Genomic DNA, 288358 nt, shown 5'->3' with positions numbered 1-288358 from the left:
ACTGCACTCTAGCCTGGGTGACTGAGTGAGACCCTGTTGCTAAAATAAATAAAACAATGGAGAATATTTTAATTCCTAATTTTTAATAATATCTACATTAATAAATATAACATTAAATATTTTTTGAGAGACAGGGTCTCACTTTGTTGCCCAAGCTGGAGTGCAGTGGCATGATCATAGTTCACTGCAGCCACAACCTCCTGGGCTCAAGCAGTCTTCCCACCTCAGCCTCCTGGGACTATAGGCACTTTGCCGGCATGCCTGGCTAATTTCTTATTTTTCTGTATGTAGAGATGGGGTCTCACTATATTGCCCAGGCTGAACTCAAACTCCTAGGGTCAAGTGATCCTCCCACCTCAGTCTCCCAAAGTGCTGTGTGAGCCACTATGTCCAGCTAAATGTAACATTATTAAATGTAAATACGACAGCATCAGTTCTACCAGAATGGTGCTTTAAGTACAGCAAAATTCCAAACTCTGAAATTTTCACTTTTTCTTGAACAAATTTTGATGCATCTTTGTTCTTATACAAATTTCTGACATACTACATATGAAAAATGATCCACTCTCAATGGGTATTATACATTTTATTTAAAGACTTCAAAGTAAAAAAAAAAAAAAAAGGTACAGAAATAGATTACATTATGATGACCACAGTAGTATTCTACATGACAAAAATAAAAACAGATTTAAGTAAATGTACCGGCACTGAACAAGCATTTACTTAACATCCAATCCAGGCTGCATATGCACAAAATGATCTGACCACATGCTTATGCAAAATAAAGTTTTTCTTAGAAAGCCAAAATTCCAACCATTCTGACTGTCCGCTGCCTATTCCCCTGTTGAGTATTTTGAGCGAACTTCTATAGAATATAAGAACAATTGGCATGGCACTTAAAGACTGCAAAAAACAGAACACAATTAAAAACATTTATAATGCATTTCTGTATAAAATACACACCGTAAATCTTATTAGTTAAAAAAAGATTTAAAAACAAAAGACCACCCTGAATAATGGTTAAAACCTCATCATAGAAAAATGCTCATCATTTTGTACACTGAAAGAAACTACTGAGAGGTTTTTTGGGGGGCTGGTGGGAAGGTAGATACCTAACTTAAAGATTCATTCAAAATTTGCTTTAAATTGTGGGTAATAACTCACTGCTTACCCCTTCTCAAAATGTTTTATCATGAATACTCTAATATTTAACCACAGGACAAACATAAAGAATAACCTGAAGAAGGTATTTCTCAAAGTGAGGTCGAAGGCCCCAAAAGAAGTCTAAGGTGGGCTCACTAGTGTGCATTTTAAACCAACTTCCTAGGTGATTATTTCACATTCCAAAATCTGAGAACTAATGCCCTATGGGAAACAGCACCACTTAAAAGCAAGGCCATAAACATATTTCTGACATGAGATACAGAATTCTAAGTTTATGATTTGAAGTGAATACTGCTTTTTGTTTTAAAACAAGTTTCAGGTGTTAAGAGAAACATATTAAATAAACATGTGGATGTATATAAACATTTTCCTTTGACGTTTTCATTGCTTTCAGACTTATGTTATTTGAAGGAAAGAGAGTATATAGCTAGAAACTTTGGAAAAATGACATTTCCAATGAAATGCAGCATCCACCCCTCCAAAAAAAGATAATTTATTAAATGCCTACAAATTTTAAAACATTTGAAATTTAAACTAGATAACTTTCCTAAAATTTTTACTAAGATTAAAAAATTTTAAGTAATTTAGATAATCATGTTTACTTTTTAAGTCCCTTTTCATTAAAAATATATTTAAAATAAACAACAGAAGGATGCTATATTTGGCACCCCTTTAAATAATAAGCTGCTGAACACTAATATCCATAAAAAATAATCCGAGGAACTCTGCCTCTGAAATGTATTCTACTATGTATTACATGTGTTATCTAGTTAATAAAAACTCACTGAAAGAGCTGATACTGTGATGTGTGTGAGTGTATGTGTGTGTCCTGAACATTTATTCATGCCTACTTTATTTTTCTGATTTCACTAAAGGGTCCAATCATATAGATAATGTGGTTTAGGGGAAGAAATGAGCATAATTAAGATACCCTACTTAAAAAATAAATACTTTTCCTGTATGCTAAATTATAAGGAAAAAATATTATACATTCTGCCTCCACTGAATACATGGAATGCTTTTACAAGTTTGGTAACAATAATGAGTGCCTCATTTGAATCAAGTCACAAAAAGCAACTGTGGGGATTCACTCTCCAATAGGAAATAAAAATATTACCAGTGTACTTTTCTGTATCTATTTTAAATTTCTGGTTTTTTTCCTTTCTATACACTGAGTAATTTTCCATTCAACTGCATCCTTGGTCTTTTGCAGTGTATATATTAACACTGCAGTTAAAGTTTCCAATAAAGGGAAAGGCTCAGGAGCTACCCTGTTAATATACTTAAAAAGAAAAACCACTTGTGCCAGTTTTGCAAAAATAGTTAATGATTTGGAATCTGATTCATAATAAAAAGTGTCTTTTTTAACTCAAGAAGAATTTCCCAATTTGGTTTTTGTTTGAGACCGAGTCTCACTCACTGTTGCCCAGGCTAATCTTGGCTCACTGCCAACTCCATCTCCTGGGTTCAAGCGATTCTCCTGTTTCAGCCTCCCGAGTAGCTGGGATTACAGGTATGTGCCACCATGCCCAGCTAATTTTTGTATTTTTAGTAGAGACAGGATTTCACCATGTTGACCAGGCCAATCTCAAACTCCTGACCTCAAGTGATCTGCCCGCCTCAACCTCCCAAAGTACTGGGATCACAGGCATTGAGTCACTGCACCCAGCCGAATTTCCCAATTCTAAGCAAGCAGCATCTTCTATTACCAATTTAATAACTGCTGCCTTAAAAAAGATCAATAATTTATTTATCCAAGGCAATAAAATTTACACCTGAATTTTTAAACATAAAGAACTCCAAAACTAATAGGTAATATAAAAAGTTGTTGCATTTTATATTAATCTTTTATTTCAAAATTAAACCCTGAAATGATTTAACACAGAATGACAAAAATTATGGGAGGTTTATGATGTAATCCCACTATGTGCCTTAATGCAACAGATACTTTTTTAATGCAGTGTTTTTTTTTTTTTTAAACAAAAAAGATAACTTCATTACTCATCTGTAGGCCTTTTAAAAACTGAAAAACCAGTTCAACTAAATTTTGACATGATTGTCTGGAAGCTAGTAGTATTAATTTTTTTTTCATAGTAAAACAGATGTAATAATTGATTCATATAGTCTACAAGAGAAGATATTGGGTGTTTTTTTGTAGGTGGCAAATATAAAATGGTTAATTGTATCCAGGCTTGCAGCAAGTTTATCCATGCATTAAATGGCAACATGAGTAGAATACATGGTTGAAAAATGAGGATCAGACACATTCTTCTGCAGACATCAAAAGAGGATTGATATACTCAAAACCTTCAAATTCAGACTGATCAATCTTCCTCACAATGTCACTGTTGAAAGAAAAATAAATTTATTTTCATCATAATCAAGATTTCTTCAACCTTTAAATGGTAAAATAAGATTAAAAATCAAGTAATTAGGCTAATTGTACTGAAAGGAAATCTATAAATTTTTAGATTAATCCCCCAGATTTTCTAGACGAATCAAGAATGGAGTACTGAAAATTTAAAAAACCCCGATAATCCCACAAGCAAGTTTAGAGCCAAAAAGGAGTTCAAAACTGAGGACTGCGAATAAAAAAGACACCAGTTGTCACCATTCCAGTTAATCTTAACTTTTGACCAGAACAACATTCCTAGTTACAGGTGAACATCCAGGTTTGAATTAGCATTCAATTTAGTAGTCACCTCAACAGCCAGATGTTAGATAGTGTAGCCCAGAAGAAGTTAGCCAAAAGGAAAAGGCAATAGGAACAAGTACACTGAGAGACCTGGAATGAGGAGAGAACACCGCAGGGAGATCATGGGTCACAGAGAGGGGAGAGGTTGGCATTTTGTTACACTGGGCTTCTACTTTAATATACAGTGAGTAGTGCTATCAAATATTTAATACATAAATGTATTATGCCATACTAAGAAGCACAAAGTTACAGAGGATACAGTCCCTTCCTTCAAGGAAGGGAGGTAATTCCTACTGGAAGAGAAAGCAGTACTTGTTAAATTTTATACACAATAAGCTAAGTCCTGTTCTAACCATGGTTCTAAAGAAAGGTGTGACTTCTAGTTGGAGAAATCAAGGAAGGCAGTATTCATTCTGCAAACACTTAATGAATGGAATGATGAAAGACTGTGGTAGGTCTTGGGAAATGCAAGTAATTAGGGTGGAGCACAGGAATAGAAGTGTGTTAGATGATGCTGAAGAAAAATAATGGCTAAATCAAAGAGGCCAGTGATGTTTACACTAAGGAGTTTCACCTTGATCCATCAAAGATCTGGTTGCATCTGAGGTGGCTCTGAAAGATGGGAAAATTTCAATAGGTAAAAATGAAGGCGGGATACACAGGAATGAACAGGCAGAAGCAGAGACAATAATACTACTAGGGAATGGTGAGTAGCTAAGACTGATCAGAACACTGTTTGTATTATGGTGAGAGGTATCGCTAGAAAGTCAGGCTGGAGCAGATGTGGGGAGGCCTTAAATGCTAGCCAAGAGGATAGATGTTACCTGATAGGCAATGAAGGAGTTACTGAAGGTTTCTAATTAAAGGGGTTCAAGAATTGGAGTGGTACTTCACAAGGCATACAGAATAGGTTGCAAAGTGAAGGAGTAAAGATCAATTAGGAGGCTGATACAATACTCTGGGTATGACTTGAATGAGGCCTGAACTAGGGTGTGTCAACGGGAAGAGAAAAGAAAGATCTGATGTAAATGATGAAATAATGAAAACACAGACAAAGACTTGGCAGCTGCAGGTATTATGTAATCTGTTAAGAAAAAGGAGGAGTCCACAATCACTGACATCTGGAATCTGAACAACAGGGACACACCGTGAGCAGAATTAGGTAACTAAAAAAAAAGGAACTGATTGAGAACAATAGAAAGAGATCATAAAGGGTCATTACTTTCATTTTAGACTTCATATATTTGAGCTGCTTGGCTGACAAACTGGGGGCCGTGTTAAACAGAAATGCAGCTCAGGAGATCTAACGGCAGGGGATAAGTGCTTCAGAAACCATCATGCATTTATTCTTCACAGCAACCTTATGAGGTAGGCAATTTGAGAACAGGCTCAGAGAAGTTATGCAATTCCTATCCAAGGTTACCCAGTTGGTAAGAGGTGGCATCGGGATTCAAACTCCTATCTTTTGATTAAATCCAGTGTTCCTTCTAATACACAATGCTGTCAGAAATAATGACTTGGTACACATCTTTCTCCTCTAGTAGACAGCACGCTTTTGGGGAGATCAGACTGTCTTGATTGTCTTTGAATGTCTAGTATTTACCATAACACCTTTTGCTCAATAACCATTTGCCATTTAACTGAGAGCCATTTAATTAGCTGGTATCTATGCTACAGGGCTGGCTGAAATCTCCAAGGTACAAACTGCATATAGCAAAAAGAAGGCTGTCATGAACAGAACCATGGAGCATCCTGGTCTCAAGGGGACAGGGAAAACACATGAGAGGAAAGTAGTCACAGAGATGAAACAGAACCAGAATAGGCAGTGCTACCCAAGGCAAAGCCATGAGTACCAAATGCTTTACATTAATCAAGGGAGAGGAGGACTGACCCCAAAATGCTTTACAATTTAGAAATTAAGAAATTGATTCAACCTTCAAAAGCTGGAGGACAGGTTCGATTGTAAGGGGTTGAAGTGTTGACAGTAAAAAAAAAAAAAAAAAAAATTCAAGACAATCAATGTTGACTAGTCTGAAGAAGTTTGATTAGAGGTGCTGTGTATTTATTTTTCTTTGACCATGAACATCTATTAACTTTTTTTTTTTTGAGGCTTTAAGATGAAATGAAAATGAGGAAAAACGTGGTTGTTCAAAGAGGGGCCATGAGTTAGGGGGAAAAATCAGAGTATCTGAGCATGCTTACACAGAGGGAAACAAGCTAGAAAAAAATAAAGAAGGTCTAATAAAAAGATAACTGACAAAATGAAATCTTGGAGAAAACTAAGGAAACAGGTCTAGGAAAATAGCAGGGACACCCCTTGTAAAGGAGAGTCTTCCAAGAGTAGGGAATAAGAAAATGATGAAAAGAGTTAGAAAGCAATTCTGAGATGCAAGGTGGTCTGGGGACAGCTGCAAAGGAGGCAAGGTCACGTCAGAGAGGTTATCAGTCCTTGCATCAAATTAAGACAAGGTTAATCCATTAACAGTGATGGAAAAAGGAGTAGAACTGAAGGCTTCTGAAATGAAGAGACTGTTTGGAGCAGGTGCTGGGAGAAATGTGGTAAGAAATGAGATAGAAGTGAAATGACTGCCAAACAATAAGGGCCTCCCTGAGATTAGAGAGAATGAATCTGTAACAACAGGTAAATAATCAAAATATCTCCCAATTATTCCAAACTACATGTTTAAAAGATGAAGTATAAGCACAAAAAATATACCAGATCACTGATGGCTGGATTTAATAACTCAATGTAATTTCTTAAAAAAAGCAATTTGGCAATACAAGAGCTTTAAAATGTTAATACCCTCTGACCTAATTCTCTTTCTAGGAATCTATCTTAAGGCAATACTCAGGAACTCAAAGACAGTCCTTGTCAAATGGGAAACAGTGCAGCGTGGTAGAAAGAGCACAGGCCTTAGTCAGTCAGATTTGGGTTTGAATCCTGACTCTGCCACCTGATAGCTGTGTAACTTTGCTTAACCTCTCTGAGCCTTGGTTTCCTCATCTGTAAAACGAAGATGACAGTAACTAGATTACAAAGTTGTTGTGAAAATAAGATAATGCACTATAAAGCAAAGGAGAAAATGACAGTTACTATTAAAACTTATAATGGTACAGTAGATACAAATACCAGTAACTGAATGGTTGTATAAATTATAGTATAGGCCGGGCACAGTGGCTCACGCCTGTAATCCCAGCACTTTAAGAGGCCAAGGTGGGTGGATCACCTGAGGTCTGGAGTTCAAGATCAGCCTGGCCAACATGGCAAACTCTGTCCTTACTAAAAATACAAAAATTAGCTGGGCGTGGCGGCACGCGCCTGTAGTACCAGCTACTCAGGGTATCTGAGGCAGGAGAATCATTTGAACCTGGGAGGCAGAGGTTGCAGTGAGCCGAGATTGCACCACTGCACTCCAGCCTGGGCAACAGAGCGAGACTCCATCTCAAAATAAAATAAAATGAAATAAAATAGAAAATAAAAAAATTATAGTATAATCTGATAATGAAACATTGCATAGTCACTAAAAATGGGATTTCCAAAGAACTTAAAAAAAAATTTCAGTGTACAGAATTACTTACTCGTCATCTGGAGTGAGCTGGACAGGTTCATTAGTAAACTGAGAATCAAAGTTGTCCAAACCAAATTCCCCAGAAATATTTGGTTTAAAGGGAGGTACCACCTGTTTTTGCTCCATCTGAAAAGACATACTGGATGACAGCTCAAGTCTGTATTCTTAGAAAAACTCCACCTCTACAGTTCTCCTCTGCACTCATTGTTTACCTTATTAAAGTGAGTCCTGAAGCATGGTTCAATGATATTAGCAATGATGAACATAATTTACAAATATGAGCTGGGCATGGCGGCTCACGCCTGTAATCCCAACCGCTTGGTAGGTTGAGATGGGAGGATCACTTGAGGCCAGGAGTTCAAGACCAGCCCAGACAACATAGCAAGATCCCATCTCTATAAAAAAATTAAAAATTGGCTGGGTGCAGTGGCTCACGCCTGTAATCCCATCACTTTGGGAGGCCAAGGTGCGCAGATCACCTGAGGTCAGGGATTCAAGACCAGCCTGGCCAACATAGCTAAACCCCGTCTCTACTAAAAATACCGAAATTAGCCAGGTGTGGTGGCACACACCTGTAATCCCAGCTACTCTGGAGGCTGAGACAGGAGAAATCGCTTGAACCCAGGTGGCGAAGGTTGCAGTGAGCTGAGATTGTGCCACTACACTCCAGCCTGGGAGACAGAGCAAGACACCATCTCAAAAAAAAAAAAAAAAAAAATTGAAAATTAGCTGGGTACCATGGCTTATGCCTGTAGTCCCAGCTACTTGGGAGGTTACACAGGAGGATCTCTTAAGCTCAGGAGTTCAATCAAGGCTGTCGTGAGCTACACTACAGCCTGGGCAACGGACTGAGACTGTTTCTCCTAAAAAAATAAAAACAAGTATAAACATTGATATGGGCCTTAATAACATTACAACCTGCTTTATTACATTAATATTCAATTTTTTGGCTGGGCATGGTGGCTCACCCCTGGAATCCCAGCACTTTGGGAGGCTGAGGCGGGTGGATCACTTGAGGTCAAGAGTTCAAGACCAGCCTGGCCAACATGATGAAACCCCGTCTCTACTAAAAATACAAAAATTAGCTGGGCGTGGTGGCGTGTGCCTGTAATCCCAGCTACTCAGGAAGCTGAGGCAGAATTGCTTGAACCCAGGAGGTGGAGGTTGCAGTGAGCAGAGATCACACTACTGCACTCCAGCCTGGGTGACAGAATGAGACTCCGTCTCAGAAAAAAAATAATAAATTAAAAAAAAATTGAATTTTTTTTTTGTTTTAAAAGTTTTCTAAAAAGCAGTTTAGAAAGTGGTTTTAAGTTTTTAAAGCTGTGATATGTTAGCTAAGACAATAAAATTTGGCCCGAGATAGGCCGGGTGTGGTGGCTCACATCTGTAATCCCAGCACTTTGGGAGGCCGAGGTGGGTGTATCACCTGAGGTCAGGAGTTCGAGACCAGCCTGGCCGACATTGTGAAACCCCCCCCATCTCTACTAAAAATACAAAAATTAGCTGGGCATGGTGGTGAGTGACTGTAATTCCAGCTACTAGGGAGGCAGAGACAGAACTGCTTGAACTCGCGAGGCGGAGGTTGCAGTGAGCTGAGATCGTGCCATTGTACTCCAGCCTCGGTGACAGAGCAAGACTCTGTCTAAAAACAAACAGAACAACAACAAAAAATTGGCCCAAGATAATAATGAAACCTAATAGTTGAGTAATCAAAATTTACATACCATATCCCAATCAACATTTCGGAAGAACGGGTGTCCCTGAATATCAGCAAATCCTGTTTGAGGATGACAACCCAATCGTTCCTTAGGGTCCTATGGTGAAAGAAATGTTTCAAGAATTGGGTGAATGTCATGCTTTAAAATAAATCATCTTTGTGATCTGTGTTGTGTGCCCTCACATGATACTCTTATTTCTGAAGTTGGAATGGTCTACCTTTTATTTCTAGAAAGTACAACTCCAGAACAAATTGAGTTATTTGAAACTTGTGATTCCTCAAGGCACTTTCTCCACCCATCATGTAATTAAAACAGAGAATCATCACCAATTCCTTGCTAAAGAAAAACAGGAGGAAAAAGAGAACAGCAGAATCATTTGACAGCACCCAGCCATTTCTTTGCATGACCTAGTGTGAGAGTCAAAACATGCAAACCTCCAAACTTCATGAGAAGTTTGTTTTTAGCTTAATTTAAAATCCCCATGCCCAATTATAGCAACAAACCACCACCTGTGTAAGACAATGATACAACCATTATCTGAATCACTGGACTGAGGAGCCTGCAACTTATAAAAAGTCTTGGCTTATTCATCACTATGAATGAGAATATGTTCCCATTTTTCTTTCTGATAAAAGGTATTTTATTTTGCATATCAACACCTCTTGCCTTCATTTTTCACTATGTGAAAAATTAGGTTTCAAGTTTAAATCTTTCCTCACATAAATTGTTCATTTTTTAAAAGGCTTCAATTTCTTATTTTATTAAAACTCATTATCTTATCTATTTACCTTAGAAGGTAAATGTACATCAACTTTTCTATCATACCATTTATTTAAAGTAGAATTTATAATTGCCAAGACCACACTCCTAGATCCTAAAACTCCTCTAGCCTACCAACAGCAACAAACAATTGAATGATGTTCACATTTTTAAGAGCCAAAGATAGCATTTCATTTCTTCCGAATCTTACCTAATTATAGCATTTTTGACATGAGAATTTGTAGGGAGCACTGCGGCCCACGTGCTCAAAAAGTACATGGTAATAAATAGATTCTATGGATAATGATACAGAGAAAATGGAAACAGAGTTCAAAGTACAATTATGGCTAAACCCAAAGATTAACTCTTCCCCTATGTGAGAATATGGTATATATTATTTACACATACACAAAAATTATGTAATATATAGCTGGGGAGTAAATTTTATTGCCAAAATGGAAAGGACAACTAACTTATCTCAGGATCTAATGCTGTCAATTACTCTTTGGGTAAGAGACAAATTCTGGGTCAAACTGAAAAAGTTACATTCTCTACTGTTTTGGAATTTTACATTTCCCAAACCGCTACTGACCAGTTTGATATATATAGAAAGAGACAAATCACAAAATATTCTTATACACAATTTATACCTTATTAAGAAAACTCTTCAGAACACTTGCAGCTTTTACAGACAGAGAACGTGGTATGCGAATTTGTTTTTCCAAAATAACTAGAAAGATAAAAATTATAGTATTATATTTAACTTTTACATGGCTTTAATCTTTTTTCTTCTTTTTTGAAAGGGGCTTGTTCTGTTGCCCAGGTTGGAGTGCAGTGATGCAATCACAGCTCACTGCAGCTTTGACCTCCCGGGCTTAAGCAATCCTTCCACCTCAACCTCCCAAGTAGCTGGGACCACAGGCGCCACCATCACGCTCGGCTAAATTTTTTTTTTTTTTTTTTTTGAGATGGAGTCTTGTTTTGTCATCCAGGCTGGAGCACAGTGGCACGATCTCAGCTCACTGCAACCTCTGCCTCCCGGGTTCAAGTGCTTCTACCACTTCAGCCTCCTGAGTAGCTGGGATTACAGGCGTGTGCCACTATGCCCAGTGAGTTTTGTGTTTTTGGTAGAGATGGGGTTTCACCATGCTGGCCGGGCTGGTCTCAAACTCCTGACCTCATGAAGGTAAGTGATCCGCCCACCTCAGCCTCCCAAAGTGCTGGGATTACAGGTGTGAGCCACTGCGCCCAGCAATGGCTGGCTAATTTTAAATTTTTTTGTAGAGATAAGGGTCTCACCATATTGCTCAAGCTGGTCTTGAACTCCTGGGTTCAAGCAATCCTCCTGCCTTGGACTCCCAAAGTGCTGGGATTACAGGTGTGAACCACTGCACCTGGCAATCTTTAAATTTCTTTTTTCTTTTTTTTTTGAGACAGAGTGTCACTGTCTTGCCCAGACTGGAGTGCAGTGGCACGATCTCAGCTCACTGCAACCTCCGCCTCCAGGCTGAAGTGATTCTCCTGCCTGAGCCTCCTGAGTAGTTAGGATTACAGGTGCCCGCCACGACGCCCAGCTAATTTTTTTTTATTTTTAGTAGAGACGGGGTTTTGCCATGTTGGCCAGGCTGGTCTCAAACTCCTAACCTCAAGTGATCCGCCCATCTCGGCCTCCCAAAGTGCTGGGATTACAGATGTGAGCCACTATGCCTGGGTGCAATCTTTAAATTTTTATTATAAGATATTTAAGGCATTCCAGGAAAAAAAATAAGATATTACATATATAACTGAAGTGCCTCCTGTACTTTCCTAAACCCCTTCTTTTCCCATCTTCTCAGAGAAAGCCTCTAATCTGAATACTATTTATCATTTACATGAATGTCTTATTCTTTGACTACCTAATTATGCCTCAGTTTCCTCATCTGTAAAATAGGAATAAAAAAATACTTCATAGGATTGTTATGAGGTTTAAATGAGTTAACATTTGTAAAATGCTTAGCATATATAATATGCAATTTTTTTGGACACTGCCAAATTATTCTTTAAAGCTGTTGTGTCAGTTTTCATTCCTACCAGCAGTCTAGAAGAGTTCCAGTTGCTCCACATCCTCACCAGCACTGGTATTACCCAACTTTAATATTTTGATCAAATGTACCGATATGAAATGGTAACTCATTAACATTTAATGTGCATTCCCTTAATTGCTAGTGAGACTGAATGTCTTTTCACATATTCCATGGCCATTTGGGCATGAAATGCCTATTTATATCCTGTGATGGCTTTAATTATTAAATGTAGAATTTTATAGTAGTTTTCATACTTCTTTGGATTCTGTGCTAGAGGTCCCTGCACTTGTCTGCTTGTTTCTGTCAATTCTGTATATTCCCTGATGTGGGGCCTTTTTTCCCCATCTTTTGATCACTCATCATCTTGGTGCTCTATTTTCCCCTCATACTGTTCTTGAACTTATGCACTCAGCCTCAGGGTCCCTGTGTAAAGATTATCTCTCTAGCCACAGGATTCCTTTCTCCAATCTGTTTGTGATGGATAATTCTAAATAACCCCTGTTATGATTTTGAGTATGAGAAGGTAACTGTGAACAGGAGTGAAGACTATAGAAAAGAAAGAATGTATTAAAAAACATCAAAACCTAATACACAGAGGCCAGGTGCAGTGGCTCATGCCTGTAATCTCAGCATGCTGGGGAGGCTGAGGTGGGCAGATCACTTGAAGTCAGGAGTTCAAGACCAGCCTGGCCAACATGGTGAGACCCTGTCTCTACTAAAAATACAAAATTTAGCCGGGCATAGTGGTGTGTGCCTGTAATCCCAGTTACTCGGGAGTGTGCCTGTAATCCCAGTTACTCGGGAGGCTGAGGCAGAAGAATTGCTTGAACCAGGGAGGTGGAGGTTGCATGGAGCCGAGATTGCGCCCCTGCACTCCAGCCTGGGCAAAAGAGTGAGACCTTGTCTCAAAAACAAACAAAAACAACAACAAAACCTAATACCACCAGTCAGGATTATATTTTCCAGATTATGCTCATTTTTCTTACTCAAAGTAGTAACCTGAATCACTCTCATTTGTACTCTAGAATAGGTTTTTCTCAGAGAATCTCTGTAAAATACTCCAAATTACCTTGGAAGAGATAATCCTCTGTGTTCTGGTCAGGGTTATCGGAGCTCCCAACAATATCAAATGGAGACCTTCCTGCCATCATCTCAAACATGAGCACTCCAAGAGCCCACCAGTCAACACTGAAACCTTCAGAAAGAAATTTTAAAGCAATAAATTATACACTTTGCATTCTTGAAAGTTAGTAACTGGAAATTTTATCACATAAAGGAAAAAGAAACAATGAAAAAGTAAACTCTAAATGCATTCCAACTATCATGGTAGGCACTGAAGATTATAGAAATGCTTCATTTATCAACAAGGGTAGGTACCTAAAAGATAATTTTAAAAATAAAATTATGAGAAAAAAAAACTTTCTTTCTCCATGTATTTCTACTTTCAGACTCATGCCCAATATCTAATATTGTGTGTTGAGGATATAATTAAATTGTATTTCAGAGTAATCTCCTTGGTCTTTTTTTTTTTTTTTTTGAGATGGGGTCTCACTCTGTCGCCCAGGCTGGAGTGCAGTGGTGCAATCTCGGCTCACTGCAAGCTCCACCTCCCGGGTTCACGCCATTCTCCTGCCTCGGCCTCCCGAGTAGCTGAGACTACAGGCACCTGTGAACACGCCCGGCTAATTTTTTGTGTTTTCAGTAGAGACAGGGTTTCACCATGTTAGCCAGAATGGTCTCGATTTCCTGACCTCGTGATCCGCCTGCCTCGGCCTCCCAAAGTGCTGGGATTACAGGTGTGAGCCACCGCGCCCGGCTATATGTTGGCAACTGCTGGAGGTGTGGACAGGGGCTTTTTTTTTTTTTTTGAGACAGAGTTTCACTCTGTCGCCCAGGCTGGAGTGCAGTGGCACAATCTCGGTTCACTGCAAGCTCCGCCTCCCGGGTTCACGCCATTCTCCTGCCTCCTTGGTCTTAAACTTGATCTTTTGCTAGCTGATAAAGACCAGTGAAGGACAGTGGATTCAGACTTTGAGCAGCTCTCACAAGTACCACATTGTCCTTTATATCTGCTGAAGGCAGAGGGCCAAAACCCAAAAAGTCAAATGTTTTCTCAAGATAAGTGTATCTTCGGGTGCCTGAGATACAGTTAATCTTTCCACCATCTTTCAGATTCCTGGGGCAAATATCCCAGGAAATCTGAAAAATTTTCCAGGGGTTCATGACTCTGGAGTCACATGGGTGCTGTTCTGAATCCTTGACCTTAGGCGAGTTATTTAAACTTTCCGTATGTCAGTTTCTTCAACTGTAAAAGGAGAATTAATAGTACTTACCTCACAGGGTTGTTAAGAGGATTAACTTAGTTAATATATGTAAACTGCTTAGAATAGTGCCTGCTACTGTTTAGTGTTTGCCACTAATAAAATATTATTCAGCTTGGTACCCCCAAATACTGCCAAGGTCCCACTGTCTCGATTTCAAAGTCTGGGACTCTCCATGTAGTTTTTAACAGGATCAAGAATCCTTATATTAATAAGATCACGTCAAAATGCATTAGTGTACTGTAATGCAATTGGTACCACATTTTACCACCCATCTAGCAATAGCTAAAATAATACCACCAATTTATTTATTACCATAATCTTCTCCTCTTAAAATTTCAGGAGCAATGTAATTAGGAGTACCACAGAAAGTGCTGGTTGTATCTCCTGGCCGTAATCCTTCCTTTTATTAAAAAGAACAGAAAGAAAGAATGAGATAAAAAGTTCTGTTTTAAATTCACCCTTTCTATTTCACCTATCATATAAGTTCAGCATCTGCAGTGATACATTAAGCTCACTTAACATCACTAGAACAATTGCCTTTATTATTATTATTATTTTTGACAGGGTCTTGCTCTGTCGCCCAGGCTGGCATGCAGTGGCACGATCTCAGCTCACTACAACCTCCACCTCCTGGGTTCAAGCAATTCTTGTGTCTCAGCCTCCTGAGTAGCTGGAATTACAGGCATGCACCAACACACCCAGCTAATTTTTGTATTTTTAGTAGAGACAGGGTTTCACCATGTTGGCCAGGCTGGTCTCGATCTCCTGGCCTCAAGTGATCCACCTGCCTCGGCCTCCCAAAGTGCTGGGATTACAGGCATGAGCCATCATGCCTGGCAACTGCCTTTATTATTAAAATCACAGATCACCACTAAATAGCTTGAAGAAAACCTGTCCTCATTAGATGTTGCTAGAGTTGATTCAATTAAGGTACGACTTGAATTTAAAATAATTTACATACAAGTTAAAATTTAATAACAAAATTTTAATATTAGTAGAATAAGGCATATTTCATGAAGAAAAGAAGCACTTTAAATCTCACCTCCTAATACAACCATTGATAAGACTACAATATTTTCCTTCTGTTTATTTTTCCTAAGAACACTTTTTTTTTTTTGGAGACAGAGTTTCACTTTGTTGCCCAGGCTGGAGTGCAATGGCACAATGTCAGCTCACTGCAACCTCCGCCTCCCGGATTCAAGCAATTCTCCTGCCTCAGCCTCCAGAGTAGCTGAGATTATAGGCGTGTGCCACCACACCCAACTAATTTTGTATTTTTAGTAGAAAATGGGGTTTCTCCATGTTGCTCAGGCTGGTCTCAAACTCCTGACCAGATGATCTGCCCACCTCGGCCTCCCAAAGTGCTGGGATTACAGGCATAAGCCACCATGCCGGGCCTGTATTTTAATAGCTGTAGGATGGAAAAAAAATAAGGCAAAACACACTAACAGGCAGAGTAAAGGAACTACCCAATAATTAATGGGACAATCACCAAGAAATTGTAACAAATATACACTTGCATACACTCAACAACATGGCCTCAAAATACAAAGAGTAAAAAAGGACAAAATTATTAGGAGAATTTCACAATCTCCAATCATAATAGGAGAAGTTAATATGAGAATAATCTATATTAGAAAATGATAGATCACACATACTAAAAATCAGTAGGCAGAGAAAGATTTGGAAAAAAGCTAGAGTTAAAATATATATATATATATACAAAATACATATACATGTAGAATATATGTACGTCTATATGTGTGTGTGGAGTGAGGGAGAAGGAAGAGAGACATTAGAGAGAGAGACTCCCTGCATGTAAAGATTATATATCCTTTTAAGTACACATGGGCTACTGGCCATATATTAGGTCATAAAGGAAATCTCAATGTATTCCAATGAACTAATATTCAAACCATTCTCTGGCCAAAAGGCAAATAAAAAAAAAATCAACAATAAAAAAGTCTAAAGACAACTGAATCATACATAATTAAGCATGTTTTAAAACTTTGTAAGCATTTCCTACACAACCGAAGACTTTCTAATATTAACAACTATATGAAATTCAACAGAACATATGTACCTAGAACTTAACCACTTTCCTATAGATTATACGGTACAAAATTCTAAACCAAAAAAGAGGGGCAGCACAAAACTCAAGCCTTCCTTTTTTTTTTTTTTGAGACCGAGTTTCGCTCTGTCATCCAGGCTGGAGTTCAGTGGCGTGATCTTGGCTCATTGCAACCTCTGTCTCCCAGGTTCAAGTGATTCTCACGCCTCAGCCTCCCAAGTAGCTGGGATTACAGGTGCATGCAACCACGCCTGGCTTTTTTTTCTTCTTTTAAGATGGAGTTTCGCTCGTTACCCAGGCTGGAGTGCAATGGTGCGATCTCGGCTCACTGCAACCTCTGCCTCCCAGGTTCAAGCGATTCTCCTGCCTCAGCCTCCCAAGTAGCTGGGATTACAGATATGCACCACCACGCCCACCTAATTTTTTATTTTTAGTAGTGACGGGGTTTCACCATGTTGGTCAGGTTGGTCTCGAACTCCTGACCTCAAGTGATCCACCCGCCTCGGCCTCCCAAAGTGCTGGGATTACAGGAGTGAGCCACTGTGCCGAGCCTCTGGCTTTTTGTATTTTTAGTAGAGATGGGGTTTTGCCATGTTGGCCAGGTTGGTCTCAAACTCCTGACCTCAGGTGATTCACTCACCTTAGCCTCCCAAAGTGCTGCGATTACAGGCGTGAGCACTGTGCCCGGCCCTTCCTTCCATTCTTGTCCCTGACTCACCCAGTTCCAGCTCCCTAGAGGCAACCACTATTATGTGGCCCTCCAGAGACATTCTGGGCATGGTGAACATATTTTTCTTCAAATTTCACCCTGTTATATATAACACTGCTATAAACATCTAGAAGAAATATTTAGTAATATGTTGTGACTCCAAGAATTTTAAAATGATTTCTAAAAGGGATATTATATGCTATTTTTAGAAATATGAATATGGTTTTTATTGTTTTCTATTATTGGCAACGGCAATACATTCTCATGAAAAATGACATGTACTTTCAGTACAATAGTCAGAGGTAAGAGATGTAGTCTGTTAACTTGTAACAGCTATGCTTAATCATTCACTTGTTGACTGAATGTCAGAATGTAGGTCCATTTGCTAAGTTTTCTGCAGCATAACAGATATTATTAGAATTCCTCTGTTGATGAAAAAAACACTTAAAGGCACATCAGTTCATAAAACCACGAAAGGCTGCCACTTAATAAAATCAACGTTCATAAAATATTTCAAACATAACTCTAAAGATACTAATTCAAGTTTTCATCACTATCCTCTGCAATCTTTATAAAGAAATTCATCCAACACTTGCATGAAGTCAAGCTTCAGGTAAGTTAAATATTGACACTAAGTCATAAAAGAGCATTCAAACTTTTGGAGGGTTAATTTCTCATAAGCTTTATTTTTTATTTTATTTTATATGTATATATTTTGAGGCGGAGTCTCACTCTGTTGCCCAGTCTGGAGTGCAGTGCAGTGGTGTGATCTTAGCTCACTGCAATCTCCACCCCACCCCAGGTTCAAGAGATTCTTCTGCCTCAGCCTCCCAAGTAGCTGGGATTACAGGCACTCGCCACCACACCTGGCTAGTTTTTGTGGTTTTAGCAGAGATGGGTTTTCACCATGTTGGCCAGGCTGGTCTCAAACTCCTGACCTCAAGTAATCCGCCTGCCTTGGCCTCCCAAAGTGCTGGAATTATAGGCGTGAGCCACTGCACCCGCCCTAGGCAGCTCTTGGAGAAGGAGGAAAGGCAGAAAGGGAGGTAGGAGGACATTTGATTTAAAGACCTACTCGATAAAGATCTCAGATTTATGAAACACCTTGACTAACTTGATTGAGGATCCCTGTAAGAAATGAAAATGTATAAGAAGCCAATATTATTTTCCAGTAAGAGTAACAAAAGACTAAGAAAGACAAAAAGAGAAAAGTCCTTTTTTTTTTTTTGAGACGTAGTCTCACTCTGTTGCCCAGGCTGGAATGCAGTGGCGCGATCTCGGGTCACTGCAAGCTCCGCCTCCCGGGTTCTCGCCATTCTCCTGCCTCAGCCTCCCGAGTAGCTGGGACTACAGGCGTCCGCCACCACGCCTGGCTAATTTTTTTGTATTTTTAGTAGAGACGGGGTTTCACCATGTTAGCCAGGATGGTCTCAATCTCCTGACCTGTGATCCGCCTGCCTCGGCCTCCCAAAATGCTGGGATTACAGGTGCAAGCCACCGCACCCGGCCAAGAGAAAAGTCTTAATTCATTTTTGTGATTTTCTTTTTTTTTTTTTTTTTTTTTTGAGACAGAGTCTCACTTTGTCACCCAGACTGGAGTGCAGTGGCACAATCTCCACTCACTGCAACCTCTGCCTCCAGGTTCAAGCAATTCTCCTGCCTTAGTCTCCTGAGTAGCTGGGACCACAGGTGTGCCACCATGCCCAGCTAATCTTTTGGTGTTTTTAGTAGAGACAAGATTTTACCATGTTGGCCAGGCTGGTCTCAAACTCCTGACCTCAAGTGATCTGCCTGCCGGGCCTCCCAAAGTGCTGAGATTACAGGTGTGAGCCATCACACCCTGCCCATTTTGATTGTTTAAACAATGCAGTGATTCCATTAAAGGTGTTATTTAAAAATAACATTTTAAAATGTTATTAAAATGCATTAGTGTACTGTAATGCAATTGGTAACCACATTTAACATAACATTTTAAAATAACAACTTGAAAAATGCTGAAAAGTAAACAGAATCAACGTGTGATGCTACATAACAGAATGATACATAAAAGAATCAGACAATTCTATATGTTAAGACTTCATCTGTTATAAGCATTATGTATATACATATATATATTTATTACTCTCTCTCTCTCTATATATATATATATTTTAGATAGGATCTCACTCTGTCACCCAGACTGGAGTGCAGTGGCGCGATTACAGCTCACTACAGCCCCAGGCTCAAGTGATCCCCCCATCTCAGCCTCCCAAGTAGCTGGGACTACAAGCACAACCAACCCAGTGTAATTTTCCTATTTTTTGTAGAGATGGAGTTTTGCCATGTTGCCCAGGCTGGTGTCGAACTTCTGAGCTCCAGCAATCTGCCTGCCTCGGCCTCCCAAATTGCTGGGATTACAGGTCTGAGCCATCATGTGTTATGTATTTTTTACAAATATCTTCAGTCGGGCGTGGTGGCTTGCTTTCCTTGTTAACTGGAACAAAATTATCCTCACATAGTAACATGACAAATATGTAAATGTATGAACTGCATTCCCCATTCACCTGAGGAAAGTGCCTCCAGAGCCTGGAGATTATCTAAATGCTAACATTATGAACTCTTGGGTTTGAGACGAGCCTGGGCAACACAGCGAGACCTCGTCTCTATTTAAAAAAAAAAAAAAGAAAGTAAAAATAAAATAAAAATAAAGATCTTCTTAAATGACTTTATAATATTGATCATAAACTACAATAAAAGTTTTGGTCAGAAATCTCTCCTCATAAACCAAAATATTTACTCAGAATATCCAAGGGCAGAATTACCGGATCAAAGAACATGGCCATCTTTAGGATTCCTGATAATTCCCCCATCAAACTGCTTCTCAAAAGGTTTGTAACAATTTATATACACACCAGTGACATATGCCCATTTCTTTAAACTCTTGTACATACAGGCTATTCTAACTTTAAAACCCGTATCTCACAGGCAAAAAAAAAAAAAAAAAAAAAAGCCTCATTGTTTTAATTTGTGCACTTCGTATGAAGGGTAATACTCTCCATGTTTTTTGTTCAGTTTCATTTATTCTTGGGGATAAGACTCCTCTATCACTGTCACTTTTTTCTGAAATGAGAAAAAAATCCCTTAGGAAAAAAAATGACACAGAGATCAAAAAGGTACCACAAATATAAGTGATAGGTACATAGGGGTTCCACTCGCTAAGCTTTCTAATTGTTTATGATTGAAAACTTGTATAATATAAATACGTAAGGGCCGGGCATGGTGGCTCACATCTGTAATCCCAGCACTTTGGGAGGCTGAGGCGGGTGGATCACCTGAGGTCAGGAGTTCGCGACCAGCCTGGCCAACATGGTGAAACCCCGTCTCTACTAAAAATACAAAAAAATTAGCCGGGCATGGTGGCAGGTGCCTGTAATCCCAGCTACTCAGGAGGCTGAGGCAGGAGAATTGCTTGAACCTGGGAGGTGGAGGTTGCAGTGAGCCGAGATTGTGCCATTGTACTCCAGCCTGGGCAATAAGAGCAAAACTCTGTCTCAAAAATTAAAAAAAAAAAAAAAAAATTAAAATTAGCCAGGGATGGTGGGGCGCACCTTAATCTCAGCTACTTGGAAGGCTGAGGCTGGAGAACGGCTTGAATCCAGGAGGCGGAGGTTGCAGTGAGCCAAGATTGTGCCATTGCACTCCAGCCTGGACGACAGAGCGAGACTCTGTCTCCAAAAAAAAAAAACAACAATAATTAATTAATAAGTATCATGTGAAAAGTACGGTTGAATTCTGTACATAAAAGCAAACATAGTTTAAGTGAAGATTTTATTCTTTAATGCATGCTGAACAGATAATAAAGTTAAATCTTCGATACAACTAGGTTGTCATATGCCATGTTGTTAGCATTTAGATAATCTCCAGGCTCTGGAGGCACTTCCCACAGGTGAACAGGGAATGCAATTCACACATTTACATACTGGTTGTTGTATTGCTATGTGAGGATAATTTTGTACCAGTTACCTTAACAAGGAATAGTTCCTTACACATTTAGTGGGAAAATATCAGACATTTAAAATGGAACACTGTTATAAAAGAATAAAACATCAAGAAATAGGCCAGGCGCGATGGCTCACGCCTGTAATCCCAGCACTTTGGGAGGCTGAGGCAGGCGGATCATGAGATCAGGAGATTGAGATCATCCTGGCTAACATGGTGAAACCCCGTCTCTTCTAAAAATACAAAAACTTAGCTGGGCGTGGTGGCAGGCGCCTGTAGTCCCAGCTACTCGGGAGGCTGAGGCAGGAGAATGGCGTCAACCCGGGAGGCGGAGCTGGCACTGAGCCGAGATTGCGCCACTGCACTCCAGCCTGGGGGACAGAGCAAGACCCTGTCTCAAAAAAAAAAAAAAAAAAAGAAATGAAGACATATTCCGGGAGTAACTGAAATTCTTGTTTTATCCTATTATGCTTTATGTCAGATGTTTAAAATTTAAATATAAAAAATGTTTGACTTCTGAGGAAAATCCTGAATGCATTATATAAGATTCACTACTAAATGGCAAAAATTGGAAGGTCATATGCAAATGGTTGTGTTAAGTAGTGGAATTGCAGACAATTTTTATTTCCAAATTGTCTTCAATTGTATTTCAACTTTCAAGATAAAAAGTTATGTATAATAAAAAGAAATTAGCTCTTATTGTAGTACACATAACACAGAAGATACAAATTTTGCAAATGGTTAGAAAAAAAGTACATTTGTCTTTGTGCTAGAATTCCACAAAGCTTAAGTAAATTAGCAAAATTAGTAATCATTTCCTCATCTTTAAACATGAAGTTATTTTACAAAGACTACTAGCTGCTGAAGACCTTTTAAAATAACTAGAAAATTTTCCTCACCTTACACATGCCGTAGTCAGTGAGTTTAATGTGGCCTTCAGAGTCCAGTAATACATTGTCCAGTTTCAAATCTCTATAAATTATCCCTCGCTCATGAAGATAATTTAATGCTAGACTGATTTCTGCAGAGTAAAATCTAAAATTAAATAAAAAATAAGTCATTTGATTCAACCATATTTAAGTTCTACATTTACAACTGGAAACACAAAAATTCATATTAAAACATATTTTTTTCTCCCAGTGATTTTAGGAACAAATTTGAAAAATGAACTGAAGTACCACTTTAAAACATCTGAGCCCAAGACACAATTGTAAAAGTTCCTGTCTAACTTAAACTCACATTTTTCATAAAGCTATTAATTTGATAGTCTCAAACAGGGGTTCTCAATCTGGGTCCTTGGGTGAACTTCAGGCAGTCCATACTTCTACAACTGGGGGCAAAGGTGTATGCCCGTATGTACATGCACAGTATCTACAGAGTCCTCAAAGCTTTCATCACTTCTCTAAGGGACCCGTGATCCTCCGAGAAGGCTAAGAACCACTAATGGGGTCGAGAATAGAAAGAATACTACAAGCTGACTACTCAATACTATAAAATCCTCATGAAGGTTTTAGAAAAGGAATTAAATGAAAATATTCTACAACTATAAACAACTGTAAAATTTAATATTAAATGAAGAACTTAAAAAAACTGCTACCAACTCACTGGTGACAACCCAGAACTTTTGGCCTGAATAATGAAAATGGAATGCCTGAGCTGATGTATGGCTGCTTTGGTGGCACATTATCATGATCATGTGTGGAGGTACGTAACATACACCTCCTAGCTACTTAATTCCGTGATTTGGGAACTTAAGCCCTTGTCCTGGGCTTTAGTTCTTACAAAAGCAAAGATGGTATAAAACCAAAACTGGCACATTAATATAGTAAAAACCAGACTAGCTTTCCCACATTCAACTGAACAAACAAGGAACAAATATTGGCTATGTTCACAATTCAAAATATCATCTGTGGCTCTATGAAGGGTGACCATTTGATAAGGCATAAATACACAATGAACATAAATGAACACCAAAACAACAACAAAAAAACCCAAATAAACAAAAAACCCAGGTTGGCCTCAAGATTAGACAAGTACAATTTATATCTTCTTATGAAATTTTTGACAAGCAATAATGAAGTAGCAAATTTTCTACAAGTTTTTAATTTAAATGAAATTTCTAATATTTATTCCCTGCATGATAATAACATACATATACAAACTCACATGCTTCATTTTGGCATTACTCTTGTGAAGTAGGAAAGGGTGAGAATTACTGCTGATTACGGATAAGAAACAAAACATGGTACTGATGGATTAAACTTTTTACTCAAGGCCATGATCCCTTCCCACCTATCTCCTCCATCCAACACATAAACAATTTACAGTCTTGTATATTAATATCAAATTAAGGGCACAAAATTAATATTCAATACTTTTTTTTTTTTTTTTGAGACGGAGTCTCGCTCTTTCACCCAGGCTGGAGTGCAGTGGCGCAATCTCAGCTCACTGCAACCTCCGCCTCCCGGGCTCAAGCGATTCTCCTAATTCAGCCTCCCAAGTAGTTGGGACCACAGGTGCCCGCCACCACGCCCGGCTAATTTTTATATTTTTAGTAGAGATGGGGTTTCACCATGTTGGCCAGGATGGTCTCGATTTCTTGACCTCATGATCCACCCGCCTCGGCCTCCCAAAGTGCTGGGATTACAGGCATGAGCCACTGCGCCTGGCCTATTCGATATTATTTTATTCATCAATAATTATGGGATTAGAGGAAAAAAAAGCCAAAGAACAATAAATCACAGGAAGAACAGTCAGAAGTATATACTAGTTTAAGAGGGATCTTTTTTTTTTTTTTTTGAGACAGAGTCTTGCTCTGTTGGCCAGGCTGGAGTGCAGTGGTGCGATCTGGGCTCACTGCAACCTCCGCCTTCCGGGTTCAGACAATTCTCCTGCCTCAGCCTCCTGAGTAGCTGGGATTACAGGCACCCGCCACCACGACCAGCAAATTTTTGTATTTTTAGTAGAGACAGGGTTTCACCATGTTGGCCAGGCTGGTCTCAAACTCCTGACCTCAGGTGATCCGCCCGCCTCAGCCTCCCAAAGTGCTGGGATTAGAGGTGTGAGCCACTGTGCCCAGCCAGAGGGATCGTTTAATTACTCTCAAGTATGTATGAATAGCACTCTTATCGTGAAGAACTCTCTGAGAGACCACTACAAACCTGAAAAGACTAATAAGTGTTTATTAGTCTCAATTATTTAAATGGCTGATGCTACATAGACATAATATTTGAAAAGGATTGGTTTTAGCAGACTAAAGGTTTGCCTTTTAATACTGTTCACACTTTTCAATTGCTTAGGAAGCACTGTGTGCATGTGTATGTACATGTATGTGTATAAATGTAAAAGAATATATAATTGTTTTACATATATATAATGTAAATTAACTTTTAGCTCAGCCTCTGCATGACTTACAAATAATTAACTAGTATCAAAATAAATTATTTATCTACTGTTTCCAACCACTGCACATAAAAAGCCACATGGCCCCAAAAAGAAAACAACACAAACAGTAAACAAAAACTCACCTGGCATGTTCTTCAGGAAGTTTTCTTTGTCGCTGCATATGAAACATTAGGTCTCCTCCATTTACATACTCTATAACAAAGAACAATCTAAAACACAGGAGAGAACCCATGAAATCAAGATCCAAAATAAGGTAGTGTAACTTTGCATTTTCAGAAACCATCACAACAGAGAGCATTCTCTACTATTTAGCCTTTAAAAAGATGCCAAAATTTTGGTGGAAACAAAGGGTATCTAGGGTACGGAACATACGAGAAAGTAAACCAGCATGATAATAATTTTGTAACCTACTACTTCTGTTCTAAAGTAGTACCACTTGCAATCCAGAGCCACTCATTACCATCCTAATTTTAGCATTTGCTAAATAAGTCATTTTCGACTGTCAAGGTATTTTTCCTCCTTGTTAAATGCTAGAAAATTTTAAGTCATAAAACTAGAATACTGGGGATATTTAAAAGGTTGGATTTCTACTGCCATAATTACGACATGGCTATTTCCTGTTCTGCCTAAAGTAGGTCATTTCCTAATGCTGATCTAATATCAAACTGATATCACTGATGGCAGTATTATTAGCAGGAAGTTATAAGCCTAACACTGTTGCATCCTCCATGATATCAACTTCATGAATTAGGGCAGAAAGGTTCTAACTGTGTAATATGACCAAAAATATGAAGCCCAGTAATCATTCTACTATCTTTCAATCTTACCTGCTTTCTGTCTGAAAGCAAGAATGCAGCCCAACAAGGAAAGGATGATTGGATGCCTGCTCAAACACATGCTTCTCTGTCTGTACCCAATCAATATCCTATTTTGAAACATGTAAGAAATCTATGTCAAACTGATATCACAATTAATGATAAATTTGCTCTGAGCAATTCAATGGTCACAAATGCAATGGTTAACTAGGCTAAATATCAAAACCATTGATAATCATGAAACGAAAATTTACATACAAAGAGAAAAATAACACTAGTCAATCTTTCAGTATTATAAAACTGTCTAGAAAACTTTTACAAAGCTCAAGTATTTCTCCTGATAATAATGTGGTTTGATTTTTGTTTTTTTAAAAAAATCTAATAATCAAATTACTTTAAATATCTTATACCATCTATAAGAAAAGTAAACCGAAATAATATATTTCATTTACTTAGCACATATTTAGAAAAGCAGAATGAGATAATAAAGCACAAACATAGAGGTTTTCTTTAAAATAGTACTCTTGGCTGGGTGCGGTGGCTCACGCCTATATTCCTAGCAACTTTGGGAGGCTGAGGCGGGTGGATCACTTGAGGTCAGGAGTTCAAGAGCAGCCTGGCCAACATGGTGAAACCCCATCTCTACTAAAAATACAAAAATTAGCTGGGCATAGTGGTGCATGCCTGTAATCCCAGCTACTTGGGAGGCTGAGGCAGGAGAATCACTTGAACCTGGGAGGCAGAGGTTGCAGTGAGCCAAGATTGCACCACTAGCACTCCAGGCTGGGTGACAAGAGCGAAACTCCGTTTCAAAAAAAAAAAAGAATAGTATTCTCAAGCAGTTTAGAAGCAATAAAATATGCAGTGCTTACCTCATCATCATTAACAAGCTCTTTTTTCACAACTTTCATTGCATAAATACGATCTGTTTTTTTTAATCGAACCAACAGTACTTTGGCATAACTTCCTCTTCCTATTACCCGGAGCAAATCAAAATCCTGAAGACCTAGACTGGATGAAGCTTTGCCACTTTCCCTGGTGTTCATTGCCTGTTGAGAACATTTGTATCAGAGTTATAATGGGAAATGCTTTGCGTAGTACATTATATTTCTAACACCTAGTTGTACCTATAACGATTTAAAGATATTTTCCTAACATAAAAATATTTTAAGTTCTTAATATTTTTCAAATGTCATTCCAAACCAAATAATCTAACTATCCAGATTATATGGATGAATTTTGAGATAAGAGGGATGGTAATAAGAATGGGGAGGGAGTTGAAATCACAAAAACATCGAAGGATGTCTTAAAAAGGATACGATAACTTTTGGGTACAGAGGCAATAGAGATGCAGGAATTAAAAAAACACATTAACCTTGGTGACCAAGAGATTGGGGGTACCACTGACAGGGAACGTCAAGTGTGTGGCTAGGATAAGATTGACAAAGTTACTGGAGAGAACGATTGGGTTTTTCATGATAAATTCAGAAGTTATAATGAGACATCAAGATGAAAGAGTCTGCTGGAAGCTTGATACATAGAATGTAAGCTAGTGAGAGCACACATTCAGAGGCGTTTTTGGATGCTATAGACAGAAAACAAGCATGAAGTAGTTCAGCGAATGGAAGACATTCTTTTCCACAGAATACCAAGACCCCTTTGGGACGACAAAGTAAGCCTTAAAATTCATTCACAACTACAAATGTAAGCTTCTAGCAATTTACAGAGAAGCCTGAAGACAGTCTTTTATTAGATGCCTGCAAAATCATCAGCACACAATGGACCCATGAGAATAAAGTATGAAATCTCTGAAGTGAAGAATACCAAGAAAAGCAAATAGTAAATTTTGAGAAAGATAAAGAAACCCGCAAGCACAAAACTGAAAGAAGGGTATTAGAAAAACTGAGTGAGAATGACAACTTAAAAACTTAGAAATAATAATTTAGGCTGCGCACAGTGGCTCATGCCTGTATTTTCAGCACTTAGGGAGGCTGAAGCAGGTGGACTGATTGAGCCCAGGAGTTCAAGACCAGCCTGGGCAATGTGCCAAGAAACCTCATCTCTACCAAAATATACAAAAATTAGCCGGATGTTGGTGGTGTGCACTGTAGTCCCAGCTACCTGGGAGGCTGAGGTGGGAGGATCACCTGAGCCAGGCAGGTCAAGGTTGCAGTGAGCTGTGATTGTGCCAGTGCGCTCCAGCCTGCATCACAAAGTGAGACCCTGTCAATAATAGTAATAATAATAATAATTTGATTTGGTAACAAGGTGATAGTTTGTATATCTGACCCCTCCAAATCTCAAATCTCATGCTGAAATGTGATCCCTAGTGGGAGGTGTTTGGGTCACAGGGACAGATTCCTCATGAATGGCTTGGTGTGTTCCTGTGTAATGAGTGAGTTCAGAGTGTGGCACCTCCCCTGACTCCCTTGCTCCCTCTCTTGCCATGTGGCACACCTGCTTCCCCTTTGCCTTCTGCCAAGACTGAAAGCTTCCTGAGAAGCAGATGCTAGTGCAATACTTACTGATCAGCCTGCAGAACCGTGCACCAAATAAATCTTGTATAAATTACCCAGCCTTAGGTATTCCTTTATTCCTTCCTTCATTTATTTATTTATTTAAGAAAAGGTCTTGTTCTGTCACCCAGGCTGCAGTGCAGTGGCACGAACATAGCTCACTGCAGCCATGAACTCCTGGGCTCAAGTGATCCTCCTGCCTCAGTCTCCCAAGTAGCTGGGGCTACAGGCATGTGCCTCCAAACCCGGCTAATTTTTATTTATTTTTTGTAGACATGGAGGGTCTTGCTATGTTGCCAAGGCTGGTCCTGAACTACTGGCCTCAAATGATCCTCCCGGTCTAAAGTCCTAGGATTATAGGTGTGAGCTGCCACACCCAACCTTCAGGTATTCCTTTGTAACAACACAAAACAGACTAACACACAAGGGTAAATACAGCAGAGTGAAAAGAAACCAGGTTTGAGAAGGTTAAGAAAGAAGAGAAGTGTAAGAAAGTAAGTCAACACATAGACTTGAAATATGGCTAACTGGAAACTATAAGAGAGAATCAAGTGGAGCAAAAAAGATAGAGTTAACTTCACCGACACAATAATAAGGCTGAATGAAATGATAGACGCCACTTAACAGTGAAATGTCATCTTCAAAGGGCCTAAAAAAGAAGAAAACAGCTGACCTAGAATTCTCTATCCTGCAAAAGTAGCTCACAAAGTGAAAGTGAAAGAAAAACATTTTCAGACAAAGAAAAACTGAGTGGATCCATCACTACTAGGTGCTCACTAAAGGAAAAACTAAATTGAGTTCTTGAAGGAGAAAATGCATGATCTCAGATGGAGGAACAGACGTAGGAAGGAAAGAAAAACAAAAAGGGTAAAATGTGGGTAAATCTACATAAGGAGTAACTGTTTAAAAAAACAAATATACACACACACAGAATTTTAAACTCTGATAATAATAACACCCAAAGGCAGGAATGGAAAAGGAATGAATTTAAGGTGTGCCAAGGTCACTGCATCTTCTAGAGAAACAGTAAAAGTGTTATTTGTAATTTTCTTTTTTTTTTTTTTTTGAGACGGAGTCTCGCTCTTTCGCCCAGGCTGGAGTGCACTGGTACAGTCTCTGCTCACTGCAAGCTCCGCCTCCTGGGTTCACACCATTCTCCTGCCTCAGCCTCCCGAGCAGCTGGGACTACAGGCGCCTGCCACCGAGCCTGGCTAATTTTTTGTATTTTTAGTAGAGACTATGTTGCCTAGGCTGCTCTTGAACTCTCAGGCTCAATCCTTCCGCCTTAGCCTCTCAAAGTGCTGGGATTACATGTGTGAGCCATCACGCCCAAGTTGATTTTTTAGTAACAGCTATTCTGACTGGTGTGAGATGGTATCTCACTGTGGTTTTGATTTCTATTTCTCTGATAATTAGTGACGATGAGTGGTTTTTCATGTGTGTTGGCTGCTTATAGGTCTTATTTTGAGATATGTCTGTTCATGTCCTTTGCCCTTTTTTTTTTCTTTTTTTAAACAGTGTCTTGCTCTGTCGCCCAGGCTGGAGTGCAGTGGCATGATCTTGGCTCATTGTAATCTCCGCCTCCCCAGTTCCAATGATTTTCGTGCCTCAACCTCTTAAGTAGCTAGTATTATAGGTGTGTGCCACCACGCCCTAATTTTTTTTTTTTTTTTGTATTTTTAGTAGACATGGGGTTTCACTATGTCAGCCAGGCTGATCTCAAACTCCTGGCCTCAAGTGATCTGCCTGACTCTGCCTCCCAAAGTGCTGGGATTACTGGTGTAAGCCACCATGCCCAGCCCTTTGCTCATTTTTTAATGGGGTTGTTTTTTGCTGTTAAGTTCCTTATAAATTCTGGATATGAGATCTTTGTTGGATGTATAGTTTGTGACTATTTTCTCCCATTCTTTAGGTTGTCTGTTTATTGGTGGATTCTTTTGCTGCGTGGAAGCTCTGTAGTTTAATTAGGTCCCACTTGTCAATTTTTGGCTTTGTTGCAATTGTTTTCGGAGACTTAGCCAAAAATTCTTTGCCGGGGCCAATGTCGAGAGGATATTTCCTAGGTTTTCTTCTAGGATTTTTATAGTTTGAGGTATTACATTTAAATCTTTATTCCACCTTGAGTAAATTTTTGTATATTGTGATGAGGGTCCAGTGGTGACACATGCCTGTAGTCCCAGCTACCTGAGAGGCTGAGGTGGCTTGAACTCAAGAAGTTGAGGCTGTAGTGAGCCATCATTGCACCACTGCACGGGTGCCTGTGCAATAATCCTGTCTCACAAAAAAAATAAAAAGAAAAAAAAAAGTTAAAAAGAAAAAAAGACTTTTTCAGACAAACAGAACAAGAAACTAAAACATAACATCAAATAGGTGACTAACAGGTTTCTTCAAAATAATACAGGAGTGAGGGAAGTGAGTAGACAAAATAAGGCTAGACATGAATTGATAGCTGTTTTAACTAACAATAGATACAAGGGCTTTGTTATATTATTGTTTACTTTTATTTATGTTTCAAAGTTTTGGCTGGGCATGGTGGCTCATGCCTGTAATCCTAACACTTAGAGAGGCTGATTTGGGAGAACTGCTTGAGGCCAGGAGTTCGGGACTAGCTTGGGCAACATAGTGAGACTCTGTCTCTACAAAATAGAAAATGAAAAAATTAGCTGGGTGTGGTGGCACAGGGCTATAGTCCTAGCTACTCGGGAGGCTAAGGTGGGAAGATAACTTGAGCCCAGGAGTTTAAGGTTGCAGTGAGCCATAATCACACCACTGCACTCCAGCCTGGGCAACACAGCAAGACCCCAACTCAAAAAAAAAAAAAAAAAGAATGATACGGGAAAGAGAGGAGGCAGTGTGAACTAAATCTTTCATGTCCAGAAATACACAAAAATAAAAAATTGAAAAACAGAAATATAAATATTATGGACATAACTAGAAATGGTTTAAAAGGTTGCCAAGAAGCCAAACTGGGAGTGGAAGGTGGGAGACATGATTATCTTTTTCACTATAAGCTTTTTTCAAAAAACTGATTATTATTTTAATCAAATCATTTTAATTATTTGTTTTGTTTTAAAAACTGATAAAATACTTAATAGTCAAAAAAACAATGACAGTTAATATGTTTAATCATTTATTGTCTAAATAAGCAATTCAGGCACAAAACGGAAGGGTCTACTATATATTTTAAACAATACTACCAAGTATTTTAAACAGTATCCTTAAATACATTGTAATTTTCAGATTAAGCTATTTTAAAATGAAAATAAGTTATCCCACTAAATTATTTCCTAGTTTAAATTAGTAATTTAATTACTAAATTAAATCAGAATAAAACTCTGGAATCATTACAAATCATTTTTGCATTTCACCATTATGATCTAAAGTCTAAGCAGGTCAATATGTCATACTTTTAAACTCCTGAGCCTTATTAAAAAGCTAATGATATAATGTACAATAAGACAAATTATCTTACCTCTTTTTCTTCACCAACTTGATCCAAACTCTCATGACTTGAAGGATTATATGGAATTACTAAAAACCCAATACCAAACATTAAAAAAAAAAAAAAAAAAGGTGCAGGAGAAAAAAACAGCAACCATTAATGAGTTTGAAATAAAAATTGTCTCCTGATTTTTATTTTAGTTTTTACTTCTGAATAAATTTTCATTATTTAAAACTGACTATCTGTCCTACTAATAACAAATTGTATGTAAATACAATAGTTAAATCCTAATCTTTAGTGAGGGTAAAGAGAGCAAGCATCACAACCTGGTAGCCAAGTACTGCTTTTAACAAGTACTTTCGTTATTTTTAAAACATTTCTCTTCTTTACAAATTAATCAAACACTTCCTTCTAAACAAATGACTCTATAAGATATGTTTAAATTTTTTAGTATGACTAAGACATAGAGATACAGGACCTCTGGTTTTCACTTCTCACTCCATTGTACTCAGAATTTTCCTAACTACCACAATGGTCAAGTAAAGAACAGACAAGGATGGAACTTCTACTTCTTAAAGCTACTTGGGGCAAAAAAAAAAGAGCCTGCATTTCATAGAGTTGATCATTCTATGACTACGAGATTGCATTTTGTCTTTCCAGAAAAACTCCCTTGTTTTCCCTTTCTTGATTTAGTCCAGAGAAGATCATGCTGTTCTACCTCCTTGCACTGCTCTCCAAATTTCCCAGATACGTGTTTAAGGTTTTGTATCTATCTAACGTTTTCAGTTACACCATCTTCCTGGAATTTCCTATATTGCATCTCTCTATGTTTCACATAATTTCTACTTCTGATAATAAAGCTTTTAATAAAAACAAGTCACTTCAGCTGGGTGCCATGGCTCATGCCTGTAATCCCAGCACTTTGGGAGGCCAAGGCGGGTGGATTACTTGAGGTCAGGAATTCGAGACCAGCTTGGCCAACATGGTGAAACCCCATCTCTACTAAAAATACAAAAAAATTAGCTGGGCATGGTGGCATGAACCTGTAATCCCAGATGCTCAGGAGGCTGAGGCAGGAGAATCACTTGAACCTGGGAGGTGGAGGATGCAGTGAGCCGAGATCACGCCACTGCATTCCAGCTTGGGCAACAGAGCAAGACTCTGTCTCGAAAGAAAAAGAAAAAAGCGAGTCACCTGAACACAGTCAACATGGGCCACAAAATCAGCCTCATGTTTTTCATTATGGAAAAAAACTGAGTTTGCTGAATTTAAAGGCGTCTCAAAAGAAATTTATGTGAACTAGAAAAAATAGTCATTTGTTGTAGTTTACATACTTTTTTTTTTTTTAAATAGAGACAGAGTCTCCCTGTGTTGGCCAGGCTGGTCTTGAACTCCTGAGCTCAAGGGATCCTTCTGCCTCGACCTCCCAAAGTGATGAGATTACAGCCGTGAGCCACCACACCCAGCCCACAGTTGTCTTTTTTTTTTCTCTCTCTCTTTTTTGAGATGGAGTCTTGTTCTGTCACCCAGGCTAGAGTGCAGTGGCATGATCTTGGCTCACTGCAACCTCCAACTTCTGGGTTCAAGCGATTTTCCCGCCTCAGCCTCCTGAGAAGCTGGGACTACAGGAGTGTGCCACCACACCCTGCTAATTTTTGTATTTTTAGTAGAGACGGGGTTTTACCACGTTGGCCAGGCTGGTCTCGAACTCCTGACCTCAGGTGATCCACCTGCCTCAGCCTCCCAAAGTGCTGGGATTACAGGTGTGAACCACCGCACCCAGCCCACAGTTGTCTTTTAAAAATGCCAAATGTGTATGTTAAATAGTGTGACTGATTTCACCACTACAAAATATATGTATTTACTTTTAATTGGGAAGAAGTAAATGTTTTTAAACTTGGGTAAGAGAGTCACCTAAGTAAGTCTTTACATGCTACTCTGTGAATGAACAATGGGTTGTGCCAGCACCACTCTTACCTGTCTGTGCATGGTCAGAATGCATGGATGACTGATCCATGGGCATCACTGGTTCCTACAAACATTTCCAAAGACACAGTAACTCAGTGGAGTACCTCTATTACACCAGAAATAACACTATTTCAACAACACACAGCATATTAAAATTTAATTTTGAAAGAATATAACTTAAGTGAGAATTTACTTTTAATTTTGTTTTATGAAACTATACAATACTGCTGTGAATGAGGTAATGTTAGTCACATTTTACAGAAAAGAAAATACAAAACTAATTTCAGACCACCAATTAGAAATCATATTAAACTGCCATATATTCTGCTTTGCTTCTCTTCAACACTACCTATTCTTCCTTCAAGCTCCACTTCAGATCTTTGGCAAAAATAAGTTTCTGGAATATGCATTCTTTAGCTGGGGTCCGGGGTAGACTTCAGGATGTCTATAACCTCTTAAAATTACATGTAAAATTTTGTGGGTTTCCCATTTTCCTGAAGATTCTCAAGGGTGTCAGTGGCCCCAAAAAAGAGAAAAGAAATACTTTCTAGAATCCAACTTACCCAAATAATGGCGAATAATCTCAGGAAAAAGGTAAATTCAAACCCAAGTTATTACTGATTTATTCTTAGACTCACATTTAATGAATACCAGCAGGAAAAAGTAAACTTGAGAAAGAACATTAATGATACAGTTAGCATTTCAAGGCTGCGTTAAAGAAAGGCTCATAAGTAAGCTTAAGGATTTTTAAAACTTCAATATAATCACTAACCCTGCCCCCTTTCCTTCCATATGTCACCAAAGAATACTCAAAAATATTAATAGTAACCTACATAAATATGTTGGAAATAGTCAGCCTTCTGTTTTTCCTTAAGATTGGATTTTCCCCTTTACTACAAACCCATTCCTAAGCTTATATGAACTAATTAAAGATTCTAATACCAAAGAGCTACCGGTAATAACCTGCTTTCACAATGTCCAAAGCAAGTCCCATGAATAAACATGGAATAACAATTCTAAAGGACAATTTAGAAAGATGCATCCAGGTATTTTTCTTTCTTTTTTTGACTGTTCCTTGTGGAGCAGGGCTAATCGATAGGCAGTGTGCTTAGATAGCTGCATCCAGGTATTTTTTTAAATGCGTATCTTTTAACCCAGTAATTCTAATTCTGGATCCTTAAGGAAGTAAGATTTGCCAGAAAGTTCACTAAGATTGGCCAAGTGCAGTGGCTCACGCCTGTAATTCCAGCACTTTGGGAGACCGAGGCAGGTGGATCACCTGAGGTCAGGAATTCAAGACCAGCCTGGCCAACGTGGCAAAAACCCCATCTCTACTGAAAATACAAAAATTAGCTGGGCATGGTGGCACACACCTGTAATCCCAGCTACTTGGGAGGCTGAGGCAGGAGAATCACTTGAACCTGGGAGGTGGAGGTTGCAGTGAGCCAAGATTGTGCCACTACATTCCAGCCTGGAAGACAGAGCGAGGCTCTGTCTCAAAACAATAACAAAAAAGACACAGGCAAGCACATGTGCCTTCTGGTGGATAAACAACCCTCTGTAAAGTCGACTCAAAAACAATCCACCAAAACAAACAAACCAACCCCAGAATCTAATCAAACCTCGACATCCAACTACTGTACAAGATAAAAGAATAAAGAAGACAATAACATACTGAACATAACCATGGAGAAGTAATGAGCAAAATTTTACAACAGTGTAAATGACAAATAACTGTTTCTTTTACAATTAAATTGTAAGGAAAAAAAGAAGAGAGAGAAATGAAGAAAGAACCAGTAAATTAAAGAATATCTAAGAGATCAATCAATTGTACAAGTGCATTTCATTTGGATCCTGATTCATAATGAAAACTATAAAAACAAAATTATAATATTTATGAGAACACTTACTGGATATTTGACATAAAGAATTTGTTTTTTAGTTAGGTTTTTAAAAAAGTCCTTCTCTTTTAGAGGTACATACTGAAATATGTCTGAGATTTGTTTGAAAATAATACAGGGCAAGGGGAAGTTAAGTGAATGGGGGTACAGATGAAACCAAGATTAGACATGAGTTGATAACTGTTGGAGCTGGATGTCTAGTAAATGGGAGTTCATTATAGTGTTCCACCTACTCTTATACATGTTTACATTTTTTCCATATGGAAAATTAAAAATGTTTATGCATATAAATTTGCACAGGAAAAGTTCTGGAAGGATATCCACCAAATGACAATTACCTTTACATGGTAGAATATATGTGGACTTTTACTTAGTTTTCTTTATTCATCTGTATTCTGTATTTTTTTCGATAACAAACATGTTTTATATATTTAAAATAGAAATTAATAAATAAAAATTTTAAATGCTTTCCTCGCCAGTAATCTCACAGTTTAAATAACAAACATGATACCTTTGACTCTTCTTACCTGATATCTGCTTAGGATAGAAGCTAGAATAATGTGAGCTATAAACTAATACGTTCAGATTAAAGGAGAGGGGGAAAAAACTCTTAAATGGTTCTCTCTATAGCTTCCTAATTTAGACCAGAGGATTTTACAGCAGGTAAAGAAGTTAACTGTGTCCCACAGACAAGTATTACCACAGATATTTCGAAGTTCCAAAGTTCACGGTGTGTTAACAGTAACGTAAGGTATTCCTCCCCATACTCTGTAGCTACTCTGTTGTGCTGTAATTCCTGAACACCTCCCTATTTTAGCACTCTGTTATAGCAGTGTTATCAAGCACGCTCTTAAAAAAAAAAAAAAAAAAAAGGACAGACATCTTACCTGTGGCAAAGAATGCCGCCCACATTCAATTGTGACGAGTTTATGGCACTTCTTATGAACCAAGAGTTTGCAGTTGATGCACTTATATCCTTGGCGTCCAAGTCCCCATATTCGGTCTGTGCAGATGGCACAGTGAGCACGCTGAAAAGAGTAATTCAACAATATTTTATTAACCAAGAAGGTCATAACCATTTCCCAAATAGTTTGCTGACTCAATTCCCTTTGTCACGGTGTCAACTGTCAGCCCACAACAAAAACAAAAACAAAAGCAAAACAAAGCTTCCTCATACATAATTTTTTAAAAGCTATGAAGGTCAGCGAAAAACAGAGCTTATTTTAAAGAGACAGTGAAATCTGCAACCACATTTCTTTCTAAGTCTAAGAATTTTCAGTCTTTACATAATCAAGTTCAAAATAATGAAAACAGAATTAAACTAGAAATATATATGGCAGAAAAAGCCATTGAAGGACTCCTAAGCAAACATAAACCTTGCAGGCTGTTCAGAGGTCAAAACAAAGCTCTGTTTTCTTAAAGAGCAATAACCTAAAGTGACTTCTCATTTCAAAGCCGCCTTCTTCTTCTTTTCTTTCTTTTTTTTTTTTGAGACAGAGTTTCACTCTTGTTGCCCAGGCTGGAATGCAATGGCACAATCTCAGCTTACCGCAACCTCCGCCTCCCGGGTTCAAGTGATTCTCCTGCCTCAGCCTCCAGAGTAGCTGGGATTACAGGTATGCGCCACCATACCTGGCTAAGTTTTGTATTTTTAGTAGAGATGGGGTTTCACCATGTTGGTCAGGCTGGTCTCAAACTCCTGGACCTCAGGTGATCCACCCACCTCAGCCTCCCAAAGTGCTGGGATTACACGTGTGAGCCACCGCACTTGGTCTCTCTTTTTATTTATTTATTTATTTTTAAGAGACAGGGTCTTGCTCTGTCAGCCAGGCTGGAGTCCAGTGGAGTCACTTTGATTCACTGCAGCCTCAACGTCCTGGGCTCAAGCTTCCTGAGTAGCTAGGACTACAGGTGTGTGCCACCATGCCCTGCTAATGATTGTATTTTTTGTAGAGATGGGATCTCACACTACGTTACCCTGGCTGGTCTCAAACTCCTGGGCTTCAGTGTTCCCCCTTCGCAGCCTCCCAAACTGCTGGGATTACAGGCATGTGCCATTGCACCCAGCCTCAAAGCCTTCTTAAATGTCAGTGCTACTGGAAGTAAGAGAGTTTGGAGAGGGATTTCGGGTGGTGGTTTCTATTTACATTAATTAATTACATGGCATTAGTTTTAGAATGGAAATGGCATCCAAAAATTTGCGGTTATCAAGAGTATTTAAAAAATTCGTTTCTGGCCAGGCATGGTGGCTCAAGCCTGTAATCCCAGCACTTTGGGAGGCCGAGGCGGACGGATCACGCGAGGTCAGGAGTTTGAGACCAGCTTGGCCAACAAGGTATAACTCCATCTCTACTAAAAATACAAAAAATAGCCAGGCCTGTTGGCTGATGCCTGTGGTCCCAGGTACTCAGGAGGCTGAGGCACAAGAATCGCTTGAACCCAAGAGATGCAGGTTGCAGTGAGCTGAGACTGTGCCATTGCACTCCAGCCTGGGCGATAGAGCGGGACTCTGTCTTTAAAATAAAAAAAAAATAAATAAATAATAAATGAATAACTGACTTCTGAAGACAGACTGCTGCTTTCAAACTTTGGTTCTATCACTTACTAGCTGTATTATCTTGGGCAAGTTACTGCCCTGCACTTGAGTTTTGCCATCTATAAAGTGGAAACATATAGTACCTATCTTACAGGGTTGTTGTAAGGATGAAATGAATCAATGTATATAAGGCATTTGGAAAAGTGCCTGGTACGTAGTACAACCCAGATAAGTGTTTGCTATTATTATTTTCTAAACAGTGAAAATCAAATTACAACACTAACTGGAAAAATAAAGATTAATATTAAATAAATAAACCTTGCTTGTTTTCTGGTTGCCTTAAATTATATTTTAAAATTCAATTTTCTTACAGCTAGGGTATATTATGTGGAATAATTAATCATCCAATCTGGAGCTTTTTTTTTTTTTTTTTGAAACTGAGTCTTGCTCCATTGCCCAGGCTGGAGTGCAGTGGCACAATCTCGGCTCACTGCAACCTCTGCCTCCCAGACTCAAGTGATTCTCCTGCCTCAGCCTCCCGAGTAGCTGGGACTACAGGTGCATGTGACTGCACCTGGCTAATTTTTGTATTTTTAATAGAGATAAGGTTTTGCCATGTTGGCCAGGCTGGTATGAACTCCTGGCCTCAACTGATCCGGCAGCCTTGGCCTCCCAATGTGCTGGGATTATAGGCCTGAGCCACCACACCTGGCCTGGAGCATTTTTAAGAGTGAAAGAGATGCTATTAAAAATTATAGGCATACTGCCTCAGGCAAACTGGAAATGTAAGGTCATGCTACTTATGTATTTAAAAGTGTATAACAAGACTTAATAACAAACTACCTTTCTTTCATAGTAGAAAGGGAAAAAATAGCTGTTTCACATTATCGACATTCAACAAACTATGTTTACCCTGTTGAAACGCTTGGCTTGGAAAGTGTGGCCATTGGCACAATAAAGCTTTCTCCAGCGGCGTGCACCTCTACGGTAGATGGATTCTGAAGACAGAGTAATAGTTAAAAAAAGAAAAAAGAGCAAGTTTGAGTAAAAATCATTTTATAATTAAGTCTGTAATTTTTTCATGATACTCACTGCAAGAAAAAAAAATACTGATAAAAACCTGAACGTCAAAAAATAAAATAGATTCATCAAGGGACCAAAGAAAAATAAAGACCACAGAGTATAAATATTTGACTACTACTGCCTACTGCTTGTCCTTTTTTTTTTTTTTTTTTTTGGTGAGATGGAGTCTTGCTCTGTCACCCAGGCTGGAGTGCGGTGGCACAGTCTCAGCTCACTGCAACCTCCACCTCCCGGGTTCAAGTGATTCTCCTGCCTCAGCCTCCCAAGTAGCTGAGATTACAGAGATGCACCACCATGCTCAGCTAATTTTGTATTCTTAGTAGAGACAGGGTTTCTCCATGTTGGTCAGGCTGGCCTTGAACTCCCGACCTCAGATGATCCGCCCGCCTCGGCCTCCCATAGTGCTGGGATTACAGGCGTGAGCCAACGCGCCCGGCCTACTACTGCTTTTCTTTTTAAAAATTTTCCTCCAACTTTTTATTTTGAACATCTTTTAATCCCACAGAAAAGGTAAAAGAATAGACACCTGCATCTTTCACCGAGATTTACCAATTATTCATGTTTTGTCATATTTACTTTCATCACTACAAAAAAAATACTTTTTTTTTTCTGAATTACTTGGAAGTAAAATGCAGACATCATGGCACTTAAATACCCTTTAATACCCAAGTATCCATTGTCTGAGATTAAGGATATTCCGCACCCCCCCGCCACCCAATTCTACCTAACCACAATACCATTTACCATGTCTTAGAAAATCAACATTAATTCAATATCAACCAGTATACAATTCATATACAAACTTCCCTAACTGGTCTCAAAGTGACTTTCTTTTTTGAGACACAGTCTCACTCCATCACCCAGGCTGGAGTCCAGTGGTGCAATCTCAGCCCACTGCAACCTCCGCCTCCTGGGTTTAAGCAATTCTCCTGCCTCGGCCACCCGAGTAGCTGGGATTGCAGGTACACACCACCACACCCGGCTAATTTTTGTATTTTTAGTAAAGATGGGGTTTTGCCACGTTGGCCAGGCTGGTCTCAAACTACTGACCTCAGGTGATCTGTCTGCCTCAGCCTCCCAAAGCGCTGGGATTACAGGCATGGGCCACCATGCCAGGCCCCAAAGTGACTTTCAAAGCTCACTTTTTCTATCCAGGATGCAATCAAGATTCAGGGACTGCATTTGATCATGCTTTTTTTGGTCTCCTTAACATTTTAAAACATTCACTCTGCCTTATTTGTTGTTACTTCCTTTTCATTATGTTGACTTTTTTTTTTTTTTAAAGAGTCTGGTTAGTTGTTTCATATTATATCCCACATTCTGGATTTGTCTGTTTACTTACGATTAGAGGCAGTATTAAATACCTTTGGCAAAAATAACACATAGGTAGTGTTGTGTATTTCTTATCTCATTACTTTTCATGAGGTACACAAATGTCGGATTATCAACTCCCACTACTGATGTTCAATAACCATTAAAGGTAGTGACTGCTAGATCTCTTCATTGTAAAGGTACATTTCAGTCTTTGTAACTAATCTGTAAAGTGATATTTTGTACCAGAAGCATATCTTTTTCCCCAACAACTTTTCATCCAGTGGTCTTTATATTAATATGTTTCTCAAATATAGTTAGAGAAAGAGGTTCCAAACGATCAAATCTAGTCCACCTTCATATTTTTAAGTCCATCATTATTTTATATATTGTCTATTAGTCATTAATAATAACATCCCACAGTAATGGTAATAACAGTAATAGTTAATACCATAGAAAGATTACAACAGGTTCCCAAAGTCATATTTTAAAGCAAATATAGCAATGGGTTTACTATTTAAAATTAAGATACTAAAGACCAGTTGCAATGCTCTCAATTAGAAATCTCAGGATAGCTTAATACAGAATTGAAAGTTTAGGCCGGGCGCGGTGGCTCACGCCCGTAATCCCAGCACTTTGGGAGGCCGAGGTGGGCAGATCACAAGATCAGGAGATTGAGACCATCCTGGCTAGCACTCTACTAAAAATACAAAACCCCATCTCTACTAAAAATACAAAAAAAAAAATTAGACGGGCGTGGTAGTGGGCACCTAAAATCCCAGCTACTCAGGAGGCTGAATGGCATGAACCCAGGAGGCAGAGCTTGCAGTCAGCCGAGTTCTCGCCACTGCACTCCAGCCTGGGCGACAGAGCAAGACCATCTCAAAAAAAAAAAAAAGAAAAAGAAAGTTTAGAGCTATTTCGATTAATTCAAAGCAAAGCATTTACCACTATTCCTTCTAAAGTGATGGGCATGTGCAGAAACCACAAATGAAAATGAGTTGCCTAATATCCACAATTAGTAAATTATGCCAAAATACCAAAAGCAATAACTTACAATCAAACATAAGTTTGCATATTAAATTACATTAGAACAAAGAGTAGTTGGACACTCTTAGTTCATCTCATTAATAGTAACCATTGGCTTAGATATTCCAAAGAAATTCCGTTAACAATTCCTGACCTGGGGAAGCTTTTAAATGGTGGTTCTCAAACTTTAGTGTGCATCAGAATCACCTGAAGAGCTTGTTAAATCTGGTAGCTCAGCCCCAGTCCAAGAGTTTATGAATCACGTAGATTGGAGTGCAGTTTTTTTCTTTTTTTTTTTTTTGAGACAGAGTCTCGCTCTGTTGTCCAGATTGGAATGTACTGGCGCGACCTCAGCTCACTGCAACCTCCGCTTCCCAGGTTCAAGCAATTCTCCTGCCTCAGCCTCCCAGGTAGCTAGGATTACAGGTATGCACCACCACACCCAGCTAACTTTTTTAGTATTTTTAGTAGAGATGGGCTTTCACCATGTTGGCCAGGCTGGTCTTGAACTCCTGACCTCAGGTGATCTGCCTGCCTCAGCCTCCCAAAGTGCTAGGGTTACAGGCATGAGCCACTGCACCCAGCCTGGAGTGCAGTTTCTATTCAGTTCTCAGGTGAAGCTGATGCTGTGGGACCCAATGGCTACATTTTGAGAGTCCATTTTAAAATACAAAGATATCCAGATTTCACCTCCACACTAATTCATTAAGCTTGGGGATGGAAATTTGGCATTGATCATTCCCTCCATCCCACAATTTTAATGTGTCCAAGGGTAAGAATCACCGTTCCACTGTGGACTCTGGTTGGTTACCTGAAGTTACTAGGAATTGGAGATCTAATAAATATACACATTTCTCTGGGTCAACTGTAGGAAGTCTGCAATATTTAAAGACATTTAATAAGTGACTTGGGGCCAGGTGCAGTGGCTCACACCTGTAATCACAGCACTCTGGGAGGCTGAGGCAGGTGGATCACCTGAGGTCAGTAGTTCGACACCGGCCTGGCCAACATGGTGAAACCTCAACTCTACTAAAAGTACAAAAATAAGCTGAGCATGGTGTTGGCGCCTGTAATCCCAGGTACTCAGGAGGCTGAGGCAGGAGAATTGCTTGAACCCCAGAGGTGAAGGTTGCAATGAGCCAAGATTGCGTCACTGCACTCCAGCCTGGGTGAGAAAGCGAGATTCTGTCTCAAAAACAACAACAACAAAAGTGACTTAATACCTGTTTAAGTAAAAAACACTGCAGAAAAAAAAAAAGCCAATTCCTAATTACATGTGCTGAGTGTCATGTCAGTCTCAAGTGGTATAACCAAAAAAAAAAAAATGTGTTTGTTATGTATAACTGTGCATGCATATATGAGATATAGACAGATACAGAGATAAAGCAAACAGGGAAAACGTTAAAAATTGGTAAATCTGGGCAAAGGATATATAGGTATCCTTGTTTTCCATGTTGTTTCAACTTCTGTATAGGTTTGAACATTTCCAAAATTGAATTTTAAAACTTAAATTTAACTTAATATTCCTTTCATATGTGCAACAGGCAATCATGTAAGTTGTAACTAAGAACTATCTGAATTTGATCTGGCAAAGTAGCATTTGGGCAGTCACTAATATATTCTAAATTGACTGAAAAATGGAAAAGAAATCAAATGAATTAGAACTTCTATTTCCTTTTTTTTTTTCCCCTTGAGACAAGGCCTGTCTCTGTCACCCACACTAGAGTGCAAGTAGTGCGACCTTGGCTCACTGTAGCCTCAAACTCCTGGGCTCAAGGGATCCTCCCACCTCAACCTCCCAAGTAGCTGAGATTATAGGCACACACCATGCTAATTTTTTTGTGTGTTTTTGGAAAGACAAGGTCTCACTTTGTTGCCCAGGCTGGTCTTGAACTCCTGGGCTTAAGCGATCCTCCCACCTCAGCTTCCCACAGTGCTGGGATTACAGGCATTAGCCACTGTCCACTGCACCTAGCTAAAAATTCTATCTCTGATTTCTTTTTCACTTGTACCATAGCATAGTAACTCTTGTAAAAGGTATGAAGTATATAAACACTCACTATCTTCTCCTGGACAAGGCATCCCAGGACGTTCTGGTACACAAGGGAACACTGAAAGAAAATAAACGAACATGAGTTAACAGCATATTTAAAACATACAAATTACACAGAATTTAAAATTCAAATGTAAAAGAAACTGACCCAGATTTCAACCTGACCCTCTCTTCACTTGAGACAAGATACTTAGCATGTGATCAATATTATTTGCCAAAGGGATTCATTTTACCAAGGCCATATAAAAGAAGGTTTTTTTTTTTTTTTGAGACAGAGTTTCGCTCTGTCGCCCAGGCTGGAGTGCAGTGGCGCGATCTCGACTCACTGCAAGCTCCGCCTCCCGGGTTCACGCCATTCTCCTGCCTCAGCCTCCCGTGTAGCTGGGACTACAGGCACGCGCCACCATGCCCGGCTAATTTTTGTATTTTTAGTAGAGACGGGGTTTCACCGTGTTAGCCAGGATGGTCTCGATCTCCTGACCTCATGATCCGCCTGTCTCGGCCTCCCAAAGTGCTGGGATTACAGGCGTGAGTCACCGCGCCCGGCCACAAAAGAAGGTTTTATTTGCCTTGCTTTGTTGATGTTAAAAAAAAAAAAAAAAAAGAAAGAAAGAAAAAAGTTCTTATGAAAACAAACATGTCTATAAACAATGCATTAGGCTGGGCACGTTGGCTTACGCCTCTAATCTCAGCACTCTGGGAGGCCAAGGTGGGTGGATGACTTGAGGTCAGGGGATGCCAGCCTGGCCAACATGGTAAAACTCTGTCTCTACCAAAAAATACAAAAAAAATTAGCCTGGCATGGTGATGTGCCTGTAATCCCAGCTCCCTAGGAGGCTGAGGCCCGGGAATCACTTGAACCTGGGAGGCGAAGGTTGCAGTAAGCTGAGATCATGCCACTGCACTCCAGCCCAGGTGACAGAATGAGACACCATCTCAGAAACAAAAACAAAAACAAAACAAAACAAAAAAACCAATGCATCAGAAGCTCAAATGACTAATTCCAGTCCCTGTTACATCATGAATTATTTTCTTATCCTTAAAGAAATCATTAACTAATATCGCCTTAAATCCTTGGTATAGTAGGACAAGTTTGTCACAATGAAGGATGAAAATTAAATTACAAAAATGTATACAAATATGGAACATAAAATATTGGTTTTTAAAAGATGTATACTAAACTTAGGAATAAATTAACACCAGAAACAGTACCAAAATCAAAAATGTAAATTTACATTAGAAACTTTAAATGTATATACTAATTAAAACCATTTTTATAACAAGGTAGAATATAAAGCAACAATGTATTTATGAATATCTAGTCAGCTATTCTTAGTCTGTGATGTACTAAAGGACACAGTTTAATAAAGAGCACAGACTATAGGAAGCACAGTTCCTAATGCATATTTTTAAAAGCTGAAACGTAAGCTAGCTTCTGAAAACATCTGTGATGTAGTATTAAAAGGCAATAAGACTTAAAACTGACTGTTTAATACCATTCATCAATCACTTCTTTATGCATTCATTGTAATTTTATTCTGGAAAGAGATGACAAAAAAAATAGACTCTTAAAGCTCTTTTAGAATCTCAACAAAGTACATTATGGATCCCTTGTGAGTCACTATGTCAAATTCTGGAGGTAGAAAAAAATCAGGTCAGGCGTAGTGGCTGACGCCTGTAATCCCAGAACTTTGGGAGGCCAAGGCAGGCAGATCACCTGAGGTCAGGAGTTCGAGACCAGCCTGGCCAACATGGTGAAACCCCATCTCTACTAAAAATACAAAAATTAGCTGGGCATGGTGGTAGGCGCCTGTAATCCCAAGTACTTTGGAGGCTGAGGCATGAGAATCACTTGAACACAGGAGGCCAAGGTTGCAGTGAGTTGAGACTGTGCCACTGCCCTCTAGCCTGGGCAACAGAGTGAAACTGTGTCTCAAATAAAATATAAAATCAAACCACTGTTTTTTTTTTTTTTTTAAAAAAAAAACACTGTAAAGGAAAATACAAAGAAATAATAATAAGGCACTGAAATGATTCATTATACTTAAGGAAAGATTTACATTCGTTTCACTTTTTTAGAAGATTCCTAAGTCTGGTCTCATAGCTCTCAAAAATGTTCAACGAAATACTGTCAATATATTGCAATTAAATGCAGTATATTAAGAGGTTCTTGGCTGGGCATGGTGGTTCACACCTCTAATCCCAGCACTTTGGGAGGCCCAGGTGGTAGGACTCTTTGAGCACAGGAGTTTGAGACCAGCCTGGGCATCATAGTGATATCCGATCTATACAAAAAAAAAAAAAAAAAATTAGCCAGTCATAGTGGTGCGGCAGTGCCTGTGGTCTCAGTTACTCAGGAGGCTGAGGTGGGAGGATCGCTTGAACCTGGGAAGTCAAGGCTGCAGTGAGCTATGACTGCACCAATGCACTCCAGCCTGGGCAACAGAGCGAGAGAAACTGCCTCAAAAAAACAAACAAAAAAAAAGTTTTACATGACTTTTGATGGTTAGCATAGTTGAATGAAACACAAATTTGGAATCAGAATTCCTAGATTCACAATCCAGGTCTACAACGTGCCAGTTACAATGATAACTGAGTTTAGGTTACTTCTTCTATGCCACTTCCTACATCTCAAGGTTGCTGAGGTATAAACATATTAATGTCTCTAAAGCATCATGTAAATGGGCCTGGTGCAGTGGCTCATGCCTGTAATCTCAGTGCTTTGGGAGACCAAGGCAGGCGGATCTCTTGAGGCCAGGAGTTCGAGACCAGCCTGGCCAACATGGTGAAACCCTGTCTCTACTACAAATATAAAAATTAGCCAGCCATGGTGGTGCACACCTGTAATCCCAGCTACTTGGGAGGCTGAGATGCTTGAACCCAGGAGGCAGAGGTTGCAGTGGGCCGAGATCATACCACTGTACTCCAACCTGGGTGACAGAGTGAGACTGTCTCAAAAATAAAGGAATCATGTAAATAGTTTCACTATTAACCTTTAAGCAAAAGAAAGGATATTTAAGATACCTTACCTTTGGAGGTCATTATTTGTATACATAACAAAATTTCAAGTAGATGACTTAGATTCCCCAGGCTCTCAATTTTTAAGTTCTATCATAAATTTGCTGTGATACACTGAGATATCACATTTTAATATCCAACAAGACATACAGAGACCACAAAATTCCCCAGACTATAAGCAGCAGATTAATTTTACCTTCTGTAGCACGTGAGAAACTACTAAATAACGACAATTACTTAGGCATGAGTCACAGAGATTGAGAAAATGACATTAAGATTATGTTTCAAAATGGTGAAGAATAAAGAGTGATTTCAAAGAAATTATCAGTCTGGACGAGTATGAAATGACTACTCTCTTACCATGAATCAAGAGTTCAGAATCCTTGTTTAGCTCATAAAGTCTAAAGGCTTCTTCTAACTCCAACTGAGATGATACTGTACACGGGTCTCCTAAAAAACACAAAAGTAAAGTAAAGGTCACTTTAAAACCCCTAAATGTGATGATTACTAAACAAATTTCATAATGTAAATTTTTAGAAAAAATAATCTCATATTTATAAACAAATATATGACAAGGACAAATATTTATTTACTTATTATTATTATTATTTGGAGACAGAGTTTTGCTCTTGCCACCCAGGCTGGAGTGCAGTGGCATGATCCTGGCTCACTGCAACCTCTGCCTCCCAGGTTCAAGCGATTCTCCTGCCTCAGCTTCCCGAGTAGCTGGGATTACAGGTGTGTGCCACCACACCCAGCTAATTTTTGTATTAGTAGAGACAGGGTTTCACCATGTTGTCCAGGCTGGTCTTGAACTCCTGACCTCAGGTGATCCGCCTGCCTCGGCCTCCCAAAGTGCTGGGATTATAGGCGTGAAGCACCGTGCCTGGCCTAAGGACAAATATTTAGATATTTATTTAGACAATTCAATTTTCTGAAGTAGGTAACATATAACTTCCATTTCTATTTGCATAAAAATACCACATGAGGTTCACAGACACCAATGTATATAGATATAAAATTTTGTTCTTTGGTTTTCTTTTTTGGTGAGACAGGGTCTCACTCTGTCACTCAAGGCTGAATGCAGTGACATGATCACGGCTCACTACAGCCTCGACCTCCTGGGCTCAAGCAATCCTCCCGCCTGGGCCTCCCAAAGTGCTGGAATTATGGGCATGAGCCACCACACCTGGCCATTTTGTTCTTAACATTGTATATATCCCAAATACAGCAAACAGAATCTATTCCTGACCACATTTTTTTTCTTTTTTTTTGAGATGGAGTTTGGCTCTTGTTGCCCAGGCTGGAGTGCAATGGTGTTATCTTGGCCCACTGCAACCTCCGCCTCCTGGGTTCAAGCGATTCTCCTGCCTCAGCCTTCCAAATAGCTGGGACTACAGAAGTGCACCACCATGCCTGGCTACTGACCACAGTTTAAATTGTCACTGCTATGTGTCTAATGGGAAAGTCTAAAGAGGAGGCTTTCTGTTACCTGTTTCTTTAAAAGAGGAAGTGAAAGTAGTTCCATTGCCACAATACGATTAGTTAGAAGTCTCCATGTAATCATTTTATCAAATTTTTCCTTTCACATGACAGAGCCTCCTCAAAGGAGTCACAGAAATGAAAAGCTACAAAAGTACTGAAGAACAGTTGCACTTGAGCTGCTGTGAAATATAAATGAACAGTTTTAGTAACAGACACACAGAAGTGATGGAAAAAACACCTCCCTTACCCAACTAGCCAGACAACTGAGTCATCCCTGGCGATCAATGAGGTGGCACATCTGCCTGGACTATGGCATTCCTCAGTGAAAAAGTCATTCAGGCCAGGTGTGGTGGCCTGTAATCCCAACAGTTTGCGAGGCCGAGGCAGGCGGGTTGAGGTCAGGAGTTCGAGACCAGCCTGGCCAACATGATGAAAGCCCATCTCCACTAAAAATACAAAAATTAGCCAGGCACAGTGGTGTGTGCCTGCAGTCCCAGCTACTCGGGAGGCTAAGGCAGAAGAATCGCTTGAACCTAGGAAGCAGAGGGTGTAGTGAGTCAAGATTGTGCTACTGAACTCCACCCTGGGCAACAAAGCAAGACTGTCTCAAAAAAAAAAGAAGTCATTTAAAGCCTAGTTTGGACCTGAGCGAGTGAAAGTGAGTCCTTCACTCTGCCATTGATTTGCTAATTCCCATAGTTACTACACACTAGATGCCACCAACCCTATCCAAACCTCAATCACCAGCATACAGCTTGGTCTGCTAATTGAGAAAGAAAAACAAAGTCATTTTTTCCTGGCTACTCAAAGAAAAGAGTGCCTCTCCTTTTTTTTCTCCCACTTGACCACTGCATCCCTACTTCCTTTTATCTTCTCTGAGCTCCTCTGTTCCATTTTTTTCTTTCCTTCTATTTCCTAGCTCTTCTCAGGCAAAGGCGTTTCTGAGTCTCCCTCTCAAAAACCTCTTTCAGGCCAGGTGCAGTGGCTCACACCTGGAATCCCGGCACTTTGGGAGGCCAAGGTGGGTGGATCGCCTGAGGTCAGGAGTTTGAGACCAGCCTGGCCAACATGGTGAAACCCCGTCTCTACGAAAACACAAAAATTAGCTGGGCGTGGTGGCACGTGCCTGTTGTCCCAGCTACTCAGGAGGCTAAGGCAGGCGAATCGCTTGAACCTGGGAGGCGGAGGTTGCAGCGAACCGAGATCACACCATTGCACTCCAGCCTGGGCAACAAGAGCGAGACTTTGTCTCAAAAAAAAAAAAAAAAAAATTCTCTTTCCCATTCAGATTGACACTCCATTCATTCAGTAGCCACAAATCTCAAGAGTAAAACTAGAGACTAAAACTGGAGGAAACAGGTGAGAAGATGAGAAAGGAAAAGGGGCAGGGTTTTTTTTCACTTCATACTTCTCTTTAATATTTTAAAAATCATAAGTTTGTAATCTTTTATAATGAAACAACTTTTTTTCACATAGTGATCATATCCTTTCTCCATGTTCTTACCTTCCACACATTTCTCAAAATGCTGCTGCCAGGTTTTAGCCCAAACACTCCACCAAAACTGCGGTTGCAAAGGTCATGAAACCAGCTGCTGAAACCTATGACATCTTTTCAGTCCTTATTCTAGGTGATCTCTCTTGCAGTCCCTGACAAAGTTGCCCACTATTAAGAAATCCTGTGTCTCGGTTTCTAAAACACTATTCTCTAGGTTCACCACCTGTTCTTTTTAACTGTTTAATCTGGAAAATTTGAAACATATTTCAAAATGTTGTTTTCCCCTATATACCCACCCACTTATTCTCTACCATGGCAGCATTCTAAGAAAATCTCTATAACTCTAGATAAAAACTCCTTAGTATAATCCAAATATTGTTACTAACCTACAAAAACTAACAAGTATCTTCTCTGACCACAATGGAACAAAACTAGAAATCAGTAACAAGATGGACTTTGGGAACTACAAAAACACATGAAAGTTAACAATATGCCCCTTATTAAGCAGGGGGTCAATACAAAATTAAGAAAAAAATTGAAAAATTTCTTGAAAAAAATGAAAATAGAAACACAACTACTACCAAAACCAATGGGATACAGTGAAAGCAGTACTAAGAGGTGAGTTTATAGCAAGCAATAAGTGCCCACATCAAAAAAAGGAGAAAGGCGCTAAATGAACAAACTAATGATGCATCTTAAAGAACAAGAAAAGCGAGAGCAAACCAAACACAAAATTAGTAGAAGAAAAGAAGTAATAAAGATCGGGGCAGAAATGAATGAAATTGAAACAAAACACACAAAAGATCAACAAAATGTAAACTTGATTTTTTTGAAAAGACAAATAGTATCAACAAACCTTTAACCGGACTAAAAATAAAAGATACAAGACCCAAAGAAATCAAATCACAGATGAAAAAGGAGACAATACAACTAATACTGCAGAAACTCAAAGGATCATTAGAGGCTACGATGAGCAACTATATGCCAACAAATCAGAAAGCCTAGAAGAAATGGATAAATTCCTAGACACATACAACCTACCAAGATTGAACCATGAAGAAATCCAAAGCCTGACTAGAGTACTAACAAGTAATGAGATCGAAGCCATAATAAAAAGTCTCTCAGCAAAGAAAAGCCCAGGATCCAATGGCTTCAGTGCCATTTAAAGAAAAACTAATACCAATCCTACTCAAAATATTCCAAAATATGGAGGAGGAGGGAATAGTTTCAAACTCATTCTAAGACCCAGTAATACTCATCAGTATTACTAAAACCAGACAAATATGTCAAAAAGAGAGAAAACTACAGGTCAATATCTCTGATGAACATTGATGCAAAAATCCTCAACAAAACACTAGCAAACTGAATTCAACAACACATTAAAAAGATCATTCATCATGACCAACTGGAATTTGTTCCAGGGATGCAAGGATGGTTCAACACATGCAAATCAATCAACGTGATATATCACATGATAGAACAGAATAAAACATGATACAACAGAATAAAGGACAAAAATCATACTATCATTTCAATTGATGCTAAAAAAAGCATTTGGTAAAATTCAACATCCCTTCATGACAAAAATCCAAAAAAAACTGGGGATAGAAGGAACATACCTCAACACGATAAAAGCCATATAAGACAGACCCACACCTAGTATCATACTGAATGGGAGAAAATTGAAAGTCTTTCTCTAAGATTTGGAACAAGACAAGGATGCCCACTTTCACCACTATTATTCAACATAGTAATGGAAGTCCAAGCTAGAGCAATGAGACAAGAGAAAGAAATAAAGGGCATCCAAATTAGAAAAGAAGAAGTCAAATTATCCTTGTTTGCAGATGATATCATCTTATATATTTGGAAAAACCTAAAGACTCCACAAAAAAACTATTAGAACAGATAAACTAATTCAGTAAAGTCGAAGGATATGAAATCACCACACAAAAATCAGTAGCATTTCTATATGCCACAGCAAATAATCTGAAAAAGTAATCAAAAAAGTAATTCCATTTACAGTAACTGCAAATAAAAAAATACCTATGAATAAGTATCACAAAAGAAGTGAAAGATCTCAGCCAGGCGCGGTGGCTCACACCTGTAATCCCTGCACTTTGGGAGGCCGAGGTGGGAGGATCACCTGAGGTCAGGAGTTCGAGACCAGCCTGACTAACATGGAGAAACCTCGTCTCCACTAAAAATACAAAATTAGCCAGGCATGGTGGTGCATCCCTGTAATCCCAGCTACTCGGGAGACTGAGGCAGGAGAACCACTTGAACCCGGGAGGTGGAGGTTGCAGTGAGCTGAGATCGTGCCATTGCACTCCAGCCTGGGCAACAAAAGTGAAACTCTGTCTCAAAAAAAAAAAAAAAAAAAAAAGTGAAAGATCTCTTTCTTTACAATGAAAATCATAAAATACTGATACAAGAAACTGAAGAAGACATACACATTAAAAAAAAAAAAGGAAAGATATTCCATGTTCATGGATTGGAAGAATCAATACTGTTAAAATGTCCATACTACTGAAAGCAATCTACAGATTCAGTGTAATCCCTATCAAAATACCAATAACATTCTTCACAGAAATAGAAAAAAATCATTGTAAATTTATATGGAACCACAAAAGACCCAGAATGGCCAAAGCTAGCCTGAACAAAAAGAACAAAACTGGAGGGATCACATTCTATGCCTTTAAATTATACTACAAACTGTAGTAACCAAAGCAGGATGGTGCTGGCATAAAAACAGACACATAAACCGATGGAACAGAAGAGAGAACCCAGAAATAAATCCATACATCTAGAGTGAACTCATTTTTTACAAAGGTGCCAAGAACATAACACTGGGGAAAAGACAGCCTTCAATAAATAAGACTGTCAATAAATAGTGCTGGGAAAACAAGATATCCACATGCAGAAGAATGAATGAAACTAGACCCCTATTTCTCGCCATATACAAAAATCAAATCAAAATGAATTAAAGACTTAAATCCAAAACCTCAAACTATGCAACTACTAAAAGAAAAAACTGTGGAAACTCTCCATGACACTGGTCCAGGCAAGTAATTCTTGAGTAGCACCCCGCAATCACAGGTAATCAAAGCAAAAATAGGTAAGTGGGATCACATCAACTTAGGTTTCTGCAAAACAAAGCAATCAAAAAAATGAAGAGACAACCCACAGAATGGGAGAAAATATTTGCACACTATGCATCTGACAAAGGATTAATAACCAGAATAGACAAGGAGTTCAAACAACTCAATAGGAAAAAAAAAACCTAATAATCTGATTAAATAATGGGCAAAAGATATGAATAGACATTTTTCCTTTTTTTTTTTTGGAAACGGATCTTGCTCTGTCACCCAGGCTGGAGTGCAGTGGCGTAATCTTGGCTCACTGCAACCTCTGCCTCCTGGGTTCAAGTAGTTCTACTGCCTCGGCCTCCCAAGTAGCTGGGATTGCAGGCACGTGCCACCATGCCCAGCTAATTTTTGTAGTTTTAGTAGAGACAGGGTTTCACCATGTTGGCCTGGCTGGTCTGGAACTCCTGACCTCAAGTGATCCGCCCGCCTCGGCCTCCCAAAGTGGTGGGATTACAAGCGTGAGACACCATCCCTAGCCCTGAATAGACATTTTTTTTTATTTTAGATGGAGTCTTGCTCTGTCGCCCAGGCTGGAGTGCAGTGGCACGATCTCGGCTCACTGCAAGCTCTGCCTCCCAGGTTCATGCCATTCTCTTGCCTCAGCCTCCTGAGTAGCTGGGACTATAGGCACCTGCCACCACGCCCGGCTAATTTTTTGGATTTTTAGTAGAGACGGGGTTTCACCATGTTAGCCAGGATGGTCTCGATTTCCTGACCTCAAGATCTGCCCACCTCAACCTCCCAAAGTGCTGGGATTACAGGCGTGAGCCACTGTGCCCGGCTCCTGAACAGACATTTTTAAAAGGAGACATACAAACGGCAAACAGGTATATGAAAGGGTGTTCAACATCATTGATCATCAGGGAACTGCAAATCAAAACTACATCAAGATATCATCTCATTCCAGTTAAAATGGTTTTTATCCAAAAGAGAGGCAATAACAAATGCTGGAAAGGATATGCAGAAAAGGGAACCCTCACATGCTGTTGGTGGGAATGTACTTTAGTACAGTCACTATGGAGAACAGTATAGAGATTTCTCAGAAAACTAAACACACACCTACCATATGATCCAGAAATCCCACCACTAGATATACACCCAAAAGAAAGGAAATCAGTATATTGAAGAGATATGTACACTCCCATATTTATTGCAGCACTATTCACAATAGCCATGATTTGGAAGCAACTTAAGTGTCTAGCAATACAATGGGAGTACTATTCAGCCACAAAAAAGAATGAGATCCTGTCACTTGCAACAACATGGATGAAACTGGAAGACATTGTGTCAAGTGAAATAAGCCAGATACAGAAAGACAAACCTTATGTTCTCACTCATTTGTGGAAGCTAAAAATTAAAACAGTTGAACTCATGGAGATAGAGAGTAGAATGATAGCTACCAGAAGCTGGGAACGATAGTGGTGGAGAGTGGGTACAAAACTATACTCACACAGAATGAGTAAGATCTAGTATTTGGTTCAAGACCACCCCGGGCAACACAGTGAGACCTCCATCTCTACAAAAAATTTTAAAAAACAGCCAGGAATGGTGGCTCAAGCCTGTAGTCTCAGTAGGCTGAGGCAGGAGGACTGCTTGAGCATGGGAGGTCAAGGCTGCAGTGAGCTGTGATCATGCTACTATACTCCAGCCTGAGCAAGAGTGAGACACTGTCTCAGAAAAAAAAAAAGGTTAGAAAAAGTAAAAAAGAAAAAAAAGATCTAGTACTTGATAGCACAACAGGGTAATTACAGTCAACAAAATTTATTGTATATTTAAAAATAACTAAAAGAGTATAATTGGAATATTTGTAACACAAATAAATGATAAATGCTTGAGGTGATGAATATCCCATTTACGCAACATGATTATGCACTGTATGCCTGCATCAAAATAGCTCATGTACCCCATAAACACATACACCTACTATGTATCCATTAAAATTAAAGTAAAAAATTAACAAAAAAAAGTCTGCCCATTTAAAATTTGGCCAAGTATTTCCAACTGTCCTCCAAAAGAGTTATGACACATACATTCATTCAACCAACAGGGTATCTTTCCTAATTTCTTTTTTTTTTTTTTGAGACGGAGTCTCGCTCTGTCACCCAGGCTGGAGGGCAGTGGCGCAATCTCGGCTCACTGCAAGCTCCGCCTCCCAAGTTCATGCCATTTTCCTGCCTCAGCCTCCCCAGCAGCTGGGACTACAGGCACACGCCGCCACGCCTGGCTAATTTTTGTATTTTTAGTAGAGACAGGGTTTCTCTGTGTTAGCCAGGATGGTATCGATCTCCTGACCTCAGGATCCACCCACCTCGGCCTCCCAAAGTGCTGGGATTACAGGCGTGAGCCACCGCACCCGGCCAATCTTTCCTAATTTCTTTTTTTTTTTTGAGACAGTCTTGTTGTTGCCCAGGCTGGAGTGCAGTGGCGTGATCTCGGCTCACTGCAACCTCCACTTCCTGGGTTCAAGCAATTCTTCTGCCTCAGCCTCCTGAGTAGCTAGGACTACAGGCGCCCACCACCATGCCCAGCTAGTTTTTGTATTTTTAGTAGAGACAGGGTTTCACCATGTTGGCCTGGCTGGTCTTGAACTCCTGACCTCAAGTGATCCACCTGTTTTGGTCTCCCAAAGTGCTGGGATTACAGGTGTGAGCCACCACACCTGGCCCTAATTTCTTAGAGATAATTACTAAATTCTGTATTTTCCAGTCCAATAGGTGAAAAGTAATGTCTCACTTTAATATTTCAAAACTTCTTTAATTATTAGTGATTTTTGAGCCTGTTATTTATGAATTGACTATTTATACCTCATTATGTAGATTTTTCATCTATTTCTTCTTGGCATTTATTGTACAATAGAGATAGTAATCCTTTGTTGTAAATGTTGCAAATATTTTCTCTCAGTTGTTACTATTCCTGTATACAACATTAGGAAAAGTCTTCTCTTTCCAAACTTTCTTTTTCAAAATTTTCCTGTTTATTGTTGAGCATTTATTTTTCCTGATGAAATTTTTGTCAGATTTAAAATCCTGTTGGAAATTTGGGAGAAATGTTTTCTTCACAGATTGATATGCAGGGAATTCACTTTGTATAATGTTGCTTTTTCCCAAACCATTCATTCAAGTTTCGTTTTATGACACTCAATTGAGTTTCTTGTTTCTTTATATAGTTTCTTCAAATTTCTCTAAGGTTTATTACTAGATTTTTTTTAAAACCTATTTTTATGTCGCTACTGTGGATTAAATATTTTCTTTGAATATACTTTCTGATTGAGTATTTTCAATCTGTAGGAAGGAAAGTTACTGGTTTTCATATGCTCATTTTATAAGTCTTAGTATTGATATTTTAAGAGGCTAGATGAAAGAGAGTGAGGTCAACATGATTTAACCACACTACACAGGTACACTATTTTTGATCAAAACTCAGTACACTGATAAATAACAAGTCTAAGTGTATATAGAGAAATTGGAATTCTCATACACTGCTGGTAGGAAGGTAAATGGTGTAGCCACTCTGGAAAACTGGCAGTTCCTCACAAGGTTAAACAGTTACCATATGAAATGAAAACATATTCACACAAAAAGTTGTAACCAAATGTTCGTAGCAACATTACTCACAATAGCCAATTGTCCATCAATTGATAAATGGATAAATAAAATATGTATATCCATACAATGGAATATTATCCACCCATAAAAGGAATTAGTAATGACACTGTATAGGAAATGTCTAGAATCAGTCTATCTGTAGAAACATATCGTGGATTAGTGGTTGTCTAGGTCTGGGGCCTGCAGAGAAAGGGGTAGGGGGGAAACAAGTAGCAACTGCTAATAGACACGAGATTTTTTTTTGGGGGGGGGGGGTTGGTAATGAAAATGTTCTATAATTGATGGTGATAACAGCTGCACAACTCTGTGATTATACTAAAAACCAATGAATTGTACACTTTACATTGGTGAATTATATCTTAGCAAAGTTGTTTTTTTTTTTTAAAGAATGTGGAGTCTAGCTTTTTTTTTTTTTCAGACCAAGTCTCACTCTGTCACCCAGGCTGGAGTGTGGTGGTGACACCTCGGCTCACTGCAACCTCCAGCTCCCAGGTTCAAGTGATTCTCCTGCCTCAACCTCCCTAGTAGCTGGGATTACAGGTGTGTGCCACCACGTCCAGCTAATTTTTTTGTTTTTGTATTTTTTTAATAGCGACAGAGGCCAGGCTGGTCTCAAACTGCTGACCTCAGGTGATCCACCGGCCTAGGCCTCCCAAAGTGCTGGGATTATGGGTGTGAGCCACCATGTCTGGCCAGAGTCTAGCATTTTTACAAAAGTAAGTTTGCCTGCAAAGTAGCATTCTAGTCCAGGAGCAAAGTTTACAAATCTGTTTTATTTTTCCTCAAAGAAATAAAGTAATTCATTAAAAAAAGACTCCCTTTTTCAGTTACGTAAATTTATCTCATTTTGCCACAAATATGAAAGTTGGTATCATTTTTTTTTTTTTTTCTGAGACAGAGTCTCACTCTGTTGTCTAAGCTGGAATGCAGTGGCATGATCTTGGTTCACTGCAGCCTTGACCTCCCAGGCTCAAGCCATCCTCCTACTTCAGCCTTCCAAGGTGGGAGCTGAATCCCACAGGCTCATGCCACCATGCCTGGCTTTTTTTCCTTTCTTTTTTTGTAGAAACAGCGTCTCCCTATGTTGACCAGGCTGGTCTTAAACTCCTAGGCTCAAGCAATCGTCTCACCTTGGTCTCCAAAAGTGCTGGGATTACAGGCGTGAGCCACCACGCCCAGCTAACACTTCATTTCTAATGTTCCAGGTGAGAAAACTGAGTCCAGACTGTTTTTTAAACAAGATATACATACACACATAAACGCACACACGCACTCTCTCTCTCTCTCCTTTCTCTCTCTCTCTCTGTCGTAAATGATACCAATGAGTGTTTTATAAGCATCCTGGCTTTTCAAAATCTAAACATTAAAACCTTAAGTCCAAATTTCCCTAGACTCGCTGGCTGATTTTGATGTCCCAGAAAGCAAAAAAAAAGATTGAACCAAATCAAATACATAGCAAACTGTGATTTCCACATTTCAAGTGACTTCTGCAGTTAGGATGATTTTACTGTAGTAGTCTATAATGAAAAAAGCCAATTCTGGCCGGGCGCGGTAGCTCATGCCTGTAATCCCAGCGCTTTGGGAGACCGAGGTGGGCAGATCACGAGGTCAGGAGATCGAGACCATCCTGGATAACATGGTGAAACCCCGTCTCTACTGAAAATACAAAAAAATTAGCCAAGCGTGGCGGCGGGCACCTGTAGTCCCAGCTACAAAGGAGGCTGAGGCAGGAGAATGGCATGAACCTGGGAGGTGGAGCTTGCAGTGAACTGAGATCATGCCACTGCACTACAGCCTGGGTGACAAAGCAAGACTCCCTCTCAAAAAAAAAAAAGAAAAGAAAAAGAAAAAAGCCAATTCTGACCATCTCACTTTTGCTGTACATCATCTTTTTATCAGGCCAGTATCTGCTTGCTGTTAGTTAAAACCTAAGCCAGATCAAGTACTTGCTTTCAAAATGTACCTAGAGACCAACACTTCTGAATAACCATAAGGAAGTATGAAAATAAGAGTTACTGATTCTACGTATGTTCAAATCCATTTTGTTTTTCTTGGACTGAATGTTCAAGTATTACCTGTTTCGGCCAACTGCTTAATGCTTGATAAAACTCAATGCATAAGCGTGAAGCAAAACATTCCATGCAGTCATCATGAAACTAAAATGAGCAGAAAAGCTATTTCTCAAAGCCCACTCTATTACAAAAGTCTAAATTCACATCCTAGAGCAGGAATACATCCAGAGTGAGAATTGTTCAGTGCAGTGAACTTCAAGGTAATGAAATCTGTATATTAACCAGCAGGTTTTTTCCCCCCCCCAATATATCTACTGTTTTTGTTTTTGTTGCTGCTGTTGTTCTTTACCTACAAAAAGAAAGCAGCAAATTAGGGCATTAGACCTCAAAAAGTTAGGTAAATATTCACAATCCAATTATTTATATGAGATAACCTGACAGGATGTAGAACATGAAACATATATGTAACTCTTGTTTTATTTAGTTATTTCAGTATATGCCTAAATTCAGTGCCCCACATTTCAAAGAACACAGCCTAATACCAAAGTTGGCAACCTCTGAGACAGTATCACACATTCTTCTCCCTGATGTCTGAGTTAGCCACAGACTCACAGACTCTCACTCTCTGTTCCCACTAGGACCTTCGTACTGCCATCCTGCCTCTGGATATGCAGTCAGAACACTAAACCACTTGCAAAAGTCACTGTACTCCCTTACTGTAAAGGGTTACACTGCTTAAAATACAGATTTGCAAAAATTTTCCAAGGATGCCATAATTTTTAGGTGGTCATCCTTTCACTATCAGGCCCAATAACAACAGTAGTGAATTTTTGGCTTGTTGCTTCCTTTTTCTGGGAGGTGGAAGTCAGTGGTTACAGAAATACATGCCATCCCATGAAGCCGCTCATCCTCAACTTTTTTTTTTTTTTTTTTTTTTTTTTTTTTGAGACAGAGTTTTGCTCTTGTTGCCCAGGCTGGAGTGCAATGGCACGATCTTGGCTCACTGCAACCTCCACCTCCCAGGTTCAAGTGATTCTTCTGCCTCAGCCTCCCAAATAGTTGGGATTGCAGGCATGCACCACCACACCCAGCTAATTTTGTATTTTTAGTAGAGACGGCATTTCTCCATGTTGGTCAGGCTGGTCTCGAACTCCCGACCTCAGGTGATCCGCCCGCCTCTGCCTCCCAAAGTGCTGGGATTACAGGTGTGAGCCACCGCATCCAGCCTCAACATTCACATCAGGAGAGATGAAGTAATAGGAATAGACATAACCCTCCCTCTAAAACAATTTTAAAACACTGGATTAAACAGTGGTTTAAGGCTAGCTGCAGTGGCTCACGCCTGTAATCCCAGCACTTTGGGAGGCCAAGGTGGGAGGATTGCTTGAGTCCAAGAGTTCAAGACCAGCCTGGGCAACATAGCAAGATCCCATCTCTATTTAAAAAAAAAACTAAAAAAGTAGCTGGGCATGGTGGCGCACACCTACTTGGGAGGCTGAGGTGGGAGGACTGCTTGAGCCTGGGAGGTCAAGGCTGCAGTGAGCCATGACTGTACCACTGCACTCCAGGCAAAGACTCTGTCTCCAAAACAAAACAAAACAAAAAAGTCTTAAAAGCAGCCAAAGAGATGCTTCACATACAGAAAGGAAGTTGATAGCAGATTTTGCATCAGAAACAATGCAAGCTATAAGACAGGGTACTGAACGAGAAAAAAAAACAAAAACTTCCAACCTGGAGTTATTTACCAATCACAATCATCTTTCAAAAACACAAAAACAAAGGTGACCAAGCATAGGTAAATTCATAGACAGAAAGTTTAATACAGGTTACTAGGGACTGCAAAAGGAGGGATAGGGAGTTATTGTTTAATGGGTACAGTTTCTGATTGGGATGGTGAAAAGTTCTGGAAACAGAAGGATACTGTTAATAGTTGTACAACACTGTGAATGTGCTTATACCACTGAACTGTACACTTAAGAGTGGTCGAACTGGTAAATTTTCTTATTTATATTTAATTACAATAAAAAAATTTTTAAAGGGTACACTAGTTCTCTAACTACATTAACAGATCTCAAGACATCTGCTGGGCATGGTGGCTCATGCCTGTAATCCTAACACTTTGGGAGAGCAAAGCGGGAGGATCACTTGGGCTTAGGAGTTTTGAGACCAGCCTGGGCAACATAGCAAGACTCTGTCTCTACAAAAAATAAAATAAAAAATTTAGGCTGGGCCCAGTGGCTCAGCCCTCTAATCCCAGCACTTTAGGAGGCCGAGGCGGGCGGATCACTTGAGGTCAGGAGTTCAAGACCAGCCTGGCCAACATGGCAAAACCCTGTTTCCACTAAAAGTACAAAAATTAGCTGGGCATGGTGGCAGGCGCCTGTAATCCCAGCTACTCAGGAGGCTGAGGCAAGAGAATCACTTGAACACGGGAGGCGGAGGTTGCAGTGGGCTAAGATCATGCCACTGCACTCCAGCCTGGGCGGCAAGAGCGAGCACTACAGCCTGGGTGACAAGAGCGAGACTCTGTCTCAAAAAGAAAAAAAAGAAAAAAAATTAGCTGGGCGTGGTGGAGCACTCCTGTAGTTCCAGCTACTCGGGAGGCTGAGGCAGGGGGACTGCTTTAGCCTGAGAGGTAGGCTGCAGTGAGCCATGATCACACCACTGCATTCCAGCCTGGGTGACAAAGAAAGGATTTGTGTCAGAAAAAAAAAAAAAAAAAAAAACAAAGACATAACATCCAGGGAAAAAAGAGACATTTCAGAATATGGGATATATAATGTCATTTATTAAAAAGTACAAAAACACTGTGCTTGAGCCAGGAGTCATGGTGTGCATCTGTAGTTTCAGCTAGGAGGACTGCTTGAGCCCAGGAGTTGGAGGCCAACCTGAGCAACACAGTGAGATCCTGTCTTTCAAAAACAAAAAAACCCACTATATTTTGTCATTTATATGTATGGAATAGTGACAGAAAGCAGATCAGTGATTGCCTAGGGATGGAGAAGTGAGAGTAAGGAGAAAACAGTGTGGGGATCATAAGTGTATCCCGTGTGAACAGTGGTCTATGAGGGAGAGGAAGAAGACAGGGCAACTGGAGACGGGATGCCAATGAGGAGGACAGACCTTCCCAGATACTGGAGCAGATGATAGCATCTAAGGTCCCCAATACCGCCTCAAGACCCCCATAGCCTCTCTTGCCTCATAAATAAAAAACTGTTTCTCCACTCACAATGCTTCCGACACCAGATGTGTGAGTTTTCCAGAAGCAAATCTATTCTCTGTGGAGACCAATCGAGCGTCCTACAATTTAATTAAATTCTGACACCACCTGGAGTTAGCACAGACCCCCGTAGGTTTAGGGCTCAGTCCCACAGACTACCCCCAACTTCAGATGCTAATTGCAAGTAGTGGATCCTCAAATTAGCCACAAATCAGTCAAATTAGTCTGACTTGGCTACAAACTGGGCATTCCCATGTTGGGACTCAGTAACCAATACCTCAGGGTCTCTCTGACTTCCCCCAACCACCCACCCCTACAACTGACTTCTCCCAAAGTCAGAATGACGTTCTCTGAAGTTCCTTTATCGCCTAAAATCCAGACCCACCGAGAACAACTGTTTTGCATTCCCCTCCCAGTAAGACCAAGAATGTAATCACACCTGAACAGATCCTTCCACAAGATAATGTACAAGTTAATCTCCCTTCCCTGATCCATTCATTCTTCCTAGTAATCCTCACAACAGAATTCCTCTTCTCCCTTCTCCTATAACCTGTTTTATTTAATTAATTAATTTTTTAGGCTAGTCAAGTGAAGCAGTGGGAGTGGAAGGAACAAAGAAATCTGTAACTGGCTGTGATCAATTAGCTGTAAACACCACTGCACCTGGACCAGCCATATAACCTGTTTTGCCAGGATATTATACATGCTTCCGAACCCCATTGGGGGGTGAGTAATCTCTGTGGTTCCCCCGTGTACATGTAATAAAATCTGTATGACTTTTCTCCAATTAATCTGCCTCTTGTGAGTTGATTTTTCAGCAAACCTTTGGAGATCAATGGGGAAGCTTTTCCCTGGCCCCTACACCCACAACCCCCTCCTCATGTTAAACAATTTGCTACAAAAACACTTTATTATAAAGGATATTATAAAGGATACAAATGAACAGCCAGATGAAGAGGTAATGGGACAAGGTACGGGGGGACACAGAGCTTCCAAGCCGGGTCCAGATGTACCACCCTCCCAGGACCTTGATTTGTTCACCGAGCAGGAAGCTCTCTGAACCCCTACATTTTGAGTTCTTAAGGGGGTCCCATTACCTAAGCAAGACTGATTAAACCACTGGCTGCTGGTGATTAACTCCATCTCCAGGCCCCTCTGCCCTCCTCAGAAATAAGGGGGAGGTAGGCTGAAAAGTCCCACCTTAGAGATAACCACATGGTTGATTCCTCTGGCAACCAGAAGCCATCCTCCAAGAGCCACCTCATTAGCATAAAATCAGGTTTGGTTGGCAGGGGCTTATCATAAATAACAAAAGATGCTCTTCTCACTTCTATTACTCAGGATCTCATGGGAATCAACAGACCTTAATGAAAAATTTAACCTTTTACTTGAACAAGGGTTTTAGGCACTGTCAGGAACCAGCGATGAATAGCAGATACATTTTTTCATTATATTATAGTATCATACCTCACTTCTGAATCCATCCCCACTCCACCACTGCCAAGGGTTTCTCCCAGGTGAACCCCAGTCTAATTCCTTTTTCTCCCAGGCCTCCAGACAGCCTGGTGTGTAAAAGATGGCAGCCAGAATTTCCTGGGCATAAGGTCCGTCTGAAGAACAGAGCTGGGGCAGAGGCCAGAACTAAGAGAAGTAGCTGGGGACATCTCTAAGTCAGCTATCTTCTAATTGGAATACAGTACCCCTGGAGTGCAGGAAAACTTTTCAGGGACTAACAGGCATAGACAGTTTTTAAAAGGAATCAATTTCCTGATCCTCAACTTCCTTGTGAATTCCTTACTAAAAACCATCTGCCCAAGGATGTGCCTGGGATGAAGTGCCCCATCTCATCTCCTTTTCAAAATCTTCTTTTTCCATTTTATAAAAGCAGCATATATACCTACCACATGATCCAGCTATTCTATTTCTAGGTTTGACTCAAGAAAAATGGAAATATATTTCCATACAAGGAAGGACTTGTACATGACTGTTCATAGCACCTTTATTTAAAACAGCCAAAACCAAAAACAATCCCAATGATCTTCAACAGATTAATGAATTGTAGTACATCCACAGGATAGAATACTACTCAGCAATAAGAAGGAATGAACTACTGATACACACATCCCACCAAAAAGTACATGCTATATGATGATTCTATCCATATAAAATTCTAAAAAATGCAAACTAATCTGTAGTAACAGAAAGCAGATTAGTAGTAGCCTGAGGACAAAAGAGCAGGAGTGAGGCACTGCTTAGCACAAGGAAACATTTGGGGATAACAGATACGTTCTCTACCTTGCTTGTGCTGATGGGTTCCTAGGTATCAAAACTCATCCAACTGTAAAGTTTTAATATGTATAACTTATTATATATATTATGTATACATATATATGTCAATTATACCTCAATAAATCTATTTTTAAGTGAAATTAAAAACATGAATAATTTCTCACCAGCAGAACTTCTCTATAAGAAATGTTCAAGAGGCCGGGCGCAGTGGCTCACTCCTGTAATCCCAGCACTTTGGGAGGCTGAGGCAGGCGGATCACCTGACGTCTGGAGTTCGAGACCAGCCTGGCCAACACTGCAAAACCCCATCTCTACTAAAAATACAAAAATTAGCCGGGCATGGTGGCAGGTGTCTGTAATCCCAGCTACTCGGGAGGTTGAGGCAGGACAATCGCTTGAACCCAGGAGGTCGAGGTTGCAGTGAGCCGAGATCACACCACTGCACCCCAGCCTGGGCGACAGAGCAAGGATCCATCTCAAAACAAAACAAAACAAAAACAAAAGAAATGTTAAAGGAAGTTCTTTACATTACATTATAAATAATGTAATAATGTATAATAATTCATAATGTATAAGTTCTTTACATTATAACATTATAATGTTTTAACATTATAAAGGAAAACTATATAAGTTACAAAACTAGATATGCTTGGAGGTACTTAGCTTTCCTTTTCTAAGTGCTGTTAATTTTTTCTTTTCTTGTCTTTTCTTTTTCTTTTTTCTTTTGAGATGGGGTCTCACTCTGTGGTCCAGGCTAGAGTGCAGTGGTGCAATCTTGGCTCACTGCAGCCTCAACCTCCTGGGCTAAGCAATCCTCTTGCCTCAGCCTCCCAAAGTGCTGGAATTACAGGCATGAGCCCTATGCCTGGCTGTTAATATTAATTTTTCAGTTTTCAGCTTTGGAGCCATAATACAGCTATCTAAATAGGTGAAGTAGCATTGGCTACACATTCAGCCAAAGAGTTGGTTGAATTCAACTCCTGGCTAAGGCCAGGAGTTCAAGACCAGCCTGGGCAACAATGTAACAAGACCCTGTCTCTACAAAAAAAATTTTTTTGAGACGGAGTTTTGCTATTGTTGCCCAGGCTAGAGTGCAATGGCACGATCTCGGCTCACCGCAACCTCCATCTCTCGGGTTCAAGCAATTCTCCTACCTTAGCCTCCCAAGTAGCTGGGATTACAGGCATGCACTACCACGCCCAGCTAATTTTGTACTTTTAGTAGAGACAGGGTTTCTCCATGTTGGCCCGACCTCAGGTGATCCTCCTGCCTCAGCCTCCCCAAGTGCTGAGATTACAGGTGTGAGCCACTGCACCCAGCCAAAAGAATTTTTTTTAAAGTAGCTAGGCATGGTGGTACACACCTGTAGCTAAGAGGCTGCGATGGGAGGATCTCAAAAGCCCATAGGTTTGAGGCTGCAGTGAGCTATAATTGCATCAGTACACTCCAGCCTGAGTAACAGAGTGAGGCCTTTTCTCTCTCTCTCTCTGTCTCTGTCTCTCTCTCTCCCTCTCTCAAAACAAAGGTGAACTACGCTGTAGCATCTGCATCATTCACAATAGCTAAGATATGGAAACAATTGAAATGCCCATCAATGGATAAACAGATGAAATAAATATGGCATATACACACAATGGAATACTACTCAGCCTCAAGCAGAAAATTATGTCATATTCAACAACATGGATGAACCTAGAGGACATTATGCTAAGTGAAATAAGCATAAGCCAGGCATACAAAGGCAAACACCACATGATATATGGAATCTAAAAAAGTTGAACTCATACACGTAGAGAGTACCAGAGGCTGGAGGGAGTGGGTTAGATAGAGAAAGGAGGTGCCAGTTAAAGGGTACAAGGTTGTGGTTAGACAGGAGTAGTAAGTTCTGGTGATCTATTGCATAGCATGGTGACTACAATTCATAATAATGTATTGTGTATTTCAAAATAACAAAAAGAGTGGATTTTAAATGTCCTCACCACAAAGAAATAAGTATTTGAGGTAATAGATGTGTTAATTACCCTGATTTTTTCATTCCACAACATATACATGTATTGAAACATCACACTGTATCCCACGAACATATACAATTATTATCTGTTAATTAAAAATTTAAAAAAAAGAACTGAAAACTTACATTTGTTAAAAAAATAAAGTCACATTTGTCATTCCCTGTCCCACACTTTTGTTACACAAGAATTTATGAGAAAGAGGAGTGTGGCATGATGGTTACAAAATTACTACTCATTCTAAAATGTTTAGTTAGATTAAGCAAACCAGTTTTTCCACAGTAAAACAAATCACTAAGACTGGTTTTGAGTACAAGGAAAAAGGGCAGTTGTCTTAAATCTCTTTAAACAGATGAAGTAAGCTTAAGATCTTTACTTGCTCCAACATAAAATTCCAACAATTAAATGTTTGGCTTGAGGAACAGCACTTCTCATATGCCAGAGAAATCAAGTGACTGTCCTGTCTTTGATCCTAGAGAATTTTTTTTCTCCAGATCAGACCGACATGCCCCAATGCCTACATGATTAAAAACAAAGGTGACAAAATTACAACTGAAAACTAATTGAAAGTAACTTAAAAATAATTACTGTTGGCTCTGTATGCCTAAAATTAAGAAAAGATTGGTATCAGAATTAAGCAAGGTGAGAAGGATCGCATGGGAATCAACAGACCTTAATGAAAAATTTAACCTTTTACTTGAACAAGACAAAGCCTAGAGCTTCATAGCTTTCCCCAGAAAACTTGGAAACTTAATAGCTACTTAGGGAGAAAGAAGTATGAAATGCATTATAATAAGACTGTTGCATCAGAAAGTTAATTTACTATGTGCATCTGTTAATTAAAATATGCTACTTTAAGAAAAAAAAAACAGAATAAACAGTAACTGTCAATGCTTAAGTCTCCAATAACTGAAGCAAAATTAAACCAGGGAAAGGCTTGTTGCTAGCCTCTTGTACAACTCACAAATATATATATACACATATATCTTTTTTTTGGAAACAGGGTATTGCTTTGTTGCCTAGGTTGGAGTGCAGTGGCACAATCATGGCTCACTGCAGCCTCCATCTCCCATGCTCAAGCAATCCTTCCACCTTAGCTTTTTGAGTAGCTGAGACTATAGGTGTGTACCACCATGCCCAGCTAACTAAAAAAAAAATTTTTTTTGTAGGGACAGGGTCTCACTATCTCACTATGTTGCCCAGACTGGTCTCAAACTTCTGGGCTCAAGGGATCCTTCTGCCTTGGCCTCCCAAAATGCTGGGATTACAAGCATGAGCCACCGCACTCAGCCACAAATATTTTTTGAGCATAGTATTATTTAGTATTGCTCTAGGCACTGCAGCTCCAACATGAACAAAACAGACAAGACCTCTGCTCTCATGGAGCTTACACTCTACCATACAAAAAAAAAAAAACACTCTACCATACAAGAGAAAAAACAGGGCAAGAAGATACAAAATGAATGGAGATAGGAAGGCTTCTTGGAGGACATGACATTTGAGTTAAAACCTGAATGATGAGAGACAGCCAGGTGACAATCTGGGAACAGAACTCTCCAGGCAAGGATAATACAAAGGTATTATAAAAACGTTTAATGGACTATCGCTAAACTAAGTACGTCTAATAAAAAGCATTATCCAGTGATGCCTATGTGTGCTGCAATTTGAAAATCATTGACTGAAAAACAACTCTAATCAGCAAATAAATGGTATGAAATGATCAGGATTAAAATAAGAATATTCATTTATGATAAGAAGCATTTTATTGAATGCTAAGCATAAGTTGCACACTGTGCTAAATTATATATAGTCTCATTTTCTGGCTGAAGACATATTGTGAGATAGTCATGACATTTATAAGTAACCATATTTAAACTATCTTTGTGATAGGGTAGGTCAAAAAGATAAAGATACTCAACTTTCCTCTTAATGCAAAATTTGAAATACCAGGTTAGCATTTCACTTACTGATCTTTAAAAATGTTTATGATTCATATCTAAGGTTGGTAAGGGCAAGAATGAAAAAATCCTCTCATTTCATGTAGTTGTGTGAAAAACTAGTTTAATTTTTTAATGGACAAAAATTATATTTATGGTATATAACATGATGTTTTGATATACATATGTTTTGACATAGTGGCTCACACCTGTAATCCCAGCACTTTGGGAGGCTAGGTCAGGAGGATCACTTAAGGCCAGAGTTCAAGACTAGCCTGGGCAACATAGTGAGAACCCAGCCTCTGTATTAAAAGAGAAATAAATAAATAAGGCTGGGAGTGGTGGCTCATGCCTGTAATCCCAGCACTTTGGGAGGCCAAGGCGGGTGGATCACTTGAGGCCAGAGTTCAAGACCAGCCTGGCCAACATGGTGAAACCCCGTCTCTACTAAAAATACAAAAATTAGGCAGGCATGGTGTTGCACGCTTGTAATCCCAGCTACTCAGGAGGCTGGGGCACAAGAATTGCTTGAACCAAGGAGGAGGAGGTTGCAGTGGGCGGAGATCGAGACACTGCACTCCAGCCTGGGCAACAGAGTGAGACTGTCTCAAAAAAAAAAAAAAAAAGAAAAGAAATGTTCATTATATATTGTTTATGGTAGTGAAAAACTAGAAATAGTCCAAATGTCCATCGATAAGGGATTAATCATGAAACATCTATAATATGTAATACTATGCAGTACTAAAAAAAAAAAAAGAGTAATGATGCAAATTGAAGTACACTGAAATGAAAAAATGTCCAGCGCATACTATAAAGGAAAACACTGCATAACGATTTGTATATAATTTTTTTTTTTTTGAAATGGAGTCTCGCTCTGTTGCCCAGGCAGGAGTACAACGACACAATCTCAGCTCACTGTAACCTCCGTCTCCCAGGTTCAAGTGATTCTCCTGCCTCACCCTCTCTAGTAGCTGGGATTACAGGCACCCGCCACCACGCTCAGGTAATTTTTCTATTTTCAGTAGAGATGGGGTTTCACTATGCTGGTCAGGCTGGTCTCGAACTCCTGACCTCAGGCCATCCACCCGCCTCGGCCTCCCAAAATGCTGGGATTATAGGCATGAGAAACCATGCCCGGCCCCATATAATTTTTTTTTAAGGCCATGGAGGGCCAGGGTGGGTGGCACTGGGCTCCAAGCTCCCCATGCCCACCAGGTCTGCAAAATATCAGCTGTATGTCATTTGTCATGTTAATAAAACTGTTAATAAAGAATTTATAGAAACATACATACACGTTTGCAAATGCATAGAAAATATATAGAAGGATACATACTAAGCTATTCTCTTACAATTGGAATTGGTGAGGGAGGAGAGAGAAAAAAGGAAAAACAGGAGGCTTCTTTTTACATTTCATAAATTTTTGCACTACTTTTTTTCCTGAACAGTGAACATGAATTACTTCAGGAACACTGTTTTAAAAAATGAGAATGTGTTTATGTTTACCTATAGCTTGGAGCTTCAATAATGACTTTCCAGAGTTCTTTATATCAGGGAAGATAGAAATGATCCCAAATATTGAGCTAAATATTATGACATTCCTTAAAATGAAATTCTATTTGTATAACAATTAACAGAAAACTATTGTAAAAAAAGTAGTATATTTAGGGTATCTTCTCTCTTTTTTTATTTCCACAGGTTTTCAAGGAGCAGGTGGTGTTTGGTTACATGAGTAAGTTCTTTTAGTGGTGACTTCTGAGATTTTGCTGCACCTATCACCTGAGCAGTGTACACTGTACCCAATATGTAGGCCTTTATCCCTCACCCCCAACCCACCCTTTCTTTAGGGTACCTTTTAACTAGACTTCCATAATAGTCATGTAAAATAAAATTTAATGTGATCTGCAAAGCTCTTGGGGATCTAGTCTCATGCTTCTCAAACAAATTTCTGTATTCATACAACTCACCCGTGGAGCCTGTTAAACTGTAGGCCAATTCATACTTCACCACTTCATACTTCAGATACAGTGAATTACTGCTTTTCACTCATCATGTTCTTCACATTTCTGTGCCTTTCTACATATTCTTCTTCAGCCTATATGGTTTTCTCCTCACCTCCTCTACCTCAAAAACTTCTACTCTGTTACAGGTTTATGTCAAACATTGCAGATGTATTATAGATGTGTCTTCCTTTGTATTCCTCAAGGCCCCTATGCGTTTATGTTCCAGAATTTATCACATTTGTTACACATGTGTCCATCTCCCTATCAGACTATGGGTTTGAGGATAGGAAATGTCTGTCCTCAGCACACAGATATTTGCTTCTTTTTCCCTTTTTCTTTCTTTTTTTTTTTTTTTTGAGACAGGGTCTTGCTTTGCTTGCTTTGTTGCTGGAGTGCAGTGGCACAATCAGGGCCCATCTTCAGCCTTGACCTTCCAGGCTCGAGCAATCTTCCCACCTCAGCCTCCCAAGTAGCTGGGACCACAGGTGCACGCTACCACCAGATAAGTTTTAAAAACTTTTTGTAGAGACAGGGTCTCACAATGTTGCCCAGGCTGTTCTCAAACTCCTGGCCTCAAGCAATCCTCCCACCTCAGACTCTAAAGTGCTGGGATTACAGGCGTAAGCCTACATATATGATAAATGTTTTCTGAGTACAAGTCACTGAGGTATCAGGTTTCTGCCACTACTTTGAAATAATGATTGTCAAAATCACTTTCATTCCACAATATTTTCTTTAAGGTAATATTCAGCTTAAAAATAGGTAATCTCTTAAATTAAAATATAAGACAACACATATTCAAAATTAAAGTGAAGCTGGGGGCCAGGTGTGGTGGCCCATACCTGTAATCCCAGCACTTTGGGAGGCCTAGGTGGGCAGATCACTTGAGGCCAGGAGTTCAAGACCAGCCTGGGCAACACGGCAAAACCCCGTCTCTACTACAAATACAAAAATTATCTGGGTGTGGTGGTGCACCCCTGTATCCCAGCTACTTGGGAGGCTGAGGCACAAGAATTGCTTGAACCTTGGAGGCGGAGGTTACAGTGAGCTGATATCATGCCACTACACTCCAGCCTGGGCGACAGAGCCAGACTCTGTCTCAAAAAAAAAAAATTTAAATTAAAAAATAAAGTGAAGCTGAATGCAGTGGCTCCTGCTTGCAATCCCAGTACTTTGGGAGGTCATGATGGGAAGATCACTTGAGGCCAGGAGTTGGAGACCAGCCTGGACAACTTAGCAAGACCCTGTCTTTAAAAAATAAAAAAAAAAAATTTAATTCAAAGAAAAAACAAAATTAAAGTAAAACATCACACTATTTGATGAGATGCTTACCTTATGCTTAAAAAAGTCAAGTTAGGCTGGGCACAGTGGCTCACGCCTGCAATGCCAGCACTTTGGGAGGCCGAGGTGGGCAGATCATAAGGTCAGGAGTTTGAGACCAGCTTGGCCAACATAGCGAAACCCCCGTCTCTACTAAAAATACAAAAATTAGCCGGGCATGGTGGTGCACACTTGTAGTCCCAGCTACTTGGGAGGCTGAGGCAGGAGAATCGCTTGAACCCGGGAGGTGGAGGTTTTGGTGAGCCAAGATTAGGCCACTGCACTCTAGCCTGGGCGATAGAGCGAGACTCCGTCTCAAAAAAAAAAAAAAAAAGTCAAGTTAATTTCACATCATTTTGGCGTAAAAGGGGCAAAAAAAAGATTGTGCTCTTCAGTATTCTTTTAAATACTTAAAGAAAAAACAAGAATGGCATCAAATTTCTAATAGTCTTTCCTCTTAAACTTTTTAGGACTCATTATATTTTTACAACAAATGATAGAATAAGATCTTAAAATGCTTACACAGGCAGCCCTGTCTTTACCACTCACCTTCCTCATCTATCCATTTCATGGTGAAGAGCTGTTCGTTGTCAAAAGAACACATGTCTCGAACCTCATTGCAAAGGCCCTCAAAGGAGATGGAAGGTTCAAAATGTGTTATCATGATATCCCTGAAAAAGAAAAGGAGTTTTCAGTTTGAAAATGATTAAAAATAATAATGCTGTATATATTACTGAATGCTTGACAATTTGATGAACTTCAGTAATTTTGTGTGTGCATCAACATGTATTGCTTTCAGTAAATGATTTCATTCAAGTAAAAATTAAAATATCAAGCTGGGCACGGTGGCTCATGCACTTTGGGAGGCTGAGCTGGGCAGATCACTTTAGCCCAGGAGCTCAAGACCAGCCTGGGCAACATGGTGAAACCCCGTCTCTACTAAAAATACAAAAAAAAAATTAGCCAGAGGCTGAGGTGGGAGGATCCTTCTCAGGGGGGGAACATGGGAGGTGTAGGTTACAGTGAGCTGAGATCACATCACTGCACTCCAGCCTGGGCAACAGAGGAGACTGTGTCAAAAAAATAAATAAAAACAAAAGAAAACAAAAAAATCAAATACATATATACACACTTGCATAATTATATTGTTTTAAATAGTTTTTAAAAATAAAAATAGAAAATAGCTTATTTTAATGACAAAAGAGAATTGCTTGATTTAAAGCAATTTTTCTTTCAAAGAACCCTCAAGGTTACTAGTATGAGGGCATAGGGTTGAGAGAATGTATTCTGGAATTAAATTAGAAGAAGAAAATTCTATGAAATTTCTCTGTCAAAGAATAAGTGTAAAATTATCTTTCTTGAATAAGAGGGAAAAAATTAGTTACACTGGATATCATCGAAATATAACTTCCTTATCAAAGTCCACATTTAAAATTAACAGAAAGGTAAACATATTTGTAAACAACAAGGCTTTTTCATAAATTTTACTTTTCAAAAGCTAAAAAACACTTATCAGAACATACAAATACTTTTAAGACATCTGTGTAATACTTAAAAAGTATAAGTATAAGGCTGGGCGTGGTGGCTCACACCTGTAACCCCAGCACTTTGGGAGCCTGAGGCAGATGGATCACCTGAGGTTGGGAGTTCGAGACCAGCCTGACCAATATGGAGAAACCCTGACTCTACTAAAAATAAAAAATTTGCTGGGTGTGGTGGCACATGCCTGTAATCCCAGCTACTCAGGAGGCTGGGGCAGAAGAATCGCTTGAACCCGGGAGGCGGAGATTGCAGTGAACCAATCACACCATTGCACTCCAGCCTGGGCAACAAGAGCGAAACTCCATCTCAAAAAAAAAAAAAAAAAAAGTGTAAGTATAGGCTGGGTGTGGTGGCTCACACCTGTAATCCCAGTACTTTGGGAGGCTGAGGTGGGCGGATCACTAGAGGTCAGGAGTTCGAAATCAGCCCGGCAAACACAGTGAAACTCCGTCTCTACTAAAAATACAAAAATTAGCCAGGCATGGTGGTGGGTGCCTATAATCCCAGCTACCTGGGAGGCTGAGGCAGGATAACCGCTTGAACCCAGGAGGCGGAGGCTGCAGTGAGCCGTGATTGCGTCACTGCACTCCAGCCTGGATGATAAAGTGAGATTCTGTTTAAAAAAAAAAAAGTTTAAGTATAGATACCCATCAGAGACTCAATGAAGGAGTTATGCTTTATCAACTACCACTCCTTAAGTTCCAGGAACTAAAACATTCAAGGGAGTTTTATATAAACACTTAGCTCTCAGTAATTGCGAAACCACTATGTTCATAACATTCCACAATCACCAGATCCTTGTTACAGTACCAAAGCTAAAAATGAACTGCAAAATAAAGATATTACATTCTAAAGGTATAAAACAAATTATGCACGTATGATGTTTTTTCCAGTTTAACTTCAGCACTAGCATAAATTATTTTACCACTGATCCTCAACAGAATATAATCTGCTTTATCACAAAGATTCCCAAAATGGCAAATTTAGATATGGTTTTAGCTGAATTTTTTTAAGCATTTTTTATTTTGCTATTGAGCTTCAGAAGACAAACTGCTTTCAATGTGCCTATATTCTAAAATATAGAATCTATTATAAAGTTTTTCCTTAGGACTAATTGCTTTTAAAAATAAACCCCCAAAAGAATCACATTCAGTCCTTCTGCTACCTCAGTGTAAGCTTTTCTTCTAAATTAGGCTATTCGAAAAAATACTTTTATTTGCAATAACCATTATAATAATTGGTTTAGGCAGGATTATCCATGAATGGTAAGACCATTGGGCAAAATGTTTTGGGGGACTAGAGTATTCATATAATCTCAAAGTATCACCCCCCAAATTATTAATTATAAAAAAGGTCATAAAGCAATTTCCACCTTTTAATAATGAAGAAGATAGTGAATTCAAAAATAACAATTGTGAAATATGAATGTAACAATAAAGTAAAAAAGCAATGTTATAAAGCCCTGTCAATGTAGTAAGGGGAAAAGAGAAATCTCTTTGAAGTTCAAGGTCCAGTTTTGGCTGGGCAAGGTGGCTCGTGCCTGTAATCCCACCTACTCAGGATGCTGAGGCGGGAGGATCACCTCAGGAGTTCAAGGCCAGCCTCAGTGACAGAACAAGACCCTGTCTCTAAAAAAAATTTTTTTGTAATTAGCCAAGCATAGCGTAGTCCCAGCTACTCACGAGAATCATTTGAGCCCAGGAGTTCAAGGCTGCAGTGAGCCATGATCGAGCCATTGGACTTCAGCTTGGGCGACAGAGCAAGACTCTGTCTCTAAAAAAAAAAACACACCCAGCTTTGTATTGTGGGTTAGTAAGTCTCAATGTTATCTGAAAAATGGAGATAATCATATCTGCCTCTGAGTATTATCATGAAGACTAAATAAGTGCAGCTTGAGCCCAGGAAGTTGAGGCTGCAGTGAGCTGTGACTATGTCATTGCACTCTAGCCTGGGTGATGGAGGAAGACACTGACTCAAAAAATGAAAAATAAATGAAAATAAATGAGTGCAGCCAGGCAAGGTGGCTCATGCCATAATCCCAGCACTTTGAAAGGCCAATGTGGGAGGATCGCTTCGGTACAGGAGTTCGAGGCCTGCCTGGGCAACACAGGGAGACCTTGTCTCTACAAAAAAATTAAAAATTAGCCAGACATAGTGGTGTGTGCCTACAGTCCCAACTACTTGGGAGGCTGAGGTAGGAGGACTGCGTGAGCCTGGGCAGTTAAGGCTGCAGTGAGCTGTGATTACACCACTGTACTCAGCCTGGGTGACAGAGTAGAAATGTGCCTCAAAAAAAAAAAAAGTGCAAAATACTTATCATGGTTCTTTTTCTTTTGTTCCACTTTTTTCAGTTGAGTTTTTTTTGAGACAGAGTCTCGCTCTGTCACCCAGGTTGAAGTGCAGTGGCACAATTACAGGCGTGAGCCACCACACTCGGCCTCAGTAACATTTCTGAATAACACTAACTTTAATTCTTTAAAAGCTTTTTTCTTTAATTGACAGAAATTTTTCTATTATATTTCACTAAGATAAGAGATTATTACTATAATTCAATACTGTCTAGAAAATTCTAGCCTATGGCTAAAAATAAATAAGGCTGGGCGCAGTGGCTCACACCTGTAATCCTAGCACTTTGGGAGGCCAAGGTGGGTGGATTACCTGAGGTCAGGCGTTCGAGACCAGTCTGGCCAACATGGCGAATCCCCATCTCTACTAAAACTACAAAAATTAGCCAGGTGTGGTGGTGCACGCCTGTAATCCTAGCTACTCAGGAGGCTGAGGCAGGAGAATCACTTGAACTTGGGACGCGGAGGTTGCAGTGAGCCGAGATCACGCCACTACACTCCAGCCTGGGCGACAGAGTGAGACTCTGTCTCAAAAAACATAAAATAAATAATAAATAAATAAATAAGATATAGAAAAGAAGAGGCAAAATTGCTACTTGCAGATGACATTATCTAGCTTAAAAATTCTAAGACAGTTAAATTATTAGTAAGGTGGAAAGTTTAATTTAAACATACAAAAAGAAAACAGTATGTAATAGGTCTACAAGAAGACCCCATTCACAAAAGCACATGATTATAAAATATATAGGAATAGGCCGGGCACGGTGGCTCAAGCCTGTAATCTCAACACTCCGGGAGGCCGAGGCAGATGGATCACCTGAGGTAAGGAGTTCCAGACCAGCCTGGCCAACATGGTGAAACCCCATTTTCACTAAAAATACAAAAATTAGCCAGGCATGGTAGCGCCTTGCCTGTAATCCCAGCTACTTGAGAGACTGAGACTGGAGAATCGCTTGAACCTGGGAGGCGGAGGTTGCAGTGAGCCAAGATCACGCCACTGCGCTCCAGCCTGGGTGACAGTGCAAGGCTCCATCTCAAAAAAAAAAAAAACAAAAAAAAAAAATTAAATAATGAATCAAGCCATTCCATAACATATATCAAAGTTAACTATAATATTACAATAATTAAACCAATAGTGGTATGTGCAAAAATAGATCTCTCCCCTAAAATCAATGAAACAATAGAAAGTACCTACGCACATTGTGGGAAATTTAGTACATAACAGAGTTACCATTTCAAATCAGTGGTGAAAGGACAATCTGCCCAATAATGGTATTAGAATAAATTTTGGAGAAAAAAAAAGTTGTGTCAGTACCCTATAAATGACTAAACCCCAAAATACCAGATTCACTGAAAAGATAATCACTTTAAAAGTTTCATAATAAGCCAGGCGCAGTGGCTCACGCCTAAAATCCCAGCACTTCGGGAGGCCACAGCGGGTGAATCACTTGAGGTCACGAGTTTGGGACCAGCCTGGCCAACATGGCAAAACCCTGTCTCTACTAAAAATAAAAAATTAGCCGGACATGGTGGCGCATGCCTGTAATCCCAGCTACTTGGGAGGCTGAGGCAGGAGAATCACTTCAACCCAGGAGGCAGAGGCTGCAGTGAGCCAGGATCGTGCCACTGCACTCCAGCCTGGGCGACTGAGCAAGACCTTGTCTCAAAAAACAAACAAAAATTAGCCGGGTGTTGTGGCGTGCGCCTATAATCCCAGCTACTTAGGAGGCTGAGGCAGGAGGATTGTTAGAACCCAGGAGGCAAAGGTTGCAGTAAGACGAGATCACGCCACTGGGTTCTACCCTGGGCAACAAAGCAAGACTCTGTCTCAAAAAAAAAAAAAAAAAAGTTGCATAATAGAAGAAAAATAGAATATTTTTAGATGAAAAACACTTTTACCTAAGACAGTAAATCCAGAAACTATCAAGGAAATTTTTAAAAAGGACAGGTTTGATGACATAAAAACGAAAAACTCCAGACTAGCAACAGATTGGGGAAATGCTGGCAACTTTAACAAAATGTCAATGTCCTGTCAACAAATTAATAAGAAAAATAATACAATAGAAAATGGGTAAAATAGGAACAATCCAGAAGAAATACAAATGATCATTAATATATAAAAGATACTTGTAAAAATAAATTACCATTTTTTGCCAATCTGACAGTCAAAAATTTAAAAGACAGATAACATGCAATGGGAATATAAGGCAGAAGCTTCACTAGTCCTGTTGTTAAGAATGTAAATTAAGCTCTTTTGGGAAACAATATCATATTTCAAGATAGGCATATCTTTGACCATATTTACAAGAATATGTATTAAATATAAGGAGGTTCCTTCAACATTATTTGAAATAGTGAGTTGATGAAGACAACTTTAAATGTTCATCAATCCGAAAAAAGATTAAACATATTATGGTGGCTGGGCGCAATGGCTCATGCCTGTAATTTCTACACTTTGAGAGGCCGAGGCAGGAGAATCACTTGAGCACAGGAGCTTGAGACCAGCCCCGTCCCTACAAAACATATTAAAAAAAATTAGCTGAGCCTAGTGGCGTGAGCTAATCCTAGCTACTCAGGAGGCTGAGGTGGGAGGACTGCTTGAACCCAGAGTGGTTGAGGCTGCAGAGGGCCTAGATCATGCCACTGCACTCCAGCGTAGGCAACAGAATCAGACTCTGTCTCTTAAAACAACAACAACAACTGTAGAACACTGTATTACCAACTATAAAGAGGTCTGTCTACCCTGGAATGAAAAGATGACCACGATTTTTAAAATCAAGTTGCAGATGCATGTGTGGAAATATGAACTCATTTATTGGAAAAATAAAAGGGTATGTCTGTGTGTGTGTATGCACATACATATCTATACTTATAAATATACCGATATGATATAGAATATCCCTAACTGTTAACAATGGCTATCTCTAGAAAGTGGGAGTGAGACAGCCATAAAAAATAATGAAATCACGTCTTCTACACCAGCATGGATGGAACTGAAGGCCATTATCCCTAGTCAAAAAAATCAGAAACAAAAAGCCAGATACCACATATTCTCACTTATAAGTGAGAGCTAAACAAAGGGTACACATGGACATAAAGAGGGAATAGTAGACATTGGAGACTACAAAAGGTGGGAGGGGGGTGAGGGTTGAAAAATACCTATCGGGTACAGGTAATTTTCTGGGTTTTACTGTTTACTGTTCCGGTGATGGGTACACTAAGTGACCAGACTTCATGGCTACATGATACAAACATGTAAGAAAGAAAGAAATCTGCACTTGTACCCTTTAAATATATAAAAATAAACTAATAAAATAAAATAAGGTGGGAGTGAGAGACTACAGGGGAACTTTATATGTGTGTGTATGTATATGTGTGTGTGTGTGTGTGTGTGTGTATATATATATATATTTGTGTGTGTGTATGTCTGTGTGTGTGTGAGACAGGGTCTCACTCTGTTGCCCAGGCTGGAGTGCAGTGGTGCAATCACAGCTCACTGCAGCCTTGACTTCCTGGCCTCAGGTGATTCTCCCACCTCGCCCTCCTAGTAGCTAGGACTACAGGCTAATTTTTTTGTAGAGATAGGGTTTCACCACATTCAGCCCAGGCTGGTCTCCAATTCCTGGGCTCAAGTGATTCACCTGCCCTGACCTCCCAAAGTGCTGGGATTACAGGCATGAACCACCATACCCAGCCTCTTTCTGTATTTCTATATTTTTAAAATTTAGTTTTAGTGCCTTGCCTTTGTGATCTGTATTTGGCCACTGGTGTCATTTTTGTTTCTATTATCGTTCTCAGCCACATTCCTACATAGGTTAGCTGTCAAGCACAGTGCTTGCAACACAGAGTAGACAGACAATAAATAATTGCTCCATTCTTTCTGACATTTCCTCCTGAATGCCTCATAAACACCTAGAACTCAAAATTCAGTGAATTGTTCCAGCCAATTAATTAACTTCTCCCACAAATCTCTTCCACATTCCCCAGTCTCTCTTAAACGAGAAACCTATGAGTTGTCCAACTCCCGTCACCCCTACAAGACTATCTTTAATTCTACTGATACTACCCCTTAAAATTTCCACCGAATCCATACACTCTTTTCTCTCTCCTTAAAATATCTCATCTGGACTACTTCAAAAGCCTCCAAATTAGTTTCATCCATCACCAATCCATCTCCCATACTAATTTCAAGTGTTATCTTTCTAAAATGCAAATCTGATCATGTATTTCTCTTACTTAGAATTTTCATCAATGAGAAAAAGTCTAAACTCTGCAGTATGACATTCAAGGGTCTTTACAATCTAGCCCCTGTGAACTTTCTTAGCCTCATTTCTCATCAGTGCCCACTTCATACTTTATATCCTAATAAGGAATGAATATGAGACTAACAGCCAAAGTGATCTTAATTCTGCAAACTTACCATGTGGTTGTTTAATGCCTATAACACCCACCTAACATCATTATTCACCAGGCAAACTCCTAGTTATCCTTTAAAAGCCTCAGACATTTCCTCTAGGAAGGCTTCCATCACCCCAAACTCCTCCCCAACGTCTATTCCTGCAAATACCTTACATAGGTACTTCAAATTAAATTGTTTCTATTGTAACTCTTATATGTCCTTCCCTCCACAAGTCTCTTAATTCCTTAAAGGCAGAGCCTTACCTACCTCTACATTCTCTGTGCCTACGACAGCATCATGTGCCTGGATTACGGACGTTCAACAATATTTACTAAACTCAGTTTGAATGATCTCTGGTTATATTTGAAATCTTAAGCAAGACTGGAATTTTTAAAATCTATGTTTAAATTAGGCTCATTTCAATCATAAAAAAAACAGACACTAAAGTTGTAAAAGGAGGGCTGCAGTTGCATTAGAAAGCCATCATGAACTAAGGACCTGTGGGGAGAATTTTTCTGTGCAGAGTTGCTCCTTTCTCCTTTGCTTCCTCAGTTTCTGCTTCTTCACATCTTTCATTTGCACATTGTCAGTTCTGGCCTCGCCAGACTCTCCCTCCAACTCCAGCTTCAGTTCCCAGTGCTGACCAATTTTATCTCCATATTTTCTCATTCAAATTTCTGAGGGTTTTTTGTGTTTGGTTTGGGTTTTTTGGCACCAGGCTAGCATGCTCTATTTTTTTCTCTCTTTGGCCAAGCTATGGATCAGCTGCCCTAGGATTAGGTGCCATGGCTGAAGCTCTAAGACCAATTAGCTAACATCCCCCCAACCCTCAAGATACCACTTGTATTTCCTCAGAACCATTACTAAAGTATATTGCTAAAATAATCTTGCATTTCTTTCAAAAACAAGTCTTGCCAAGACTTGTTCACAGTAAGAAAAATCCTACATACTTCTTCACTGAAGCAGCTATTCCAAATATGCAAAGAGTTAATCTTTTATTTCTAGATGTGCACAGAAGGAATCCTCTGTATTGTTATTACTACTTGACAGCAGCGGTTTAAAAAGAACTTTCACAAGCTTTCTGCAAAAATTTCCATACATATATAATGTAAAGAAATGAGCAGTCCAGATGTTGCCTTGTTAAAGTCTATCCCATAATAGCAAGTAATTTTATATAAGGATAAGCACATACATTGACAGTTTATCACTAATTAATGAAACCTGTTTCTCTTCCTCCAAACTACTAGCACTAGGTAATAACTGAAGGCCCCTCACTGAAAAGCTTCCTTGCTAGGAAAAGACGGGTGCAGGCCATGAGAAAGGCATCTAAGTAAGATGTGGTGTCCAATAAAATTGAATTTTCAGTGCTATTAATCTCTTGCTTAAAAACTAGATGTAAATTGGCTGGGCAAGATGGCTCATTCCTGTAATCCCAACACTTTGGGAGACCGAGGTGGGTGGATCACTTGAGGTCAGAAGTTGGGAGACCAACCTGGCCAACATGGTGAAAACCCGTCTCTACTAAAATACAAAAATTAGCTGGGCGTGGTGGTGGGCGCCTGTAGTCCCACCTACTCGGGAGGCAGCCGCAGGAGAATCCCTTGAACCTGGGAGGCGGAGGTTGCAATGAGCCGAGATCACGCCACTGCACTCCAGCCCAGGTGACAGAGCGAGACTCCATCTCCAAAAAAATAAATAAATAAAATAAAATAAAATAAAAATTAGAAAAAAATTAAATGTTATTAGATCTAGAGAGATTACACGTTTTCACTGAGATCAAGCTTAACAGAATAATAACACTATACACATCTTTGAAAAGAGAGGGCAATTTTTTCACTAAAAAAAATGCTGGCTATTAAATGAGTCAACATTCACTGGAAAGAAATATTGTTAGAAAAGGGTAGTGGAGCCAGGTACAGTGGCTCACACCTGTAATCCCAGCACTTTGAGAGGCTGAGGCAGGAGGATCACTTGAGCCCAGGAGTTTGGGATTAGCCTGGGCAACACGGTGAGACCTTGTCTCTATTTAAAAAAAAAAAAAAGAAAAGAAAAGTGTAGAGGGATAGAGGAAATGCTATGTAATAATGGCCCTTCAGAAGATTGGAGAGAAAAGAAAACTTTTTCAAATGCAGAATGTTCTCACATTTCTTGGTATAAAGGAAGGATTTTCTATTTTAAAATCAGGTAGGTGTTCTAGTTAGCCAACCTGTTTATTAACTATCCTTGTCCGTGACTCATTTTAGCTTCATCTATATTAATGAGCAGCTGACTATGTAATACCACAATCATCAGTTTAGACTATACAAACACATAATCTTAACATCTAATTTCAGAGGACAGGAATTTGGTACAATTTAGAGTGCTGATATTGTCTTTAAATGAGGCTTGAAATGAAGGTACCATTAGAAAGCTTTCATTGAGCAAAGACCAGTATACAATGGGCAAGAGGTTATTTGCGCCGCAGCAAAATTTCACAGATTTTAAAAGACAATGTTACCTTGAATGTCTTGGAAAAATTGCAGTCAAACACTAAAGAAGCTGTATGTCCTTATTCTCTTCTTTTTAATAACTGGAGCAATAAGCCAAGATAATTTGCTATCTAAATTCATGAAGTACAGCAAGACTTTGATTTCTTCTCAAAGGAGTTTACAATGATTTTCATTTACTAACTGGGCCTATTTACATGTGTCAAACTAATACAAATGGGAAAATAGAAGCACTAATTTCTTACCTTTCATAGACTCATTGGAGAAGATGATCTCAATTAATAAGAATTTATTGAAAGCCTTAGGGCCAGGCGCAGTGGCTCATGCCTGTAATCCCAGCAATTTGGGAAGCCAAGACGAGCGCATCATTTGAGGCCAGGAGTTCAAGACATGCCTGGCCAATATGGTGAAACCCCGTCTCTACTAAAAATACAAAAATTAGCCGGGTGTGGTGGCACATGCCTGTAATCCCAGCTACTCAGAAGGCTGAGGCAGGCGAATTGCTTGAACCCGGGAGGCGGAGAATGCAGTGAGCCGAGATTGTGCCACTGCACTCCAGCATGGGTAACAGAGTAAGACCCTGTCTCAAAAACAAACAAACAAAAATAAAATAAAAGAATAAAGTGAAACATCTCATTCATCAAATTACAGGTAAGGGTTTAAAAAAAAAAAAGCAAAGGAAGCTTTTTTCTCACCTTGCAAAGTTCATGGCTGACCATCCTCAAGTCAAAACAGCTCTTGTGACAACTACAAACTTTAAAAAATATCCACACGTTTCTTGGTACTGATTTAAAATAAAAACCTCCTTAATCAGTTTTACCTGCTTAAACACAAAGTTATCATACTGTCCAATATAACTCCAATAAACTACTCCTGCATACAGTCAAGCTAATAATAAACAGAGGCCAGAGGCTTCATGGCAGCAAATTTAAAAGTCCTTACATCAAGGACAAAAAACCAAACACCGCATGTTCTCACTCACAGATGGGAATTGAACAATGAGAACACATGGACACAGGAAGGGGAACATCACACCCTGGGGACTGTTGTGGGGTGGGGGGAGGGGGGAGGGATACCATTAGGAGATATACCTAATGTAAATGACGAGTTAATGGGTGCAGCACACCAGTATGGCACATGTATACACATGTAACTAACCTGCACATTGTGCACATGTACCCTAAAACTTAAAGTATAATAATAAAAAAAAAAGTCCTTACATCAAATCAATACAACATTTAGGGGCTCAGATTTTCTTTGAAATCAAAACAAGAGAGGTAGTTTGAGAGTTTGCTATCTTCACTGATCCTCTCAGGAATGTAAAAGTATGCATTAAAATTTCAACCTAGCACTGCTTGAGTTTTTTAAAGCAATTTACTTCTACCTGGACAAGCAGTAAGGCAAGCCAAAGTAGCTGGGTTTTCTGTGACTTCTCAGTCTCCAACCTTTATGGTCACACTAACATTTCACGTTTCTAATGCTCCTAAACATAATTATCTCAAAAAAAAATTCAAACCACAACTGAATTTAAAGGAAGGGGGGCACTTTGCGTCACTGATAGAAAATGATTTAACACAATGAACTTAGAACTGGGTTTTTTCTTGTAACCATAGTAAGGGAGTGAAGATCAGAGAATTTAAAACTGTAACTAGGCTAGTCTCCTCACCTTGCAGTATCTCACCCTATCGGGTAGTCGTTGAAACAACACTGAGAAAGAAAGGCTCACAAAATTTTGATTTACACACATGCAACTTAATCTTGACGACACGTAAGTACCCACTGCACGTCCCTGAAAACGCATCGACTTGATTCTTAAATACAACCCCTATGTCTAATATACTGGCAGTGCAGATACACTACGTGAACACAACGGGGATGGAGGTATATCTCAGAGAACCAGAGGCGTTAGGCCTGCTGGTAATCAAAACGGACAGCTAACTGAAGAAGTCCCGTTTTCTATCCCCACAGCAAACTGAGTTAACTAAGGCATCACTTGGAATCCTCAACTCGCAACCCCAAATACACCCAGACTTAAGGATGCAAGGCCCCTACAAAGCTCTCAGGAGGCGAGTCTCTCGTCCACACCAGGTGCACCTACTCTAACCCTAGCTTCCTTCTCGGACCCTACTCTGGCCCCTCGGCTCCCCGCACCGCCATACCTGGGGGCGCCCCCAGTACTGCATCCCCTTGCTTCGCCCCCACCCCTATCACTTCGTCACTCACCCTGAGTCACCGGAGCCGCCCGCCCGCCCAGCCCAATCCGCCCACAACACCTCCAGCCCCTCACCCTCCCCTCCTCCAGGCCGAGTGGAGCCGGCCTGTCCCCTCCCGCCCACCGCCCTGTCCCAGGACACTCACCCGCGGTAGTAGGCTTTCACCCGGACCTGGTGGGAATGGTCCCCGCTGCCGCCGCCTGCGACCGTGTGGGACATGGTGCTGCTGTCCCTCTGGGTCGGCATCTCCTCACTCCCCCGCCTCAACGCTGGAGGCCGGGGGTGCGGGGGGGCGCTTCGGGCGCCGTGGGGGACTCCGCCGCCTGCGCTTGCCGGAGAACCGCGGCCGTCCGCCCACCTACCTGCCCACCTCGCCCGCAGCGCCGACCCAAGGGTCGCCTCGCCGGAGCAGCCGGAACCGCGCGGCTCCTCCCACTGCCCGTAGGCGCCGCCGCCTCTACAGCCGCCCGGGCCCAAGACACCTCCTGCGTCGGTCCCTCCCACTTCGCTCGCTCCAAAGGCCCACATTCCGGGGTAGGGCGGGCGCAACCATCCAGCCAGCTCAAGGAGCCTCAATACCGGGCTGAACCATCCTTACGGGGGCAGAGAAAGGGGACAGAGGGAATGGGAGACGCTGATCATGGCATCAAACACGCCGAGAGGGGTGCTTTCACGCGAGCTGTGAAAGAGACAATGACCAGCTCTAGATCACTAAAGTCTCTTCCCTGCAGGGACAATGGTAGGGACAAATTCTACGACACCTCACCCTAGCCTCGCAACTTGGTCACGTCTGCGGTCGGCCGACTTGGCACCCGGGATAGATTTGCGTGCAGGTTTCTGGGATTTGGAGTCCTCATAGGATTCTGGGACTTGAGGTTCCTTGCGCGTAGGGTGCCGCGCCTTCCCGCTGGTGAAGTCTGTCTCTCCAGCGTGCTCCCTGGAGCTGTCGGGGTGGAAAACCTGGATCCAGCTTGGGCATCTGAAGGTCCTGGAAATGACTGGGCTTCCTCACGTTCTAGACTTTATTAACTGATGAAGTCTCCCTTCTTCTAATTGCATAAATCGTCTGAATTATACATGTCTTTTGGGGGAACAAGAATTTGGTTACCTGCTCAGCATAACCTCTTTTATGGAAATAATTTAATAACATATGTAACAAATATAATAAAGGAAGAAACTCAACCAGAAAATATGATGAAAAACCGATTTTTCTTCTTTGGGGGCCCCCATATCTAGGCCCTTGTAGACTGCCCTTGCATGGAACAAGAGCCCAATGAATACTTACCCAATCAAGTCAGTCAATCCAAGAGCATTTCATTCTGTAAAAACTGGCTTACCAAAGATTAGAAAGAATCGTCCTTGGCCGGGCGCGGTGGCTCAAGCCTGTAATCCCAGCACTTTGGGAGGCCGAGGCGGGCGGATCACAAGGTCAGGAGATCGAGACCATCCTGGCTAACACGGTGAAACCCCGTCTCTACTAAAAACACAAAAAATTAGCCGGGCGTGGTGGCGGGCGCCTGTAGTCCCAGCTACTCGGGAGGCTAAGGCAGGAGAATGGCGTGAACCAGGGAGGCGGAGGTTGCAGTGAGCCAAGACTGTGCCACTGCACTCCAGCCTGGGCGACAGAGCAAGACTCTGTCTCAAAAAAAAAAAAAAAAAAAAAAAAAAAGAATCGCTCTTGTAACCTAGTCTTTGACTTTCCTAGGATCTTGGCTCTGACACATAATTTACACTGCAACTACAGGTAGCATGAATCCAGCCCCTGCAGCAGTCCTGGTGCTGAAAGAGTTGGAATAATCAAAGAAATAGCTTTCTTTACGATGATAAAATAGGCTTGGGGGACTGAGTCATCAGTTATGTGTGACACTTCAGCGTGGTACGACATCCTCCAACTGCTACAGACTTGGATTATATACTCTTACTAAAAATTCCCCTTGAGTCAGGCAAAGTGCTACATGCCTGTAGTCCCAGCCTTTGAGAGGCTGAGGCTGGAGGATCACTTGAGCCCAGGAGTTCAAGGCCAGCCTGAGCAACATGGTGAGACCCCATCTCTTAAACAAACAAAAAAATCCCATTGAAAAACTTGGTATCAGGTTTTTCAGTAATTGGAGACCTGCATCAGCAAGTTTAATACGGAGCGATTAATTATGGAATATATTATAAAATATACGGGCACCTGTAATCCCAGCTACTCCGGAGGCTGAGGCACGAGAATCGCTTAAACCCAGGAGGCAGAGGTTGCTGTGAGCCTCTGAGACTGCACCACTGCACTCCAGCGAGACTCCGTCCCTGGGCAACACAATGCACAGTGAGATCCCGTCTCATTTTTTTAAAAAAAGATAATTCACATGCCATACAACTTACTCATTTAAAGTGTAAAATTTGATAGTTTTAAGTATCTTCACAAAGTTTTGCAACCATCACCTCTACCTAAATCCAGAGTATTTTCAGCACCCTGAAAGTAACTGCATATCCATTAGCAGTTACTCCCCACTCTCCTCAACCTCTGGCAACCAATAATATATTTTCTGTTGCTATGAGTTTTTCTATTCTGAACATCGCTAGTAGCTGGGACTACAGGCATGTGCCACCACACCCTGCTAAATTTTGTGTTTTTTGTAGCGCCGGGGTTTTGCCATGTTGTCCAGGCTGGTCTCAATCTCCTGGACTGAAGCCATCTGCCTGCCTCAGCCTCCCAAAGTGCTGAGATTACAGGTGTAAGCCACCATACCCAGTGAAGGTTTCAGTTTTTTTTAATGTCCTTGCCAATACTTGGTTTTTTTCCCATCTTCTTTATCATAACCATCCTAGTGGTTGTGAAGTGGTATCTCATTACAGTTTTGATGTACATCTCCCTAATGACTAATGATGTTGGGTATGTTTTCGTGTTTTTATTGGCCATTTATATATCTTCTTGGAGAACTATCTATTCAGATCCTTTAATCATTTTTAAATTGGGTTGTCTTTTTTCATTGAGTTGTAAGAGTTCTCTCTTTTCTTTTTTTTTTCTTCAAGACAAGATCTTGCTCTGTTGCACAGACTGGAGTGCATGGCATGATCACAGCTCTCCAACTCCTGGGCTCAAGCGATCCTTCCACTTCAGCCTACTGAGTAGCTAGGCCCATAGGCATATGCCACCACACCCAGCTAATTTGTTTTTCTCGTTTTTGTAGAGACTAGGTCTTCCTATAATGTCAAGGCTGATCTTCAACTCCTGGGCTCAAGTGATCTTCCCACCTTGACTTCCCAAAGTGCTAAGATTATAGGTGTGAGCCACCATGCCTGGCCAGAGCTCTTTATATATTCTGGAAATACATCTCTTATTAGATTATTTGCAAATATTTTCTCCCACTCTGTGCATTATCTTTTCATTTTTTTAATCTTTTCATATTTTTGATGGTATTATTTGCAGCATAAAAATTTTTAATTTTCACGAGGTCTAATTTATTTTGTTGTTGTCACGTATGGTTTTTGTTTGTTTTACTGTGTGCCAGACTATATGTTATATATGTTTTTAGTGTCATGTCTAAGAGGGCTTTGTGTAATCTAAGATCATGAAGATTTACACCTATATTTCCTTCTAGAAGTTTTATAGTTTAAACTCTTACTTTTTAGCTTATGATCCATTTTGGGTTAATTTTTGTGTCTAATGTAAGTGGTCCAAATTGATTTCTTTGCATGTGGATATTCAGTTATCCCACCATCATTTGTTGAAAAGACTATTTTTCTCCCATTTAATTGTTTGCACAATTGTCAAAAATCAAATGACCAAAATTTAAGGGTTTATTCCTGGATTTTAAATTCTATTCTATTGATTGATTTGTCTATCCTTTGACAATAATCACAGTGTCTTCATTACTGTAGTTTTTTAGTAACTTTTAAAACAAGGAAGTGTGAGTCTTACAACTTTTTTTTTTTTCAAGAGTGTCTTGGCTATTCTGGATCCCTTACATTTTCATGTGAATTTTAGGATCAACTTGTCAATTTCTTTAAGAAAGCCAGCTGAGATTTTGATAACGATTGCCTTGAATCTGTGAATCAGTTTGTGTGGTTTTTGTCATGTTAACAGTATTAAACCTTCCAATCCATGAACATGGGATAACTTTTCATTTATTTAGGCAGCTTCAATTGCTTTCTCATTTTCAGAGTATACATTTTGCACTTCTTTTACTCTTAAATATTTTATTCTTTATAATGCTATTGTAAACAAATTGTTTTCTTAGTTTCCTTTTTGAATTATTCACTTCTACTATAGAGAAATGCAGTTGATTTTTGCATATTGTTGATATTGTATTGCAGAACTTGTTTATTAGGTGAATTCCTTAGGATTTCCTGCATATAAGACTGTCATTTTTTTTTTTTTTTTTTTTGAGATGGAGTCTCGCTCTGTTGCCCAGGCTGGAGTGCAGTGGCACGATCTGGGCTGACTGCAAGCTCCGCCTCCTGGGCTCATGCCAGTCTCCTGCCTCAGCCTCCTGAGTAGCTGGGACTACAGGCACTCGCCACCATGCCCAGCTAATTTTTTGTATTTTTAGTAGAGACAGGGTTTCACTGTGTTAGCCAGGATGGTCTCAATCTCCTGACCTCGTGATCCACCCGCCTCGGCCTCCCAAAGTGCTGGGATTACAGGCGTGAGCCACTGTGACCAGCCAAGACTGTCATTTTAAAATACAGATTAAAAAACAAATAAAATGAGGCCAGGTGTGGTGGCTCATGCCTGTAATCCCAGCACCTTGGGAGGCTGAGGCGGGCGGATCACGAGGTCAGGAGTTGGAGACCATCCTGGCCAACGCAGTGAAACCCCGTCTCTACTAAAAAAAATACAAAAAATTATCCAGGTGTGGTGGTGGGCACCTGTAGTCCCAGCTACTCAGGAGGCTGAGGCAGGAGAATGGCGTGAACCCAGGAGGCAGAGCTTGCAGTGAGCCGAGATCGCACCACTGCACTCCAGCCTGGGCAACAGAGCGAGACTCTGTCTCAAAAAAAATAAAATAAAATAAAATACAGTTAGATTTATATTATCCTCTTCAATCTGGATGCCTTTTATTTCTTTTTGTTACCTGATCATATTGGCTAGAACCTCCAGTACCAAGATAAATAGAAGAAGAGGCTGGGTGCAGTAGCTCATGCCTGTAATCCCAGCACTTTGGGAGGCCAAGGCAGGTGGATCACTTGAGCCTAGGAGTTTGAGACCAGCCTGGATAACATAGTGAAACCCCACCTCTATTAAAAATAAAAACAAGGCCAGGTGCGGTGGCTCACGCCTGTAATCCCAGCACTTTGGGAGGCCGAGGCAGGTGGATCATGAGGTCAGGAGATCGAGACCATATTGGCTATCGCGGTGAAACCCTGTCTCTACTAAAATACAAAAAATTAGCCAGGCGTGGTGGCGGGCACCTGTAGTCCCAGCTACTCGGGAGGCTGAGGCAGGAGAATGGCATGAACCCGGGAGGCGGAGCTTGCAGTGAGCTCAGATCGCGCCACTGCACCCCAGCCTGGGCGACACAGCGAGACTCCGTCTCAAAAATATAATAATAAAAATAAAAATAAATAATAAAAATAAAAACAAATTAGCCAGTTATGGTGGTAGATGCCTGTAGTCTCAGCTACTCAGGAGGCTGAGGTGGAAGGAATGCTTGAGACTAGGAGGTGGAGGTTGCATTGAGCCAAGATTGTGCCACTGCACTCCAGCCTGAGCAACAGAGTGAGACCCTGTCTCAAAAAAAAATAAGTAAATAGAAGAAGTGTGGACATTCTTGTCTTGTTCCCAGTCTTACGTGCATAGCTTTTAGTCTTTCACCATTAAGTGTTATGATGATTGCTCTAGGTTTTTTGTGTGTGTCCTTTATCACATTGAGCGTCAGTCTATTCCTAGTTTGCTGTTTTTATTATGAAAGGGTGTTGAGTTTTGTTAAGTGTTTTTCCTATGTCCATTGAGATAATCATGTGGTTTTGTTTCTTATTGTGTGATATGGTGTGTTACATTAATTGATTTTTGGAGATAAGCCAACCTTGCATTCCTGGAACAAATTCCATTTTGTTATAGTGTATAATTTTTTCATATGTTGCTGGATTCAGTTTCCTAATATTTTGTTGAGAAATTTTACCTCTATACTCATAACAGATACTGGTTATTGTTCTGTAGCTTCTGTTTTTCTTGTGATGACTTTGGTTTTGGTTATCAGGGTAACTATCCTTATAGAATTAGTTGGAAAGTAATCCCTCTTCTTACGTTATTTGGAATAGTTTGTGAAGAATTAGTATTAATTCTTATTTGAATTTTTAAGAAAATTCACTAGTGAAGCCATCCAGTTCTCACTTTTCTTTGTTAAGAAGATCTTGGCCAGGCCCAGTGGCTCATGCCTGTAATCCCAGCACTTTGGGAAGCTGAGGCAGGCAGATCTCGAGGTCAGGATATCAAGACCATCCTGGCCAACATGGTGAAAACTCGTCTCTACTAAAATACAAAAAAATTAGCCAGGTGTGGTGGCGCACACCTGTAGTCCCAGCTACTCTGTAGGCTGAGGCAGGGGAATCGCTTGAACCCAGGAGGCAGAGGTTGCAGTGAGCCGAGATCGTGCCACTGCACTGCAGCCTGGCAACAGAGCAAGACTCCGTCTCAAAAAATAAAAAATAAAAAAGAAGATCTTAAACACTTCGGGAGGCTGAAGTGGGAGGATGGCTTACGCCCAGAAGTTGAAGACCATCTTAGATAATATAATGTGACCTCATCTCTACTAATAATTTAAACAATTAGCAGGTGTGGTGGCACCTGCCTGTGGTCCCAGCTACTCAGCAGGCTGAGGCTGGAGGATCTCTTGAACCCAGGCAGTCAAGGGTGCAGTAAGCTGTGATCACACCACTGTACTCCAGCCTTGGAGACAGAACGAAAGCCTGTCTCAAAAAAATAATAATAATAAGTTACTGATTCAATTGCTTTTTTTGTTATAGGTTTATTCAGATTTTCTATTTTTTTCTTGAGTCAGTTTTGGTAGATTGTATCTTTCTAGGAATTGGCCCATTTCATTTATTAATTTCTTCACATATAATTGTTTATAGTATTCTTTAATATTAGAATTTAATAATTCTTAAGAATTCTTTTTATTTCTGTGAAGTTGGTAGTTATGTTCCCTCTTTCCTGATTTTAGTAATTTGGTCTTCTTTTTTTTCTTGGTGAGTTAAAATTTATCAACTTTGTTGATCTTTCAAAGACCAATTTTTGGTTTTGTTGATTTTTCTCTATTATTTTCTGTTCTCTATTTTATTAATTTTTGCTCTAATCATTGTTATTTATTTACTTCTTGTTGCTTTAGGTTTACTTTGTCCTTCTTTTTCCAGTTTATTAGGATGGAAGTTTAAGTTACTGATTTGAGATCTTTCTTCTGTTTTAATATAGGTGTTTATAGCTATCAAAAGAAATACTCCAAACACTTCTTTAGTTGCATCTCATAAATTTTGGTATGCTGTTTTTGCATTTTCATCCATTTCTTAGTATTTTCCATTTTCCCTTGTGATTTTGTCTTTTTATAAGTGTGTTGCTTAATATGCACATATTTTTGAATATCCCAAGTTTCCTTCTGTTATCAATGTCTAATTTCATTGTGTTGTGCTCGGAGGACATGCTTTGTATAATTTCAATTATTTTAACTTTATTGAACCTTATTTTATGTCTAGCATATGGTCTTCTGGGAGAATGTTCCACATGCAATTGAGAAGAATGTGTATTCAGTTGTTAATAGGTAGAGTTTTCTACAGATATCTGTTATTAATAAATGTAGTTTATCTTGTTGTTCAAGTCTTCTATATCTTAGTTGGCCTACTGCCTAGTCATACTATTTAGTATTGAAAGTAGGATATTGCAGTATCCAACCATAATTGTTGAAGAGTCTATTTCTCCTTTCAATTCTGTTAGTTTTGTTTCATTTATTTTAGGGCTGTGCTGTTAGGGGCATATGTGTTTTTGACTGTTATATATTAATACTTTGGAATTAACCCTTTTTTCCTTATAAAATGTCCCAATTTATTTCTAGTAATCTTTCTGTCTTTTTTGTTTTTATTTTATTTAGAGATGGGGTCTCACTATGATGCTTAGGCTGGAGTGCAGTGGCTAGTCACAGATGCACTCATAGCACACTACAGTCTTGAACTTCTTGACTCAAGCAATCCTCCCACCACAGCCTCCTGAGTAGTGGGGACTACAGGTGCATTCCACCATACCTAGCTAACATTTTTTGTTTTAAAGTCTATCTTTTCTGATAGTAATATAGACATTGCAACTCCCTTAAGATTGCTGTTTAGATGGCATATCTTTTTTTTTTTTTTTTTTTGAGATGGAGTCTCATTCTGTTGCCCAGGCTGGAGTGCAATGGCATGATCTCGGCTCACTGCAACCTCCACCTCCTGGGTTCATGCGATTCTCCTGCCTTAGCCTCCTGAGTAGCTAGGATTACAGGCACGCACCACCATGCCTGGTTAATTTTTGTATATGTAGTAGAGCCGGGGTTTCGCCATGTTGGCCAGGGTGGTCTCAAACTCCTGACCTCAGGTGATGCACCTGCCTTAGCCTCTCAAAGTGCTGGGATTACACATGTGAGCCACTGCACCCAGACGGTATATCTTTAAAAAAATTTTTTTAACTTACCATCTGTTTGCGTCTTTAAATCTAAAGTGTATATCCTGTATATATAATATCACATAGTTGGAACTTGTTTTGTTATCCAGTCTGACAATCTCCATCTTTGATTAAGTTATTTAATTTGGCCAAGTGTGGTGGTTCATGCCTGTAATCCCAGCACTTTGGGAGGTTGAGGCGGGTGGATCATTTCAGGTCAGGAGTTCAAGACCAGCCTGGCCAACATGGAGAAACCCCGTCTCTACTAAAAATACAAAGATTAGTCGGGCGTGGTGGCATATGCCTGTAATCCCAGCTACTCGGGAGGCTGAGGCAAGAGAATCACTTGAACCTGGGAGGCAGAGTTTGCGGCGAGCCGAGATCACGCCACTGCACTCCGGTCTGGGCGACCGAGTGAGACCCTGTCTCAAAAAAACAAATAAACAAACAAACAAAAAAAGTTATTTGGCTGAGTGCAGTGGCTCACACCTGTAATCCCAGCACTTTGGGAGGCCAAGGCGGGGGGGATCACCTGAGGTCAGGAGTTCGAGACCAGCTTGGCCAATATGGTGAAACCCCTCTACTAAAAATACAAAAATCAGCCTGGTGTGGTGGCAGCCACCTGTAATCCCAGCTACTCAGGAGGCTGAGGCAGGAGAATCACTTGAACCTGGGAGGCAGAGGTTGCAGTGAGCCGAGACTGCACCATTGCATTCCAGCCTGGGCGATAAGAGCGAAACTCCATCTTAAAAAAAAAAAAGTTATTTAATTCATTTAATTTTTATGTTATTTATGTGACTGGAATTTCATCTACCATTTTACTCTTTGTTTTCTATGTCTCATGTGTTTTTTGTTCCTCTGTTACTCTGTACTGCTTCCCTTTGCATTAAGTGAATATTTTCTGGTGGATGATTTTAATACCTTCAATGACTTTCTGAATATACATATTTTGAGTTATTTTCTTAGTAACTGCTCTAGGGCTTAGATTATACTTTTTTTTTTTTTTTTTTTTTTTTTTTTTTTTAGACAGAGTCTTGCTCTGTTGCCCAGGCTGGAGTGCAGTGGCACGATCTCGGCTCACTGCAACTTCCACCTCCCAGGTTCATGCCATTCTCCTGCTTCAGCCTCCCGAGTAGCTGGGACTACAGGTGCCCACCACCACGCCCGGCTAATTTTTTGTATTTTTTAGTAGAGATTGGGTTTCACTGTGTTAGCCAGGATGGTCTCGATCTCCTGACCTCGTGATCCGCCCACCTAGCCTCCCGAGGTGCTGGGATTACAGGCGCGAGCCACCGCGCCGGCCCTAGATTATACTTTTTAAACGTATCAGGATCTACCTCAAATGTATGCTAATTAATCCCAATGAGATATAGAAACATTACTTCTATATAATTATTCCTCCCTCCCATATTGCTAATATTTTTGTAATATATATTACATATGTATGTTACAAACCAGTTGTTATAATTATTTATGTAATTTTATGTATTTGAAAGAAGCTAAGACAAGACAAGAAAGCAAGCATATATTTATAAAGCCTGTTATGTTAACCTTTTTATTCACCATTTCCAGTTCTCTTCATTTCTTTTTGTAGATTGGTTACCATCTGGTATTATTTCCTTACTTCAGTACAGCTTTATTCCTACCTACCTTCTCTGTGAAGTTATTGTCAAATATATCACATACCTATATGTTACAGATCCAAAAATACAATTATATTCATACAATTGAATGAGTTAAGGAAAGAAAGGAGAAAAAATATGTAATTATACACACTCTTATAATTATTTACATAATTACTTTTATCATTTTTTTTTCTTTTTCCATGTAGATTTGATTTACCATCTGGGATAACTTGCTTTCAGCTTGGAGAACTTCCTTTCATGTTCTTATAAGGCGTTTCGGCTCACAGCAAGTTCTCTCAGTTGTTGCTTATCTGGAGATGTCTTAATTTCATCTCCATTTTAAAAATATAGTTTTGCTGGGCTGGGCATGGTGGCTCATGCCTGTAATCGTAGCACTCTGAGAGGCCGAGGTGGGTGAATTGCCTGAGCTCAGGAGTTCAAGACTAGCCTGGGCAACACAGTGAAAGCCCGTCTCTACTTAAAAAAAAAAAAATACAAAAAATTAGCCAGGCGTGGCGACGTGCACCTGTAGTCCCAGCTACTCAGGAGGCTGAGGCAGGAGAATCGCTTGAACCCAGGAGGTGGAGCTTGCAGTGAGCTGAGATCGCACCACTGCACTCCAGCCTGGGTGACAGAGCAAGACTCCATCTCTAAAAAAATAAATAAATAAAAAATAAAAATAAATAAAAAGATAGTTTTGCTGAATACAAGATTCTTGGTCATGTTTTTTTCTTTCAGCACTTTGAAATATGTCATACCACTGCTTTCCGGCCTCCAATGTTTCTGATGAGAAGTCAGCTATTAATCTTATTAGGGTTCCCTTGTACATGAGCCATGTTTCTCTTGCTGACTTCAAGATTCTCTTTGTTTTTCAACATTTTGCTCTTGAAATGTCTGTGTTTATATGTCTTTGCATTTATCCTACTTAAGTGTTTGCTGAGTTCCTTAGATGTTGGTTTACATTAAACTTTTTCATCAAATTTGGGAAGTTTTCAGCTATCATTTCTTCAGATATTTTTTGTTTCTTTTTCTCTTCTATCCTTCTGGTATCCCTTTATGCATATGTTGGTGCACATAATGGTGTCCCACATTTCCTTGATGTACTGTTCATTTTTTTCCTCCTTTTTCCCTCTCTGTTCTTCAGAATATATTCACTGATTATGTCTTCTGCTAGTTCAAATCTCATATTGAGCCCCTATAGTGAATTTTTTTTTTTGATACAGAGTTTTGCTCTTGTCACCTAGGCTGGAGTGCAGTGGCACAATCTCGGCTCACTGCAACCTCCTCCTCCTGGGTTCAGGCGATTCTCCTGCCTCAGCCTCCCAAGTAGCTGGAATTACAGGCGTCTGCCACCACGTCCAGCTAATTTTTGTATGTTTAGTAGAAACAGGGTTTCACCATGTTGTCCAGGCTGGTCTCGAACTCCTGACCTCAGGTGGTCCACCAGCCTTGGCCTCCCAAAGTGTTGGGATTACAGGCATGAGCCACCACACACAGCCAAATTTTTTATTTCCGTACTTTTCAACTCTAGATTTTATATTTGTTTTTTGTTTTAAACTTTCTCTTTATCAATATTCTCCATTTGATAAAACATTTTCATCATACCTTTCTTTAATTTTTATTTATTTATTTAAGATGGAGTCTTGCTCTGTTGCCCAGGCTGGAGTGCAGTGATGTGATCTCAGCTCACTGCAACCTCTGTCTCCGGAGTTCAAGTGATTCTCCTGCCTCAGCCTCCCGAGTAGCTGGGATCACAGGTGCCCACCACCCCGCCTGACTAATTTTTGTATGTTTTAGTAGAGACGGGGTTTCACCATCTTGGCCAGGCTGGTCTCAAACTCTTGACCTCATGATCCACCCGCATTGACCTTCCAAAGTGCTAGGATTACAGGTGTGAGCCACCATGCCCAGCCCCTTTCTTTAATTTTTAAGGCATAGTTTTCTTTAGTTCTTTGAATGTATTTATAATAACTACTTTGAAGTCCTTATCTGCTAGACCCAATATCTGTGTCCTCTCAAGGCAGTTTCTGTGTGAATGGGTCACACTTTCCTGTTTCTTTGTATGTCTTGTAATTTTTTTGTTGTACACTGTACATTTCCATTGCAGTAACTCTGGATACTGACCCCTGTCTCCAGGGCTTGTTGTCTTTGTTGTTGTTTGCTTGTTTATTTGTTTAGTGACTTGGCTAGACTAGTTCAGCAGAGTCTATGTCCCTCACAGTGTGCAGCCTCTGATGGTGCTCCTCAGAAAAGTGCAGTTTTGCAATGCACACTGTTATCCTGACTCTCTCCTCCTCCTTCCTCAGGGATGACAGTTTTTTTTTTTTTTTTTTTTGATGGAGTCTTGCTCTTTCGCCCAGGCTGGATGGAGTGCAGTGGCGTGATCTTGGCTTACTGCAAGCTCCATCTCCCAGGTTCACGCCATTCTCTTGCCTCAGCCTCCTGAGTAGCTGGGACTACAGGCGCCCGCCGCCACACCCGGCTAATTTTTTGTATTTTTAGTAGAGACGGGGTTTCACCGTGTTAACCAGGATGGTCTCGATCTTCTGACCTCGTGATCCACCCGCCTCAGCCTCCCAAAGTGCTGGGATTACAGGCGTGAGCCACCGCGCTCCACCAACAGTGGTTTTAACCAGGTTCTCTTTGACTTTTTTCCTCATCTCCCTGTCAAGTTTTTGGATGGTTTATCTTTGTTAATATCACTCCCAGCTGTTAGCCTCTACTAATTACTAGCTGATTGCTCCAGTGGTTTTGACATTGTCCTGTGGCATAAATTACTCCACAGACTGATCCAACAGTCATTGTTTATTTATAATTTTCACAAGTTATGATTATTTTACTGGGGAAAATGTCTAGTGAGTTCATCATGTCTTCATTCTGGAAGTGCTCTGACATTAATTTTTAAAGTCAATATGATATAGTTAAAATAGATACAAGGCAGAAAGAATTATGCATACAAGATGATCAGGGCACAGAAATTATGTCATTTTTGGTAACAAAATACTGGAAACTCTTGAGCCATCTCTTTAGCTTAAAGAAAACAGGATTGAGTAAAAGGGTATAAAAGGAACCTTGCAGGCCGGGTGCGGTGGCTCACGCCTGTAATCCCAGCACTTTGGGAGCCCAAGGCAGGTGGATCAAGAGGTCAGAAGATCAAGACCATCCTGGCTAACACGGTGAAACCCTGCCTCTACTAAAAATACAAAAAATTAGTTGGGCATGGTGGCGGGCGCCTGTAGTCCCAGCTACTTGGGAGGCTGAGGCAAGAGAATGGCGAACCCGGGAGGCGGAGCTTGCAGTGAGCCTAGATTGCGCCACTGCACTCCAGCCTGGGCGACAGAGCGAGACTCCGTCTCAAAACAATAAAAAAAAAAAAAAAAGGAAACTTGCATAAGATTAATCATATCTTCAGGAAATTTGGTTTCCTTTCTACAAATTCAGCTGTTTTACCAAGAAAATAGCTAATCAGAATAGGTAGACCTGTATATTCAGTCTTAATTAGCTTTACCAGTATACCAGGCAGCAAGGATCAAATATAAAAATGTGTTTGCTATGTTCCTTATATCATCTTTAAAATTTGATGACTGTTTCTTAACTGAGAATCAAATGATATAAAATGGGAAGCCAATGGTAGACATTGTGAACAAGCCTCACAGCCCATTTTATTTCTGCTGTACTTAAAATGGTGCTTACTTAAACCCTCAACTTCACAGAAGCCTGTCACCCTTAACCCAGCATTTTTCAGCGGTTACACAGAGCATGTGATAATGTCATAAAAAGGAGAGAAAAGTATTTAACTAGAAGTCTTCATTATTTGAAGTGATTTTGTGATCTTGTGGAGATAAGCATTGGGCGCTTGGCTAAATTATTCTTGCCGTTGCTCACTGTGATACCTTTAATAGGAGAAAACTCATTTATTGATGTTCATTAATCCCATAGGCTTAAGAGATTTTAAATATTTTGGCCAAGATTCTCATTTTATAGTCATCAGAGTGGTTGTCCTAATGTGGAGCAAAGAAATAACCTAGTTGGAGAATGGTGAATGAGAAAAGAAGCAATAGACACAGGTCCTGTGTGATTTATTTTTATTTATTTATTTATTTATTTATTTTTAGACAGAATCTCACTGTGTCACCCAGGCTGGTGTGCAGTGGCGCCATCTCAGCTCACTGCAACCTCCGCCTCCTGGGTTCAAGCGTTTCCCCTGACTCAGCCTCCTGAGTAACTGGGATTACAGGTGCCCGCCACCATGCCTGGCTAATTTTGATATTTTTAGTAGAGATGGGGTTTCACCATGTTGGCCAGGCTGGTCTTGAACAGCTGACCTCAAGTGATCCACCTGCCTCGGCCTCCCAAAGTGCTGGGATTAGAGGCACGAGCTAGGGAGCCCGGCCAGTGATCATTTGTTTTTGTATTGTTTTGTTTTTGAGATGGAGTTTTGCTGTTGTTGCCCAGGCTGGAGTGCAATGGTGTGATCTCGACTCACCGCAACCTCCGCCTCCTGGGTTCAAGTGATTCTTCTGCCTCAGCCTCCCAAGTAGCTGGGATTACAGGCATGCACCACAGTGCCTGGCTAATTTGTATTTTTAGTAGAGACAGGGTTTCTCCTTGTTGGTCACGCTGGTCTTGAACTCCCGACCTCAGGTGATCTGCCTGCCTCAGCCTCCCAAAGTACCGGGATTACAGGCATTAGCCACTGTGCCCGGCCAATCATGTCTTAATGCAATCATGCATTGCTTAATAACAGGAATATGTTCTGAGAAACTTGTCGTTAGGTGATTTCATCATCTGGTGAATATTGTGCGTAGAGTGTACTTACAGAAACCTAGATAGTACATCCTCCTGTACACCTAGACTAAATGATATAGCCTATTGCTTTTAGGTTACATATCTATACAGTATGTTACTATAGTGAATGCTGTATGCAACTGTAAGACAATGGCAAATATTTTTGTATATCTAAACATACCTAAACATTAAAAAGGTAATTCATTGCACTATAATGTTAGGATGACTATGGCATCACTAGGCAACAGGAATTTTCAGCTATGGGACCACTGACCTGTATGCAGTCCATCACTGACCAAAACATCATTATAAAGCATATGACTGTATCATATTAACTGTTTAACTTAAGCTTCAGGGCAGAAGCTGTGCCCAGAAATGACCAAAACTTCTTATTGGAGTTTTGACAGCTGAGGTTCATGAGAGAATTTCGCTTTTTTTCTCTTAATTAATCTCACTGAGTTAGCATAGACAGCAAACAAACACATGTCCCCATGACTTCTTTGCCTCCTTTTTTCCCTTATTCTATCCCCTTCACCAGTCCACTGATGTTGCCAACTTTATCTGTAAGCCATCTCTGAGTACTCCCTTCAGTCCTTTTTTACATTATAGGGAGTACTTTTTTACATTATAGGGGAGTACTTTTTATGGACTTTTTTACATTATAGTTACTCAATCTCACTCACACTACAGATGATGACATATAGCAGTTTGAACCTTATCTGTTTTGCCTTTGAAATGTAATTGTTTTACTTCGAATTTATTTATTTATTTATTTATTTTTGAGACGGAGTCTTGCTCTGTTGCCCAGGCTGGAGTGCAGTGGCACCATCTCGGCTCCCTGCAACCTCCGTCTCCCAGGTTCAAGTGATTCTCCTGCCTCACCTCCTGAGTAACTGGAACTACAGGCACAGCATCCCCACGCTTTGCTAAGTTTCGTATTTTTATTAGAGATGGGGTTTCAGCATGTTGGCCAGGCTGGTCTCAAACTTCTGACCTCAGGTGATCCACCTGGCCTCGGCCTCACAAAGTGCTGGGATTACAGGCATGAGCCACTATGCCCGGCCCTTTACTTTGAATTTAAAGTAATATAAAAAATTAATTAATGTCATATGTTCCCTGATAATCACAGAAAGGGGAGCTCATTTATTGATGCCAGTGACACATATCCCCGTCTCTATATACAGAGGACCCACTGGTTATCCTGAAATGCCCACCCTAACTCAATCCCCACTATCCTTGCCTGACTTTCACTTTCCTTCTCTAGGGACTATTCACAAACTAACCTTTGCACCCAGGCTGTTAGGTGTCCATTATCTTCACTCCTTCTCTTCCTCTATACTCCTGCTCTGTGATCTGTTTATACATCAGTTACAGTACATATTGCAGAGTATCATAGTACTTTCTTTTCTTTTTGTTTTCGAGATGGAGTTTCACTCTTACTGCCCAGGCTGGAGTGCAATGGCGTGATCTCAGCTCACTGCAACCTCCGCCTCCCGGGTTCAAGTGATTATCTTGTCTCAGCCTCCCAAGTAGCTGGGATTACAGGCACCCGCCACCACACCCAGCTGATTTTTGTATTTTTAGTAGAGATGGGGTTTCACCATGTTGGCCAGACTGGTCTTGATTTCCTGACCTGGTGATCTGCCCGCCTCAGCCTCCCAAAGAGCTGGGATTACAGGCGTGAGCCGCCGTGCCCAGCCTGTACTTTACTTTCTTGTGGGCACGTCTACAAAGCTGAAACTGTCATTTGTTCATCTCTCTGCCCCCTGTACCTAGCACACAGTAGGTGTTGAATAACATCTGTTGACACTGAACAATACCACTTTGGTACATTTTCCTTATCTGTAAGACAAGGGTAATGACATTCTTTATTTAATAAGGATTTCCTGAGGTTGGATTAATTGCTTAATTCTTAAAATGTAAAGTAGGACAGGCTGGGTGCAGTGGCTCACGCCTGTAATCCCAGCACTTTGGGAGGCCAAGTGGGTGGATTACATGAGGTGAGAAGGTTGAGACCAGCCCCACCAACATGGTGAAACCCTGTCTCTACCAAAACTACAAAAAAATTAGCTGGATGTGGTGGGAGGTGCCTGTAATCCCAGCTACTCAGGAGGCTGAGGCCGGAGAATCGCTTGAACCCCGGGGGGTGGAGTTTGCAGTGAGCCAAGACCGCGCCATTACACTCTAGCCTGGGCAACAAGAGCGAAACTCTGTCTCAAAAAAAAAAAAAAAAAGTAGGACAATGTTAATACAAAAAAGCAAGTGAAAGAAGAGATTTGTTTTAATGAACCACAGATGGGGAGTTCCATTAACCGGAGGAGTCAACAGTTAAAAAAAAGAATTATGGAACACTCATTTAATGAAAGCCACTGACTACTCAAAGAAGTCTAAGAAACCTCAAGATAATTGACTCTTACAGGGTTAACTGGTGTCAAGCACTATGCCCTCTCCATTTTTTCAAGAAAGTTACAATCCAGATGTGATGTCAGGTCACATGCTAGTGAAGAGAAAAAATGCAAAATAGTGCCAGCTATGTGTCAGTAAATTATAAATTGCAACAGCACATAAGTCTACTTCATCTTCTTTGAGAACTCTTCTTCTTTTCTTTGAGAACCCACTTGTGTCTGGCTAGACTAAAAGGCAAAGTAGACTAATAAAATGACATGTTGAAAGAGTTTGCACCAAGTACACTGTCACTGACAACAATCAACCATAACATGTAAGCCACCCTCCAATTTAAAAAGGCAGACCTGTTTTTGAGGGTGGCACATTCAATTGAAAATGTAAACCTAGTCCAGGGTTGGTGGCTCACACCTGTAATCCCAGCACTTTGGGAGGCCCAGGCAGAAGGAGCCTAAGAATTTGAGACCAGCCTGGGCAATATGGTGAGACCTCATCTCTACAAAAAAAAAAAAAGTAAAAAACAAAAACAAACAAACAAAAAACATTACTAGCCTGGACAATATGGTGAAACTCCGTCTCTACAAAAAATGGAAAAATTAGCCGAGGATGGTGGCTCCCACCTGTAGTCCCAGCTACTTGGAAGAATGAGGCATGAGAATCGCTTGAGCCTGGGTGGCGGAGGCTGTAGTGAGGTGAGATGGCGCCACTGTACTCCAGCCTGGCAACAGAGTGAGACTCTGTCTCAAAAAAAAAAACAAAAACAAAAAAAAACATTAGCCAAGCGTGGTGGCACGCGCCTGTAGTCCCAGTCCCTCCCTGTCGTCCCCCTGGGGAGGCTGAGGTGGGAGGATCGCTTGAGCTGCAGAGGCGGAGGTTGCAGTGAGCTGAGATTGGATCACTGCACTCCAGCCTGGGAGACAGAATGAGACCCTGGCTCAAAAAAAAAAAAAAAAAAAAAAAAGAGAGAAAGAAGTTATAAACCTATTTTAATAGTATCCCTGCTACAGCCCCTCACCCACCTCCACAATGGCCTCCTTCAATTATTGAGTTCTCTCCCACAGCCTCTAGGGTAAACGCCTCCCCCCAACAAAGTTGCTAACTGCTCCCCCCACACAGAAGACTAGCTCATTTTCTCCACCACTTCCGCCTATTTCCTAATGGACTCAAGTGTTTTCATATTGAATTTCTGCTGACCTTGAATTAAACTAAACTATATCCTATTTTGGGCCACAGATAAATCAGGGGGAAAGCAGAGTTCATAGTCTATGATGATTTTCTGGCTGCCTAATCACGTATACAATGTCAATGGGAATAGCACTCTAGAGATAAAGCTGCTTTAGTTCACCTGCACCCTGTGCTTTTCACCCCATGACTCAAGCAGGAGGTATTTTACTGAATTGAATGGCTTCCTATTCTGGATAAGAATAACAAATTAGGAAGCCCCCTATAATTAAATCATCCCAGGGCTCCATACACTGAGCCTTTTAAAGCAAAGCTCCCACTGTCATTAGATGCCTCAAGCAGGAGGCAGGAAACTTACCTTTGAAGTTCTTTTTGGCACATAGAAAACTGTAGGAACTCAACAAATATGAGCCTATGGTTTATATACACTTGAGTATTAAAATGAATCTTAGTGTGATAAGAGGGAACCCAGCAACAACAAGCAGAGCAAGTCTTTATTTTCTGCTTCCCTTGTTAATTTAAAGCTGTGACCTGGAAAGTTAGTTCAGCCTGCTGAGTAGTCTGTGTCCTCAAGTCAAACACAACTTTTAGGTAAGTGACTCTCATTTTATGTAACTTGAAATCTTTCAGTCAGAATCATGGAATGGTAGATACGACTAGCTGGAAATTACTCTATGTTGTCTTTGTTAGTCCTCTCATATTTCAGTATACATACAAATAAGGTGGGGATTTTTTCTTTCTTTCTTTCTTTCTTTTTTAGATGGAGTCTCACTCTGTCACACAGGCTGGAGTGCAGTGGCACAATCTCGGCTCACTGCAACCTCCGCCTCCTGGCTTAAAGCGATTCTCCTGTCTCAGCCTCAAAAAAATATCTAGGATTACAGGCACCTGCCACCACGCCCAGCTAATTTCTGTATTTTTAGTAGAGATGGGGTTTCACCATGTTGGCCAGGCTGGTCTTGAACTCCTGACCTCAGGTGATCCTCCCCCTTCAGCCTCTCAAAGTGCTGGGATTACAGGTGTGAGCCACCATGCCCAACCTAGGTGGGGATTTTGTTAAAGTTTCAAGTTCTGATTTAAATGGTCTAGAATTGGGCCCCAGATTCTGCATTTCAAACCAATTTTCTTTTCTTTTCTTTTTTTTTTTTTTTTTGAGATGGAGTCTCGCTCTGTCGCCCAGGCTGGAGTGCAGTGGCGCGATCTCGGCTCACTGCAACCTCTGCCTCCCAGGTTCATGCCATTCTCCTGCCTCAGCCTCCCCAGTAGCTGGGACTACAGGCGCTGCCACCATGCCCGGCTAATTTTTTGTATTTTTTAGTAGAGATGGGGTTTCAGTGTGTTAGCCAGGATGGTCTCAATCTCCTGACCTTGTGATCCGTCTGCCTCAGCCTCCCAAAGTGCTGGGATTACAGGCGTGAGCCACCGTGCCCGGCCCTCAAACCAATTTTCACGTGATGATGTTGCTCATGTGTTGATTACAGTTTGAGGAGCAAAACTTCTAGGCTAACTCCCTTATTTTATAAATGAAGTCCAGAGAAGTGAAATGACTCTGTGATTTTACATCTGTTTCAATTTTTTTTATTCATTAACATAATTTCAAAATAGCATAAATTTGAAACAGGAACTGATTTCTGGGAGATGAGAAAAAAATTTATAAGTTCACAACATTTTTAGTTTTGTTATTTATTTTTGTATTTTCCATGGTCTAAAAACATGCTAATAACATGTGCTAGATTCACTGTTACAAGGGTGTCACTTTAACCCACAATAATTTGTTCTTATCATAATCAGTTAATAGGTTCATTGTATTTCCACAGATGTATGACAGTGTACTGAGCATCATATCATGATATACTCATCCTGTCTCATTCTGCCACCTTTTATTTAATCTTAATTTTATATTTTAACTCAAACAGTTCCAGAGATTCTACTTACGTTCAGCAAGGAGCCTAGATTATTCCATTATTACAATAGGAGGCTAGATTATTCCATTTCTTTCCCCTATCTCATAACTAGGAAGCACACTTGAGATAAAAAGAGGGGCTGGGCGCGGTGGCTTATGCCTGTAATCCCAGCACTTTGGGAGGCTGAGGCAGGCGGATCACAAGGTCAGGAGATTGAGACCATCCTGGCTAACACGATGAAACCCCATCTCTACTAAAAATACAAAAAAAAAAAAAAAATTTTGCCGGGAGCAGTGGTGCATGCCTGTAGTCCCAGCTACTCGGGAGGCTGAGGCAGGAGAATTGCTTGAACCTGGGAGGTGAAAGTTGCAGTGAGCCGAGATTGTGCCACTGCACTCCAGCCCGGGCGACAGAGCAAGACTTTGTTAAAAAAAAAAAAAAAAAGAGATAAAAAGAGAAACATTCAGCCAGCCACGGTGGGGTGCACCTGCGTTCCGAGCTACTCAGGAGGCTGAGGTAGGAGGATAGCTAGAGGATGGGAGGTTGAAGCTTCAGGGAACAATGATAGCACCACTGTATTCCAGCCTGGGCGACAGAGCAAGACCCTGCCTCAAAAGGAAAAAAAAAGAGAGAGAGAGAGAGAGAAACATAGGATGTCTTTCTTTACTTTCTGACTCAGCAATTTAAAATTACAGCTCAGAGTTCCCTTAAGAGTTAGTTTAATTTGCTGAGTTCTTGGGAGAATTCTGCTTTTTTTTTTTTTTTTTTGAGACAGAGTCTCTCTCAGTCATCTACACTGGAGTGCAGTGGCACAATCTCAGCTCACTGCAACCTCCGCCTCTCAGGTTCAAGCGATTCTCCTGTCTCAGCCTCCTGAGTAGCTGGGATTACAGGTGCATGCCACCATACCCAGCTAATTTTTGTATTTTCTGTAAAGCCAGGGTTTTATCATGTTGGCCAGGCTGGTCTTGAACTCCTGACCTCAGGTAATCCGCCTGCCTCAGCCTCCCAAAGTGCTGGAATTATAGGTGTGAGCTACCACACCTGGACCTGCCAATCTTTTTTAAAAAATCATTTTAATATAATTTAAAAACTTTTAATAGTAATGTTTAAAAATACTTAAACATATATGCACCAATTTTAGGTCTCTGGTCTCTCCATTCCTTTAGGAAAGCAAATAGTGAGTCACTAGAAAATTTCCAAATGAAAAAATGTTTCTCCCCTAGAGGCTGTCATCCTGAGTGATCCAAGAGTCAACTGCCTTACTTCTCTATGGGATGGGGGAACAAAATGAAACCTAGGGTTAACAGTTTCTCATTTTTAAAATGAATTGTCTGAATGAACAAATAGTATCAAGAAATGTCTGCTGCATATCTGTGGGATGCAAGCCTCTGTGGGTCATGTAATAAATTGTAAAATTCTATTTCTGTCCCAGGGTCTAGTTGGGGTAGTCTACTTGGATGGCCACACAAAAAAACTGTGATAAATCAAATAATGATTCAAGATTATATAATAATCTAAAGCAATAGAGCAATAGAACAATACCAAATAAATTGCTAATTTCGTAGAAGAGCAAGAAGGATCTATAGAAATTAAGAGAAAGAAGTGTTCCACTAGGGTGGAGGAGTTTAAAAAATAATCTCGGAGTTATCTCAGAAGATAAATGTGGTATGAAGCAAAAGCAGTTGTCTTTCAACTGGAAAGGACTTTTATCAGAACTGAAAAAAATGCTTTATCAAGGACTAACTGAAAGAATCCTTTGTTAACTTGTAATAGTCAGAATGTAATTTCAAGGACAGCTGGGACCCTATAGCAATTTTACATAAGATAGGCTGCTATTTAGCCTTTCAAAGACTGCTTTTCATCACTGGAAAATGAGAGGGTTGATGATCTCCAAGACCCATTCCAGTCTAAGATGATTAAGTTCTGGGACCCCCTTGAAAACTTTTGGTTTGAAAAATTCACTGGATTATCAGCTTCATATATAAAACTTCCCCAGCACCCTTCAGCATCTATGACATTTGGTATTTATTGCTTGACATTAGGAATCTCCAATCAGCTTTTCATTCACTGAACATGTTTGTTGCAGTGTTATAATATCATAGTCCCATGCTAGACATGGAGGTAGGAAAATAAGTGTCAACATTTATTTTAAAATTTGGGATATATTAAAGGTGTAGAATGAGAAAGAGAAAGTAAAAAGCAAAAATGAAAAAGAAAAAACCACATAATAAAGGTCAAGATAATTCAATGGAGGGAAAGAATAGTTTTACTGTTATTTTTAATGAATAATGCTGGGACAATTTTATATCCACCTACAAAAGAGTGAAGTTGGACCCGTACCTAGACTATGTATAAAAATAACTGAAAACAGAGTTAAAGAGCTAAAATTATAAACCTAGTTTCATAATTTTGTTTTATAATTTTATTAGTAGTTAGTAAGGGCTAAAATTATAAAACTCTTAGAAGAAAACATCGTAGAAAATTTTTGTGACTTAAAATTAGGCAATGGTTTATTAGATATAACACTTAAAGCACAAATAAAAAAAGAAAAAATAGGTAAATTGGACTTCAAAATTTAAAATGCTAGTACTTCAAAGAACAGCAGTGAAAGTGAAAAGTCATCCCACAAAATGAGAGAAAACATTCGGAAATCATGTGGCTAATAAGGCACTACTATCCAAAGTGTACATCTCTGACTACTAAACAATGGAAAAGACAAATAATTTCTCATTGTGGTTAAAGGATTTGAATAGACATTTCTCCAAAGAAGACATGCAAATGAGGAATGAGCATGTTAGTCATTAGGGAGATGTAAATAAAAATCACGATGAGATACTACTTCCCACCTGTTAGGTTGGGCTATACTCAAAAGATGGACATTTATTTGTCAATTATACATACCTCAATAAACCTGGGGTGGGAATGGGAAGATGATCAATAACAAATGTTACCTGATATGCAGAAATTGGAACTCTCATACATTACTGGTGGGAATATGATGTCATACAGTTACTTTGGAACACAGTTTGACAGTTTCTCAAGATGTTAAACATAGAGTTACCATAAGAACCAGATATACTCCTAGGTATATCTCCAAGAAAGTTAAAAACATGTCTGTACAAAACGTCGTGCACAGGTTTTTGTTGTTGTTGTTGTTGAGACGGAGTTTCGCTCTTGTTACCCAGGCTGGAGTGCAATGGCGTGATCTCGGCTCACTACAACCTCCACCTGGCCGCACAGGTTTCATAATAGCTAAAAAGCAGAAAACGACTGGGCGCAGTGGCTCATGCCTGTAGTCCCAGCACTTTTGGAGATGGAGGCAGGCAGATCACCTGCAGTCAGGAGTTCAAGACCAGCCTGGCCAACATGGTGAAACCCTGTCTCTACTAAAAATACAAAAATTAGCCAGGCGTGGTGGCACACTCTTGTAACTCCAGCTACTCGGGAGTCTGAGGTGAGAGGATCACTTGAACACAGGAGGCAGAAGTTTCAGTGAGCCGAGATTGCACCACTGCACTCCAGCCTGGGCAACAGAGTAAGACTCCATCTCAATAATAAATAAATAAATAGATAAAAAGCAGAAAAAAACAAATGTCCATCAAATGATGAATGGATAAACAACATGTGGTATATTCATACAATGGAATAATATTCAGCTATTAAAAGGAAGAAAGTACTGAAACATTACAATGTGCCTGAACCTAAAAAACATTAAACTGAGTGAAAGAAGCTAGATACAAAAGGCTATCTAATGTATTATTTCTTTTCTATTAAATGTCCAGAATAGGCAACTGCATAGAGACAGAAGCAGATTATAGTTGCTAGGGGTGGCAGGAAAGGTGAAATGGAGAATCACTGCATCATGGGCATAGGGTTACTTTTGGGGTGATGGAAATGTTCTGGAGTTAGACAGTGGTGATGGGTGCACACAAAGTGAATATACAAAAAAAAAAACACTGGGTTGTACACTTTAATCGTACAAATGAATTTTATGTTATGTGAATTTTATCTCTTTTTTTTTTTCTTGAGACGGAGTCTCACTCTGTCGCCCAGGCTGGAGTGCAGCGGCGAGATCTCGGCTCACTGCAAGCTCCGCCTCCCGGGTTCACGCCATTCTCCTGCCTCAGCCTCCCGAGTAGCTGGGACTACAGGCGCCCGCCACCACGCCCGGCTAATTTTTTTTTTTGGTAGAGACAGGGTTTCACTGTGTTAGCCAGGATGGTCTCCATCTCCTGACCTTGTGATCCGCCCACCTCGGCCTCCCAAAGTGCTGGGATAACAGGTGGGAGCCACCGCACCGGGCCCTATGTGAATTACATGTCTTTTTTTTTTTTTTTTTTTTTTTTTTTTTTTTTTTTTTTTTTTTTTTTTTTTTTTTTTGAGACAGAGTCTCGCGCTGTCGCCCAGGCTGGAGTACAGTGGCGAGATCTCGGCTCACTGCAAGCTCCGCCTCCCGGGTTCACGCCATTCTCCTGCCTCAGCCTTCGGAGTAGCTGGGACTACAGGCACCCGCCACCACGCCTGGCTAATTTTTTTTGTAATTTTTAGTAGAGACGGGGTTTCACTGTGTTAGCCAGGATAATCTCCATCTCCTGACCTCATGATCCACCCGCCTCGGCCTCCCAAAGTGCTGGGATTACAGGCGTGAGCCACCGCACCCGGCCAGTGAATTATATCTCAATTAAAAAAACACCTGTTATTATTAGACAAGTATAGACGGATTATTACGGGAGCAGCTAACTCCAAATGAGAGAGGTTGCAAAGGCTAAGATAAGGAAGTGATGAGTAGAATCTGAACAATAATGCCAGATGAAGACAGTGGGTAGAGAGAGAGTCAGCATACAGAAAAGGCTGTGTTTAGACTTGCCACTAGTAAGCTAGTCTTGCCATTTACTAGCTGTGTGACCTTGGACAGGTTACTTAATCCCACTAACGTGACTGTCCTCATCAGCAAAATAGAGGATAAAACTACAGTAGTCCCCCCTTATCTGAGGGGGGGGTTTCCAAGACCCTCAGTGGATCCCTGAAACCGTGGATAGTACCATGTATATACTATGCGTGAACTTTTTTTTCCTTCAACACAATTTTGCAGATAGAAGATTCATTCTTACCATAGATCTTAGCAACCTCAGCATATGATTGTGTTTTTCCTTATTAGGTCAAGAACTTCCACCTTTTCACTTAAGGAAAGCATTTTGCGCCTTCTCTTTGGCATATCTGAATTGCCAGCATCAATACCATTGTGCTTTGGGACCATTATTAAGTAAAATAAGAGTGATTTGAAACACAAGCATTGGGGAACCTCAACAGCCTATCTAACCCAGATGGCAAATGACTCATAGGGAGGTAGTGTAGGCAGGTGGATATGCTGGACAAAGGGATGATTCAGTTTCTGGGTGGGTCAGAACAGGATAGCATGAGATTTCATCACACTACTCAGAATGGTGGGCAATGTACGAATTGCTTATTTCTGCCATTTTCCATTTAATATTTTTGGACTGTGGTTGACTGTAGGTAACTGAAACTGCTGAAAGGGAAACCTTTGATAAGGGGTGGCTAGTATACGTACTTCATGGAATTACTGTGCAAATTAGATGGGATATTGTATGTGGAGCATCCAATACATATTCAACAAATGTAGCCTTCTCTTTCTCCCCTGCATCTCTTCTTTTTATTTATTTATTTATTTATTTATTTTCTTTGAGACGGAGTCTTGCTCTGTTCCCCAGGCTGGAGTGCAGTGGCACCATCTCAGGCTCACTGCAACCTCAGCCTCCCAGGTTCAAGTGATTCTTTTGCCTCAGCCTCCCGAGTAGCTGGGACTACAGGCGCCTGCCACCACACCCGGCTAAGTTTTGTATTTTTTGGTAGAGATGGGTTTTCGCCACATTGAGCAGGCTAATCTCAAACTCCTGACCTCAGGCGATCTGCCCGCCTCGGCCTCCCAAAGTGCTGGGATTACAGGCGTGAGCCACTGCGCACGGCCCCCTCAATCTCTTCTTATTGCTGTTTTAAGTGGAATTAATGGTTAACATAAAGGCAGAGTAGTGAAAAGGCCTAGCTTACGAGAAATTCAATGACTGAAGTATGAAGGCAGTTGGAAGCAGAGGAAATGCTTCTGAGTAAAAAAATAAAGACTCTGTAAGCCATTTGTTTGTGTCATCTGTGATTTCTTTCTGCAGTGCTTTGTAGGTCTCCTTGTAGAGATCTTTCACTTCCTTGGTTAAGTATATTCCTAGGTATTTTATTTTTTTGCAGCTGTTGTAGGAGGGATTGAGTTAATGATTTGACTCTTGACTTGGTCGTTGTTGGTATGCTGATTTGTGTGTATTGATTTTGTAACCTGAAACTTTACTGAATTCATTTATCAAATCTAGGAGTCTTTTGGAGGAGTCTTTAGGGTTTTCTAGGTATACAATCATATCATCAGCAAATAGCAATAGTTTGACTTCCTCTTTTCCAATTTGGATCCCCTTTATTTCTTTCTGTTGTCTGTCCTGGCTGGGACTTCCAGTACTATGTTGAATAGAAGTGGTGAAAGTAGGCATCCTTGTCTTATTCCAGTTCTTAGTGGGGAATGCTTTCAACTTTTCCTGTTCAGTATTACGTTGGCTGTGGATTTGTCATATACGGCTTTTATCATTTTGAGATGAGTCCCTTCTATGCCTAGTTTCTTGAGGATTTTTATCATAAAGCAATACTGGATTATATTGAATGATTTTTCTGCATCTATTGAAATCATCATATGGCTTTTGTTTTTAATTCTGTTGATGTGATGTATCGCATTTATTGACTTGCATATGTTAAACTAAACCTGCATCCCTGGGATGAAACCCACTTAATCATGGTGTATTTTTTTGATGTGCTGTTGGATTCGATTAGTTAGTATTTTGTTGAGAATTTTTGCATCTGTGTTCTATGTTCATCAGGGATATTGGTCTTAAGGGTTTCTTTTTTTGTTGTTATGCCCTTTCCTAGTTTTGGTATCAGAGTGATATAGGCTCCATAGAATGAGTTAGGGAGGTTTCCCTCTTTCTCAATCTTTTGGAATGGTTTCAGTAGGATCGGCACCAGTTCTACTTTGAATGTCTGGTAGAATTTGCCATGAATCCATCTAGCCCTGGGCTTTTTTGTTGTTGCTGGCAATTTTTTTTGTGGGGGGAGTTATGGGGTCTCACTGTCACCCAGGTTGGAGTGCAGTGGCATGATCTTGGCTCACTTCAACCTCTACCTTCCATGCTCAAGCAATCCTCCCACGTCAGCCTCCCAAGTAGCTGGGACCACAGGCATCTGCCAGTAAGCCTGGCTAATTTTCTGTATTTTTGGTAGAGATGGGGTTTCACCATGTTGCCCAGGTTGGTCTTGAACTCCTGAGCTTGGGCGATCCACCCACCTTGGCCTCCCAATATGCTGGGGTTACAGGCGTGAGCCATAGCACCTGGCCGACAATTTTTAAATTACTGATTCAATCTCACTGCTTGTTACTGATCTGTTCAGGGTTTCTGTTTCTTCCTGATTTAATCTAGAAGGGTTGTATGTTTCCAGGAATGTATCTATTCCCTCTAGATTTTCTAGTTTGTGTGCATAGAGGTGTTCATAGTAGTCCAGAATGATATTTTGTTTCTGCGGCATCGGTTGTCATTTCTGTTTCATTTCCAATTGAGTTTATTTGAATCTTCTCTCTTCTTTTCTTGATTAATCTAGCTAATGGTTTATAAATTTTGTTTATCTTTTCAAAGAACCAGATTTTTGTTTCATTGATGTTTTGTGTTGTTTATTTTTGTTTCAATTTCTGCTCTGATCTGTGTTATTTCTTTTCTTCTGCTAGCTTTTGGTTTAATTTGTTCTTGTTTCTCCAGCTCCTTGAGGTGTAACATTAGGTTGTGATCTTTCAGACTTTTTGTGATCTTTCAATTTGTGATCTTTCAGACTTTTTGATGTAGGCATTTAGTGCTATAAGCTTTCCTCTTAGCACTGCTTTTGCTTAACCCAGAGGGCTTGATAACTTAGTATCACTGTTATCATTAACCTTAGAGAATTTTTAAAATTCAATTTTGATTTTATTGTTACCCCAAAAATCATTCAGGAGCAGATTGTTTAATTTCCATGTATTTGTGTGGTTCTGAGGGTTCCTTTTGTAGTTGATTTCTAGTTTTATTCCACTGTGGTCTGAGAAGATACTTGATAAAATTTCAGTTTTTTAAAAATTTACTGAGACTTATTTTGTGGCCTATCATATGATCTGTCTTGGAAAATGTTCCACGTGCTGAAGAGAAGAATGTTTATCCTGCAGTTCTCTGGTAGAATGTTCTGTAAATATCCGTTAGGTCCATTTGTTCTAGAGTGTAGTTTTAAATCCATTTTTTTCTTTGCCGACTTTCTGTCTTGATGATCTGTCTAATGCTGCGAGTGGAGTGTTGAAGTGCCCCACTATCATTGTGTTGCTGTCTATCTCATTTCTTAGGTCCAGTAGTAAATGTTTTATGAATCTTAGAGCTCCAGTATTGGTACATATGAATTTAGGATTGTAATATCTTCTTGTTGGATTGATCCTTTTATCATTATATAATTATCTTCTTTGTCCTTTTTTTTTTTTTTTTTACTGTTGTTGCTATTTACTTATTTATTTATTGAGACAGGGTCTGGCTTTATTGCTCAGGCAGGAGTAGAGTGGGATGATCACAGCTCACTGCAGCCTGAACCTACGACACACAAGTGATTGTCCCACTTCAGCCTCCTCATTAGCTGGGATTGCAGGCACACACCACCACACCAGGCTAATTTTTAAATTTTTTCATAGAGACAGGGTCTTGCTGTGTTGCCTAGGCTGGTCTTGAACTCCTGGGTTCAAGGGATCCTCCTGCCTCAGCCTCCCAAAGGGCTGAGATTGCAGGTGTGAACTGCCACACCTGGCTGTTGTTGCTTTAAAGTCTATCTTATCTGATAGAAGAATAGCTACTCCTGCTTGCTTTGGGTTTCCATTTGCATGGAATATCTTTATCCACTCCTTTACCTTGAGTTTATCTGAATCTTTATGTGTTATATAAGTCCCTTGAAGACAACAGATATTTGGTTTGCAATTTTTAGACCCATTCTGCCAATCTGTATCTTTTAAGTGAAGCATTTAGGCTGTTTACATTCAACATTAATATTGAGATTTGAGGCTGGGTATGGTGGTGGCTCACACCTATAATGCTAGCACTTTGGGAAGCTGAGGTGGAAGAATTACTTGAGCCCAGGAATTCCAGAGCAGCCTGGGCAACATGGCGAAACCCCATCTCTACAAAAAATACACACACACACACACACACACACACACACACACACAAACTTAACTGGGTGTGATGGTGCACACCTATAGTCCCAGCTACTCAGGAGGCTGAGGTGGGAAGCCCACTTGAGCCCAGGAGGTGGAGGTTACAGTGAGCCAAGATTGTACCACTGCACTCCAGCCCAGGTGACAGAGCAAGACCCTGTCCCCTCCCTGCAAAAAACAAAAAAACCCAAAAAGGCCATGCCTGCAATCCCAGCACTTTGGGAGGCTGAGGCGGGCAGATCACGAGGTCAAGAGATGGAGACCATCCTGGCCAACATGGGGAAACCCCGTCTCCACTAAAAATACAAAAATTAGCTGAGCATGGTGGCAGGCACCTGTAATCCAAGCTACTCGGGAGGCTGAGGCAGAAAATTGCTTGAACCAGGGAGTCAGAGGTTGCGGTAAGCCGAGATTGTGCCAATGTACTCTAGCCTGGCGCCAGAGTGAGACTCCATCTCAAAAAAAAAAAGAGAGATGTGAGGTACTGTTCCAGTCATCATGTTATTTGTTACCTAGATACTTTGTTTTATTCACTGTGTTATTGTTTTATATGCCCCATGAGTTTTATGCCATCAAGAGGTTCTACTCTAGTGCATATCAGCCTTTTGTTTCAGGATTTAGAACAGCTTTTAGCATTTCTTGTTGGGCTGGTCTGGTAGTGACAAGTTCCCTAAGCATTTGTTTGTCTGAAAATGATTTTATTTCTCCTTTATTTATGAAACTTAGTTTTGCTACATACAAAATCGTTGGCTAGGTTGGGCGTGGTGGCTCATGCCTGTAATCCTAGCACTTTGGGAGGCCAAGATGGGAGATGACTTGAGCTCAGGAGTTCAAGAGCAGCCTGGGCAGCATGGTGAAGCCCCATCTGTACAAAAAATACAAAAATTAGCCATGTGTGGTGGGATGCACTGAAGTGGGAGGGTCACCTGAGCCCAGGGAGGTTGAGGTTGCAGTGAGCCATGATCGTGCCATTCCACTCCAGCCTGGGCAAGAGAGTGAGACCCTGCCTTAAAAAAAAATTCTTAATGGGCCGGGCTTGGTGGCCCATGCCTGTAATCCCAGCACTTTGGGAGGCCGAGGTGGGTGGATCACAAGGTCAGGAGATCGAGAACATCCTGGCTAATACGGTGAAACCCCGTCTCTACTAAAAATACAAATATTAGCTGGGTGTGGTGGCGGGTGCCTGTAGTCCCAGTTACTGGGGAGGCTGAGGCAGGAGAATGGCGTGAACCCAGGAGGTGGAGCTTGCAGTGAGCCGAGATGGTGCCACTGCACTCCAGCCTGGGTGACAAAGCAAGACTCCCTCTCAAAAAAAAATTCTTGCTGGGCGTGGTGGCTCACGCCTGTAATCCCAACACTTTGGGAGGCTGAGGTGGGTGGATCATGAGGTCAGGAGTTCGAGACCAGTCTGGTCAACATAGTGAAATCCCGCCTCTACTAAAAATACAAAATTAGCAGGGCATGGTGGTGCATGCCTGTAATCCCAGCTACTTTTGAGGCTGAGGCAAGATAATCACATGAACCCAGGAGGCAGAGGTTGCAGTGAGCCGAGATCGTGCCACTGTACTCCAGCCTGGGCGACAGAGCGAGACTCTGTCTAAAATAATAATAATAATAATAATAATTCTTGGCTGACTGTTACTCAGTTTAAGGAGGCTGAAGATAGGATCCCAATCCCTTCTGGCTTGTAAGGTTTCTGCTGAGGCCCTTGAATAATTCTACAATTACAACAATAAGAGGTCTTTAGAATGCTTATTCTGGGCTGGGTGTAGGGGCTCATGTTTGTAATGCCAGCACTTTTGGAGGCCAAAAAACCGAGTTAACAAAAAAAAAGATTTGACATGACACTGATATAAAGCTTTATATTTTTAATATTTATTTACTTATTTTTGAGATAGTAGGGTCTTGCTCTTTCGTCCGGGCTTGAGTGCAATGGCACGATCATGGCTCCCTACAACCTTGAATTTCTGGGTTTGAATGATCCTCCCACCTCAGCCTTCTGAGTAGCTGGGACTACTGTGAGCCACCTCACCTGGCCAAAAATTTTTATTTTACTTATTTATTTTTGAGACAGAATCTCGCACTGTCATCCGGCTGGAGTGCAATGGCATGATCTTGGCTCACTGCAACCTTTGCCTCCCGGGTTCACGCGATTCTCCTGCCTCAGCCTCCTGAGTAGCTGGGATTACAGGCGCACACCACCACACCCGGCTAATTTTTTGTATTTTTAGTAGAGATGGGGTTTCACTCTGTTGGCCAGACTGGTCTCGAACTCCTGATCTCGTGATCCACCCGCCTCGACCTGCCAAAGTGCTGGGATTACAGGCATGAGCCACTGTGCCTGGCCAAAATTTTTATTTTAATACATTAGAAGTATACAAGCAAAAATCTATTCTCAGTTACAGAAGCCCAATATTTTAAAATATAGCATATGCAAATTAAAGAAATGTATAATGCTAACTTTCAAAACTAGGGATTGCCTCATAATTAAAGAATATGTCCTTTGGAAATAGGATAGAAGGATTATTTTGCTTTAGTTTAGCATAATAATATGTGGCAAAACAACAAAAAGTGAACAATAACAGCTACACTTATTGAGCATTTTTAATGTTCTATTTATATACATTATTTCATTTTTTGTTTAATTTCACAATAACTTTGTGGTAAATATTATTCTCATTTTTTAGATTAGCAAAGTGGGGATTAGAGAGGTTAAGGAGTTTCATTCATTCAATGCATAATTTTTGAGCGCTTAATGTTTTAAGAACTAGGAATATCACAGTGAGCAAAATGTGGAGCTTACAACCTGGAGGTTGGTGGGAATAGTAAATAAATAAACAAGTAAGTATGTACATAATGTCTGTTGCATTGAAGTGCTATGAAGAAAAGTTAGTGGGATAAGGGAAGAAAAGTGATGAGAGGGCCATATTAGGTTGGGTGGTCAAGGAGCGCTCTCTGAGGAGATGTCTGAACAGAGGTCTGGATGGAATAAGGAAGTGAGGTCAGTGTGAAAGGCATCCCTGGCTGGGGAAGTAGCAAGTGCTAAGGGGGGAAATAAGGAGGCCAGTGAGGCTGCAGCCAACAGAGCAAGGGAAAATCACTCAGGGCCATATTGGTGGGACAGGAAGCCACTGGGGGATTTGAGAGAACAGTGACACTCTGGTTTACATTTCTTCCTTAAGGTACTGTATGCAGAATAGACTGTAGAGGAACAAGAACAGAGGCCAGGTGACCTGTCAGAAGCCTATTGCTGTGGTCCAGGAAAAAATCTGTGTCTTGACTTAGGCTGATAATGGTGGAGGTGACAAGAAATGTCAGATTTGATACGTGTTTTGAGGAATTCATGCATGTTCACAGTGGTGTGGCCAGAGATGCGGTTATACTTTGAAGATGGAGCTGATAGGATTGTAAGAGGTCACAGAGCTGGTGCATGGTAGAGCCAGGATTCAAGTCTTAGTTTGTCTGATTCGAAAGCCCTGCTTTACAACAGTGCTTCTAAGCTGCCACAATGCTAAGCAGAAACTAAGCATAAAAGCAGAATGGAAATGAGAGTGTACAGCATCCTCAAGTGTTTATTGAGCATCTGCACACTTGTAGTGAGGCCTTGTGGCACTAAGCAAAAAATTCTGGAATGGGAGGATGGGAGGTCAGAGTTTAGATTCTGCTTTTGCCATGAATTCTTCCTCAGTATGGGTCACATCAATTCGAAAGTCCCTTCCAACTTTAATGCTCTGTTTCCACTCTTCAGCACCGAGGGAGATACAGCCAACTGTGTACAGTGCCACCCACTGGTATATAAGGGAAAGTAAGACTGGTAAGCATGTGATTTTTTTTTTTTTTTGAGACAGTTTTGCACTTGTTGCCCAAGCTGGAGTGCAATGGACCGATCTCGGCTCACTGCAACCTCTGCCCCCCAGGTTCAAGTGATTCTTCTGCCTCAGCCTCCCTAGTAATCCTAGTAGATGAGATTACAGGCACGCATCACCACGCCCGGCTAATTTTTTGTATTTTTAGTAGAGACAGGGTTTCACCATGTTGGCAAGGCTGGTCTCGAACTCCTGACCTCAGGTAATCTGCCCATGTCGGCCTCCCAAACTGCTGGGAATTACAGGAGTGAGCCACTGCGCCTCGCCAAGCATATGATTAACATAATGATCTATTGCAAAAGTAGGTGAGAGGTAGCAAGGCTAGGGAATATGTTTTCAGTTTCAATAAAATTTGCTTTATGGCCAGGTGCAGTGGCTCATGCCTGTAATCCCAGCACTTTGGGAGGCTGAGGCAGGCAGGCAGATCACCTGAGGTCAGGAGCTCAAGATCAGCCTGGCCAACATAGTGAAACCCTATCTCTACTGAAAGCACAAAAAATTAGCCAGGTGTGGTGGTGTGAGCCTGTAACCCTAGCTACTCGGGAGGCTGAGGCACAAGAATTGCCTGAATCCGGGAGGCAGAGGTTTCAGTGAGCCAAGATCACATCGCTGCACTCCAGCCTGTGTGACAGAGCGACACTCTGTCTCAAAAAAAAAAAAAAAAAAGAAAGAAAAAGGAAAAAAAATTGGTTTAGTAAAAGTATTTGGAGTCGGGCGTGGTGGCTCACGCCTGCAATTCCAGCATTGTGGGAGGCTGAGGCAGGTAGACGGCTTGAGGTCAGGAGTTTGAGACCAGCATGGCCAATATGGTGAAACCCCATCTCTACTACAAATACAAAAAAATAGCCAGGTGTGGTAGCATGCACCTGTAATCCCAGCTACTCGGGAGGCTGAGGCACAAGAATTGCTTGAACCTGGGAGGTGGAGCTTGCAGTGAGCCAAGGCCGAGATCCAGATTCGGCCACTGCACTCTAGCCTGGGTGACAGAGTGAGAATCTGTCCCCCCCCAAAAAAAGTATTTGATTTTAGAGTATTAAAGAGAAAGCAAGTCTATCTATATGCCATTCAAATTTACAGGCTATACTGAAATTTTGTCTTATTCAACCAAACATTCAAGTCTTCATTCTCTCAACAAGCATTTAAAACTGATTATTATGCATATTCAATCATAGTTATTGAGAAAATCTAGATGAAAGAGGACCTCGATAAAAAGTTAAAAAAAAAAAAGGTGCATGGTGGTCAGTGCCTGTAGTTCCAGCTGTTCAGGAGGCTGAAGCAGGAAGATCACTTGAGCCCCAGGAATTCAAGGCTACAATGAGCTATGTTCATACCTGTGAGAAGCCACTGCACTCCAGCCAGCCTGGGCAGCATAGCAAGATTGTCTCTAAAAAAAATTAAATGAAAAAAAGAAAAAGAGGACTTTTTAAGACTTTACATTAGACTTTTTTAGACTTTACAACAATCTTGTGAGGTATTATCATCCCCTTTTTTCTTTACATTATAAAATAAAACTTGGGCTGGGCATGGTGGCTCACGCCTGTAATCCCAGTACTTTGGGAGGCCAAGGTGGATGGATCACCTGAGGTCAGGAGTTCGAGACCAGACTGACTGACAAGGTGAAACCCCATCTCTACTAAAAATACAAAAATTAGCTGGGCATGGTGGCAGGCACCTGTAGTCCCAGCTTACTCGGGGGGCTGAGACAGGAGAATTGCTTGACCCCAGGAGGCAGAAGTTGCAGTAAGCTGAGATTGTGACACCACTCTAGCCTAAGCAACAGAGTGAGACTCTGTCTCAAAAAAAAAAAAACAAAAAACCACAAAAAACAGAAAAACCCCAAGAAACTTGAAGCAATTAAATTACTTGCTCAACGTGGCTCATTTGGTAAAGGAGTGAGCTCAGCGTTAAAATCTAAGTCTGTTGGACTTTTTGTCTCATCACATTAGATCCTATGAGAGCAATCGTGGTCCAACTGAGGCATCGACAGTATGTGTGCTCTATTAAGTACTCTGAAAGAACCCAGTGTAGGGTGGTCAATGATGTAGAATAGTCAGCAAACTTTTTCTGTAAAAGGCTGGATAGAGCCACATGCGGTGGCTTATGCCTGTAATCTTAGCACTTTGGGAGGCCAAGGTATGCAGATCACCTGAGGTCAGGAGTTTGAGTTCAAGACCAGCCTGGCCAACATGGTGAAGCCCCATCTCTACAAAAGATACAAAAGTTAGCCAGGTGTGGTGGCTCACACCTGTAGTCCCAGCTACTTGGGAAGCTGAGGCAGGAGAATCGCTTGAACCCAGCAGGCGGAGGTTGCGGTGAGCTGAGATCGTGCCACTGCACTCCAGCCTGGGCAACAGAGTGAGACTTGGTCTCAAAAAAAAAAAAAAAAAAAAAAGGCCTGGCACGGTGGTTCACGCCTGTAATCCCAGCACTTTGGGAGGCCGAGGCGGGTGGATCACAGTGTCGGGAGATCGAGACCATTCTGGCTAACACGGTGAAACCCCGTCTCTACTAAAAATACAGAAAAATTAGCCAGGCATGGTGGCAGGCATCTGTAGTCCCAGCTACTGGGGAGGCTGAGGCGGGAGAATGGTGTGAACCCTAGAGGCGGAGCATGCAGTGAGCCGAGATCGCGCCACTGCACTCCAGCCTGGGCGACGGAGCAAGACTCTGTCTCAAAAAAAAAAAAAAAAATGCTGGATAGTAAATATGTTACACTTTGCGGACAATCATGGTGTCTGTCACAGCTATTCAACTCTGCCCTTGTAGCATAAAAGCAGCCACAGATAATACATAAAGAAATTAGTGTGGCTGTGTTCTAATAATATTTTATTTATGGACACTGAAATACCTAAATTTCACATATCACAACATATGATTCTTTTGATTTTTTTTCAATTATTAGAAAATGTAAAAATCCATTCTTAGCTTGCAGGCCATACAAAAACAAGTTACAGTCTAGATTTAGTCTGTGGGCTGTTGTTTGGCAACCTCTGATCAAGAGACCAGACCAGTGCTGTCCAGTAGAACTATTTGTGATGATGGAAATGTTCTACATCTGTACTGTCCAATATGGTAGCCACTAGCCGTGTGTGCCTATTGAGCACCTGAAATGTGACTGTGCCACTAAGGAACTAAAAGTTCAATTTAGCCCTCCCTTTTCTTCCCCTAACCTTTATCATTTCTTTTTTTTTTTTTTCAGACGGAGTCTTGCTCTGTTGCCCAGGCTGGAGTGCAGTGGTGCGATCTCAGCTCACTGCAACCTCTGCCTCCCGGGTTCACGCCATTCTCCTGCCTCAGCCTCCCGAGTAGCTGGGACTACAGGCGCCCGCCACCACGCCCGGCTAATTTTTTGTATTTTTAGTAGAGACGGGGTTTCACCATGTTAGCCAGGATGGTCTCAATCTCCTGACCTCATGATCCGCCTGCCTCGGCCTCCCAAAGTGCTGGGATTACAGGCGTGAGCCACCGCGCCTGGCCCACCCTTATCATTTCTATAAGGATTAATGCACAGTTTCCCAACTGATCCTCTCCCCAGTTACACTTTCCCCCAGTCCATCCTTCACAAAGCTAGAGGGATTTTTCTAAAATAAAACAGGATCTTTGTACTTTTCCAAGGTCATGGTTCTTGCAAAACTTGAGAAAATCCATCCTGCTAGCATACCATATACATTTTTTTCCCCTAGGAAATGATAGAGGTAAAATACCTTCTGTTTGATCAGACAATTGACCGTAAGTTTCTTTTTTTTTTTGAGACGGAGTTTTGCTCGGTCACCCAGGCTAGAGTGCAATGGCGCGATCTCGGCTCACTGCAACCTCTGCCTCCCAGGTTCAAGTGATTCTCCTGCCTCAGCCTCCTGAGTAGCTGGGATTACAGGCACCCACCATTGTGCCCGGCTAATTTTTGTATTTTTGTAGAGACGGGGTTTCACCATGTTGGCCAGGCCGGTCTTAAAACTCCTGACCTCAGGTGATCCACCTGCCTCTGCCTCCCAAAGTGTTGGGATGACAGGCGTGAGTCACCGTGCCTGGCCGGTAAGTTTCTTGAGAGTGGTCTTTCATCATACCTTGTCCCCTTTAATGTTTTGCATAGTGGCTTGCTGAATGATGTAGTGAAGAAAACTTGGCTTTGGAGATGGCAACCTTAAATTAGAACTCCATTTCTTGTACATGCTAGCAGTCACCCGAGGCACTTAATTACCTTGAAGCTCACTATACTTCCGTGCTAAATGGGAATCATGATAACTGTATCACAGAGTTATTGTGAAGATCAACAAATGAGTTTTATGGAAATCCTTTGCACTTTATAAAAGGTGATACAAGTGTTAGCTGTTATAATAAGTATTGAGCATTGAAATGTTTCTAAAAAACAATACTATTCTGATTTTACCCAACATATATTCCCCCCTGGCTTTTTTTTTTTAGATGGAGTCTCGCTCTGTTGCCCAGGCTGGAGTGCAATGGCGTGATCTCAGCTCACTGCAACCTCTGCCTCCTGGGTTCGAGTGATTATCCTGCCTCAGCCTCCCCGAGTAGCTGGGATTACAGGCGCCTGCCACCATGCCCAGCTAATTTTTGTAGTTTTAGTAGAGACCGGGTTTTACCATGCTGGCCAGGCTGGTCTCGAACTCCTGACCTCAGGCGATCCGCCCATCTTGGCCTCCCAAAGTGCTGGGATTACAGGCATGAGCCACCGTGACCGGACATATATTCTCATTTTTAAAGGCAATCTGTACGAGGTAACACTAGGGATATAGGACCTAGATGTTCAAGTGAAAGGAGGATAAAAAAAGAACAATTTTGGCCTATGTATTCCAAATACATCTTTGATTTATGCATTTTCCATGTTTAGGCCTAAGACTGTGCTTTCTTCACTTTTGTTTCTCTAAACAAAATAGTTTCAGCAATACCAATGTATAGTTGATTCTTGAAAGTTTTGTGTTTTTTTTTTTTTTTTTTAGACGGAGTCTCGCTTTATTGGCAGGCTGGAGGGCAGTGGCACCATCCCCGCTCACCACAACCTCCATCTCCTGGGTTCAAGCAATCATCGTGCCTCAGCCTCCGGAGTAGCTGGGATTACAGGCACACGCCACTACCGCCCGGCTAATTTTTGTATTTTTTGTAGAGATGGGGTTTCACCATATTGGCCAGGCTGGTCTTGAACTCCTGACGTTTGGTGATCCACCCGCCTTGGCCTCCCAAAGTGCTGGGATTACAGGCATGAGCCACCGCGCCCGGCCGATTCTTGGAAGTTTAATAAAAGGCCGGGTGCAATGGCTCACGCCTGTAATCCTAGCACTTTGAGAGGCTGAGGCCAGTGGATCACCTGATGTCAGGAGTGCAAGACCAGCCTGGCCAACATGGTGAAACCCCGTCTCTACCAAAAATATAGAAAAAGTTTGCTGGGTGTGGTGGCACGTGCCCGTAATCCCAGCTACTCGGAAGGCCGAGGCAGGAGAATCGCTTGAATCCGGGAGGCGGAGGTTGTGGTGAGCCGAGATCTCATCATTGCACTCCAACCCGGGCGACAGAGTAATACTCCGTCTCAATTTAAAAAAAAAAAGTTTAATAACAATGATATATGAGCAAGTCAGAATGAAAGAAAAAGCAGTAATATTTTAAAGCATCTACAAGGACTTTTTATTTTCTTTTGAGATGGAGTCTCAGTCTCTTTCCCAGGCTGTAATGAAGTGGCACTGTCTCCCTGCAACCTCCATCTCCCAGGTTCAGGCGATTCTCCTGCCTCAGCCTCTGGAGTAGCTGGGATTATAGGCAGGTGCCACTACACCCGGCTAATTCTTGTATTTTTAGTAGAGACAGGGTTTCACCATGTTGGCCAGGCTGGTCTTGAACTCCTGACCTCAGGTTATCCGCCTTCCTCGGCCCCCCAAATTGCTGGTATAACAGGAGTGAGCCTCTGTGCCTGGTCTACAGGGACTTTTAAAAGGAGACTTTCTCAATGAATTCTAGAAGTAGTAGTAGATAGTACTGCTATTAGGTAGACAAGGTAAAAAAAAAAGATGTTATCAGATGGGAAAAGTGGGCAAAGGGACAATTTAAGCTCACATAGATGGGAAGTGTTCTTTTCCCTTCCTTAGGCACATCCTGGCATATAGGATTTCTAAGACTAAGTATACTTTTCATCAGACCATATTACACTTCCGGATGGATTTATATCAATACTTCATTCTCAGTTCTTGAAATTATTGTGACTCCATCACCTCACAAAATGCAAAAAGAGACATTGTTTATGGTTCGTATGCTTTTTTTTTCCTGTAAAGGGAGGTAAAGATTTATTATACACCTTGAACTTTAAACTTTCCAAAGCACTTAATAGATCTGTTTCAGAACACTTTTTCCTCAGCCTCCTGAGTAGCTGGGATGACAGGTGCGCGCCACGACATCCGGATAATTTTTGTATTTTTTGTAGAGATGGGATTTCCCCATGTTGCCCAGGGTGGTCTCAAACTCCCGGGCTCAAGCAATCCTCCCAACTTCACTTCCCAAAGTGCTGGTATTATGAGGGTGAGCCATCGTCCCGGTCTTCAGAACACATTATATTGTATGCAAATGTCTATAAAACCCGCTCCGCTACTTCTTGGAAGACAAGGACTCATCTTTATTATTTCATATTTATATTTAAATGTGTTATTTTACTTATCTTTATATGTTTGTCTCACACACCTGAGTTGTTGGCATTTAGCAGACTACACTAGCAAACTGGTGGCTGTTCCTGCTTGTTCCTTGTGGTGTTCAAGTTTGCAATTCCTACTAAGCGCTCAGCAAATTCATACTGAAGACATGAATGATATGCCTAGGGTAGTCAGGATGATTCCTTAACCACTCATTCACTGGCATCTGAACACTATCTTTCAGCTGGAGAGAGGTACTGCTGGTTGGGACCCTCAAGCCCCAAAGCTCCCAGGCAACAAGCCCTGCAGCCAGCCCTGAATTTCCTTTCTCCCTGAGACCTCAGCCTCTAATCCTCGTGGGTATTTTCTTTGAAACCACTCTGCAGTTTGCATAGGCTTTGGTATATTTTAGATATTCTTCAAAATTATTATTATTATTATTATTATTGTTGGGCTTTTTTTTGGTAGAGTCAGGGTCTCACTTTATTGTCAAGGCTGGTCCTGAACTCCTCGCTTCAAGAGATCCTCCTCAACCTCCCAGAGTGCTGGGATTACAGGTGAGCCACCGCGCCCATATTCTTTAAATTTTAAATTTAACAATCTAAGATAACTTTTTATATCTTTATTACAGATATCTCCCCAAGAGGAAGATCCTGGAGGAGAGAAAGAGAGGGGTTTGGAGAGGAGACACTGGTTATCTTAGTGGGGGAAATCTGGTCACTTTCCAGAAAGAGCAATTCCTATGGTGGGCGGGGGCGATTGGAAGCTGAGGACGCCACGTGACCTCTGGCTCCGGGGGCTGAGCCGACCCCGCCTCTCCGCCCGCCGCCGGGGGGCGCATGCGCAGCCCATGTTAGTGATGGAGGAGAGAAGATGGCGGAAGCGGAGTGAGTGACTAGATGGTGACTGATGTCGTAACTAGGGGGGGCGAGTTGGGGCAGCGACACGTTCCCCCAGGGGAAAGCTCAGGGCTCTTTTGCGGGCAGTGTGGGGAAAGAGAGACTCGAGACCCGTCCTATCGTGGAGGAGCCGGCTAGGCCCGTGTCGCGGGGCGAAGACGAACTCTAGGGTCCAGTTACCCTCCAGGCAGGAGCGCCCCTTCCGCCATCAGGTCCCGGATCTGCGCGGCCCTGCGCGCAGGGTCACCCTTGGGACTCCGGGAGCTGGGGTTTTCCGGGGAACGAGCCCGGGTGGGCTCCTCAGGCGCTGTCATTCCTGCAAGTGGGCCCCGCGGGCAGCCTTGTTACGGCTGCCTGCGCAGGGGCCCGCGGAGGCTGGGTAGGGCAGGGCGGGCACTGCCAGGCCTCCTTCGCCTTCTTCTCCTTCCCGCCCCGGCGCCACCCCACTCCTCCTCAGCGGGAGAATCCGACACGCGGGGCTGCCCGCTTCCCTCGTGCCGGAGGCATCCCGGCGTGGGCCTGAGAGCGGCGGGGGCTGCTTGCAGGTCTGGTGAGGCTGAAAACACCCTGAAAGAAAGGTCTTTCCCTCGATTCTCTGGGTGCAGCGTTGCTGCCTCACACGCGGGCCACATTCTTGTGTGTCGGTGTGACGGTATGTTTAGTTAACGACTCCAGAACTTACTGTTTCCTGGGTAGGCCTCTTGTGCACCAGAACTGCTGGCTGTATTTTGCAGGTATTAGTATGCCTAGACGGTGGAGTTACCAAAGTTGTTCTTTTGTGCCAGGCCTCGAAATGCAGTGCGATGGTTTGGCCAGTTCCGCTCAACCGATGTTTAGACTTATGCCGAGAATTTGGATTCTCTGTGACCATTTTTGGTTAGGAGTTAGAACTGTTTACCATACTGTTTGGATTGGAGGGCATAGTTGAGCAGATTAACACTTTTAAAAAACCAGAACTTAAGCTGGCCTTTTGCATGTCACTGGTACACGATACGGTAGTAGTATGACAGGCAGCAGTTCGGTAAAAAGTTTACCTTACCTACCACTAATACTGTATAATGTTGAACAGTTACCATATGATGCTGTGATTTGATTGGAAGGCAGTTTGGAAAAAAAAAAAAAAAACAGAAGCATAAAAATGTATGAATTATTTACTAATCCAAAAAGTAAGTGAGGAGTCAGCTTTCTTCCTGACGGTTTTCCTTTCACTTTTCCTCTTATTTTCTTTTTCTTTCTTTGTGACAGCGTCTCTCACTCTTATCTCCCAGGCTGGAGTGCAGTGGCACGATCATAGCTCACTGCAGCCTGGCCCTCTTGGGCTCAAGCGATTTCCCCACCTTAGCCTCTCAAGTTGCTGGGACCACAGTCCTGTGCCACCAGGCCTGGCTAATTTTTTATTTTTCATTTGTAGAGACAGGGTTTCCCTATGTTGCCCAGGCTGGCTTTGAACGCCTAAGCTCAAGCAGTCCTCCCCCTGAGTGGTAGGATGACAGGTGTGAACCGCCACTCAAGGCCCCCACTTTTCCTTTTTTTTTTTTTTTGTTCGGTTTTTTTTTACATTTGGTTCCTCAGAGAATATAAATACTGTTTACATACGTAATATAGAACAAAGAAAATTTGTACTTAAAAAAGCAACGCTATGGTAATAGTGTATGTGTACCAATTAGTGCCAGATTCATTTGTTTTTTCATGGAATAGAAAGTGTTCTTACATTTTTATCAGTGCTGCTAATGTGGGGTGGGTGGGATTTAGTTTCTCAGAAGAAAAGACCGATAAGAAAAGGGAGATAAAACCAGTATAATCTCTTGTGTGCTTTTCACCTTCGAGGTACATTTCTGGCCCGACAAAAACTACTGCTCTTCTGGTTTCTAACAATATGGAGGTCCTTAGAATTGACTTAAAGTGTTTGAATTTATTCAAATACAGATTCTGTATTTAGTGGAATTTTGTACCACAACAAGTAAGATTATAGTATTGGAGGGAAGAAAGTCTGGTATAAAAGTGTACTTTACTGTCCATACATGAGGAAGTGACATAATTTATGTTTTCAAAATCTGGAGTAATTCTTTGTGAAAAAGATTTTGTAAGGGTATGGGAAGTTGCTGTTTGCTGCTTCTCTGTGTTCTCACAGCAATCTGCTAATAAGTATAACTCAGCTATTAGAAGTAGTAAGGACAGCGTTGTAGACTGATTAGGGGAAAAGCCAGTGTGAGTTAAAAAAATTACTTTTTAACATTTTTTAAAAAGAACTTATTTTTAAGCAAAGTTTATATGGTAAACTAAACTAAGCTAGTTAACATGAGTCCCTAGGCATTCTGTTCTAATGTATAGGTAAGAATGACTTTAGTTTGTAATTAGTGTGGTCAAAAGAATGTAAAGAAATGTTTTAAAATACTCTGATACTGCTTAAATTTTTATTTTCCTAGGTAGTTTAGTATTCTCTCATTACCTGTTTTGGTTTAAAAAAAATCTTTCGGTAATGCAAAGATAAACTTTTGGCTATGCGTTATCTGAGTTACGTATTCTGAATCATTTGAATTCAAATGTAGTAGGTATTAACTATTAAATATGCTCCATATATGTGAAGTATTTTTCCCTTCTAAGTGCTTATAGTGACTGTGTGTTGGCTGTCTTTTATGAGAGCCTTCCTAGCAGTTTAGATTACTGCTGATTATTTCTTTGGAATGAATATTCTTTAAAGCTCATAAGATAATGCTTTTACCAATACAAACACTTTGTGTGACCTGCCAGATTTAAGGACCATAGTACAGCTATGGATACTGAACCAAACCCGGGAACATCTTCTGTGTCAACAACAACCAGCAGTACCACCACCACCACCATCACCACTTCCTCCTCTCGAATGCAGCAGCCACAGATCTCTGTCTACAGTGGTTCAGACCGACATGCTGTACAGGTATTTCAGCTGTAGTGATGGGTAGTCTAAGACTTAAGATGTCATATTACTTTTTGCTTAAGCTGGATTTATGTATTGTTTCATATTCTCAAATGTACAGTTAGAATTACTAATGTTTCAATCAACTGTCTCAATCCATTTTGTGTGGCTATAGCAGAATACCAAGACTGTGTAATTGTAAAGAAAAGAAACTTATTTCTTACATTTCTGGAAGCTGGGAAGTCTAATATGAAGGAGCTGGCATCTCACGAGGGCCGTCTTATTGCCTCATTCCGTGGTGGAAGACTAGAGAGCAAGATACCAAATTTGCAGCCTCAAGCCCTTTTAAAATTTCCTTTAGTCGGCCGGGCGCGGTGGCTCACGCCTGTAATCCCAGCACTTTGGGAGGCCGAGGCGGGCGGATCACGAGGTCAGGAGATCGAGACCACGGTGAAACCCCGTCTCTACTAAAAATACAAAAAATTAGCCGGGCGCAGTGGCGGGCGCCTGTAGTCCCAGCTACTCGGGAGGCTGAGGCAGGAGAATGGCGTGAACCCGGAAGGCGGAGCTTGCAGTGAGCGGAGATCGCGCCACAGCACTCCCGCCTGAGCGACAGAACGAGACTCCGTCTCAAAAAAAAAAAAAAAAAAAAATTTTCCTTTAGTCTATTCATGTGGGCGGAGTCCTTATGGCCTAATCACCCTTCAGGGGTCCTACCTCTTAACACTGTTGCATTGGAGATTAAGTTTCCAACACATACTTAATTGGGGGACACATTTAACCACAGCAACAGCCAACAAAGTTAATTAATAATCATACTATTGGCTAGGCGTGGTGGCTCACGCCTGTAATCCCAACACTGTGGGAGACCAAGGCAGGGAGATAGCTTGAGCTTAGGAGTTGGAGACTGGCTGGGACAACATGTTGAAACCCCATCTCTACAAAAAATACAAAAATCAGCAGGGCATGGTGGCATGTGCCAGTGGTCCCAGCTACTCAGGAGGCTGAGGTGGGAGGATTGCTTGAGCCCAGGAGGTCAAGGCTGCAATGAGCTGTGATCGCACCACTGTACTCCAGTCTAGGTGACAGAGTGAGACCCTGTCTCAAAAAAAAAAAAAAAAAAAAAATGCTGGGCGTGGTGGCTCACACTTCTAATCCCAGCGCTTTGGGAGACCAAGGCTGGCGGATCACTTGAGGTCAGGTGTTTGAGACCAGCCTGATCAACATGGTGAAACCCCGTCTCTACTAAGAATACAAAAATTAGCCAGGCATGGTAATGCATACCTGTAATCCCAGCTACTTGGGAGGCTGAGGCAGGAGTATCACTTGAACCCTGGCGGCAGAGGTTGCAGTGAGCCAAGATAGCGCCACTGCACTCCAGCCTGGGCAAAAAGAGTGAGACTCCATCTCAAAATATATATATATAGTATTGAGAGGGCTTACATTTGTCAGCATGTAGTTTATAGGATTATGTGTAAAGAAAATTATAAGGGGAAAGTCTCTAGGTGCTGCTACAGTATGAAGGCATTCAACCTAGAGCCCCAACATACAGAATGGTTGTAGCTTTATTTTATATTGGAACTCAAAATATAGACTTAGGGAGATCTGTTCAGGTATGTAGATATGTTACGAAGTTTATATTAAACCCAGGTGGCCTAAGAACCCTAAGCAGGAGGATCCATTCTAAATACCTTAGGGGCAGAGGGGGAAGGGAATATTGAACTAGGAAGTCACTTAGTTGAGAAAGTAAAGTTTACTTAGTTAACATTTATGATAATGGAGGTTGGGGCAATATGGTATTATATAAAAAGGGCATGGACCTTCCACTCTATTATACTTTGTTTGAATTCCATTTTCATTATCTTTAGGAGCTATATAGCCTTGGGTATGAGACATAATCCCCTTGAGCCTCAGAAAACTAAAATGAGGGTGAGACTACTTCTTTCATTAATTACTCTGAGGATTAAATGAAGTATCTTTGAGATTAATGAAGTATCTAGAACTGTGTAAGGCACATTATAGGTTTCCAGTAGATAGTAATAGCTAATACTTATTGAATAATTGCTACGTGCCAAACATTTGATAAATGTTACATGAATTATCTCCATTAATCATTACCAGCCCTCTGTGAAGTAGCTATTATTATTATCTCCATTTTACTGATGGGAAAATAAATGTTTTAAATCAGCTAAATAACTTTCCCAAACTCACCTAGCTAGTTCTCAGACTTCAGCCCTTGTGCCCTTAACCACTCTGTGAATTCTTATTTTTTCTATTATACCTGCTTTCTTCTGGTAGAATCCTTATAATTGCATCCACCCTGAAAACAACTGCTTGCAATATAGTCCTTCCTCTGCTCCATTTTTCCATGGTGGATACCCCAGTATAATGTCTATTTAACTGTTTTTGGTTTAGGATTTAGTTTTCCAAAATCACTGTGGAGTGGAACCAGCCAGTTCACCAGAAATTCAAACTTGAATGCAGAGTGAGGTTTTAATGTTTTTTACCTTTCTCTGAGGTAAGGGATACAGGGAAAAGGATTTAGATCTTTTTTTTTTTTTTTTTTTTGAGACCGAGTCTCGCTCTATCGCCCAGGCTGGAGTGCGGTGGCGTGATCTAGGCTCACTGCAACCTCTGCCTCCCAGGTTCAAGCGATTCTCCTGCTTCAGCCTCCAGAACAGCTGGGACTACAGGCATGTGCCAGCAGATCCAGCTAATTTTTGTATTTTTAGTAAAGATGGGGTTTCACCATATTGGTCAGGCCGGTCTCAAACTCCTGACCTTGTGATCCACCTGCCTTGGCCTCCCAAAGTGCTAGGATCACAGGCATGAGCTACCGTGCCCGGCCGGGTTTTGTTTTTTTTTTTTTTGAGACTGAGTCTTGCCCTGTAGCCCACGCTGGAGTGCAGTGGCGCGATCTTGGCTCACTGCAACCTCTGCCTCCCTGGTCCAAGCGATTCTCCTGCCTCAGCCTCCTGAGTAGCTGGGACTACAGGCACGTGCCACCACACCCAGCTAATTTTTTGTATTTTTAGTAGAGATGGGGCTTCACCATGTTAGCCAGGATGGTCTCAATCTCTTGAGCTGGTAATCCGCCCGCCTCGGCCTCCCAAAGTGCTGGGATTATAGGCGTGAGCCACTGCGCCTGGCCCCCCCCTTTTTTTTTTTTTCTTCTCTCCCTCTGTGTTGCCTAGGCTGGAGTCCAGTGGCATGATCACAACTCACGACCCCCTGGGCTCAAGTGCTCCTCCTGCTTCAGCCTCCTGAGTAGTTGAGACTACAGGCACATGTGACTATGCTTGGCTAATTTTTTTATTTTGTAGAGACAGGATCTCACTATGTCGCCCAGGCTAGTCTTGACCTTCTGGCTTTAAGCTCTCCTCCTGCCTTAGCCTCCCAAAGTGCTGGGATGAGCCACCACGCCTGACTGATAATGTGATCGCTTAATATACCATTTTGTCCTCTAGTTTTCAATTAAGCTGCATAGATTAATAAAAAATTAATAGAAAGATATGTAGATGTAGATATATCTCATAAATAGCACTGACTCTGTTTCTTATGAGACCATAGAATTGCTTCTCCCAAAATGAAATCAAATCAATATTTATTGAACTACCTAAGTAATTCTTTAATCTTCCAGCTTGCTTTTTCTGTCCTGGGAATTCTCTTCACCCTCCTTGGGTGAATAAGAATTTATAATAAATAAGAACAATTTGCTGTATCTATAACTTGTATTTACTCATTGCTGTGAGTAATTGAATAGTAGTGAAAGACTGTGCTGACAACAGAAAAAATGAGTATACTCTGACAAAAGTATGTGTCAAATAGATTGTTATTTCAGTTTGATTTTAGAATTTTTTTCCGTATACAGTCCAGTGCTTTTAGAATTTTGTTATGGAATTAGAAGAACAAATAGAGATTGATCTGACTAAAAAAGGTATATTGTTATAATTCTGAATCACTTAATGCTGGCCTATAGTCCCCTGCAGGTAGAGGTCAAAAGCTCCCATTGATTTTGTGACAGAAATTTGTATCAGGCATAGTAGTCTATAGTTGGAGAGGTGAGATATTAACACATGAAAATAAACAATAACACACAGAAATATGCTGTCTTGAAGTTTAGATAAAAGGATTCATGGCATTATGGCTCAAGATGTCCTGAGAGACCCTCAAGCTATAGGATTATGGCACTATTACTCCCTTAGCTCTTTGAAAACTCTGGTTTGATGCTGCGATTAGGGTTCTGTGCTGTTTCAGAGTCACAGTGAGCACAATGTGACTTTCGGATTTGGTTGTATAGGATTGACTTATTCTGACTTAACCTTTTGGAGAAATGTAAGAATTTTCTCTGATTTTAGTAGAGTACTTGACTTTTCTATATTTATTTATGAAGTTTCAGGCTCAGATTTTACATTTTACTAACAAATATTCACAGTAATTAACACTTTTTAAGGAATTAAGTAAGAATAGTTTTATTCAATGTTGAAGCAAAACAAGGTATTTGACATTTAAAAATTTTTTAAATTATTGAGTAATTTTCTAAAGAAGAAATAGCTTTATAATTTTATTTTTTATTTTTATTTTATTATTATTATTTTTTTGAGATGGGGTCTTGCTCTGTCGTCTAGGCTGGAGTGCAGTGGCATGATCTCTGGTCACTGCAGCCTCCACCTCCTGGGTTCAAGCAGTTCTCCCACCTGAGCCTCCTGAGTATCTGGGATTACAGGTGCATGCCACCATGCCTGGCCAAGTTTTGTATTTTTAGTAGAGACAGGGTTTCACTATGTTGGCCAGGCTAGTCTTGAACTCCTGACCTCAGGTGACCTGCCTGCCTTGGCCTCCCAAAGTGGTGGGATCACAGGCATGAGCCAACCTGCCCAGCTGCTTTGTAATTTTATATGATTATTAATAATACCTGCTCATTGTAAGATTTTCAGACATCTATAGAAGAGTATGAAGTAGAAGCTAAAAATCACCTCTAATCTAGCTACCCATCAGTGGTCTTTGAAAGTTTTCCTGTGGATTCTTTCAAATATTTTAATATAAAAATGGTATCTTACTCTATATACTATTTTGTAACCCACTGATTTTCTTTTTGTTAGTAAATATAGATCGGTATCAGCAATGTACACTATAGTGGCCAGTAGTTACTTGTGGCTGTTTACATTAAAATTAAAATTAATTAAAATTCAATTTAAAATTAACTCAATTCTTTAGTTGCACTAACCACATTTTAAGTGCTCAGTAGGCACATGTGACTAGTTGTTACTGTATAGGACAGCACTGATCTACATTACTATTTGTTATGGTTGCATGGTAAAGGTATTTCTCTCCACACCCAAGCCCTGAATTCTACGAAGTTTTATCCAAAAAGGTTATGCCAACTTGAATTTTTACTAGCAATATGGGAGTATTGGTTTCCCCAGGTAGTAGTAGTATTCTTTTAAATCTTTATCCATCTGAAAGTTGGAAAACAGTATCTTGTTTTAATTTGTAAGTTTTTGACTACTGGTGAGATTGAAAATCTTTTGAAATGCTTAGTTGGCCTGGCCTGTCTTTTGCGAATTGTCCACTGGGTTTTGTTTTGTTTTTTTTTTTTTGAGATGGGAGTCTTGCTGTGTCGCCCAGGCTGGAGTGCAGTGGCATGATCTTGGCTCAACTGCAGCCTTCACCTCACAGGTTCAAGCGATTCTCCTGCCTCAGCCTCCCGAGTAGCTGGGGCTACAGGCATGTGCCACCATGCCTGGCTAATTTTTTGTGTTTTTAGTAGAGACGGGGTTTCACCATGTTAGCCAGGATGGTCTTGATCTCCTGACCTTGTGATCCGCCCACCTCGGCCTCCCAAAGTGCTGGAATTAACAGGCGTGAGCCACCGTGCCCGGCCCACTGGGTAGTTTTAATGTGTACAAGTTAGTGATTTCTAGTGATATGTAACTAGGAAAGAAATAATGTTAATAAGCTTGATGATATTATGTATTAAAGCAGTGAAATTTTAAACTGCCACTTTTTTATACTTTGATTTTCTGATTAAGATAAAGGTTGAGATTATGGTTTGACATTGGTTCAATTGACTTATCACAGGTAATTCAACAGGCATTGCATCGGCCCCCCAGCTCAGCTGCTCAGTACCTTCAGCAAATGTATGCAGCCCAACAACAGCACTTGATGCTGCATACTGCAGCTCTTCAGCAGCAGCATTTAAGCAGCTCCCAGCTTCAGAGCCTTGCTGCTGTTCAGGTAAGACTAAAATAAGAGTTTATGAGATCAAAGTTTCTGTTATCTGTAGGTAGTTACTGAAAATAAATAGATTGGGTATTATTTCAGAGTTCTCAGATGTCCTGTGGTTATTTTTCCCGGAGGAAATATATTAATAGGTTGCCGAATAGAAGTTAATTGAGAAAAAGGGGATATGTTTTTTTATGTTACTCTGTTTCTAGCTTTTGTCTCAGTGCTTTTTATCCAGATTGAAGAAATGCTATGCTAGTTTATGTGTATAAAGTTCTAGGTACAACAGTGAGTACTTAGGCTTACATAAATTGTATTTTTACTAAAAATAAGATTAAAAAAATTATATAAGTAATTATACTCATTAAAAAATCAAACAATATTAAGTTGTTTATAAGAGATAAAGTAAAGCTGTTCCTTTTCCCTGTCTATCACTGTTTCCCGTTCTTCAAAGGTGGCCACAGTAACAATCTAATACATATTTCTCCAGAAATTTTTTATACAAAGATAGGTATATCCATTTTTCTAAAATCCAATCATATTATTCCTACTGATAACAGGATTTCATTATTAAATGCTTGTTTTTAAAAAAGATTTTTGTTACTATTGTACTATTTAAATAAAGCTGTGTAAGATTTAATCTTAAATCCCCTCACCAGAGGAGGATCTCAATTGACTGAACCTGAAAAAGGTTTATTTCTGTTACCAACAGATTCTCAGCTGTTGCTTCTTAGTAGTGTAATTTTTAAATAACATGTTTGTGATACAAGTTAGGAAACTGAAACCCACTCACTGGCTCTTGCTGTAGCTCTAATTTCTTTTTCATAACTCTGGAGTAGTGATTCCACTTTAAAGATGACAGAGACCCATAAAGTGAAACTGACAATAAAGTAGCTAATAAAATAAGATTAGTCTTTGGATCCCCTGTTTTCACCATTCAGCTTTTCCTTATTTAAAAAATCTGTTTAACCGAAGCTTAAGCCATGTTGACTATAAAATTAGTTGTTTCATACATAGGCCTTTTGACATTTATTGTTGTGGTTTTGTGTTATCATGGTACCAGAAAGTTCTTAACTTCAGGTTTTTACCGACATATTCTAAAAGTCTTACTATTTTAGGCAAGTTTGTCCAGTGGAAGACCATCTACATCTCCCACAGGAAGTGTCACACAGCAGTCAAGTATGTCCCAAACGTCTGTAAGTTCCCTAAATTTTTTTTTCCTGGATTTAAAATTTTAAAGAATTGTTTTCCAAAAGTAAACTGTTGTTATTTATGAAGCTGTTATTATAATTTGTTGCATGCTGTTTAAAGTAACAATTGCCCAGAAATAGAAATGATAAAATTCAAGAATTCAGAACTAATGTTAAACTTATGAAAATCTGAGTCTTAAAAAAATCTTTTTGTATTATTTCTTGTATATCCATTTGCACTGATCATGTTCAGATCTTATGTGGTTTCAGCTTTCTGTGTGTATTGAAAGCCTAAAATATACAATGCAGGGATATTGGCCATGAATTTACTGTGATATACAATAGTATGTCATGTCCTTGGTAGACATCTAAGCATTTCTAACTTTGTGCAATTCACATTTTAGAAATTATACTTTCAGCTTACATGAGTTATTTGGGTTCAATTTGCAAGTATCCATTCAAGATAGGGTAATTTATTTTGAGAAAGGAGTAAAAGAAAGCTGATTCGCTATATTGCACATATATATTGGGAAATTGTGCCAAGTTTCCCAGGTAAAATAAATTTATGGGCATGGTAATACTTGTTTAGCTTTTAATTTTGGTATAATTTTAAACTGCAATAATAATAAAAAAATTTCTGTATCTACTCTACTCAGATTAATCAATTATTGCATATTGCCCCATTACTTTATCATTCATTCTTTTCCACTACATGTATACATATTTTTTTCTGAGTCATTTGTAAGTTGAGATATGTTCCTTTATTCCTAAATACTTTGATGTGTATTTCCTAAGAACAAGGCTATTGTTTTTTGAAGCCACAGAAAAATTACTAAATTCAGGAAATATAACATTGATACAGTGCAGTTCATTTTCACATTTCATCATTTGTCTCAGGTTTCCCAACCTCATCACTATGGACATTATGAGCCAGATAATTCTTTGTTGTCAGGGGCTATCGTGTAATTTATAGGATGTTTAGCAGCATCCCTGGCTACTAGATGCCGGCAGCTTGTGGTCTTTCTCCTTCCTCTAGTGTGACAACTATAGGTGTTTCCTGGTGGGGGGCAAACTGCCTGTAGTTGAGAACCTAATAATGTCCTTTCTAGATATTTTTTCCTGGTCCAGAATGGTAATACTTTGATACTTCATAAAATTGGCTCCAATACAATATAGTTTGTAGGTTGTTAAGGAATTGAAGGTTAAGGAATTGTGCTCTATTTCTTCAGCTAAGGGTATGGTCTTTGCTAACTACATGCTGTGGTCAGCATATAGCTGTGGTTTTTTTTGTTGTTTGGTTTTTTTTTCTGGCTGTTGATCTGACTTTTTTTTTTTGGCGTGGGAATGTCCTGGAGTGTGAACAAGATTAGTTTAAAAAGTTCCCTATGACTTGAAGATGTTAGATTAAATGAAAAACTTAAATAATGTAACCTAGCTCTTAAGCATTAATACTGGAGTTTTTGTCATTGACATCAGATGTCTTTAATACAATGGTAATTAAGGAAAGGAGTGGTAAATATTTTGTGGGCTACTGAAGGAAATTATATAGACAAATTCTTTATTCTGTGAAATACTGGAATAACAATAGGATGTATTTGTATAGATATGTTATTTTGAATTTTTTTCCTTCATGTTATTAAAAGGTATCTTTTTAAACTGTCTTTCATTATGGCTTTATGTATGTGACATTCACAGAAGTTAGAATTCTAGTGATTGTGCTTATATATATGACATTGTTAATGTTACTTGTCATAAACCAGCAGCATTATACCATGAAGTATGCCAAAAGCTGTAAATGGCTGGTGGGGGAAGATAAGTAAGTAGGAAGAACAGATTCCCAGTAAAATAAAGGAATAATACATTACATTTGCTTTATTTACTATCCGTTGTGAGCTTCTGCTCAAGTAATTTGACTAGCAGTAAAAATTACAATGCCCAAGGTAACTTAGTAAATTTAGGTCAATATCCAAAAACGGGGGGGAGCATGGTAACAGATCTCTTAAGTAGTGATGATAATGAGCCATCAGGTAACAGACTAGTAGTTTTCAGAGTTTTGATTATTTTGAGTTAGGTTTCCAGATAACAGTGAAGCCGTGGGAAAGGGTCCATTCTCCAGAAGAAAAAACAGCTGTCAGGTAACCAGCTAGGTAGTTGGGGCTTAGAGTAGGAGTGGGATCCCAATGGGGAAATGGAATATTATTTTAAAAATCAAGTCCAAAGTCCAGTCATACCACCTGGGGGAACTGTGTACCTACTGATTGATTATTCCTAATATGAAAACCCGAAATGCTCTAAAATCTGAAATTTTTGCACACCAACATGACATTCAAAGGAGGAGTGTTCATTGGAACATTTTGGATTTTGGATTTTTAGATTTGGCATGCTAAACCAGTTTGTATCTTTCCAAAATCTGAAAAAAAAAAAAAAATCCGAAACACTTCTGGTCGCAAGGATTTCATATAACAGATACTCCATCTATATGTGGTTTGGAGAGTAGACTTGTTAATTGAATGTATAGGTAACGAGTGGGTACCTGCATTCTTTTCTTTTCTCTAATTAGAATCATGACTAATTCTACACTATTGTCAGTAGTGGAGTGGTGATTTTTTTTTTTTTTTTTTTTTTGAGACGGAGTCTCGCTCTGTCTCCCAGGCTGGAGTGCAGTGGCGTGATCTCGGCTCACCGCAAGCTCCGCCTCCCGAGTTCACGCCATTCTCCTGCATCAGCCTCCTGAGTAGCTGGGACTACAGGCGCCCGCCACCGCACCCTGCTAATTTTTTAGAGATGGGATTTCACCGTCTTAGCCATGATGGTCTCAATCTCTTGACCTTGTGATCCACCTGCCTCGGCCTCCCAAAGTGCTGGGATTACAGGCGTGAGCCACCGTGCCCGGCCGTGGAGTGGTGATTTTATGATTGTTTGGCTCTAAAACTAATTCGGACTGAGCCTTTAGGTTTATGTCTTTAGTATTTCAACTTAAATGGAGCAAAGATCTAGTTAAATTTTAAAATGGAAGTTAAACCAACTAAAAATTCTACTTCTGCCAAAAAACGGCATAAGCAAAGTGAAAACAGCAAAATGGGAGAAAATATGTTTGCATAAATGGGTAATATTTCTTTTCCTTTTTTACTTTAATTTTTTTTTCAAAAGGGAAGACAGGGAGAATTTTAGCCTTCCTTTCCCTTTCCCTTTGACTTTGCCTTTCCATTCCCTTTCCTTTCCTTTGACAGAGTCTTCCTCTGAGGCTGGAGTGCAGTGGCACGATCATAACTCACTACCGCCTCAATCTCCCAGGCTCAAGTGATCCTCCTACCTCAGACTGCTGAGTAGCTGGGACTACAGGCGCACACCACTATGCCTGGCTCATTTTTAAAATTTTTATTAGAGTTGAGGTCTCGCTGTGTTCCCCAGGCAGACTGGTCTCGAACTCCTGAGCTCAAGTGATCCTCCAACCACAGGTCACAAAGTGCTGGGATTATGTGGTATAGGCATGAGCCACTACACCTGGCTGATAATATTTCTAACATACTGAAGACTCATATTAGTAAGATAAACAGTGAGAATTCACAGAAGTTCTCAGTTGGTAATTTTTAAAAGAAAGACTTTTTTTTTTTTTTTTGAGATGAAGCCTTGCTCTGTCGCCCAGGCTGGAGTGCAGTGGTGTGATCTTGGCTCATTGCAACCTCCACCTCTTGGGTTCAAGCGATTCTCCTGCCTCAGCCTCCCAGGCAGCTGGGACTACAGGCATACGCCACCATGCCCGGCTAATTTTTGTATTTTAAGCAGAGATGGGGTTTTGCCATGTTGGCCAGGCTGGTCTCGAACTCCTGACCTGAAGTGATCTGCCCGCCTTGGCCTCCCAAAGTGCTGGGATTACAAGTGTGAACTACTGCGCCTGGCTATGTTTTGACTTTTAAACACATGAAAATATATTTAACATATCAATAATAAATGTATGTAAAAGGCTGGGCATGTTGGCTCATGCCTATAATCCCAACACTTTGGGAGCCCAAGGCATGCGAATGAAACCCCATCTCTACAAGCAAAATACAACAACAAAAAATTAGCTGGATGTGGTGGCAAGCGCCTGTAGTTCCAGCTACTTAGGAGGCTGAGGTGGGAGGCTTGCTTGAGCCCAGGAGGTCAAGGCTGCCGTGAGCTGAGATCATACCATTGCACTCCAGCCTGGGTGACAGAGCAAAACCCTGTCTAAAAAAATAGAAATATATGCACAAATAACAATGAAGTACTGTTGTCATCTGTTAAAGTAGAAAACAAGGAAAAACGTTTACACAATACCTGTTGTTGGCAAGAATGTGAAAAAGTAGGTATACTCATACACTATTAGTGGTAATATAGATTGGTGCAACTCTTTTGGAGGGTTATTTGGCAGTGTGTGTTAAACTTTAAAACGTACATGCCCCTGCTGAGAATGGTGGCTCATGCTTGTAATCCTAGTGCTTTGGGAGGCTAAGGTGGGGGGATCACTTGAGTCTAGCAGTTTGAGACCAGCCTGGGCAACGTAGACCCCATCTAATAAAAAGAAATTAGCCAGGTGTGGTGGTGTGTGCCTGCAGTCCCAGCTGCTCAAGAGGCTGAGGCAGGAGAATTGCTTGAGCCTAGGAGTTTGAGGCTACAGTGAGCTATAATTATGCCACTGTACTCTAGCCTGGGCAACAGTATGAGGCCCTGTTTCAAAAAAAGCCAAAATAATCTGTGCGTACCCTTTCATATAGCACTGTCACTTTTAGGGACATAATTAAAAATGACCTAGATAATTATGCCCATATGCAGGATGTATAATAGTGAAAAATTATAAATAATATAAATGCCCATTAATTGAGGATTAGTTAAAAAAATGATAGTTAATTCCTACAGTGGAATATTATAGCTACTAAAAAATGCTGTATATGTGTCTACAGAGAGACTTGGATTTTCATTATGTATTGAGTGTAAGAAGCAAGAATGCATTGTGTAAGCTTGTTTAACTTATTTATTTTGGTTATTCTATTTGCAGTCTAAAATTATTATTTGGGGCCAGGCGCAGTGGCTCACGCCTGTAATCCCAGCATTTTGGGAGGCTGAGGTAGGTAGATCACTTGAGGTCAGGAGTTTGAGACCAGCCTGGCCAACATGGTGAAACCCCATCTCTATTAAAAATCAAAAATAAGCCTTCCATGGTGGTACGTGCCTATAATTCCAGCTACTTGGGAAGCTGAGGCAGGAGAATCACTTGAACCCAGGAGGCGGAGGTTGCAATGAGCCGAGATCACACCACTGCACTCCATCCTGGGCGGTAGAGCAAGACTCCATCTCAAAAAATAAAAATAAATAAAATTATTATTTGGTGGTTCTTTATATATTCTGTTTCTTTGGGGAGCCTTTTTTTTTTTTTTTAATTTCTTTTAGGTATGCTCATTGTTGCTTATTTGAACCATTTTAAGAGATGGGTCTCACTGTGTTGTCCAGGCCGGCCTCCAACACTTGGGCTCAAGTGATCCTCCTGTCTTGGCTTCCTAAGTAGCTGGAACTATAGGTGCATGCTACTGGGCCTGACTTCTTTGAAGCATTTTTATGATGGCTGCTTTGTCATATAATTCTTTTTTTTTTTTTTTTTTTTTTTTTGAGACAAGGTCTTGCTCTGTCACCCAGGCTGGAGTACAGTGGCATGATCTTGGCTCACTGCAACTTCCACCTCCTGGGTTCAAGCAGTTCTCATGCCTCACCCTCCCAAGTAGCTGGAATTACAGGCGTTTACCACCATGCCCGGCTAATTTTTGTATTTTTAGTAGAGACGGGGTTTCTCCCATTTTGGCCAGGCCAGTCTTGAACTCCTGACCTCAGGTGATCCACCTGCCTCAGCCTCCCAAAGTGCTGGGATTACAAGCATGAGCCACTGTGCCCAGCCTTCATCATATAATTCTGATATCTTTGTTATCTGGGTATTGGCTTCTATTGGTTGTCCTTTTCGTTCATTTTGAGGTTTTCCTGGTTCTGGACGTGATGAGTGATTTTTTATTGAAACTTGGATGTTTTTAGTATTATGTTGTGTGACTGGTGATCTTATTTGACCTTTTTATTTTGGCTGTTTCTCAAAGGGAGAGTGTGCTGCCTTAATGCAATATGAGGGTGCAAGTATGAGTCCCCATATGGCATGAAGTACAGGGGGTACAAGTGCAGGTTCCCCATTTAGCCTCCATTGACACTTGAAGGATGTTCCTCTTAATTGCTAAGCTGGGGTGGGAGTTCTGGCTCCTCACTAGGCTGCTACTGAAGCCTCTCTATCTAGAAGGAATAGGAGTACCTTTTACTCTCCCCACATGGTCTCCACTGAGACCGCAGGGTGCATTGGGGTGCTGGTGGTGGTTTATTATCACCTGGCTAGTATGAAAGTCCTGTTCTCTATATGGCCTTCTCTGACATGAACCTGTTGGAGGGGTTGAGGGAGTTGGAAAATCAAGTTCTTTGCAGACATGGGTGGGGCCACAGTTTTTTTCTGTAGTGTTTGGTTGGAGTAGAGTAATTATTGTCTAAAAGTTTTCTGTGTTGCACGGCTGTGCCCTTCCTGGTCCTTTGGTTAAAAAGAGCAGGCTTTTGTTGGGGATTTTTGTTTGTGCCTGTGGTGTTTCTGGATTACTGACTTCTTCATTTCCACCCTCCAAGTGTGGGTTATAAGAGGCAAAATGAAAATCCAGAGAATTCATTACCATGTTGTTTTCTTGGTCCTGAGGTCTCTAGCCAGTCTATGTATTTTTTCCTTTACCTTTTGGGGTCTTCTGAGGTTTATTTTATATGTAACATAAGAGTTTTTAGTTGTTCTTGGCAGGAGGAATAGGGACAAGTATGTCTACTCCATTTTTTTGGAAGCAGAATTCTTGTCATTTTACTTATTTTTTAAAAGTTATTTGCGTGTATCCATTTGATTACGCAAGCAGAAGATCTGTAATGGTACACAACAAACTGTTATTAGTGGTCATCTCTGAGGAAGGAGGTTGAAGAGCTTTATTTTGTTAATTTTTATATTGTCTAAATAAAATTGAACAAACTGTTGTTGCCTAAGGAATAGATAACACAAATATATAGAGTAAAAGTGACTACTTCCCTTCAGTAGTCCCATTTTCTCTCACAAAGTTTTGTTTAAAGCTCTCCTGTATTTTTTTGTTTGTTTGTTTGTTTTTGTTAGGAGATACTATCTCACTCTGTTGGCCAGGCCGGAGGGCAGTGGCATGATCATAGCTCACTGCAGCTTCAAATTCTCAAGCAATTCTCCTGCCTCAGCCTACTGAGTAGTTGGGACTATGGGTGCATGCCTCCACACCCAGCTATTTTTGTTTGTTTTTTTATAGAGAAGGGGTCTCGCTGTCTTGCTCAGGCTGTTCTTGAACTCCTGGCCTCAAGCAGTCCTCCTGCCTTGGCCTCCCAAAATGCTGAGATTATAGGCGTGAGCCACTGTGCCTGGCCTGCTTTCCTATATTATTACTATGCCTGCCTGCCTTTTTTTTTTTTTTTTTTTTTTTGGACAGAGTCTTGCACTGTTGCCCAGGCTGGAGTGCAGTGGCATGATCTCAGCTCACTGCAACCTCCACCTCCCAGATTCAAGAGATTCTCGTGCGTCAGCCTCCCGAATAGCTGGGATTACAGGCGCCCACCACCATGCCTGGCTAATTTTTGTATTTTTAGTAGAGATGGGGTTTCACCATGTTGGCCAGGCTGGTCTTGAACTCCTGACCTCAGGTGATCAGCCTGCTTCGGCCTCCTGAAGTTCTGGGATTACAGGTGTGAGCCACCGTGCCCGGCGGACTATGCATTTCTATACGTAAATGTAAATGGGCTTTTAGTTAATTTTGTTTGTTTTCATGTGAGGACAGTGCCATCACACACACACACACACACACACACACACACACACACACACACTCTTTACTAAATATTTGGGAATTTTCAGATGGAAAGGATTATGTGGCTGAAAACTACAATCATAAGTCTCTGAGTGACTTAAGGGCTATGTATATGTCATTCTCTTTCCTTGTTGCATTTTGGCCCATAACTACATGAATCCCTGATATTTTGGCTTCGACTCACTGTACTATTCTGTCAGAAAGGGAAAAAACTTTTTTTTTTTTATGACTTTCTAGTTATGATGCTAGACAAGATGAGCTTTTGAAGCCCAGTTTTATGACTTTGTTCATTCATGCATTCACTCATTCAGTCATCAAATATTTATCGAGCGTTTAATATTCGCCAAATCCTCTTCTAGGTGCTGAGGATACAGTACCACAACAAACAAATCTCTTTCCTCATGGAGCTAGGGATAGACGAACATTAAACAAGTACGTAGTATGTCAGATGATGGTAAGTGAAAGAGAAAAATAAAGCAAGGAAATAAAAAAGGAGAAAAATAAAGCAATGGGGGAATATGCCATTTTAATTAGGATGGTCAGGGAAAGCCTTGTTAATAAAGGTGGCCTTTTTAAGAATGGTGAGGAGGGCAGACATGCACAGGGAACAGAAAGGAGGACAGTGTGGCTGGAGTGGAATGTGAGAGTGGGAGTGTGGTTTAAAGATGACATCAGAGAGGTAATTGTAATCCTAATCATGAGGAAATTATAAGACCTTTGGGTTTTAGTAAGTATGAGTTGGGAAGCTGTTGGAGAGCTGTTCTGGTATGGAAGTGACATGATCTCAAATTGGTTTTTGAGAGTAGGTTCTAGGGGTCAAAGACAGAAGCATGGAGTTAAATGTTCTTGTAATAATTCAAATGGAGAGATATTGGCAATTTGGATCATGATGGTGATATTAGAGGTGGAGAAAAGTAGTTAGCTAGATTGTAAATTTTTTTTAACCTTTAATTATAGAAATTTGGATATGTTTTGAAAGGAGAGCTAACACAAGATATGCGGATGCACTGAATAAAAGATGTGAGGAGTCAAGGATGACTCCATAGTATTTTGGCTCAAGCATCTGGAAAAATTGGGAGCTAAAGGAGGTATTGGAGAAGAAAATTAGGAGTTTGATTTTGGACATGTTAAGTTGATGATGTGTATTAGACACCCACCTATAGTATTGAGTAGGCATTGGTTATATGAGTTTGGAGTTCATGTGGGAGGTTTCATGATTAATGATGTCTCATGTGGCTCCTTCAACATTCATGTCACAAGAGTACTTGATGACTTCACTACTGTTCATGGTGTGATGAGAGAAAGTTGAGTAGAATGGAAGAGATGAGGGACTGGGGTTCTAATCTTAAATTCTGTGACTGACTGTTAATGTGACTTATGGCAAGTCATTTAACTTCCCTGCCTGCCAATTTTCTGTAAAATTAAATTATCTAATTAAATGATTTTAGTCTTTTCATCCAGATATCCTTGGATCTGTATCAAAGAGAAAGTTCAGGAAATGATGCTATGGACTGAATTATGTCCCCCATATTCATATGTTGAAGCCTAACTGATGTGACTGTATTAGAGATAGGACCTTTAGGGATGTGATAGAAGTTAAAGGAAGTCATAAGAGTGGAGCCCTGATCTGATAGAACTGATTCGAAGAAGAGACACTGGCAATTTCTCTGCTACGTGAGGACACAGTGAGAAGGTGGCAGTCCACAAGCCAGGAGGAGAGCCCACACCAGAAACTGAATCTGTGGGCACTTTAATTTTGGACTTCCCAGCCTCTAAAAGTGTGCAAAATAAATTTCTGTTGTTTAAGTCAGGGGTCAGGCCATGGAACGGTACTGCTTTGTGGCCTGTTAGGAACTGGGCCTCACAGCAGGAGGAGAGTGGTGAGTGAGCAAGCATTATCGCCTGAGCTCTGCCTCCTGTCAGATCAGTGGCAGCATTAGATTCTCATAGGAGCGTGAACCCTATTTTGAACTGCACATGGGAGGGATCTAGGTTTGAGAATCTAATGCCTGATGATCTGAGATGGAACAGTTTCATCCCAAAACCCATTTTCCCCACCTTCTCTGTGGAAAAATTGTCTTCCATGAAACCGATCCCTGGTGCCAGAAAGTTTGGGGACCACTGGTTTAAGTGACCCAGTGTGTGGTATTTTATTATGGCAGCCTCCATAGACTGACAGATTGGACTATGGGCCTTATCTTATGTAAGCCTTAGCCAGCCAGAGCAGTTCTGTGATCTGTTTGAATCTCAAGTTCTGAATAAGACTGTGTTTATTAATAAGAAAAAAGTTTGAGAACTAGTGGTTTAGATGTTAATCTAGGATTATGTGAGAGTTTCTTAAATAGTTTGTATGTGTTATAAAAATACATGTGCCCATCACATAGTAGGTACTTAAAAAATACTTGTTGAAAGATGTATGGTAGGTAGTAAGTATCAACTAGAATATGTAATGATATTAATGCTCTTTTTGTATGTTTGTTTTTTATGGGCTTCCCAGCAAAAAGCAGAAAGCCTGCTAGATAAATTCTAAAAGAACTGTAACACTATTAATGTTAACTCTTTTTTTGTTTTTTTGAGACTGAGTCTCCCTCTGTCACCCAGGCTGTAGTGCAGTGGCACGATCTTGGCTCACTAGAACCTCTGCTTCCCAGGTTGAAGCGATTCTCCTCCCTCAGCCTCCTGAGTAACTGGGATTACAGGTTACCCACCACCACACCCAGCTAATTTTTTTTGTATGTTTTCAGTAGAGACAGGGTTTCACTATGTTGCCCAGGCTGGTCTCAAACTCCTGACCTCAGGTGATCTGCCTGTTTTGGCCTCCCAAAGTGCTAGGATTACAGGCGTGAGCCACCATGCCCGACCTAATGTTAATTCTTGATTATTGCAATGCAGAGAATTATTTTAGGATATATTCTAATTGCCTGAGATTGAGTTATAGTAGAGTTTCTAATCCTGACCCCAGTGATGAGATTCTTTGGTTGCCCATTATAGCAAATATGTGTATTGTCCAACATTGTGCTGCTTGCTCTGGTGGTACATGTAAGTCAAAGTTTCTTCCCTCAGGGAGTATGCATTTGAAGAACTATGCTTAGATATATCAAACAGTAAATAATATAATAGTACTAATCAAGTGGTAAATGTCATAGGAGTTAACAGAAGAGAGATCTTTGAGGATTGTATTATAGTAGCTGAGGAACGCTAAACTTTTAAAACAGGTAGAGTTTGCAGACAAGAGGTCTCACCGTGAGATCATGATCCTGAGACAGCAGAGGTTAGATTTAGGGATTCATTACTATGTGGGATTCTATGTTAGTCTTCCACATTCCTGAGGACAGTCTATGCCAGTACTTTTTTATTGAGTGCCTACTTGGTGTCAGGTGCCAAGGATTGAAAGTGAACAAAGGTTTTAGAGTATAATGAGGATACAGACAAGTAAATAGTCAAAGGACAGTATGATAAGAATTTTGTTTTGCTGGAGTATCTTATAACTTTCTTTTAAAGGCTATGTGGAAGAAAAACTAAATCTTTGTGGGCTTGAAAATTACCTCTTTTTATAATTATCTTTACATGAATTCTGTATTGAAAATATTTTTTCTGAGGAAATTTGAAAGCAAAGATTACTTTTTTCAAAATTTTAGTATTGCTGAAGAAAAGGCTGTTGTTAGTTCCATTATCATTCTTCTGGGGTAACTGCCTGTTTTTTCTTTCCAGAATCTTTGAGATATGCCTGTTTGCTTTAGTTTTTTATTTTGTAGTTTCATGGCAATGTGTCTAGATGTCATTGTGTAGGACACCTGTTGGGCCCTCTTAGTGTGAAACTAGGTTTTTAATGATCATGTATGTGAAACTAAACAAATCTGCAAGAAGTTAATTTTGTTCTTTAATGATCATATATGTGAAACTGAACAAATCCACGAGAAATTAATTTTCTGTTTTCTCTTTCTGGAGCTCTTGGTTGAATGTTGACCTTTCTGGATTGATCCTTTATCTTGTTTACCTTTTCACTTACTGCCTTTTTTTGTGTGTGGGATATTTCCTTAACTTTTTCTTTTAGCCCTTTCTTTGACTTTTAAAAAATTTTTAGTTCAGCCACTATTTATAATTTCTCAGAGCATTTTCTTGTTTTCTCATTGTTCTTTCAAACTAATATTCCGTTTTTCTATTATGGATAAAATACTTTGGATCTCTGTTATGCTATTTATCAGATTTTTTTTTTTTTTTTTTTTTTTGAGACCGAGTCTCGCTCTGTCTTCCAGGCTGGAGTGCAGTGGCGTGATCTCGGCTCACTGCAAGCTCCGCCTCCCAGGTTCACGCCCGTTCTCCTGCCTCAGCCTCCTGAATAGCTGGGACTGCAGGCGCCTGCCACCACGCCCTGCTAATTTTTTGTATTTTTAGTGGATACGCGGTTTCACCATGTTAGCCAGGATGGTCTCGATCTCCTGACCTTGTGATCTGCCCGCCTTGGCCTCCCAAAGTGCTGGGATTACAGGTGTGAGCCACCACGCCCGGCCCAGATTTTATTTTACTTTTATTTTCACTTTTTTTTTTTTTTTCAAGACAGGTTCTCACTTTGTTGTCCATGCTGGAGTGCAGTGGTGCTAATATGGCTTATTGCAACTGCCACCTCCCAGGCTCAAGTGATCCTCCCTGCTCAGCCCTTCAAGTAGCTGAGATTATAGTCGTGTGCCACCACACCTGACTAATTTTTGTATTTTCTGTAGTGTCAAAGTCTTGCCATGTTGCCCAGGCTGGTCTCGAACTCCTGAGCTCAAGTGATCCACCTGCTTTGGCCTCCCAGAGTGCTGGGGTTACAGGTGTGAGCCACTGTGCCTGGCCTATCAGGTTTTTTTTTTTCTTTTTTTGAAATTTTTCTTTTTTGAGATGGAGTCTCACTCTGTGGCCTAGGCTTGAGTGCAGTGGTGTGGTCTTGGCTCACTGCAACCTCTGCCAGCCAGGTTCAAGCGATTTCTCCTGCCTCAGCCTCCCAAGTAGCTGGGATTACAGGTGCCTGCCACTATGTCCAGCTAATTTTTTGTATTTTTAGTGGAGATGGGGTTTCACCATGTTGGCAGGCTGGTTTCGAACTTCTGACCTCGTGATTCGCCTGCCTCGATTTTTTGTTGAGATGGAGTCTCTGTCACCCAGGCTGGAGTGCAGTGGCACAATCTTGGCTCACCATGCCTGGCCCGCATTGAGTATTTAATTAAGGATCACATTGAATATTTAATTAAGGATCACATACTGCATTGAAGACTCTTTTTTCTTTTTAATATAAAAATAGACTTCATTTTTTTTCTTTCATGACGTTTGAAGAGCTCAGGTCAGCTTACCTTATGGAATTTCCAATAGTCTAGATTTGTGTGATTGTTTTCTCAATCCTTTTTTACTGTATTAATTGCTATTTCAGTGGGGTTTAGTAGGAGGGATAAGCAAATGGTTTGTTTCTTTATTGTCTTCTTTATTTATTGGTTGTAAATATGATTTTTAATGAGTATATAATGTTCTACCATTTTTAAAAACTACTTTTCTCTTGCTGGTGGTTTTAATTTTTCTGTCTTTTTGCTAATATAAGTAAACCTGCATTGACTATTTTATTATATATATTTGTATATATTTTTAGTTATTATTTTCTTCTTAAAAATTTCCTGAGAGTATATTCAGTGGGTCAGTGAGATTGTTTTTAGATCAAGAACCTTAAAACTGTTCAGTTTTCTCAAAAATGTCCAAATCACATCAGCCACATATCAGAGTCCATTTGATATATTTATACTATATAGGGGATGTAAATTTACCTGAGAGAAAATCATTTGCTTATAATCAGTCATTCTCAGTGTTCTACTGCTAGTGTCCTCATCCTCTATTATCTCATTCAGGGAATTTTTTTAGGCTTCAGAACTCATTGTTTTTAAGGATTCTTTAAAATATAATTTTAAGTGATTGGGTGTAGAAGCCTTTTCCAAAACCTAATACTAGTGTGAGATAAAACTGTAGCCTGAATATTTGTATGGTCACAAGCAGCTTTACTGCATTTTTGTAAAATATTCCAACAGTACAGAAAAAGTAAAAAAGGTATTAAGTTCCCTAAAGCCTCTTTTCCCTTTCAGTCCGTCTGTCTTCTTAGTTGGTTCCATACCCCTCCACATCTTATCCTATGTATTATGGACATATATGTCATAGAGAAGTGTGCATATATGCATTTAGCACTCTTTTTTACACATTGTAAACACAGGTATTCTGCATTTTGTTTTTTTCCCTTAACAGTGTGTCTTGAGATCTTTTTATGTTTGCAGACAGAGATCAATCTCACTTAAGCTGCTGTGTGGGGTTGCACTGTGTGAATGGATTTTATTTTATATAACCATCGCTGTTGCTGGACATTTTAAATTATTTCCAATATGATAATTGTTCTGACATTGCAAGTTTTCTTTCTAGGATGCCAAAATCTGAAAACATTGGGAGACTGTGAGGTTTTTTATGTTTGTTTTATTTTCACCAGCTTGTATTGCAGAAAGTAGAAGTAATGTTTTTCTAAAATAAATAGGATAGGTATTTTATTTCTTTGATTTATTAAAAAACACGTAGTCTCAGCAGGGTACGGTGGCTCACACCTGTAATCCCAGCATTTTGGGAGGCCGAGGTGCGTGGATCACGAGGTCAGGAGTTCAAGACCAGCCTGACCAACATGGTGAAACCCCGTTACTATTAAAAATGCAAAAATTAGCCAGGCATGGTAGCAAGCCCTGTAATCCCAGCTACTCAGGAGGCTGAGGCAGGAGAATCACTTGAACCCAGGAGGCGGAGTTTGCAGTGAGCCAAGATGGCGCCACTGCACTCCAGCCTGGGTGACAGAGTGAGACTCCATCTCAAAAAAAAAACCATGTAGTCTCTTAAAAAGAAAATTCTTCATGGATAGCTATTACTACTTAAAAGTCCGGGTGCGATGGCTCACACCTATAATCCCAACATTTTGGGAGGCCGAGGTGGGTAGATCACTTCAGGTCAGGAGTTCGAGACCTGGCCAACATGGCGAAACTCGTCTCTACTAAGAATACAAAAATTAGCCATGCATGGTAGTGGGCGCTTGTGGTCGCAGATACTCAGGAGGCTGAGGCAGGAGAAGCACTTGAACCCAGGAGGCGGAGGTTGCAGTGAGCGGAGATTGTGCCACTGCATTCCAGTCCGGGCAGCAGAGTGAGACTCTGTCTCAAGAAAAAAAAAAATTCTGCATAGGGCCGGATATGGTGGCTCATGCCTGTAATCCCAGCACTTTGGGAGGCCAAGATGGGAGAATCACTTAAGCCCAGAAGTTTGAGACCAGCCTGAACTACGTAGACCCCATCTCTTTTCTTAATAAAATAAAAATAAAATTTCTATATAGCATTTTACTCTACTGATACTTGAAATACCACATAGCAGTTCCCACTAAATAATGAGGCAATACTATTTATAAGCTGCTTTAACATGATAAAAGCAAATTAATATACTAAGGTAAGCATTAAAGAGAAAAATAGCATTTCCTCTCTGATTCTAAAATTAATATCTACATAGAAAAGTTAAAAACTTTAAAAAAAGTAATCCCGGATTTTACTCCTAGAAGGCATTATATATATACACCTTTAACATTTTGGTGACTGTTCTCACAGGTAGTGGTGCATGGGTGTGTGTGTGTTTCTATATTGAGTCTAGTCATATATCATGTTATGAGTATGTATTATTGTGTGTATATCCAATGCAGTCATTTTTCTTAACTTTTTTTTTTGGAGACAGGGTCTCGCTCTGTCACCCAGGTTGGAGTGCAGTGCTGCAATCTCGGCTCACTGCAACCTCCGCCTCCCAGGCTCAAGTGATCTCCCAGCTCAGCCGCCTGAGTAGCTGGGACCACAGGTGTGCACCACAATGCCTGGCTAATTTTTTGTATTTTTGGTAGATACAGGGTTTCACCATGTTGACCAGGCTGGTCTCGAACTCCTGAGCTCAAGCTATCCACCTGTCTCAGCTTCCCAAAGTGCTGGGATTACTGGCATGAGCCACTATGCCTGGCCATCTTTCTTAACATGTTTTTCACATTTGTGATACATATACACACACAGACATTTGTATGTACCTATATGAATGATACTCTACATGTTGTTTTGCTGCCTTTTTACTCAGCAGTGGACACAAAAATCTTTTAATGCCACTGAATACAGATACATCATTCTTTTAATGTGAAATGTTTCTCTATTTAGGGTATACCTGATTGATTCTGATCAGTGAAACGGTAGAGGCAACTCTCAAATGGACTTTGGCTATGGGTAGTAATCGGTTGGAAACTCCTTTTGAGGACATTAACAGGTAGTTGGGAGTTAAGTGGCTTTTTCTGGCAGACTTGTTTCTTTCTGGTGACTCCTAGAATTAGCGTCAGTGGGGAGACAGCTTGCAGTAATCGGGCTCAGTAAGTGAGTTTCTTTGTGGAGTGTGACTTGAGATATGAAGTGACAGGATTGGTCAGGGTCTTCAGTGAAAGGGAATTAGGAGTGTTGGGATGGAACTGACAGAGAAATTAATGGAAACTGGTAAAGACATCTGGTTTAGGTCAGCAGAGCAACACAGGAAAAAGGAGAGCCTTATCAGTTGTGGAAAGGAAGGACAGTTTTTTAGTTAGGCTAGCTAGGGAGATGGACTTCTTGCAGAGGTGGCTACTGATCTGTTGGCCTTCATGAGTTGGGTGTTATTAGTAGATAGCTGCTTTTGAAATATTACTTGTTATATGGAACTTAAAAGTAAACACAACACTTGTTCTTTGATCTCACAACTTAGAGTAGAATACAGGTGGTTAGGGCGTTGCTAGTTGTCTTCACTTCCTCTTTTCTTTTTTAAGAAAAATAAAAGCATTCTGTTTGTACTTTGTACTATACTTCCTTAAAAAGCATTCTCCAGCTTGTTAGCTATCAGCCAATCATTTTTTAAAGAAGACTTTTATTACATTTTTCTTTAGAGAATGTGTAAATATCCTTACTAAGAGTACATTTCTTTCTTACTGTTTTTTGAAAGAATCACCAACTGAAAAAAAAGTTCTAAGGCATTATTACTGCAGAGTAACCTGAACTAGAGAGCTATCAGGATATTAAAAAAGTACCCCGAATGCCAAAATACATGAGTCAGAAAAACTTGGGTCCAGTTCTTCCCTGTTGGTAATTTAATCTCTGGAGCAAAGCTTAAATATTGCATGAATATGCCTTAAAATATGAAATATGCCTTAAAATAACATGACATTAATTAACTTAATAAGCTTATTGAATGAAGACCTTTCGTAGATACTGGATATATGAAGATGAATAACACATGGCCCCCACCCTTAAAGAAATTATTATTTAGAAGGATGAGATAGAAATATATGCTAAAAGTATATGGACGGTAACAATTAGGCAACAAAGAGGGGGAATAGTCAGTTCTGCTTTGGGATATGGGAATGCCTGAAAAAGCTTATTAGAGCAGGTGATTTTTGAGAAGTTGTTCACTATGTAGCTGCAGATGGGCTGGGACATGGCGGTGGCAAGGATGCTCAATCTAGTCAGGAATATCATCGCCAGTGCCATAGAGGACTGAGATCATGATACTACACATACCTTGCTATGGTAATGGGAAGGTTGTGTGTGGAGGGGGAGGAGATGATGCTAGAGAGGTTGTCAGGGAAGAGGTTTAACTTTATCCAGAAGATTCTTTTTTTTTTTTTTTTGAGACGGAGTCTCTCTCTGTCACCCAGGCTGGAGTGCAGTGGCGCGATCTTGGCTCACTGCAAACTCCGCTTCCCGGGTTCACGCCATTCTCCTGCCTCAGCCTCCCGAGTAGCTGGGACTACAGGCACCCGCCACCACGCCTGGCTATTTTTTTGTATTTTTAGTAGAGATGGGGTTTCACCGTGTTATCCAGGATGGTCTCAATCTCCTGACCTCGTGATCCGCCCGCCTCGGCCTCCCAAAGTGCTGGGATTACAGGCGTGAGCCACCGCGCCCGGCCTCAGAAGATTCTTAAATGGGTAATTAATATTAATAATCAGGGAAAGATTATCTGGCAAGTAGAAGGTGACAAGATTCCAGTAAGAGGTATCAGTTTGCAGATATTAAAGTAATCAAGCCAGAAATGACATGGGCCCAAAGTCTCAAACTAAGTGATGAAAAATCAAAATGGAAATTAGGAGACAAAAAGATGTATTAGAAACAAGATACGTGACTGATTTTGTGTGTGTGGTAAAGGAGAGGGAAGCATCAGGATGACTTCCAGATACTGTGTCTTGGAGAATTTTAGAAAATGCCAGTGCCATTTGAGGAGAAGCTGTTTTAAAAGGAATAATTAGTTTGCTGTTTGAACATGCTGAATTTGAGCTGGTAAAGGATACCCAGAAAGATGTGTTCTGTAGGTATTTGGATCTGGAACTTCAAAAAAGGGTTTATAGTTAAGAATCAAGAGTCATCAGGATTGAATTGTTTGAAACCGTGGAAGTAGATATGATAATCTAGGAATTCAAGAAGAAAAGTGTGGTCTGGTGCGATGGCTCATGCTGGTAATCCCAGCACTTTGGGAGGCTGAGGTGGGGGTATCGCTTGAGCCCAGGAGTTTGAGGCAAGCTTGGGCAACATGATGAAACCCTGTCTCTACAAAAAATAACAAAGATTAGCCGGGTGTGGTGATGCATGCCTGTAGTCCCAGCTACTCAGGAGGCTGAGGTGGAAGGATCATCTGAGTCTAGGAAATTGGGGCTGCAGTGAGCCATGATCACTCCACTGCACCCCAGCCTGGGTGACAGAGGGAGACCCTGTCTCAAAAAAAAAAAGAAGAAAAGTGTCAAAGACAGAGCATGAACATTTTGGGAGTGGGTGCAAAAGAAGAGCTGGTAAAGAAGACTGAGAGGGAATGGTCTGAAAAGATTCCACTGATTTTGTCAGTTAGATGTTGGTGACTATTGTTAAGGTGATTTCAGTGATGTGTTAGGAATAGGATCTAAATTACAGAATAGGCTGGGCACGGTGGCTCACGCCTGTAATCCCAGCACTTTGGAAGGCCGAGGGGGAGGGATCGTGAGGTCAGGAGATTGAGACCATCCTGCCTAACACCATGAAACCCTGTCTCTACTAAAAATACAAAAAAAAAAAAAAAAAAAAAATTAGCCAGGCGTGGTGGTGGGCGCCTGTAGTCCCAGCTATTCAGGAGGCTGAGGCAGGAGAATGATGTGAACCCAGGAGGTGGAGGTTGCAGTGAGCTGAGGTCGCACCACTGCACTCCAGCCTGGGCGACAGAGCGAGACTCTGTCTCAAAAAAACAAAACAAAACAAAACAAAAACAAACAAAATTACAGAATAATTCTGTATTGTATTAGTGGTATTTATGCATTGATTTATACATTTAACTATTATATTAAAATAAAAATATGTGATATATATACATTTAGAGAATTAGATAACCAACTGTCATGTGCCTACTATACAGTTTTTTAAACTTTTTTATTTTAAAATAATTATAAATTAAATTCCTATAAATCATAGGAAGTTGCAAAACTAGTACAGAGAGGTCCTCCTATATAAACTTCACTCAGCTTCCTCCAGTCACCATTCAGTTTAACAAGTGTCCTGGGTTAGTTCAGATGTTAATGTCTTGGGCTGGGTTATGGAACCGTACAGGGAGTGTGGATGTGGATTCTATACCCCTACCTGGTGTAAGCCTGGAGTTTTGATTCTCATAGGTACCTCCTTCCCTGCCTCCACTAGGAGCAGGGCAGATGCAAGCTTCTTTGCTGTTTCTCAGAACGTATGGGTGGAGCTTTTCCAGCTCCTTCTTACATATTGGGCAGCTCTTTTCAGGATTTTGGCTCAAAATAGGGATTTGACTTGTAGCCCTCCCCTGAAATAAGCACAAAGATGGATCTTCTGGCTCTATAGAACCAAGATACCCTTATAGACTGCCTTGGTGTCAGCTGAGGTGACATCTCTCTGGCTTTGAGTTTCTTCCTTTCTGGCACCAGGAATTTCCTTTCCCAGCTTTTCTCTCCCTTTTGGAGTTCTGCTGTATATTCTGATTTTTTCATGTTGATCTAGCATTTCAGTGATACCGTTTGGTCACATGGATGTATTAGTCCAGTCTGCCTTGTTGCTTGAATAAGAAGTCCAATAAAGTATTCTTTTTTCTAATAAAATATTTATTAATTGTATTCTGTGCTTTGTTCCACAAAATGATTTGAGGTTGGATTATATTATTCTCTGTTTAAAAATATTATTATTATTATTACTAGTATTTGAGACAGAGTCTCGCTCTGTTGCCCAGGCTGGAGTGTAGTGGCGTGATCTTGGGTCACTGCAACCTCCGCCTCCCGGGTTCAAGCGATTCTCCTGCCTCAGCCTTCTGAGTAGCTGGGATTACAGGCGCGTGCCATCACACCTGGCTAATTTTTGTATTTTTAGTAGAAATGGGATTTCACCATGTTGGTCAGGCTGGTCTCAAACTCCTGACCTTGCGATCCGCCCACCTCAGCCTCCCAAAGTGCTGGGATTATAGGCTGGAGCCACCTCACCCGGCCAAAAATATTATTTATTTTTAAAATGGGTAATATATACATGTGGTCTAAAATTAGAAAGATAAAAAAAAGAGTATGCTTTTTCTTTTCCCTATTACCCTAGCCACCCCACTCCAATGTCTCTTTATAGATACAACCAGTTACCAGTTTCTTACGCATCCTTCTAGAGGTTAACAATGCACTAGTTTATTGGGTTTTTTTCTTTTTTTCTTTTCTCTTTTTAGATGGAGTGTCGCTCTGTCGCCCAGGCTGGAGTGCAGTGGCGCAATCTCGGCTCACTGCAAGCTCCACCTCCCAGGTTCACGCCATTCTTCTGCCTCAGCCTCCCGAGTAGCTGGGACTACAGGCACCCACCACCACACCCGGCTAATTTTTTTAATTTTTTTTTTTTTTTTTTTTTTTAGTAGAGACAGGGTTTCACCATGTTAGCCAGGATGGTCTCGATCTCCTGACCTTGTGATCCGCCCGCCTCGGCCTCCCAAAGTGCTGGAATTACAGGCGTGAGCCACTGCGCCCGGCCAACAATGCTCTAGTTTATTCTTTAACAGAAGTTTTAAACTTTAGTGTTTATAATTTAATTTTGTAGCTGATATTCAGGATTTTTCCATCTGTTTGAGAAGTAGTATTTTCTTTTGCTTGAGAGCTTTTGACTACAGCTTTACACTGGTTATGTGTTACATGTATGTCTTTATATATGTGAATGCATTATCTGTGTTTTAATTTTTGTTCACAAACTCCTCAGAATGTGACAGAATAAACTGTTGATTAGGATGTTTTAAGTTATGTGGAATATTAAAATGAAACAGTAGCTCTTTTTTAATTTTTAACTGACACATAATAACTATACATATTTATGGGATACAGGGTGATATTTGAATACATGTATATCATGTATAGTGATCAAATCAGAGTAACTGGCATATCCATCATCTCAAATCATTGATCATTTCTTAGTGTTGAGAACATACAAAATCCCCTATTAAAACTAATGGAAAGCTTCATGAATTTGAATGTCATTTTTGGGCAGGAGCCATGCTAATCTTCTCTGTATTGTTCCAGTTTTAGTATATGTGCTGCGGAAGTGAGCACTGGCCCTAATTTTTAGGAGGTAGTGGAAATGATATTTTAAGATACTAGAAATCTTATTGAAACACGTTGTAGCTATCCTTAAAAACTGTGGCCGGGTGCAGTGGCTCATGCCTGTAATCCTAGCACTTTGGGAGGCCGAGGTGGGTGGATAACCTAAGGTCAGGAGTTCGAGACCAGCCTGACCAACATGGAGAAACCCCGTCTCTAATAAAAATATACAAAATTAGCCGGGCGTGGTGGCGTATGCCTGTAATCCCAGCTACTTGGGAGGCTTAGGCAGGAGAATCACTTGAACCCAGGAGGCGGAGGTTGCAGTGAGCCAAAATCGCGCACTTGCACTCCAGTCTGGGCAACAAGAGCGAAACTCCCATCTTAAAAAAAAAAAAATTGCCCTGATTACTAACCAATCCATGCCATTGTTTGCATATGTGCAAATAACTGCCCAAAGAAATGAGGGGGTCTGTCAAAGATAAAGGCTTCTCCTTTGGGTTCCTTAGCCACAGTTTATACCATTGATTGCCTAACTGCAGCTCGGTGTGAAATTCAGTAACATGGAAGCAAGAAATGGAAGCCTATGACCTAATATGTTTTCTTCCTTAGATCAACCTCTCCACTTCTCCTACACCTGCACAGTTAATAAGCCGTTCCCAGGCTTCCAGTTCTACCAGCGGCAGTATTACCCAACAGACTATGTTACTAGGGAGTACTTCCCCTACCCTAACGGCAAGCCAAGCTCAAATGTATCTCCGAGCTCAAATGGTAAGATATGAGCTACCAAATTTTTTCAGTGTTTAAGGACTTGAGAGATCAAAATGTTTCTTGATTTGATACAATAAGAGGTATTTTTAATATTTAAGAAATGTTTAATTGTGTGTGTGTGCATGCGGGCGTGCCTTCAGCTCTTGTACATTTATGTCATGAAAGATTCTACTTTTAATTAATAGGTCTTCTTGGTATCAAATAGTAATTATTACATTGAGAAGCTAATAGAGATTCAGTAACGTAAGAGTGATTATTTTTTAATATCAAATTCATTGAAAACCTTTTTTTCATATTTTAATATCTGTGAAATTTGGATGCATTTTATAACTGATGGCATCTTGGTACTTACAGTGGTCCATAAAATCATTGCCTGTTTTTGTCAACTTAGATTTGGTGAAATAGAGATGTTAAAAAAACTTTGTTGTTAAAGTTATAATTTGTATCCTAGGATTTTCTGAATTCTATATTGGAGTTCCGGATAGTCTCCCAGATGATTCTTAACTTTGGTTTTTCCCATCTCAAATTCTGCAAGGTTATTTGTGTTCTTGTGTTCATTTTGATATTTTATGAATATAGGAATGTTAATTTGGTTATTCTGTATTTGAGTATCTACAGATTTTCTAATTTAATTGTTGAGCTTCTTTAAGGAATATAGAAATTGGTTGACATGTATTTTATTTGATGTCTTTACAAGAAGCTAGACAAAAGCATTGTCCCTAATATATATTTATATTCTTTTTTGTCCAGTGGACTGAATATATATCTGGATCTCCAGTTTTTGTTGTTGTTGTTGTTGTTGTTGTTATTGTTTTTTGAGGTGAAGTCTCACTCTGTCACCCAGGCTAGAGTGCAGTGGCACGATCTCTGCTCACTGCAACCTCTGCCTCCCGGGTTCAAGTGATTCTCCCACCTCAGCCTCCCAAGTAGCTGGGATTACAGGTGCCCGCCACCACACCCAGCTAATTTTTGTATTTTTAGTAGAGACGGGGTTTCACCATCTTGGCCTGGCTGGTCTCAAACTCCTGACCTTGTGATCCACCTGCCTCACCTCCCAGAATGCTGGGATTACAGACATGAACCACCACACCTGGCTTGGATCTTCAGTTTTCTATCTAAAATTGCAAAGTTTCCAATCATTTAACTCATACTATGCTTTAAAATTAGGTTGAACCATTTGAGATGGTTGCTATTTGGCTATTTTTGAACTCTAAAATTAGCAGTTTCATACGGGTCAAACTAAATTGAATATCTTCTTTTTAGGTTTAGTCCTTTCAGGGTGTTGGTACTGGAAATTACCTTTTCAGGAAAGTTATACCATTTGTCCCTTGGTGTCTGTGGTGGATTGTTGCCAGGCCCTACCCTCTCTGTCCCCTAGAATACCCAAATCTGAGGATGCTCAAGGCATAGTATTTGCATATAACCTATGTATATCCTCCCATATACTTTACATCGTCTTTACATATATTTAGTATAATATAAACATCATTTAAATAACTGTTATACTATATTGTTTAGGGAATAATAACAAGAGAAAAATTTGTACATGTTCAATGCAGATGCAGCTATTTTTTTTAAATGAATATTGTTTTGATCTATAGTTGAATGACGAAGCACAGAGCCTTCCATAGGTATGGAGGGCTCATCATTGTACTTTGTTGTTGAATTTACTTAGATTTAGTGTACCAAAGAACTGAAGTTTAAAAGGTCACTTAATTGGTCGTTTAATTTTCTAATTTTTTTGGATCCGCATTTGGTTGAACATTTTAATTTAGATAGCAAGAGGAACTGAATAACCCTTGATACAATTTTGAAATAAAGTATTTACACATTCTTTGAAACAACTTGTCAAATTTACTAAATTGAATTGGTTAATCTCTGAGTGGATTGTATTGCCTTAGAAATTAATGGCATTTGGCTGAGCATGGTGGCTCATGCCTGTAATCCCAGCACTTTGGGAGGCCGAGGCAGGTGGATCACCTGAGGTTGGGAGTTCAAAACCAGCCTGACCAACATGGAGAAACCCTGTCTCTATTAAAAATACAAAAAATTACTCACGCTTGTAATCCCAGCTGCTCGGGAGGCTAATGCAGGAGAATCACTTGAACTCGGAAGGCAGAGGTTGTGGTGAGCGGACATCGCGCCATTGCACTCCAGTCTGGGCAACAAGAGTGAAACTCTGTCTCAAAAAAAAAAAAAAAAAAAAAAGAAAAAATAGATTAATGGCAGTTGTTTGAATATTGAAAAAAATTGAGCTGGGCACGGTGGCTCACGCCTGTAATCCCAGCACTTTGGGAGGCTGAGGTGGGCGGATCACTTGAGGTCAGGAGTTCGAGACCAGCCTGGCCAACATGGTGAAACCCCGTCTCTACTAATAATACAAAAATTAGCCGGGCGTTGTGGCGTATGCCTGTAATCCCAGCTACTCGGGAAGCTGAGGCAGGAGAATCGCTTGAACCCGGGAGGCAGAGGTTGCAGTGAGCTGAGATCGCATGACTGCACTCTAGCCTGGGTGACAGAGACTCTGTCTCACCAAAAAAAAAAAAAAAAGAAAAAGAAAAGGAAAAAAAAGGAAAGTGATAAGTAAAAAAATTAAATGTCTTTGTTTTTTGATGTGAAGATTTTTTTGCAGGCTCTTTTGTTGTTGAACTTTTACATGTGTGGCATTTACTTTTAGAATGAATCTTTCTTTCTTTTCTTTTTTTTTTTTTGAGATGGAGTCTTGCTCTGTCATCCAGGCTGGAGTTCAGTGGCATGATCTCAGCTGACTGCAACCTCCACCTCCTGGGTTCAAGTGATTCTCCTGCCTCAGCCTCTCGAGTAGCTGGGATTACAGGCATGAGCCACCACACCCGGCTAATTTTTGTATTATTAGTAGAGATGGGGTTTCACCGTGTTGGCCAGGCTGGTCTTGAACTCCTGACCTCCAGTGATCCACCTGCCTTGGCCTTCCAAAGTGCTAGGATTACAGGCATGAGCCACCACGCCTGGCCATAGAATGAATATTTCTTTACAAATAGTTTTAAAATGAAAGGGCAACCTGGATTTGTCCTTTAGATCCTTTGTAGCTAAGTGAAATATTGGAGTGTAGTATGTGGCATAGTTATCCTTATGATAAAGAGGACTGAAAAGACTTTTTTGGTGTTTCTTTTTGTTTCTCACTGAAATTTAATTTGTGTCCCAAAATAGTGACTAGTTGTTTACTTCCCATTTTAGGAATCCTGCCACAGTAGTTCTGAGCTAGGAAAAATTTAACTATAATAGCTTATTTGAGACACAATTTGGTCTGAGAATTTCATATCACCAAAATATATTTTCTTTTTTGAGTACTGCTTTTTTTTGCACTCATCAGAATCATGAGCTGTTTCAAAAATGTTTATGATTTTTTTTGAGTTCTCTATTATCAGAAACTTCTCTTTGTCATGTAGAACCTTTTGCTGAGGAGATAATCCTAAACTGCATTGTCTTTCTGTCACAAATTTCAGTCTCTCTTGCCTGCTACACATTGTGTGTGGGACATGTTCTTTTGTCTTAGGGTATTTTTTTGGTTTTCTGTCTGTACAGCTGATTTTCACACCCGCTACCACTGTGGCTGCTGTACAGTCTGACATTCCTGTTGTCTCGTCGTCATCGTCATCTTCCTGTCAGTCTGCAGCTACTCAGGTGAGCTTGTCTAGCTTCATAATGTGTTACTTGAGATCTGGATCTTCAGGTTAAAGTTAAGCATTGCATTTGTGTTTAAGTTACTGATGGTTTCAGTGCTCTTTGTCATGCATTTCAGATTGAAATTTAATAAAATACAATGAGAACTTCAAGAAAATGTTTTTTGTTCTATAAAAATTATAATACCATTAAACACAGATATTTAGGTTATTTGACATTGGTTGGTCAAGGTTAATGAGAGTTTTTGTTAATGGCTTTCTATGTTTAGTTTTCTCATAAAGCAGATTTATTTCTCATGTGAGATATATTCTTTTGCTTAGATTCCTTTGCAGTATTCCTTATGTAATAACTAAGTCAAGATGGATTTTAAGTTTGAAAGTGAATTAAACTAGACACATTTAAAATTTAAAAAATTGGTCAGGTGCAGTGGCTCATGCCTGTAATCCCAGCACTTTTTGGAGGCCCAGGTAGGAGGATTGTGTGAACTCAGGCATTAAAGACCAGCCTGGGCAAAATAGTAAGACCCGGTCTTTACTAAAAATAAAAAAAATTGTTTAAGTGTGGTGCTGCGCTGCTGTAATTCCAGCTTTTCAGGAGGCTGAGGCAGGAGGATTGCTCGAGCCTGGGAGATTGAGGCTGCAGTGAACTAGGATAGTGCCATTGCTTTCCAGTCTGGGTGACACAGTGAGATTAATCATTACAGAAATGCAAATCAAAACCACAATGAGTATCACCATACACTCACTAGAATGGCTGAAATGAAGAAGACTGCTAATACTATATATTGGTGAGAATGTGGAGCATCCAGACTCTCATACATTGCTGGTGAGAGGGTAAAATGGTACAGCCACATGTTGAAAAACAGTTTTACAGTTCCTCTTAAAGTGAAACATACATGTAACGTGTGACTCAGCAGTTCTACTCCTTATGTTTACCCTGAGAGACGTGAAAACACATAAAGACATGTAAATGAATGTTTATAGCAGCGGTACTCAGAATAGCCCCAAAGTGGAAACAACCAAATGTCCTTTAGCTGCTGAGTGGATAAACAAATTTTGATATATACTTTTTTTTTTTTTTTGAGACAGAGTTTTGCTCTTATTGACCAAGCTGGAGTACAGTGGCACCGTCTCCGCTCACTGCAACCTCCACCTCCTGTGTTCAAGTGATTCTCCTGCCTCAACCTCCCGAGTAGCTGGGATTACAGGCACGCACTACTACGCCTGGCTAATTTTTTTTCTTTTTTCTTTTTTTTTTTTTTTTTAAGTAGAAACAGGGTTTCACCATGTTAGCCAGGCTGGTCTTGAATCTCAGGTGATCTGCCCGCCTCAGCCTCCCAAAGTGCTGGGATTGCAGGCGTGAGCCACCACGCCCGGCCTCGATATATTCTTACAGTGGAATACTGCTCAGAAATACTGATGAATCTTAAAAAACATGATGTTTAGCAAAAGAACCTTGGTATAAGGTTCTTGGTATAAGGGATACATACTCTATGATTCCATTATATGAAATTCTAGAACAGGAAAAACTATAGTGAAAAACAATCAGATTAGTGGTATCTGGGGTAGAAAGTAGGAGGAGATTGATTGGGAAGGGGCATGAGTGAACTTCCATGATTAAGGTGATGTTCTGTATATTGGTTGGGGTAGTAATTATATGGTATATAGATATGTCAAAACTCATTGTTTTGTTTTATTGTATGTAAGTTACACCTCAATAAATTTGACAAGAATGAATTAGAGTGAGTACATTTTAAATGAAAACAATTGAGTTAGAGTGTTACTTTGCATGATATTGCTGTATTCTGGTATTCTTCATAATGAATATTTTAGACTGCATATGGCAGAAATGGGTATTTTAGGGTCATCTTTGGCTTCTTATTTGTAATATAATAGTTCTCAATCTTCTGGTAAAAAATAAAAAATGAGGTAGTAATAATATTCCTTGGTATTTTTGATAAAACCTCTATATATTATTTCATTTACAAGTAAAGGCTAATTTTCATGTATTAATTTATAAAGATGATGGTCGGTTAAATCCAGCTTTCTTCTAACTTGCCCTGGCATTCTCTACAGTTAACTTTATTGGACTTTTTTTCCCCCGTATTTATAAAATGAGAACTTTATCTCTGTTAACTTTAAGATTTTTCAGCTCTAAACTTTTTATGTCTCTGTGGAATGAATATGTTGAAGTAATGATCATCTTTTTAAATTAATTGATTGATTTATTTAGTTATTTAATTTTTGAGATAGGGTCTCACTCTGTCACCCAGGCTGGAGTGCAGTGGGTCAATCATGGCTCATTGTAGCCTTGACCTCCCTGGGCTCAAGCCATCCTCCCACCTCAGCCTCCTGAGTGGCTGGGATTACAGGTGTGTGCCTCCACACCTGGCTAGTCTTTGTATTTTTTTCTGTAGAGGCAGGGTTTCGCCATGTTGCACAGGCTGGTCCTGAACCCCTGAGCTCAAGTGATCTGCCTACCTAGGCTTCCCAGACTTTTGGGAGTACAGGTGTGAGCCACTGTGCCAGCCTGAAATAATGATCTTCTTTTTTTTTGTTTTAGTTTTATGAAACCTAATAGAGCTAGACCATCATCAACTTCCAGAACATTTTAAATTTTATTTTTTCATTTATATTTGGCTTTGTTCCAACTAAGATTTTAATTCATTTACAAGGTGCATACAGTAAAATATCAGAAAGTAAGTTGGAACCATGTAAGAAAAAAGACACAAATAAAACTAGGAAAGTGGCATGGAGCTAGGCGTGAAGTTGCTGCTCAGTTTACATGTATGAAGTTCTGTGTGGACTTAAGCTCCTACTTCAGTCATTTATTGTATGACTTGGACAAGTTGCCAAACATCTCTAATATTCATTCATATTTGTAGGGTAAAAGGATGAGTAATATGTATCTTTAGTGTATAAAACATTTACAGGCACTCAGTAAATAGTACTTTTTTTTTTTTGCAAAAGTCGGGGATAGGAAGACTTGGATTCAAATTCTGATTTCAGCAACAACATTTGCCAGCAGATTGATTTTGGTCAAATTCATAGTATAGCATAGTGTTTATAATACGGACTTTGGAGCCGGAATCTCTGAGTTCAAATACTTGCTCTACCATTTTATTATTATAAGTCCTTAACCTCTCACCTCAGTTTCAATTATATAAAATAAAATAACATTTATAATATATTTCAAAAGGTTGCTATGAGGATTAAATATGTTAATAAATTAAAATAGAAGTGTCTGATAGCATTTACTAAATGTTTCATTTACTGAATTGTTTCATTTATTCCTTAAAACAACTCAGCTCTATTCTCGGAGCCGTTACTTGCAGCTCAGCATTGTTATAAGGAATAAATGAAACAAAAAGTACTTAACATAGTGCCTCCACATAAGATATCACAAGCTGCTAACTACTATTTTTGTTATGCATTGTCTGAAGATAAGTCACAAAGTTGGTTCTTAGCTTTCAGGTAACTAATAGTGAAGGGAGAAAAGCAACCACTTAAAGAATTTACAGGCCGGGCGAGGTAGCTCACACCTGTAATCCTAGTTCTTTGGGAGGCAGAGGCTGGTGGATTGCTTGAGCTCAGGAGTTCGAGACCAACCTGGTCAACATGGCAAAACCCCATCTATACAAAAAATTTGCAGGGCGTGGTGGTGCGGGCCTGTAGTCCCAGCTACCTGGGGGGCTGAGGTGGGAGGATTGCTTGAGCCCAGGAGGTCGAGGCTGCAGTGAGCCAAGATCGAGCCACTGCATTCCAGACTGGGTAGCAAAGTGAGACCCTGTCTCAAAAACAAAACAAAACAAAAAAAGAATTTATAGTTTCCAAGGTGAAACAAACAAACCAGCTGCTTAGGAAAACACAGCTGATTTTAACATGTTCTGAGGAGCACAATTTTTCTTGCTGGTACTCATGAAGAAAACATCTTACTTCATATTTAAAGGTATTTTTAATGTGAATAGAGTCAAAATAATTTATAAAAGTGGTCTTTGGGGTCCAGATTGATGTGTTCTAATTATGAGCCTCTGTGATCGGACTTAATTCAAAGATAGATTTTTGAGGGGCTAGAGGAATGGATTGAACTTTAGGAATTTCTCTATGGATATTGTTTCTCTTCTCTGTGCTTTTGAAATGGCAGTGAGTGAGTCTGGCATTGGTAGGTGATGCTCACACTTATGCATTCCAGTGATAACTTTCGTCAAGTTCAAGACTGTTTTGGAAAATTTCTGCATAACTTTGTTGAGTTTTAGAATTATATTTGCAGTTAAAATTTTTATTTTAATTGTGAAATACCAAATCTGAAGTTGTATTTTAATATTCTTTAAGCTATAGAAGTCAGTACAACAGTTAATTTTTCCTTAGTATTAAACATTCTTATACCATAGTGTAAAAATGAGAAATTTGGAATATCTCACTTTTATTTACTATGTTAAATGCTCCATTCCTTCTCCCCACCAGGCACACCCACATAAAAAAAGATTTTTGGAAAGATGTTATAGGGCAGAGTGTGTTAAGAGATGAGCCGGGCATAATGGCTCATGCCTGTAATCCCAGCACTTTGGGAGGCCAAGGCAGGCAGATCACTTGAGGTCAGGAGTTTGAGAGTAGCCTGGCCAACATGGTGAAATCCCGTCTCTACTAAAAATACAAAAATTAGCTAGGTGTGGTGGTGGGTATCTGTAAACAGCCTGGCTAACTTGCAAGGCTGAGGCAGGAGAATCGCTTGCACCCGAGATGTGGAGGTTGCAGTGAGCCGAGATCGCACCACTACAGTCCGGCGTGGGTGACAGGGCAAGCCTCTGTCTCAAAAAAAAAAAAAAAAAAAAAAAAAAAGAAAAAGAAATGAGTAAGAACTCTGACCCAGAGGCTGGCACAGTGGCTCACGCATGTAATCCCAGCACTTTGGGAGGCTGAGATGGGTGGATCACTTGAGGCCAGAAGTTTGAGATGAGCCTGGCCAACATGGCGAAACCCCATCTTTACTAAAAATAGAAAAATTAGCCAGACATGGTGGCACAAGCCTGTAGTCCTAGCTACTCAGGAGGCTGAGGCAGGAGAATTGCTTGAACCCAGGAGGTGGAGGTTGCAGTGAGCTGAGATTGAACCACTGCCCTCTAGCCTGAGTGAGACTCTGTCTCAAAAAAAGTAAAAAAGAAAAAGAAATCTGACCCAGTAAATCCAAAGGGCTGTTTTTTTCCTCAATTCTAAGAGTATTCCCCAGTAAGGCTATCTGGGGAATACTCTTAGAATTGAGGAAAAAAACAACCCTTTGGATTTAAAAGCTAAAAACTCAGCTCTACTGTCAGCAATGTGACCCTCACTCTTAGGGATACTATGATAATTGCCATAGTATTTGTTAGATTCCAGTTAAATAATTGATGTGAGAGTATTTTGGCAGGGAAGCCCTCTATAACAGTGTGAGATGTGAAATTAGCAAAAATAACTCAGGCAAAATGTAGACTTTTTCAAAAGCCAGAAAGTTTTCATAACTTGATCAAAGGAAAGGTTCAGATGAAATGAATGTGGGACACCAGAGTGCCCTAATATTCTTCTTCTTAGAAAGGATGGGTTTTCTTTCAAAAGGGAGGCTCTGTCAAGGAAATCCGTATATGTTATCTTTTCACTAACAGCTAAATTAACTTTGTAATATACTTTGGCAGTGTAGCGTTCATGTTTGGAATTTATTTAAACCATGTCAATGTTTAAGTCAAAATGATCATAGATATTTTAACCATATTCTAAAATATATATGTTCACATAAATAATATATATACAACATAGTGTATGTAAGTATATAAACATTTTCCTTCAGAATTCCAGAAAAGGAAAATTAAAAACAAAAGGAGTATTATTCTATAGAAATGGATATGCTGCAGGTTTCGGGTTCATTGTGTCAAATCCTTGTTTACTGTGAATATACTTTTCATTTCAGGTTTTTCAGATTATTACCCTTTGGTTATCATTACTATGCAGTCTACTTTATAGATCATTTGTGTCAAATGTTAAATTTTATATTGTCTTTCTCTTGCTTCCTGGAAGATTTTAATGTGCCTCTTCTAGATACTTGTTGATGTTTTTGGTAAACATGAACAGATTTTAATGTTAGCCTAAGAACACGATGAAGAGAACTAAGTGCTTACCAAAAAATTAGCCATGTAATATATATTTCAAAATCATATATAGGAGAATACCTCATCTGTTAAGTCTGCAGCACCGAACTGCAGGGAGTATAAAAATGAATGTTGAGATGAGAGTCTACTAGCGAGTCTCAGTATTTCACAGACAAACATACATTTAGTAATTCTAAAACAAGTTAGATATTCATCTGTGCTATAGGCCAGTAATGACCCAAATGCTATGGGAAAGTTGTTCTAGAAGGAAGAAACTCTTTTCTAACCAGGGACTTTCAGAATGTTTCTTAAGTAGGGAAAGAGGGATTTTACTGGGCTTGGAAGAATGGGTTTGGCTTCAAAAGACAGCTTTGAGAAAAGATGGCATTTAGTCAAGAAGTGCTTGAATAAGAGCTCCAAATGAAGGAAGTGGAAGGTATATTTGGGGAATAGTGAGCAGAACAGTTTGGGTGGAATATGAGAACTGTAGGCTGGAGGACTAGAAACTGGGGGCTTGAAGTGGGTTTTGGCCTAGGTTGTGGAGGGCTTTGAGTGGCAATCTGAGAAATCTAGATTCTAATATTTCTTTTTCTTATCTTTTTTTTTTTTTTTTTTTTTGAGACAGAGTCTTGCTCTGTTGCCCAGGCTGGAGTGCAGTGGTGTGATCTCAGCTCACTGCAACCTCTGCCTCCGGGTTTCAAGCAATTCTCCTGCCTCAGCCTCCTGGGCTGCTGGGACTACAGGCACCTGCCCCCACATCTGGCTAATTTTTGTATTTTTAGTAGAGACGGTGTTTCACCAAATAGGCCAGGCTGCTCTCAAACTCCTGACCTTGTGATCCGCCTGCCTCAGCCTCCCAAAGTGATGGGATTACAGGCGTGAGCCACCACACCCAGTCAGTATATTTTGTTTTTGCGTTAAACTTTAATAATGCAGTGGTTATTAGTCCATTTATGTTTACATTGGTATGAAATATTTGAGAAAAATCAGAGAAGACACTCCATATGGTTTCAATTAGAAAATTCTTTGAGTAGCTTAGAATAGAACTGATGAAAAGTTTGGCCTGAAGTATAGCTTTTTTAAAAAATTATTTATTTATTTATTTGTTTTTTTGAGACAGAGTCTTGCTCTGTCACCCAGACTTGTGGGCAATGGCGCAATATCTTGGCTCACTGCAGCCTCCGCCTCCCAGGCTCAAGCAGTTCATGCCTCAGCCTCCCGAGTAGCTGGGATTACAGGCATGCGCCACCATGCCTGGCTAATTTGTGTATTTTTAGTAGAGACAGGTTTGCCGTGTTGGTGAGGCTGGAACTCCTGGCCTGAAGTGATCCACCCACCTCGGCCTCCCAAAATGCTGGGATTACAGGTGCGAGGCACCACACCCAGCCTGAGAAAGGACAGCTTGTTTTGGAGACAGAGTCTCGCTCTGTTGCCCAGGCTGGAGTGCAGTGGTGCCATCTGGCTCACTGCACCCTTTGCCTCCTGGGTTCAAGTGATTCTCCTGCCTCAGCCTTCTGAGTAGCTGGGGCTACAGGTGCGTGCCACCACGCCTGGCTAATTTTTGTATCTTTAGTAGAGATGGAGTTTCACCATGTTGGCCAGGCTGGTCTTGAATTCCTTACCTCAGGTGATCTGCCTGCCTCGATTTCCCAAAGTGCTGGGAGAAGGTATAGCTTTTGAGCATCAGTTAATGATGTAGAGACGGAACACACATGAAACTGAAGAATGTTTTTATAAAGCAGCAGTATATCATTTGCTTGATCACTTCGGAGTCTCTTTTATTTCAGTTTCTCTCCCAGGGCCAGTGCTAGCCTGCATATATTTGATACATTCATTCTAGATAGGCAAGAAGTTCAGCAACTTTTGGAGCAGCATTTTTCTGTCTTGCATCTTGCTGTTTGGAAAGGTTATAAATCTCAGCTGAGATTAATTGGGATAATCCTTGCTACCATCCAGACTGGCAGTATGTTTCATATAGCCCTGAGTGTAGCAGGAGCCACCATAGAAAGCCATTTCAGGGTCATGCAGAGTCTTTTCAGTTCATGAGATGTAGTTTTCAAAGGCAGTGAATGTTCAATAACACCACCACCAAAATTTTACTAAATTAAAAGAGTTGCTTGAAAATGCTTTTCATAATTTTCACAATGGGGCAGATGATTTGATGAATTAATTTTCTTACAAGGTTAATGTCCCCTTAATCTCTATAGCTAGAACTGGTAACTTTTAAATGCAGTATGTTGCAGAGTAATTTCCTCATATTCACAGTTCATACATATATAATACACACACTGTCTGTATATATATATACATACTGCTTTTATTTAGTTCTTTATGATCCTTCCCTTCTCCTCCCCTTCCCTCCCCCTTTCTTCTTCCCTCTCTTCCTTTCTTTTTTTTCTCTCCCTCCCTCTTTTCTTTTCTCTTATGTCTTTTAAAAAATTGCCACTTAATATTTAAGATGTGATTACTTAGAATAATAACTCTCCTTTCCTTAAGGATTAATCAGTTCTTTCAAGTGCTTGGAGCTTTACGTATGAAAAGCATAATATAAATGTGTTGTCAGTATTGTCATAATGGTAATGATGACCACATCAATTAAAACCATCTGTTTTCATCCTAATTTTCTGTTATGTGGTTCTTAGGTTCAGAATTTAACATTACGCAGCCAGAAGTTGGGTGTATTATCTAGCTCACAGAATGGTCCACCAAAAAGCACTAGTCAAACTCAGTCATTGACAATTTGTCATAACAAAACAACAGTGACCAGTTCTAAAATCAGCCAACGAGATCCTTCTCCAGAAAGTAATAAGAAAGGAGAGAGCCCAAGCCTGGAATCACGAAGCACAGCTGTCACCCGGACATCAAGTATTCACCAGTTAATAGCACCAGGTGGGATAAAACTTTTGTTGAAAATAGTTGTATTATTCATTTTCTTAGCAGACAGAGCAAAACAAAGGATGTTCATGACTTGAACAGGAGTGACACCTTTAAAACATTTTAAAATGTGAATTTTATAAACTTAATCTTAATGTGTAGCTTGAAAAGAGACAAAAAAGCCCAAAAGATAAAATAAATTGTAACAATATAATAGGTTTTTTAAAATCAAATTACATTTGATTATCATCTTTAAGCACTGGTCTCTCCTTATATTGATAAAACCTTCTATCTTTAAAAAAAGATTTGCCTGTAGTTTATTTAATATACTTCAGTGGGATAATTTTTAAAGCTTTTAAAAAAGCAGTATACTATTTTGTTTAAAGTTGTTATCAGTGGGAGAAATTTGTCACTTTGAAACATAGGATTATGCATAATTATTTTCCTTATGTTGTTGTCTTTTTCTGCCTTTGATTTCATCTCTGAGAGGATCATCTCAGGCAATCACCTGAGTCACTGTCATTCTTCTCAAGCTTTGAATTCTACCTTTGCTTCCTTTACTTTATCCAGATAATCTTGCCTCATGGTTCTCATACTGAAAATGTGGGGGCCATCCAGAGTGAGCTTACTGTCTCTTCTGTTCATCTCAGAATTTCTCAGGATTGAATTTTGTTTACTTTTGATAAGATAAAGAGTTACATGTATTCTTAAACTTAGCACCATTTGCCCCTGTTGTTGATCCTACCTTTTTTTTTTTAAATTTCCTGACCTTCTTTAGTACATAATTGTTACAGCGTCTTTTATCTTCTCATGCTAGACCTTTTCCTTTGTTTCTCAACCATAATTAGGTCTCCCTTATTCTTAATGTAGCTGCATAGTTTTCTAAATCACTATAACTATATATTGTTTGAGTGTGTGTGTATGTGTATGTGTGTTGCACTGGGCTATACACCTTACAAATGTTTCATTAAAAAAAAAAATCTGGGCGGGTGCAGTGGCTCACGCCTGTAATCCCAGCACTTTGGGAGGCTGAGGTGGGTGGATCACTTGAGGTCAGGAGTTTGAGACCAGCCTGGCCAACATGGTGAAAACCCATCTCTACTAAAAATACAAAAATTAGCAGGGCATGGTGGTGCACACCTGTAGTCCCAGCTACTTGGGAGGCTGAGGTATGAGAGTTACTTGAACCTAGGAGGCGGAGGTTGCAGTGAGCCAAGATTGCACCACTGCACTCCAGCCTGGGCGACAGAGCAAGACTCTGTCTCAAAAACAAACAAACAAACAAACAAACAAAAAACTTCCTTTGTTCCAGCAACCTCATCGGGTAAGCATCTTTTTTCTGTCCTTTTACAACGCTGCTTTGCTTTTTAAAGACTTGTTTTATACTTAGGTGTAAGTGTAAAATATTCCACTTAAACCTATTTCACTTCTCAAGTTTCCTGTGTTAATACTGCCAGCATTCTCTACATCACTGAATCTCAATACTGTGGCATTGTCTGATTACCCTAGTTAGAAATTTCTCCTCCCTCTGAACTTTTATGGTCCCTTCTGGTTCTCTTTCCTTTATAGTTACTTATATACTGATCTTAGCTTGTCTGCTAGATAGTAAGCTCCTTGAGGGTAAGATAATAATATTGGGCATTTATGTATGTGTGAGGCACTGTGTTAGTACTTTACATTAACTCTTTAATCCCTTTTTGGATTCATCTTTTCATCCTTGTATCTTGACAGCACTAAGTTGTATCTTATACGTACTTACGTATGTTAGGTAGGAGGTACATATTTGTTGGATTAATAGTTCATTTTTTTTTCCCACTTGGATTTTGGGAATTATTGCAGTCTTTCTTATTGGTACTAATTAGGTATCACTATACTTAGAATTGTTAAATCTGAATCTTATGTAAGTAGGCTTTGATATAATGTATAAATTAATAAATATATTCAAGCTGGGCGCGGTAGCTCACATCTATAATCCCAGCACTTTGGGAGGCTGAGGAGGGCAGATCACCTCAGGTCGGGAGTTCTAGACCAGCCTGACCAACATGGTGAAACCCCGTCTCTACTAAAAATACAAAAATTAGCCGTGCGTAGTGGCCGGCACCTGTAGTCCCAGCTACATGGGAGGCTGAGGCAGGAGAATTACTTGAACCGGGGAGGTGGAGGTTACAGTGAGCCGGAATCGCCCCATTGCACTCCAGCCTGGGTGACAGAGCAAGACTCCGTCTCAAAAATATATATATATATATTCGTAGTATAGTTAGACACGAATTCTTATTTTTTTTTTTTAAACCTCTGTGTGCTAGGCGCTGCTCTCTGTATGGCATAAAAGCTGGGTTTTTACACTACTGTACAGAGTATTCTCAGCCTCAAACCAGCGTCTGGCTAGTTTTGACAGTGTGGAGCAATGGTGACCCATGGTCCTTAGGATGACTGCTCAGGGACAATTTCTAGTGATTCCTGCAGTTTTGATAAATTATAATGAAAGGTAGATTGATTTCTTTCTAAAGAGAACGTTACTTTCAGAGAAAGCCGGGAACTCTTTCAGGGTTAGTTCAAGCAAGGAAATCTAGTTTTGGATTTTTCAGTCCCCCTTAACTCTCAATATCTGGTTCTGAATTGCAGCTTATTCTCCCCTCTTTCATTAATAGTGTGATAATATGCTTATAGTTTGCATTCCTCTGATGGTCAATATCTTGTGTAAGTATGGAGGAAACCAGTAAGCCAAAACCACCAGAGTCTCAGGTCAGTTTTAAGTCCAAATTCAGATCTTACATATACTCCAATTTTCCTTGATGTTGTTGATTATAAACAAACCACGCAGAAAATCCTGAACTACTTAAAAGTTTCTTAAGCCTTACACTGCAGTTATTCAAAGCCATTCATATCTTCTATTAAGGCTATAGCTATATTTTTCACCTTTTTAGTTTTTCTGCTTTTATTGGTAAGAAGTTAATCTTGGCCTGGCACGGTGGCTCACGCCTGTAATCCCAGCACTTTGGGAGGCTGAGGCGGGCAGATCATGAGGTCAAGAGATCGAGACCATCCTGGCCAACATGGTGAAACCCCGTCTCTACTAAAAATACAAAAATTAGCCAGGCATGGTGGCGCGCTCTTGTAATTCCAGCTACTCTGGAGGCTGAGGCAGGAGAATCGCTTGAACCTGGGAGGCGGAGGTTGCAGTGAGTCGAGATCACACCACTGCACTCCTGCCTGGCAAAAGAGCGAGACTCCATCTAAAAAAAAAAAAAAAAGTTAATCTGAAGCGAAGATATTTTGAGATATTCTCAATTGATTATTTGTCCTCAATTAGAAAAATGTTCCTTCAAGTCATTTTAAATGTAAAAAAATCTACTTGTATTCTAATGTAGTATAGTCTAATTATTATAGTATACATGGTTATTGTTTTCTTATATGTATTTTTAGGGTGCCAAAGTAACTTGGTTTTCTTTATCATTTCTTTTTGAAGGTGGAGTTTCCACTTGATACATAGTAAATTCTATTTTTAATATGTAAAATAAGGTCAAACTTTAAATGTTTGGAAACATGAACTGTATTAGAGCTGAAGTTTTTCTATCACAGTTTTTAGAGCTTTTATGAAACTAGCTTAATTGGAAAAAATATATACTGTTTTTTGTAGACATTAATTCATTGTGTAGTGAGAAGGTCCTGTATTAATCAATCTGCTCCAGCTGCCATAACAAAATACCATAGACTGTGGCTTAAAGAGCAGAAATTAATTTTCTCACAGTCCTGGAGGCTGGAAAGCCCAAGATCGAGGTCTGGCAGTGTTCAGTTTCTGGTGAAGGCTCACTTCCTGGCTTGCAGATGTCCTCACATGGCCTTGAGTGTGTGGTGGGTGGAGGGAGCAGAAGCTCTCTGATGTCTTTTCTTAAAAGGGCACAAACCATGTCATGTCAGGGCCCCACCCTATGACCTCATTTAACCTTTGTTACTTCCTTAGAGGCCCCATCTACAAATACACATTGGGAGTTAGGGCTTCAGCATACGAATTTTGTGCCACAAACATTCAGTCCATAACAGGGCCCTAGACTCAGTTAGGATCATAGGTTCTTTTAGACCTAATGCTGTCCTTAATAGCCAGATGATTTTGGGCAAGTCACTTAACTACTCACAGTTTCTTCATCTGTCGTATGTTGGATTGGTATAGTACCCTATCACCTTCATGGGGTTGTTGTAGTTACTGGGTGAAATAATATGTGTTACTGTAAATAATAGAATTATATATATATGTGAGAGATGTCAGCCATTAATTCTCTGAATTTAAAGCCATCCTGACAATAAGATGTTTATTAAAATCAGAGAAATTAACCAACATGATAGGATTTTTTTTCCCAGAGCACTAGGTCTTTTCTTTTACAGAGGTATTGCTTCACATAGCCACCTAATTATTCTGTAATATATGTGCTTATCAATTGGTCTTATGGACTAAAAATAAACACACTTTGATTTCTGATCAAAGAAAAATGTAATTTAGATGAAAGGATAGATTGCTAATCTGTTGAATTGTCACAGCTCTAAGATATAAAAAGATTGCTTACTTACCAGAGCATAGAAAGATTTGTTATTCTTTTTTTTTGAGATGGCGTCTCCCTCTGTTGCCCAGGCTGGAGTGCAATGGCACGATCCCAGATCACTGCAACTTCCGCCTCCCGAGTTCAAGCAATTCTCCCACCTCAGCCTCCTGAGTAATAGCTGGTATTACAGGCGTGTGTTACCAAGCCCGGCTAATTTTTGTATTGTTAGTAGAGATGGGGTTTCACCATGTTGGCCAGGCTGGTCTTGAACTCCTTACCTCAGGTGATCCTCCCACCTCAGCCTCACAAAATGCTGGGATTACGGGCATGAGCCATTGCGCCCAGCCAGAATTGTTATTCTAGTACCATACTGGTACTTCAACAGTATGGTAAATTTAAATTAAAGCTTTACTTACAAAATTGAATTGAAGTGGGCCCTTGCTGTTATGCTTGCAAAAAAATCTATTTACTTATCTGTAAGAGGGAAATAATAATACCCACCTATACCACAGGCATTTTGTAAGTATGAATGAGAGACACGTGAAAGCACTTTCAGCCCCTTGGATGAAGGGCACGCTGTAGAAATCCAAGATTTTGTTAATTTACCCTTTTTGAATACTGTTTAGCATAGTCTATATCAACACAGTTTTAAAAGACTGACATAAAATTTTCAGTCTTAGTGTGAAGTACTAGCCTAGATACTTATATGAAAATTATTTTGTTGACTTGATTTCCTTTTTTTTTTTTTTTTTTAACAATTAGTGGATATTTATTGAACTTTCCAAACGCCTCTTTTTTGGATGTTAATCAGATGTTAATTTCTTTAAAGGATTCCAAAAATTTTAAATAATAACCAAATGTGAAAATTTTTTTTAAAAAGTTGTGGAAAGTTTTTATAAAGTTGTCACAAATGTGGTTGAACACAAAAATAGATGTAAGGTATAATATAGTCTTTCTCCTAATATTCCAAGGTTAGGAAAAAAAAAATTGCCCTGTCTTTAAATCTGTGTTAAATGTGTGTAATTTTTACATGATATTAACATTAAGCAATTGTTTCAGTTTATCTTCTTGTGAACTCAGTTTCCATTCTTACTTAGGATTTCATCAGCATCTCCCTTTCTATAAACATGTGCCACCAGTTTGCAGAAAAGGCATGATGGGGGGCTCCCTACCACTTGACTGTGCTAATTCTTACATATATTTATTCCTGTTGAGTGGCTTCTTTGTGGAGAAAACCTCATACTGTCACATCAATTATTGAAGTTTTTTTTTGGTGAGGGAAAAGGGTTAACAAAATCCCTTATTTAGGTAGCATGGGCTTCTGATTGTCTCATTCTCTGCAAGCAAAACTAGTGTTTTCCTAGATTTGGAATGGCCCCTAAATTTGAGTTCTTAGTTACAGTGATTAATTAACTGTGCTACAGGATTCACACACGTCTTTTGCTTAATCACATTAGATTATTATACAAAATATTTTCTCTTCCTGGGTCAAATGATATATATACCCTCATCTCAGCTCAAAAATGGAAACTCATTTGGGAAGCTTTATAAGTAATTACCCTATTAGTTGGAAGCACGTTTAGATATGGATTAGAAAGGATGAGATCTTTATTTTATGAATTTTAATATAGTATTTTTATGATTTTGAAGTTATCTTTATATATGTTATACTTGTTCTATGATGATACTCCTCTTTTCCTGCAAAGAAGAAATTCAAGTGTATAAACTTTGCTAAAAGTTAATGTAGATATTCAGGTGACCTATAAAATATAATAAGAACAAACCATGTATAGATTCAGATTATTAAGTTTTAGGCAGTTTTCTTTTAGAACTTATCACAGTACAGTGTATTTTATGATATTTTCTAGTTTTCCAACTATAAATTGTCATTAAATATTCAGGCCAGGCGTGATGGCTCACGCTAGTAATCCCAGCACTTTGGGAGGCTGAGTTGGGAGGATCACTTCAGGTCAGGTTTCAAGACCAGCCTGGCCAACGTGGTGAAACCCCGTCTCTACTAAAAATACAGAAGTTAGCCGGGTGTGGTAGCGGGCACCTGTAATCCCAGCTACTCCGGAGGCAGAGACAGGAGAATCGCTTGAACCAGGGAGGTGGAGGTTGCAGTGAGCTGAGATCATGCCACTGCACCCCAGCCTGGGTGACAAGAGCAAGACTCTGTCTCAAAAAAAAAAATTTTTTTTTTTTCAAATTACTCTTGTTTGGAAAACTTGTAATAGAATTCTGATGATTATGACCTTCTGATAATGAACACTTTTTCCTTTAGAGTGATTTAAAAATTTCTGTATTTTTGAAATCAGTACTAATTGTCATTTTTTTCTCTCACAGCTTCATATTCTCCAATTCAGCCTCATTCTCTAATAAAACATCAGCAGATTCCTCTTCATTCACCACCTTCCAAAGTTTCCCATCATCAGCTGATATTACAACAGCAGCAACAGCAAATTCAGCCAATCACACTTCAGAATTCAACTCAAGACCCACCCCCATCCCAGCACTGTATACCACTCCAGAACCATGGCCTTCCTCCAGCTCCCAGTAATGCCCAGTCACAGCATTGTTCACCGATTCAGAGTCATCCCTCTCCTTTAACAGTGTCTCCTAATCAGTCACAGTCAGCACAGCAGTCTGTAGTGGTGTCTCCTCCACCACCTCATTCACCAAGTCAGTCTCCTACTATAATTATTCATCCACAAGCACTTATTCAGCCACACCCTCTTGTGTCATCAGCTCTCCAGCCAGGGCCAAATTTGCAGCAGTCCACTGCTAATCAGGTGCAAGCTACAGCACAGTTGAATCTTCCATCCCATCTTCCACTTCCAGCTTCCCCTGTTGTACACATTGGCCCAGTTCAGCAGTCTGCCTTGGTATCCCCAGGCCAGCAGATTGTCTCTCCATCACACCAGCAATATTCATCCCTGCAGTCCTCTCCAATCCCAATTGCAAGTCCTCCACAGATGTCGACATCTCCTCCAGCTCAGATTCCACCACTGCCCTTGCAGTCTATGCAGTCTTTACAAGTGCAGCCTGAAATTCTGTCCCAGGGCCAGGTTTTGGTGCAGAATGCTTTGGTGTCAGAAGAGGAACTTCCAGCTGCAGAAGCTTTGGTCCAGTTGCCATTTCAGACTCTTCCTCCTCCACAGACTGTTGCGGTAAACCTACAAGTGCAACCACCAGCACCTGTTGATCCACCAGTGGTAAGCCCTTGGAAGCTCTTTGACTTTCTTGCTGAACTGAAAGTAAAAACTATTTTTTCCCACACTATGTTTTATTGCAAGATCTAAATGCCTGTGAACTAAAAAAGCTTGAAATTTCCATGTGTCAGTATTCTGACAAACATGCTGTATGGGCAAAAAAAAAAAAATGCCATTGTTTGTTTAGTGTGGTTGCATGCTTTATAATTTGTGATGGTAATTAAAGTCCCTCGTTAATTTTATTACTATTTAAACAAATCCATCTGCTATCTTTACAGAGTTGATTTTTTTTCCCCAAGGGAATGCATTTGAACCAGTGTCATCTGCACAAAGTTTTTTCTCTTAAGGTGATTATCCTTCATAGATCCCTTCTGTTGGCTTGTATGTTCTCAAAACGTATGGTTTATCTAGCCTAACCCTTTTAGTTTTATGCATCCTAGAGTCTTGGGCTTTTAGGGGATTTTGTTTCAAGTTGGAGATATGCTTATATGATGTAGTTTTTTGGTAAAATTATACTTTGTAGTTGAAATTTTGTAAAAAAAAAATTATTCTAGGAGAGAGTCCAGCTTTGCCAAAAATTTAACTGTAGGCCATCTTATAGAATTATTAAACTTAATGGTTTGTTATTTCTACTAAGGAAAAATATGTACTTAAAATATTTCTCACTTAAAAATGTCAAAAAATCTTGGTAGATGAATTTAATACTGAGGATGAAAAAATCCATTTAGAGGAGTAAAAGTTTCGAATAATTGAGATTGTAGTGGGATTTTTAAGAATAAACCTCTAAAAACAATTGTTGCCTAGAAAGAAAAATTATCTTGAAAAATACTTTTCTTTAAACATTCTCTAAAAGACATTTTAAGATTTATAAAACTGAAATAAGGTCTCTAATTGTTTAGTCAGAAGGATCAAATTCATAATTTGTAACTGAGGAGAAGAATCTTCCTAAAGGGAGGTTTTGTATTACACCTCATCCAAGAGATTTTATCACCTAAAAGCTAATAAATATTAGCTCAGAAAGGAGTTTCGAAGTATTTTTTATTATTAATACTTGTTTTTTCTTTTCATACTTGGATTATCCTCAATGTTCTTTAATGAAAAGTATTTTGGTTCTCATGATACAAATGTATAGATTTTTGTATTCTTGTCATTCTTACTGATCTTAATAGGCACAGAGATTGAATTATACCTTCTGTAAATTTTTATTAAAAGCAGAACTTGGCTGGGTGTAGTGGCTCACGCCTGTAATCCCAGCACTTTGGGAAGCTGAGGTGGGCAGATCACCTGAGCTGAGGAGTTCGAGACCAGCCTGGCAAACAGGGTGAAACCCTGTCTACACAGAAAAATACAAAAATTACCCGGGAGTGGTGGCCATGCCTGTAATCCCAGCTACTCGGGATGCTGAGGCAGGAGAATCTCTTGAACCTGGGAGGTGGAGGGTGCAGTGGGCCGAGATTGCGGCCTGGGCAACTGAGCGAGACTTTGTCTCAAAAAAAGGAAAGAAAAATTTTTAAAAAGTTTATCATTCAGTTATCATGTCTATATTTTCTTTCAATAGATTTTTGGAGTTTACTATGGATATTGTAACAAAAACAGGGGTATAGGAAGCGTACAGCACCTTCAAAAAATTTTTAATTTAAATTACTTTCTCACTACCTAGTTCAGTGATTTGGTTTTTAACCAGTAAAAAATAAGGCAGTTTCCAGGCAGGGCATAATAGAAAAGAAAAAAAATACAATTTAAAAATAAAAACAAACAAAAAAAAACTTCTTTATAGTCCTTATATATTTTTAATTGTTTATGTTAGGGGAAGCTATAGAGGAACAAATTTGGGATAGAAATATAAGGCTGGGTGTGGTGCCTCACACCTCTAATCCCAGCACTTTGGGAGGCCAAGGCAGGTGGATCACCTGAGGTCAGGAGTTCAAGACCAGCCTGGCCAACATAGAGAAACTCATCTCTACTAAAAATACAAAAATTAGCTGGGCATGGTGGCGAATGCCTGTAATCCCAGCTACTTGGGAGACATAGGCACAAGAATGGCTTGAACCCGTGAGGCAGAGGTTGCAGTGAGCTGAGATCGTACCACTGCACTCCAGCCTGGGTGACAGAGTGAGACTCTGTCTCAAAAAAAAGAAAAAGGAAAAAAAAAAAAAAATATATATATATATATATATATATACATATGGAGCATAATACTTTGAAAACTAAAGCCAAAAATATTTTGTTGCTTCCTGCACTTCTACCTTAAAACATTTTTGGAAGTTTAAAAAATGATATTAATAACTTTCTCTGCTATCACTGATATGGTTATAATGCTTGCTATGGATGTTTCCATGTTACCTTTCTAAATATTTTTTAATCTTTTACCTTTCTTTGAGTAACATAGCTCTTTAATAATTTATTAAGCTTGTTTTTTTATTACCTTTGACCAAATGTGTTATTTTTTCCATTCAAACACATTTCTTCACAGGTTATATTTTTCTGGTTGTTTCAAACACTTAAAGGTAGAAAGATGTATTTTTTAAGAGATGTGGAAATTTGAAAGATAAGGGTGAATTTTCAAAGTAAAATCAGTATGTTTTTTAAGATACTTAAGAATTAAAGTTTTTTGTTGACATTTGGATATAAGTATGTTGAGGGTAGATAATTTAGAACTAATAAACAAATATTCCTCAGTTTATTTAGGAAAGGGAAACAGATGGGAATATTGGACTTTATTGAGGTAAGTTTGGCAGTCTTTGTTATTTTTAGAATAGTTATAGTTATGAGCTAAACAGTAATTGTGATGTGCAGTTTCCTAATGATCTTGTGAGTGAGCAAAACCTCCACTTTGCTTTTTTCAACATTTTAATTGTTGAACATTTAGATTTGTTAATGCTGATTGTGCCAGATGTCTGTGACAGATTTGTTTTTGCCTACTTCTTTTATTCATGCACTTATTTCGCCTTTATATGAGAGTTCTGGAAGTACATATAGTTAGCTTTAAGTATAATGAGTGGAAAGTATTTTACAGTATTTGATGGATTATTTCAAAATATGCTATTTGTGTTATGGCTCTTTTCATTCTTTAAACTCTTGTTTTTAAAAATCAGAATTCTATGTATGATCAAGCTTTGATTTCTTAAAAGATACTCTAGCAGATGTTTGAATAACATGTAACTGCATTAGGATTAAAGAGAGTTTCAGCATTTTAAGCAAAGATCATGTTCTTTGGAAGAAAAGTACTATCTATTATACTGAAGGAATGCTACATAGATAAAATTGAACTGGTCGATAAAACCATACTTGTTTAATTATCTCTGAATTAACATCTCTGACACTAAGGCAAATTAAAGTATTCACTGTGACAGCACTTGCCCTTGGGGACTAGATTTTTTTTCTTAACCCCCCAGACACTTTTTAGAATGATTTTACCTATATTGGGCATTATCATCATTTAAAAAACTGTTATTATCATGAACCGATCTAGTATAATTGTTGCTCCGAACAATAACAAATGACTGCTTTCACGTCTGAGATTCAGGCATGAGGCACAGAATCTCTCTTAGTGTAACTGGTTTCCAGGTGCAGGGTTGTGAGCAAATAACTTTAAAAAATGTTGCCTACTTTGTAGCTGATTCAGATCACAGTTCTGAATTTTATATTTGGTATAATATTATGTTTGATATAAAATTATCCAGTAACAGTAGAATTTTAAAGTTGTACAAAAGACAAAAGAAGATGTTTTATTCTTAGTGGAGCCTTGGAAAGATTTTTATTTTATTTTATTTTATTTTTGATTGTCACCTATTGTTACCTTTATAACTTACTGTTATATCCTTATAGGTGAAACTTGATTGTCCCTTTTACAACACATGGGTTTTGCTGGTTTCAGAAATCCTGATCACTTTTATGTATAATTTTATATACTTTAAAACATCAGACTTTTAAAATAGTTTGATTAAAAATGTACACAATATTAGATGTTGCTGAAAGGTTTCTTGTGAATGTTGAAAGTTTGTTTGTTAACATTTGTGGGGCTAGGTGTGCAGTGGCTCATGCCTATAATCCCAGCACTTTGAGAGGCCAAGGCAGGAGGATCACTTGAGCCCAGGAGTTTGAGACCAGCCTGGGCAACATAGTGAGACCTCATCTCTACAAAAAACATTTTAAAATGAGCTGGGTGTGTTAGTGAACACCTGTGGTCCCAGCTACTCAGGAGGCTGAGCTTGGAGGTCAAGGCTGAGTGAGCCATAATGGAGCCACTGCACTCCAGCCTGGGCAGCAGAGTGAGACCCTTTCTCAAAAAACACTTTTTTAATGGGAAGATTAGTCAGTATGGTTAAATAAGATTTTAAAAACTCATAATTTTTGTAAACTTAAGTAATAAGCTTTATAGATAAAAGAAGGGAAATGAACTCTTATGGCTTTATTTTTAGTAATCATTTTTCATAAATAATGGTTAAGTAAATAATAAATGATAACAAATTAAATTAAAATACCCATGTCAACCTCTAGAAGTGTTCTTTGAAATGGAAACATTAATAATAAGGTATTGGCCGGGTGCGGTGGCTCACGCCTGTAATCCCAGCACTTTGGGAGGCCAAGGCAGGTGGATCACGAGGTCAAGAGATCAAGACCATCATGGCCAACCTGGTGAAACCCTGTCTCTACTAAAAAGTACAAAAAATTAGCTGGGCATGGTGGCACGCGCCTGTAGTCCCAGCTACTCGGGGTGGCTGAGCCAGGAGAATCGCTTGAACCCAGGAGGCAGAGATTGCAGTGAGCTGAGATCGCACCACTGCACTCCAGCCTGGCAACAGAGCGAGACTCTGTCAAAAAAAAAAGTATTTCTAGTTACATAGCTCCTTCTCAGGGTGCCTTCGATTCCATTTTCCTTTTTCTTTTTTTTGAGATGGAGTCTCACTCTGTTACCCAGGCTGGAGTGCAATGGCCTGATCTTGGCTCACTGCAACCTCTGCCTCCCAGGTTCAAGTGATGTTCTTGATTCAGCCTCCCAAGTAGCTGGAACTACAGGCGCCCGCCACCATGCCTGGCTAATTTTTTGTATTTTTTTAAGTAGAGGTAGGGTTTCACCATGTTGGCCAGGCTGTTGTGGAACTCCTGACCTCCGGTGATCCACCCACCTCAGCCTCCCAGAGTGCTGGATTGCAGGCACGAGCCACTGCACCTGGCCCCATTTTCCTTCTTAAGTATAATCTTTACAATTGGATAACAAGGTGGTTAAGTTATAGACTTAAAAACTTTCTCCCATAAGTATGGAACATTATAAAAAGAGTAAAAAAATAAGGTGTCAAAGAGCTTAGGCTGTGTGTGTGTGTGTGTGTATGCATTTCAAGGAAAGATATTTTCTGTTTGCATATTATATATAAAGAGTCATTAGATTGTTGAGTAGAACAGAAAAGGAGAGATATAATTGCGTATCTTTTTTTGTAGATTCTCAGATGTTACTTTTTATAATTTAATCTTTAAATTACATAATAATAAGGAAGAGCCTGGGATAGAATCCTACATGTCCTAATATAGTGTGTCATTGTAGGAATTCGCTTAGTGTGCTTATGAAAAATGTTAGTATCTGTTTTGATTCATGACAGTTAGAAGTTAACAAAAACAGTTGAATTCCCAAAATCGTTATTTTATTTGTATTTTTTAATTATCGAAATAAAAAATATTTTCAGACTTGACTACCATCTTTTTGGAAACCTTGGTGATTTTTGGTCTAGATACTGATCCACAGCTTGCTTTCAGTCAAATATTATGAAGAAATATGAAAAACTTCATTCGAGCAATTTTTAAGTTTTCCTTTCAGTCTGTTAGAGTAGTCATTTTTGCCTTGTTTTTAAATTTAATACACATAGAATTTAATTTTCTGAAATTAAGAACACCTGATAAAATATAGTTTTGGAAACATTTTAAGGCAGTATGGTTTGTCATTGCAGGTTTATCAGGTAGAAGATGTGTGTGAAGAAGAAATGCCAGAAGAGTCAGATGAATGTGTCCGGATGGATAGAACCCCACCACCACCCACTTTGTCTCCAGCAGCTATAACAGTGGGGAGAGGAGAAGATTTGACTTCTGAACATCCTTTGTTAGGTGAGAAAATACCAAAATTTGTGGGAATTTTTCTATTTGATAAATGTTAATAATAGGAAAAGTTGATTTTTTTCCCTTTCCTCCTTTCACCCTTTTTGTAGCTGGAACTACAGGTGCACACCATTACAGCTGGCTGATTTTTTATTTTTTATGGTGACGAGGTTTTACTATGTTGCTTAGGCTGGTCTTGAACTACTGGCCTTTAGTGATTTTACTGCCTTGGCCTTGCAAAGTGTCAGGATTACAGGTGTGAGCCATTGCACCCAGCCTGTTTATTCACTAGAGATAATATTAAACGAATTTGTTATGGTAGTTAATTGTAACAAAATACAGATTTGAGTTTAAGGTTGTTTTTTGAGACAGGGTCAGTCTCTGTCATCCAGGCTCAATCATAGCTCATTGTAGCCCCTATCTCCTGGGCTCAAGAGATTCTTTTGCCCCAGCTTCCAAATAGCTGGGTCTACAGGAACCTTCCAGCACACTTGGCTAATTTTTTATTTTTTAGAGATAGGGTCTCATCCCGTTGCCCAGGCTCATCCCAAACTCCTGGGTACAAGTGATCCGCTTGCCTCGGCTTCCCAAAGTGCTGGGATTACAGGTGTGAGCTACCATGCCCAGCCTGGAAAATTCTTTAATAGCAGGGAAGCTCAATAGCTTATAAATTGTTCAGTACCATCCAGATGAAAACCTATCATTTCAGGCTTCTAATTTTTAGTGATTTGTGCAGACATGTTTCATATGCTCATTCACATTCATGTGTCAGACTATTTCTAGTTTAAAAATTAGAATAAATGAAAATTCTTTCAAAAGATTTAAATAATGCTTTCCAAAAATCATGAAGCATTCTAAGCCATATATGATATTCCTCACAATTGTTTGTGATTCAGACTGAGTAAGTGCTTTTAGACATGGATTAAAAAAATTCTTACCTGGACTTCTTGGTGCATGCCCGGAGTCCCAGCTTCGTCAGAGGCTGAGGTAGGAGGATGACTTGAGCCCTGGAGTTTGAGTTCAGCCTGTACAACAGAGCAACACTCTGTCTCTTAAAAAAAAGTTCTTGTGCTTAACCATTCAAATTCTTATTCACTATTTCAGTGCTGTTTATGAGTTCAAACAAATATCCCGTATGTGCCTCCTCACAAAGCTACTGTGTATTCTAGGTATTTTACTAAACACAAATGTTTCGTGTTATTTTTTTAAATTTATGAATGTTAGGATTAGAGGTTGGCACACTGCTCACTGTTCAGATCTTTTCTGCTGCCTGTTTTCTTTCTTTTTTTTAAGAGATAGGGTCTCACTATGTTGCCCAGGCTGGCCTCTAACTCCTGGGCTCATGTAATCCTGCCTCAGCCTCCTGAATAGCTGGTACTATAGGTGCTCTCCACCATGCATGGCTTGCTGCTTGTTTTTCTGTGGTCCAAGCTAATGATGGCTTTTACATTTCTGAATGATTGAAAACAAAAGAAGAGTAATAGTTCATGTCATGAAAATATATATAAAATTCAAATTTCGTTGTCCATAAATAAAGTTCTGTGAAACATAGCCACACACTCATTTGTTCAGATATTGTGGCTGCTTTTTACTAACCACAGAGTTGAATAGCCATAGAAACTCTACAGCCATTTATGGAAAGTTTGCTGACCCCTGATCTGAATAATACTAATCTTGGTTCCGGCTTTGTTGTACGTATTCTGTTCTGTTGAATATCTTATTGCCCTCATGATCATTTTCAGTTAAGAAGGACTGCTACAACAGGCATGGAAACAAACTCTTATGGGACCACTAACCCTGTCTGCCGTCCAGGCAACCCTTGCTCTCTGCTTTCTTTAGCGTGCCATATCCCCTTCCCTTCTTTTCTCTCGAGCTTCTATTCCCTCACTACTATTGTAAATCTCTAGAGAGCATAAAAGGGGAAATTTAATTTTCTTTTATCTTTTCCTCCTCCTGAAAAGTAGAAAACAGTCAATAAACTTATATAAAATATTTAAGGTGAGTTTTATATTATTGTTTTTTTTTTTGAGATGGAGTCTGGCTCTGTCGCCCAGGCTGGAGTGCAGTGGCATGATCTCGGCTCACTGCAACTTTCGCCTCCTGGGTTCAAGTGATTCTCCTGCTTCAGTATCCTGAGTAGCTGGGATTACAGGCGCCTGGCTAATTTTTGTATTTTAGTGGACACGGGGTTTCACTATGTTGGCTAGGTGGGTCTCGAACTCTTGACCTCAGGTGATCCACCCACTTCGGCCTCCCAAAATGCTGGGATTACAGACATGAGCCACTGCGCCTGGCCTATTATTGTCTTTTTATTCAAAGTAATACCTCATAAGACTTAAGAAAGTTTATAGTATTAAATCTTTGTGGTTTACACTGAAATGGATTTATGTTGCTGCGGATTAACTGGAGTTTTGATTTAAAGGCAGAAATGTAAGTTTTATTGCTAATCTGTCATGAGATTAGAGTTACCAAAAAAAAAGTCAGTTTTATTGAATAGTAAACTTACATTTTAGTTGTGATTTAATTACAAAATAAGCATTACTAATAGTACTTGAAGGAAGTTTAAACATTTCTGAAATATTGGAACACAAGAACGTCTTTCCATGTTTTCCTCAGGAATGTAGTCTGAGATCCTGACAAGCACATCTCTCTGGCTAAATTGTCAAAGTACAATGTAGACTTGCATCTTCCTCTAATTTACCTCATACTTATTACTCTTCTGTAATATTTGAGGGGGAACTAAAGCACAGGTTGATTTTTTTTTTTTTTACAGTAACTCATCAAATCTTGAAATAAACTAACTTGCAGAAATAGACTTGTTTCCATCTGAGATTCAGTTGTTATAAATCTTTAAAATTTTTTGAAAGTGAAAAGCATCTATACAAAAAGGTAGAAAAATCTCACATCTCTTGCTCAGTAAATGATACTGAGAATAGACAGATTTGTGGCAAAATTTTATCAGTTAGAACTTGGGTTTTCTCTCATACTTCTCTTAAATCTAGAGGGCGTAATAATTGTCTTTCTCTTCTATTGTAATACATGAGTGTTTCTCATGTTTTCGATTTTTACAACTTATGTAAATAGCTATTACCATCTTCAAAAAGTTAGTAATTTATAGCTCTATTTTGAACAAAATTTAGGACTATAAGTTTGGCACATTTATGCACATGATCTAGATATTAATTAGAATATACAGCAAGCATTATTTCTTGAACAAACCAAATTATACTTAGTGCAGCTTTATATTTTAAAAGTAAAGTATCTCTTATCTCTAAATCTGTAAGGGACATTAAAATTTTAATTTAGGTTTCAGTTCTCCATAGATTTATTTTTTCCATTCTATAGAAAAGTGCCTTTCAGTCCTACTTCAGAATTTTTAAATCTTTCATCCTTTGTCCCCTAGAAGTATGTATGAAGATTTGGTATGTGAGATAGGATTTTTGTGAAGTTCCTTAGTTTGATAATATGTTTGTACAATTGTGTATTTGTTCCTAGAAATCAGCACATTAACATTTTCTGCTGATTTTCTTTTCTTTTCTTTTTCTTTTTTTTTTTTTTTTTTTAGCTTTTTATAGATTGTGTGACTTTGTGTGACTTTAAACAGGTTTTCCAGTACGGTTTATTTTGGTGGATTATTTGGTGAAACTAGGTTAATTTATGGATATAACTGCTGTGAAGGCTGGGCATGGTGGCTTATACCTGCACTTTGAGAGGTGAGGCAGGAGGATCACTTGAGTCTAGGAATTCCAGACCAGCTGGGTGGCTTATACCAGCACTTTGAGAGGCTGAGGCAGGAGGATCACTTGAGTCTAGGAATTCCAGACCAGCTGGGCAACAAAGTGAGACCCCATCTCTACAAAAATCATTAAAAAAATTTATCCAGGCAGCCAGGCATGGTGAGTGGCTCACGCCTGTAATACCAGCAATTTGGCAGGCCGAGGCGGGTGGATCACAAGGTCTGGAGATAGAGACCATCCTGGCTAACACAGTGAAACCCCATCTCTACTAAAAATACAAAAAATTATCCAGGCATGGTGGTGGGTGCCTGTAGTCCCAGCTACTCGGGAGGCTGAGGCAGGAGAATGGCATGAACCCGGGAGGCAGAGCTTGCAGTGAGCCGAGATCGTGCCACTGCACTCCAGCCTGGGTGACAGAGCGAGACTCCGTCTCAAAAAAATAAAAATTTTCCAGGCAGGCATGGTGGCACACACCTGTGGTCCCACCTACTCAAGAGGCTGAGGTGGGAGAATCACCTGAGCCTGGGAGGTTGAGACTGCAGTGAGCCTTGATCATACCATTGGGCTCCAGCTTGGGCGACATGTACCTGGTCTCCAAAAAACATATAAATAAATAAATCTACTTGTTCTGTGGATTTCATGACCCCATTTCATTTAAGCATACTTTCAAAGTACTCCACTGCCCCACCTATACCATTTGGAATATATAAATAGGAACATAGGGGATTTAATAGCTTAAAATTAAGAAACATCAAAACAAAACCAAGCAACCATTTTAGTATAAATTATTTGTAAGTTTATATCTTAAAACATTTTCATGTCTCATGGGAACAATTTTGCTTTTTTTTTGAGACAGAGTTTCACTCTTGTCGCCCAGGCTGGAGTGCAGTGGCACAGTCTTGGCTCACTGCAGCCTCCGCCTCCTGGGCTCAAGTGATTCTCCTGTCTCAGCCTCCCAAGTAGCTGAGATGACAGGCGTGTGCCACCATGCTCTGCTAATTTTGTTTTTTTTTTTTTTGGTTTTTTTTTTAGTAGAGATGGGGTTTCACCATGTTGGCCAGGATGGTCTCGAATTCTCCTCAGGTGATCCACCCACCTTGACCTCCCAAAGTGCTGGCATTACAGGCATGCGCCATTGTGCCTGGCCCAATTTGTTAAAGGTCTGAATAACTTTGAGCAAGCTACCCTCCTCTATAAAGTGGAAATAATAGTCGCTTCTACCTTAGAAGATTATTGTACAGATTAAATGAGGTCTTAAGGTTCTTAGAACAGTTTTTGAAAGTACCAGATATTAACTGTTGTTATTATTTATTCCTTAATTCTCTTTCATTTGCTTGGGCAAAATGCTAAAAAAATTTTTAAATGACTTTTTGGTTTTTTTTTCAGAGCAAGTGGAATTACCTGCTGTGGCATCAGTCAGTGCTTCAGTAATTAAATCTCCATCAGATCCCTCACATGTTTCTGTTCCACCACCTCCATTGTTACTTCCAGCTGCCACCACAAGGAGTAACAGTACATCTATGCACAGTAGCATTCCCAGTATAGAGAACAAACCTCCACAGGCTATTGTTAAACCACAGATCCTAACCCATGTTATTGAAGGCTTTGTGATTCAGGAGGGATTGGAGCCATTTCCTGTAAGTAGCAAGCATATTTGTGTGTGTGTTTGTAATTTATATAACATTATTTTAAAAGTTACATATTACTGTTCTCTAATAAAAAGCTTGTAATTTTATTTCAAGAAAGTTGTCCATTTTAATCTAGCATTTATCTTTCTACTTCCTTTATTTCCAAATGTTTATGTAGAATTTTATGCCAGCTAAGTTTAGATGCATAAACTAAGGGAAAAAATGAAAAAAATTTCAGGACATATTTTTATAATTTTTAGAGAAAGGTAGTTGGAAGTTTATTCAGTGAAATCAACTTTTATATTTTTTCTTTCTTTTTTTTTTTAGACAGGATCTTGCTCTGTTGACCAGGCTAGAGTGCAGTGGTGCGATCATGGCTCACTGTTACCTTGACCCCTGGGGCTCAGTTGATTCTTCTACCTCAGCCACCTGAGTAGCTGAGACTACAGGTGTGCGCCACCGTGCCCCACTAATTTTTGTATTTTTTTGTAGAGACAAGGTCTTGCCGTGTTTCTCAGGCTGGTTTTTAACTCCTGGGGTCCCAAAGTGCTGGGATTACAGGTGTGAGCCATGGCATGGCGCTCGGCTCATTTTTTCTTTTTAAGGGAACTGAAATGACAGCTGAAGTGTACTACTATTTTTATTTTTATTTATTTATTTGAGTTTTTGAGAGAGAGTCTCGCTCTGTCACCCAGGCTGGAGTGCAGTGGCACTGTTTCAGCTCACTGCAACCTCTGCCTCCCAGGTTTAGGTGATTCTCATGCCTTAGCTACCTCAGTAGCTGGGACTACAGGCATGCACCACCACGCCTGACCAATTTTTGTATTTTTAGTACCGAAGAGGGGGTTTCACCATCTTGACCAGGCTGGTCTCAAACTCCTGGCCTCAAGTGATCTACCGCCTCAGCCTCCCAAAGTGCTTGGATTACAAGTGTGACCCACTGCACCTGGCCATAAAGTGTATTATTTTAAATCATCTGAAGTTACATCTGAAGCTACCCAATTGATGGTTTGTAATTAGCAAATATATTTTCTCATTCCTAAATTTCAGCCTTCAATCATATTTTTCAAATGCTTTAAAATGTCCCGCTCAAAATGAAGGTCCTCTATCACTACAGGTCTTACAACTTGAAGCTAAGCTGTACATAATTTGTATGCTAATATCTAGAGATAAACATTTTTCCTTAGAAAATATATCAAAGACAAGCATATATAAAAATATGAAAAATTTTTTGAAGGCCTTTTGAGTCATCTGGATTTTCAGATTCATGGGTGAAAATCTTGCATTATGATAGATAGCTACCCAATCAGTTGTTTTTGTGTTCAATTTCGTGTGTGTGTGTGTGTGTGTGTGTGTGAGAAACTTGGATTTCCTATAACAATTCTCATACAGTGGATGGAGGAACAGTCTTTTTTCCCTGTCTGCTCCATACTGACTGGGTAACCTTTGTCAAGTCATTCAAACTTTCTGATCTTTATTTTGCTTATTTGTCAGGTGGAGACGGTGCTTTGCTCTTAGAGTTGTCGAGAGAACTAAATGTGCATAAATTATTCTGTATGGTACCTGGCACTTCATGGCCATAGCCATTATTATCTGTTATCACTAGTGAGAGCCATAACTTTTATTTTCACATTATAAAACTAATACATGTTCTAAATGGAAGATTTGGGAAATGTACAGGGCAAATGATCCCCATTAATACCACAATATGTTTATGTCTATATATACCACAGTACACATTAATACCACAGTATGTATATGTGTATACATATGTATTGTGGTATATATGTACATATGTATTGTATATATGTACATATACATACTGTGGTTTTAATGTATATGTGTTTGTGTATATAATGTATATATGTTATAGATACATACATATAATCAAGATTATGGTACATACAGTTCTCCTTTCACTGAGGAAATTTGAGTATTTTCTCATTATTAATAGTATTGGAAACATTTTGAAAGGTTACATAATATTTCACTTTATGAACATCCATAATTTATGTAATCTTTCCATTATTGTTGGACATTAGGTTTCCATTTTTTCACTGTTCAAATAGTTCTGAAAGGAATATCTATATATATAAATCATACACATTTTAAATAAGTTTCTTAGTATGAATTCCTAGAAATAGAGTTATTATGTCATATTACATAGATATTCATAAGACTCTTGATACGTATTGCTGAATTATTTTTTGGAAAATGATTTAAATTTATTCATCTGTGAGAAGTGTATGCCCTTAGCATTGAATGTGAGTTTTTCTTTAAGCAATAACTTCTGTAAATTTTAATTTCACTTGAGGCATATTAAATATCTAACTCAAATGAACAAAATGTTTAAAAAGTTTGTGAGTAATTATACTCTAAAGTTAAATGTAGAAGTTTCTGTCCAATAAGCTGTTGTTCCCCATATGTGGCAGATATTGGAGACTTAACCAGCATTCTTGAGGAATAAGATGTTCTAGTCATTCTGTTTTTTAAATTAGCTGAGGGCTCACCAGTGAATCAATGAATATATTTGATCTGAGTTGTTTTTGTTGAAAATACTTCTAAAATAGGTAGTATTCCTGAGTTAACCAAGTATACTGAATATAAGTGAATATTTTGATGTTAATTTGTTAATATTTGAGGATTTTCCATTTCTTTTGTGATTATAGTGGATTAGTTTGCTAAACTAGGATTCAGGAGACTTGAGTTCTAGTCCTCATTCTGTTTTTGTAAACAAATCACCTAAACATTTTGAATTTTAGTTTTCTTATCCAGAAAATACATCCAATAATTTTGTCTTGATCATTAACCCTACAAATAAAAAGCTTTGTGCATGAAAAATCTTAATTAGTTGAGGATACTGGCATGTCAGCATTTACTGATGATCTTTTGTTTGTCTTGCATTCGTATGGAAAACACTAAAATTGGCCGGGCGCAGTGGCTCACGCCTGTAATCCCAGCACTTCGGGAGGCTGAGGTGGGTGGATCACCTGAGGTTGGGAGTTCGAGATCAGCCTGACCAACATGGAGAAACCCCGTCTCTACTAAAAATACAAAATTAGCCAGGCGCGGTGGCACATGCCCGTAATCCCAGCTACTTGGGAGGCCGAGACAGGAGAATCACTTGAATCCAGGAGGTGGAGGTTGTGGTGAGCCAAGATTGCACCATTGCAACAAGAGCAAAACTGTGTCTCAAAAAGAAAGAAAGAAAAAACGCTAAAATTTATAAAGGAAAAAAGTTAGTCTCCACAAAGAACTTGAGAGAGAATTGCTTAATTGAGTAGACTTTTTAAAGTTAAAAAAAAAACCCAACTCTTAAATATACTGACAGTTATTGCCTTTGTTTTTCAGTGTTGGACTGAGCTACCAAAATATTTGCAGTGCAGGATAACTGGATGATTAGTATTAATTCTGAAGATAAAGAATTGCTGAATATTAAGACTTTTTTTTCAAAAACTCCTTGCCTAAACTCAGACAATAGGTTCCATTTGACAGAGACTTTGAAGCAGCTGTACTGCTGGTGACCAGAAATAAACCATTCATGTCCACTCTGCCTCATCTTTTCCCAAGGAATAAGGCACTTACTAAATGGATCTGATCAGTTGAACTAGTAAATTATCACAAATAGGTTTCATTTTAAGAGTTTTTTAAACCAAAGTATTTCTGAATGTCTTTTTGGAGATTGTTTCATTTTATTATTTCTCCTTTTTTAAAGGTGAGTCGTTCCTCTTTGCTAATAGAACAGCCTGTGAAAAAACGGCCTCTTTTGGATAATCAGGTGATAAATTCAGTGTGTGTTCAGCCAGAGCTACAGAATAATACAAAACATGCGGATAATTCATCTGACACAGAGATGGAAGACATGATTGCTGAAGGTTTGTGGGTTTCACTTAAGATACCCTTTAATTTAACTTTGACTTTTACTGCTTAAAACAGGATGTGGATTTTTATTCTGTACAGAATTTCACTGGAAGTATTCAACTTTTATTTTCATATAATGCACCATTTGACTAAAATAATGGGAAAGCTAATCAGACTCTCAATGGTCACATAACTAAAATAGCAAGATTAGTGCTAATTTCTTCAATGTCAGTTTGACTTTTGAAGGAGTGTGAGTGGGAAAAGTTCCATCATATGTGAGAGAAGGCAATTCAGAATTTTAGTATCAAAACAATCAATTTTCTTTCTTTTTTAAAGCAGACTTAAGTAACAAATGAGTATTTTAGTGAGTTAGCTTAAAATTTTAGAGCTTCTGGGTTGTTTCGTTTCAGACTTTCTGCATGCTGATGTTTGACATCAGGTGGATATTATAATTGTATTAAGTATATACTCTTCATTCAAGAGGTGGTTACATTTGTTCAACGAGAAAACTCCTTTTTTATAGACTTTATTCTAATAAAGAATGAAATAAGGCCAGGCACGATGGCTCATGCCTGTAATCCCAACACTTCGGGAGGCCGAGGCAGGCAGATCACTTGAGGTTAGGAGTTTGAGACCAGCCTGACCAACATGGTGAAACCCCGTCTCTACTAAAAATACAAAAATTAGCCAGGTGTGGTGGCATGCACCTGTAATACCAGCTACTTGGGAGGCTGAGGCAGGAGTATTGCTTGAACCCCAGAGGCGGAGGTTGCAGTGAGCTGAGATTGCGCCACTGTGCTCCAGCCTGGGTGACAGAGCAAGACTCCATCTCAAAAAAAAAAAAAAAAATAGGCCAGGCGCGGTGGCTTATGTCTGTAATCCCAGCACTTTGGGAGGCTGAGGTGGGTGGATCACAAGGTCAAGAGATCAAGACCATCCTGGCCAACATGGTGAAACCCCATCTCTACTAAAAAAAAATATATATATATATATAAATTAGCTGGGCCTGGTGGTGTGTGCCTGTAATCCCAGCTACTTTGGAGGCTGAGGCAGGAGAATCGCTTGAACCAGGGAGTCGGAAGTTGCAGTGAGCCGAAATTGTGCCACTGCACTCCAGCCTGGCGACAGAGCTAGATTCCGTCTCAAAAAAAAAATGAAATAAAGTAAATAGAAGTCCAAGTGGTATCCAAAATGACTGAAGGAAAGCAAACAAAAATGAAAATGAAAACGGTATTTTATACCTTGAATTTGCTATTTAAAAGCAGCAAAGTTTTTACTGTTTTTTGGGCTGAGATTCTGAATTGCCGTGTTCTATAGGAGCATCTTTTTGATCATGGCCCTTCAGGTGATAGAGTTCAGTTTAATGCAGTAGCATTTAGAATAGTCAAGGCCCTGTAGTAGTGAATTAACACTTGTGTCTAAGTAATTATCCTCAATGTATTAGTATATTTCATTAAAATTAATTTATTCACTTTACAAATATTTATTGAGCCTATACTGTGTGCCTTTACTTCGCTAAATTAAGCGAAATAGCATGCTGGTAAGCAAACTAGATACTGTCTTTGCCCACAGATTTTCTAACTTAAAAGGATGACATCTCTGACATTGTTAGCTCTTTATAAACTGTTGCAACATGTGAATCACCGTTTTACTTCTTATTTGAACAGCAAGGAGTATATTAGTTTAAAATTTGATTTTTACTACTTATTCTGAGTTCAGTTTGATTGGTTTTAATTTGAAAGAATGTTAACCTTGAAAAATTTCAAACATTCATTAGAATCGTATAATAAATCCCCAGTCACCCAGACTCAACATTATCACCCAATTTCAACATTATTTTGCCACAGTAGCTTCATTCATTTTGTTTCCTTCCTCCATTCCTAACCCCCACCCTTCTTTTTTCTTCTCTCTTCTCCTCTCTTCTCTTCTCTTTCCTTTCTTTCTCCTTCCTTCTTTCCTTCCTTCCTTCCTTCCTTCCTCTTTCTTTCTCTCTCTTTCTTTCTTTTTCCTTCCTTCCCTTTCCTTTCCGTTCTTTTGTTCTTTCGTTCGTTCGTTCCTTCCTTCCTTCCTTCCTTCCTTCCTTCCTTCCTTCCTTCCTTCCTTCCTTCCTTCTTCTTGTTTTAAAGAAAATCGTAGTCACCGGTACATACGTCAGTGTGCCTCTCTCAAAATAATACACATTTCCTTATAATGCCATATCACACATAGCAAAATAATAATTCTTTGGTGTTATATAATACCTGGCCAATATTCATATTTCCCTAACTTTTTAAAGTCATTTTATAGTTATTTAGTTAAATCAGGTTCCAAATAAGGTCTGTATTGTGCCTTTTGTTTTTGTGAATTTCATTTCCTTTAATTCTCAAATACTGTCTTTTAATTGCACATACTATTTTATCTGAGAGCATTCTCATGTGAAGTGAAAAGTAACAAAGAATGTGCAGGTATTCTTTTTTTCTTGGCCTATATCTACAATATGTATATAAATGAAAGTTCTAGGCTAAAAAGTATTTATAATGTGTCTCCCTGTGTACACAATAGGAAGAACATGGAAATCTGCTTAGGAAACTTTACAACATATAGTGTGATCCTCAGTTTATAATATAATGGACATATAGTATATGTTAGACTATTCTAGAACATGACAGGTTATGTATGTATATATTATTTACATACATAAAGAAGTAAAATACAATCCGCTTTCCCTCCAGCAGCTTTTAATGTAGTTTGGAACTAGGAATCTAGGGAATCTCCATACAGAAAGGTAACGAAGGAGCTACAGATGGTATAGTCACACTGAATTATATAGACAGAATTTAGAACTTTAAAACTGGCTAAGATTATTCCTAGTTTGGTGGGTTTCCTATAAAAATGAGATTTGAAGTGGGTCGTGGATTTAATGCATAGATTTAGGATAAACAGCGAGAACATTTCAGATTAGAACACTAAGTAAACGCACTAAGAATGTGTAAGTGCTAGGTAACTTCGAGAGAGGGCAGTGAAGAGTAGAGGGTTGGATTAGAGGGGTAGTGGGAAGTATGACTGGCAGAGTGAGTTTCTGGAGAACCTTGGATATTAGACAAGCAAGTTTGAAGTTAGGTGGATGGTTTGAAGGTGGGTGGATAGTACTGAAGATTTTTAGGAAGGTGTTACGAATAAAAGAGTGTTTTTGGAGACTTTGATGGCCGTCTGTAGGATGTATGTATAAATTTTGCATGTAATTGACACCTGTAGTCATGGCAGGAAGAGGAAGGAAAGGACTGATGTTCTCAAAGGAAAGGACTGATGTTATCATATCAGCAGGATATGATATCAGAGTAAGGAAAGGAAGATGTAGAGATAATATATTTCATAGGGGAGAAATGTTTACATAAAATGTGCTAAAATTTTAAATACTTTCTAGTTTTAATTTCCCAAGGTAATTTTATAATTTTCATGTTTCTGTTACTATGTACTTCAGTGTTTATAGGAAGTACTATAGTGTAAAATGGTGAGGTCACTTATTTAGTGGCTTTGGTTTTAGTAGTATATATAGTTTCAACATAAAAAACCTCTGGTAAGCATATAAAGGATAAACTGTGGTTCTCTTTAGACTGGTTCTATAATGAGAGTCTCCAACCAGTAGATTGTGATTCATCAAAGTAGCTTATGGTCTTCCTTGGTATATCTTCACACTGATTATGATTTCCATCTCATTGCCTCTTTTTGCTGCTGTCCTCATGTGATTTCAGGTCTTTGGGGGAAATAAAAAATAACTTCCCCTCATGCCAGAAAATGGGGGATCTAGATTAGGAAGCAGGTTTGGCCACTTCAGTAGAGATCCAGAATAATATTTGATTAAAGAAGATAGGAATTTAATTTTCTCTGACATAACCCAAAGATCAGTCCAGGGCTTATGTGGTAGTTCCTTAGTATTGGGCACTCAAGCTCCAGGGTCTTATGTCTCTGTCATCTGTAGAATGTTACTTTTATTTCCAAGATGGCTGATCTTCATGATCACATTCTAACCAATGAGATGGGGGAAAGAGCACCATCTGGAATTTGTGAGCATTTACAGTCATATGCCATTGGTTACAAATCAGCCACACCTAGGGCAGAAACTTGTTTTTAATCTGGGTGGCCATGTTCGTAGGGTTTTGTTACTATGGGAGAAAAGCAAAGAGTGGATGCTGGAGAATTACCAGCTGTCTCTGCCATAGAATCCCATTTTTATTAGCTAAATCAGCAGTTTTAAAAAAGTGTTTTGGCAGTTTTCTAATTCATAAATGTAAAAGAGTGACCTTGGTAATATTACCAAATTTGTTAAAAATCTGACTGAACATTAGAACAAGAATTTTTGAATCTGTTAATGTCCCTCGCTTCTTTATGAGAAATAAAACTTATACTACTCTTATTTTTGTTCGGTTAACTGTAAACCATTTCTGTTTGGTATTTCCTCTCTGTCACCAACAAAAACATTTCCTTCTCCTTCATAAGGTATTCTGACTTAATATCAGGTGTTGGACATTGCTATGTTAATTAACAAAAGATCTTTGAAACAAAGCTTTTAGCATATCCTGTTCCTGGAATAACCCTGAGGAATGGACTCTTTCAGGGCTGGAACTAATGGCAGTGGTGGTTGAGTGAGAAGTTCTGTCTCCCTATAGGCTTCTCAGTCAGATCAGATTATAGTAAGATCAGATTATAAGCATGACAAAATAAAAACAGTACTTCTAGGAATTATGTTTTCAGGTCTCAGGAATGTGTTGGTGGATCTCCTGACTGGGCCGTTGGAAGGTCATTGGAAGGGGCAATTTTTAATTTACTTGTTTTGAGACTGTTTCTTCCTCATTGCTACTAAATTGATGACTTTTGCTTATGAAGGTAGTCCTGAGAATTTCCTTAAACTGGTCACGTGTCAGTTCATGATTTCATTATTCAGGATAATGTATTTGGATGCCCCACCAATGTCAAATATTAATTCACAGTTTGTTTTTTTAGTAGTTCTTGCTACTTCACTTAATTTAGCACTTTGCCATCTGCTTCCCCAGTAAAACTGAGGTAATGTGAGTACCTGAGCTCACTGAGTACATGCCACCCATGTCTACATTTCTGAGTCCTTGTATTTATCTTAGTCTTTATTAAATGAGTAACATAGAAAGAGCACACATATGGAGTTCACAGCTAAAAGCTTTAGTTAGTAAAATGCTTTTCAGTAAAATGCTTTTGTTGCTTTTTTTAATATGACTTGGCAGAGGAATTATGATGATGCAAGAAAATGGCAAAATGTGGTTGATTTAAGAATTTAACAAGTTTTACCAAAGTATTTCTTGAGCGCTATTACATGTCATACTACCCTTTTAGTTCTTATGTGGAAAATAGGAAATGGAACTATCACTTTTAATGCCTACTACCTTTTGGGCACACATATAATTGCCACTTCAATTCTTTGGGAAATGTATTATAAACCCCATTTTACAGATGAGAAAATTGTGGGTCATGAAGATTTAGTTGTTTGCTTATGGGTGACTCCTGCCGAGTACCCGGGGATTTAGCATGGAAGGGTCTTTGCGCTTTGTGTTACTGCCTGAAGATAGTTACATATGTAGGGTGGAAGAAGGACATTCTAACTTAGTAGGGAGCACCCATTAAGTTAAAGAAAAGCATGATGAAAAAAAGCATCAGTGGTTGGGAATTATGAAACTGATTTTTAAGCCTAGTTTTTATTTTAATGCAATATAACTAAAAGGAACTGTTTTATAATTAGATATATGCATCTTTTTAAAGAATTTTATGTATGTATATATATGTATGAATGAGATGGGGTCTTGCTATGCTGCCCACACTGGTCTCAAACTCCTTGTCTCAAACGATTCTTCTGCCTCAGCCTCCTGATATATGCATCTTTATATATTTTATCATATACTGCAGATCTTCGAGAGAGTTAATTATTTTGCATGCTCCTGTAAAATCAGACATATCACAATTTCACCATTTTGAAGCCATCTTTATTCTCTCCAGTTAGAATTAAGAGTTCCCTGCTATGTATCTCCACAGTGCAATTTATCAAAATTCATATCCCACCCTCAGCTTTTTGAAAGTGTTCCTCCTGGAGGATAATGCCTATGTTATTCATCTTCATTTCTCTCCCAGTGTTTATAAATAATTTTTTTTTACATTTTAGATGGATTGTAAGCAAGATGAACCTTTTAAAATGTTATGCTTATTTATATAGAAAGAAACTCCTTGTAATTTTTATGCAGAAGCAAGAGGGAATTAGTAGCAGTGGTTGTGTTTTGAAGGCTTTTGCCCTGCCAGAGTGGCTGTGGATTGAAAAGTTAAAGGGCCATTGGTTTGCTAGCAGTATCCAACCAAAGTATAGACTTAAAGAAAATTTGCATAATTAAATTTTTGGAACCTTTTTTTCCTTTGTTTCCTTCTTTTTTAGAGACATTAGAAGAAATGGACAGTGAGTTGCTCAAGTGTGAATTCTGTGGGAAAATGGGATATGCTAATGAATTTTTGCGGTCAAAACGATTCTGCACTATGTCATGTGCCAAAAGGTATTTCTGTGCTCTTGAATTTCCCAAAGGACAGATAAATAGCCATTGCAACTAAACCAAAAAACCCTTGAATAGCTTACCAAGGATAACTATAGATATTTTAATATGTAATATTATAGAAGAAACCTAGATATTATTATATAGAAGAATAATACAAATAGGCAGTATCTGGAGCCACCTAGTATTTAGTTACTAGATTTTGCTTTGCGAAAATTACATATTCATAATACTTAAAATCAATTGTACAGTATAATCTAATATTAAAGTAGTAATCTCCTGATGGTAAGAATATATTTAGGAGAATCCCTTCAATGAAGTCATCACGATTTCATCATGATTATATAATACTAGTCCTTAAAGTATCAAAAACAGTATTTGTTTTATCAGCTGTTTTATCATTATTGAAATACTTTGATTTACTTTGTGTTGTTTTAAAATGTTTTCATTTGTTTGAATCATCCTATTTATTTTAGATTTCTTATGGGACAGCTGTAGTATAAATTCCCCACACTGTTAACATTATCAGACAGCAAAATACTTGTCTTTTCTGAATTAGTATTTTCAATAGTCATTATTTCAGATAAGTAGTATTTTTTTGTTTGTTCGTTTGTTTGTTTTTGGATATAGAGTCTTACTCTATAGCCCAGGCTGGAGTGCAGTGGTGCCGTCTCGGCTCACTGCATCCTCCACCACCCAGTCTCAAGAGATTCTCCTGCCTCAGCCTCCTGAGTAGCTGGGATTACAGGCACCTGCCACCATGCCCAGCTAATTTTTGTATTTTTAGTAGAGATGGGGTTTCACCATGTTCGCCAGGCTGGTCTCAAACTCCTGACCTCAGGTGATCTGCCCGCCTTGGCCTCCCAAAGTGCTGGGATTACGTGTGTGAGCCACCACGCCTGGCTGATAAATAGTATTAATAACAAAATAAATGTTTAGTCTCTTCATTAATCGTATAATTCCCAAGTTTGGTTTATGTTAAAGAACCCCACCCTAATTCCAGTAATAAATCCTAGTAATACAGATACTTACCACTAAAGTTGAAGTGTGTGCACACTATTTTGAAATTGGTTCTCTGTTCAAAAAGGTAATTATTCTTTCAAAGGATTTAAGATCTTCAGTAGGATGACTATAGCTTGTACTGTATTTCAAAATAGGTAGAAGAGAATTGGAATGGTTCTAGCATGAAGAAAAGACAAATGTTTAAGATGTGGATATCCCAAGTACACTGATTTGATCGTTACAGATTATATGAATGTATTAAATTATCACACATACCCTAAAACTATGTACATCTATTATGCATCCATAAAAAATAAATAACCTTAACCTCATGAAAAAAATTAATATAATTGCATACATCTAGGGAATTTCTTACTTGAATATTTTATTTCGTATAGGTTATTTCCAAAATATACTTAGTAAAACTTAAGTTAAATAATAGAAGTGTTTTCCTCCAAAATTGGGCTCATTGTTTTGGTTGTCAATCTGTTTTTCAAATATGCTTTGATGTTACTGATAAATCAATAATCAAATTATGTAACTCATGTTTTAACTTGAGTTTTCTAGTTTGCATATACCACAAGAAAGAACAATGGTTATCTGATTCTAAGTGATTTAAAAACTCTAAAAATTTGGGGAAAGGACTCCCTTTCAGAATATTTTAAACTTCTTGACTATTTAAAAATATTTGAGAACACTTAATGCTGCCATCAGTCTTCTCTCAGAGATGATTGCTGAGCTGTCACATTAGTATCCTTTCGATGAACCTCTTTAGCAGGGTAGGGGCCCTAACAGGGAAATGTGGATGAGAGAGGGTAGATTAGGTCAGGGAAGAACCATTGCCATTTACATGTCTGCCTAGCTGTCTTGGAAAGCTAAATATTTAGGGACAAAATATCAAGTATAAAGCTAGCCTCTTTTCTATTCTTTTCTTAACGGATAAAGAAGTTTTATCAGTTGATATAAATGGAAATCAGAAACCTACATTGCTGAGCCCACAAATGAGCACATTATGAACACAGCAGGATCTCGAATTGTTTTAGGGTAAAATGAATTGGCTATCAAGATACTTATATTTTTATGGGAAAAATAGCATATTCATTATCATAGTACTTTTTATTTCCACCTCTTGATATCTTTATAAAATGTAGGTGAGGAGAATTTGTTTTGGTGTCAGCATACTGGTTCTAGAATAGTTAGCAATAGCAAAGTTAATTGGGATTTATTCTTGTAACTTTCTTGGAGCAAAGGAATTTTGAAGGGTAGGTGTGGTGGCACATGCTTGTAATCCCAGCACTTTGGGAGGCTGAGGTGGGAAGATTGCTTGAGCCCAGGAATTTGAGACCCACCTGGGCAACATAGTGAGACCCCCATCTCTACAAAACAGATTTTTGAAAATAGGTTACCAAGGCGTTTCATATATGTAAAAATGAAACTGCATATATTTTTCCTAGCTTTGCATAGCTTTTCAGAAATTTGTTTCTTAGATCATTTCTTCTCACTCTTCTTTCTAGGGAAAGGTTGGCAAACTCACCCAGGCCAGGTCTTTCCCATTGTTCATTTTTTTGTATGGGCTCATGAGCTAAGGATGATTTTGAAATTTTTAGTTTGTTGGGAAAAAAATCAAAATAATATTTCATGATACATGAAAATTATGTGAAATTCAAATTTTACTGTTATTGTTACTGAAAATTTTACTAGAACACAACCATGCTTATTCAATATTTTCTATTTATTTTTTATTTTTTTATTTTTATTGTTTTGAGTCAGGGTCTGGCTCTGTCACCTGTGCTGGAGTGCAGTGGCGCTATCACAGCTCACTACAACCTTGGCCTCCTGGGCTCAAGCCATCCACCCACCTTAGCCTTCTAAGTAGCTGGGACTACAGGTGTGTGCCAGCACACCTGGCTAGTTTTTGTATTTTGGGTAGAGACGGGTTTTCACCGTGTTGGCCTTGAACTGGTCTTGCCATTTACTGGTCTTGAACTCTGGAGCTTAAGTAATCCACCCACCTTGGCCTCCCAAAGTGCTGGGATTACAGGTGTGAGCCACTGGGCCTGGCTCAGGGTATTTTCAATGGCTGCTTTCACACTACAGTGGCAGAGGTGGGTAGTTGTGACAGAAACTTATATGGCCCATGAAACTTAAAATATTTACCATCTAGTCCTTTGTAGAAAAAGTTTGCCAGTCCTGGTTCCAGGGCTTTAGGATCCATTAAAAGACATAGGATTCTTTTAAGCTGTCATCATGTCTTATAAAGGTCTATGTTCAAAAATACTAGGCAGTCTATTGTGATAAAAGAAAATCTTTCATTAAAGAGTTATATACTTCTAAATTTTCTGAATAGTGAGAGCAATGAATTCCTTGTGTAACTTTAAAATCTCCACTTTACATTTTCATTCTTTGATTTTAATAATATTTGAAAAATCTTTTGTTAGCTGCTTGAGATCCTCTCCCTAGTATATTAAACTTTTAAAAATTAATGTCTCTTTGGAAGTTATTACTTAGAAAAATCAGATTGAATAAACATTTAGATACTACATAACTTCTTTTTCTTTCGGAACCTTCCATTTTTTTTACTGCTATGAAAATTGGTTATCCTCTGTATTTTGCAGGCAGTTTCCCACTGTCATGCTGTAATCAGGAAAAAATACAATACCTTGTTATAGATGTCCAGTATTATATTGAGAGATATATTATGGTATACACAGAGCCTGTTTTTTGACCTTTAGCATAAGTAAATCCATTGAACAGTGTAGTTACTTTATGAGGTCTTACATTCATTAATGATGTATTGTGGTACTTACTGATTCACAGTTGCACTTTAAAGTCACAATTAAATACTAAATGGATTGTCCCATATATCATTAAATATTTTTTCTTTCTTGAATTTCTTAGGTACAATGTTAGCTGTTCTAAAAAATTTGCACTTAGTCGTTGGAATCGTAAGCCTGATAATCAAAGTCTTGGGCATCGTGGCCGTCGTCCAAGTGGCCCTGATGGGGCAGCGAGAGAACATATCCTTAGGCAGGTCTGTATAAACCTTGCTTCAATGTAAAATACCCTTTTCAGAAATGCAAGGAAAGTGCAATGCTGTATTTTGCTTGTACTACATTTTCCAGCTTCCAATTACTTATCCATCTGCAGAAGAAGACTTGGCTTCTCATGAAGATTCTGTGCCATCTGCTATGACAACTCGTCTGCGCAGGCAGAGCGAGCGGGAAAGAGAACGTGAGCTTCGGGATGTGAGAATTCGGAAAATGCCTGAGAACAGTGACTTGCTACCAGTTGCACAAACAGAGCCATCTATATGGACAGTTGATGATGTCTGGGCCTTCATCCATTCTTTGCCTGGTATGTAATTCATCACTTTGGCCTTAATATTTTTCTTGTGCATTCACACACAGCAATGTTAGATACATCCACACCTTTTGCACAAAAGGGCTAGAGAAGTACTGTGTATATGTATAAATAAAATGACATTTGTTATTGAAATATGATCTGTTTCCTCTTGCTTATTCCCTCAGCACTACTGGGTATTTTCTCATACCCCCCAAGTCGATAAAAACTGACTAGTCCTGCTTCTGCTGTGACACCTCAGCCGGTGAAGATATTAAAGGTGCTTTCTTCTCTTCAGTCTGATTTCTCTCGAGAGGTCAGTAGAGAGATTGAATCAGACACTTCTTCCTTTCTGCTCTTCTATTTTTCTATTCTATTCCTCCTTATTTCCTAATTTAACCTTTTAAAAAATGAAGTAAGAGAGACTTTTTTCTTTTTTTTACATTTTTGAAAGCTAATCAAAACCTTTTAAAATGTAAAAATTTGGTTTCTTTGAAAAAATCAAGCTAGTCCTTTTAAAAGAAGGTACATTCTTTGATTCTTTTCAATAAATAAACATCAAGAGCCTTTCTGAAATTTTATTTTTCAAATAGAGAGCTGAAATTCAATTATATTCATTCTAATATTGAGGGTAACTTTCTTATTTATGTTTTCCTGTTCTCTCATTTTGATACTCTTTCCATCACCTTAAGTCTCTATCTTTTTTCCTTAAAACAACAATAATCTTTTATATCCACCTTCTCCAAGGGGCTGGCTACTAAAGACAGCTGCACCTTTGCTCATGATGAGACCCACACTAGTTATATATGTTAAGACTATACATATATGTATATATATACTTTTTTAAATCAGTAAATCTTGTCATTCACTTTGACCTTACGCATATGGAAAATGAGGAGACTAAAACAAAAAATTTATTTCCTTTTGGTTTTATTGCGAATCATATCATTTCTCTTGATACAAGCTTTCTAGAAGAATACATCCTATTTGAACTTGTCTACTAACTTTTTACAGTTTAATAAGCTAATTAATCAGCTGTTGTTGCTAATTAGTCTTTCTCTGATGGCAACTAAAGTCTTGGAAGCATACTTAGAGCTAACATGCTATACAAGAAAATATATTTAGGAATGATAGTTGTAAAGAATCCGTCACCCACTTTACCTCATATACAGAATTCTGTGAGATTTTGTTAAATTAGTTTATCAATAGCTTGTTTTAGAAATGCTAAGTTTTAAAAAAATATGGCCACTTTTAAAGAAAGATGGAATTGTTTAAAGTGGAGATACTTCATGGGAAGATTTTTAAACATGTGCATGTGCCCACGAAAACTTAGATGTGAGTTAATTGCTGACCATGTGGATTTAGAATCTGTTTTAAACTGGGTGTATTTAGAAGACAGTGGGTCTTCATTGGTTGTGGTTTTAGTATCTAATGAAACCAGTTTTAGTTTTTAGACCAGTATAGCTATCTTGAGAATTAACTTTGGAGTCTATGTGGATACCTGGGGCTGGGCTTTGATTCTGTCATCTTCAGAAGTAGTGTCACTCTTCCAGGTAGGGCACATGATCTGTTTGTGAGCCTGATTTTTCATTTGGGGGAAATTTTTCTTTTCCTTTGCAGAAGAGAGTTGGTTTATATCCTGAGAAAAGTAGTTGCCCAAATAATTAACAAATATGGATACTGCTGATTCTTCTTTCACTTCTTTTTTTATTTAGGCTAATTTTCCCCAGCATCCTTTGCCATGTGGCTACTTTACCAGAACAAAGGCAAATTCCTTTGCCTCATTCTTGCATCATTTGAGTTAAAAAAACATAAAACTTAATATTCCTCATAACTTAAAATGCTTGTCTTATAGAGTTCATCTAGACACTTAATTTTGTTGCCAGGTATTTAGAAAACATTATATATCATAAAAAGGACACAGCTATTATATAATTTAGAATTGCTTACTACTATTTTAGAGTCTGGTTAATATGACTCTCTTCTTTACTTATGAAATGGGAGTGTTTCCAAACTGCTTTGACAGGCCAAATAATAAGCTTATTTGTGTGATTAGTTGTATCACCTTTCTCACAGTTTTCTCTGCATAATGCCTATAGTTTAAGGTAATCTCATACCAGAAAATGCCTTAGTGTTCATTTCTTTCTGCTTCTCTGGACTTTGTAAATTTCGTTTTGAGCTTCTTTTAGCTCTCATTAAGCGCTGTTTGTTTTCCCTGAGTAGTCTACTCCCAAGCTTTTCTCATAGGATGAACAAGCTTGTAAATTTTGTAATCTCTTTTGTATTTTGTTTCTTTCCAGTTGAGATAGGCTTCCTTCCCTCTTTAACCAGGGCATTTATATTTACTCCTCCAGTTTTCTCTTCTCTTTGTATATCGTCTTGTTAACCATCCTGTTCAGACTATGTTAGAGCTTGTATGCAGTAGACCAGAATCTCAGAGCTGTTAACAGAATGAAAAATTACCGCCTTCTAATTTTCTCTGCATTAAAAAGTTATCTACAGGAATAATTCTTATTTTCAATTTACTGCGGGTTATCTTCTTTAACCTTTCCTTGCTATGGTGAACTGCCTTTTGCAGAGATCAGTTTGTCCTCTGTTTATTGAAGGGTGAATCCACAGTAGATTTGATTTTTCTGTAGGCATATAAACTAGGAATCATTTTTTAAAACATGACTATTTACTGGTTTTTGTAATATCAGTATTGGGACTTGTTTATTCTGTAGTATTGAGTGGCAGGTGATACCTTTTCACCAACCTTACTGTGGTCAATTTTTGTGCAGGGTGTTTTATTTTGAGTTTAGCTGGAGAAGTGATGCCAGACACTTGAAAGATCAGTTGGGACCCATGTGCAGAGGTCCTTGCCTGTGCTGAGAGCTGCACTACACTTGCTTCTGGTGAGGTGAAGCTAGCTCAGCTGACTGGCTGTGTCAGTTGGTGTATGTTTTGTACACATCCCCGGGATCCAGGCATTTTACCAAAGTAGATGTTAATGTCAGAAACTCAGAACTTTATCTCAGTATACCTTGAGCACTTAAAATTGTTTTTAAAATATATTTTTCTGTAATGAGATTCTGGAAGCATACTTGCTTCCAATTTTTCTAAGTCACTTTTTTTTAAATTTCTATACTGATGTAACTATACTTTTTTTGTGGTTAGCTTAAGAAAGTTGTGATCTAAAATGCATTCCTATTTGATCGTGCTAATTCCCAAAACACTTTTTGTTCTATATTATTTTGCTAATACATTTACTGTTCACCTACAAGAGGATATTTGAAGAGGAATCTCACAATACAGAGGAACAGGAATGTGCTACATATTTTCCTCATGGAGAACTCCTTGTTTCTATTCCCAAATGTAGCTCTTATAGTTCTCATTACTTCTCATTGCTCTTGTTTTCTGAATCTAAGTAAGTCCCACCCTATCTTTCTCTCTCTTCTTTTCTTTCCTGTGTTCTTGTAAGTAAGACTGAAGAGAGAAGAACATTAGTTCTTTCATAAAAAGAAGGATGAAGTCACAACTAGATGCAAGATTAGTCAGTTTTGTCTGCCCAGTTTTGTTGAGAGCTACCTCTGGGAAAAGAAAAGGGGCTTTTCTATGGTGAGTAATCCCATTTCAACTATAGTTTCTTTTATAAGATAAATGTGCAAAAGCATAATAATTTCGTAGAGGGTATTGAAATGTCAATTTTTCAAAGTCTGAGAAATTATTAAAATAGAAATTGAAAAGCTAGTTGTTATATAGGAAACAGTAAAGATACAAGTAACAGAGGACGTGAGAAAAGAAATAAGCAAGAGAAAAAATGGACACACAGCTGTACACAGGAAAAAATGTTTGTATTACTCTTACAGATAGCTCTTCTATAGCAGATTATATTTTTGTTTATTGTGTATTCACTAATTCAGTCCTTATTGACAAATATTATGTATTCAGTACCTATAATGCTTTGTGCTTTGTGCTGGGGTTGTAAGACATCATAATCTTACATAAACAAGAGGATGATACATTTGCAAGTAGAAAGGATAATTGAACTAGCAAAATTGTGGCATCCAAAAGTGTAATGTAACTATTTTCATTTTTCATTATCTTTTTCTTTGTGTTTTCCCTTAGAATGCTGATTTGAATAAAATAGAAAAACTTAAGCTGTCAGTTTTTATGTGTATTCTTAAATTCATCTTAAAATTTTACTGTCTCTCAAGAAAGCTTCCATATTTTTATATTCTCTCATCTCAGCTACTTAATTGATTACCTTTCCTATTGGTTTCTTTACCCTTAATGGGTAAGTTTATTGAGTAATTTGGATGTGAAAATTTGGTAGACAGTAAAAACATTTGAGTTTCAGGTAGATACTAGCATTGTTACCTGCTAAAGCACCTGGTTTAGACTGAGAGCTAAAATATTGGTTATATGGCAGGAAATTCGCCAGCAAGCTCATAATTTCAATGAGAATTGTTTTCTTAACAAAAGTGGAGACAAGCCCAGTGATAGTCAAGTCAAGCAGCGTAATACATTTCAGCAGCATTGCAATAGATTGGTAATACAGTCTTGAGAAATTTGATATGTCCCGAGTGAACAATAAAAATATTTTAAATGTACTTTTCAAGTGAAGGTCATAAATTAGGATAAGGTACAAATGATAATGAAAGTGGTACTTACTTGAGAAAATATTTCTAGATTGTTATTTAAATGACAAAACATATTTTTGTTTCCTCTTTACCTATATGTGAAGGATATATTATACAGAGATAAGTGCATGAGGTATAACTAGTTAACCCAAACCTGTTATGTGGCATGCTTTGAGGTAACACCATAGTCCTTTTTGTGAAGGAAGTATTATATCTAGACTTCCCTCTTATGAATTATTTCTATAACATTATTTTAGAGCAAGAATTCCAAGCAAATTGCTTTACCTGGATTTTGAATTCTTATTTTCAGAATGCAAATACTCTATTCTTCAAGAGTGAACTCAAGACTACCATAAATAAATTTCATTTGTTTCTCAGCCTGTATTTCAGATTCTCAGACCCAGTGAGAGCATAACTGTGACTGTTAGGAGTAATGTCTAATTGTTGTATATTTAATTCTAACTTCTGTCCTCTGGTCAAATTCCAGGCTGCCAGGATATCGCAGATGAATTCAGAGCACAGGAGATTGATGGACAGGCCCTTCTCTTGCTGAAAGAAGACCATCTCATGAGTGCAATGAATATCAAGCTAGGCCCAGCCCTGAAGATCTGTGCACGCATCAACTCTCTGAAGGAATCTTAACAGGAACATGAAGCCTTGATAAAACAGCAGTTTTACTTTTCTCACAAAAACTTGTAAGGTAAAGGCCTAACTTGGTCTAGAATATGACACTTATTGTGGTGGATAGCCAAGCACATTGGGATCTCCACATCAAATACTGACATTTCTTCTACAGGTATAATAATTCATCATGCATTTTCATAATTAATAAACATTGGTAAAATTAATTTTACAGGTTACATGAAACATTGAAAGACTTGTTACAGAGGGCCATGATATTTTTCAAAGAAATGTGTTATACTAGATAATTTTTTTAAAGGTGATGTTTATCATTAATATAAAGAATCCTTTTAAAAGTAATTTAATGATTTACATTTCTCCTCTTTTGATTCAATTTTCTTATACATTTTTTCTACCCTATTAGTTTTCTAAAGGTTGTCATGAGAGGTATATTATGGAATAATTTAGTAGTCCAGTGACAGAATCGTATGAAATCAGTGTACATTTTAAAAAACATGTCTTTTAGACATATGCTTTATCTATAAAAAAGGAATTGTGTTCTAGTATGAACAATACTGATCTGGAAGTGAGAAGAGTTAGTTTCTATTCCAAACTTGACCAAGAATTTGGTTTGACTGAGAACGTTTTCCTCTCAGTTTTTGTACATTTATTTAGAGCAGTGGTTCTCAGTGGAGGTCAGTTTTGATCGCCAGGGGACATCTGGCAATGTTGAGACATTTTGGTTGTCACAGCTTGGGGGTGGGTTCAGGGGAGGGTTGCTACTGGTGTCTAGTAGTTAGAAGCCAGAGATGTTTCTAAACATCTTATAATGCACAGGACAGCACCCCTCCACTGTAAAGAATTATTGGTTCAAAAATATCGGTACTGCCAAGGTTGAGAAACTCTGATATAGAAGGAGTGATAAATATTGTTTTCACCCAAAGGAATACTTTTAAAGGATGAAGCTTACTAAACATATATGATGGAAGTATTATTCAGATAACATTAATATTCTGCTGAATAATTTTTTCTAGTTTAATCATACTAGAAAAAGAAAAAAAATCTACAAATTGTCCTATAAAATAAGGACAAACATGCAAATAATTTAACTCTCAGAAAGTACTAATTCATTCTGATTATCTTTCATACCTCTGTGCTCCTCTGCACTGACGAAGACATAATATGATTATACCTATGAACTAGTGCACAGCCTTTTCTGGCAAGAAAATAGTTTGTAGCAGATACGTGGTTGCTCTTTGGATTTTTTTCTATTGTTGAACATGCTGGGACTAGCTAGAATGCACATTCCTACTTCCTTTACCAAACGTTTGCATGCTTCCTGCAAAGCACTTACCAAGTGATTTCTCTTGAACCATCGGATATAATTTTGTATGTACATGTTTGAGGAAAAAAATGTAAAGCAAAACCTTTTACTGAACAGTGTTCTATAGAATTATGACACTAAAACAAAATTGTTTGTGGAAGCCCTGAAAGCTTTATAGTCCTGGACATCAAAAATTTTATTTGAGATGATGAATGTTTTGTTTTCATCTTTTCTTATATTACCACAATTGAGATATTTTAGTAATTGAAGGAACATACACAGATATTTGGCAGAAGTCGAGTAAGGAGGGGAAAAAAAGAGTCCGTGAGTTTCAGTCATTTTCACTGCTCTTTTCAAAAAGATTGTGTTGAGCTGGTAGAAGACTAAAGATGTCACTGAAGACATCACAGATACTATATTTATCTTTTGGCTTTGTGTACATTAGAGAATGTTGATTATTTTTATACAAAAATACAGCGGGTAATTTTTTTAATCTTTAGATGCCTCTTGTTTGAATGTATGCTTTGTGGAATTCTTTGTGTAGTAATGTTTTAAAAAAAGATGTTTACTGATAGTTACATGTAGGATTAGAATATGTAATATAATATAAGGCTCATGTTCCAGACCTACGATAGCTTGTAGTCTATGTTACGTATTTCTTTATATCACATTTTTAATCATTGGATTAAAGTATCAAGGAAAGCTAGGTACTCTATAATGAGTTTTCATTTATTAGCAGTTAATCATCATGACAGAATTGTCATATGCTTGACTTTTCCCTCTTCTTGGAATTTCAGAACACAAATACAGGCTAAGCATTAGTAAGAGATGGCCCACAGTATGAGAGAGAGAGGTGCAACGGAAAATCTCGCCTGGAATTAAAACTTTTCATAGATTATCCACGGTTAATACAAAATTTATTATATGGGGATAGACTGCTCCAGCAATAATGATTACATCCTATAACTGTATTACCTATGGCCTTTAAGGTATCAATTTTGAACTGTGTTGTAGGCTCTCCTTTTATTTGTTCTCTTTCCTAATAGCAGCCATTCTGTACTTATTGAAAGCCCCTGTGCCTACTGCTGTCTTAAGTATTCAGGAGGGGCTTACAAGAGGGTTTTCTATTGGAGAATACCGTATAATCTTAAATCTAGTCCAGATCTCTGTTGTCCCCACTCAAAACATACACAAAATATGCACTTGCTTTTTTCAAGTGAGTTTTTATTTAAAAATGGCTTGTTTGCTATCACATTGGTGCAGCTGTTTCTTTCAAGATGAGTTAATCATCTTAATTTCAAAGCTTCAGCTATATATAATGGATATATAGACAACACTGAGCATCCACCTCTCTCCTGAGCTTTAAAGCAGAGTTTCAGTATGATATAGGTGGGGAGAGTAAATTGTTTTCATATCCTTTCATACTACTACTAATAGTTTTAGGATTTTGACTGGGGAGAGATAATGACAAACAGAAAGGGAACATGGAGGTTCTTCCTACTTTTGCTACCTAAGTTTGCATTTTCTGACTTCCTTGCAGTGTTGCACTCTTTGTCCCATTGGGATAAAAAGCATAAGTTTGAAATTTTGCTTTAAGCCTTGTGTTCCTGGGGAAGTTAAACAACTAAGAGAGCTGATTTGTAAAAATTATTTTTTATATGACATTAATATTCATCAAGCCTTGTGTAGGCATGTGTAAGACACAGCTATGCAGCTTTGAGTAGTCAATATAGTATGAGATAGAGTGTTGTCCCAAATCCTCCTGTCACTTTTTAAGTAGCATATTATTTCCCTGATGGTCCTGTTACTTTGCTGTTGAATGCTCTAAACAGAACTTTTTAAAAGGTGTGTTTTAAGAGCAGTCACCTAGGAGTAGACAAGGTGGAATGGGAGGAGAGAAATGGTAATGCAAAAGCTTGAGCATGGGAAGAGTCAGAGGAGGAGGCCATCATCCTTGTTAGCTTAGCCTACTTCAACACTGAGCACATTTCTGCACTTTTGAAGTGAAATTCATGTTTTACTTAGAAGAAATAATTTTCTTTCATTAGGGATCCCAGTTGATTTTTGTTTCCTGGTGTATCAAAATACTTAGAACTATGAAACAAGTATTATTGTGATCATGCCTTTGAATAATTTTTGACGTAGCTTATCTTCATGTATCAAGTATAAAATTATAATGAGACATCTATTCACAAATACAAGTCTTAGATTGAATTGAAATGTGTTATAGTGCCCTGTCTCCCACTGACTTGTTCAGTTAAATGTCTTAAAGTACATTATGTACATCTTCAGGCTTTTGGTACCACAATGGCACAAGTATGGTAGGGAGGCAATATAGTCTTAGGCTATATGCCTATATTAAGTGTGTATAAACAATTTTTGAAAGAATACACTATTATAGATGTATGTGAGTGATGCTGACCTGACAGCCATATCCAGTGGATGAAACTGACTGGACACACTGTTAAAATGTTTTAAAGATGTATTTTCAGCCAGAACAGCCTGGTTATAGTTTGTGGTTTTCACCTTGGTGGATTGCAGGAACACATGCAGCCTACTGGCATTGAGCATTAGCTAATGGCATGAAAGGGCCTCATCTCACTACCTCTCTAAGGCCTCTAGCTCCAAGAAAACCATGAAAACTTCTTTCTTGGAGAGATCTTTGTCTCAGAATCCTTAGAGAGGATTTCGTATGGGGGCTAACTTTAGGAAGGGAGGCAGCTGGGGCAGGACTTTCTGATACCTGACAGTCATGTTCCAGAGCAACCTTTGGGCAGTGGAAACTGGCGCATCTATGCAAAATGATTGCTCAATCTCTATCTTGTGTACTACATATGTAACTAGCTGGGCCCTAAGGAAGGTTTTCTAGGGGGAAGGATAGGGAAGTAGAGGAGGAGACAAGTAGGAGGAACAAAGCATTCTAGACCCAAGAGGATAGAAGATATTTAGGATAGATATGGCTTTCATCCATAGTTCAAAATAATGCGTTTTGTTAGATGCCAGTTATAGCAGTAAATAGGTTATAGTTTTTATATGTCAAGATTTACCTGTAATCAGACTCATTCTTTCACTCTCTATACCCACTGTCTCCATGCTTGGGAGCATGGATATTAATAGTTCCAGTGATGTAGAAGTTAGTGATTTTTGATTTCTGAAAAAGGTGAGAACCTTTTATTACAGTTGGAGAATATTTGTCAAAAATTCAAAGGTTGTTGTAATTGAGTTGCCAGAATTACAGAGTTTCCATTTTCAGATATCACAGTTGAATCACCTCTGTAGATTGTTATAAAGAGAGGCATTTTAAGATAGTATTTTATTTGCTAGGTTGTGTCTCAGTCTAAGAATTGGGAAAAGAAGAGCTATAGGTTTCTCTTTCCTAGTCTGGATTTCAGTAAACACAAGCCTACCTCTGCTTCTTTGGTTCACAGCAGTGTGGATCATGAAATGAACTGTTTACCCACATTCATCAATATTGGTATTTTACAAATCTACTTGGAGCATTTAATTTCATCTCAAAGATTGTGATCCACTTTAGATAAGCACAAATACAGTATTAGGAAAAGTAAATATGCAATCTTACTAAAATTTCAACTTGTTAAGCTGTATATCTTAAAAGAAATTATTTGGGGCTGGGCATGGTGGCTCACACCTGTAATCCCAGCACTTTGGGAGGCTGAGGTGGGTAGATCACCTGAGGTCAGGAGTTCGAGACCAGCCTGACCAATATGGTGAAACCCTATCTCTACTAAAAACACAAAAATTAGCTGGGTGTGGTGGCATGCACCTGTAATTCCAGCTACTTGGGAGGCTGAGACAGGAGAATTGCTTGAACCCAGGTGGTGGAGGTTGCAGTGAGCCAAGATCACACCCCTGCACTCCAGCCTGGGTGACAGAGCGAGACTCCATCTCAAAAAAACAAAACAAAAAATTATTTGGGAAGATACGTCCTCTTTTATTAGAAGTTCATAAAATGTATCATATAGTTTTGTTCACAGTAGTTATATAAGCTTTCTTCAAATAAATTTAAAATTAGATTACCTTCTTTGGAAAAAGAATTTCCTAAATTTTTAAGAATTTTCAAAGTTTTACATATTAGTTTTTAGAACCTAATCCGTTTTAAAATTGTACTATGAGAAAGCTTTTTTTTGAAAGTTGTAAAGCATTAATACAAATAATACAAATATAATTATTACCATCACATTCCAGAGAATATGGCTTTTTCTAAACTTTCAATTTAGAAAACATACATTAAGGGAGAATCTCTGCCCTCCTTTTCAGCTCTGAAGATCAGCTTTTCTACTCAGACACATGCACACACCCCTTCCAAGTGTCATGTTTATGGGAACATTTGGGAAATGTTTTCCAGATGTTTTATTTTTTCCCTTTTATAGTTTGTTGACATTTAATTTTACTTAAAGATGACAATTTTAATCGGAAATGTTAGAGGTACAACATAGTGAGGTTCTAGCTAGCTTTATACTTTTGAAAAATATTTTTGTTTCTACTGCTTTTTACAAGTACTAGTCCTCTCAGTGATACTGGTGGTGTTCAGTATGAATCCATAGAAAGAAAACAAAATTTGTTGTTTAAAAAAAGCAGAGTAATGAATGAATTTCAGTTTTGAAAACAACATAATTTGAAAACACTGTTATACTAACATGGCAAGGTGTTAATTAAATATAAGAGTAAGGTAGTAAGTTCTTTTAGAGCACCTGTTTAAATTTACTCCAGTAATCATCTTAAGGATTGATAGTCACCATCACTTATTGGCTTAAAAGTTATATTTCATGGAATATTATCAGTGTTAAATCCAAGCTTTGTGGAGCTTTAAGTGATGGTGGTGAAAAAGTTGGTGTTTATGAGAGAGTGGTGGGGTGTCTAGTCATTAGTGAAGTTAAACATCAACCTGTTTTAGAAAGAATTTTTTAGTCTTGCCTAAAGTAAACCAGAAGTGTCTAGTGTTTAAATCTTTATTTAGAATGCTTCTCTTAAAAGTATTTTTTGTTTTGGGTAGTATTAAATAATCAGTAAATAATCTATTTCAGTAGTAAATAATGAATTAAGATGATGATGAATGAGGATTAACACACTGGTCTGGAGACTGGGGTTTTATTTCAGTGGGTTAGCTGTGTGTGACATGTTGGGCAATTACTCAGCTGTTTTAACAGCTTCCAGATATGCAGTATGGTGCCTGTACTACTCAAAAGTTGATTTTGGTTTAATTCATCTTTAAGGTACCTCCCAGCTCTAAAACTATGATTCTAGGCTGTGTAATGGGGTTATTCCTACTTTATTCTCTTTCCTTTTTTAAGGGTTCATTTTATACTTAATAAGCATCCATTTCTTGGGTCACCTACAGTCTTTGTTCTCCTAAGGATTAAAATAGAAAATTCATACATAACAAGCAAATGATGACATTTTCCTAAATGCTCCTTATTGGTTAACCACTGAATATATGAACACATATGAATATTGTCATTCATGTACTTAAATTCATTTAGCAAACTATTTGAACACTTACATGTGCAGTGTTTGGTGAACATGACATGAGGAACTAGTAGTAAGTAAAATCTTCCCCCCAAAATTCATTGTGGCTTAAATAAATATGAACATAATCATTACTACTTAATATACTGAGAGGGAATCTTAATAAACTTGGAACTGGGAGGGAATATTTGTATACATTGGGTAAAGGGTTAGGCTAGATGACATCTAAGGGGTCTGAGTGAATCATATCATAATTTTTATAACACATTTCACATACTAAACATCAGTTGGCCCCATACCTGATTAAGTTACAAAATTTAGGAGACTTAACATTAAGGACTTACAGGTTGAGACAGCCCGTATTTCACAACATTATTTTGACACTTGACTCTATTCCAGAGTTGTTGCTATACAAGGCATGTGGCAGAACAAAAAAAAAGCTGGTGTTGATATAAGAGCTTTTTACCCAGTATTGACAGTGAGCAACTTTCTTTCTTTTTTTTTTTTTTTCTTTTTTTTTTTTTTGAGATGGGTTCGCTCTGTTGCCCAGGCTGGTGTGCAGTGGTGCGATCTCAGCTCACTGCAACCTCCACCTCCCGGGTTGAAGCGATTGTCTTGCCTCAGCCTTCCAAGTAGCTGGAATTACAGGTGCCCGCCGCCACACCTGGCTAATTTTTGTATTTTTAGTAGAGACGGGGCTTCACCATGTTGGCCAGGCTAGTCTCGAACTCTTGACCTCAAGTGATCCACCTGCCTTGGCCTCCCTAAGTGCTGGGATTACAGGCATGAGCCACCACACCTGTCCGACAGTGTAGCAACTTTCTAAAACTGAAAAATCTCAAAGGAGATCATTGGAACTGACTTGTTCATTTATTTTTTGTTTTTAAATTAAGAAAGATTACACAAAATAAGTGTTACTGTACTTTAAGCTATTACAAATATCCAACTTTTAAAGATATGTAAGAATCAGTAATATTCTAGAAAGCACATATATAGTAAAAGGGCATCCTTTAAATGTAGAACGGGTAAACATGAAACAGTTCCATGCTTGAATTGTTAAGTATCTAGGGGGTAAACATTGAATGGGAGAATCATTTATTGGGTTAAGGTCCCTTCCTTGTCATTCTGGGATCTGTGAATCACATTGTAATTCCTGTTGACAAAGCTTTACTTGTTAACATCAGTTGATACTGACATTCTCCATAAAGATATAGAATGAAAATATCTATTAAAAATAGTTTATCATTGTTTTAGCTTTTTTGTTTTGTTTGTTTTGAGACAGAGTCTCACTGTCACCCAGGCTTGAGTGCAGCGGTGTGATCTTGGCTCAATGCAACCTCCACCTCCCAGGTTCAATAGATTCTCCCACCTTGGCCTCCCAAGTAGCTGGGATTACTGGCATGCACCACTATGCCTGGCCAGTTTTTTGTATTTTTAGTAGAGATGGGGTTTCACCATGTTGGCCAGGCTGGACTCGAACTCCTGACCTCAAGTGATCCGCCCACCTCAGCCTCCCAAAGTGCCGGGATTATAGGCATGAGCCACTGCGCCTAGCCTGTTGCAGCTTTTTAAAGCAGGAAAATATCCATATAAACTGTTGGGTTAGAATCTATATTAGAATCTTTCAAACTAATTGAAAACAGGAAGACTATCATCTAAGTAGCCAGATAATCTGGGTTTCAAAAAGTTATTCCATGGTACTGGTTTAAAAAATACTTTTCAAGTGTTTTAATTTTTAAAGTGTAACTAATTCTTCAAATATGTTATGCTGTTAAAATATGTATTCCATAAGTACTTTTTGTATATGTATTCTTAAATTTTAAAAAGTCAACTGAATGCGCAAAGATGATATAATTTTGGATGTAGACATTTAAACTAGATTCCCAGTCCTCTCCTTCAAAAGCTTGGTCTTTGTTTTTCCTATAGGGAAAAAAGTCAAAATAAGTTCCAAAAACTATCCTCAAAGTAGTATTGTGCTTGTAGTAAATGAAGGTTGGATGGATGGATACTGACAATGGTGGCAGGCATTTCAAGCCTTTTAAATTAGTACTTTTTGTCGTCTTGCTTATTAAAATTTTGTTAATTTTAGCAAAGACCAATTGTTGTGATAAACTGGTGTTTTTTGGATGCTTCAAGCACACGTTAACCAATTTTTTAATTCCCCTTTTGGTTCCTCCCATTGTTCTAAAATAGGACTTTCATATTATTAAAACCTCAAAAGATGATCCACCCAGGATGAACAAAGATCACCAAGGGGAAAGAAAACATTTTTTATCTTTACAGAAAACATGTTAAGATTATATATAGATGTATTCTTTACATTGGATATTGTATTAGAGTCCTCCTTACAAGAAATGAAATAGTTTTTAGCACTCTTAGCATTAGAGTTCCTAGATTGGTGTTGATAGCTACAGTTTTAAAATGTATAACCTGAAAATGAAGGTTAATTTTGCATTGTAAGAGCACATTTGATCTATGTAAAAAGTGTCCATTTGGTGTATTTTTTTAAAAAAGAGAAAGCACTTTCATATTAAGTAGCATGTGTATGAATTTAGATTTTCATATTTGTTGTGTCTGTATTCAGTGAAGTAAATTGAGCATTTAAATGTTTGTTGATGGCAACATTAACTATTAAATTAAAGCACCTTATACTCTGCTGCTTAACTTGCTTGTAATTGCACCTTTGTTACCTGCACATTTTCATATAGAATATTGTTGTAACATTGCTTCATGTGGGTCTGGATGGAAGATTAGTGGGCCTACAGGATCATTTATTTATATTGTTTATATTACAATAATATATTGTAGATCAGTTGTAAGTTCATTTCTTTACAAATAAAAGCCTCTTCCATTTGACTGGTCTATTGAATAATTTTTTTTTCTTTAAGCTTATGAGACATGGGGAATCCTCTGTGTAAACAAAACAAAAAGCTTAGTGAGGTTTGAAATGGTTTTAAAAATCTCCTGATTTAAAATCTGCAAAGAGTGTAAGCAAGTCTTTACTGATTAATTTCAATATATTTAAACATATTTCAGTCCCATATTTGGCCAACAACTAGAAGGCAATATATTTAGAGGAAAAAGTAATAGAAGGAAAGAGGGGGCCGGGTTTAAGAAGAGTTCTAAACTGTTTAAACACACCCTGATGTTGTCTTGAACATAGGATTATTTGTCCTAAACTTTCGATATAGTTGGCTGTCTATATGCATTTGGTTTTTATAGAATGTGATTTTTATTCCTATTATTTATTATTTTCTCAAGTATATATATATTTTAACATTGTACCACCCATTATATTGGTTATTATTTCTCTTCCCTGCCATGTCTTCTGTTAACAGATCTGATCATAGAGAGGTGGACATATGATTGAAGTCAGGTTGAACAGTCATTCCCCGGGACTGTATATTTGAAGAAGTTAGGAGATGCTTTAAGTAAGTGTAATTAATTATGAAAGCCCTGAGCTGCTGGCAGCCAGAACACCCACTTTGTGGACACAAAATGGAAACCGACAACTCAGAGAGATTCTCCTAGTAGTTTACTAAGTAAGTTCTTGCCAATATCCAGCTTGTTCTTAGAATGGCTCAGGTTGAGTTTGTATTACCTGCTACTCAAAGAATTCTTGACTGACTCTCCAGGAGCATTTCCCAACTTGTCTTTATAGATGCTTAATTAATTAATTTTAGCTAATTAAAGAGACTTGTGTGCTCAAGTAAATGGTTTTCTTCTTCTTCATTATAGCACTATAAAGCCTTAAGGTGTTCATGGGCGTTGTACATTTTCAAGTGAAAAATAAATAATAATAATTAAGAAACAACATTCTTCACATTTGACTCTGAAACCATTCTTTTCTTTTTGAGAAGTCAGTGGCACCAATGAAAGGCAATGTAATACAGTGGTAAAGAGCAAGAACTGTGGACCAGAATTCTGGGTTTGCATCCCAGCTTCCCCAATGTCTGTCTAGTTGTATCATAGTGAGTTTCTTACTTTCAATGTTTAAATTTCCTCATCTGTAAGAAGGGGATAATAGTTCCTGTCAGAGTTGCTATAAGGATTAAATCAGTTGCTGCATGTAAAACAAACACTTAAGACGGTACCTGGCACACAGGACACATTTCTTAAATCTTTTTGCCATTATTAGTGTTCCATAGCGCTTGTTTTAGGACATTTTTTCAAATAACAGAAAGTAATCCATTTGTGGATCATCAACTCAATTTAGTGGATAAAAACCAGCATTTAAAAAATGACACTAAAAAACATATTTGCATGATATGTAAGGGTAAGTATTGTTATACTTGTATGTACATGTACATGTTATACATGTTATGTAAGGGTAAGTATGTTACTTGTATGTACACATAAACGTACATACAAGTCTATAGGTCATGATGTTAAAAAATATATCTTACTATAAATATCAAAAAAAATCAAAAGCCACCAATTTAGGAAAAGCTAGGTTTAGATTTATGCAATATAGTATTTTTAAATGGTGATAAAAAATATCTATGTAGCTTAATTCCTAAAGTAATGTAAGATGATGATCCTGCCACTCATATTGTTTTACTCCAGTGAAGCAACTCTGCCTATCCACCGGGGGAGATTTGGCAATGTCTGGAGACATTTTTTATTGTGTCTACTGGGCATGGAGGTGCCACCAATCAGTCAGTGGGCAGAGAGCAGGGATCCTGCTAAACTGCCCCACAACAAAAAATTAACCAACCCCAAATGTCAAGCGTGCCGAGGATGAGAAATTCTACTTTTACGTGTGATACATCATTGCTAACGTGATTATGATGTGATATGCAAGTATGTGATGACATACAAGTTTTATAATATGAAAACGAATCTGCTGAATCATCGAAAGGGACCTAGTCACTGCTCCCAGTTCCATAAGGTGAGCAACCAAAACCCTCTTCTTCCAGGAATATTTGCATTAAAAACAGAGATATACTTTTTAAAATTAATTAGCTACATTTAAAATGAGGTAATCTTCTTCTTCCTCTTACATTGAACTTTATGCCAAATCATTTTAAGAACAATTTTTACTTTCTTGCTTTCATTTGAACATTTAATAAAAATGTTTAGGTTGATATCTTAAAGTTGTCAGTGAAATCTCAGATTTACATAACAGTTTGCATCCAGTAGTTTTTTTGAGTAACACAAACATCAGTATAGCCAAATGTTAACTCTTATCACTTTTTGTGTTAATAACAAAGTAATATTTGTAATATAGTGTCCCTGAATAACTATAAAAACTTCTTGGAATTATTTTGTTTTTAAAATAAAACACTATTTAATAACTGGTATCATAGCCCTTCAAAAGACACATTCTGAAATGCTATCAGTCAGGGGGCAAAAGTTGTTTTAGTTCAGTTTATTTTTTAATATGTCCTGAGTTCTTTCTGTTCATAAAATTATGATCTTATGACAGCTGTAACTTTTAATTAATAATATTAACAAATCATTATTGATATAGGCTTTTCAATTTGCTCAAGATTAGGAATTGTAAGTGGAATGAAGCAGCACTTCCAGTTGACAAATGGATCCAAAGGTAATCCAATGTCTTTTAAATTAAGCTTGTGACAATTAAACCAATACACTGTAGCAATGAGAAAACTATTGACAAAGTATAACCAGGGAATATTCATCTCAATATATGCTGGAATCTGAACTTTAAGTAAAACAATGATTACCTGAAGTAGTACAAATGGTAACCAGGTACTGAGAAAACAGACAATGAGCTTGGATAAGAATATTTTTTTAGATCTCACAGTATAACTGGAGTGGGATGAAAAAGGAAAATATAAGATAGTTTCATTCATATAGGAAGTTATCCTGATAGCCTGTACCAAAGTAGTAACTTCTTCCCAACAGGTTATGAAAGCTACAAATAAAATCATCACCATGAAAAATGACAGCCAGTAACTCTGAATGCTGACATAGAAAGGACAGTGACGAGAATAAGCATTCTGTGCCTTCAGGCTTTGGTAGATGGCTGGGTCTCCCAAAACATAAGCAAGGACTGAAATCCAAATTAAAATTACTGTAAAGAAATAAAATAATTTTTGACACTTAAATGAAAGCTTGGTTGTTTTAGAGAAATTCAGGCAATAATCTATACAAGCTGTCAGGAAAACTGGATAATGCAAAAAGCCATAAGTAAAGGAAATAATTTGAGTAAATAGGCAGATGTGGTATTTAGTGAACCTAATGCTTAAAAGTACAAAATCCCTGAAATACAATATAATGGAAATGTTTACCAAAAGTAAAAGATCAACGAATGCTAGTGAAATGCAAAAATATTCCATAAAATTTTGACAGGTGTTTTTTCTTCTCATTCCTAGTGTAAGGATATTTAATAATATTTTCCCAAGTATGATCAAGAATAGCAGATAGTTAACATCTAGGGGCTGGTTTGTTTGACGTAACTGGTACTGAAAAGAGCAGTTCTCTGAAGAGAGAGCAGTCATATTTTTAGTTAAATTTCAAGAAGACCTGCTGAAATACACATGATAAAACACTGCTTCATTTTCTGTCCCTGCAAAAAAAGTGAAAAGAAAACCTTAATGTTACCTATTTTGAAACTTTACAAAGCAAGCACCACTATTCTTAAAAGCCTAATTCAATCATTTCCCCAAATAAATATATGAATAAGAATTATATGTCACATAATACTTAATAGAATACAGAACAAAATTAATGTGTATACTCTGGTCATTTTTTTGAGACCCAGATGGTCCAGAACTCAGAGATTTTTAAACCAAAATGTTATATATAAATTACTAACTTCTATATATAAGTACAGGTTTTAATAACTTTTAGATAGAGAAATGGTTTTATCTACCAGGGCCAAAACTCATGCCTAAAATAGAAGCTTGATAGTAATATGCAAAACAACCACATAGAGCTTTTAACCCCACCTCACTCTGACTCCAGACAGCATGACCCCAGTCCCTTTTGTCAGTGAAGTTTAGAAGCGATGCTTATGGGGCCCCTTAACACAGTTTTCAAAGCTTTTTAGCTGCAGGATCCTTCAGATTAAGTCTTTTCCTGAAGCTCTGAAAACAGGTGGTTTCAGCTAAAAATAATGAGAACATAGGTAAAGGAAAGAAAGAAAAGTGTTTATCTTCTGGATATGATCTTTCAGGTATGGCATGTGGAGAGACGAGAATACAGGGAAGGAACAGGGACTCAGTATGGATACATGAGAACATTAGGAAGCGGTAGGTAAAGGCAAAGGAATAGGAGTTGAGGCTTCAGTGATACATACATTTTGGAAGCAGGAAAAAGATGATGAAAGAAGTCAGAAGAAGAATCAGGAAAGGACTGAAAGGAAAGGTAGGAGATTCAAGAAACACATCCTTAAAAAAAATCAGTTGACCCAAACTTAACTTATTTCTACAATACTACTCAATCGCAGTATTTATAAATAGCAAAAAAACAAAAACAAAAACCAAAAAAAAAAAAAACCCCAAAAATGACAAGAACAACAAACCCAGTCAATCACAAATGTGAACAACTGGAGATTGGTTCAAAACAACACAGGTTGGCTGGGTGTGGTGGCTCTTGCCTGAAATCCCAGCATTTTGAGAGGCCAAGGCAGGAGGATGGCTTGAGCCCAGGAGTTGGAGACCAGCCTGAGCAACATAGGGAGCTGCCTCTACCAAAAAAAAAAAAAAATTACCTGGGCATGGTGATGCACACCTGTGGTTCCAGCCACTCAAGAGGCTGAGGTGAGAGGATCGCTTGAGCCTGGGAGGTCAAGGCTGCAGTGAGCCATGATTGTGCCACTGCACTCCAGCCTGGGTGACAGAGCAAGACCCTGTCTCGAAAAAAGAAAAAAACAAGAAAGAAACGAAACACAGGTTGAGTATCCCTTATCAGAAATGCTTGGAACCAGAAGTGTTTTGGATCTTGAATGCATCCCTAATCCAAAAACCCACACTTTCATTTGAGCATCAGGTCAGTGCTCAGAAAGTTTTGGATTTTAGAGCATTTCAGATTCCAGATTTTGGATTAGGGATGCTCACCCTGGATATGGTCATCTTTATGATATGCAGCCATTAAAAATGTTTCTCAGGATAGGAGGAAGACTTAGTTTTCATACTTTTCACTCTACCTTCATTTGTTAAATTTTAAGCCTTGTGAATTTGGTACATGTTAAAAAAATAATGTCATGATAAATTTTCACAGTATGTTAAGTGAAATGCAGGTTACAAAATTATGCAGCAACATGTCATGTAAGAAATACATGCATAGGAAAAGGCTAAAAAGGTACATATCAAGTTACCAATACAGTAGTAGTATACTTTCTTTTTCCCAAACTTTAAGGAAAAAAATGGAGTTTTGAGTCTGAAAACTGAAAAAATTAAATTTGCCTAAAAATAGGTCACTGATGATTAAATAATTTTGTCTGAAGATAAATCAGTGTGACAATAGTAAAAACATGGAATCAACCCAAATACCTGTCAGTGACAGATTGGATAAAGAAAATGTGGTACATATATACCATGGAATACTATGCAGCGTAAAACAAGAGATCATGTCTTTCACAGGAACATGGATGGAGTTGGAGTCCATCATCCTTAGCAAACTAACGCAGGAACAGAAAACCAAATACCGCATGTTTTCACTTATAAGTGGGAGCTAAATGATGAGAACACATGGACACAAAGAAGGGGACAGTGGACACTGGGGTCTACTTGAGGGAGGAGGGTGGGAGGAGGGAGAGAAGCAGAAACAATAACTATTAGGTACTAGACTTAGTACCTGGGTGACAAAATAATCTGTGCAGAAAACCACCCTGATATGAGTTTATAACAAACCTGCACATGTACCCCTGAACCTAAAATAAAAATAAATCACTGTGAGAGAGGGCTATCAGTTTTGATGACAGATTGAACCATTACTCTCATGGCCATAAATCTGTCATAAGATAACTTATTAAGGTATACAAATAATCTACTTATACAAACGTATATATGTGTAAAGGCAATAATACAAAATCTATTTTCATAACTATAAAAGACCCAATCAAACAAGTACTTCCCACACTCAAGTTTTTTTCCCCTGTATTTAAACATAGTACAGTTTAATTTGATCTTATCCAAAAAAGTTGCATTCCAGATTTGATATACAAGGGCACAGAAATGTAGCTGCCAACTTGACAAATGCCATTGGTCTTACAAGTGGTGTTGCTTGGATAAAGAAGCCAAGATGAGTAAGACCATATGAAGTCCCCCTTGTGCCAAAAATGAAAACAAAAAAGGCTTAGTTTTAAACAACCAATGTTGGTTTAAAATGAGGGTGAGGAAATTTTGTGGATTCATAAAGACCCATTTTTCAAAAATGTAACTTTAGGATAAAAGAATAGAATCATCTGTCTCACATGATTTTAACTTTTATAACTCCTGTTCTAAATTAAGTAAGGAAAGCCAAGTCAGGCTGGGGGCCGTGGCTCATGCCTGTAATCCTAGCACATTGGGAGGCCAAGGTGGGTAGATCACTTGAGCTCAGAAGTTCAAGACCAGCCTGGGCAACATGGTGAAACCTAGTCTCTACAAAAAATACAAAAATTACTCGGGTGTGGTGGTGGGGGCCTATAGTTCCAGCTACTTGGGAGGCAGAGGTGGGAGGATCACCTAAGCCCAGGAGGTCAAGGCTGTGGTGAGCCAAGTCATGCCACTGCATTCCAGCCTGGGTGCCAGATTGACACTCTGTCGCAAAAAGAAAAGCCAGGTAGGCAACATCCAAGGGATGTTTTCCAAGTTCCCGTTTCATCATTGACTCTTGACAGGTGGAGGCACCTGGAAGATGACAAAAGTAGGGAGGAGGAGGACCTGGAGGAGGACGCTTGTGTCTCCTAGGGGATGAGGAAGGTCCACAGAGGAGAAAGAGAATCAGCTACAGCCACCAAGGCAGGAACCAAGAACCTCTTCAGAAGATGACTGGAATAAAGAAGACAAGTCCGACATGGAACATGTAAGAGAATCATAAAGCTAGAAGAAAAATAAGAGCGGGGAAGACAGGCAACTTGAGGCAATAAAAAGCGAAAGGAAGAAACTGGAAAACAAGATTTTGGCCAATTTACGATAGTTCCTGAATACCACGATCATGGAAACCAATCAGAGCTTTCTTAGACGACACCAATTTTATGTACTCTACCCCAATTACCCTGTAAACCACTATAAGTGTTCAAAATTCCAATATTTTGTTTTTTAAAACAACTCCCTGAACAAGACAGAAATCCTTTGATAAGCTACCTGAATTTTCTCTAGAAAAATGTTCACAAAATACAGGGACTCAAGAGATTTACAAGATCTGGTCCTTTTCCTGCATGATTCTTTAAACTACTTGTGAATGAACTCATATGCAACCTGAAAAGTTAACATGAAAGTCCTTTTCAAGGTATCTTGCTTTACGATCTGGCCCAGTTTGGAGGTATTAGCAGGGCCTCAGGGAAACAAACCATGATTTCGTTTCACTGACCCAGTCTCTGTTTTTCCCTTTGTAACCCAATTAATTATTAACAACTTGCATACTTACTCTCCAGTGGGTCTTCCTTGACTGATGATCTTCCTATTTAATTTCACTTTTACTGCCTTCAATTATGTTATTTTTGGTTCCTTGCATTTCATTTTGATATACCAATATGCTATGTGAGTAAGCTCTGTGTGAAAGATAGAAAACAAAATGAAACATCATTAAGAGCTATCTTAATAGCAAGAGTCCAGTTAAACTGGTTCCAGATCACTGCTTAGAAAAATTGTAGCTTTTTGTGGGACTGAAGCCAGGAAGTAACTGCTTACATTCTTAGTTTCTTTCTTGCAAAAGGAAGAAAGGGGATACTTGGATTGAAAGCACACCAAAGATGGAGAGATTGATGCATACACCACATTTACTTAAAGGAATCTTGCTTTATAGTTTTCAGCCACAGGATAAAGCAGCTGTCCTCCAAAGTGTTTGGTTTCAGGACCCTTTGACCCTTGATGCATGTTAACATCAATAACATTTTTAAAATGTTATTTAAATAATATGGTAAAAATTACTATATTTTACCAAACAATAATTTAGTGAGCAGAGTGGCATTGTTTCACATTTCACAACTTGCTTTAGTGTCTGGCTTAATAGCAGACAGCTGAATTTTCATCTATGCCGGGTCTGTCCCACAGACCCTAGTCGAGCAACGGATGAAAGGAGTACTCAGACACAGATAAGCAGTGTAACAGCAGCTAGGGGGCTGCCCAGCACTAGTGGCCGAAGAAGAGAGCAGCCTTGAACAGCTGGAGCTGCTTGCTTTTATTCAGTACAGACATAATGCCGAAAGCCTGGAGCAAACACAGTCTGTGGGTAATTAACATTACTGTCCCCCCTTTCAGGGAGCAGTAATGCATGCGGATGATCAAAGGTCGGTTTCTGGACAACACAAGTGAACAAGCCTATTTAAGATAAATTCCCCTACACGTCCTTGTACCTACTCCTTGCCCTCTTCAAGGTCAGAAAACAGCTGCCTTCAGCTTATTCTCCCCCGGAAGCTATGTAGAGCCTTCCGGCCTTCCAGAAGGCCTGCTCCTTTCCCTACAGTTTCTCCCACCACTCTGACTGATCTACATCTCCCCCTTTTTTTTGCATCAGGTTTTGTTGATTGAAGAGTACAGATGTGTGCAGTGCCAGGTTTGACAGGCGCAGTAGTTACAGCTCGTGTTCTGGCTTTGCGTAAAGCGGTCTGCTGCACATAATTCATCAAATTCTGCCCTCTAGAGGAGGTATTGACTTGCCTCTAAAGTTGTTTTAGTTAGCACTGACCAGTCCCATGGGGTCATATGGAAGTTGTCTGCCATGGCCTCAATTAATCCTTTCATAAACGGGCTAGCGGCTCCATTTTCTCTAATGCTTTTTCTTATCTCTTTGTAAGTGTTGAAAGTAATGGGTTCATGTACCCGATTGCCTTGTTGATCTTGCATTACCAGGCAGACCAAGAGCTCCCCTTCTAATGCCGCTTGCTTAAGACAGGGTCCCATAACTGTAGTGTATCCCTTGTCCTTTTTCCAGTTTATTGGGGGAGGGGGCTCAGGGAAAACCTCTGTCTCCTCTGTGGCACCTTTACCCGGTAACGGTGGGGCTGGGGGAGGAGGCGGAGGCAGTAAGGTAGATGATGGTTCTTCCTCCCAAGCAGCCCTAACTAAGGCCCATAATGTTAAAGATGTTACTGGGACCCCATTGCCCTTGTGCATGATGTCGTTTAAGATTTCTTCCCACTTGCTCCCAGAGCTCTAGGTCTAACGTGCCTTCTTCTGGGAACTATGGGTTATGGAAAACAAGAGTTTGCATTAGGTCCCTTAATTGGGCCTCAAACTGAGGCTCCACCAGCTTTAAGCAGTTGTTTCAATACTTTTATATGCTGTTTCTGTTGAGTAAGTGTTGTCCCAATGTGAAACCCTAGCTTGAAAATTCCCTCGAACTTGGAAATCCCAAGAGGGCTCCAATTCCAATTACTGGCTTACTGCGCAGTCTCTTCACCTTCGTTTTCGAGGGTTCCGTCGCGATCCATTGCAGCGTTCCTCACACAGGGCACCAGCTGCTGGGTCTGTCCCACAGACCCTGGCCAAGCAACTGAAGAAAGGAGTACTCAGACACAGATATGCAGTGTAACAGCAGCTAGTGGGCTGCCCGGCACTAATGGCTGAAGAAGAGAGCAGCCTCGAACAGCTGGAGCTGCTTGCTTTTATTCAGTACAGACATAATGCCGAAAGCCTGGAGCAAACACAGTCTGCGGGTAATTAACATTATTGTTCTTCCTTTCAGGGAGCAGTCATGCGCGCTGATGATCAAAAGTCGTTTCTGGACAACACAAGTGAACAAGCCTATTTAAGATAAATTCTCCTACACGTCCTTGTACCTACTCCTTGCCCTCTGCCTCAAGGTCAGAGAACAGCTGCGTTCAGCTTATTCTCCCCTGAAGCCTTCCGACCTTTCAGAAGGCCTGCTCCTTTCCCAACAGTTTCTCCCACCACTCTGACCGATTACCTATACATCTACATTTCATCAGCTGAAATATCACACATCATGTAGCTTCTGGAAAGTCCTCTGTACATTCACGAGAGTTGGAAAGTAAAAAAAAAGGTAAAAACTTCAAGTGTTTTTATAATCAGTTGTGTTGCAGAATCTCATGCAATCTTAGAAAAGTTTAAAAAAACCATGTGCGTTAGACAACAGGATGGGAGATGAACGCTGTGAACATGAACATTCTGGTTTACTGTTGTGTAGAAGATGGAATTCATACTGCAGCTGTATTTGGTGAGCCCGATAAGTGGAGCAAGCCTGTGGGAGAAATAGCCTTATCAGGGGTTTTACATACTGTTTTTCTAATTCTTAACAACAGTCATAAAAGGTATATATAATTTTTCCCCATGAGGAAAACAGGCTTGTGGTTAATAAGTACATTTCCCTAGGTCCCATGACTCGTAAGTGTTGGAGCTAAAGTTCAACCTCAAGTCTGACTTCAAAGCTCACGTTCTTCAGTAAACCACAATTATGGCTTAACTCACTGGAAATGTAGAAAAGGACCCAATGTATGTATGTGAAAGAGCTTTCTAAAAAACCAACATGTGGTGGCTCATGCCTGTAATCGCAGCACTTTGGGAGGCTGGTGCAGGCGGATTGCCTGAGGCCAGGAGTTCAAGACCAGCCTGGTCAACATGCTGAAACCCCATCTCTACTAAAAATACAAAAATTAGCCAGGCGTGGTGGCGGGCGCCTGTAATCCCAGCTACTCAGGAGGCTGCAGCAGGAGAATCGCTTGGACCTAGGACGGGGAGGTTGCAGTGAGCCGAGATTGCACCACTACACTCCAGCCTGAGCAACAGAGTGAGACACAGTTATCTCAAAAAAAAAATAATAATTAAAAAAATAAAAAAGCGACATTCAAGTAACAGTGACTGTACTGATTACTGATATCCATAGGATTGTGACTTGACTATCCATTTGGATAATGAAATTTTATCCCTCCAAAAGGTAAATATAAACTTTGAAGAGTTTGTATTTGAAATGTGGTCTTCGCTTGATGTGTCCAAATTCAGTGGAAAAAAAAAGTCACTCAACTCTGATAATGTTTTGCATTCATCCATTTGCACAGTACAGTTATATTCAATATAGAAAATATGGAAATGTTTTTATTTTACTTATTTTTAAAAATAGGTGATATAATTTACATGATACAAAACTTGGGTGACAGATGTGTATTACAGTGAAAGTTACCTGTGCCACCCAATCCTCCCTCCAACACCCCCACTCTGCCCAGCGCTGTCTAGCCAGTTTCCCTCCCTAGATACAACCACTATAACCAGTTATTTGTATATATTTCCAGAGATATTCTAAAGCAAAGTTTTAAAAAGAAATATGAAATTTCCTTATTAAGACAACTAGTGAGAGATTCTTGATTTGTCCTTTCCTGTTTTATTTATACACTGATAAAATCTGACAAAAGAGGCGCAAAGGTAGAACATAACCAAGAATTATCAGTGATCTGCCAGAAGCAGGAGTAATTCCCACCAACCCAAACATAAGGCTGGCGATAAGGAAGGCCAGTGAGGCCAGGCAGAAGACAGCAAGCAGAGGTTATCTCAAGGTAGGGGATAGATGATTTTTATTTTTCTCCTTCAGTGTAGAATTATAGTGCTCACCCACATGCCTGCTTCATCTCTGCTTCTGCCCATGGAGGATTTTTGTTCTTTGATCCCTACAGTTAATGGTCTACCAGGCCAAAACATTTTATTGCAGATGAGTTGCCCTTCATTGTTGTCTTCCCCATCATGGGCTGGGGAGGCGGGGAGGCAATGCATTCCAGATGGTACATTACAAGATGGTGGAGCCTCTGTCAACCTGGGTCCTTGAGTGACCATGTGAAGCAAAGCCCCTGGCGATTCACAATGGGTGTATAGTATGAGCAAGAAATAAACCTTTGTTGCATTAAGTCAATGGGATTTGGCCTTTCCTGACTAATGCCATTCCTCATTATTCTCTATATCCTTTGAAATTTTTTTAACAGGATGTATTATTTATATTATCAGAAAAAAGACCTTTAAAAAGCCATGATACAAATGTAAGAATATTGGTAAAACTCAAAATTCAATTTTAATTTGTCATATATTTGTAAAAGTCATATACTTTTGCATTTTTCCTTCTGATATTCTTTTGGTTTTGTTTTGTTTTGCTTGAGTTGGAGTTTCGCTCTTGTTGCCCAGGCTGGAGTGCAATGGCACAAACTCGCCTCACTGTAACCTCCGCCTCTTGGGCTCAAGTGATTCTCCTGCCTCAGCCTGCTAAGTAGCAGGGATTACAGGCACACACCACCATGCCTGGCTAATTTTTGTTATTCTTAGTAGAGATGGGGTTTCCACCATGTTGGCCAGGCTAGTCTCGAATTCCTGACTTAAAGTGATCTGCCCACCTTGGCCTCCCAAAGTGCTGGGATTACAGGTGTGAGCCACTGCACCCGGCCCTCTTCTGATATTCTTATATTTGCCTGTTTTCAAAAAGAAGGGCTCAATTCAATAACCTAAATTTAAACTTTAAGGAAAAAAGCAAATTAAACCCAAAGTAGGTTAAAGGGAAGATTAAAAAAAAAGCAGAAATCAATGAAATTAAAACAAACAAAAATAAGGCCAGGCATGGTGGCTCATGCCTGTAATCCCAGCACTTTGAGAGGCCGAGGCAGGAGGATCACTTGATCCCAGGAGTTTGAGACCAGCCTGGGCAACACGGCAAAACCTCATCTCTATCAAAAAGTATAAAACTTAGCTGGGTGTGGTGGTGGGCACCTGTGGTCCTAGCTACTTGGGAGGCTGAGGTGGGAGGATCGCTTGAGCCCAGGAGGTGGAGGTTGTGGTGAGCCAAGATTGTGCCACTACACTCCAGCCTGGGAGACAGAAGAAGACCCTGTCTCAAATAAATAAATAAGCAAAGGAAATCAATCAAAACAAAAACAACAACAACAACCCCAAAACAACAGAAAGAAAATCGATACAAAACTGCTTCTTTAGGGGAAAAAAAGAACCAATAAAATTAATAAACCTCTAGCCAAATTAAGAAAGAAATTACCAAAATTGGGAAAGTGAGTACCTAGAAACATTAAAAGAATAAGGAACTATTTTGAACAACTTTATTTCGATAAATTTGTATGATGAAACAAATTTCTGGAAAGACACTACCGAAACTCCGTCCAAAAGATCCCTAAATAGCTCTATTAAAGAAACTGGCCCAGTGTGGTGGCTCATGCCTGTAATCCCAGCACTTTGGGAGGCTGAGGCCAGCGGATCACCTAAGGTCAGGAGTTCAAGCCCATCCTGGCCAATATGGTGAAACCCCCGTCTCTACTAAAAATTCAAAAATTAGCCGGGCATGGTGGCTTGGCCTGTAGTCCCTGCTGCTCCAGAGACTGAGGCAGGAGAATCACTTGAACCCAGGAGGCGGAGCTTGCAGTGAGCCGAGATTGTGCCACTGCACTCCAGCCTGGGTGACACAGTAAGACTCCATCTCAAAAAAAAAAAAAAAAAAAAAAAAATCCCTATTAAAGAAACTGATTCTGTATTTAAAACCTACCCACAAAGAAAATATAGGCTCAGATGTCTTCATTGATGGATTCTATCAAGCATTTAGGGAAAAAATACCAAACTTAAAGAGTACCTCCCAACTCATTTCACAAGGACTAGAATTACCTTGATACCAAAGACATTTCAAGAAAACTAATATAGATCATCATCCCTCATGAACATGGAAGCAGAAATTGTTAACAAATTATTAGCAAACTGAATCCATCAATACATCATGGCCAATGGAAACTTATTTTAACATTAGAAAGTCAATCAATGTAATTCACCACATTAACAGAATAAAGGAGAAAGACTATAAGATCACCTGAAGAGACGCAGATGCAGCATTTAATAAAATCTAATATGATAAAAACAAACAATAGAAGGTCACGTCCCTAACTAGATAAGAAGTCTCTATGAAAAACCAAGATCAATCTCATGGTGCTGAAAGTGGATATCCATATGGGGGAAAATGAACTTTCACTCTTACCTTACACCATACACAAAAATAAACTAAAAAAGGATCATATGACTAAATGTAGAAATAAAACTAAAATTTCTAGAAGAAAACAGAAGAAATCGTTTGCAATCCTGGGTAGATATATTAGCTTCCTAGGGCTGTCACAACAAATTATAATAGGCAATAATTTTTTCTTTTTTTTTTTGGTAAGAGAATCTTGCTCTGTTGCCCAGGCTGGAGTGCTGTGGTGCAATCAAAGCTCACTGTAAACTTGAACTCCCAGGCTTAAGTAATGCTCCTGCCTTAGCCTCCCAAGTAGCTGGGACCACAGGCTCATGCCACCATGCTTGGCTAAGTTTTTAAAATTTTTTATTTGTAGAGATGGGGTCTCGTTTCGTTGTCCAGGTTGGTCTCAAACTCCTGGCTTCAAGCATTCCTCCTGCCTTGGCCTCCTAAATTGCTGGAATTACAAGCATGAGCTACCATGCCCAGTTGACTGGTGGTAAATTTAAACTGAATGGCTCATGATATTATTTGGATGTTTGTCCCCTTTGAATCTCATGTTGAAATGTGATCTCCAATGCTGAAGGTGGAGCCTAGTGGGAGGTGTTTGGGTCATGGGGGTGGATCCCTCATGAATGACTTGGTGCCCTCCCCACAGTAATGAGTAAGTCCTCACTCTTATTTGTTTACAAGAGAGCTGGCTGGTTAAAAAGAGTCTGGGACTTCCCTTCTCTTCCCATTGCTCCCTGTCTCACCATGTGACACACCTGCTCCCCCTCTGCCTTCCACCATGACTGGAAGCTTCCTGAGGCCTCAACAGAAGCAGATGCTGGTGCCCTGCTTCCTGTACAGTCTGTAGAACCATGAGCCAAATAAACCTCTTTTCTTTATAAATTACCCAGTCTCAGGTATGCTTTATAATGACACAAAACAGACTAACACAACTTAAAGAAACAACGGAAATTTAATCTCTCACATTCAGGAGGCCAGAAGTCTGAAATTCAGTTGTCAGTAGAGGCCGGGCACGGTGGTTCATGCCTGGAATCCCAGCACATTGGAAGGCTGAGGCAGGTGGATCACTTGAGGTCAGGAGTTCAAGACAAGCCTGGCCAAACTGGTGAAACCCCATATCTACTAAAAATACAAAAGTTAGCTGGGCATGGTGGCAGACACCTGTAGTCCCAGCTACTTGGGAGGCTGAGGAAGGAGAATCGCTTGAACCCGGGAAGTGGAGGTTGCAATGAGCCACAATCATGCCACTGCACTCCAGCCTGGGTGACAAAGCGAGAATCTGCCTCACAAAAAAAAAAAAAAAAAAAAAAAGCTTGTATACAAATATATGTAGGAGCTTTATTCACCAATGGCCCCAGAGTGGAAATATCCCAAATATCCATCCACAGGAAAATGGATAAACAAATTGTAGTAAATCTAGGCAATGGAATACTTCTCAGCAACAAAAATTAATATATGCTCCACACAGGGAAAAGCCTCAAAAAAAAAGCCTCAAAAACATGTTATGTTAGGCCATTCTTCTGTTGCTATACAGAAATACCTGAGGCTGGGTAATTAATTTATAAAGAGGTATTTCTGTTGGTGATACAGAGTCTTGCTCTGTTGCCCAGGCTGGAGTGCAGTGGCGTGATCTCAGCTCACTGCCATCTCTGCCTTCTGAGTTTGTGCGATTCTCCTACCTCAGCCTCCCGAGTAGCTGGGACTACAGGCATGTACCACCATGCCCGGCTAATTTTTTTTTGTATTTTTAGTAGAGACGGGGTTTTGCCATGTTGGCTAGCTGGTCTTGAATTCCTGACCTCAAGTGATCCACCCACCTCAGCCTCCCAAAGTGCTGGGATTACAGGCGTCAGCCACTGTGCCTGGCCTATAAAGAGGTTTATTGGGCTCAAGAGTTCTGCAGGCTACACAGGAAGCATGGCGCTGGCATCTGCTCGGCTTCTGGTGAGGCCTCAGGAAGTTTACAACCATGGCGGAAGGCAAAAGGGGAACAGGCATCTCACATGGCGAGAGCAGGAGCCAGAGAGAAGGGGGAGGCCCCACATGCTTTTAAATGACCAGCTCTTGCGTGAACTCATAGGGAGAGCTCACTTACCACCAAGGGGACGGTGCCAAGCCGTTCATGAGGGATCTGCCCCCATGATCCAGATACCTCCTAACAGGCCCCATCTCCAACATGGGAGAGCACATTTTAACATGAGATTTGGAGGGGACACATATCTAAACCATATCACATGCCGAACAAAAAGAGCCTAGCAATAAAGGGTATAGAGTGTGTGGTTCAATTATATGGGATTCACAACAGAAAAACGAATCCCTATGGCCAGAGAGACTATCGGTAGAAATCTGAAGCCAGGCTGGGGCAAAGGTGAACCAGGCAATGTTCTGTAGAGATGAAAATGTTCTACATCTGGATTGGGGTCCAAGTATATACATTTTTCAAAATTCAAATTATACACTAAAAATGAGTGTTTTAACTTATTTTTAAAGAATATTCATCTCACAGCATTAAATATAAAAGTAAAAACCTGGAATTAATGTAAATCTCCAATAGCAGGAAATTGGCTACATAAATTATAACTTCCAATGAACAGTGCCTTCTTTAAACAAATGTTCCTTCTCATAACTCCACTAACATAACAGTAAATCAAGTTTTACCAGATTCTAAAATGAATAAGAAAACCTCATTGTGATGCTGAGGAACACTAGAGAACCTAGTCTCTAGTTGTTAAACTTAAGTACTGGCCAAGAAGCCTTTCTCCTGCCGTTCCTGTGCTAACTGTACCACCTGGTGACAGAATAGTAAGTGAGGTGATGTTTACTTTTTTTGGAAGTACTCTAGCTAATATGAGTGAATAAGGAATGATAAAATTTGGAAACTGCCCAATTTGCCACCTCTGATGTACTAAATGGAGGTAGCCAAAGATCATCAATACTAATACTGAAAGGTGGAAATTGAAGAGTACCTTGCTATCTACAAAGTGGGCTTGCCAAAAAATTAGAACCCGACCAAACCTGTAGATTCAACTACTGATGTTCAAGAAAGAGGACAATAACTTATTTAATGACCCCACAGGATGCAGTAAAGAAAATCCACATGGTGGTATGCTCTATAGGATTACAATTTGTTACTTCAATAAATTGTTTCAACAACAATACAAAAATTAAGACTTAGGATATATCAACTAAGTGCAATGTGTAGAATTTATCTGAATTCATGGCAACAAAGAATTACATATATAAGACAATGGGAAATTATGGTATGATGGGCTGAATTATATCCCCCCAAATTCATATGTTGAAGCCTTTAACTCCCAGCACCTCCAAATGTGACTATATTTGGAGATAGGACCTTTAAAGAGGTAATTTGGACACACACACATGATACTAGGGATGCTGGTACACAGAGAAAAGGCTGTGGGAGGGCACAGCGAGAAGACAGCCATCTACAGGCTGCAAAAGGCCCCAGGAGAAACCGCCCCTGGGACACCTCGATCTCACCCTTTCAGCCCCCAGAGCTGTTGTTTCAGCCACCCAGCCTGTGGTGGTTTGTTATGGCAGCCCTAACAAATTAATATGTGTGGTTATATTTAAATCTCACTATTTAAAATAATACATACTAAAATATTTACAGATGAAATAGGTTGTCTGGAATTTGCGCCAACATAATGCAGTGTGTGTGCTGGGGGTCGAGTGGATGAAAGTATAGATGGGGCAGGATCGACCACTGGTTAATGGCTGTTCTAACTATTTGTATGTATGTTTGAAAATTTTCATAACTTTAAAAAAAATGTACAAATCTCCAAGGACAAAATTTCAGAGGCTGGAAAATGAACAGATGGACGGTAAATGAGTGAGCCCCATCTACACAAAGTGTGGTCCAAGCATCACCTAGGAGACTGCTATTCACATAGACCCTCAGGCTCCAGCTCAGATCTATGAAACCAATCTGCAGTTTTAATAAATCCTCAGGTGAATCACATACAGTGAATACAGACTGAAGCTAGCAGTGGAGAAAGCAGAGTCGCAACCCAATTTATACCTCAGGACCCTCAAAAATCTCAAGAGTGGCTGACCCAAGTGTCTTCAGAAAGGGATGCAAAGATGGGGATAAAAACAGATAGATTCGTTGCAAATGAAATAAGCAGTTAGGTCCCCAGATCTCTTCCCTGACTCAGTGCAGCAAATGACTCCCTCTCCAACTGCGGAGTAAGAATGAGGTTTTCCCCTCTGGGGAAGATAAAACAATCTTTGGACGGTAGGCAGAGTTGAGGATTAGAGGAGCATCATACTGATAACAGGGAGACTGCATAAAAATACATATAGCGGAAGTTGAGACCTCTCCAGCCTTTTTACAGTTGGATTTCAGGAATACTATTATTACAAGATATAAAGACTCAAACAGTTCTCTCTAGGCATCAGCCCAGGAAGAAATATCTAAAGATACTACATTGAATCTTCCCTGAAGAAACAGCCTAGATACTGCCCTACTTATAAATATGACTGGACATCCAAAGATCCTCAGACATTCAAAGAAAATCTCTAGTATTGAAAGTTAAACAAATCCACAAGCAGAAAAAAGACAACTTGGAGGAAATAGACACAATGCTAGATAGAAGAAAGCTATTTAAAAACTCATTGTTTTCAGGGAGAAAATATTGCATCCATACAAGAAGAGGAGGCTATTTATAATAACAACAGAAAACAAAAAAGACCTCTTGGAAAATAAAATATGATGGCAGAAGTAGTAAGGTAAACAGAGAGTTGGAAAATAATGTTTGGGAAATTTCCTAGAAAAAGTGAAATAAAAAGAGAAATAGTTAAGAAACATGGAGGACCAATCCAACAGGTGCAAACTCTGAATAACAGGAGTCACAGAAAGAGAGCAAACTGGAGGGGAAGAACTCAAGAAAAGGCAATAATGAGCCAAGTGCAGTGGCTCACACCTGTAATCCCAGCACTCTGGGAGGCCAAAGTGGGTGGATCACTTGAGGTCAGGAGTTTGAGACCAGCCTGGCCAACATGGAAAAACCCAATCTCTACTAAAAATACAAAAAAGAAAAATAATTAGTGGGGCATGGTGGTGCACGCCTGTAATACCAGCTACTCAGGAGGCTGAGGCAGGAGAATAGCTTGAACCTGGGAGGCAGAGGTTGCAGTGAGCCGAGATCACACCACTGCACTCCAGCTGGGTGACAGAGCAAGACTCCGTTTCAAAAAATAAATAAATAAAAATAAAGAGTGTTTCAACTTATAAATGAAACGTAAAATTTAGACTTAGAATTCCACCATCTTGCAACAACTTCTCCCCAACCCACCACCCACGTAGACATTTTAGCACCTGTACCTACCATCATCTCAACAGGAGAGACAACCAGACATTTTGTGCCTCCTATATGGCAAACCTGAGTTTCATTAAATCTCTGAATCCAGCTGCCAGTTTGCAAGAAATAGAGGATTGAGGGATATACTGAGCTGAATCATGAGCATGCAATTAGCAAGACTCACACTGTGGAAAACCCTATTGGTCAAGGAGTCCAGTTCTTCAAGAGAAAAACAAAGGGGAAAAATGGAGAAGTAATTTAGAGAGTAAAAAAACACATCCCAGATAACTTTTTTTTTTAAAGGTAAGACTAAATTGGAGTCTCTAAAGATATGCATTTGGGTGGTAAAACTTCTAAATGCAAAGAAGTGCTGATGACTGTAAAAGTGAAGTTATTTTGGGGGAAGCGAGGGACTGTGATTGCAGAGGTCACATGGAAGGGGCCTATTGGAGCAAAGTTCCTGCTCTTTACCTGAGAGGTGGTGACATGGGAATGGGGGTCAGGCTTTTTGGAAACACTGGAAGCCAGAGATGCCTTCAATTCTAAGGGACTGATCAAACTAGAAGAAAAAAAATGGTAAAATATTAACCTAATTTATAAAGAGCTCCTGGAAATCAAACAAGAAAAAGATCAAAATCCCAATATTGAAATAGTAAAATGAACAAAGGATTTGAAGAGATAATTCACAAAAGAGGATAAATGGGCTCTTAAACATATGAAAGAAGGATCAGCATCACTCTTAAAAAAACAGGCCTGGCACGACGGCTCACGCTTGTAATCCCAGCACTTTGGGAGGCTGAGGCAGAAGGATCGTTTGAGTCCAGGAGTTCAAGACCAGCCTGGGAAACATGGCAATATCCTGTCTCTACTAAAAACACAAAACTTAGCTGGGCATGGTGGCCTATGCCTGTAGTCCCAGCTACTTGGGAGGTTGAGGCGGGAGGACTGCTTGAGCCCAGGAGGTTGAGGCTGCAGTGAGCTGTGATTGCACCACTGCACTCCAGCCTGGGCAACAGAGAATGACTGTCTCAAAAAATTAATTAAGAAGTATAAAAGAAAAAATAGAAATTTAAACTACACTGTTTACCTCATAAAGGATAGGCAAAACCCCAAAATTTGTCCACACAGTATCTCTAGTGAGGCTGTGGAATAAATAGGTATCTTAACCTATTTATCTGGTGGGGCTGAAGAATATAACTGGAGCAACTCCTACAAATGGCAACCTGGTAATATTTATCAAAATTACAAACATACATATATGTCCTGTGAGCCAAAAACTCCTCTCCTAAGGATTTATCCTATAAATTTACTTGCATGTGTGCAAAAGTAGGTGTTTATAAGAGTATTCATGGAGGCATTGTTTAAAATAACAAAAGACTGGAAACTACATTATAACTTAAACAACTTACTTTAAACTTAAATGTCCGCCAATAGAGAACCATTAAGTAGATTATGGCACATCTATCCAGTGCAATACTATGCAGCTCTCTTTTAAAAATGAGGAACTCTCCATGTAATGATATGGACATGTCTCCAAGACACATTGTTAAGGGGAAAAGCAAGACACAGAATAGAGCAAGAAATACACATGATTTGCATTTGAAAAGGGGAGAAATGGCCAGGCGCGGTGGCTCACACCTGTAATCCCAGCACTTTGGGAGGCCGAGGCGGGCGAATCATGAGGTCAGGAGATTGAGACCATCCTGGCTAACATGGTGAAACCCGTCTCTACTAAAAATACCAAAAATTAGCCGGGCGTGGTGATGGGCGCCTGTAGTCCCAGCTACTCGGGAGGCTGAGGCAGGAGAATGGCGTGAACCCGGGAGGCAGAGCTTGCAGGGAGCCGAGATCGTGCCACTGGACTCCAGCCTGGGTGACAGAGCGAGGCTCTGTCACAAAAAAAAAAAAAAAAAAAAAAAAAAAAGAAAAAGAAAAAGAATAGTGTCAAGTAATCTTCTATATATACATGAAGAAACCCTGGAAGGACACTTAAAAAGTGAGCACTGGGCATGTGTGCATGCCTATATCCCAGCTACTCAGGAGGCTGAGGCAGGAGGATTGCTTGAACCCAGTAGTTTGAGTATAGTCTGGGCAACATAGCGAGACCCCATCTCTTAAAAAAAAAAGTTAAAGACAGTGGTTACAGGGGTAGGAACTTGGCAGATGGGGTCATGAATGAGATGAAGACTTCAGTACATTTTTTTTCCTACTATGAACATTCTGCTAAACATGTGACTGTATTAAGTATTCAAAAAATTAAACACATTGAGTAAGGAAAAAAACAAGTTATCTACAAATTGGTACAATTCTCAATTACACAAATAATTTAAGTATTTAGTTTACTTTAAAAAGCTTTTTAATATTTCATGAAAGAAACTTTCCAACATAGAATTCTACACCAAACTAAATGGTCAATTAAGTGTAGGTATAAAATGAAGCCACATACTCAAAAATGTTTTACTCACATGAAGTTCTTAGGAAGCCAATGAAAGAAAGGCATACGTCATCAGAATGAGGAATAATAAACTAGGAGAGCAATACATGCGGTCCAGGAAATGGGATGCATTAGAAGAGAAGAAAAACCATGTAGAGTACAATTCGAGGATTCCGAGGTTGGTGAAGATTATCTAGGCATCAGATCCAGAGTGCACAATCTAAATTAGAGTAGGGCACATGGCTATGGGAGAAATTCCTCCAGGAAGGTGGAAATTCCAAATATCTTTGAACATACCAAAAGATTTACACAAAAGAGAAGAGTCTGTGGTTGAATTAGCGATAAGTATATAGAAAAAAAAGCAGACAGATAACTGAAAGGAAAACAAAAAAGTTTAGAAAGGAAATGTAATTGTAATGTACGATACTCATTAGCTATTTTATTTTAAAATAAAACTTTATTTTTTAAAATAATTTTTGTTTCAACTTTATGATGACAAATAATTTTCAAGTTTATTTCCTCATTTGTTTAAATACAAAGCTAAACCACAAACAGGTACAACAAAGATACTATCTCACATCTACACTCCCGTCAGATCCTCTTCGGCTGACCACTCACCAGGCTGACTGGGGGAAGAGACTTTCTTAGGTAGCACCGTTGTGAGGCCCAGGGTGGGGTGGGGGAATCAAAGGCGAGGACAGGCTCTCATACCTGCTTCCATTCAGATTTACCTGGGACCAGGGTGGGCAGGAGACACCAGGTCATGACTCCCGAGTCTCACTCAGTAAGAATGGGTCCTGCATAGCTGGGTGCGGTGGTTCACGCCTGTAATCCCAGCACTTTGGAAGGCCGAGGCGGGCGGATGACGAGATCAGGAGTTTGAGACCAGCCTGGCCAACATGGTGAAACCCCGTCTCTACTAAAAATACAAAAAATTAGCCAGGCGCGGTGGCATGTGCCTGTAGTCCCAGCTACTCAGGAGGCTGAGGCAGAAGAATCGCTTTAACGCGGGAGGTGGAGATTGCAGCGAGCCGAGATTGTGCCACTGTACTCCAGCCTGGGCGACAGAGTGAGACTCTGCCTCAAAAAAAAAAAAAAAAAAAAAAGAAAAGAAAAGAAAAGAATGGGTCCCGTGTAGGGAGGGTCGAGGCCGCCACCTACTCCTCCAGCCTTGACAGTCTAGGTGAAAACCTTGGCCTATCTTAGATTCCCGGGGGTCTCGGCCCTGCCCGCACACCTGGGCGCCTTTCTCTGAGGCTGGCAGCCGCAGTTCGGGTTGGGGGATCTGGGCTTGTGTACTCACCCCCGCCAGCTCATGGCTGCGACCTCGCAGGAGCCGTGGGTGTCTGACAAACACGAGGCCTAGACGGCAGCTCTGGAACTTTCAACCCAGCAGGACGCGGGGAAAACTGGCAGGGGTATTAAGTACGTAATTTCTGGTCCCACTACAAATCTCTAATTTTGATTAGAATAGAGTATCATCTCAATCTCTTCTACAAAAACAAAAGCAATGCCCCCCCCAAAAAAATACAGCCGCTTCACTCACTTCAAGACCTATGTACATGTAAGTTGTTTCCTGTGTTTTATTATTATTTTTTAATAAATTCAGCGTTCACATTTCTACAAAGAATTAGCCCAGTTTCAGGAAATTCTGCCCGGCAGGGAAGGCAAGCCACACTCTCCTCACCCACGTCTGGTTTGACTTCACACCCCGATGCTTCCAGGTGCTCAGAAAAGCCGCAGCGGGTGGAAGAGGAAATCTATGCCGGCCCGCGCTCAGGGCCACGAGCTCAGTAAGCTTTCGAGAAAGCACGGGGAAGACAAGCTTACTGCCCAATCTTTTAAAAATATATTCATACACTTCAAAGAGCGCCTGTCCAGATGTTAGGAGAACAAGAGCTTGGAGCCATCCCGTCCAGGCCTTTGGGAGACAGCGTCTTCCTCATACCTCGTCGCGGTGTGGGGGACACGTCCCAGCTCTTCCACCGGAGAGAGGAGACTCGCGCGGCTTCCTAGTTCACGTTTGGCTCTAATCCTGTGCTGAGGTTTTTTTTTTTTTTTTTTTTTTGCTTTTTTTGTTTGTTTTTGAGACATGGTCTCACTCTGTCACCCAGGCTGGAGTGCAATGGCGGGATCTCGGCTCACCGCAACCTCCACCTCCTGGGTTCAAGCGATTCTCCTGCCTCAGCCTCCCCAGTGGCTGGGATTACAGGCATGCACCACCACGCCCGGCTAATTTTTGTATTTTTAGTAGAGACGGGGTTTCACCATGTTTGCCAGGCTGGTCTCAATCTCCTGACCTCAAGTGATCCACCCGCTTCGGCCTCCCAAAGTGCTGGGATTACAGGTGTGAGCCACCGCGCCTGGCCTGTGTGCTGAGTTTTTGACTGCATGCATGGGAAGCACAAAACGTTCAACCTGTATTAAAAAAAAAAAAAAAGGCACAAAAACAACTAGAATGTAAAAGTTTTGGTAATATAAAGCCATCTGTTTAAGTCCACCTTGGAAACCTGTAACATCCATTCATTCATTCATTCGTTCATTCATTCATTCAGTCATCTACTTATTTTGAGCTGGAGTCTCCCTCTGCCTCCCAGGATGGAGTGCGGTGGCGCGATCTCGGCTTACTGTGGAGATCCACGGAGATCCACCATGGAGGGGTCCCGTGGCGTCGGTGATCTCCGTGAGGCTCCGGTGCTTTTCTACCACAAAGGCGCCCCGGGAGAGCTCCCTCTGGTGTTCACACCCGGCCTTTGTCATTGATGAGGTCAGTCTTCACTCCTTCTTTCCTTTCCGCTTTCAACCAATTCATCTATTCTTTCCCTTTCTTCAAATTGCAGCTCCGCTTTGCCCTTCCTGGAGCTCCTTGGGACAGGGTAGAAATCCGTGAGTTTGCGACTTTTCCTTGAGCTTTTTTTCGGGGGCCTGTTTGCCCTTGATGGGCTATTTCAAGGCTTGCTTGGCGATGGCTGCATTGGTGGAATCACAAGACGAGGCCGGAGGTTTTGGAAGTTCTGCTGCTTCACATTTTTGGTTTGGAAAAGGTGCGAGGGGTCCTCTCCTGGCGTCTTTGATCTTCTGTGCTTGGGCTTCGTGCTCCGTGTTGCATTCTTTTCCTGTGGATTCCAGCTAATGGTTTCCCCTGGCATTTGACTTCGTGACGTGTAACGGAGTTCTCCTCCTGAAGGCTGGAACACATTCCAGAGCATTTGTTAGGCTCACGGAGGAAAAGATCTTTGATTGCCAGGACATACATTCTCCCCAACGTCGGTGCAGCGCCTCCCTGGACCCCTCTGCTCCACTATCTGCGGGCTCGGGGCCGTCGCTGTCACCCCCGCTGCTGCCTCCGCCGCACGGGACTTGGACATCTTCCTGCCTGGAGAGGGGGACCCTGGGGAGGGGGCGCTCAGAGCGCAGAGCTGTTTGGAGGGCTGTGGTGGGAGCCGATGTCCCCCTCCTGCCGCTAGGCCCAGTAGGGCCCGACACACCCACCTCAGGAAAATTTTCTTTTTAGTGACACATAAAATAATGATGTCTTACAATGGATGGCATGTTGATTGAATAAAATATTGTAAAATAGACCTTATAAAATAAAAAAACTTGGAATTTAATTTTTATTTATTTATTTTAAAATCATAGAGATGGGGTCTCCCTATGTTGCCCAGGCTGGTCTCAAACTGCCGGCCTCAAGCGATGCTCCCACCTCCGCCTCCCAAAGTGCTGGGATTCCAGGCAGGAGCCACTGCGCATGGCCTTGAAATTTAAAAATAAGAAAATGTACAGAGATAGTATATAACCATTTAAAAGAATATCTTTGAGGACTATTTAATGGAGACTTGCCAATAATTATAATATGGAACAAGCAGAAGGAACATAAAAAACCATGTAGAGTACAATTCAATTTTGTTTAAATATATGTAGATGAGATGGAAATATACCAAAGTGTTAATGATGGTTATCTTAGTGTGGTCTTATAAGACTTCATTTTATCTCGATATTTTCCCATTTTTCCTATGATGATTTATCTTATAATCGGATAGCCATTTTCATAACTATGATACCATCATTTTATCTATGAAATCAAATTATATAGTATTTAATACATAGTCCATATTAAAACTGTCCCATTAATTAAAACTGTCCCATAAATATTAATTTAATGAAATTAAATTAAATGGTATAGTATCTAATACATAGTCCATATTAAAACTGTCCCAATGTTGTTAGAGTTTTTTTTAATACAAAATCCAATCAAGGATCACATATTTGTCATGTCTTGTTAGTCTCTTTTAATTTTGGATAATTTGTTGTTGTTGTTGTTTTTTATCTTTCTTTTTTTTTTTTTTGAGACAGAGTCTCACTCTGTCACCCAGGCTGGAGTGCAGTGGCGCCATATCGGCTCACTGCAACCTCTGCCTCCCAGGTTCAAGCGATTCTCCTGCCTCAGCCTCCCGAGTAGCTGGGATTACAGGTGCCTGCCACCACGCCTGGCTAATTTTTGTATTATTAGTAGAGATGTGGTTTCACCATGTTGGTCAGGCTGGTCTTGAACTCCTGACTTCAAGCAATCCACCCTCCTGGGCCTCCCAAAGTGCTGGGATTACAGGTGTGAGCCACCGTGCCCGGCAATACTGACATTTTTGAAGAGTCCAGGTCAGTTATCTTGTAAAATATCACATAATCTCGATTTGTCTAATTGTTTTCTCAATATTAAACATTTCTGGCAAGAAAACTATCTAGATGATATATCCCATTATGTCATGTCTCATTACTGGTCATGTGATGTTAGGTCACTTGATTAAGGAGGTGTTTGCCATATTTCTTTTTCTTTTTATTATTAGTATTATTTTGAGACAGGGTCTCACTGTGTTGCTGAAGCTGGAGTGCAGTAGTACAGTCATAGCTCACTGTAACCTAGAACTCCTGGGCTCAAGTGATCTTCCCACCGCAGCCTCCTGAGTAGCTAGGACTATAGAGGTGTGCACCACCATGCCCAGTTAATTTTTTTTTAAAATACTGTTTTGTAGAGATGGGGTCTTGCTGTTGCCCAGGCTGGTCTTGAACTCCTAGCCTCAAGCAATTATCCCTCCTAGGCCTCCCAAAGTGGTGGGATTATAGGCATGAGCCACCTCGCCTCGTCCATTTTACTGTTGTAGAGGACCTTTTCCCTTTGTAATTAATACTTTGAGACTGTTAGACCAATCCGTTGCATAACAAAGTTTCACCTGATAGTTTTAGCATCCGTTTATTATCCTTGCCTGAATTAATCACCACACTGGGAGTTGTAAAATAGTAATTTTCTAATTCTAAGATTCATTCTGCTTTCATGAGCTGGCAGTTGTTTCTGGAAATACATTATAGATTCATTGATTTATTTTTATTAAATGTGTTATAATTCACTGCCATCATTCTTCTTTTGAATGCTTAAAATTTTCCAAATCATCTTGTCAGGGTTCCTTCAGGCTGGCTCCCATATGTATCTTTTGCCATCCCAGTTGCTGAGCACATGCCCGCTTTGGCACGTTGTACTTCTGGTCATTTTTTTTCAAGGAGCCCTGTTTTTTTTAGGAAAATATGGTATTTTAAAACTAGAATCTGGGTGGCACACTGATACCTCCAATGCAAAGCTACCATCTCAGGAGTCTTCCTCACCTTATTTCAGTATTTGTGAAATAGTGAAATACATACTTGAAAGATCATCTCCCACAGCAAGAATCTGGTTCCCACGTGGACACATGGTGGGAAACACCACACACTTGGGCCTGCTAGAGGGGGGAGTGGGGGGAAGAAAAGCATCAGGAAAAACAGCTAATGGATGCTGGGCTTAATGCCTAGGTGATGGGATAATCTGTACAGCAAACCACCATGGCACCCGTTTCCCTGTGTAACAAACCTCCCCATCCTGCACATGTACCCCTGAACTTAAAAGCTGAAGAAAAAAAAGGGCAGGAAGCCACACTAATAGCAAATTAGAGATTAACTTAAAGGATCAGGAAGGGTCCCAGCAGGAAGCAGACTCCAACTCCTGTGATTGAATACAGAATTTCAATGAAGAAATTAACAACAAAAAAGAACCTGGTTCCCAATGACATTAGTATATTGATTCATTTGTTCAAACTACAATACATATTAAGCAGTTTCAGAGTTACTACACTGATAGCATTGCCCAACAATTAACCAGGTAAATAAAGCCTAATTTTTTCCATTCTTTTTGTCCCTTGACTATATTCCACTAAGCTTATACAGTCTGAGTACTCTGTTATAAAGTTATCTGAATTCTCTTCTTTGTATTTATGTAATCAATTTGATATAGTGTTTTGATTATTAGTTTCTCTTTGTATATTCAATGACAGGATTTCCTTTGTTTTCATTATTTTTAGTTCATTTTAATTTTATATAATTGAATATGTAAAATATTTACATGGCTCAAAATCAAAACTATATAAAAAGGTACGCTCAGAAAAGTCTCATTTCCATACTTATTTCCTCCACTAATATCCACCCACCCCCTATCATTTATTTCTGGTTTATAGTTCCTGTGCATCTTTCTGCAAAAATAAGTGTGTGTGTGTGTGTGTGTGTGTGTGTGTTTGTGCATGTGTGTGTGTACATGTGTGGTTATTTCCCTTTCCATCTTAAATACAAGGTAGCACATTAGATATACTTTTTGTGACTCTTTATTGCCCCTTAAAACATCCTAGAAAGCATTTCATCTTTGTTAATAGCTATCTTCCTTTTTAATTTTTTAAAAATTGTTTTTATGGCTGCATTATGTAGATATACTATAGCTTATTCAGCCAGAGTTCTATGAGTGGACATAAAGGTTGTTTCCAAATTTGTTCTATCTGCAAATAATGTAGCGATGAACAACCTTCTGTACATATTCTTTGCTATTTTGTGGAGGTGTTTCCTCTGGAATAATTACTAGAAGTGAGGCCATTAGGTCAAAGGGTGAATGCTTACATAATTTTGTTAGATATTGCCAATTTTTCCTTCATAGGGACTGCTGATCATCATTTTTGAATGACGGTTTAACTAGTATTGAATTCTAAGTTGAAGATAATACTCTCTTGTGTTTTCAATTCTATTGCTGATGAGAAATCTGTTGTCAATGTAACCACTGTTTCTTAGAGGTATGGCAGAAACTTATTCTCCATTTTATCTTCCCTTCTTTTTCCCAGGCACGTGGCTGACCTGTTTCCCAGGCTCCCCAGAAGTTAGGTATGGCCGGTGGGGCGTGAGCAGACATGAGGAAGACCATTTCTGGCCTAGCTTATTCCCCACCCACCCACTTCCTGTGGGAAAGCAGGGCAATTCTGAAACCCATATGGGTGCCGTCAGCTGGGTCCCTGAGGGTACAGCCACCCAGTGGCCTGAAATACCCACCCAGGCCTGCTACACGAGAGAAGTAAGCTCGTACTGGATTTGATCCATTGCATTTTTGGTCTTTTTAAAGCATTTTAGCCCACTTGACTTAATACAAAACTGTTCTAACTGGTTCTTTTTCCTATCCCTCCCCCTTGCTTCTACTTCATAATTTTTATCTACTGCAAGACTTCATTCATCGTAAGAATTCTAAACATACTTACTTTATTGTCATTTCCAGGAATTCCAACTGCTAATTTCACTTTTAGTAAATTCGTGTCTTGCTTGAACAAATTTTGAACTCCATATCTATGTCTTCATGTATTTTAAAGTTTTGCTTTGCAAGCTTACTTTCAGTAGGAGTTTTCGATTGCTGTATCTTTCCCTCCTCTCTCCCTTCCCAGGCAGCTTTCAGTCCCTCCACCTGGCCTCTCAGGACTTCTTCCAAACCAGGTCTCAAAATGCCACTTGGTGTTCCTGCTCAGTTGTGGTATCAGCGATACTGCGGATCCAGGCCCTGGGCCAAGAAAGCAGCATGGCTCAGCTTCTGGTTCTGAAGCTGTGTCTTTGTCTCTGAAACTTCCAGAAGCCCATTCCTTCCAGGTAAGCCATCTTTTCCAGCCTTCCTTCTTAGGTTTGGGAGGGAGGGCACTGCAGTCTCTGATTTCAGTGTTGCCAATGTTTCTTAGAGGTATGGAAGAAACTTAGTTATTCTCCCAATTTACATTCCCTGGAGCCTGGCTCCAACTCCTTGGTATCAGCTCATGTGGATACTTTTACATCCCTATCTTTTCATTTTTTAATTTGTTTTTAATGTTAAGTTCAGTCTCCATAGAGTCTCAAAAATTGCCAGTGCCAACCATATTTCATCATGGCAGGGTATTGAGAAAAGTTTTCAATTAGCAAGTGCCTCAGATAAACTTCACTGGCTATGAAATGGCCACTGCACAAAGCTATATCCCCTTATTCTAAAAAACCTGAGTTTCTGGTTGCCCCTGCTGGAGAGGCCTGCAGCTTGAGCCTGCTTACCCCTTTGTATTTCAACTTACATTCTAGGTAACTAGAATGACTATAGCCCAACTATACTTATTTGGTTACCCTTTTTATATTATAACTACCTTTGCTAGGTGTTTGGAGCCTGAACTCCTGTGCCATCTTGACCAGATGTCATCACTTAAATAATTGTTTTGCTCTCCTGTGGCTCCGGTATACATTTTGTAAGACCCTCTTTACATAGTATGCACTCAAGCTAAACATAGTTCTGAGAAGTCTTGGTATTGCCAGTTATGAAATGACTTCACTGTATCATTTGCCTACTTTCAGTCTCATACAAGTATTAACTAGAGCACTGATGTATGAAATGTGGTATTCTGCATATACCCACATTATAGTTACTGTGATGGTTCAACTACCTTGTGATTCACCATGGCCCATAGGCTTTTTCTGCCAAAAATAGGCACAGTGCCAATCATTCTCCAATTTGAACCTCTTACTTACAAAATTAATTAGCCTTCACGTGATTCTGTCCAGTATTTTATAAATACGGTACCCCATTAATGCAGGTTATTTTGACTTCTGTTTCTAGTATTTCTCGCATACAAACATATACACTAATATGCCACCAGTTATGGATTAAAACTGATTAAACAGAATGGTTCCCAGACTGACCTCTAAAAGGTTAAATGATGACTTATCCCACACTGGAACCATATCCTTGATAATGTCTCTGTGTTACCTTCCCACCGTCTAACTGTGGTATCATGTGAGCTAACCTGTTTCCCCGGGCTGTTATTGATTATGTCATTCATAATGAAATCAATAGCATGAGAAAGTTAAGATTATGTCCCCTGCTTCCTCCAGATCCGTAAAATGTTCTTGAAAACAAATCAGGTTACACTGACACAATTCATTTTTCTATAAAGCTACCATGAATTTTTACTCAATGCCTTATGTTTGCTTGTAAATTAGTATTCTGGTGATGTATATTTTCACATAAACTTCCCTTACAATGTGACTGTATTTTATTGACTGCAAATTCTACACATATATTCACCTCGTCATCATTTTGGTGGGAACAGATAAGTAATACAAGTATAAGGTTCAGAATTAAAGAGAAAGGAGTTGCATACCTTGTACTAGTCATTCAGGTACTGAGTTTTAAGAACAACATCAACAAATAGAAAATATATCTTAAAAAAAATCAACAATATAGGAATGGGATTAATAAGAGCAACAAAGGATTATAAGAACAGTTGTTCAGATACTTATGGGCTGACCGCTTAGCAAACATGCTCACAGAAGAGGTTTAAAAAGAGTTTTTAAGGCCGGGCGCAGTGGCTCACGCCTGTAATCCCAGCACTTTGGGAGGCCGAGATGGGCGGATCACGAAGTGAGGAGATCGAGACCATCCTGGCTAACACGGTGAAACCCCGCCTCTACTAAAAATACAAAAAATTAGACAGGCGTTGTGGCAGACACCTGCAGTCCCAGCTACTCAGGAGGCTGAGGCAGGAGAATGGCGTGAACCCGGGAGGCGGAGCTTACAGTGAGCCGGGATCGCGCCACTGCACTCCAGCCTGGGGGACAGAGCGAGACTCCGTCTCAAAAAAAAAAAAAGTTTTTAAAAGAACATCTGAACTAGAGATTGCCTCCTGGTTCTCAATGATTATCATGTCCTTTAGTCTTGCTTTCTTCATCAAAATAAACGGCCTAAGCATACAATGATCTGGAAAGTAGCAATCAGAAATCTGTGCTCAATAGTCCCTGAGACCCCACTCTCCATCCCGGGCTTCTGAATGTGGCTCCTTGTATGACTCAACCACCAGAGAGGTTATGACATTCTTCATGCTTAGTTGTTCATGGTTTCTGAAACCACGGTTATTCATCATTGCTGAGAAACTGAACCAGAACAACCACCTAAGGGAGATCCTTTTTTCACCATCACATTGTCAGGTGTGATGTCAGGACCCAATCAGCCGGGGTCCAGTTCTCCTATAAGTCTTTGGTAACAGTATCCCAGACCTACGCCAGCTTGCCCCACTACCATTCTACCTGTTTTGTTTCCATTCTCAGGATTCAGAAATATAACATACACATCTCCTAAGAACGACTTTATATCCATACAGTAGAATATTATTCAGTCTTAAAAGGAAATGAAATCCTGGCCGGGCACGGTGGCTTATGCCTATAATCCCAATACTTTGGGAGGCCAAGGCAGATGGGTCACCTGTGGTCAGGAGTTCGAGACCAGCCTGGCCAACATGGTGAAACCCTGTCTCTACTAAAAATACAAAAAGTAGCTGGGCATGGTAGCAGATGGCGGTAATCCCAGCTACTAGGGAGGCTGAGGCAGGAGAATCACTTGAATTTGGGAGGCAGAGGTTGCAGTGAGCCAAGATCGGGCCACTGCATTCCACCCCGGGTGACAGAGCAAGACTTCGTCTCAAAAAAAAAAAAAAGAAAAGAAATTCTGATACATGCTGAAGGTGGAAGAACCCGTAAGACATTACACTAAGTGAATAAGCAGACAGAAGATGACAAATATCATATGATCCCATATATATGAGGTACCTAGAATAATCAAATTCATAGACAAAAAGTAAACAGTAGCCAGGAGCTAGGAGAAGGGAAGAATGAGGAGTTACTGTTTAATGGGTGCAGGTTTTCAGCACAGGATGAAAAAGTTCTGAAGATGCGTAGATAGCAGTATCAGTTGCTCAACAATGTGAATGTACTTAGTGCCATTGACCTGTACACTTAAAAATGGTTAAGATGGTAAATTTTAGGTATATTTTACTATAATGATTTGACCTGAGCAGCTCAGTCCTTCTATTCTGCCAGAAGGTGGTGATGTTTTCTTAGCCCCTGCTGTCTGCTTCAATGTCAGGCAAAAGCAATTTTGAAGAGACAGTTTTCTGGATACCTCTGGGACCTCAGGGCCTTTGAACTTGTGCTTCAGAAGACCATTCTGCCTGGGATGGTCTTCTTTCTTATACTCATGTAGCTTGCTCCCTCAACTGCCTGAAGTCTTCACTTAAATGATACTTTTTTTTTTTTAAGCATGAGACTAATAATGATGAGAGTTTAAGATAAGTTTGTTGGGCAGGCAGGGCTCTCAAGCCAAATAACTCTACACACACATACACACACACACACACAAACGCTGCTTTTTAGTTTATAAAATATTTTATGGAAATTGTCTGATTCAAATTGTCTAAATCATGTTCCTGAACTAATATTCCATGCACAAATGCCAAGATATTCAAGTGTTAAAGCTGAGTAATTAAAAAAAAAAACAAAAAACCAAAATGGGTAACTGTGGTCTTTTCCCTAATTTGAGGTGAAGAGAAAGTGCCAACAGATGAAAAATAAATATATTCACATTACTGAATACAGAAAACAAGCATATGACCATCTTGAGAGATGCAGAAAAATCTTTGGAAAAAATTCAACAACCATTCATGATAAAAACCTCTCAGCAAAGTAGGAAACTGATGGTTTCCTCAACCTGATAAGGAACATCTATGAAAAATCTATAGCTATCATTATACTTAAGTGTGAAAGACTGACCACTTTACCCCTAAAATTGGAAACAAGGTAAGGATATCTGTCCTTACTACATCTACTCAACATTTTAGGATATCCTAGCCCATTCAGTAAGGCGAGAAAATAAAAGAAAGGCATACAGACTAGAAAGGATAAGATAAAACTATTTGTAGATGGCATTTATGTATATTGATAATCCTAAGGTACTTACAAAAAATCTACTGGAATTAATAAATGAATTTAGTTAAGATCACAGGTCAATTTTTAAAACCACATTGCTATATATAGCAACAAAATTCAAAAATGAAGGAAAATATATCATTTCCAATAGACTCAAAAACATAAAATAAGAATAAATTTGTATAAATATTTATAAAATGTCAATGCTAAAAGCTACAAAACACTGCCAAAAAAACCTAAAGACCTTAACAGAGATATGCCATGTTCATGGATAAGAAGATTAATATTATTAACATGTCAATCCTCCCCAGATTAGTTGATTCAATGTAGTTCTGATCAAAATCCAACCAGGCCTTTTTCTTTTTTAAAGATATTCACAAGCTGATGCTAAAATATATATGAAAATACAAAGGGTTAGAATAGCCAATAACAAAGTTGGACGACTTACACTACCTGATTTCAAGACTTATAAATTATAGAACTCAAGACAATGAGCTTAAGAGTTCAAACCAGTCCACTTGATTTATAAGAAAGTACCAATGCAATTCAATGGAGGAAAGGAAAGTCTTTTCAACACACTGTGCTGGACTAACTGGATAACCGTATGAAAAAAAAAGGACCTTAACTCCACTTCACACCATTAACAGAAATTAACTCAGGAGAGATCACAAGCATAGCTATAAAAGGTAAGACTCTACAAGGAAAACAAAGGAGAATATGTTTGCAACCTTAGAGTAAAGAATTCTCAAGCAAAACACAAAAAGCACCAAATAGAAAAAAAATTGATAAAGTGAACTCATTAAAATTAGATTCTTCTGTTCATCATAAGAAAATGAAAAGGCAATTACAGACTGGGAGAAAATGCTTACAACACATCTATCTAACAAAAGACTTGTGCCCAGACTACCAGACCACATATATAAAGAGTGCCTACAAATGAATAACAAAAAGTCAAACTACTCAAACAAAAATGGGCAAAATACTTAAAAAGACACTCCAAAAAGAATATGTACAAATGGCCAATAGCAAACAAAAAGGTACTCAACATCATTAGTTATCAGGATAAAGCTAATTAAAATGACAATGACATACAATTTCACATCCATCAGAATGACTAAAATCAGAAAGACCAACAATACCAAATATTGGAAAAGATGTAGAGTAACGAGAACTCCTATACGCTGCTGTTTGAGGTGTAAAATGGTGTATCCCCTTGGAAAATAGTGTGGCATTTCAACATAGGCTTATCCTATGATCCAGTACTTCTACTACTAGATATTTACCTAGGAGTAATTAAAACAGGTCGGCCAAGTGCAGAGGCTCACGCCTATAATCCCAGTACTTTGGAAGGCCAAGGTGGGCGGATCACTTGAGGTCAGGAGTTCGAGATCAACCTGGTCGACATGGTGAAACCACGTCTCTCCTAAAAATACAAAAATTAGCTGAGCATGGTGGCGTGCACCTGTAATCCCAGCTACTTAGGAGGCTGAGGCAGGGGAATCACTGGAGCCTGGGAGGTGGAGGTTGCAGTGAGCCGAGAATGCGCCACTGCACTCCAGCCTGGGTGACAGAGTGAGACTCCATCTCAAAAACATAACAAAACATGTCCACAAGACTTGTATAAGGTTCAGCAAGTACTTATTAGATATAAGATTAAAAACACAAACCATAAAAGAAATCAACAACTTAGGCTTCATCAAAATTTAAAACTTTTTTTTTCTTTAAAAGGCACCATTAGGGAAAAAGTCATGGGTCTGGGGAAAATATTTTCAAACTATTTATTTGTTTTTTATTTTTTTATTTTTTGAGACAGAGTTTCGTTCTCTCTCCCAAGCTGGAGTGCAGTGGTACGATCCTGGGTCACTGCAACCTCCGCCTCCCAGGTTCAAGTAATTCTTGTGCCTCAGCCTCCTGAGTAGCTGGGATTACAGGCGCATGCCACCGCGCCCAGCTAATTTTTGTATTTTTAGTAGAGGCGGGGTTTCGCCATGTTGGCCAGGCTGATCTTGAACTCCTGATCTCAGGTGATCTGCTGGCCTTGGCCTCCCAAAGTGCTGAGATTACAGGTGTGAGCCACTGCACCCAGCCCCAAACCATATATTTGATAAAGAATTTGCATCCAGATATATACCTTAAAATTCTTGAACCTCAATAAGAGGATGGTGAGAAATAATCCAGTTTTAAAATGGGGCAAAAGATGTAACTAGACGTGTCATCAAAGATGATATAGATCTATATTGATATCAATATAGATCAAATATCCAATAAAAAAGAAGACATATAAGTAACTAATAAGCACATGAAAAGGAACTCAACAGCATTAGTCATTAGGGAAATGCAAATTAAAACTGCCAATGAGACACCATTATATACCCTTTGGAATATCTATAATAAGAACGACTAACAATTTCAAATGTTGGCAAGAATGTAGAGAATCCTCATACACTGTTAGTGGGACTCTAACATTGCACAGCCGCTTTTGGAAAATAGTTTGGCAGTTTCTTAAAAAGTTAAACATAAACTTACCACATGACTCCGCAATTATACCCCTACAAATCTACTCAAGAGAAATACAAATAAGGTCCATACTAACACTTGTAGATAGCAACATTACCTCGTTTATAGCAACATTATTCATAATAGCCAAGCCCTGGGAACAATTCAAATGTTCATCAACTGGTGAGTGGATAAATAAAATGCAGTACATTTATAAAACTGTATGCTACTCAGCAATACAAAGGAACAAACTACTGATACATGCTGCAACATGGATGAACCTCAAAAATGTTGTGCTAAGTGAGAGATGCCTGACACATAAAACTACATATCCCAAGATTCCTCTTATTTGAAATTTCCCAGACAAGGCAAGAGACAGAAAGAAGTTCAATGGCTATCTGGGGCTACAGGTGGGAACTGATTGTATACTGGCAGAGAGACCAGCCTGACCAACAAAAAAATTAGGTGGGCGTGGTGGTGCATGCCTGTAATCCCAGCTGCTTGGGAGGCTGAGGCAGGAGAATTACTTGAACCTGGCAGGTGGAGGTTATGGTGAGCAGATTGCACCATTGTACTCCAGCCTGGACAACAAGAGCAAAACTCCGTCTCAAAAAAAAAAAAAAATTAGCTAAGCATGGTGGCAGGTGCCTGTAATCCCAGCTACCCGGGAGGCCAAGGCAGGAGAATCACTTGAACCTGGGAGGTGGAGGTTGCAGTGAGCTGAGATCGCACCAGTGCACTCCAGCCTGGGCAACAAGAGCGAAACTCCATCTCAACAACAACAAAAAAAAAAAGAAGAAGAAGTAAATTAGGCGGGCATGGTGGCAGGCACCTGTAATCCCAGCTACTCGAGAGGCTGAGGCAGGAGAATCACTTAAACCTGGGAGGTGGAGGTTGCAGTGAGCCGAGAACGCACCATTGCACTCCAGCCTGGTCAACAAGAGTGAAACTCAGTGTCAAAAAAAAAAAAAAGGAATTGTCTGAGTGTACCTTTTAGAATAAAGTTTACTTAATATCAGGTTCCTGGTCTGCTGGTGAGAGGAAAAAAGTATTAGAGAACCCAACAGTCTCAGACTCGTGAAGCAAAAACAAGCTTGGCAGCAATCAGGTCCGGCACATTCCAGACTCACCAAGTAGTCATTTCAGGCCTCCACCACCTGCTCCAGCTCCCAAGCCACTGGAAGACGGGTGCCGGGAGGAAAGGCTAAACTTTGTGGACACACCCTGAGGAAGGCTGCTGCCTGGTCAGTGACATCTACTGTGACTCAGGACTCAGGCCAGGAGGAAAGGAGCACCACCACCACAGGCAGCTTGCCCATCCTTCCGTCACTTCCTTTCCATTCCCCCAGGTCCCCTTAGAGTGACCCTCAGAGTTGGCTCTACACCAGCCCTGGAGGCGTGATGCGAATGAGGCATGACCCTGCTCCCTGGAGTCTGTCTACAGACCACACTACCCAGTGTCTGGGAGGGCACCATGTCAGGGCACTTTGTATACTCCTGCGGCATTTTAAGGAGGGTTTAAAACGTTCATGCCTTTTGACCCAGTGTCTGCACTCTGGTAACTTGTCATAAGGAAATAATCTGGGTTGAGGGAAATAATTACTGCGGAAGCAGTTCACTTTGGCATACTTATAATAGCCCACAGTATACCCTCCCCAGTCCCCAAAAGAATCAAAACAACTTAATGTCTAACAATAGGGAATGAGTCAAATGAATTATCAGACAGTCATAAGATGGATTACCACCTGCAGCCATGAAAGATAAACTTGAGAGAAAAACTAAATAACAGGAAAATGCTGACAATATAATGTTAAATGACAGATACAAGATAAAGCTGTGTGTAGCAGGGCTTCTCATAGGGGGATGAGATGAGATCCTGCTGATCCCTGAACCGGTGTTACTGAGGGGAGCCTGCTCTTGTCCTTACACGGTCTTACGTTAAGGGAGACAGGAGGGTGCAAACCAGTGGTAGACACAGTGGTACATCCCAGTATCAGGGAAATAGGAAAAATGTACGTATATTCACAGATCAGAGGTAATTAATGCCAGCCCACCGTGACTGGTAAGGTGGTGGCCTCAGGGACTAAGACTTCCGAAACTTGAATATAGATCTTGTTAAAAGACAGATTCTGATTCAATGTCTGGGGCAGGCCTGAGCTTTTGCATTTCTAACAAGCTCCCAGGTGATGCCATGCTGCCAGCCGACAGGCCACGCATGGAGCAAGCCTGAAGAGGACATTTGTCCTGGAGGGGGAGAACCCGGCGACACAAACAGCAACTGGTTGGTGAGAATAGAGGTACATGTTTACTTTTTACACTGTCCTGTATCTTCCACAATACAAATCTGTTGCTTTTGTGATAAGAAAGAAAACTTTCCAATGTTGAAAACCTTTGACTCAGTACTTATTTTTACAGGAATCCATCTCAAATAATGTGAAATGGGATCCAAGGTTTATGTGCATTCAAATTGGAATGATGTACAACATCAAAAAATGAGCAACAACTTAGTTCTCTAATATTTTAAAAGAATGGCTAAAAAAGCCTAAAATAGCATGCAGTCATTAAAAACATTTATAAAGACATAGGGGAATACAATGATTTTTTATTTAAAAAAAATTTTTTAATAGCTTTAGGTGTACAAGTGGGTTTTGGTTACATAGATGAACTGTACAGTGGTAAAGTCTAGGATTTTAGAGTACTCATCACCCAGGTAGTGTACATTGTACCTAATAGGTTGTTTTTCATCCCTCATCCCCTTCCCATCCTGCCCTTCTGAGTCTCCATAGTCCATTATATCACTCTGCATGCCTCTGTGTACCCATAGCTTAGCTTCCACTTACTTACAAGTGAGAACATATGGCATTTCGTTTTCGATTCCTGAGTTACTTCACTTAGAATAATGGCCTTCATGGGCATGGTGGCTCACGCCTGTAATCCCAGCACTTTGGGAGGCCAAGGCGGGTGGATCACCTGAGGTCAGGAGTTCGAGACCAGCCTGGCCAACGTGGTGAAACCCTGTCGCTACAAAAATTACCTGGACATGATGGCTGATGCCTGCAATCCCAGCTACTCGGGAGGCTGAGGTGGGAGAATCGCTTGAACCTGGGAGGTGGAGGTTGCAGTGAGCCGACATTGGGCCACTGCATTCCAGCTTGGGTGACTGAGCAAGACTTCATCTCAAAAAAAAAAAAAAAAAAAAGAATAATGTCCTTCAGTTCCATCCAAGTTGCTGCAAAAGACATTATTTTGTTCTTTTTATAGCTGAGCAGTATTCCATGGTGTGTTGTGTATGTGTATATGTGATGTGTATATATGTATGTGTATATGTGATGTGTATATACATATATCACATATTCTTTATCCACTCATTGGTTGATGGACACTTAGGTTGATTCCATATCTTTGCAATTGTGAATTGTGCTATGATAAACATATGCATGCAGGTGTCTTTTTGATATCGTCATAATGATAAATTTTAATCAAAGTATAGCAACTATGTTAAAATTCTAACATAAAATGAATTGTTTATAAAATGTTAAAATTTTTTAAATTTATAAAAAAACAAAGTAAAACAAAATAAAAAGGAAATATACCCAAATGTCAATGCCTTCAGATCCTTGGATTGTGGGTCATAAAAGACTTTTCCCTTTAAACCTTTCAGAATACAGTAAAGTTGAAGGCAGGCAGGATCAGGAGGCAAGGGCAGCAATGGAAAGTAGCTGAGGCCATAGGAAGAAGAGAAAACCTTGCGGTGAACAGGACAGTGCAGGCTTGGGGGGATGCGGTGAGGGTGTGGCAGGTACAGACTACACACTGAAACACCTGGCTGGAGTGCAGGAGAAGGACGAAGGGTTAGGTGAAGGTAGGATGGACTCTGAAGCTTTGGGTCTGCACCTGGGGCAGGAGGGAGAATCCAAAGCCTACTGCCTCTCTTCCTCCCACTGCCCCCTGCTGAAGGGGACCAGGCAAGGGCTGTCGACAGGGGAGACCTCTGCCCTGCTGCTTGGAGGGGAATCACTGGCCCTCCATTCAGCTTCCCTGGACACCATGGATGCTTTCAGCTTCCCAGCAACACCTTAGCTATCAATCTCTAAAGTGCTTCCTCCTCAGAATTACTTAAGGGCATAAAGAATAAGAACTCATGTTACCTCTCTGATACAGTAAAATGAAGGCCATTCCATGTTCTCATTTCTGGCCTGAACCTGGGTTCACTTCTGTACCTCCTCTCCTGAAACAGGCAGCCAAAGGCAATCGAAACAAATGTAAACAAACAGAAACCTGCATTGCTAGTTTAAAGATCAAACCAGATAGCCCTTTTAGGAACTATAAAATATTAAATAAACATTAGTTAACAGCATCTATATTACTTTTCCAAGTTAAAAAGTAAGCCTCTCAATGTATCTGTTCTATGATTTTACTACTAAGGGGCAAGTCAGGCATTGTACTTTGCTGTGTCTGTGTCAGGATTTCATAAAATGTTGTTAGCCCCTCACAACATTCCTATTAGATATGCTTATCCCCAGGTGACAGAAGAGGCACTGGCTGCCCAGAAGACCTGGCCTTAAACCCCTGCCAGGCGGTGGCATAGCTGAGGCTGGGACTCCTGTGTCCCAGCTAACACTAGCCCGCTCTCTCATAAGGGGTTGGAGTTTGTATCCACATGAATGCTAGGGGATTCCAACTCCTTTCCACAGTCAGTGGAGATTTTAATCCCCGAACAACAAAGCCAAAGCCCTGGCTCAAAGTCACAAGTTGTGGCCCAGTTCTCATCAATTCCAAAGCTGCTGCTGCACCAAACACCCTGTTAGCATTTGTCATGGAGAACATTTCCCTAAGGCCATGTGGGAACCCAGATGGGCAGCCCATGGCTCACTCCACGAACAGAGGTCAGAGCTCAGATGCATTTCTTCCCTGTGGTCTTTCTTCTAACATTATGTGGGGGAAATTCTCCCCAGTAAAAGTGAAAGTAAAGGAAGCAGGGCTCTAACAACAACAATAATAATAGCTAACTCACAATCCATCCTACTCCATGCCAGGCACTGTTACAAGCACTTGACGTGCCACTGAATCCTCACCGCCCTATGATGTAGGTATTATTATTACTTCTAGCTTACATAGGGGAAACTGAGGTACAAAGAGGTTTTAAAAAATGAGTCAAGGTCACACAGGTGGTGGAAGAACCAGAAATGAAACCCAGGGATCTGGCTGAGTCCATACTCAAGACTGCTTGGCCTCTCCCTGTTTGCTCTGGCTAATAACCAATTAACCCACTCTTCCTTGACAAGGGGGTTAATCATCACCTGAGGGAGCACACAGCCACAAACCTGAATCGCAGAGTTCTCCAGAAAGGATCCCATCAAGCCGCTGGTCTGGCATTCACAAAACATGTCAGCCTCTGAACTCACTTCTTTTTTTTTCTTTCTTTTTTTATTTTTTATTTTTTTTGAGACAGAATCTTGCTCTGTCGCCCAGGCTAGAGTGCAGTGGCGTGATCTCGGCTCACTGCAACCTCCACCTCCTGGTTCAAGCGAGTCTCCTCCCGAGTAGCTGGGACTACAGGCGAGTGCCACCACCCCTGGCTAATTGGTTTTTTTTTTTTTTTTTTTTTTTTTTTTTTTTTTTTTTTGTATTTTTAGTAGAGACAGGGTTTCACCGTGTTAGCCAGGATGGTCTCGATTTCCTGACCTCACTATCCACCCACCTCGGCCTCCCAAAGTGCTGGGATTACAGGTGTGAGCCACCATGCTCGGCCTGAACTCACTTCTTTTGGCCAAAACAAGCTGTTCCACTTGGAGCCCTTGTTTATTCCATGTCCGTTTACACACACACCTAGACTGACAACTCGAGTGACAAAGGCCCACAACAGCACCTGACATTTCCTGAAAGCCACCCAACAAGGTTCACTTTTGTGCCATTTCCTCTTTTCATTCTCCTCCACGGCACACGTACATGGGAAGAAAATGCAGAACTCAGGGGAAGGAAACAAAGATCTAAAGAGAAACTTCAACTGTCATGAAACTCCAGCTATTCACAGAAGCGAGAATGTTTGCCCCGTGACCCTTAACCGAAAGTTTCAAGGCAAGGAAATTAAGCCACCCTTGGACTTGCATCACAGAAACCCCTTAAGGCTGGACTATGCGGGTGCCTCAGCTCCTCATCCCTGCAGAGCTTTCTTGGGGGGCTGTGCCTAAGCAGTGTATAGAAGTGGACTTGTCATCAGCAGGAGAGTGGTAGGCAGAGAAGGATGGGGGAGAGGGGCCCTTTGCAAGTCCTAGGAACCCCTCAGAGTGGCTGGGGTCCAGCTCAGAGCAGCTACAGTGAGCTGATGCACAACTTCAGGATCCACATGGGTCCCCTGCTTAAAGGGGAAGGGTTAAAGGCCTTTTTGGTGCCCCATCCCTGCAGGACACCCTGGGGAACCGCCAAGGTGCACAAGACCCACCTGCCTACTCACAAAGACCCAATGGTGTGGGAGTTTGGAGCCATTCCTTTTCCCTACTGAGGCCTGCCCACACCTACTCCATTCTTGTCAAACTGCAGGGGGTAGCGAACAAGTTCCTTATAAGTGAGAAAATAGGCAGCATGGGAGAAAAATGACAACGCGGCTTGTATTCGTCTGACAGAGAAGCACTGAGACTAAACACAAGACTCTCATTTCCTCAAAGGAATATGCTCTTTCCCATTTTTCTCTTCTCTTTTTTTTTTTTTTTGAGATGGAGTTTCGCTCTTCTTCCCCAGGCTGGAGTGCAATGGCGTGATCTCGGCTCACCGCAACCTCCGCCCCCTGAGTTCAAGTGATTCTCCAGCCTCAGTCTCCCAAGTAGCTGGGATTACAGGCATACACCACCACGCCAGGCTAATTTTGTATTTTTAGTAGAGACGAGGTTTCTCCATGTTGGTCAGGTTGGTTTCGAACTCCCAACCTCAGGTGATCCCCGCACCTTGGCCTCCCAAAGTGTCTTTCCCATTTTTCTTGCAACAAGAGCCTCTCAACCTATATTTTGTTATTCCATTTGGGGTAGAGACACATACATAGAAAGATCTCTTACCGTTAAAAAAAAAAAAAAGTACAATCTCAGGGCTGGGGACTATTTTAGGGGTTGCTGGGGGCTGAGGGGACTGGGATGTACTACCCTTCCCTAAAGAGGCAGCTGCTCTAGTATTGCCGTTGGGAATCGTTAGGGCAGAATATTTGACATTTCCCAATTTTCAACGCTCACTCAGTGTTTTTTTTTAAGCTCTATGCTGGCCCGACAGAACATCTGTTGGTCAGATGTGACCCATGCCCCCCGCCTGTCACCAGGACAGTGGGGTGTGATAAGAAGATAGTTTGCCTAGACTACCCAATTCTTGGGCGTATTGCTCTGCTTCCTGCTAAAGGTAGTGTGAAACTGCCAGAAATAACGCAGACTGTCAAATCTGACAGAGCTGAGTTTGAATCTAGCTGCAAGACCTCAGGCAAAAACTATTAACCTCTAGCTACAACTTCCATTTGCAAAATGGACTGATAATACCCAACCTAGAGACATTTGTCAGAATTAAAAACGTGTGTGGGCCAGGCATGGTGGATCACACCTTAATCCCAGCATTTTGGGAGGCCGAGGAGGGTGGATCACCTGAGGTCGAGAGTTCCGAGACCAGCCTGGCCAACATGGTGAAACCTTGTCTCTACTAAATATACAAAAATTAGCCAGGCATGGTGTCTGGCACCTGTAATCCCAGCTACGTGGAAGGCTGAGGCAGGAGAACTGCTTGAACCCAGGAGGCAGAGGTTGCAGTGAGCTGAGATCACACCATTGCACTCCAGCCTGGGCAACAAAGCAAAAACTCTGTCTCAAAACAAAACAAAACAAAAAACAAAAATGTGTGTGAATGTCTGTAATCCCAGCACTTTGGGAGGCTGAGGCGGGCAGATCACGAGGTCAGTAGATCGAGACCATCCTGGCTAACATGGCGAAACCCCGTCTCTACTAAAAATATAAAAAATTAGCTGGGCGTGGTGGTGGGCACCTGTAGTCCCAGCTACTGGGGAGGCTGAGGCAGGAGAATGGCATGAATCCGGGAGGCAGAGCTTGCAGTGAGCTGAGATTGCACCATTGCACTCCAGCCTGGGTGGCAGAGCGAGACTCCATCTCAAAAAAAAAAAAAAAGTGTGTGAAGACTACCAGAAGACTACCATGAATTCTTTTTTTTTTTTTTTTTTTTTAAGAGAGAGAGTCTTGCCCTATCGTCCAGGCTGGTGTGCAATGGTGCAAACATAGCTTACTGCAGCCTAGAACTGCTGGGCTCAAGCCACCCTCCCCACCTCAGCCACCACCACACTGGCCAATTTTATTATTATTATTATTATTTATTTATTTTTTTTTTTTGTAGAGATGGGGGCCTCACTATGTTGCCCAGGCTGGTCTTGAACTCTTGGCCTCAAGCAAACCTTCCTCCCCTCAGCCTCCCAAAGAGCTGGGATTACAGATGCGAGCCACCACACCCAGCCCATGAACTCTTTTCTTTGGCCAATGAACTCTTGATAAATGTTAAATTTCCTTCCCTGTCTCCCTAAAGATGTGATTTAAAGCAATCTTCTTTAGATTTCTTTCTTTCTTTTTTTTTTTTTTTTGAGGCAGTATCTTGCTCTGTCACCCAGGCTGGAGTACAGTGGTATGATCACGGCTCACTGCAGCCTCAACCTCCCAGGCTCAAGCAATCCTCCCACCTCAACCTCCTGAGTAGCTGGGACTACAGGCGTGCACCACCATACCTGGCTAATTTTTATTTATTTATCTTTATTTTTTGTGGAGTCAAGGTCTCACTATGTTGCCCAGGCTGATTTCCTTATATTTCAATGTTCCCATCTGTTAAAAACCAAAATTGCCCTCTATCACCACTGCTTCGCCTCACAGGATGGGATGAGGTGATGCAGATGAAAGCGAAGTGTTTATGAATCTAGGAGAATACTGTTGACTAGATTGCCAACACTCTTTCCTATCATTTCTAGCCCAACAAGGGAGCCATTTGCTTTTCTAATGCGTTCATACCCTTAATAATGTGAATCAGGGCGAAATGGTGTCACATTTGTGGTAAGTCCTTAAAATGGCTATTAGCAATCAACTCTCCAGAGTCCAAATCTACCACTCTCCTACAGAGGAGAGTAAACATTAGTTTGGTCACTAAAGGGCCTGGCAAGTTTCTTTTCTCTTTCCATGCTTTTAGGGAACTAGAGAGGAAACTGAGGTATAAAATAAAGTTACGTGACGGTTGCATACTTCTTTCATTCATACCAAGAAAACAGAGCCACAAACCAAACAATTTCACTTCATTTAAGAACCATCATGAATTCACTGTGGTATCTCCCCCCACTGTAAGGGGATTTTTGTTGGTTGTCTCATTATTTTCCCATCACAGCAGTGAAATTAGGACATGCTTCAGCATTCCTCAACCGAATCTTAAAACATCTTTACGGCCGGGCGCGATGGCTCACGCCTGTAATCCCAACACTTTGGGAGGCTGAGGCGGGCAGATCACGAGGTCAACAGATGGAGACCACGGTGAAACCCCGTCTCTACTAAAAATTAGCCGGGCGTGGTGGCGGGCGCCTGTAGTCCCAGCTGCTCGGGAGGCTGAGGCAGGAGAATGGCGTGAACCCGGGAGGTGGAGCTTGCAGTGAGCCGAGATCACGCCACTGCACTCCAGCCTGGGTGACAGAGCAAGACTCCGTCTCAAAAAAAAAAAAAAAAAAAAATCTTTACATCCTTTAGACTAGTGAATCTACACGAGCAAGGTCTACGCCGGGGAGATTCACCGAACACTTCAACTTTTAACTGTCCCAGATCTCATCTCTTTGACTTGTTTTATCTTTAAATCAAAAGGCATTACATTCAGTTATACTGAAGCGACTAAAAAATGTGGATTTACCTTTTGGAAATATACCTCCCCTTCCTCCCTCTACTAACTTCAACAGCTCCCTCTCAGAATCACTATTCCAAAGTACTGACCAAGCATGACAGAATGAGTAGGAATTATAGGCTAAATCTGGAGAAAAGAAATCTGGAGCAAGCCTGATGAAGATATAGCTATTACTCCTTCCTTACCCTCTTTCAAGCATGATTCTTAAAAAAAATGTGTTACCACCATGCAGAACTTTTAGGAGTCAGTGCTTTGCTAAATATTTACATGTCATGATCGCTGAAGCAAACAAGATAAAGATGAAATAGGCAACACAACACAGCTAAGCTCTCTCTCAAGCAATAAGCAGCCCTCTACTCATCTTGTGCTTTGTTTTCATCATATACACTTTTTACTGAGGCATGCAATGCTTTCAGAAGTGTACATAAATCCTAAGTGCATACCGACACGTGTGTTCACTACTGCAAACTCTGTTTTTTGATGAACACAACTTGGAAGGGATTTGGGCAATTAGGAAAAACTGCTAACACGTTTTATACAATCCGCCCGACCGGAGGCAATCAACCCCCAGGCTTGCTAATGCCCTTTGTGTAAAAAAAGCTGACCTAGCCTCCACCTGCATCAACTTGATCCGCTCAGCTTTGTCACACTCAGCAAACACCCTCTGCCTTCTGAGCAAAATAAATCGGCACCTCCAGTAGGGAGAAAAAAACTTTTTATGACCGAGTCTGGAGAAGCAGCCTTGACACCCAATTTACAAAGAACGAGCGTCTGCGGAAGACCTTGCATCTAGACTCGGCTGCAGTGCCAAACCTACCTTATGCAAAAAAGCTCCACAAGTGGTGGTGTTCTGTTTAAAGGAAAATGCCAAACACACACAAATACTGAAACAATAGCATAAGGACTTCCATAACCATCATCCAGCTTCAACTATTTTTATTTTTGTTTTACTTTAAGTTCTGGGATACAGGTGCTGAATGTGCAGGTTTGTTAATAGGTATACATGTGCCATGGTGTTTTGCTGCACCTATCAACCCGTCATCTAGGTTTTAAGCCCTGCATGCATTAGGTATTTGTCCTAGTGCTCTCCCTCCCCTTTCCCCCCACCCTCCGACAGGCCCCCGTGCCTGAAGTTCCCCTGCCTGTGTCCATGTGTTCTTCCCAGCTTCAACTATTAACAATCCATGAACAATCTCCTCTCATCTTGTTCCCCTCCCTTCTCTGCTAGCATCTAAAACTGAATAATTCTGAAGCAAATCCCAAAGCTGTATTTCAACTTCAGTCTGTGTCTCTACAGGGATTTTAAAAACCTTAATCAGGATACCGTTACCAAAAGTAACTAAACAGAACTATTATAATTTCCTTGATACCATCAAATAATCAGTAGAAATGTCCTTCATCGTCTCCTTATTTATTTATTTATTTTGAGACGGAGTCTCGCTCTGCCTCCCAGGCTGGAGTGCAGTGGCGCCATCTCGGCTTACTGCAACCTCCGCCTCCCGGGTTCAAGCGATTCTCCTACCTCAGCCTTCCCGAGTAGCCGGGATTACAGGCGCGTGTCACCACACCCAGCTAATTTTTGTATTTTTAGTAGAGAAGGGTTTCACCATGTTGGCCAGGCTGGTCTCGAACCCCTGACCTCAGGTGATCCACCCACCTCGGCCTCCCAAAGTGCTGGGATTACAGGTGTGAGCCACCGCACTCGGGCATCATCTCCATTTTAAAAAACATTCATCAAATCAGGATCCAACCAACGTCCACACCTTGTATTGCCACCGAATTTCTCTTAAATCGTTTTGAAACTGCACACAGGTCCTCCTCCCTGCAATTCGCATAGCAACCAAGCTGATCCTCACTGACAATTTCCAAATAACTATAATAACTCTATTCTGGAGATATCACAAGTGCCGGTCTTAGAGCTTGTCAAATGTATACATATATGTTTATATTTATATATAAATGCACAAAAGCACACAAGAAACCATTTCACTCGAAGCAATAACAATCCTGAGAGCTAAACACTCGTTCATGTCTTTTGTGATGCTTCTCGGTGGGGGTTATCTCTGGGATTTAAGCGACACTTCCCCTTACCGGAGACATTTGCGCAAGTGTAGGACGAAGCGAGAGCGGTTCCTTCCAGCCGAACCTGCCTCCGGAGGCCCGGTCCGTGCGTTCGTCTCCGGACTGCAGGGGGCGGCCCTGCCACCACCTCGAGGCCACCTGCGCAGGTGAGAAAAGGAGTTTCAGTCTCCGGGTTCCTGGGGGTGGTCGCAGGTAATCTAGAGGGAATTTTGAGCCAGCCAGGATGGTCATCCAGGAACCTACCCGGACGCAACGGCCTCGGAAAACAAATAGCCGGGCAAGGCCCTGGGGCTTAATCCCAGTGGCGGGCGCGGGCGGGGGCGCCGTCCCCAACGCTCGAGGCCAGGGGAGGGGAGGCAAAGTCGGCCCCAATGAATGCACGCACGCGCGCGCGCGCGCGTGTGTGTGAGACTATTCACCTCTGGGCGCCAGGAAAGAGCGAAGAGTTGCATACACCCATTTCTATAACCTTGCTGGGTTTGTCATGTTTAAAAAGCATCTCCCCTGGAGAGAGGGTGGCGAGTCTCTGGGTGCGGGACACGCCCATTCCCCAGACCCCCTGCCCTCAAACCCACGACAGACCCCAGTTGCTAAGGCTCCGCGGTAATCCCCATCCCGAAGCAGGAAGGCTCGGGCGTCCGGGCTCCACTCCTGGATCTCTTAAGTAGCAGAGAACCCCCAGCCCCTGAGTTCCTGCAAAGGAAATTCCTTCCCCTCCCAGGCGCGCTGAACGCCCGGCCAGGGAGGCTGGGAGCGGCGCGGGGACCGTTCGCCGCCCCGAGGCTGGGACGCCGGTGGCGAGAGCGCCGGGCGCCCTCCACCTGCGCCCGCACTCACCCGAGGATCGATGGCTGTCGGCTCCGCAAGGTTGAGGCCCCGACACCTGCAGCGCCCGTGCCCAGGTGACCGCCCGAGGGAGGGGCGAGGGCCCAGCTCGCCCGCCTGGTCCCGCCCCGCCCCGCCCCGCCCCGCGCGCTCCCGGGAGGGGCAGGGGAGCACGGCCCCGGGACCCCGCGGCGACCCTGCTGTGGCTCAGCCGGCTCCAGACCAGGAAATGCGGGCGTCAGAGACGGGCAACCTTTGAGCGCGCACGTCCCGTCCGGGCCCAACGAAACAAGGGCCGGAGGGCGCCGCCTGCCGGCGGGACGGAAAGATATCACAGAGACTGTCACCCCCCGCCGGCTAGGAGAGGGCTGAGTTGAGGCTGGCAGAGGGACGCAGCCAGGGGTGCGCAGTGCGGGAGCCGCTTGGGGGCTCAGTGAGACCCCCTTCCTCATGCCACATCTTGAGGACCCGGCCCCTGTCCTAGGAGCTCCCCATCTCCCCAGCAGGCGGGCGAGCGGGGGCCACTGGGTCAGGGCCTCTCCTTCCCTTACCTCTGCAAATGTAAACTTGGCAGTTGTCTCCAGATAAGAGTTTACACAGGGTGGCCAGGCGGTGGCTCATGCCTGTAATCCTAGCACTTTGGGAGGTCAAGGTGGGCGGATCACTTGAGGTCAGGAGTTTGAGACCAGCCTGGCCAACATGGTCCACGTTGGTCCCCATGTCTACTAAAAATACAAAAATTAGCCGGGCTTGGTGGCACGCACCTGTAATCCCAGCTATTTGGGAAGCTGAGGCACGAGAATCGCTTGAACCCAGGAGGCGGAGGTTGCAGTGAGCTAAGACCGCACCACTGCACTCCAGCCTGGGCAGCAACAGCAAGACTCCGTATCAAAAAAAAAAAAAAAAAAAAAAAAAAAAAAAAAAAAGAGTATACACAGGGTGACAGAACTTCTTGAAACTTGTATGCTTCTAAGCAACCGCCTGCAGTGTACTGTGAATTCAGATTTTTAAATAAAAATCTGCAAATATTAAATAGCCCATATATTGCATTGCCTTTTTTGTGTCAACAGTGCTAATTTGTTGTCATTCAACAAATATTTGTTGAGCACCTACGACTTGCCGGTCATTTAAACATTTAAAATATCGAACAATTAGGCCAGCGCAGTGGCTCAAGCCTGTAATCCCAGCACTTTGGGAGGCCGAGGCGGGTGGATCACTTGAGGTCACGAGTTCAAGACCAGCCTGGCCAACATGGTGAAACCCTGCCTCTACTAAAAATACAAAAATTAGTTGGGCGTAATGGCACATGCCTGTAGTCCCAGCTACTTGGGAGGCTGAGGCAGGAGAATGACTTGAACCCAGGAGGCAGAGGTTGCAGTGAACCAAGATCACGCCATTACACTCCAGCCTGGGCAACAGAGACAGACTTCATCTGAAACAAATAAAATAAAATAAAATATTGCACAATTTCTTCCTTCTCCTCTTCACGCAGAGCCTTGAACAAGGGGAGTGTCCTGAGCCTCTCAACCTCTCTGAGTGTCATAGCAGTTAGAGATTAAAGATGACCATGTCCATACACGTTTGTATCTCTCCACAATGTCAGTCTTTTTTTTTTTTTAAATGCTATTTCAATCACAAAATCCAGGAGCTACATGGAGTTCCCAAGGAGGCAATTCTCCTTAGTCCTTCCCATTCACTCTGTAGTCAGAGCACATAGGTTCAAGCCACTCCATAAGTCAGTAAATATTGCAAACCATACATACTAGTATACTTAATCACTATACGAATGTTGTAGATTAAACATTCCACAACAAAGTAATATTTAACATCAAGACGAAGAAGAGGAGAAAGGGTTAATGAACCAGTCCAAAGGGAGGGAAGAAGACAAAGGGAGTCCTGGTCTGGGCCTGGTGGTCTTGCAAGGAAGAGTCTTTGATGTGGCAGAGCTTTCGGTGGCAAATTCTGAGTTCTTATCATGAGTGACTGCAAGACGGTGTTAGTGAAGACAGCCAAGCTGAAGGCTTCGCTCTTTTACAGTCAGAGGGTCCTCTGGTGAGAACTTATAGTGGATGAGTGTGCTTGTTTGTGTTCTTTTTTAAAATTTGTTCGTCAAGCAAAACATCTTATCCTTGTTAGCAAAGTGCCCATGAAATATAAAATGGAGGGTTTTTCTAAGATGGAATTAGTTACCTCAAGGGTGGTTTATACACTGAGAGTCTGGACTAGCCTTGCAAGGAACTCAGTAATTGCCCAAGGGTGCAAGAAGAACCCTGATAGAATTAAGTGTGGGTTGCTAGGGAGACTGAGGAGCAGCTTCACCTGGCCTGGAGTGGCAGAGAGAACTTCCTGGAGAAGTGCAGAGGCCAACTGAATCACAGAGGAGTACCGGGTTCAACGGGATGTGAGGTGCTTCCGCCAAGATTCCAACGTGTGCAAAGTGGGAAGTGGAAAGCCAGGCAGAGAGTTCATGTTCTAATAAGGGAATGGCAAGTGGGTCAGAAGACCTGAGAGGGAGAGGATGGGAGTTGAGTTAGAGCAGAGGGCATGGGGGCCAAATCATACTCATAACAAAAATAACCATCATCTAGGGAGTGGATAGTATAGAACAGGAGCTGGACATACATAACTTCAAACGAGCCTCACGCCAACCCTGCAAGGTAGGGTTATTACTCTCCTTTATAGAAGAGGAAAATGAGAGCCGGGCACAGTGGCTCACACCTGTAATCTCAGCACTTTGGGAGGCTGAGGTGGGCAGACTGCATGAGGTCAGAAGTTTGAGACCAGCCTGGCCAACATGGTGAAACCCCGTCTCTACTAAAAATACAAAAATTAGCCAGGCATGGTGGCGGGCGCCTGTAATCCCAGCTACTCAGGAAGCTGAGGCAGGAGAATCACTTGAACCTGGGAAGCGGAGGTTGCAGTGAGCTGAGATCACACCATTGCACTCCAGCCTGGGCGACAAGAGCGAGACTCTGTCTCAAAAAAAAAAAAAAAAAAAAAAAAGAAGAGGAAAATGAGACTGAGACCCAGGAAGGAGAGACATATTGCTAGTGACAAGGCTGGGGTAGGGTAGCTCTGAGCAGCCAGGCTGCCCTGTCAATGCCTCTCTCCAGGCGGATCTGGGAGGCTGGATTTATCTTCAAATACTTTCAGCATCCCCAAGTGCCTGCCACTCTCCCACCATTTCTTAAGCCGATGTCAACAACTGCCCTGAAGTCTCTCTGTCTAGAGATGATGTGTACATGGGTCCGCATACCAGACTCCTCCTGAGGGGAACTCTGTCTCAGGGGCTGGTGGAGGAACTGTGGCAGACAGAGACCTTGGTTGCTCCCCACTGTCCATTCTTTCCTTCTTCTGTAATAAAGTCATGTGCTGCAATGACATTCTGGTTAACAATGGATCACATCTACAACAGTGGCCTCACAAGGTTAGAATGGAGCTGACAAATTCCTATCACCTAGTGATATCTTGATGATACTGACCCTGTGTAGGCCTGCACCTTTGTTTTTAAGAAAAAAAGTTTAAAAGGTAAATAAATGCATTTTCAAAATGGGAAAAATAAGCTTATAGAATAAGAATAGAAGAAAATATTTTTGTACAGCTGAAACGTATTTGTGTTTTAAGGCGTATTATTACAAAAGAGTCAAAAAGTTAAAAAAAAATTTAAAGTTTACAAAGTAAAAAAGTTACAGTAAGCCAAGATTAACTTATTGTTAGTGTAGCCTAAATGTAGTGTTTATAAAGTCTGCGGTAGTGGACAGTAATATCCTAGGCCTTTTCATTCACTCACCCACAGCAACTTCCAGCCCTGCAAGCTCCATTCATGGTAAGTGCTCTATACGGGTATACCGTTTTTATCTTTTATATTGTATTTTTACTGTGCCTCTTCTATGTTTAGAGACATAAATTCTTACCGTTGTCTACAGTATTCAGTACAGTTGCCTACAGTATTCAGTACAGTCACATGCTGTGGAAGTTTGCAGCCTAGAAGCAATAGGCTATACCATATAACTTAGGTGTGTAGTAGGCTATACCATCTAAGTTTGTGTAAGTACACTCCATGTTCACAAAATGAAATTGCCTAAAGACGCATTTCTCAGAATGTATCCCTGTCATTAAGGGGCTGTAATAGAACTGAAGCTAAGCCCAGAGCTTCGTGGAACAAAGACTATCTTTCCCTGCCTCCTTGTAGCAAAATGCATCAACAGTGGTGCCCAGAGCTCCTAGAAATCCAGAGTCCAGTGGTACTTCCGAGGCGGCTTCTCCTCTCCCGACATCCCTGATCCGTCAGTTCTTTACGGGGCACTGCTAACTGCCTCCTCAAATCCATTCTCGCCTTCTTAACTTCTAAGAGAACCCAGATTTTGTACAGGGAGGCAATGTGCCAAGCTAAGATGCCCACTTTCGCGAGGTCATCGCAGGGGTGATCACATGACATGGTTCTGGCCAATGAGATGTAGGAGGAAATGGTCCCGTGACACAATTCTGGCCATTGAGATATAGGAGGACGTCAGCTGGCAAGTCCTGGGAAGGTTTTTGCTTTCCTGTTGCGGGTACTACCCCTTTTCTCAGCCTCCTGTTTCCTTCCTGCTTTGAGGTTGCTGTGAGGTTGCCTTGAGGCTGGAGGTGGAGCAGTAGTCTTAGACTCTGGGACAGCCCACAATAAAGGTGGAGCCGCACCCACCTAGCTGTGCCTAGCTCCAGATGTCTTACTACACGAGAAAAGCAACCCCCTTACTTGTTTAAGGTCAGGGTTTGTTCCATGGAATTGAATATAATCCCACTAGATATACTATTGTTCCCAAAGAAAAGCCTTGTCACCTAAAAATAAAATCCTAAGCCCCCCACCGACTGAAAAGAACCTCTCTTGGCCAAGGGGACCCCAGAAAAGCCTTAAACTGAGTTCCTGGCCATGACAAGATGGGAGGTCAACCACATCTCATTATACCCCTCCCTTTTATGGTTTAGACACAACTGACCAGCATTAATGTTAAAATAGAGATCATAAGGCTGACAGAATAGACTCTTTGTGGCAATAAGATACCACATTATAAACAGGACATAGGCCTGTGTTCTAACTATATTATGTGAAAGGAAAATATCTTGAGGCCCCCAAATCACTAAGCTAAAAGGAAAAGTCAAGCTGGGAACTGCTTAGGGCAAACCTGCCTCCCATTCTATTCAAAGTCACCCATTAGTCACTGGCTAGTATAAATGAAAGAGCCTAATCAGAGGCTAATCAGAAACTCAAAAGAATGCAATCATTTGTTTCTTCTCTACCTATGACCAGGAAGCCTCCTCTTTCTCAGGTATCTGTGTGAAGAGACCACCAAACAGGCTTTGTGTGAGCGACAAGGCTGTTTATTTACCTGGGTGCAGGTGGGCTGAGTCCGAAAAAGGAGTCAGCAAAGGATGGTGGATTATCATTAGTTCTTACAGGTTTTGGGATAGTCGGTGGAGTTAGGAGCAATGTTTTGCGGGCAGGGGTGGATCTCACAAAGTACATTCTCAAGGGTGGGGAGAATTACAAAGAACCTTCTTAAGGGTGGGGGAGATTACAAAGTACATTGATCAGTCAGGTTGGGGCAGCAATAAATCACAATGGTGGAATGTCATCAGTTAAGGCTATTTTCACTTCTTTCGTGGATCTTCAGTTGCTTAAGGCCGTCTGGATGTATACGTGCAGGTCACTGGGGATATGACGGCTTAGCTTGGGCTCAGAGGCCTGACATCCTCCCTGCTTCAAGTTGTCCTGCCGTTCCAGACCGAGCCAATGTTCATCTTACATGTGTTGACTGATGTCGTCTCATGTCTCCCTAAAATGTATAAAACCAAACTGTGCTCTGACCCCCTAGGGCACATGTGGTGAGGACCTCCTGAGTCTGGGTCGTGGGCAGGCATGCATCCTCAGTCTTGGCAAAATGAACTTTCTAAATTAACTGAGACCTGTCTCGGATTTTTGGGGTTCACAATTATAAGGGTTTTCTTTTTCTGTAGCAGCTAAACAAGCACTGACCTTGAGATAAGCAATATTAAAACTATTTGCGGCTCCGTCAGATGCTAATTGATCCTCAGCCCCTGTCCCATCAGCCGTAAAACCACAGCTTTGATTGGACAAGAGACTGATTTCAGTAACTTTCTCTTAATAAGACCACTGACCATGGACTGGTTCTAGTTGGTTTACAGAGGTCGTGCTCTTTTTTGTATCCTGAAAAGATACTTTGATGTGTGTGTCCGAATTGTAATACATTTCAATGTTAAGTATCCACTCCAAAATGAATGTATGTTACATGCATGTTTGTTCAGTACGTGTGCATCAGGACTACCATGAATATTCATTGTTGGGAACAGGCCCTCCAAAATCTGGTCATAAACTGGCCCCAAAACTGGCCATAAACAAAATCTCTGCAGCACTGTAACATGTTCATGATGGCCATGATGCCCACACTGGAAGGTTGTGGGTTTACCAGAATGAGGGCAAGGAACACCTGGCCCACCCAGGGCGGAAAACGGCTTAAAGGCGTTCTTAAACCACAAACAATAGCATGAGCCATCTGTGCCTTAAGAACATGCTCTTGCTGCAGACAACTAGCCAAACCCATCCCTTTATTTCGGCCCATCCCTTTATTTCCCATAAGGAATACTTTTAGTTAATCTACAGTCTGTAGAAACAATGCTTATCACTGGCTTGCTGTCAATAAATATGTGGGTAAATCTCTGTTCGAAGCTCTCAGCAGCTCTGAAGGCTGTGAGACCCCTGATTTCCCACTCCACACCTCTATATTTCTGTGTGTGTGTCTTTAATTACTCTAGCACTGCTGGGTTAGGGTCTCCCTGACCGAGCCGGTCTTGGCAATTCATAGCTCCTCCTGTAACCTGTTGAATATGTATGTTTAACCAACCCTTTGAGGAGCTTTATTTTAATCTCTCCTCCTTCAAAGTGCCTGTCTCTGATCTTGGCCAGAGGCATGCTTCCCAGCCTGCACAGTGGTCGCCTTGAAGGCTGTAATCCTTAAAAAAAAAAAAAAAGTCTCCTTCACCGTTTCTAATTTTTTTTTTTTTTGAGATGGAGTCTTGCTCTGTTGCCCAGGCTGGAGTGCAGTGGCGCGATCTCAGCTCACTGCAAGCTCCGCCTCCCGGGTTCACACTGTTCTCCTGCCTCATCCTCCCAAGTAGCTGGGACTACAGGCGCCCGCCACCATGCCTGGCTAATTTTATTTTTTGTATTTTATTTAGTAGAGACGGGGTTTCACTGTGTTAGCCAGGATGGTCTCGATCTCCTGACCTCATGATCCGCCCACCTCAGCCTCCCAAAGTGCTGAGATTACAGGCGTGAGCCACTGTGCCTGGCCAATCTTTTCTAAATTTATAAATCGTGTGATTTTTTTCAGTTAACAACCTTAAAAGTCAATCTAGCCAACCTTACTTAATACAGGGCGTTATAGCAGGAAAAGGATGTGCTTTGACATAAGACAACCCAAGTTCGAGTTTCAGACCTTCCATTTATACTAGCCAATGACTAATGGGCAAGTTTGTGGAATTAAGGTATGTATTCTAAAATGAGAAGTTGTAAAAACAAGAAGACATAATGCCTGGCATTTGGCGAGTGACTAATAAAGGATCATTGAGATCATTCTTATCTACCAATTTCCAGCCTCCACCAAATTGTTCCCTGACCAATTTGTAGGTTGTGAATCACATATTAATGTCCTGGTTTCACCTCTTAGACAAATCTTTTTGCCTATTCGGATCTTAGATGCTTTGTCACAGCAAACTCAATCTAAAATTTCATTAAAAACCACTATTTGACTCGCATCTTGTTTCTGCATTTCCTAAACTATATCTGTCCTATCAAAAATGTTTCAAAGGAAAAGAATAGAAGTATATGCTTTGTTATGTCTAGTCACGAATTATTACTGGTACACTAGTTTAAGAGGTACAGGTGCATATTTCTATTTGGCTCATAATTATTGTTTTTTCGTTTTTTTTGTTTTTTGTTTTTTGAGATGGAGTCTTGCTCTGTTGCCCACAATGGAGTGCAGTGGCGTGATCTTGGCTCACTGCAACCTCTGCTTCCTGGTTTCAAGCGATTCTTCTGCCTCAGCCTCCAGAGTAGCTGGGATTACAAGCGCCCGCCGCCATCCTGCCTAAGTTTTTTTTTTATTTTTAGTAGAGACGAGGTTTTGCCATGTTGACCAGGCTGGTCTTGAACTCCTGACCTCAGGTGATTCACCTGCCTCAGCCTCCCAAAGTGCTGAGATTACAGGTGTGAGCTGCTGTGCCTGGCCCCTCATAATTGTTTTTGAAATAAGAAACTTTCATGTCAGTGCTTCTAGGTTTGTATTTTTAATTGCCAAACAAGATATTTTAATGGTCCCAAAACATGCTTTTGTTGAAGTTGAGTAACATTAAAAATTAATGTTATTCACTTGGCTTTTTAATTTAAAAATTAACACATGCTTTCAATCACTACAGAAGCTTTTAAGTAAAAAAAAAAAAATGGATATATCATATGTTTAACTGGTCTTCTATTATTGGATATTTAGGTTATGTCTAGTTTCTCTCAGTTATAAACAACATCTCTTGAACGTGTTTGTCTTTGCACTTTTGCCTCTTCGTGTAATCTAACCACTTATCCCCACTCCATTGTTTTCCCCCCAGGTCCAAGTCGCCATCCATCTCTTGACTGGATAACTGGAATAGCCTCCTAAATGCCTTCTGTGTTCGCCTTGCCCTTCTTCAACCCATTCACAATGCAGCGCATTTTAATATGTTAATATTTCTCTCTTTTCTCTCTGCTTAAAACCTTTCAATGTGGCTGGGCGCAGTAGCTCAAACTTGTAATCCCAGCACTTTGGGAGGCTGAGGCGGGTGGATCGCTTGAGCCCAGGAGTTCAAGACCAGCAACATGGTGAAACCCTGTCTCTACAGAAAATATAAAAATTAGCCAGGCAGAGTGGTACGTGCCTGTAGACTCAGCTACTTGGGAGGCTGAGGTGGGAGGATTGCTTGAACCCAAGAGGCTGAGGCTGCAGTGAGCCATGAGTGTGTCACTGCACTCCAGCCTGGGTGACAGAACAAGACTCTGTCTCAAAACAACAACAACATTAAAAATTAATGGCTTCTCACTCATTCAGAGTTAAAAACCAAAGTCCTTACAACGGCCAGCAAAGCTACAATGTCTACCCCCAGTGCCATTATTCTCTGAACCATCTCCTTCCATACTCCAATCTTCACTCTTCTCCAGCCACACTAGTTTCCTTGGCAATTGTTCTAATATGTTTGGTAGGCTTTTGCCTTAGGGCCTTTGCACTTGCTGTTTCTTCTTTTTGGAATTCTCTTCTTTCAAATATTATGTTACTTAATTCCCCACCTCCTTCAGGTCTTTACTTACATATGAGTCTTCCCTGACCACTGATCGCAAATTAAAAATTGTCTAATACCTCCTACATCCTTTCCTTGCTTTCTCCTTCGAAATAGCGCTTCTCATCTTCTGACATACTGTATATTATATTTTACTTTCCTCATTGTCTATCTGCCCTCCACTCTTCCATCCAGAATGTAAGCCTCATGAAGGTAGGAATTTTGGCTTGTTTTGCTTATTGCAGGGTCTCCAGCATGTAGCACAGTGTTTAATACATATTCGTTGAACAAATGAAAATGACTTTAAATATGTAAGATAATTTCCTTTAGAAGTAGAATTTCTGGGTCACTGAGATTCATGTTTAATATCTTAATTGATACCACCAAATTGCCGTTTCAAAGGTTGGGACACCATTCCTACCAACTGTGTATAAGCATCCATACACTTAACACTTTGACCACATACATCTTTCTTAATTTTTTTTTAAAAGATGGGGTCTTACTGTGTTGGCCAGGCTGGTCTCAAACTTCTAGCCTCAAGCAATTCTCCCACCTCAGTCTCCATAAATGCCAGGCTTACAGGCATGAACCACTGTGCCTGGCCTTTCTTAAATTTCATTTGAATGGTTTATCAGTCAGAGTCTTAATGACAAACAACAGAATCCATAGTAAAACAGAATCTACAGAAAAATTCTTTTTAACAAGGAAGCCCACAGAATCTCTGGAAGAAACAGAGAGCCAGGCTTGCCTCTGCAGAGGGGAGCAATGCTGAGCCATGCTTTGGTGGCTGCTCCAGTGAAGGCCCCACTGTTGGTGACTGTTGGCCCAGAGGCCTAGCATGCCCTCCTAGACTACCTGACTGTGTTTACATTGACAGTGTCAACCCTGCAACTCATTCTGCTCTGCAGTTTGTAATTCTTGCTATTGTTTACCTCAGTTTTGTCAGGGGAGTTCAAACCAGAGCAACTCCATCTTGAATAGGGGCTGGGTAAAATGAGGCTGAGACCACTGGGCTGCATTTCCACGAGGTCAGGCATTCATAGTCACAGGATGAGATAGGAAGTCACGAGATACAGGTCATAACAACCTGTATCTCAACAGGATAACAGGATGTGGTAAAGAAGATGGCCAAAACCCACCAAAACCAAGATGGTGATGAAAGTGACATCTGATCATCCTCATTGCTCATTATACATAAATTATAATACATTTGCCTGCTAAAAGACACTCCCAACAGTGCCATGACAGTTTACAAATGCCATGGCAATGTCCAGAAGCTACCCCATATGGTCTAAAACGGGGAGGAACCCTCAGTTCCAGGAATTACCTGCCCCTTTCCTGGAAAGCTCATGAATAATCCACCACTTGTTTAGCATATAATCAAGAGATAACCATAAAAATAGCCAACCAGCAGCCCTCAGGGCTGCTCCGTCTATGGAATAGCCATTCTTTTGTTTCTTTACTTCTCTAGTAAACTTGCTTTCACTTTACTCTATGGACTAACCCCAAATTCTTTCTTCATGAGATCCAGGAACCCTTTAGGAGTCTGGATCAGGACCCCTTTCCAGTAACCTCTTGATATTTAAATGGGGTCAGTACTCACTAACAATCCATTAAAGCAAAGTCTTTTCCATTCTTGAATTCTTTATCTTGAACTGTCTCTTGATTGTCTAGATTTTGCAAGTAACTTTTCCAAGAGGGGTTGATCAGTGCCATATTTCCTGAGTACTGTTTTTCCTCATATCTATCTATATTATATATTATTCTATCATAATCTAATACATTGTTCTTCCATATTATGGATAACCACTCTCTTTTCTTTTATCTCTGCCCTCTATATTTTTCTTAACCCTGTTTTCCAAGTCATGGATTCTTTTTTCAGCATTTCTATGCTTCTTACTGCTTCTATTGTGATTTTCATTTCCAAAATACTTTAATGTTATGTATCATTTTTTTCCTTACTGAAGCCGATTACTTCATCTTCCTCTCTGATCTCTCATACTTCCTTCTGAAGCTCTTTGGCAAATAATCTTTTTTTTTTTTTTTTCTTTTTGAGACAGGATCTTGCTCTATTGCCCAGGCTGGAGTGCAGTGGCATGATCTCGGCTCACTGCAACCTCCGCCTCCCAGGTTCAAGCTACTCTCCTGCCTTAGCCTCCTGAGTAGCTGGGATTACAGGCATGTGCCACTACACCCAGATAATTTTTTTGTATTTTTAGTAAAGAAAGGGTTTCACCATGTTGGCCAGGCTGGTCTTGAACTCCTGACCTCAAGTGATCCACCCGCCTCAGCCTCCCAAAGTGCTGGGATTACAGGCGTGAGCCACCGCTCACAGCCCCTTTGGCAAAGATTTTATAGGTTCCTTTTAAATTCTTTGAGAGTGAAATCTTTTTCTTAAATATTCTTCTGTGTGTCACTTTTAAAAACTGTACTATGCATACAACTTAAATTGCATTTCTTTTCTGTGTTTATCTCATATCTACATGCAAACAATTGTATCTGGTTCTTTTGTTCTTTTGTTGAAAAACAGTTTGGAGAGGGTCAGTTTATTGAGCTGGAGTAGCTGACAACTTCAAAATGAAAATGCTGCCTTAGAACACTCTCCCCAAATTATGTTGTCTTTTTTTTTTTTTTTCAGTAGGACAATTTCCCTTCAGTTGAGCAAGCTGTCCAAGTAGGAGGTTGTTGTGGACAACTGTAAAGATTCCTAGATAATAGGCCAGGTGTGGTGGCTCACGCCTGTAATCCCAGCACTTTGGGAGGCCAAGGTGGGTAGAGAGCTTGAGGTCAGGAGTTCGAGACCAGCTTGGCCAACATGGTGAAACCCCATTTCTACTAAAAATACAAAAATTAGCTGGGCATGGTGGCTCACGTCTGTAATCCCAGCTACTTGGGAGGCTGAGGCAGGAGAATCGCTTGAACCTAGGAAGCAGAGGCTGCAGTGAGCCAAGATCGTGCCATTGTACTCCGGCCTGTGCAACAAGAGTGAAACTCTGTCTCAAAAAAAAAAAAAGATTCCTAGATAAGAGATATTTTGTCTAGGGATTTTATGTTTAACTCTGCTTAATGGACTGGTCAGCACCAGCAAAGCCGGTTTTGATTTCTTCTCTCTTCTTACTCCCGTCTCCAAGCACCTTTGTTAAGTTAGAATCCAGAGCACAGAGAAAAATTACTAATGAATTCAATTGTATCATCAGCCCCACCTTCCTCATCCTCAGTTCTCATTTTCCTTTTGGTCTCCCCACAGTTGTGTTGCTGTTGGGTTTGGTTTTTTTTTGTTTTGAATGGTGATCATTTATGGAAGGTTAACATGGGCCATGCATGTTTTTACATGTATTCCTCATTCAGTCCTTAAAACTATCCCAGACTTTATGATGCTCATTTTTATAGACGAGGAACCTGAGGCACAGAGAAATTGAATAACTTGCTCAAGTCACACAGCTTGTAAATAGCAGAACCAGGTATTGCGTGTCTAGAGCCACTGTACTCTACCACGTTGTAACCTCTCAGGAAATGCTAACATACTTTCTACTCACTATAACCTTGCTCAAGATCTGGAGAGCCACATTTCATCATAGTCTGGGGTTTGGAGGTTGTCCTTTTTTGTAGAAGGACTTGTCTAACTTTTTTTTTTTTTTTTTTTTTTGAGACGGAGTCTCGCTCTGTCGTCCAGGCTGGAGTGCAGTGGCGCGATCTCAGCTCACTGCAACCTCTGCCTCCTGGGTTCAAGCGATTCTCCTGCCTCAGCCTCCCGAGTAACTTTTTAATTATTGTTGTTGGTCTTCTTTTGTTGGCGATTTCATGGAGAAGCCCAGTATATATGCACTGTACTTCAACTTTTGCCAGAAGTCTTTAGTAGCATTATTTTCGGGTAAATTGCAAAATAGCTGTTTACTCCTGTCGATGAAAAGAGTCAAACTCTGTAAAATATTCTAAGAGATTTATTCTGAGCCAAATATGAGTGGCCATGGCCTGTGACACAGCCCTCAGGAGGTCCTGAGAACATGTGCCCAAGGTGGTGGGGGTACAGCCTGGTTTTATATGTTTTAGGGAAGTATGAGACATCAATAGAAAACATTTAAGAAACACATTGGTTTGGTTTGGAAAAGCAGGACAACTCAAAGTGGGGCGGGGCGGGGGTTGCTTCCGGGCTGTAGGTAAATTTAAACATTTTCTGGTTGACTGTTGGTTGAGTTTATCTGAAGACCTGGCATCACCAGAAAAGAAATGTTTAAGTTAAGATAAAGGGTTGTGGAGACCAACTTAGCAGACTGCAGAGAGAGCAGGTTGTAAAATGTTTCGAATAGGACCTAAAAGGGTACCTGGCTCTTAGTTGATTATCTCCTGGATCTGGAAAAAAAGGAAGGAAAACAAAGTAGAAAGGGGATTCTCTATAGAATGTGGATTTTTCCCATAAGGGATGGCTTTTCAGGGCCATTTCAAGATATGGCAGAGAAACATGTTTTGGGGTAAAATATTTCGATTTTCTTTCTTGTTATGCTAGAGTCAGATTGGAAAGTAAGTCACAATATACAGGGTTAAATAAACCCCATCTGATGAGAATTTATGGTTTGTAGGGCATGACTCCCCAGGCTCCTTAGATAGGAATTTGGACAAGAGAAAAATCAGAGCTTAGTCCTTACTCTCTTACCCTAGGCGCTTTAGGGCTGTTCTGTTCAATATGGTAGCCACTAATCACAAACTAGTGTATTTAACTTATATCACATATGGCTACTAAGCCCTTAAAATATTAAGCCCGTCCAGATTGTAATATGCTGTAATTGCAAAATGTACACCGCATTTCAAAGACTTAGTACAAAAGAAAAAATATAAAATATCTCGATAATAACTTTTATATTGATAGTACTGGAATGATCATATTTTTAATATATTAGGTTAAATACAATGTACGGTTACAGTTTATTTCACTTGTTTCTTCTTACTTTTCAAATGTGGTGACTAGAAAAGGTAAAATTACATATCTGGCTCACATTAAACAATGCTGCTCTAGGGTTTCTTTTCATCCAGCAATGGCTTAGTTAAGACAGAGGAGGCAATATGGATCCACGAAAAAGTGTCTGTGTGAAGCAGGGTGAAGAGTACGTGGGGGTTGATTATATTACATGGTCTATTTTTGCATATGATGGAAATTTCCCTTAATTAAAAGTTAAAAAGCAAACTCCCAAATATGCATAATTAATACAGAATTTTTTTTGCCATGGTTTAAGTTCCAAGCATGTAACTCATCTGAACAATTTATCCGTTTTAAAATATAATGAATTTCCTCTTGACTAGATCCCATCTGTAGGAGGTAAGCCAACAAGGTGTACTGCACAAGAAGAAAAGAATGCAGAGCTTTCAGTCTGGCCAAGAAGACAGGCTAGGTTCAAGGTAGGCAGTAGCTTCACACCTTGAGAGTTTCTAGCTTATTTCTCTCTATAGGAAATATTTGGTACAAAGTCCAAATTCAATGGTTAGTGCCTTGGACCCATAGGAACCTAGCCTTATCAGTAACAGGTTTCACAACATCTGCTATTTTCCTATGAAAGTGTACACACATAACTATGAAACCAGGACATGAAGTGGGAAGCAGTGATTAATTAAAAAGTGTCCTTTGTTTTATTTTTTTCTTGCAGCAGTACTCGAAGATTGCTTGTTAACCCCAGCATAGAGGGTAAGAGTATACCCTTGGGGTCAGACTCCCTGGTTTCAACTCCTGGGTAACTTAGAAAGTGTTACCTAAATTTTCAACGTGTTGGTAGACTTTTTCCATCTGTAAAATAGGAAGCATAAGGTAAGTCTCAAAGGATGTTGTAAGAATTCAATGAAATCATATGTGAAAAATGCTTTCACCGTACTTGGCCAAAAAGAAGGACCCAGTAAATGTTAGCTGTTGTTTTATGGCAAATTTTTGCTTATTTCTAGTTGTTTGACACTTTACAGATTCCCTGGCTAATGAAATATTCTGCCTTCTACATATAGTATGAGAAATGACCAATTATCACAGCATTAAATGGCTGTCTTTATCTCTAGACGCAACTCTTGAGGGCAGGATCTGTGTAGTTAAATAAAAATTACGGGGGGCTATTGTTTTGGGCTAAGTTTCTGCACTAGGCTCCAACAGACCAGACTAAAAATCAGAATGGAGTTAACTTTGATAAAGTTCCACATCACCAAATCCAAACTAGGTTGTTGTCTGACCTTCCGAGAAATCAGGAGAGATAACAGCCAGTTTCTCATACAGGCCCGGTTAAATCTCTGCTTTAACCTTTGTACAACAGAAGTAGCCTGAAGTAACCTAATATTAACTAATCAGTTATTTTTCTATTATTCTGTCTTCCTGTCCCCACCTTACAAGAAAAGTGGCTTTGAAAGGATCAATGCAATTTTCATTCTTTGCTTGTGCTTTCTTCCGTCCTTCTTTGTCTATAAAGCCAACCTCATCTGCTCAGCTTATCGGAACACTTACTCTGTTTTATGGAATGGAGTGTTGCCCAATTACAGACTCTCACATAAAGTCAACTGAGCTCTTTAAACTAAGTTTGTTGTAGTTTTTTATCATTTTGCAGTGTATTATTTATCTTTGAACCTTCAGTGTCTAGCATAATATGCAGCTCAGAATCTTTTTAAAAAGTCGTATTGACTGTAACAAAATACACCTAAAATTAAAGGCCTGGGCATTTTTCTTGTGGTTATAACAGGTTTAAGACACTGGTCTAAGTATATAAGCAATTTATAATGTGAAATGCATGTGGCTTTTGTATTTACCTTTCTTGGGGATGTCATTCAACACATATTTATTAGGTGCCTCCTATACAGAAGGTATGGAGCTGTGCACGGGGTGCTTCAGCAGGGTACAAAACAGACATGGTTCCTATGCCATAGAGCTAATTTTTAACAGGGACGGCAGCTTTACATGATTAACTACAAAATTATGTATTGATAATTTCAGGAGAAGCAGAAGGTGCCAAGAGAGCAAGGGGACACCTAGCCTGAGCTGGGGGCCTCTTGAGAAGGTGATATTCAAAGTGATAGCAAAGACATGAGCAGCTAAAGCCCAGCAAACAGGGTGAAAGAAGATGATAACAGGCTTTCTGGGCATTGAAAGCAGCCTGAAGGCCGCAGGGACCGAAAGAAGCAACATGAATGTTGAAGGAACTGAGGGAAGGCTGGCTTGCCTAGGTCTCAGTCTGGGGAATAGCAAGCTAGAATCTGTAGTTGGAGAAGTCAGCAGAGATCAAGGACCTGGCAAGCCCTGTGAAGGATTTTGAGTTTTATTCTGAATCCATGAAAAGACTCCCCTTCCAATGCGATGGCTTCTGGAATTTGCTTCCAATAATCCAAGAACGTTGGGGAGAGTGGGTGGGGTATATGTGAAACAAAATTGGCCATTCATTGATAATTGAATGAAGCTGGGTGATGAGTACATGGGTGTTCATTATATTCTCAATTTTTGTGAATGTTTTAAATTTTTCATAATTAAAAAAAGGAAAAAAAAATCCCTCCAGCTACAGTGAAGAGAAAGGACTGTAGGGGGCGAGAACAGATTGAGGGGACCAGCCTTTGCTATAGACCGGGTGAGAGAGATGAATCTTGAACTAAGGTGGTAGCAGCAGGATCTAAGGGAAGTGAGTAGATTCTAGTGATGCTGGGAGCTTGAATAGATAGAACTTGGTAATTGATTAGATGTGAGGGACAGGAAGTGGGAGATGAAGCTCTCATGTGAACAAGTCATGTGCCAAGGGCGGATTTTGGTACAGCTTTTTTTTTTTTTTTTTTGAGACAGTGTCTCGCTCTCGCTCTGTTGCCCAGGTTGCAGTGCAGTGGCACAATCTCAGCTCACTGCAGCCTCCACCTCCTGGGTTCAAATGATTCATTCTCCTGCCTCAGCCTCCCAAATAGCTGGGATTATGGGTGCACACCATGCCTGGCTAGTTTTTGTATTTTTAGTAGAGACGGGGTTTCACCACGTTGGCCAGGCTGGTCTTGAACTCCTGACCTCAGGTGATCCACCTACTTTGGCCTCCCAAAGTGCTGGGATTATAGGCATGAGCCATTGCGCCCAGCTGAGCCTGCTGTAGTCTTAACACTTCCTCCCACTAACTCCATCTATCTACCATCTAATTAGGGTTTAATTTAATTCAGCAAACATTTTTAGATTCTTACTGTTGCCAAGTACTGTATGGGAGATGTGGGGAGGGGTAAAGAGGAACATGCAATTATAAACACACTAAGCTCTCATTAGTTGTCTGTGGTGGGAGAGCCATTTTATATACATTACCCATAACCCTCACAGCATCCATGCAAAGTAGACATTATTTTATATTTTATAGATGAGGAAACGGGTTTGGGGAGGTTATGGAACCTGCCTGAGGTCTGAGATGGAAGTCAAGTTCAATTTTTGGCTCTAATGCTTGAGCTCTTTCCCCTACACAAGTACTGAAAATGCAGATAAAGAAGTTCCAAAGAAAATTCTATTCATTTCAGTTGTTTTTCTCAGATTCACACTGAGGCTGAAAACCATAGTTTCATGATCCCAAGCTAATGCTAACATGCTACCTGGAAGTTAATATACGAAAATCTGAGATGGGTCAAGCCAGTTCACCATTTCCATCATAAAGAGCCACAGTTATCTCTTAATCAAGTTAAACTATCTTTCCCCATATGGTATGTTTAACCCTTTAAGTCCAGTTACTGGAATGAAGTTTGAGAGTTTCATGTGTTTCTTCTCTGAGGACAGGACCATTATTGTTCCAAGGCTAGCCGCAGGCAAGATATCTAGCACTTTCTCTTCCCTGCTGTGATTCAAGTGGTTGTAGAAGATAACTGCTTTGTCAAATATTTATATACCTGTGCTTATTTATTTTTAAAATCTAGGCGAATATTTATACAGTAAAATATATTCAAATGATAAGCTTATGACAATGACATAGGTAAAATATAGTGACAAAATTTTCCTCCTTAACCTTTTAAATTTGTAATTTTATTTTTTATTTACTTATTTTTTTTTTTGAGACGGAGTCTTACTCTGTTGCCCAGGCTGGGGTGCAGTGGCGTGATCTCGGCTCACTGAAACCTCTGCCTCCCGGGTTCAAGTGATTCTCATGCCTCGGCCTCTCAAGTAGCTGGCACTACAGGCATGAGCCACCATGCCCAGCTTATTTTTGTATTTGTAGTAGAGACAGCATTTCACCATGTTGGCCAGGCTGGTCTCAAACTCCTGACCTCAGGTGATCCACCCGCCTCAGCCTACCAAAGTGTTGGGATTACAGGCATGAGCCACTGCGCCCTGCCAACTTTTTTTATTATGGAAAATTTTAAACATGCAAAGAAAAAAAACTAGAATAGTATAATAAGCCCCTGTGTTCCATTACCCAGCTTCAACAATTATTAACTCATGGTCAGTCTTGTTTCATCGATATCCCACCCACTTCCTCCCACACATTTTGTTCTGAAGCAAATCCCTGACATCATATCATTTCATCCGTAAATATTTCAGTATGTACTTGTAAAAGATAAGACTCTTTAGGGACCAAGTGTTTTGTCAAGCATTTCTTGAGACTGATCTGTGGGAAATTTGCCAAAAAAAAAGTGGCTCAAATGTTTTGCAGAAAGCTGCACTTCTTGGAGGGGTGGGGAGTGAGGTTGGAGGTGATGGTGAAGTCCACAGTGACAGCCTTTGGGTGAGGGTGTGACCGGTCTTCACAGTGTCAGTGCCCACTTAGGGAAAGTCAGTCCTATCTATACTTTGTGAAAACCAGGACTTCAAATCTTGGACCACTCTCTTTGTTATTAGCTTTCTACTACCTTTTGCACCTGCAGTGTTTGCAATGTCCTTTCCCAAAGGTTAGCTCATTTTAATTAAGACCAGTAACAGGGCCATCGAGGAAATGCACTGACTGTAAATACCTTGAGGGTAGAGTCTGGATACATAATTGTATCCCTGCAGTACCTTGCATAGCACTTAGCCCATAGTAGGTGCTCAGATGAGGTTGTCCAATAAAGGAAGGGAGGAAAGAAGGAAGGTATAACTAATTGAAAGAATGCCAGAATTTTAGAAATGGTCAAATATGACAATAAGTAAGACAGCAAGAAAAATAAAATCTATGAAGAGGCAGAGGCCGAATAATGCCTCCCCTCCCAAAGATGTCTGCTTTTGAATCCCCAGAACCTATGAATATGTTACCTTACCTGGCAAAAGGATTTGTGCAGATGTAAAAAAGTGAAGAATCTTGAGATGGGGAGATATCTTGGATTATCCAGATGGGGTCACTGTAATGGCAAGAGTCCTTATAAGTGAAAGAGAGAGGCGAGAGAGGCAAGAGAGTCTGAGGAGATGTGAGGATGGAAGCAGAAGTTGGATTGATGCTTGTACTGGTTTTGAAGATGGAGGAAGGGGGCCATGAGCCAGAGGAGGCGGCAGCCTGTAGCATCTGGAAAAGGAAAGGAAACAGATTCTCCTCTAGAGCCTCCAGAAATCGACCTGGCTGACACCTTGATTTTAGCCCTGTGAGATGTATTTTAGACTTCTGACCTCCAGAACTATAAGATGATACATTTGTGTTATTTTAAGCCACAAGTAGATATTTGTCACAGCAGCCATAGGAAACTGACCTAGAGAATTTAGACAATCTTGTCTTAGTTTTTTTGCAAGATACGTGATGAAGCCACTAC

The 288358-nt window shown here is 40.1% G+C and overlaps 3 protein-coding genes, 3 long non-coding RNA genes and 4 pseudogenes across 37 annotated transcripts, besides 23 other annotated features; 3 read left to right on the top strand and 7 right to left on the bottom strand.

Annotated features, from left to right (window-relative positions):
* Positions 1 to 571: 571 nt before the first annotated feature.
* PRKCI (protein kinase C iota) lies at positions 572 to 84125 on the bottom strand. 3 transcript variants are annotated; one of them, NM_002740.6, is made up of 18 exons: positions 83779 to 84125; positions 71198 to 71319; positions 46491 to 46580; positions 43120 to 43170; positions 38549 to 38634; positions 35988 to 36128; positions 33209 to 33263; positions 31262 to 31320; positions 26146 to 26322; positions 25286 to 25383; positions 24581 to 24667; positions 21953 to 22088; positions 14608 to 14695; positions 13041 to 13166; positions 10559 to 10638; positions 9156 to 9245; positions 7439 to 7554; positions 572 to 3509 (listed from the first exon to the last, which is right to left on the bottom strand). In NM_002740.6, the coding sequence occupies exons 1-18, from the start codon at positions 83877 to 83879 to the stop codon at positions 3422 to 3424; spliced, it is 1791 nt and encodes a 596-aa protein (NP_002731.4). In that variant the 5' UTR covers positions 83880 to 84125; the 3' UTR covers positions 572 to 3421. The 3 variants fall into 3 exon arrangements, with proteins under 3 accessions (NP_002731.4, XP_047304531.1, XP_047304530.1); XM_047448575.1 differs by lacking the exons at positions 71198 to 71319; positions 83779 to 84125 and adding an exon at positions 47623 to 47789; XM_047448574.1 differs by lacking the exons at positions 572 to 3509; positions 7439 to 7554; positions 9156 to 9245; positions 10559 to 10638; positions 14608 to 14695.
* Positions 58462 to 58531: a silencer, noted in NCBI's record as "silent region_14883". NCBI's record gives its function as "represses an Ori minimal core promoter by ATAC-STARR-seq in GM12878 lymphoblastoid cells {active_cell/tissue: GM12878}" and the evidence as "EXISTENCE:reporter gene assay evidence [ECO:0000049][PMID:35858748]".
* Positions 83765 to 84054: a silencer, noted in NCBI's record as "silent region_14882". NCBI's record gives its function as "represses an Ori minimal core promoter by ATAC-STARR-seq in GM12878 lymphoblastoid cells {active_cell/tissue: GM12878}" and the evidence as "EXISTENCE:reporter gene assay evidence [ECO:0000049][PMID:35858748]".
* Positions 84235 to 84394: an enhancer, noted in NCBI's record as "active region_20801". NCBI's record gives its function as "activates an Ori minimal core promoter by ATAC-STARR-seq in GM12878 lymphoblastoid cells {active_cell/tissue: GM12878}" and the evidence as "EXISTENCE:reporter gene assay evidence [ECO:0000049][PMID:35858748]".
* Positions 84405 to 84464: an enhancer, noted in NCBI's record as "active region_20800". NCBI's record gives its function as "activates an Ori minimal core promoter by ATAC-STARR-seq in GM12878 lymphoblastoid cells {active_cell/tissue: GM12878}" and the evidence as "EXISTENCE:reporter gene assay evidence [ECO:0000049][PMID:35858748]".
* Positions 84535 to 84594: an enhancer, noted in NCBI's record as "active region_20799". NCBI's record gives its function as "activates an Ori minimal core promoter by ATAC-STARR-seq in GM12878 lymphoblastoid cells {active_cell/tissue: GM12878}" and the evidence as "EXISTENCE:reporter gene assay evidence [ECO:0000049][PMID:35858748]".
* Positions 124662 to 124801: a silencer, noted in NCBI's record as "silent region_14881". NCBI's record gives its function as "represses an Ori minimal core promoter by ATAC-STARR-seq in GM12878 lymphoblastoid cells {active_cell/tissue: GM12878}" and the evidence as "EXISTENCE:reporter gene assay evidence [ECO:0000049][PMID:35858748]".
* PHC3 (polyhomeotic homolog 3) lies at positions 124816 to 218965 on the top strand. Of its 23 annotated transcripts, none has more exons than NM_001437996.1 (16): positions 124816 to 124847; positions 127611 to 127776; positions 133849 to 133992; positions 135099 to 135176; positions 157305 to 157463; positions 161028 to 161126; positions 169884 to 170130; positions 176997 to 177865; positions 178162 to 178209; positions 183805 to 183958; positions 189073 to 189323; positions 193030 to 193189; positions 199603 to 199717; positions 203615 to 203747; positions 203839 to 204070; positions 209165 to 218965. In NM_001437996.1, exons 1-16 carry the CDS (start codon positions 124834 to 124836, stop codon positions 209317 to 209319), a joined length of 3024 nt encoding a protein of 1007 aa, NP_001424925.1. In that variant the 5' UTR covers positions 124816 to 124833; the 3' UTR covers positions 209320 to 218965. The 23 variants fall into 23 exon arrangements, 21 of the variants coding, with proteins under 21 accessions (NP_001424925.1, NP_001424924.1, NP_001424926.1 ...); NM_001437995.1 differs by having other exon boundaries at positions 133837 to 133992; NM_001437997.1 differs by having other exon boundaries at positions 124816 to 124862; positions 133837 to 133992.
* Positions 125272 to 125351: a silencer, noted in NCBI's record as "silent region_14880". NCBI's record gives its function as "represses an Ori minimal core promoter by ATAC-STARR-seq in GM12878 lymphoblastoid cells {active_cell/tissue: GM12878}" and the evidence as "EXISTENCE:reporter gene assay evidence [ECO:0000049][PMID:35858748]".
* On the bottom strand, positions 145555 to 145613 carry RNU7-32P (RNA, U7 small nuclear 32 pseudogene; annotated as a pseudogene).
* Positions 156598 to 156704, bottom strand: RNU6-315P (RNA, U6 small nuclear 315, pseudogene; annotated as a pseudogene).
* Positions 184745 to 203617, bottom strand: LOC105374209 (uncharacterized). The gene is made up of 3 exons (XR_924699.3): positions 202874 to 203617; positions 200747 to 200893; positions 184745 to 185401 (listed from the first exon to the last, which is right to left on the bottom strand). It is a non-coding gene; the product is annotated as an uncharacterized LOC105374209 (long non-coding RNA).
* Positions 215661 to 215861: a silencer, noted in NCBI's record as "peak4915 fragment used in MPRA reporter construct". NCBI's record gives its function as "represses an SCP1 promoter by STARR-seq MPRAs in K562 erythroleukemia cells {active_cell/tissue: K562}" and the evidence as "EXISTENCE:reporter gene assay evidence [ECO:0000049][PMID:32103011]".
* A 2191-nt stretch (positions 218966 to 221156) lies between the features above and the next one.
* GPR160 (G protein-coupled receptor 160) lies at positions 221157 to 268554 on the bottom strand. Of its 7 annotated transcripts, none has more exons than XM_024453450.2 (5): positions 268079 to 268554; positions 267506 to 267634; positions 228610 to 229426; positions 226652 to 226775; positions 221157 to 222644 (listed from the first exon to the last, which is right to left on the bottom strand). In XM_024453450.2, the coding sequence occupies exon 5, from the start codon at positions 222574 to 222576 to the stop codon at positions 221560 to 221562; it is 1017 nt and encodes a 338-aa protein (XP_024309218.1). In that variant the 5' UTR covers positions 222577 to 222644; positions 226652 to 226775; positions 228610 to 229426; positions 267506 to 267634; positions 268079 to 268554; the 3' UTR covers positions 221157 to 221559. The 7 variants fall into 7 exon arrangements, with proteins under 7 accessions (XP_024309218.1, XP_024309217.1, XP_005247403.1 ...); XM_024453449.2 differs by having other exon boundaries at positions 268334 to 268554; XM_005247346.5 differs by having other exon boundaries at positions 228626 to 229426; positions 268334 to 268554.
* LOC124909456 (uncharacterized) lies at positions 225779 to 231082 on the top strand. Its single transcript, XR_007096157.1, has 2 exons — positions 225779 to 226087; positions 228911 to 231082. It is a non-coding gene; the product is annotated as an uncharacterized LOC124909456 (long non-coding RNA).
* Positions 237281 to 237481: a silencer, noted in NCBI's record as "peak4913 fragment used in MPRA reporter construct". NCBI's record gives its function as "represses an SCP1 promoter by STARR-seq MPRAs in K562 erythroleukemia cells {active_cell/tissue: K562}" and the evidence as "EXISTENCE:reporter gene assay evidence [ECO:0000049][PMID:32103011]".
* KMT5AP3 (KMT5A pseudogene 3) lies at positions 243593 to 244306 on the bottom strand (annotated as a pseudogene).
* Positions 243775 to 244295: an enhancer, noted in NCBI's record as "H3K4me1 hESC enhancer chr3:169780042-169780562 (GRCh37/hg19 assembly coordinates)". NCBI's record gives its function as "activates a minimal SCP1, AML or CMV promoter by ChIP-STARR-seq in naive H9 embryonic stem cells {active_cell/tissue: H9 hESC(naive)}" and the evidence as "EXISTENCE:reporter gene assay evidence [ECO:0000049][PMID:30033119]".
* Positions 244296 to 244817: an enhancer, noted in NCBI's record as "H3K4me1 hESC enhancer chr3:169779520-169780041 (GRCh37/hg19 assembly coordinates)". NCBI's record gives its function as "activates a minimal SCP1, AML or CMV promoter by ChIP-STARR-seq in naive H9 embryonic stem cells {active_cell/tissue: H9 hESC(naive)}" and the evidence as "EXISTENCE:reporter gene assay evidence [ECO:0000049][PMID:30033119]".
* Positions 245560 to 259112, top strand: LOC124909455 (uncharacterized). Of its 2 annotated transcripts, XR_007096156.1 has the most exons (3): positions 245560 to 248336; positions 248698 to 248896; positions 257691 to 259112. It is a non-coding gene; the product is annotated as an uncharacterized LOC124909455 (long non-coding RNA). The 2 variants fall into 2 exon arrangements; XR_007096155.1 differs by lacking the exon at positions 245560 to 248336 and having other exon boundaries at positions 248649 to 248896.
* RNU4-38P (RNA, U4 small nuclear 38, pseudogene) lies at positions 249120 to 249248 on the bottom strand (annotated as a pseudogene).
* Positions 249208 to 249427: an enhancer, noted in NCBI's record as "active region_20798". NCBI's record gives its function as "activates an Ori minimal core promoter by ATAC-STARR-seq in GM12878 lymphoblastoid cells {active_cell/tissue: GM12878}" and the evidence as "EXISTENCE:reporter gene assay evidence [ECO:0000049][PMID:35858748]".
* Positions 250239 to 250738: an enhancer, noted in NCBI's record as "H3K4me1 hESC enhancer chr3:169773599-169774098 (GRCh37/hg19 assembly coordinates)". NCBI's record gives its function as "activates a minimal SCP1, AML or CMV promoter by ChIP-STARR-seq in primed H9 embryonic stem cells {active_cell/tissue: H9 hESC(primed)}" and the evidence as "EXISTENCE:reporter gene assay evidence [ECO:0000049][PMID:30033119]".
* Positions 250879 to 250928: an enhancer, noted in NCBI's record as "active region_20797". NCBI's record gives its function as "activates an Ori minimal core promoter by ATAC-STARR-seq in GM12878 lymphoblastoid cells {active_cell/tissue: GM12878}" and the evidence as "EXISTENCE:reporter gene assay evidence [ECO:0000049][PMID:35858748]".
* Positions 250959 to 251018: an enhancer, noted in NCBI's record as "active region_20796". NCBI's record gives its function as "activates an Ori minimal core promoter by ATAC-STARR-seq in GM12878 lymphoblastoid cells {active_cell/tissue: GM12878}" and the evidence as "EXISTENCE:reporter gene assay evidence [ECO:0000049][PMID:35858748]".
* Positions 251349 to 251488: an enhancer, noted in NCBI's record as "active region_20795". NCBI's record gives its function as "activates an Ori minimal core promoter by ATAC-STARR-seq in GM12878 lymphoblastoid cells {active_cell/tissue: GM12878}" and the evidence as "EXISTENCE:reporter gene assay evidence [ECO:0000049][PMID:35858748]".
* Positions 260213 to 260372: an enhancer, noted in NCBI's record as "active region_20794". NCBI's record gives its function as "activates an Ori minimal core promoter by ATAC-STARR-seq in GM12878 lymphoblastoid cells {active_cell/tissue: GM12878}" and the evidence as "EXISTENCE:reporter gene assay evidence [ECO:0000049][PMID:35858748]".
* Positions 260333 to 260833: an enhancer, noted in NCBI's record as "H3K27ac hESC enhancer chr3:169763504-169764004 (GRCh37/hg19 assembly coordinates)". NCBI's record gives its function as "activates a minimal SCP1, AML or CMV promoter by ChIP-STARR-seq in primed H9 embryonic stem cells {active_cell/tissue: H9 hESC(primed)}" and the evidence as "EXISTENCE:reporter gene assay evidence [ECO:0000049][PMID:30033119]".
* Positions 261413 to 261462: an enhancer, noted in NCBI's record as "active region_20793". NCBI's record gives its function as "activates an Ori minimal core promoter by ATAC-STARR-seq in GM12878 lymphoblastoid cells {active_cell/tissue: GM12878}" and the evidence as "EXISTENCE:reporter gene assay evidence [ECO:0000049][PMID:35858748]".
* Positions 267175 to 267674: an enhancer, noted in NCBI's record as "NANOG-H3K4me1 hESC enhancer chr3:169756663-169757162 (GRCh37/hg19 assembly coordinates)". NCBI's record gives its function as "activates a minimal SCP1, AML or CMV promoter by ChIP-STARR-seq in naive H9 embryonic stem cells {active_cell/tissue: H9 hESC(naive)}" and the evidence as "EXISTENCE:reporter gene assay evidence [ECO:0000049][PMID:30033119]".
* Positions 267530 to 267579: a silencer, noted in NCBI's record as "silent region_14879". NCBI's record gives its function as "represses an Ori minimal core promoter by ATAC-STARR-seq in GM12878 lymphoblastoid cells {active_cell/tissue: GM12878}" and the evidence as "EXISTENCE:reporter gene assay evidence [ECO:0000049][PMID:35858748]".
* Positions 267740 to 267789: a silencer, noted in NCBI's record as "silent region_14878". NCBI's record gives its function as "represses an Ori minimal core promoter by ATAC-STARR-seq in GM12878 lymphoblastoid cells {active_cell/tissue: GM12878}" and the evidence as "EXISTENCE:reporter gene assay evidence [ECO:0000049][PMID:35858748]".
* Positions 268100 to 268579: a silencer, noted in NCBI's record as "silent region_14877". NCBI's record gives its function as "represses an Ori minimal core promoter by ATAC-STARR-seq in GM12878 lymphoblastoid cells {active_cell/tissue: GM12878}" and the evidence as "EXISTENCE:reporter gene assay evidence [ECO:0000049][PMID:35858748]".

This window comes from Homo sapiens, chromosome 3, assembly GCF_000001405.40.
Source record: "Homo sapiens chromosome 3, GRCh38.p14 Primary Assembly".
NCBI classification, from domain to species: domain Eukaryota; kingdom Metazoa; phylum Chordata; class Mammalia; order Primates; family Hominidae; genus Homo; species Homo sapiens.
The sequence above is the reverse complement of the archived record's forward strand: the minus strand, read 5'-3'. Positions and strand labels throughout refer to the sequence as shown.

Bases quoted from the DNA above. Each gene is read 5' to 3' on its own strand.
- PRKCI (NM_002740.6), bottom strand. From the start codon at position 83,879: ATGCCGACCCAGAGGGACAGCAGCACCATGTCCCACACGGTCGCAGGC. The intron at 26,323-31,261 runs GTAAGATAATTT...TGTTCTCAACAG, and splicing joins AAGTTGGTGAAGAAAAAGAG to GCAATGAACACCAGGGAAAG. The intron at 24,668-25,285 runs GTAAGATTGAAA...CCTGTGTTTTAG, and splicing joins TGCTTTCAGACAGAAAGCAG to ATTGTTCTTTGTTATAGAGT.
- PHC3 (NM_001437995.1), top strand. The intron at 133,993-135,098 runs GTAAGACTAAAA...TTACTATTTTAG, and splicing joins AGAGCCTTGCTGCTGTTCAG to GCAAGTTTGTCCAGTGGAAG. The intron at 193,190-199,602 runs GTTTGTGGGTTT...CTTCTTTTTTAG, and splicing joins GGAAGACATGATTGCTGAAG to AGACATTAGAAGAAATGGAC.
- GPR160 (XM_024453450.2), bottom strand. From the start codon at position 222,576: ATGACTGCTCTCTCTTCAGAGAACTGCTCTTTTCAGTACCAGTTACGT.